Consider the following 246,778-nt stretch of genomic DNA (forward strand, 5'->3'; position numbering starts at 1 on the left):
TACTTTACTTAGTATCAATTCATATTGGTCTTTCCAGGTTTTCCTGAAATTTGCCTTCTCATCACTTCCTATAGACAATAGTTTTCCATGACATCCTTATCCTACAACATGTCTGGCCATTCCCCAATTGTTGAGCATCCCCTCCATTTCCAATTCTTTGCCTCCACTAAAAGAGCTACTATAAATATTTTTTAAATATGGGTCTTTCCTCCCCATTTTTATGATTTCTTTGGGATGCAGATTTAGTAATGTTTTTGCTGGATTAAAAGGTACGTACAATTTGGTTGCCTCTTGGTCATAGTTCCAAATTGCTCTCCAGAATGATTGGATTCAGGTTGGTGAATACAATACATTAGTATAGTCTTCCCATATCTTCTCCAACATTTATCATTTTCCATTTCTGTCATATTATCTAGTATTATAGATTGAGGAGATACCTCGGAGTTTCCATTTCCCTAATCAATAGTGATTTAGAACATTTTTTCTATGATTATAGATAACTTTGATTTCTTTAATTGAAAACTGCCTTTTCCTAACCTTTTTTATCACCTGGAGAATTTATCACCTGGAGAATGACTTGAGTTCTTGTAAATTTGACACCATTCTCTACATGTTTGGGAAAAAAGATTTTTGTCAAGGCATGTCACTTACTCTTAAAAATTTACTCTATCATTTACTAGGACAGCTAGGTTTGAACAAAGGAAGAGAGCACTGGACCTGGAGTCAGGGAGACCGGAGTTGAAATCCAGCCTCAGACATTTACTAGTTGTATGGGCAAGTCACTTAACCCTGTTTACCTCAGTTTTCTCATCTGTAAAATGAGCTTGAGGAAAAAATGGCAAAGTGCTCCAGTATCTTTTCCAAGAACCTCTCAGATAGAATTGGCCAGGACTGAAATGAATGAACAAGAACCATCTGCTGCTCCTCTTCATCTGTCAATAAAGGGCTTACTCTGTCACCATGGGGAAGCCAAGGGGAAGTTGAAGCAGAACATGTCATGACATGTAGACAGTCATGAGGGAGCAAGGGAGTTCTGGGAAGGCTCTCAGCCCTGGCAGCCCACATACCATTCAGACACATGAAGTCTATAAATGGCTTCACCCTTTTGATAGACAGATTTTTTTATTATTTTCTTTATGAGAGATGGGAAGGAAGTGGAATAGAGTAGATTGCAGGGAATGGCAGATGAGAAGGCTGTCTGGGTCCTAATATCAGGTCAGGAATTAGAGACACGGAGGCTGCGTGAGAAGAGGCTCAGTCTGGGCTACAGCCTCCAATTTCCTGCCCCAGCTCTGCCCCAGGCCACTTCCAAAAGTGAGGGGAAAGGGTCTGTAGAGGGGTCTCATCTCTATCCTACCTGTGCCTAAAGTTCACAGGAGAAATTGTGGAGGAGGTTCCTCCACAGGAAGGAGGAAGTTAGATGGAAATACAAGGACTTAATAGATTTCCTAAAGGAGTAAGTCCATTAATAGGGAATGACTTAATGCCCCAAAGAAGAGATCTGGTCACCATGAGAAGCAATGTTCCAAAAATAAAGTCTGCTCTTTTAATGAATGAAGGAAGAAAGTGCTTTGAGCCTCCACAATAGCCTCATCTGTATGTATGAGTTTAAAAATCATAATGATAAAATGATTTAGACTGATGCTACCCTTGGTGGTCATATCTCTCCACTTACTGAGGAGATTCAGTGTTACTTTGGGCAGCTTGGTTAATAAAAAAAAATTTATTAAACACCTACTATGTGCCAGTGAGCAAATGCTGTGTCTTTGTAAAGAAAACCCTGAATGGGGTCATAAAGAGTTGCCTATGACTGAAGCAGTTGGACCACAAATTATTCTCAAAAACTGAGAAAGAAAGCACCTTTCTACCCCGCTGCTGCTTCTGCCCTTTGCTTCAGCCAGTCGGTGATTTGCAAGCCCAGAGCACTGAGGGCTGAAACGGTGTTCCCACCTGTAACCCTGTCTGGTAAGAAACAGTCTCATTTCTGGTGAAATCTTTCTGGCACTCAGCATGTCCAGGACATCTGACTCTCATCTCGAAGGAAGCATCCACAAGACACGAATTTTTGAGACATCTCCAGGGCTCCTTTGTTTCTCTGACCTGAGTTCTATTTCAGAACAATCTGTACTATTTACCCAGCAGGACCTTCCTACTGACATCATTGTCCACCTGGCTACATGTTCATTTGGTTTAGAGCCCTCAGTAGACTTCCCTTCATCTTCCTCCTGGGTGTAGTGCCAGTTATCAGCATGGGGATCATCTTACTTATCTTCATTATGCATTCAGCAAGGAGAGATATTCCCCAGAGGGATCCAGACATTTCTCACTGCTTTGAGATGTGGGCCAAAACCAACAGGACAAGCCCCTTTGTTTGCTTCTCCAAGAAGAACCCATGGGGTGTCCTTTCATTGAGCTTCAAATTCCTCTTGTCTTCTGGCTCTGTCCTTTGTGAGAACATCAGTGCTGTGCTGTGATCCTTCCCATTTTCTTTTTCTTTTTTGGGGGTGGGGTGGGGTGGGGAAAGGAACACAAGGCAACTGAGATTAAGTGATTTGCCCAGAGTCATACAGCTAGTATATAGTAAAGTGCCTGAGGCTAGATTTGAACTCAGGACCACCTGATTCCAGGGCTGCTGTTCTATCCACTGTGCCATCTAGCTGCTCCCTTCCCATAGTCTTTTAAGTTGCTGGTCATTTAATGAAGTATAATGAATTGATCTTCAGTATATTCGGTGTTTCTATGAGGCACATGGTTCATCCTTTGCACCCTTTTGCCATAGAAAAGGCAGCCCACGATGGAGGGCCATCTTAGTCATGGGAAGCCTTGGCTACAGCCCTCTCCATCCTTGTAGCGAAGTGGGATTTCCAAGAGGGAACCCCTCTGATCCAGATGTGGTCCATCACCATAACACACTTGAAATCTTTGTAGGCTCTTCAGAGCTGATGCTACCTGTCTCATATGATCCTTGAGAACCTCGCTTACTGGTAGGACAAGATGAAGTCTTAGAGAAGGTCCCAAGGATCTTTTTGCATCACGAGAGTCCATAGATGCCTGATGGGAGAACAATGACCAAATGGCGCAGATGCAAAGTGGAATTTATTTGTCAGTATCTCCCAAGTGGTCTATTTCTATGAGAAGATGAAAGCCCTTAAGTGTAGCTTATGAGACAGTGTCAATGGACATTGCTAGGAGTCCGTCTGACCTGTTGGCTGGCTACAAGACTTGCTGTAGGTTCATGCTATGGGATAGACTGATGCTGACATCCTGTAAAAGAGGCAGCAGGAGCATACCTGGCCCCTAATGGGCTGGATGGAGATACTGAAATAATATATACCACAGTCCTAGAGCTACACCTGCAAGGGACCTTAAAGGCCATGTAGTCCATCCCCTTCATTTTATAAGTGAGGAAACTGAAACCCAGAAAAATAAAGTGATTTTCCTAAGCTTGGCCAGGTAGTCAAGGACAAAAGTGGATTTAAACTCAGGTCTTCTGTTTCAAGGGTAAGAGCTCTCAAATAAAGCTGGAAATGCTAGCCTAAAAGGGAAACTGAGTCTAGAGTGAAAAGATACCACAAGGTTGAGGTTTCAGGACTTGATTATCTCTGAAGGCTCCAGAGCAAGGAGTCAGCAGGATGTCAGTGGCCTAAGACGCTTACTCAGGTCATGAATCCAAGCAGTTGTCAAGGAAATAGTTAAAGAAAAAAGGAAACTTCTGAGTGGCATGAGTATAGCCTGGGAATCATGAGCCAGGGGTTGAGTCCCTGGGCTGCCACAAACTAGTCGAATGACCTGGGCAGCTCCCCATCCTTCCTGAGGCTTCAGATTCCTGCCTTGTAAAATGAGGCAAGTAGGGCTGGGTGATCTCTGAGGACTCTTTTAGTTCCAAAATTCTGTGATTCTGTGAAAGGAAAAAAAGAGTCTGTTTTTAGTAGAGCTCTTTGGGGTGAATAAGGGTGTGGGATTGTTTGCAGAGAAATGAAGATTTGCAGCTGCCTCACACGAGCCTCGTCCAACATTAAGAATGTGATGTAGGCTTTCCCCCGCTCTTCTATTCTTAGCATGACTTGACATGGGTCTCAAGCTAAACTTGGACACATTTTTTTCCTCCCCAAAGACCATCAAGTAATCTACTTCCTTGTTATATTCTCTCTGCACAGGATATGTTCTTACTCTGGTCACCTTCTTACATTGGCTCAAAATGATCTATTTCTATGCGAAGATGAAAGCCCTTAAGTGTAGCTTATGAGACAGTGTCGGTGGACATTGCTAGGAGTCCGTCTGACCTGTTGGCTGGCTACAAGACTTGCTGCAGGTTCATGCTATGGGATAGACTGATGCCGACATCCTTCAGCATTAAAACTCTCTCAGGAGGACTTCCTGGAGAGTTGTGCTGCAAAGGACCACCTTGGGATCCTGGGATGTAGAATTGAAAGAGACTGAGAGATAACAGATGTCAGGGGGAAGACAAATCAGCCTTGTTTTGCTTAGCCTCAGAGGGGAGCACTAGAAGTCAATGGAGAACAAAAAACTAGAGCTATTCAAAAATGGAATGAGCTTCCTTAGAAGGAAGTAAGATCCCTATTTCCAAAAGTCTCTCAGAAAAGACATCATGGTACAATGGATGGGCCACTCTACACAGAGTTAGGAAAACCAAGGTTTAAATCCTACCTCAGAAACATTTTACTTGTATGACCCTGGAAAATTCATGTAATTCTATTAGTCTCAGTTCCCTCATCTGTAAAATGAGGAAAGTGAACTCAGTGGTCTCTTTTCAGTTCTTTTAGCTTTAATTCTATTATCCCACAAGCTAGATGACCACTTGCTAAGGTCATTGTAACGGTATCAGTTTGATCGATAAACATTAAGTGCCTACTATGTGCCAAGCATGGTACTAAGGATACAAAAAGAGGCAAAGGAAAGTTCCTGTCCCCTGAGAAGTGACAGTCTAATGGAATATACAACAAAGAAATAACTATGTACAAATAGGCTATATACAGGATAAACAGGGAATGAGTAAAAGAAGGAAAGCTCCAGAATCGACAGGTATTGGGAAAGGCTTCCTGTAGAAGATGAGCTTTTAGTTGAAACTTAAAGAAAGCGAGGTATTCAGGAGACTGAGATGAGGAGAAGGAGCATTTGGGGCAGGAGGACAACAAGTGAAAATGTTTGGTACCAAGAGCTGGGGTGTCTTGTTCAAGGCATGGCCAGGAGGCCAGTGTCACTAGATTGAAGAATATGTGGCAGGGGATGAGTCTAGAAGACTAGAAAGGTAGGAGGGGGCTGGGGTATGAAGGGCTTTGAGTAATGGAGAAAGGATTTTGTATTTGATCCTGAAGGTGATAAGAGACACTGGCAGTGGTTGATGACATGATTGGAGCTTTATGCTTTATGTATTATGTATTTAAAGTATTAGAATACTTTATGAAAAGTATTTCAGTATCTGAATGGAAGAGAGAATGGAATGGGGAGAGTTTTAAGGCACGCATTCTCACTTATTGCATAGTCTGGGTGGGAGGTGATGAGGGTCTACTCCAGTTTGGGGGCAGCCTCAACAACAAGAATGAGGTATATTTGAGAGAAGTTGAAGAGATAAAATCAACAGAAGTTGGTAACAGATTATATGTGGGGGTGAGGGATAATGAGGATCCAGAATGACTCTTATGTTGTGGGTCTGAGTGATGGAGAGGTTTGCCATGTGCTTTCTAGAGTTCCCATGCTGGGGGACCAAAATAATACTGTCCAGAGTAGCTCTCTGTAGGATTTCAGGACCAGCCCGAGTCCTTGGTCTTAGTGAAGAGTGATGAGGCAGGGGCCCATGTGGATGGTCAAACATGGAGTCCATTTATTTCAAGTTCTCTCAGCTCTAAATACCTTAGTACAATTACATCACCACGGCACACTGAGCATGTGCTAACTTTAAGCACCCTGCTATTAATATGTAAATGCCTTTTTATTGCAAGAATCTCTGCTTTAATTACAACACGGGTTGTCTTCACTCCCTGATTTTCAGGAAAGCTGAGACACCCCCAAGGAGAGATGAGAGCTGAACCAGACATTGTCAGAAGGTTCCCTTTAGGCTGAAGGGTCTTATATCTTACCCAGAGTTCCCCCTCTGTCTGTGGCTCTATATAGGGGATGATATGGTCTTTGACAGTTGTTGCTGACAGTTGACAGTTGACCTGTTTTTGAAGAAGGCAAATGACATCACAGGATGTTGCTTTGACTCATGGATCCCAGTGACAAGACAAAAATCCGGATGACTGGGTTGCAATGGATGACCTTAATGTCTTTAATGACTGACCAAGCTCTAAGAGGACAAAGTCCTCTAAAGTGGAAGAGCAACCTCCACAGTGCCTGTTTTGTCAGCCATCAAGGCCATTGGAATAAATTGTTCATATCTACCCATTCCACTAGGGGAAATCTTCACATGCTTTGACAGTAATAAGAAAAGGAAAGAGGTGGGAAGAGTTAAGGAGAAAAAATAATGAGTTTAGTTTTGGATATGGGGAGTTAAAGGTATCTATTGGATACCCAATTCAAGATATCTAAAAAGCATTTGGAGATGGAAAACTGGAGGAAAACGGGAGAGGTAGATTTGAGAATCATCAGCATGATCATTAAATCCATGGGAGTTGCTGCAATCAGGTAGGTTAAGATTCTAAGATACCAACCAACTCTGACCTTCTGTGATTCTGAACAGGGATAGAATACTTTTTTAATGATCACATGGCCTCATTCATTTTCTTTGGCTACTTGAAACCTTCTGCTCTATATCCAGCAGTCTCAGATCTCATATTTTTCTGGGACATTTTGTTCAGTCCTGCCTACTAAACTTCAGGCAGCAGTGATTATTCTGGGATGTGTAATCTGACCCAAAATACTGCTTTCCTTTCACCATAGTCTCTTTAGGGGAAAATGGTTTTCAAAGAAAATATTCAATCTCTCGCTTTCTCTCTCTCAAAAACTATATACACATATATATGAAGATTTTTGTACACACACACACACACACACACACACACACATATATATAATCTTACTTTTTTGCCTTCACACATTTGACCCACTGAGCAAGCTTTCCCTTCCCATATTGCCTAATTCAGACCCTAGACATCTAGGGTCTTCTAAAAATCCTCACTTCCTTACTCTGAGCTTCAGTTCCTCAAATGAAAAATGAATGGGGTGGTTGAGAGAACCACCACTGTCCCTTCCAGCTTGAAACCCATATTTCTATAATGTTCTGAATTTTAACAATTAGGAGACACCATTTGAAAGAGGTGCCCTTTAAAATAAGCTTTGAAGAGAGCTGAGTATTTGGTGTTCTAGGAGGTTTCCCTTTCTCTTTTCTTTTGGATAACAACTTATAGATTTTATTTTTAAATTGAATTTTAATTTTATTTTTAGGTCCATATTCTTTCTTTCTCACCTCGTCCTCAGATATTCTAAGAAATGAAGGTGATGAAAAGTATTCCAAGCTAGGATACAGCCTGTGCAAAAGGGACAGGGGAGAGATAATAAGCCAGGTACAGGGAACAGTGAATAGATAATAAATATGAAGTGTAGATTTTATGAGGAGGAGTCACATGTAGTTATCCTAAAAAATTATAGACTGGAGCCTTGTTGTGAAGGACTTTACATGTCAAACAGATGATTTACATTTTACTCTAAAGACAATGGGGAGCCATTAATCATCTTTAACTCATCAAAGCCTCAAACCAAATTCTGGAAGGCAGAACCAAAAAAAGTCAACAATTTTCCAACTTTGGACAACTTCGGAGGTTGACAGGAAAGCTCTGTCTCATTAAGGTGACGATCAACTGGAACTCAGAGCAAATTAGGCAGGGAAAACTGGGCAACAGCCATATAGGGACATCTCAGGCCATGGACTGTGATGAGATCAGATCAAAGGAGATTGCAGAAGATCCTCTGCTGGCATGGAGGTAAGTCAGGAGCCTGTTGCATTGCCCATGCACAGTCCAGGTTGCATTCCCAGAACCAAAAGAAGCAACAGCACCTGTGGCTTCAGGGGAACAGGGACTCTGGTCATAGTTCTAAGGGGGAAAGAAGTTATTGTGGCTGCTCACAGAGGAATTAGGGGCCCTGGAATCAATTCCAAGATCAAGGCAGAACACTAGCAATAGAGAATGTAGAAGAGAGGGGAACCTGGTCACAATCCCAGACTCAGACCCAGGAGGAGTGCTACTGTTAGTGACAATAAAGCAGCAAGAAAACAGGCCAGCAGAGCAGTGATCACACCTCTCCTTAGACTGTACTACCTTGGAAGCGCCAAAAGATTACAGATTCCCAAAGCTAGTTCTTAAAACAGCAGTATGAAAAACCTGAAGCTTGAGACAGCTCCTCCCAACCCCTTCCAGCAGAATCCAAGTTTAACATTAAGTTTAAAGTCAAGAAACAGTTTGAAAAAAAAGAACAAATGACAAAAAAAGAACCTGAGCATAAGAAATGACTATGTGACAGGGAAAATCAAGACACAAACCCAGAGGAAACAGTGATGTCAAAGCAGCTTTAAGCAAATCCTCAAAGAAATGTGAATTGGCTACAAAACCGATAAGAATTCTTGGAAGAATTCTTTTAAAATCAAATAAAAGAAAATTATGAAAAGAGAATCAACAGCTTGGTTAAAAAAGGAGGCACATTAAAAAAAAGGATTAAAGAAAATGATACCTTAAAAAATGGCCCAATGGTAAGAGAGCCACAACAATCTACTGAAGGAAGAAGTGTGCAAAAAGTAGAATAGACCAAATGGAAAGGAGATACCAGAATTCATTAAAGAAAATAACTTCTTAACAAGTAGAATTGGCCAAAAGAAAAAAGAATGTAATGATAAAATTTCATTGAAGAAAATAATTCATTAAAAATTAGAATTAAACAAGTGGAAATCAATGACTCCATGAGGCACCAAGAAAAAAATAAAACAAAATCAAAAGAACAAAGAGATAGAAGAAAAGATTTGATATTTCATTGCAGGGAGGGGGGAAATGACTTGGGAAAATTATCAAGAAGAGATAATTTAAGAGTTGTTGGATTACTTAAAAACAATGATCAAAAAAATCAAAACCAAACAAAAACCACCACATACAGACAAAAATCTTAGACATCATATTTTAAGATTATCAAAGAATTTCCTAAAAACCAGGTGGTAAAATAGAAATTGAAAGAATCAATAGATCATTTCCTGAAAGAAATCTCAAAATGAAAACTACCAGGAATTTTATAGCCAATTTCAGAGTTCCCAAATCAAAAAGAAAGCATTGCAACCAGAAAGAAACAAATCAAATAATATGTAGCTCCAGTCAGGCTCACATAAGATTGAATACTTTTTATATTAAAGGATGAGAGGGTTTGGGAAATGATCATTTGAAAGACAAAGGAGCTAGAATTACAACCAAGAATAACCTGTCCAATAAAATTGAATATAATCGTTTGTGGTGGAAATGGATATTTACTTTAAAAAAAAAAAAAAAAGGGACTTTCAAGCATTCATCATGAAAAGAGCCAAATAGGAAAATTGACTTTCAAATACCAGACTCAAGAGAAACATAAAAAGGTCAACATGAAAGAGAGATCAGAAGGAACTCATTCAATAAAGTTAAACTGTTTAATATTCTCTATGGGAAGATGATAAATGTAATTCAAAGAACTTTATCATTATTAGAGCAGCTAGAAAGAATATACATAGACAAGAGGCATGGTTATGAGTTGACTATGGTAGAATAGTTTTCAAAAATAAAATTAAGGGTTGAAAAAGATGCATTTGGAGAAGAAGAAGCTGAGAAGAAAAATAGGGAAATTATTTCATGTAATAGAAAAAGGAAGAGCTTTTACAATGGAGGAGAAGATGGGGTTCAGCATCAGTTGAACCTTATTCTTTCTTTTTCATTAAAGCTTTTTATGTTCAAAACATACATATGGATAATTTTTCAACATTAATCCTTGCAAAACCTTATGTTTCGATTTATCTTCCTTCCTCCACCACTCCTCTAGATGGCAAGTAATCCAATATGTTAAACATAGTAAAAATATATGTTAAATCCAATAATATGCATAGATATTTATACAATTATCATGTTGCACAAGAAAAAGAAATCATCAACAATGAGATGTTGAAAAGAGCATCATATAATCTTCTTGTTGCTGTGTACCATGATCTCCTGGTTCTGCTCATTTCACTCAGCATCATGTTCATGTCATTCTCTCCAGGTCTCTCTGAAATCATCCCTGTTGATCGTTTCTTACCAAACAGCAGTATTCCATAACATTCATATACCATAACTTATTCAGCCATTCTCCATCCGATGGGCATCCACTCAGTTTCCAGTTTCTTGCCACTACAAAAAGGGTTTTTTCCCCTTTTTTGCACATGTGGGTCCCTTTCCTTCTTTTAAGATCTCTTTGGGATATAAGCCCAGTACAAACACTGTTGGGTCAAAGGATATGCACAGTTTGATAGACCTTTGGGCATAGTTTCAAATTGCTCTCCAGAATAGTTGAATCAGCTGAAGCTTATTCTTAAAGCTTAAAAAGGAAATGACCTATACACTTCAGTTAGGTATGGAAATCTATCTTATCTTTCAGTGAAGTAGGAAGAGAAGAAAAGATGATAAGGGGAGGAAAACTAATAGAAAAGAGGATGGATTAAGGGAGACAGTGGTCAGAAGCAAAACAGACTTTTGAGAAGGGACAGAGTAAGAAGAGAGAGAGAGAAGGATAAACAAGGAAAATAGGATGGAGGGAAATCCAGTTAGTAATCATAACTGTAAATGTGATTGGTATGAAGTCACCCATAAGACACAACCAGGTAGCAGAATGATTTAAAACCAGAATCCATTAATATATTGTTTACAAGAAAGCTATTTGAAATAGAGTGACACCCACAGATTAAAAGCAAAGGGACATACTTACAGGGCCTAGAGCAGAATCTATTAAGCTTCAGCTGAATTTTCAAAAAGAAAAGCAGCGATATCAATCGTGATCTCAGACAAAAGAAAAGAAAAAGGGAAACCACATTTGAATAAAAGGTATCAGAAGCAATGAAGTAATATCAATACTAAACATATAGGCAAAAAAGGCATAGCATCTAAATATTCAAAGAAAAAATTAAATTAGCTATAAGAGAAAATAGAAAGTAAAATGATGTTTTGGGGGACTCAACTTTCCCTTCTCAGAAATAAATAAATAAAAAAGAAGTTAGGGAAATTGATAGAATGGACCTCATGAGAAAATTGAATGGAAATAGATAAAATATTATACATTTTTCTCAGCTGTATATGCACTCTTTTTAAAAAAAATTTATTTTTAAAATTTTAATAGCTTTTTATTTACAAGTTATATGCATGGGTAATTTTACAGCATGGACAATTGTCAAACTTTTTGTTCCAATTTTTCTCTCCTCCCCCCCAACCCCTCCCCTAGATGTCAGGATGACCAATACATGTTAAATATATTAGAGTATAAATTAAAGACAAAATAACTATACATGTCCAAACCATTATTTTGCTGTACAAAAAGAATCGGACTCTGAAATATTTGTACATGCATTTGTACAAAAATTGACTGAGGGGTCAGCTAAGTGGCACAATGGACAGGACACTAGTACTGGGGTCAAATCCAGCCTCAGACATTTGACACTTATTCGTTGTATGACTGGGCAAATCAATTAATCCTGATTGCCTTTTCCACTCCCACCCTCCAAAATTTGGCTGTGTATTAGGGCACAAAACTCACAACTAAATGGAAAGAAAAGGAAAAGTATTAAATGCATCTTTTTTAGACCACAATGCAATAAAAATTATGTTCAATAGAGGGCAATGGAAACAGATTAAAAATTATTGTAAACAAAATAACCTAATTTTAAAGAGTAAGTATGTCAAAGAACAAATCATAGAAACAATAGTTTCATTGAAGAGAAAGTCAACAATGAGATAATATAACTAAAATTTATGGGATATAGCCAAAGCAATTCTTAGGGGAAATTTTATATCACTAAATGCTTTCATTAATAAACTAGAGAAAAAGCAGATTAATAAATTGGGCATGCAAGTAAAAAAGAAAACAACCTAGAAAAAAACAAATATTAAAATTCCCATAAATACCAAATTGGAAATCTTGAAAATCAAAGAAGAGGTGAATAAAATTGAAAGTAAGAAAACCATTGAATTAATAAATAAAAGTAGGAGACAGTTTTCTGGGGGGAAATAATAAAATAGATAAACCATTAGCTAATTTGATTTTTAAAAAGAAAAAAGAAGCCCAAATTACTACTATCAAAAATGGAAAGGATGCATTCACCAGATAGAGTCACAAGTAAATTCTACTAAACACTTAAAAAACAATTAATTCCAACACTATATAAACTATTTGAAAAAAAATAGCAAAGGAGTCTTACTAAATTCCTTTTACAACACAATTATGCAGCTGATACTTAAACCAGAAGGAACAATTATATGAAAAAGAAAATTATAGATCAATTTCCCTAATGAATATTTTTGCAAAAAATTAAATAAAATACTAGCAAGGAGATTACAGCAATATATCACAAAGATCATATACTATAATCAAGTGAGATTTATGCCAGGAATGCAGGGCTGATTTAAAACAATTTACCATATCAATAATAAAACCAACAAAAATCATAGGATTATGTCAATAGATGCAAAACCTTTTGATCAAATGCAACATTCATTCTTATTAAAAACACTGGAAAACATAGGCATCAATGAAGCTTTTCTTAAAATAAATAATATCCATTTAAACCATCAGCAAGCATTATATATAATGTGTATAAGCTAGATGTCTTTCCAATAAAATCAGGATGAATCTAAGATGTCCATTATCACTACTATTATTCAGCATTGTTCTAGAAATACTAGTTATAACAGTCTATAAGAAAAAAATTGAAGAAATTAGAATGAACAATGAGAGGGAAGAAATTATAATTCTTTGTAGATGATATGATGTTATACTTAGAGAATCCACTAAAATAGTTGAAATAATTAATAATTTCAATAATTTCAGGATATAAAATAAATTCTCTTAAATCATCAGCCATTTCTATATATTACCAACAAAGTAAGAGCAGGAAGATAGAAAAATAAATTCCATTTAAAATAGCTACAATCAATATAAAATACTTGGGAGTCTACCGGAAATATATAAACACAATTACAAATCACTTCACACTGGACTGAGCCATCTGCGTCCAGAGAGAGGACTATGGGGACTGGATGTGGATCACAACATAGTATTTTCATCTTTTTGTTGTTGTTATTTGCTTGCTTGTTTTTTTTCCTTTCTCATTTTTTTTATCTGATTTTTCTTGTGCAGCATGATAAATGTAGAAATCTTTTTAGAAGAATTGCACATGTTTAACCCATATTGGATTGCTTGCTATCTAGGGGGGAGGGATTTGGCAGGGTGGAAGAAAAATTTAGAACACAAAATTTTGCAGGGGTGAATGTTGAAAAGTATCTTTGCATGTATTTTGAAAAATAAAACCCCACTTCACACAAATAAACTCATATCTAAACAAGAGAAAGAGCCATCACTCTTGGGTAGACTGAATCAATATAATAAAAGTGACAATTTTGCCTAAATTAATTTACCTATTCAGTGCCATATCAGTAAAAATATCCAAAAATGTATAGACATAGAAAAAATAACAAAATTGGAAGAATAAAAAGTCAAGAATATCAATGGAATCAATGAAAAGAACTGATGAAGAAGGTAATTTACCAGTACCAGATTTGAAATCTGTATGCAAAGTATAATTATCAAAACATTCTGGTACTGGTTAAGAAATAGAGTGATAGACCAGTGAAGATTAGGTATACCATATAAGCAAAATACCTGACAGTTGTAATATAATGTTTTACAAATAGAAAGATCCAAGCTTGTGAGACAAGAACTCACTGAGAAAAATGATGTGAAAACTGGAAAACAGTTTGTCAGAAACTAGGTGTAGACTAATATCTCATCACCATATTCCAAAAAAAAGGTCAAGATGGGCACATGATTTAGATGAAGGATTTAGATAAAGTATTATATCATAAGCAGATTGGTGAAGCATCAAATATTTTACCTGTTATATTTATGCATAAAGGAAGAATTTACAATAAAAAAGAAATAGAAAATATTACAAGTTGTAAAAATGGATAATTTTGATTACATCAAATTAAAAAAGGTTTTGCACAAACAAAACTAATCTAGCCAAGATGAGAAGAAAAGCAGAAAACCGCAGGGAGGGAAGGGGAATTTACATCAAGTTTCTCTAATAAAGATCCCATTTCTCAAATATATAAAAAACTGAATAAAATTTAAAAGTATGCAAATTATTTTCCAATTGATATATGGTCAAAAGATGTAGGCAAAGAGTTTTTAGAAGAAGAAAATCAACGCCCTCTATAGTCATGAAAAAATGCTCCAAATTACTATTGATTAAGAAATGTCAATTAAGACAAGTTTAAGGTACACCTCATACCTATTAGATTGGCTAATATTATAGAAAAATAAAATGACAAAATGTTGGATAGGATGTAGGAAAATTGGAACACTAATGCACTATTGGTGGAATTGTGAACTTATCTGACCATTCTGGAGAATAATTTGGAAATATACCCAAAGGGCATATTTCCTGGCCCAGAAATACCAGTACTAGATCTGTATCCCAAAGAGATAAAAAGGACCTATATGTACAAAAATATTTCTGGTACCCCTTTTTTGTGGTGGCAAAGAGTAAGAAATGGAAGTGAGACATCAATTTGGGAATGGCTGAAGAAGTTGTGGTATATGATTATGATGGAATACTATTATACCATATGAAATGATGAGCAGGATGCTCTCAGAAAAACATGGAAAAACTTACATAAACTAATGCAGTGAAATGAGAACTAGAAGAACATTATACACTAGCAAACAATAGTGAACAATGATTAACTGTGAATACTCTAGATATTCTTAGCATTACAATGATCCAAGGCAATTCTAAAGGGCTTATGATGAAAAATGTTATCCACTTCCAGAGGAAGGACTTGTGAAGTCTGAATGAAGAAGAAAACATACTTAAAAAAAAAAAAAAAAAAAAAAAAAAAACTTTTTCCTTATTCTTGTTTTGTACGGGGGAGGAAGGTTAATTTGCATTTTCTTTTACAATATGGCCAATATGACAATGATTTGCATGACTACACATATATAATCTACATCAAATTGTTTGCCTTCTCAAAGAAAGGGAAAAAGAGTGAGTAAGGGAAAGAATTTGGAACTCAAAATTTAAAATGCTAGATTTTTTTGTTTACATGTAATTGAGACAAAAAATAAAAATTAGCTGTAAAAAAAAAAAATAGTGGCATGGGACTTAAGTAACATCAACACCAAGAGAAGTAAATAGTGATACTGTGTGCAGAGTTGAGAAGTCAGCAATTGGAGTTAATTGAGGCAACTGCTTTTTACTATGGTTATCTCTCATGCTGTGAGATACTGTTGAAATAGTTAACTAAAGGAGGAGCTAAATGACACAGTGGATAGAATAGCAGCCCTAGAGTCAGGAGGACCTGAGTTCAGATTTGACCTCAGACACTTAATACTTTCTAGCTGTGTTACCTTGGAGAAATCATTTAACCCCAATTGCCTTGCAAAAATATATATTTAACTGTGTCTTCGGTTGGTTTGTTACACAATTAATTGTATACTCAGCAAAAATGCTTCTTTATATGTATAAGACTAAGGAATTTGAGAAAGAGAAAGAAAAGTTTATTAGAAACAGTTTCTCCAATTTATTTGATAAACTGTTTTTTATTTATTTCTATTATTTATTCTCTTAGCCTTCCTGTCTCCCATTAAAATATAAATTCCTCGCAACTAGGGTTTTTTTCCTTTATTGTATTTCATGATCAACTCCTAGTTCAGCGTCTGGCACTTAATAGAAATTTGTTGATTGAACTGTGGATCAGGACTCTAAGATCAATTTGTGAGGGGCTGGGCATCTTTATTAATGTATAAGGTATATATCTATATATCTATATAAAAGGTATCAGAACATATCTCTTGATTGTCTTAGAACCCAGGATGAGAATAAGGTAATGAGGGTGTGGGGATGATATGGATAGCGTGTGCACTACTATATCCATTTGTCTATTTATCTATCTTTCTGTTTGTTCATCCACCCATCCACCCATCTACCTACCTACCTACCTATCTACCTATCTATCCACCTACCTACCTATCTATCTATCCACCTACCTATCTATCTATCACAAGAAAAAGAAACAATAGTCATAGTAGTACCTTGGAGACAAGAAGACCTGGGAGCCTCTGGCACTTGTTGAGTGGTGGGAGTAGGGTGGGAAGAGTGACATTGTCAGACATACAATTTCTGAAAATCACTTTGACAGATGACCCTCTGGCTATTCCTCACACTCATAAAAAACACCAATCAACTTTCTAAAGGTGAATTTTAAAAAATGAAAGTTTAATTCTATCCACATAGCAAAACTGCATCAAAAAAAGAAGAGATTAATATAGTTTTCATTGAGTTAAAATCAGAGACAATTCATTGCTCTTGCATATGACTTTTCCCTTGGGATAGATGAATCCTTGCAAAACCCCTAAAACACCAGGGCTCTGGATGGAAAGTTATGTTCATTGGCTGTTGTGACCTTTTGTTAATTATTATATTGTGCATCTTTCAACAAAAGTTATCTAAGAAAAGGAAATTTATCTGGCAGACTACCTATATTGAACAATTAAGGACAAATAAACAATTATTACTTATAACTTCATCCTATTCCCCTATATGTTTCTCCAAAGTAATCATTCAATAATTCCATTATTATTAGTTTTATTTAATGAAAACAACAAGGGTTTTGCATCATAAATAAAATAAAATAGCAAAAAATAATTATTTCATTTTTGTCTAATTCTTTTTTATTTCTATGTTTGGATATTTTCAAAACTATTTTCTTTTCAGATTTATATTCTCTCCAACACATCTCTCTTTACTCTAACACTGTAAAAAGAAGAAAAACAAAACCCATTACAAAAATGAGTTCTTGGACTTTGAGCTTCCTTCCATTCCTCTAGGCTGAGGCTTTCAGAGGGCTAGGGAAATACTGCTGACTTGAACCAGAATGTTGGTTAATCTTGTGTGGCTGAAGGGTATTTTGTCATTGTCCACACATGCCTGTGTTAAAAGAAAAAGGCTTCATTGTGACTCAAAAGTTTGTAAAAAATATGTTCCTGGCATCCTCCATCAGGACCAGTCATTCTCTTCTCCCTAGAGACCTTGTTTCAAATAAGGATGAGGTCAAATTAAAATCTCAGCACAGATAGTTCAAGGCATGATGGGGATTACATCAACTTTAAAAATAAGGTTTATTGATGTCTTTCAATATTACATTACAAGCATTTCTGGAAATAAGCTCTACCCCAACACCAACTGAGTTAATCCCCTGCTCACAACACAAAACAGTTAAGCAAAAATTACCCAGAGAGAGACTGCCCCCAACAATGTATGCAATATTATGTTCTCCTAGACACTTGTTACGAGGAGGGAGGTCATTCTATAGATTTGGGTTTGGGTGGTGTGTGTGTGTGTGTGTGTGTGTGTGTGTGTGTGTGTGTGTGTGTAGTGAGCTACCAGAGGAGATAATGATCTCTCATCACTGGAAGGTCTTCAGTGGAGGCTAGGGGATCAGTCATGAAGGTTATCATAGGGGATTCCAAGAACTCAATGACTGAATAGACAATACATTGAAACCCTTTTTGATCCATCCAGACCTATGGGAAGTATCTTTTCAAACAGAAGACCTGAGCAGAGGAGAGGGAGGAAGAAAAATTTTAAATTTAAAAATAAATGTTGAAGCATATATTTTAACATGTTTAACATATATGTTTTGCAAGAGTCAATGTTGAAAAATTATCCATTCATAGGTTTTGAAAATAAAAAAACTAATAAAAATGTTGAAAACATGTAATTGGAAAAAATAAAAATACCATTAAGTAAAAAATAAAAGGAGAGCTTGGATAAAAAACAAATAAGCAAAGGAAATCATCCACAATACAACCCTAGTCCATCTTTTCAGGCTCATGATTGATTACTCCCCTCTTCTGACTTTGCAATATAAAGTGCTCCTCATATATAAGACTCCATCTTCTACCTCCATGCACATGTGCTAGTCATCCTCCATACCTGGAATGCATTTTCCATTCTCCTCTGCCTTACAATCTTTCACTTTCTTCAACACCCAACTTAAGTGCTACCTTTTACATGAAGTCTTTCCTGATCCCTCCCAAACCACCTGGTATTTGATTCTTCTGTGTTTATTTAATAATCTGTAAATATATACATACATATTCAGAAAAGAGGGAGGAGAAAGAAAGATAGACAATAAAGAAAGAAGGGAAGAAAGAATGAGAGAGAAGAAGGAGGAGAAGGAATAGAAAGGGAGAGACAAAGAGACAAAAAAAAGAGAGGGGAAAAAGAGAGGGGGAGGAAGGGGGAGAGAGAGAGGGAAAAAGTGAAAGAGAGAGAGAGAGAGAGAGAGAGAGAGAGAGAGAGAGTCCCTTAAAACAATGTAAACTCCTTGAAAGCAAGGATTATTTTATTCTTTGTTTTTGTATTGCTAGAGTCTGACACATAGAATGCATTTACTAAATGTTTGTTGATCAATAGATTGATTTCTGTAGACTGAGGATGCAATTTAATTAACTGCCTCTGGATTAGAATTTGAAATTATACAAAACTTGAATTTTTAGGTTTGGAAAGCACTTTTCACACATGATCTTATCTGAGATCCACCGCAACCCAAGGACATAAGTTTCATAGTTAATATCGTACCCATTTGACAGTTGAGGAAACTGAGACTCCAAAAGGTTAAGTAACATACTAGCCCATGGCCACACAGCTGAATGTCAGAGATGAGATTTGAAATGAGGCTTCCCTGACTCCAAATCCAGCATTGCATCAGACTTAGCACTCATCTTGCTGTCTCTTTGATGTTTGAGGTTACTGTACTTTCAATACCCACCCCCATCCCTCTGAGGAAACTTTCCCTGGCTTTGTGCCCTCTTAGATGTTTCACTTGCCCCTGGAGGAATGGAAGAATCTGAAGGAGGAGGGGGAATCTTGCATGTGTTTGAAAAGCGTCCAAATCTCCATGGGCCACTGGAAATCACAGGGCTTTGCGAGAGTCCTCAGCTGAGAGTAGCCTCTGGAATGAAAATCCTTTGACAGCTGAGAAGGACGCTGAAAAGACATGGAAGGAGTTCCTCTCCAAAAGAGGCTGTTTGCTAGGTGGGAATTTAGGAAGGGAGCTGACTAAAAGACCTGAGGACCCCAATGATTACTGGGGCAGAGATCAGAGATTACTAGGGAAAAGATGAGATTAGAATAACCTGCTTTCTAGTTCTCTGGAGAATTGAGATTCTGACTGATTGGTAGTCCCGTCGGTCTCACACGGTTACCTTCTCATCTAGTAAATCCAACTACTATATTTTAAGGATTTATGGAAAATCTGGGGAGAGATTGAGGTTGGTTGGTTGGTTGTTATCCTTTGGGCTTGACAAGGACCAAAATGGCATCATTGTATTGGGATCAAGGTATATTATGTGAGAACATGGCTGCTCAAACCAACACCAGGTTGGAAGGCTCTACCACAAGCAGTCCATGTGGAGTAGAGATGGCTTAAAATCTGCACATTGACTCCAGTTCTGCTTTGCCCATCTAGCCCAGCACCTTTAATGCCTTTGATGCTGAGCAGTCCTTTGTCATTAATTCCCATGTCTCACAATCATTCCAAAGTTCTTCAAAGAGATCTTGACAGTCTTTGTACTTCTGTGAACACTTGCCTCGTGTGAGTTCCATAAAATAATCTATAAGTAATTATACGTTTGGCATTCAAAAACCATGGCCATGCCATTGGAGTTGCACTCTCTGCAGTGCAGTTTGAAGGCTTGACTGTTCAATTCAAGAAAGGACCAGTGTCCAGTGCCTTATCCTGCCAGGGAATTGAGGTATCTCCTGGGCGAGGAAGATGCCTTCTTACAATCGAGTATAAATTCCCAAGGGCACTGGTGAACAGGCTAGGTCCTGCGATCACTTACTTCTGGCTGCCCATGCCAGGGAGATTCACTCCTCCCTTCCTTGCTGTGGATAGGGCTTCTTTTCAAAACTCTTTGTCTGCCAGGGGGAGCAGAACACGGTTTCCCCAACTCGGATCGCACACTTCTGGGACTGTGCTGGCTCCCATTTCCAGGTGTATTTTTCCAGAAGTGTCCCCCTCTCGGATGCGGGAAAACTGGGACACTGATGCATTGTTGGTGGAGTTGTGAACAAATCCAACCATTCTGGAGAGCAATCTGGAATTATGCCCAAAAAGTTATCAAACTGTGCATACCCTTTGACCCAGCAGTATTTCTACTGGGCTTATATCCCAAAGAAATACTAAAGAAGGGAAAGGGACCTGTATGTGCCAAAATGTTTGTGGCAGCCCTGTTTGTAGTGGCTAGAAACTGGAAAATGAATGGATGCCCATCAATTGGAGAATGGTTGAGTAAATTGTGGTATATGAATGTTATGGAATATTATTGTTCTGTAAGGAATGACCAGCAGGATGAATACAGAGAGGCTTGGAGAGACTTACATGAACTGATGCTGAGTGAAATGAGCAGAACCAGGAGATCATTATACACTTCAACAACGATATTGTATGAGGATGTATTCTGATGGAAATGGATTTCTTTGACAAAGAGACCTAACTCAGTTTCAATTGACAAATGATGGACAGAAGCAGCTACATCCAAAGAAAGAACACTGGGAAATCAATGTGAACTATTTGCATTTTTGTTTTTCTTCCCGGGTTATTTTTACCTTCTGAATCCAATTCTCCCTGTGCAACAAGAGAACTGTTCGGTTCTGCACACATATATTGTATCTAGGATATACTGCAACATATCTAACAGAAGTGTCCCCCTCTCTTTCAGGACACCCCTTAAGAGAATCTAACAATTCTTACTTCTGTTAAATATATAGCTCTGAATCCCTATCCAATTTCCACCATCCACAATTAGAGAACCTCAATAATTTAGAGCTCTTATTGTATTGACCTGCAAATGAAAACGAAGGAAGGTCAGAATTACTGAAGAGGATATTTGATGATAGGAACATTTTTTGAAACAATAAGTTCACAACATCTACATCTACAAGATGCCTTTGAATCCAATCCCCTCATTTTACAGTTGAGGAAATGTAGGTTTATCATGGTTAAATGACTTGCCCACGGTGATGCAACTAATAAAAGCTTAAGGTAGGATTCAAACCCAGCACTCCATACCCTTCTCCATCCTGCCTCTCAAACTAATTTGAAAGTAACCAGTAAGAAACAACGTAGTCTCTACATACTGGTCTATTTTCAGGGGCCACAGCTCTCTGTGAGGAAGGGTAGAAGTGAGGATTTGTTGTAGTCAGATCATCCCAACATCATTATTAAATTTTCAGCGGAAGCATTTGCACCTCAGAAATTGGCAAATGCTGCATGTAAGGAATGATTTACTGTGTTGTTGATTGTGTAAGAAAGTGATGGAAAATGTAACTAATGTGGATGAAACTCATGACCGTGTCCTATATACATTCACCAACAGGTTGTTAAATAATTGCCAGCATATTCTATGCAGGAAGGATGTCCTGGGTTTTTCTGGGGAAACAGAGAAGGGAAGAGAGGAACACCTCAGAAATTGGCAAATGCTGCATTTAAGGACTGACTTACTGTGTTGTTGCTTGCTTAAGAAAGTGATCAAAAATGTAACTAATGTGGATTAAACTCATAAGTGTGTCTTGTATACATTCATCAGCTGGTTGTTAATCATCTAACAACATATCCTATATGGGAAGGATATCCTGGGTTTCTCTGGGGGAACAGATAAAGGAAGTGAGAATCCTGCCGCTGCTGACCCAAGGGATCATTCCTTTCCATGCCCAGAGGCTGCAAGTTCCTGGCTCTGAAAGTACTTGGCTGTATTACAGAATCAGCCCTGTCCCTACTTTCTGTGATCTGGTCATACCCTCTCCCTACTATCTCGATTCTATTTGCTTCTGGTCTAGTCTTCTGGAGGACTGGAGCTTTCAATATCACTCCCCACGTTCCTCTCTTCATCTTCCCCCTTGCACTGACCCCCAGCTTTTCTTCCCATCATTCATCTTTCAAAGTCAGAAGAAAAATATTTGGTAAAGCCAGAGACTGGGGCCAAGGACGGACATGTTGCCTTCTCCATTTGACTGTAAGCTCCTTGTGGGCAGGGGAGACATTTTTCACCTTTCTCTTTTTTTTTTTTCCATTTTCCCAGAATTTATTTATTTATTAATTGATTTTTTATTAAAGCCTTTTATTTTCAAAAATATGCATGAATAATTTTTCAACATTGACCTTTGCAAAAACTTGTGTTCCAAATTCCCCCCTCCCATATCTCCTTCCCTAAGTGGCAAGTAATCCAATATATGTTAAATGTGCAATTCTTCCATATGTATTTCTACAATTATCAAGCTGCACAAGAAAAATCAAATCAAAATGGGGAAAATGAGAAAGAAAACAAAATGCAAGCAAACAACAACAAAGAGAGTGAAAATACTGTGTTGTGATCCACACTCAGTTCCCATAATCCTCTCTCTGGGTGTAGATGGCTCTTTTGGAACATTGGAACAAGGACTGAATTATCTCATTGTTGAAGAGAGCCACGTCCATCAGAAGTGACCATCCTGCTGATGATTTCTTACAGAACAATAATATCCCATAACATTCACATACCATAACTTATTCAGTCATTCCCCACCTGATGGGTATCCACTCAGTTTCTAGTTTCTGGCCACTACAAAAAGGGCTGCCACAAACATTTTTGCACATGTGGGTCCCTTTCCCTCCTTTAAGATCTCTTTGGGATATAAGTGCAGTAGTAACAACTGCTGGATCAAAGGATATGCACAGTTTGATAGCCTTTTAGGCACAGTTACAAACTACTGTCCAGAATGGTTGGATTCGTTCACAACTCCACCAACAATGTATCAGTGTCCCAGTTTTCCCACATTCCCTCCAACATTCGTCATTATTTTTTTCTGTCATCTTCATCTTTCACCTTTCTTTGCATCTGCGGGGGTCAGTACAGTGCCTGACTGTAGGCCTTTAATATTTATTGACTGGCTGTACCTTTTTAAAAACTGAGTTAGAATCCCAGATATCTATTTTCATAAGAATTAGAGAAAAAGAGAGCCAACTTCTCTGACTTGTAGATCATCCTTCTCCACAAATGATTTCTCCCTCTTTAACTTTCCCAGAGTAATTTGTCCATCTCCTTCCTTCATCCTGGTTATCTTCTGCCTACTACTAATAATCCTGTGGGTGAGCTAACATATGCACTGAGGCAAGCACAGTGCCTGGCATACAGTAAGCAATTAATAAAGGCATTTTCATTGCTTGCTTAGTGCAAGACAGGAGAGAGAGGCAAAGGCAGTAGTTTATGAGTTGATCAAGAAGCATATATCAAGTGCTTACAAGTGGGGCACTGACAGTACTCAGAAAGCCAAGAGGAGCCCTGAGGAAGTCCTGGGCTAAGCCTTGAGCTGCAGGAACCAGAGGCTCATGGGGATGGGCAGTGCTGGAGTGGACCTTAGACAGGCAATCGAACCAGAGCCTGCTGCACTGCCAGAACCTCTTCTGCTCCTCTCATTTGTTAGGGTTCTCTCCCCAGATGCCTAACCCTCACTTATTTGCCCACGTGTTGCTTTGCCAATACAATGTCTGTTTCTTCAGGGCTTGGTCTGTTTTAGTTCTGCAGTCCTAGCACCTAGCATGAGATTGTAGGGGATCCAGAGCATAGTGTTGAAGTTGGAATCAGCACCTGCCTTGTAGGGTAACTGTGAGAATCAATTGAGGTAATATATATAAAGCACTTCTCACAGTCCCTGGCACATAGTAGATACTAATGTTCTTTCCTCTTACATAATGCTGTGTGAGTAATATGTAAATACTTCTCAATTTGAATTTGGCTTCCTTCCATCCAAAGCTTCCCAGATGCCATCTTCCTAACCAATATGTAGCCTTCCAAATCTGTCAATCAGGCAGGCTGCCTGTCTCTTCTGATTTCCTGGTCATGGAGCGTTGTAAAAAGATCACCATTCATGCCTCCTACATCCTCAGCTTTTGCCCAATACTTCCTCCCCCTTACTGATGCTTTTGGAGTGCCCCTATCAAAGTTACTAGAAGAACTAGGAGCTGGCAGCCAGGTCTTGAGAGAGTCTGGTCACAGGCTGGATTGGAGGCTCTTGAAGAGCACGCCCTGCCCTTTTTGTGTACAAACAAGCGGCTGTCTCTTCCAGCTCACCTGCCCACCCACCCTGTCCTTCTTCCCTCTTGCCATTCCTGCACAAACTCTCACCTGCCCGTGCCCTTGGTCTGGGGCCTTGGGCGGTGATGCTTTCCTGAGTCTCTGCAGCCCATGATTTCGTTGCTATAGGGAGCCACCAGTTGAGGAAACTCCCTCTACCAATGCAGATCGGCACCTTCTCTAAATCTCTTAGTCTTGGAATGCTACCTAAAGACTGAGAGTAAGTCGACCCACAAACATTTATCAAATGTTCACTATATGTCTGGCACGGAGACCATTTTAAAAGGCAAAAATAGCACCTGCTTTCAAGGAGCTCACATTCTAATGGAGGAAATAAGATGCAAATAACTATGCACAAACCAAATCCATAAATCCTTAGTTGCTTCTGCCTTCTGAATATAGAAGACTTAGAATTTTCCAGTTAACTTAATTTCCCCTCAGCTGCTCTGCTTGGTTTCAACTTCATAAGCATCATTCCCTGTGGCAGATATCCCTGGTGAACCACCTCCCTCCCTCCTCACCTTTTTAGCTTCCTTTTGGATGTTTTCTTCCCTCATTAGTTCATTAAAGACGGGGACTTATCTCTCTGTAGCCAACAAGCACATAATTGGATGTTGGGTGGGGGCTTTTCCTTGCCAAAGCAAAGGGATCCCACTGAATCCTGTCTTCTCCAAAATACCTGAAGTGGGGCATCGAGGGAGTTGATACAAGGAAATAGGGGTAAGAAAGAGAATTGTGGGGGTTGTATAAAATATAAAATAAAAATAACCAGGGGTTTGGAACCAATTGGCTGGGGCTATTGAGGAATAAATGTATCCAGGCAGAAGATCAGAGGCTAGAGAGAATTCTGTTGGGGGAGCCAGGTGAGTAGAGTATTCAGAGCTATCCCACAAGACCCACCCTTGCAGCAAATGGTGATATTCTTATGGGACAAGGAGGGAGGTTCAAGTCACAGCAGGAGGAAGCATTGCCTAGGGAACTCTGGGCAAGAGGCATGAACTGGTGATGGGAACTGGGACTGCTCCAGAATGGTTTTTCCTTGGAAAGAGTGGAAAAGGCCCTGGCATAAAGACAGACATCAGCAGGTGGGTGGCCGAGATCTGAGGCTGACAAAGGGCTCCTTGGGAAGGCTCTGGGGTAAAGACAGAGGCCAACATGTGGGTGGCCTGGATCTAAGGCTGACCTAATGCTCAGGGGCAGACCCTTGGGGGAGAGAGGTGGGTGGTCTTGGATCCAAGCCTGACCCAGAGGCCAGGGGGTGGAAGGCCGGATCCAGGCTAGGACATGAGAAGTTAAATATGTCAAAGGTGAGATCTGAATCCAAGTCTCCTTGGCTTTGAGATCAATGCCATATGGACTTTCTTTTCTCCTTATAACTCAGAACACAGAGATGAGTTCTTCCAAGTTTTCAGTGGGCTCCTCTGGGACAGGAATCAACTTGCCCTTTGCCCACATGCAAGTGCACCTTGGTCCTGGCACAAGCACAAATGTAGCACACTCATAAATTACTACAAAGTTCTCTCGACCTCCCTTCCTGCATTTTTCTGTCCGCTTTTGGTTACCTTTCTTGGCTAAACTTGTTCCTGGGACAAAATGACTCTTCATTTCTCTGGTTTGTTCCACAGGACTTCCTGAGGATTAGAGTTAATTTATTTAGGGAGGTCTTTCTGCCTCTCAACAAGAGGAAGCAATCTGCTTCATTACCTTTAATTGGCAAGTGCATTCCTTGCCAACTATAAAGCTGATCCACGAGCAGAAATTGAATTACCTAAGGAGACCTTGTTTCTCCTTTTTGTGTGTTTCTGCATAGTTTTCAATATCATAGAATCACAGATGGGTACCAGAAGAATGTCAAAGGAGAGAAATGTCCCATAAAGTTAGAAATATAGGTTGGGGTCAGGTTGCGAAGAGCTTTAAAAGCTAACCAGAGAACCCAGAGTAAATATAGTAAAAACATATTCAGTATGAGTAAAAAAAAACATACAGAAATTTTTGCTCTTGGTGCACCTCTATCTTTCAAGATCTCCTTCTTTGTGCCTATGGAAAAATTATTGGTAGAAATTTTGAAGACCTATCTCTAAACATTTATTGAACACCTGTTATGTTCCAGGCACTGTACTGAGCACTGAAGATTCAAATACAAAAAAACAAAAACAAACAAAAACCAAAGACAGAGCCTCTTCTCAAGAAACTTATAATGTGATGGGGGAAGGCAACATACAAAAAGAAGCAGAAAAAGGGGGTGGGGAAGGTGCCTGATGCAGGGGCAGAGTGGAAAAGTTAGAGAAGTCCTGGGTAGTGCAGTTGGGTAAGAAATGAGATCTTCTCAGCTAAGCTCCCTCCTACATTGGCGTTCTAAGAGGTCATGGCTCTATTAGAAGAATATTAGAAGAACAGAGGGCATGATGAGGTGGAGTCTCAAGGCTGATGAGACCTCTCAGAATGATGCTGTTTTCCCATTTCCCAATGCCATTGTATATGAACTAATTTAGACTTGCTTGACTGAATAATGGTGCTTGTTTACAAATATAGAGGTATCCTACTGACAATTTGCAAAGTTCTGTGTTATCCATAGTTGTTTTTGTATGTCTATAATGTCTATAGCCTTTTTTTCTCTTTTTTAAAATTTTTATTTAATAATTACTTTATATTGACAGAATCCATGCCAGGGTAATTTTTTTTACAACATTATCCCTTGCACTCGTTTCTGTTCCGATTTTTCCTCTCCCTCCCTCCACCTCTTCCCCTAGATGGCAAGCAGTCCTTTACATGTTGAATAGGTTACAGTATATCCTAGATACAATATACGTTTGCAGAACCGAACAGTTCTCTTGTTGCACAGGGAGAATTGGATTCAGAAGGTATAAATAACCTGGGAAGAAAAACAAAAATGCAAATAGTTCACATTCGTTTCCCAGTGTTCTTTCTTTGGGTGTAGCTGCTTCTGTCCATCATTTATCAATTGAAACTCAGTTAAGTCTCTTTGTCAGAGAAATCCACTTCCATCAGAATACATCCTCATACAATATCGTTGTCGAAGTGTATAATGATCTCCTGGTTCTGCTCATTTCACTTAGCATCAGTTCATGTAAGTCTCGCCAGTCCTCTCTGTATTCATCCTGCTGGTCATTTCTTACAGAACAATAATATTCCATAACATTCATATACCACAATTTACTCAACCATTCTCCAATTGATGGGCATCCATTCATTATAGCCTTTTTTTCTCAATCCTTGGTGTAGCATCCCTTGATATCTATGTGGCCACATCCAGTCCCACTTTCTGGGTAGGTTCATGCATCTCAGCCTGTCATACCTGCAGATATGAGATATTCAGAGAAGATTCATCATCATAAAGTTACTACTTAAACTCTCAGATTGCTAGAAGTCAACTAGAAATCCACCTTTCTGACAGTTATGGACCTTATCTAATCTTCCCATGGTTTCCAAATAGTTAATTGGTTTTATACTTGTGTTACTTATAACCTTTAAGACTTTAAAAAACAGTCATATGCTGGGGCACCATAATAAGGTCTTGCAGTCATCATTGCCTCAGTTATTTCTCTACCTTCAAACAGGTTCTCTTACGACATTCATGAGAGGGATAATTCTCTGTGTGGTCCTTTTAACAGTCTGTCTCTCTTTCATATTTTGCCCAAGAACTGGTTTCTATATGTATGTATTTTATCTTCTGCTCTCTCCCCTTTATTCAAAGGTTCTTTCTCCTGCCCCTTTCTGCAACCACATTAGTCATATATGAAAGAGATACTTTAGTACATGACATAAACTCACATGCCAAAGGTGTAAAAGACAGAAAGCAAACTATAGATAGCACAGGAGTGTGTTGGTAGCAAAGTGGTCTCTTTAAAATGATAACTTTTCTCTGTGGCATTCAAAAGCTGGAAAAAAGAAAATGCCTATTAATTGGAGAATACTACATATTATAGTATTACAAATGTAATAAATACTAGAATCATATGTATAGTGTTGAAAAGATCCCACAGACAAGTCTAACATCCTCATTTTAGAGATGAAGAAACTGAGATCCATGGAAATTAAGCAATTTGCCCAAACTCAAACTGGTTGTAAATGTCATAAGTTGGGATTTGATCCCAGATTCCTCATTTCCCACCTAACTGCTTCTGGACTTCATTATAATTTCCAGAAACTCACCTTCCTGCACAATGTATTATTAAATTATTATTTTATTATTATACCAACTCAGAAACTCATAACTCTCTAGCAGCCCCTGACCTTGGGCTTCTTCTTCCCTCTGACTGGGGGAGATGGAGGATGAATATGGGAGAGAGTCTTCTATACTCTCCATTTAAGAATGTTGCCAGGGCAACCATCTCATTTTCCACCCAATTGTAGGACTTCATCATGCCCCAGCCTGGGCATCTTCCCCCAATCTTTTGGAAATGTATCATCTCTTTCATTAGATTGTAAAGTCATTGAGTTCAGAGATTATCTTTCTTTGTATCCTCAGTACTAAGGACAGTGCCTGGAACATAGTAAGTTCTTAATAAATGTTTATTGACTTGGCTCCAGACCTAAGGTTCTTTCTATTATATTCTGCTGCCATCATTATTGTTAAAATGATGATTCTGAAGAATTCAGAGAGTCATAGGAAGATTTATATGAACCGATTCAGAATAAAGAAAGCAAAATCAGGAAATACATGCATAACTATAATAATGAGCAAAAATAGAAAGAATAAAAATAAAAAAGAACCTGAATCCTGTACTATTATAATGGCCAAGCTTGACTCTGCAAAAAAAAAAAAAAAAGAAGGAAAATATAGCTCCCCCATTTCATTCCAAAGATGGGAGACTATGGGTGTGAAATATTGCATATACTGTTAGACACAGATGATGTGTAAGTTGATTTTGCTGACTTGATTTTGTATTCTTTTTTATTTTTTGTCACAAGAGATGAATAACTTACCAAGTAGGAGATGGAAGAAAGATATAACTGGAAATAGGAGAGATGTAAAAACTGAAAATATCAATAAATATTTTAAGAAGAAAAAAAGGGTCAGCACCAAATACCAGCACTTACATTTTCAGAACAAGTTCACAGTGAGTATGGGGACAGAGGAGGTGAGTGACAGAATCGGGATCCAAACAGATCTTGATAAGCTAGAAAGATGGGGAAAATCTATTAGAGCAAATGAAGCAGAGATCAATGTAAAAATATATTTTTTAAAAATCAGCTTCCAGAGAAAAGAATTGGCGTGTGGTAGCTATTTCTTATGTAAAAATATTCTAATGGTTCCAGTGGACTGCAACCTCTTAATGAAGAAAACAAGCATTTAATAAGTGCTTACTTTGTGCAAGGAACTGTGCATTTGCAAATATCTCATTTCATCCTCACAATAAGGAGGTGGGAGATGGGTGCTGCTATTATTCCCATTTTACAGCTGAGGAAACTGAAAGTAAGTGATTTTCTCAGGGTCACACTAGTAAGTATCTAAGCTGGATTTGAATAAAGTCTTCTTGATTCCAAACCCCATGTTCCATCAATTGCATCAATCAGCAACTTCTAATCAGTTCTAACTATGACAAGGCAGGTAAAATGCTAATGTAGCTGTGGGAGGGAGATCCGAGTTTGAATTGCTTATCAACTATGTGACTCTCCTTCCCTCCCACTTCTAGTGCTTTGGGCTGAGAACTCCCATATATATTTTGTATGCTTTGTACAAACGCAGATATTTTCTCTCCCCAATTAAAATGTCAACTCTCTGAAGTTAAGGACTAAGGTTTTGTCTTCTTTTATACCCAGAATTTAGCACGTCTGGCAGATAGCAAGTTCTTGATAAATGTTTGTTGATTGACTGACTCTCTGAACAAGAACCTTTGCTTCTTTAGGCCTAAGTTTCTCTATCTGTAAATTGAAACTGGGACTGAATGATCTCGAGGTACCTTCCAACTATAAACCTATTCTCCCATGATTCTGTTACCAGAAAGTAGTTTAGCTCCTCCTAGATAAAAACATCCGAATAATGAGGGCTGTCTGTCACTCAGTGGAACAGCCTCTGGAGTTAATGAGTAGCCCTCACACTGGAAGTCCTCAAGCAGAGAATGGTGGAAGGGAAAAGGAATCTCTTTAAACATTCCCATTTAAGACACGTTGGACTAATTAGCCATTTCATTCATTCCCAAATTTCATTTATCATAATCCACGAAGAATTTTTCTAGGAAGGGTGACTCCTATGGTTCCTGTACCCCACATCAGAGAGCAGAAAATAGTCTCTATTCACTACCTTAGACCGGATGGACTTGGGCAATAGCCCTTCCCAGCCACAGTCCCTGTGTGGGGAAGATGGTTGCAGGTGGCGAGATGTGGTCACGCTGGCTTCTTGCGCAGAACAACTCCGGCCTGGCCAGGAGCCTGGCACTGGCACGGCCCCAGCTTGGACCACAAGGGCATCTTTCTGTCTCCAGCTTCCCTGCAGGATCTGGGGATGGGGATGCCGAAGAGGAAGGAGGAGGGCCTGGAGGAGGCTGAGGTGCGGAGGCTCCAGGATCCTTCTGCTCCGCCCCCGCCAGGCAGCCGGACCACAGCGCACCTGGAGGCTGAGCATCCTTTGAGATCGGGGCGGGGCCGGGAGGAAGGGAGAATGGCTGGGTGGAGAGGAGGACCACCCCGCCCCCGCCCCCCCCGCTGCCTGCGCACGCGCACAAGCCCCTTCGTCCGCCCTCCTGCCTGCCGGCATCCAGCTTGCCCAGGGCCCCTTCCCCTCCCCCTCCTGGCTGGCAGGAGGCGCAGGTGGCTGCAGCCCAGCACCCGACGCACGGGCTCCCGGAGGCCACCCACCTAGCAGCAGCATGGAGCACATCCGCACGCCCAAGGTGGGGCTACAACGGCAAGGGGGATGCGGGCTTGGGAAGGAGGGAGGGGGCCCGAGCCATTATCTTTCCTGGCACGGGACTGACGCCACGCCCTCCAGGGACAGGTGCCACCCTCTGTGTCCGGTGCCAGGCGCTTGGGTTCGATCCCTCGGAGCGCCTGCGTCCGGAGGCTGGTCGCTGCCCCCAAGAGCGTCCCCAGAGGGACGGGGAGAGGAGAAGGGATGTTTGGAGGGGGAATGGGTGGATGTCTTGACCGCGCCCATGGCTCCGCTGCCGCGTGCCCTACCTGCCTCCCTCAGTGTCCTCCGGGCCATCTTCTGTCCGCCCTGCCCTTCTTTGATCCTTTACTGCTCCCTGCATCCTTCCCGTGATCCATCCCGTGGTCCATCCCTCCCGTGGTCCATCTCTCTTTGCGTCCCCTTGCTTGCTGCCTCGGCCTGTTTCTGCTCTGTCTCTTTGACCCTGACTGCAAGCGGACAGAGCAGCTCTAGAAGTGCCCTCTCTGGACAAGGGTGGTGGTGATGGTGGTGGTGGAGAAGGAAAGCCTTGAATGCCACCTGCACCACGGGATGGAGAGGGGGTAGGCCCCCGTCCCTCCTTCCCATCCTCCTTCACCAGGCATCTGGGAGTAAAGGCCTTGAAACAACTTCAGCTCCCCTCTCCAGCCATGGTGGCAGCCCTAGATCTAGACTGGAGCCAGACCTCTGCCAGCTCCCGGGGAAGATGGGGATTCTTGGGTTCTAACTCCTAAGCAGGATGTAAATCTCCCCTCTCTGCCAGAGGAAGGGGATCAGGTTCTTGGGTTGTCTGTGCCAGGCCGCCCTAGATTACTCTGAGATATAGATTGATTTTGCCTCAGGGAATTAGTTATTGTTTAACTAGTGGGCAAAGGCCAGGGAACTGCAGCCTTCAGGAATGCCTTGAGGGATCTGGGTCTCTGGGGCCCTAAGAGGGCTCTGAATGAACAGCCCAAGGCTCACATGATCACAGCAGCCCTGCTCCCACCTGGCAGTGCTTGGGACCCTCCCTCCTGCATATCCCTTCATTGTCTTTTCTGTTTCATTTTTAAATTAATCTCTCTTTCTTACTTCAGTCAACCCTAAATTCAGGACTACCTGCTATTCCAGGCCTCAGAGCTGGAAGAAAGGGAGGGCCCTTAACTCCAGCCTGTCCAAGCCCCTTATCTGTCAATCTATTCACTAATTAATAAACAAGCATTTATGGAGTGACAATTCTGGGCCGCCCTGTGCTGAACCCTTGGGGTATCCAAGCCTCAAGGAGCTTGCTTCTACCCGGGGAGTATAGTGCCAAGATATTGTCTAGGTAAGAAGGGGAGAGGAGAGCACTAATGAGTAGACAGATGGGAAAGGACTTCCATAGGAAGCACCTATGGAAAATCACATTATTTCTTCAGACTTCAATTTCCTGCTCTATAAAATGAAGCAGTTGCACTAGATGCCCTTTGAGATCCCTGCCAGCTTTGTTTCTATGATCCTATGATCTCACATTTCTCATCTGTAAAATGGGAGGATATGTTAACTATCTTTGAAGATATTTCCATCTTCTGTGATCTCGATGCCCTCCCCCCACCATCTTCCTCCAACCCTATTCCCACCTCATCTCATCTGAGGAATTATCCTTAAATCAATGCTTTAATTGGAATGAGGATTGTATCACTGATCTCTGAGACTCTGGAAACCAAAGCCTCTCCCTGACTTCACCACTGCCCCATACGTTGCCTTTGCTCTTCTTGGAATGTAAACTTTTTGAGGGGCTTATGGCCACAGTAGTCACTTAATAAAGGCTTGCTGATTGGTGGGTTTGTCCTGTAATGATGAAGTTGGCCTGACTGATTTAGTAAGAAGGCAAGCTTTTTTTTCCAAGGCTGAGTCTTATACTTAAAGGAAGTCAGGAGGAGTTGGGCAGCTTTATCTGCTTGCCTCTTCTGTCCTCATTCACCTAGTCCTGGTTGAATTTCAGCAGCTTCTTTGAAAGGAGTCCTATTGAGCAGGAAGAGTGGGTATGGGGTTTCAGGAACAGAAACAGCTCTATCCCAAGGTGACCCCATTGCAGGACTGTCTCTTGGGAATAAGAGGCTGAGGAAGGGTGTGTTTGTAGATGTGTATAGGTGTCTTGTTTGGTTAGATTGGACAAAGGTTGCCTAATACATCTTAATTTAATTTTTGAAAGGGAATTTTTCCATTCCCCTGGACGTGTTAGTGCTTTGTTCATTAGTGCATGTAAGAAGGACCTTAAAGCTTCATCAGCTCAGAAAGACTGGGAGCAGGGAGTCTGAAATTGATATTGCTTGTGAAGCATCAGGAATCTACTGGAGGTGAGAACATTCTCCAAAGGAGCTGATTTCAGCCCATCTAGTTGGATTCCTGCCTTGGTTCTCCCATGGATAACTTAGTCACTAAGTCAACAAACATTTATTAAATGTTTACTCTATGTCAGTCACTGTGCTAACTGTTGCAGATACAAAAAAGGTAAAAACATAGTTTCTGCCTACAAGGAGCTTACATTCTAATAGCGGAGACAATGGATGAATAACTTTGTGCATACAAGATACAGAGTTGGAATAGAAAGCAATCTTAAAGAGAAGGTACCAACAGTGGAGAGGACTGGAACCTCTTGCAGAAGGTGGAGTGGGAAATAATCTAGGCTGTGCAGATAGAGAGGGAGACTGCCGACTGTGGATAATATTCAGTCCCAAGGAATAGTTGGGAGATAGAGTGTCATGCTCCAAGAACAGCATGGAGACCAGAGTTGTTGATTTAGGAGTGGGAAAAAGTGTGACATACCTGGAAAGTTAGGAGGAGGCCAGGTTATCCAGAGCTTTAAAAGCCAAACAGAAGATTTTATATCTGATCCTAGAGATAAGAGGGAATCCCTCTGAAGTTTATTGAGTGTGTGTGTGTGTGTATGTAGGGTGGCTGTGACTTGGTCAGACTTGTTCTTTTGGAAAATGAATTTGACAACTGATCAGAAGATGAACTGAGGTGGAGAGAATCTTGAGGCCAGAAAATTCACCTGTAGACTATTGAAGTTGAGGTCCTGAACCAGGGCAATGGCAATGTCAGAACAGAGAAGATGATGAATGGGAGAGATGTGAGGATGGAAACAAAATTTGACAACTCTGTGGATATGGGGGTGAGGGAAAGTAATAAGTTGACAATATTGAGAACAGGATTTTGGGTGACTGGAAGGATGGTAGTGTGCTCAACAGAAAAAAGGAAAGTTGGGAAAGGAGGGGAAAAGGGAAGATCTTGAGTTCTCAAACATTTTGGGGTTTTTCCTTGTATCTCAGGGGCTTAGCACTATGCCTGGAAAATAGCGAGCATATAATAAAATGCCTGTTGATTCATTGGTTTTTAATTTGAACTGAAACACACACCTACTCAAAGGAGCATCTCCCCACATAAAGAGGAATTTGTAGGAAACCTTAAATCTTTATTTTCCACTGCTTGATTTAAAAATAAAGAGTCTGGATTAGTTTCTACATGTTATTTTCAAAATTGCCTTGTTGGTCTATGCTCCTTTCTGAATTTTACTCCTCTTAAAAATATCTGAATGGCCTTCTTTTTTGGCATCACTTTTGCCTCTCTCTCTAAAATCTCTCTACTTCTCTACCTCTGTACACACACACATACACACACAAAAATTAACTAAAAGAAAAAAAGAACCCTGCTAACATTAGCTGACTAGCTTTTTGTGCATTTTTGGTGTAGTATACTCCTCTTATTATAGCTTTGGATTGCTACATCATTTAGTCAGGTGTGAACTTCAGGAGTAGAAATGGGCCAGACAGGCATCTTGGTAGGAAGACCCCAGTTCAAGACACGTTGAATTGTGGGACCAATTCAAAATGTCCAGGAGGTGATTGATGATGTGGAACTGGAACTGAGGACATTGCCTGAAACCCATGGAGGTTGATGAAGTGAGAAAGAGACATAAAGATATGAGCAGACTGGAAAAGTTGATGTGTATCATCCCTTCTCATTCTAATTTTATGCTCTAATGATTTTAGGCTCTCCATTGCCTCTGGGCTTAAATGCAAACTGCTCTTGGAGATCTTTAAATACTTTCACAATCTGGCTTCTGCTTTTCTAGACCCTGTGATCAGCCAAACTGAACTGCTTTGCTGTTGTCTGGCCCATCTCCTGCCTCTGCTCTTTGGCACAGACCTTGCCCCGTTCTTGGAATGCATGTTCTCTTGGATCACAACAGACTCGAGATCCTCCATACCAAGTCAGGAGGGACCCCAGGGGCCATTTAATTCAACCTTCCATTTTACAGAGAAACTGACATTCAGGGAAGAGGCTTGATTGTGGTCATGCAGGTAGTCAGTGCCCAGAGCTGGACCTGAACCTTGGTCCTCTCTCAGAGCCGGAGTGCCCTCCTCTGTACTGCGCTACCTGTTCATCTGTACCTCTCCATTGCCCCTTCAGTAGGAAGACTTTTTGATGCAGCTAGTTGGTGAAGTGGTCTGTCCTCAAGTTATCATATCCAGATTTATCGCTACATGTTATATTGTCCTTGTAGACTATCAGCTTCCTGAGGGCAGGGCTGAGTTTTTTAATTTGGCTTTTGTAACCCCAGTGCTTTCTCTCCTCATTCAAAGTGGGTGGGTAATGTACATGTGTGTTCTCTTGTTCCCTCTCCCTCCTCTTTTCTTTTCTCCTTCCCTCTTCTCCTCCCTCTTTTCCTCTTTCCTCCTCTCCTTCCCCTCCACCTCCCTCCCTTTGTCCTTCCTTCTCCCCTCTCCTTCTCTCCCCCTCTCTCCCTCTCTTGCTCCCTTTCTCCTTTCCCTTCCCTCTTTCCCCGCTGTCTCCCTCCCTCATGACATTCCTTTTCCTCTCCTTCTTCCTCTTCTCTCCTTTCCTTCTAGATCTCCCAAGGTGCCAGCCTTTCCCTGATCAGTATCTAGAATGTTTTTTTGTTCTTTTTCTCTTCCAAACTCCCTAATGGCTCCAGCTTCCTCTTCAAAGCTCTTTATTGTTTCTCCATTCTCTGGATAATATGATTGTTGCTGCCAGCCAATGCGGGAGGGGAGCAAAAAAAAAAAAAAAATCATTGTCTTTCCTGGAGTTCCATCTATCATGTCTCCTATATTTGGAAGAATAGAGCTTTATGTTGACTCTTTGGGCCTTTAAAATTTTTGTATTACAAGGCTTTGCAAAGGTGGATGTTGAAAACTGATTTTGCATGTATTTTGAAAAAAAAAGGTATTATTATTTTTTAAATAAAATAAAATTTCTGTATTAGAATACAATGAACAGCCAGGGCCCCATAGGCAAAGAAAGGAAAACCTTTGGGTTTAGTGGACAAGCTACTTAACCATTCAGGTTTTCCTTGGTACAAGGAGGGCATTGATGATTTACAAAGTTCTTTCTTGCTCTGTCTATAACACTAGATCATGTAGCCTTACATCATTGATCCCAAAGAGGCTGCCCTTTCTGGTTGCTTCTCTCCAATTCATTCAGGGAGAAAAGGAATGAGCCTTCTTTCTTCCTCCTTCCTCGGCTCCTCTGCTCAGAGACTTCAATGTCAGTGTTCCCTTCCCCCTCCTCCAGCCCCTGGTGATCTGGGGCTTCAGTGAAAGCAAAATTATTTTTCTTTGCATAAAAACTGAAACCTATGATCAGTCCCTGTACCTGAACTCTAGCAAGAATCTTGCTAATCAGTGATGGCAGAGATGGTTGACGTAGCCAGTGAGTGATAAGGACACTATTATAGGGGTTCCTTGCCTTATACCTTGAGCTGGGTGTTATTTGCACTCTGGATTAGAAATAATACCATTGCCCAATCACCACCAGCACCGAGACTTCTGTTTTCTTTTATAAAAAGGTTTTTGATATCTTTCCTTCTTACACTGGTTTCATTTCCAGATATATCCCTTAGTCCTCTCTTGGGCCAACTGTGGTCATTATAATTACATAGCATTCAATTTCATTTTTTTCTTGGTTTAAGCTATTTATTGAAGCTAGTATGTGTGTGTATGTGGGGGGGGGGGTTTCCTTGGTTCATTTCCTACCAGTTCATGCTTTTCTGAATTGTTTGTAATCATAATTTCTGGAAATGCAGATTAATTTATTTACTTTTATATATCACATTTAGTTTAATTGTCAATTGACTTACTACATTTGAGGTAGCAAATGACTGGAAACAAAGATCCTTTGTTTCCAGTCATTTGCTACCTCAAAAAATATTGCTGTGAATTTTGGCAACTATTGAACCCTTTTTTCTGATTATCCCCAGAATTTCTGGGCTAAAGGATATGGACATTTTAGCCCGCTTCATTTAAGCAGAATTCCAAATTGCTTTTTAGAAGCATTTGGGATTAGATCAATTCCAGTCTGCAGTTCTACAGTGTATTTGTGTGCCTGTCTTTTTTCAGTTCTTTTAACTTTGACTTAAATCTAATAGTTGTTTTGATTTGCATTCTCCTCTAACTGGTAATTTGGAACAGGCTTTCAGATAGTTATTAATAGTTTATGATTCTTTTGAGAACTGTTTTTTTTTTTTCATATCTTTTGACCTCATGTTTAATCGTTTTCAGTCATGTCTGAGTCTTTGTGACTCCTTTTAAGATTTTCTTGGCAAAGATACTGAAGTGATTTGCCATTTTCTTCTCCAACTCATTTTACAGATGAGGAAACAAAGGCAAACATGGTTAAGTGACTTGCCCAAGGTCACACAGTTAGTATCTGAAGTTGGATTTAAACTCGGGTCTTCCTGACTCCATGCTGGGTACTTTAACCACTTTACCATCTAACTGCCTCTGACTACTTATCCAATGGGAAATTACTTTGTCTTGTATTATTTGTGTTAACTTGCTATATCTGGGATATCAGATCCATAAAAGAAACATTGGAAGCAAACATTTTTCCCACTTGAAAATATATTTCATTATCTTAGTTGCATGAATTTTGTTAGTGCAAAAGCTTCAGTTTCATGTAACTGAAATTATTTTATCTTTTATAATTGTCTCAATACTTGATTGATTAGGAATTTCCTGTTAATCATAAATGTTAAAAAAAATCTTATTCTCTTCTAATTTATTTTTTTCATTTAAGTCACTCAACTTTATTGGGTGACAATATATAAAGATGGGACTAGATATTGGATGTTGAGGGAGTATTTGAGCATAGGAAGATTACAAATTAAAATTCATTAGATATTTATTAAGCACTATTTGTGTTCACAGAAAGAGAAATAGAAGACACTGCCCCAACTGTTCTGAAGAGTTAATAGTCTGATTGGAAGTAGCAGTGACAAGTGAGAAATGGGAAGTTGGATGTGTAGTCTAGTGATATTGCTATTGATCTATTTTTTAAAAGCTCTTCTAATGGAGTCATCTTCAGAGTCTAAGGAATATTCTCTTGAGTATCTTTAGAAATTCTCAAGGTTAACGTTTAATGTTTGGACAAAGCGTGAACTGTCAGAAACCAAGCTCTCCTCTCTCTTCTCCTATTCGTTTTCTTCTGACTTCCTCTGTAGCTTTTGTCAGATAGAGTACTTCTCCAAGTAATCTTTATTATCTGGTTTATTGAACAGCTGGCCATTAATTTTAATTGTTTCTGATTCTCTGTTTCTATTCTGCTCCATTGATCTTCTTTTTTACTTTTAATTACGACTAAATAATTTGGTGATTATTGTTTTAGTGTAATAATGAAATTGAGTATTTATATAGTGCTTTAAGATTTGCAAAACCCTTTGTAGATGTTTTCTCATGTATTTTCACAACAACTGGAAGAGTTAGAACTATTTTACACATAATGAATCTCAAGTAGTAACAGATTAAATGACTTGTTCAGGGTCACACAGTCAGTATCTGAGGTAGCTCAGGGCTTCTTGATTACAGTATTATAATTCCTTCCTCATTATAATATAATTTTAAATCTGAAAGTTTTATCTCATTTCATTTCAGAGTTTAAATCTTTATCTCTTCCAACTCAATATTATTATTATTACTATGTAGTATCCACCCCTCCACAATAGGGGAGTATTTACTGTGTAAATTGGTATAGCATTCAGTTAATAAATTAATTTAAGTAGTATCATTATTATTTATATTGGTGCAACCCAATCTTGGCCAATGATTATCCCTTCAAGTAATTACTTCTTTATATATTTATAGAAAAAATTATTATTTCTTTAAATAGTATTTTGTGATTATATTTTATGTCTTGAATATGCCTTGGTAGATTGGTTCCTTTATATTTTGTGGTTTATTTTCCTTTGTATTATTTCCACCTGGATTTTGTTATTGTTATATTAACATATTATGTTATATTAACAATATTATATTGTTATGTTAATAATAAATATTGGTTATTTTTCTGAATTTTACTACTTTACTGAAGCTATTGCCCTATTTACTTTTTTTCCCTGGATTTTTCTAGGGAAACCATCATGTTAAGCATCTGCTCTATGCTAGACACTAGGCACATGCATTGATGAAAATAGAAGTTTTTGTTTTCAATGAGCTTCCATGGGGGAGGTGGAAGAGGATGAAATGTATATAGATGTACCAAAAATATTTGCTAAATAAGAAACTAATGAAGCAGAGACATTGTTAGTTTGAAGGATCAAGGCCTTTATGTAGAAGATTGAGTTAATTCTTTTTTTAGGGAAATTTTATTTTATTTTATTATTGTTTTTTTTTTTTGGTTTTACATGTACATTCATTTTTAGAAATACATTTCTTTATGAATTATGTTGGGAGAGAAAAATCAGAATCAAAGGGAAAAACTACAAGAGGAAAAAAAAACATTAGAAAAAGGGTAAAAAATGAACATAGCATGTATTGATTTACATTGTTTGGTTGCAGATGACATTTTCTCTCCAATGTTTATTGGAATTTCTTTGGACCACTGAACCACTGGGAAGAATCTTTTATAGTTGATCCTCGCTCAATCTTGCTGTTATAATATGTATTTACTATATACTTGTACTGTATTACTGTGTACAGTGTATTCCTAATTCTGCTTGTTTTGCTCAGTATCAGTTCATATAAATATTTCCAAACCTTTCTAAAATTATCTTGTTCATTTTTAAAGAACAATAATATTCCATTACTTTCATACGCCATAACTTATTTAGCAATTCCTCAATTGATGGGCATCTATTCATTTTCCAATTCTTTGCCACCACAAAAAGAGCTGCTACAAGTCCTTTTCTCTCCTTTAAGATTTCCTTGGGATACACCCACTAATGGCACTGCTGGGGCAAAGGGTATGTACAGTTTTATAATCCTTTGGGCAGAGTTCCAAATTCTTTAATTTCACAATTAAACTAATTTTTGAAGGAAGTGAGGGGTTCTGAGGCAGAGGTGAGAAAGGAATGCATTTCAAGAATAGGATGGCCATTTCAAAAGCATGAAGAAAAAAGATAGGAGTGCTGTGTGAGGAACAGATTAATTTGACTGGACCAGAGGAGGGTATTATATAAGACTGCAAAGATTGTTTGGAGCCACATTCTTATTATCTCTTGCAATAGCCTGCTCATTGCTTTTCCTACCTCATAGTTTTCCCACTCAAGTGCACCCTCCATGCAGCTGCCAGCAAATATTCAAACTGTGGCTCCTTAAGACCTCCAGGATCACATAGATAATCTTCTACTTAGTATAAAAAGCCCTTTCCAATTTGGCTGCTCCCATTCTAGAATCCCTAGAAACTCAAAAATTGAAGTATTTCTAATGGGTGCCCTAAATGGGAACTTTTACATAAAAATAGAAAACTTGTATGTCATCTCAGATGCTAACAACTGGTGGTACTGATACATAGCAGAGCTAATATCCCAGTCCAACGCAATTGTTCTTATTTTCTTCCATTATCAGCTGATCTGAGACTAGAGACCTCCATGCCCCCCGAGAGCTGACGAAAATCTACTTTTTCACTCTTGCTCATACTCCTGAGATTTGTTTCCTACTTTCTTGCAGGTTAAATAGGGAGCTACCCGTTTCTGGCCCTTCCTTTTTGCCTTGCTCACTGATCTGAGACTTCCATCTTTGCCAAACTGGCAATTGACTATTCTTTGCCTCAGTTAAGAGAATGACTATTTTTTTGAGATTGACACAGACCCCAAACCTCAGCTAGGTCTATAGTCAAGGCTTTAAAAAAAATCCCCATAGTACATTTCCTTTATTTTGCAGATGGGCATGGTAGTCAAGAGTTATCATCAGTGGTTCACCTCTGTTCTTAATCAGGCTGGTCCATAGGAAGGAAGACACAGATCATTGTAGACACTCCTTGAAGCTTTTCTGGCATAGTAAACTCACCTAGCACTTCCATGTAGCATGGTGGACCCTGCCAGAACTTGCACAGCCTTCAGGAACCTAGGTCACCATCACATCTTGATGACATGTTAGAGGAGGATTTTGAGAACATTTTTTTTTAAAAAATCTCCATTTTATAGATGGATGCCCTTTTATTTTCTGTTCTTTCTTTACCAATGGTTTTCAGTGACTTATTCAAGACTGAGAAATACAACACACTCACACTGTAACACACACACAGAGGATTATAACTAAAAAGAGGTCATTTAGGAAACATGATTTAAAGGGATAGAGAAGCCTTGGACTCCCCATCTTTCTCTTCCGTCTCCTACCAGCTTTCTTAGACTTCTGATGTTTGCTAATTGCATTCTCACTGCTCGAGTCTATGGCTAGCCCTTGGAGATGGTTTGCTATCCTGTGAGTTTGAGGGTGGACCCTTGGCTAATTGTATTGTGATTGTTAAGCCATACAGACATTTTTACTCAAAATCCCCTAAATACCCAGCCCATTGTCTGTGTCTTGAGGGAGGAAGGAACAACCAGGATAAGGAAATGCCAGCCAAGGTGATGATATAAAGGGGGACTTTTCTGTCCAGGTCAACTGGACTTTGGTCACTGAGTGGTTGAATGATTCATTCTGTGCTCATGCTCTGGGGGGTATGATAGAACTGCCCCCAGGGAATCTAAGAGCTGGTGAAGGTGGCAGCAGAGGCTTGTAAAGTTGGCTCTACTTGGAGCCATCATGAAGATCAGATTGATGTCAGTGACAATGAAGTGAGAACATGGACTATCTTTTGCCTCTTTTTCTATCTCCAGAACTTAGTACAATGTACTATGAAGCACATAGGAGGTGCTTATTAAATGCTTATTGATTGGCTGAATAGGGACTCCTGAATTTTCTGCTAAGATAAGAAGGCAAGGAAGAGACCAGGAGGACAGGAGGAAAAAAATCAAGGGCTTAAGAAAGGTCTTCAAAACATAATTTGATATTCCCTAAAAGTAACTATATTAAGGAAAAAATGACTCATAATAGAAATTGCTGCAGAAATATAAATGGCCTGATTTGCATCACAAGTATCACACCAAACCAATCTAAGTAGAGAGAGGTCTCTTTATGTTTAAACATGCCCAGGGATAAAAATACAGTAATGTGAAATATTATTATTCCATCCCAAATCCTTGTTATTTAGTTATAGCCTGTCTAGGAAGAAGTTCCTTTTTCCTGCTACCACTCCCTGCACCCTCATTTCTATTTCTGTTAATTCTGTCCCTCTATTGTTGCTATTCTACTCTGCTCTGCCCTTCCATTGGGTCTCATAGAATACTCATTTTATTGTTAACTGCTTTTCATATTAGGTGTCTTCCTCTCATATTTAATTTTCTTGCAATCATGAAAACTTGACTTTTGCAGAAGGTGCTGTTCTTGGCCATTCCTTCTAGTACTAAATGTACCATCTTTCATGTCCCCCCAATGCAATTGGCTGATAAGAAGAGTATTTCTTTTTCCTCACTGTTCTCTTTCTGATCATACCCTACAATTACTTTTCTGGTGAACTTTTTGTAAAAACTCTTCCATACTGCAATATATGAATCACATGTTCTAAATGTCATTAAAAAAAAGTCTTTAGATTTGGTTATTGAGAAAGGTATCATGGGTAACTTTGAAGATGGCAATTTCAATTCAGTGATGAGGTCAGAAGCCCAATTATAAAGATTTGAGGAGAGAAGATGACAACATGGAGGCAATGTGACTAAAAAAAGCAACAATTTTTTTTCTAGAAATTTGCCTGTGAAAGATGAGTAGGAGGTTAGGACAAAAGGAGGGTTTTATGACTAGCACACTTTTATCTTTTTAAAAAACAAAACCTAATTTTTTTCTTTCTTTCAAGTGTGAACAGAATAATTTGTGATTCGTGTATTAAGTACAGGATCTTGACCAGATGCCCTAGACTTACAGTGTATAAAGTAATTCCCTGGCTTCTGGCATCCAGCCAGGAGAAGTCACCCAGAACAGCTCCCAGTGCCCCAGATTTTCTTGGCCAGGAACAGCCTGGGTCAGTTTTTTTCCTAGTGCCTCCCCCAGGCCCCTCAGTTCTCCAGTAGATGCCTTGGGGAATAAATGCACTTCCCAAGGCACAAAATCCCTCCTCCTCCTCCCTTCCAAGTCATTAAAAGTAGTTTAAAAATAATTCCTCCTGAACATTTGATAGCAGGCAATGACAGCTTAGTTTTAAACAAATCTATGTTTACTTTTCTTTCCTTATTCCTTTAATAAAACTTGGCTTATCACAGATTCCCGGAGAAATGTAAATGTTAGCCAAGTTGGGAAGGAAAGCCATGATGTCACATGGTATTAGGGCATGGAGGAAACCATAAGGGAAGATGTCTCTTCTGCTAGAAATTTCAATCTTTATATGCCAGTCTGAATAAACAATGACTTGATTTCTATGTTGACCAAAGATGGGGAACAGGTGGAAACCCTATTGTGTTCCAGACCTAATTCCTCCTTCGAGGTTTGTGGGGAAACCTGGAGAGGAAAGACTTGAGTTCATCCAATTCCATTTCTACCTTTCTTTGCTGCATGGTCCTGGATCAGTCAATGAATTTAAGTCCCATTTTTCCTGAGCCTTTTCTCGTTAGATTTATGATTTCATATCCTTGGAGTTTCCTTACATTGGCAGAGTGTATATTCCCTGGTGCCTCAGAGTTTGTTAGACACTGATTGAAAAGTCTTTTGGTTCTTGGCTCACCGGTCTTCTGATAATGGAGACGGATCTATCTTTGGATCATACTCAAAGCCTTGCCAGCTTGGTGCAAGGAGCTGCCCAAACTTGGCTTTCATTTTCATGACCTTCTAAAAGTATATCACCAGCATATACAGAATTTTCTAAATAAGAGGGACCTCAGAAGTTACAAAATCCTCCTTTTTCCCCCTCCAATCACATCCTCTTTGTTGTTGTAATGTTATTTCATTTGGGGTTTGCCATTTCCTTCTCCAGCTCATTTTATAGATGAGGAAACTGAGGCAAACACAATTAAGTAATTAGCCCAAGGTCACATAGCTAGGACGTGTCTGAAGCCAGATTTGGACTCATGATCTTTTTTCTGAGCTCCTTTCTCTTCCTACTTCTGTTCACAAAATAGTATTGAAGAAGTGAGTCTGTGGGTGTGATCTATAGCATCCTCTGAAGGCAGCATCCCATATTTCTTTGCCTTTGTTGAACTTTATCTAAATGCTGTAAAACTTGAATCTCCCCTTTCGGTTTTTGGATTTCCTCATAGGAATATATTATTAACTTTGAAGCTAGAAACCTGGGTTCAAATTCTTATTCTAATTCTACCTGTGTGACCTAGATTGGGCAAGTCACCCTGAAGCTCAGTTTCCTTAAATGTAAGGGTATGTAAAAGAGCCCTTGAGATCCCTTCCATCTCTGGCTTTCTGGTGTCTTTTTAATATAAAAGACCATGAGAAGGAAGGAAGGGGGAGTGAGAGGGGCAAAAACAAATGTTTGACAATTGGAAAAGTAATATTTAATTTGAAAAAGAAAACAAAAGCAAAACATCCTCTTTCTCCTCCCTATTATCCTTCACTCCCATAATTATTCTGTTTAATTTGAATAAGACACAACTTTCAAAGCCATATTTCAGTCACAAATCCTACTCTCAGTGCTACCTATGATATCCATTTTTTGTTTTCTCATTAGTCAATCAGTTAGAAAGCATTTATTAAACCTCGAGTATATACAAGGTACGTTCATCTTGCTCATTTTGCAGGCTTTGTACATTTGTGTGTAGACATCTGATGCCATGAGCTTTGTCTTCTTAGAATGAATGTGTGAGTACATGCTTGAATGGGCATTTATTAAGCACTTACTGTCTACAAAACACTTGACAGAAATAGAAAAGCAAGACTAGCTGCAGCATCCATTTGTCCTGGGGCCATGAGGTCAAGTTCCCTCCCTTCCATGGAGTCAAGTTGCCGAGCAAGGAAGCAGGAAGGTATCAGAATTAATTCTTGCTAGTTTTGTGGCAGTGGCCAAAAACAACCATTTGTGCTCAGAAAACCCTTAGTGCATCGTTCTTCCCGAGCCTTGCAAGCCAAGGACGCGGACCATGGCTGTCGGGCCCTTTCTCAGAAATCTGGCCACACTCTCCAAAGGGTCAGACCCCTGTAGAGATGTTGTAAGGGGGAAATCAATCTCAGCTCCTAATATGGCGTGATTACCAAGGCTGGGAACAACCGGCTGCCTGGGACAGCAGGCCGCTTTGGGGCCTGATTCTGGGAGTTAAAGGACTGGCCATCTGCTCTTGTCCTCTCCTCTTGACAGCTTTCCCTCACATCCTCTTCTCTGGGCTGCACTGAAAACCACCATGATACAATAGACTTGGGATGGAAGATTTCACCCACATCCAGAGAAAGAACTGCAGAGATTGAATATGGAGCAAACATAGCATTTTCACTTTTTGTTTGTTTGTTTTTCTTTCTCATGGTTTTTTCTTTGGTCTGATTTTTCTTGCACAACATGACAAATATGGAAATATATTTAAAAGAATTGTATATATTTAACCTATATCAGATTGTCTTATGGAAAGGGGGAGGCAAGGAAGAAAGGGGAAAAAATTGGAACACAAAATCTTATAAAAATGAATATTGAAAGCTATCTTTGCATGTATTTGGAAAATAAAGTATTATTAAAAACTTAAAAAAGGAAAAGAAAAGAAAATCATCATGACTGGGGAGTTATTTATGCCAGGCAAGATGGTGGTGAAAAGCATTGGTTCTGGGACCATTTTGCCCTTCAGTCCATGTGCCCCCATTAGGCTGCCTCGATGCCGTAAATGGTGCAGGGCATCCTGGCAGTTTATTTATGAGCAGAAGCCGCTGGCCCCTGCCTGCTGGAACTCACCCTCCCATTTTCCTTTCTCTGCTTTTTCCGAGAACTCGCCACACTCTCATTTCTCAAGGAGCCAAGGTTCCCTGTCACCATCTATTTTAGCTTCATTCTCCATCTCAGCTTATGGGTTTTAAATAGCTCTTTCAGGCACCAGACTGATAGCATGCATACAGCCTGCAGTAACTGGATAGGCTAGTGGTATTCGGCAGCTGCCCATTTGCAGAAGGCCTGAACATCCTGGGCTATTCAGAATCAGTTGGGCCTCTACTTCTGACTCCAACCAAGCAGAATGAATCAAATCTGCCCATGGGAGAGTGAGTTTGACTTCCTTTCTCTGATTTTCATAGTCATGGGATCACTGATCACGGGTTGGAAAGCATGTTAAAGGCTATTTAACCCAATTTTCTCATTTTACAGATGGAAAATTTAGGCAGACGGAAGTAAAATAATTTGTTCAAGTTCACTCAGAAGGTATCAAGAGTAACTTTCTCAGAACCTGATTTTTTTCTAGTCCAGGGTCTTGAAGAGAAGAGGTTGACCATGGGGAGGAGGGAAGGATCACAGTCCAGGAACCTGAAGGCCCAATTATAGAGCTGGATAGAGGGTCCATTGAGAAGCAGTCTGATGGAAGGAGTATTGGCTTGGGGGTCAGAGGACTTAGATTGGAAATCCCTGCTCTGTCTCTCAGTTACTAGCTGTGGAATCTTGAGGAAGACATTCTACTTTTCTGAGCCTCAGTTTCTCTATCTGTAAAATTAGATGTAGTTAGGTTAAATGAGATTAAATCCTCATCCTCTCAATCTAATGACTGTGAGGCTAGACTCTTTGGGGGAGTACTGAGACCATCTTAGTGTAGGGAAAGAAAGGAGGTGTTTGAAGAAACATCCAATGGAAAGATGAGAGATCTTAATGACAAAAAAAGCCCTGTTCTCATCAATCAGATTAGATTGGAGTGGGGGTGAGGGAGTGGGGTTGTGGGAGGTGGAGAAGCTTCCTATTATCACCATCAACTCAGTATTTATTTGTACTTGGGCAATGTGGGCACCGAGTTCCCCTTATGAAGCTACTAGCTCCCCTTAAAAGCAACAAGCTCAACAAGTTCTAAGTTTAAATACATTTTTCTAGAGTTTAGGAGAAACACCAAAGAACTCCTTAGGGATTACTCAGAGTCAATCTCTTCCCCCTATCATATGTAGTGTTTAATACTGTCCTTCTGCCTTCCCTGTGTCTATCCAAGGCAGGCAGGTTCCACATTCAGCATACCCTTGACTAGGACTTTTTCCTTACTTCCAGTCATCTGTTAGATCCTGACACTCCCTCATCATCTTTCTCATCTTCCCCCATCATGTGTTCCCACTGCCTGTGCCAGCTCTTATCACCGCCCCACTGCCTCCATTGTCTTCCCATCTCTGTTCTCTCCTGTTTCTTACCTTCTTCCCGTCGTTGTCAGATTAACCTTGTTCTCATTTGAAATCATGTTGGTAAAATTCATTTGTGAAACATACTATTTTATTATCATCATGCAGAGACTGAATTGTCAGTTATCCTCTCAGAATCCTTCACAATCTTCTTATTGTCCACTGAATTAATTCTAACCTCCTCATCCTTGCATTCAAGGATAAGTCCTTGGGCACCTTCATGGCCCTCCAGAATTATCTTGTACCATTTCTTCATCCCATATCATATCTTCTCACTGAATCAGGTGACTCTACTCTCTTACCTACATCAGTCCCTCATCTGTCTGACTCCTTCATTTTGTTGAGGCAGGTCAGTGATGGGGAAAAATACTGACCATGGAGTTAAGAAAATCTGAGTTTGCATCCTGTCTCACACACTTAACTACTTGTATATCTCTGGGCATTATTTAATCTCTGGTAACCTCAATTTTCTATGGAGTCATTAACTTCTATCTAGTCGATTATAATTTTCAGAGAGCTTTAAGCTTGGGATAAAGTTTTTCAGCTTTCACATTAAGCTGGCAAGTCTTACAAGACTTTCTTCTAAACATTTCTTTTCCATTTTTTTCCCTCTATGGCTCTCATTTAACTTATATTATCCTTTATTAATTTTTTTTTCATTTCTTCCAGGAATTCTAGTTGACACAGTGGACAGACTTTGAGACTTAGAGGTGTGGATTTATTTTCTTTTTTTAGGATTGTGTCTTGAACGCTCCTACCTCTGTCATAACTTTGTGTAGTCTACATTGTCTGTTTATTCATTCTTCAAACTTTTACTTCCCGAATTTGGACTTTGTGTTAGGGCCAGATTCTGCACACTTCTGAAAGGAATATTGGGTTCTTGTTTGGTGCTCATTGGCATTCTCTGAAGTCCTGGAGCTGTCTCTTCTGGATTTTTAAGCTTATATATTATGTCTTTTGGAATATCCTTTCCAAGTTATGGAAAGTGCTATATTAAAAAAAAGTTATGTATACATAAAATTCTCATTCCTTTAGTTGTTGTTCACTTGCATTTTGTTTTCTTACTCACTTTCTTTTTTTTGATCTGATTTCTCTTGTGCAGCAAATTGTTTAAATGTGTTTATATATATATATGATTTAATGTATATTTTAACACGTTTAACATATATTGAGTTGCTTGCCATTTAGGGGAGGGGAGGGAGGAAGAAGGAGAAACTCTGAAACACAAGGCTATGCAAGGGTCAGTATTGTCAAATCATCTGTGCATATGTTTTGAAAATAAAAAGCTTTATTTAAAAAAGAAGTTATGCAGTCAGGGATCTCAGGGTCAGGTCAGATCAAGATGCTACAAACTTTCAGCATGCTATAATCAGTTCTGATTTATTGTAAAATCTGATCATTGCCTTCTGGAGGACCCTCTGTTTGAATTAGGCTAACACTGATGGAGGCTTGCCTCTGGGTTTGAGTTTTAGTGAACAACTGCTAGAATGCCCCACAAAAGTGAGAATTATAGAACAGCAGTCCTTTTTATGGGAAATTTCAAAATATGTGTATTTATTATTAATACTAATGTACTATGCAGTTTTATTTTTTATTATAGCTTTTTTATTTATAAAAAACATATGCATGGGTAATTTTTTCAACATTGACCCTTGCAAAATCTTCTGTAGAACAGCAGTCTTGCTGCTGTTTGTACTTCTTACTAGCTTGAAACCCTATTGTGTTGGATTTATGATTCTACTATTTGCCTTAGTATGTAGCCAGTGGCCCCAGCCCAATCCCCATGCCTGGGGACTTTCTGACTAGATTCCTTGCCCTCATCTGCAGGCCTCTGGCTATTTGTGTTGATCTGGGTGCAAAAAAAAGTTGCACTGTGGTTTTTCCTTGGATTTCTCAGTCACCACTTTCTGGTTCTTCCGAGATCTTTACTAGAGGTATTGTGGGAGAGAACTGGTCCGTATTGCTTCCCGTTACTCCATCATCTTTAATGGTCTGGTTATGTATTTTTTTTTTAAATATTGGCTCAACCACCACAGGCAATCACTTTCACTTCCAAATGAAGGTGGCCAAAAGTGGGAGAATTACTAATCAACATTTATATCATTATGGGTTAAAACAGGGAAATTCCTGGATATTTGGAGTCTGTATTCACAGAAGGATGTTCCAAATTAAGTCACTCTGGAATTGCCAGTCAGAAAGTTCCGTGTGTGACTCAGGAAGAGCTGGTCAGGGGAAGAAGTGAGGCTGGACTATTGCACTCTTCCTCAGTATCCGACCAAATTACGTGGATGCCTGCCTATAAAGGGCACTGAGTGTTCCCATGCAGTCATGCTATGTGGTGTGTGCTAAAGCAGACAGTGCTAGGTAAACATCCCCCAGCTTTCCCTTTCCAGGTTGGGGGAAAATAAAGAGGCTTCATAACAGAATAACTAACTTTTAAAGTGCTGTCTTCATAACATCCCTGTGAAGTAGGCAGTGTCTTATCTCCATTTGGATAATAATGACTAAAATAATAATAACTAACACTTATAATGCTTCAAAGTTTGGAAAGACCTCGACATTAATTTGATTTTTATTATAATCCTAAGGTTTTGTTGTTATTCAGTTGTATCTGACTTTCTGTGACAACATTTGAGGTTGTCTTCACAAAGATATTGGAGTGGTTGCCATTTTCTTCTCTGGCTCATTTTACAGATGAGGAAACTGAGGTAAATAGTGTTAAGTGACTTGTCCACGAGTCATGCTATAGGAAGAGCCTGAGATTGGATTTGAAATAAGGTTTTCCTGCTCTCAGGTACTGCACTCTATCCATTGCACTATCTACCTTCCCATAATCCCAGAAAATTATTTTCATTTTTACAAATGAAGAAAGAGAGATCCAGAGAGGTTGTGACTTTTGGTCTCACATTTAATAAGTTTATCCCATGTAGGATACCATCTATCCGTTCTCTTTTCTTTCTCTCCCTCCCTCCTTCCTCTCTTTTCTTCTTTCTCTTTTTCCTCCTTCTCCTTCTCTCTCTTCTTCCTCCTCCTCCTCTTTTTCTTCTTTCTCTATCTCTTTCCCTCTTTCTTTTACTGGGATTAATACCCTAATACACTTCCCTCTTCTGTACCCATTTTGACACATTGAGAAACCACATATTCTTTCTGGGTCTGTAGGGATGGAGTTGATGGTGGAGTAGGGAAGGATGCTACTCACTGCTATTGAGTCCTCCGGTGCATTTCCCATTTACTTATATAAAATAAGTCCCAGCAACAGCATTGAATTAAATGTGAAATATTTGTTAAACAATAAGGCAAAAGAAAGAATAATCAAAACATTCAATGAGCAGAACCAAGAGATCATTATATACCTCAACAACGATACTGTATGAGGATGTATTCTGATAGAAGTGGATTTCTTTGACAAAGAGAAGATCTAACTCAGTTTCAATTGATCAGTGATGGACAGAAGCAGCTACACCCAAAGAAAGAATACTGGGAAATGAATGAAAACTGCTTGCATTTTTGTTTTTCTTCCCTTCTGAATCCAATTCTCCTTGTGCAACAAGAGAATTGTTCGGTTCTGCACACATATATTGTATCTAGGATATACTGTAACATATTTAACATGTATAAGACTGCTTGCCATCTGGGGGAGGGGGTGGAGGAAGGGAGAGGAAAAGTTGGAACAGAAGTGAGTGCAAGGGAGAATGTAAAAAATTACCCTGGCATGGATTCTGTTAATAAAAAGTTATAATTATTTTTTAAAAAACCATTTATTCAAGAGAAGGTAAAAGCAGAAATGATTCATGCATGCATGCATGCACACAGATCTATTTCATGTTCTCCACCAATGCATGCAGTTTCTGTGGGGAAGAATGAGTTCACACTTACTATCTAGGAGGTTGTTGTTTGTTCTTCATTCTTGAAGAGGACCTGGCATCGAGTAGGTAATGTCATGACATCCAAGTGAATTGGATTTAAATGAGGGAAGGCTGTGCAGTCACCCACCTCACTTTCCCCTCTACAGCCCTCTGTGTCCAGTGGCCAGATATAGATCGGGTTCACTGGAGATGCCCCTGGATGCAGTAGAAGACTGTGGACTTTTTGAACTAAGGTCTTTAAGAGGTCTCAGGTTAATTGATGCAATGCCCAATCAGTGATTAATGTTAGGTAAGAAATGAGGCAGAAAAGGGCCTCTTTTACCTAGGTCAAAAAAAAATCAGTCTGGAAGGGGAGGACATCCAGGCTTTCTGTCCAAGACAGAAACAACTGCTGTTTATATTTACTCTGAGACAATCTGTACCCAAACAATGACCAAGTGGGGCTTGGCCTAGGACCTATTATGGGTCAATCAGTAAGAGCCAGTGATTTGTGTTTAAGGCATGGTCCTAGCTTGAAATCCCAGGATAACTTGCAAATTCCAGTGATCAAAATTGAACATTCCTTTGGTCAGAGCCCCCAGAGGTAAGGGAATGATGCCCTATGGACTGAGGGAAGAGAAAGGAAAAAAGAAAAGAAGTAATGAAAAGGGAAAAAAAAGAGCTGTGTTGCCCAACTGACCAGTTCCAGTTGGGTCCCCCAGGGCAGCTCCTACTCCCACTCACAGAAGTTGTTGTTTGTCCTTCATTCTTGAAGAGGATCATAACATCAGGGAGGTGATGGCATGCCGTGTGAATGAATTGGATTTAAGTGAGGGAGAGTTGTGCAAAGTCATCAGCCTCACTATCTCCTCCAGAGCCATCTTATTTGAGTGGTAAGATATAGGTCAAGACAGTTTGGAGATGATGGCTTTTATTTAAGAGGCTCAGGAGGAGGAAGACCCATGTTCCTGGACAACTCAGAACTCTTGATTACATGTTTTCATGTCCTTGGTTTCTTTAGAGCTGTTGAAGCACCAACAAACTCTTTTAGTGATGAAGTACTCTTGGCAGAATTTTAAGAAAATATTGTGCTTCTTTAGTGACAGTTTAAGCCATAGGACCAGTCTTGGGACTCTGAGGAACTTCTCCCTCTCAGGCTCTGGATAGCAGAAGGTAAGAGATAAATAGTTTTCTCTACTCTCCAGATTCTCCAGTCTACCAAATTATGTGCAGAACTTGTCTTTCCCTCTCTGTTTCTCTTTCTCAGACCATCAAAAGCATACCAATAATAAGGGAAATCTAAGAAGTTTCTCTTCTCTCCAACTAAGGGGCACTTTTCTCTCTGTTCCTTAGAACAGGCAATCTCTACAGTATTTTGTCCAAAAGGCTATTTCTTCTCAGGCTGATTTTGGCAGAATTCCTTATACAACTATTTTTTCTTCCCTTTTAAGCCATCAAAATATCCACATAAGAAAGGGGAAGTATCTTATGTAAGATCTAAGACCCAAATGTAAATTTTCTGGCCCCAGAGTGTATCACTCTTTCTGCCACATTGCCATCTTCCTTTTTAGTTGTTTTCTATGGCCTCTGGGAAGAGAGGGAGAGCCAATTAGAGGTGAATTTTCCAAGTTTACCACATTTTAGGGCTCCTCTTGCTTTTCTTGTGTACCTGAAGTCTTTGCTGCCTGAGCCCATCATCTTGATCACTGCCCCTCCACTCCTTAGAAAATAGTTCCATTGATGGCTACAGCCATAATACACATTTATTGGTGGCTACCAGCTCTGTAGCAATGAAGTTCCTGAGGTCAGGTCCTCAGATAAGAGGTCATGGCAGGACCCAGTTTGATCAGATCTGCTAGGTTTTCTATCAGTCCACGTGGAGGCATTTAGAAAAGGCTTCCGTGGAGGTTTAACACATGGATATTTCTTTATCAAAGTCACTGAAGCCCCAGAAGTGACACACGTGTCACATAATGTCTTCAATTTGTTAGGTGAGCACATTGAACCATGTAGCTCGGTCACCATGGTTAGCTGTGCCTCGGAGGCACCAGCTACTTTCTTTATGATCTGATTTTTATTATGACATGTTTAGTTTCCTCACATCAACTTAGATCCTATGTGAACAGTTCCCCATTTCTTTGGCAGTTTTCCCTTTCTTTGACAAATGGCCCAAACGTAAGATGATGAATGGACATAGACACAGACACAGACATGGACCTCTGCCTCTACCATACCTACTAGTAAAGAGAACATATGCTAGCATCACCTTCTGGCTTTAGGCTTTTATTACCAGAGGCATAAGGAGTCCAGTAGTCTCCAGGAGGGCTTTGAGATTGGGCTATGTATCCCTATTTCCCCCCAGAAGATAAGGGGGGAGGAGGGAGAAGAGGAAAGCTGTTGGTAGCCTGCCCACATTTTCCCCCACTAGCTTTGTACTAGACCCAGGTATCTTGACAGGATCTCTGTGGCCTGAGTACAGCTTCAGTTTGTTCTTAGCCAGGACTGCCACCCAATCGATGCTAAGGAGACTGGGCTTCCTTTTCTTACTCCTGCTCAGGTTGATGGGTCTCTACAAATACTGAAGGTTCTCATGGTTCCTATTGCAGCTGAAGAGTTTCATTTCTCCTAGAGGACCTGTTTTATGAGGTTATAATAGAACTGAGAGGGGCCTTCTAAGGGTAATGTGGTATAGGGGAAAGGTCCCTGGACTTGGAGTCTGGAAGACAGAGATTCAAATCCCATCCCAGACAATTATCGGCTATGTGATTCTGATCTTCATTTTCTCCTCTATAAATGAGGGAGGTACACTCTAAGGTCCCTGTTCACTCCAAATCTATTATCTCATGATCTTGGTGAACATTTGGTCCAATCCCTTCACTTTACAGAGGGGGAAACTGAGGCACTGAGAGGAAAAGGACTATTTTGAATTTTTGTGTTGTATTTATTCAAGAGACATTAAGCACTTCTGTGTACAGAAACCTGGGGAATGGGGAAAGTGAATATAAGTTTTAGATAAGACAGAGTCCCTGTTCAAAGAAGCTCAGTGGCTGCTAGGGAGCTAGCTAAGCATAGTCCTCAGTGGTCCATGATCATGATCTACCAGGGAAATTAAAGGTCCCTCCAAAGCAGAATGTTGGCCAGAATGGCTGTTAGTCTCATCATTCATTTAGTATCAGGGACTCTGCCCAACTAGTCCCTGAGTTTGGCTATTTTAAGAGAAAAGTGACTGTGATCTGTTTGATTTCTGGATCTTTTTAAGGGAGGGATGCAGGGAGAGGGGGCAGACAGCTTTTTTACAACTTGGAACCAGCTGAAGATTTTGCTCATATTAAGCAAATTTAAGCATAAGTGACTTTTTAAAGAGTGGCTTGAATTGAAGATATTATTAAAGCCAGACGAGACCTTCCTGAGGCAGCGTAATGTAGGAGACAGGGCACGAGGCCTTCCCTTTGCTGCTTGTGTTTGCTATTTTACATAGGAAATGCTCTTGCCTTCCTTTGGAGATTGCTCCAATTGATCCTATTACTATCTTGTTGTCATCATTATTAGACAGTGAGCTCCCGAAGAATAGGGACTGTCTTTTGCCTTTCTTTGTATCACCAAAGCTTAGCTCTTGGCATGTAATGGGCATTCAGTCACTGATTATTGGCTGACTAACTGACTCTCCGCCATGTAGACCACGAGATCCAGGGTTATCTCTCTCAGCAGAAATGCACTAGAGTCTAGCATTAATTATCTCACCTCTGCTCATTACTCCACACAGTCGCTGCTTTGGCTTCTTATTGTCAGGAAGGTTCTCCTTAGGGTGCTCGAGTTCACCTCTCTGCAGTGTCCCTCTCTTGAACCTAGTTCAGCCAAGCTGAAGTCTCAGATAACTGAAGTCTCAGTCTTGTCTTTCCCTCCAGTTTGTTCAAGCCAACCCTTCGGAGATGGCTCACACCCCAAACCACCGGGCTGCTCCTCCTCCTGGGCTGAGCAATCAGAGCTGCTGGTGTTGGTCAGAGCTTCTCAGACCTGGCTTTGCTTCTTGACTTCCCGGCAGGGAGAAGAAAGAGTCCAGTGTTTTGGCGGCCACTTTCCCTCTGTGGCCTAGAAGAACTCATTGCTCCTTTATGTCATCTTATAGTTCTGCCAAGGGAAGGGAAGGGCCACAGAGGACCTACAGGCTGCACGCCCCAAGGGCCTGGCTACGAAGCCTCCTCTTCCCTCTCTGGGGAACCTCACTGTCCAGCTGATCCCCATCTCCTATGCTTGTGGAACCCTATCTGGCCATTCTGGGATATCTGAACGTAATGTGCTCTGGGTCCCATTCTCCCTACCTGGTTGATTCTTGAGAACAAATCATAAAACCCTGATGACTGAGTCTACTATAAATTTACATAACTGAAACTCTAAACTGGTTTTCCAATGTGGCAAGGTGATCTTGTCTCCCCAGCCCCGGGACCCTAAGTGACTTACTCTCCCACTCATTACAGAGGCTTTTCCAAACATTTTTATCCTTTCCCAGACTCCCACAGATCTCCTTCTCGCTCCTCCTCAGCCTCATATTTTACTGAAAAAAAAAATGAGACTGTTAATTGAGAGCTTCCACTTCATTTTACATCATTCTGATACCCTTGGCCATTTATGTCCTCTTTTACTCCCCTTTTACACGAAGAGGTGGGCTTCTTCTTGCCATGGCAATGATCCCATCTCCTCTTCTCTAGAAGGTTGCCCCTCCAACCTCTCCTCCACTCAATCATTTATCTTCTCTTCATACTAATTCACTTGGCAGTCCTCATCAGCTTCCATGGATTCAACTATCATCTTTATGCTGATAATCCTCAGACCAGTCTCTCCACCTGTAACCTCTCTCCTGATCTCCAGTCATGCTTCTTCAACTGCCTGATGGGATCTCAAACTGTATATCCTGAGGATATCTTAAACTCAGTATGAGCAAAACTAAACTCATTATTTTGCTCCATCCCACCCCCATTGATAACTTCTTTTTTATTATTGAGGGAACCATCATCCTCCCCATCCCTCAGGCTCACAAGCTAAACATCATCCCTGACTCGACTGCTCACTAACCCCAAATTTATAATTCAGTTTTGCTTTCGTGATATCTCTTGACTATCTCCCCTTCTCTCCTCTGACCCTGCTATCAACTTAGTGCAATCCTTTATCTCCTGGACTATTATAATAACCTGCTGACACATCTGTCTACTTCACATCTCCCTACTATAGTCCATCCTCCACTCTGTTATCAAAGCGATCTTCTGAAAATGCAGGTTTGACCATATCTCTGTACCCTTCCTCAATAACCTCCAGTGGCTCCCTATCACTTCCAAGATCAAATAGAAAATCTCTGCTTAGCATTCAAAATCCTTCATAACCTGACCCCTTACTACTTTTCTAATCATCTTGTAACACACAAGACACACACACACACACACACACACACACACACACACACCCCCCACACCAACTTTCCCCTTATTCTGTGATTCAGTGACATTGACCTCCTTGCCATTCCTCAAATAAGAAGCTCTTATCTCCTGACTCGAGGCATTTTGTCTGGCTGTTTCTCATGTCTGGAACTTTCTCCTTGTCATCATTTCTGCCTCCTGCCCTCCCTGGCTTCCTTCAGGTTTCAGCGAATATCTCACCTTCTACAGGAAGCCTTTCCTGATCCCCATTAATCTAATACCTTCCCTTTGAGGTGATCTCCATTTTATCCTGGTTGTAGAGTTATTAGCATGTTGTCTCCTCCACTAGATTATGAGTTCCTCAAAGGAAGGGAATTGTCCTTTGTATTTTGGGGTTTTTTTGGTACCTGCAGTGTCTGGCACTTAATTGGTAACAAAACTACGGGTGTCTGCTGTTCTGCCAAGTGACCTCATTCAACAATGAGGGGATTCAAGGCAACTCCAATCTTCACCCTTAAGATCTCAGGTCTCTGAATTATGGGGGGAAAGCAGGTGGGCACAGGCAGGATGGGAATGAGGGAAAGAAAGGAGCCAAACTGAAGAGTGAAGAGAACTGAGCCCCAAGTCAATTTGCTATTTACCAGGAGTTTATAGTAGCAAAAATGGCAGCCCGTGCTTGGTACCTTCCCATAAACCTTACCTCTTTCAAATCTTACCATAGCTGGGGGCAGAATGACTGCAGGTCTCAAAAGGAACCAAACTGAATGAATGAACAGAACTGAGCTCCAAGTCAATTTGATATTTACTAGGAGTTGATAGTAGCAAAAATGGCAGCTGTGCTTGGTACCTTCCCATAAACCTTACCTCTTTCAAATCTTACTATACCTGGGGGCAGAATGACTGCAGTTCTCAAATACTGTTCTCACTTTATCTTGAGCAAATGGAAGCTCATCAAGATTAAAGAACTTTGTGCATCTCAGAATCATTGTGACAAGGAACCCTGGCAGTGCCCATTTAATCCAAGCATCTTCCAAAGGAATACCCACCCCTGTTGAGGGGTCATCCAGCCTCTGCTTAGAAATCACCAAGGATGGAGAATCTGCCCCCTCCCAGGTAGCCCTTCTAAAAAAAATAAAATAAAATAAAGGTATCACTTTATTAGTGATAATGTTCTTGGATTCCTGTAATATGAGACAACTATTTTAAATTGCTTCTATTCTATTCCATGGACCTACTTTTCTATATTTAGATAATAAGGATAGAGACTGGTCTTATGATTTCATTGGTATAAGAAACTTTCATATAAAGTTTATATTTTCATATAAAGTTTTTTATTTCACATAAAGCCTTCATTTCATGCAATTTGCTAAAGGCTCTGTAATTTAGGAATGAAGGAAATTGGTTTGAGCATTGGGAGTTAAGTTTCTTAGGGTCACAGGCAAGATTTCAACCCATGTCTTCATCTTTCAAGGTCAGCTGTCTGTTCATTATGTCATGTTTCCTCTGACATTTAACAAAACTATATGCTTTTGGTTATTACACTTCCTAATGAAGTCTAATAATGCTACACACCCTTACTTTTGCTCAATACTTACTTTTATTTTTTAGGCCTTTTTGTTCTTCTAAATGAATTTTGTTGATTTCTCTCCTTTTCAAATGTATCCCTTTAATTTGGCTCTTTTCAACAATGAGGGGATCCAAGGCAATTCCAATAGACTTTTGATGGAAAGAGCCATCCATATCCAGAGAGAGGACTATGGAGACTGAATGTGGGTCGAAGCATTGTAGTTTTACCTTTTGTTGCTATTGTTGTTTGTTGACTTGTTGTTTTTTTTTTCTTTCTTGTGTTTTATTTTTCCCTTTTGATCTGATTTTTCTGGCACAGCATAACAAATATGGAAATATGTTTGGAAGAATTGCACATGTTTAATTTATATTGGATTTTTTTGCTGTCTAAGGGAAGGGAGAAGGAAAGGAGAAAATTTTGGAATATAAGGTTTTGCAAAGGTGAATGTTGAAAACTCTCTTTGCATGTATTTGGAAAAATAAAAAGCTCTTATTTAAAAAAAACCCACAAAAGTTTCCCTTTAGCAATTTGATGTAGAACAAAATCTCTTTCTTTACTGATGTTCTGTGGTCTCAAAGTATATCATCAAAACATTTGAAAGTGGTGATCATTGTCTCCTTTCCAACATTTATATCTTTTTTCTCTTATTACTACAACTATTTGTCTAACTCTGTCAATTAATAATAACAAAACGGGTTTTTTTTATTTTGATAATTTTATTTTCTTCTCTCTTTCTTCATCAGGTTAATTAATATTTTAGTCAGTTTTGTTAATCTTTTTACAAATTTTCCAAATTTTGTTTTTTCAATTCTTTATTCCTTTCATTTTCAATGTTTCTTATTCCTTTAATTTTAAAATTAAATTAAATTTATTTTTGTTATATATCTCTTTAATTTTAAAATGTCTTAATAGTTTGTTTTCTGGCATTTTAATTTGTTTTTTTTTCCCTAGTTTTATGAGATGCATTTATTTTCTTCCTTCTCTTCACATCATCAGTATCCCCATTTAAGCCTTCATTGATTTTCACCTGAATTATTGCAGCAGCCTCTGTATCCAGTTTTTCTTTTCTCCAGGTCATCTTATGTACACCTGCCAAACTGATATTCTTAAAGGACAGAGCTTACCATGGCAGTTTCCTGTCCCCTAAAAGAAAGTCCTAGGGTCGCAGAATTTTAAGATAAAAAGCATGGTCATTGTTTGGTGTGACCTTCAAATCTGGCTCATACCTATCTTTACAGCACAAAATTCACTTCGTGCTTCATTCCAATCAAACTCCTCTTCGGTTTTTCTCAAGGACATAGTGAATCACATTTTCACTCTTCGGTCTAAGCTGTCTCCCATATCAAAATACACAGGATCCTTTCTTATCTTTACTTTTTTTTTTTAGAAGTAGGAGCCCCAACTCCTTCAGAGCTCAGTTCAGATGTGTTTCCTACATGAGTCATGTCTTGCCCTCTTCCCTCCACCTCCCCCATTGCTTTAATATAATTTATAGATACTTTTTCCTTGTTTATACTTTTTATTTTCATATAAGTCTATTTGTTGTTTTTATGGATAGAATGTAGCTCTTTGAGGAATGTGTGATGTGTTCAGGGAGTACTAGCACCTCTGGTGGAAGGGCTGCTCATCTGTCTCCCAACTCTCACCTGTGACTCCAAGAAGCTTATAGCATGTACAGGGGCCACACACCCCAGTAAAAGTGTCTCAGCAGATAAACTAACCCAATTAAGGGTAATTGATGGGGCTCAAACTCATTGGTGAGTTAGTGGGGCATCTACCCCAAACACATAAAGACTTCCTCTAGCAGAATGGGCAGTTGAAACATTTTGTTCCAACAGGTGGCTGAAGCAGGAGCTGTGGAGTACTTAGAGCTTGGCCAGGATGTCAAGGTCATCCACTGCATCCCTTAATTTTTGTTCTGCTACTGAACTTCTGGGATTCTGAAAGAGAGACTGAGGCTAATGACAGCTCTACCTCCCTTAAATCCAGTTCATTCGCAAGTCACAACATCACTTCACTGTGTCATTGGTCCTCTTCTAAAAATGAAGGATGAACAACAACAAAAACAGCTAGCCTTTACGTAGTGCTTGAAGGTTTGCAAAGCGCTTTACAAATGTCACGTTTGTATTTTTGCACAACTTTTTCATATATAATTTTTAGAATGTTTTTCTGACATCTAACTAGATTTTGTGGCTTCCCTCATGCTCCTGGCTCTGTCCTCTGTTCTCTCCTCCATGTTCCAGCCTTTCAAAGCCTTGATCATAGCTCTCATGTTCCCCACTTTATCTTCCACCCTCTCTCTCCCCGCCCTACTTCCCACACTGGTACTCCTAGAGCATAGACTCCAGGCCTTAATACCATTTCCTTTCTCTGGATATGCTCCAGACAGCTAGGTGGGATATAGTGGATAGAAAGTGAATATCCTGGAGTCAGGAAGAGCTGACTTCAAGTCCAGCCTCAGACACTTACTAACTGTATGACCCTTGGCAGGTCACTTCATCCTATTTGCCTCAGTTTCCCCATCTATAAAATGAGCTGGAGAAGGAAATGGTAAGCCAATCCAGGATCTTTACCAAGAACATCCCAAATGAGGTCAAGAAGAGTTACCTATGACTGAAATAACTCAACAACAGAAATCTCCAACTTATCAGTTAAAATTTTTTTGCAAGGCAATTGGGATGAAGTGACTTGCCCAGGGTCACATAGTTAAATGTTAGGTGTTTGAGGCCACATTTGAATCCAGATCCTCCTGACTCAGGGCCAGTGCTCTATCTACTGCACCACCTAGCTGCCCCCAGTGTCCTTCTTAAATTGGGGGGCCTGGAATGAACCACAGGAACTATTAAGAGACTTGCAGGATTTGAATCCTGGTCTTTTGACCCCAAAACCCCATGTAACTTACTGTTTGCAAGATGTTGGCACTGCAACAATGAAAAGGTAGTCCATACTCATTGATGGTGTAGTATGGGGGAGACTGTGAAGACATATGCGTAAATCACTAGAATTCAAGGTCAGTCAGTCAATAAATATTTAATAAGCACCTACTTTGAGCCAGGTGCTACTTTGAGCTAAATGCTGGGGGTACAAAAAAGACAAAAACCCAGTGCGTGCTGTCAAGGTGCTCACGTTGTAAAGCAAATATGCAGAATATACAAAGTGTAAATGAGAGATAATCTCAGAGGAAGATCTCTAGCAAAGGAGGAGTCAGAAAAAGACCTGTGATTGGTGGATGGGAGAAATCAGAGAGAGCAGTTCTAGGGGGGCTGAGGAAAGAGAGGTCACTCAAAGCTGGAGAATCAGTAAAAGGCTTCCTAGACAAAGGAATCCTTGAAAGAGGAGGAAGAAGAGGGGAAAGAGATATGTTCAGAAGCAAAGATAGAAGGACTCCATTCCAGACATGGAGGATAATACTGGGGAGGAATGGAAGGAGAAGGAAAGCAGGAAATATCTGCTTTTTTTTTTAACCCAGAGCACAAAATCTGTGAAATAAGGTTGGAAACATAGTTTGGAACCAGAGTGTAAAGATCTGTGAAAAGCGAGATCGAGGGGCTTATATATTCACCTGAAGGTAATAGGGAGCCAGTGAAGGTGAAAGAGTAGTGATGCTGTGAGACTTGTATATTAGGAAGATTATTTTAACAACTATGTTCAGGATGTGTGACAGTAGGAAGACCAGTTAGAAGGCTCCAAATAGGACAGGGATGTTTCAGAGTAAGAAATGGCAGGACTAGTAAGAAATGAATGGACTGTATTGGATGCTAAAAGGAGGAAAGAGATAAGAATTTATTAAGACCCTACTATGTGCACTATATATATATATATAAAACCCAGATATGAAGGGCTCATGGTGAGTCTAATGAGTTGTGATATGTCAGTCAATCAACAAACATTTAATAAATGTCTCTATGCACTATGCTAGGAGATGAGGCTACAAAGAAATGTTCAAAATAGCCCCTGCCCTCCAGGAGTTCCCACTCCATATTTGGAGAAAGAAGACACAAAAAGAGAATGGATGATCACTGCTAATAGGAACATTCAGACCTGCTCAGTTCCTATTTTGAGAATATATCTCTCTTAAATTAACTTCTCTTAAATTACCCATTCTACAATGTCTGCAGGAAACCAATTCAAGGTCTTTGATCTACAGGTTGCAGACTGTTCTCTTCCCATTTCTTGAATGTGACAAAGCCCTATAAAAATAGTTTCAGGAGTGTTAAAGCTGGCTATGATCCAAAGCTGATCCATCCCTGTAATCTCCCACCACCATGCTTTTGCACTGGTCACTCCTACATGCTTAGAATGCACTTTCTTCTCAGTTCCATCTTCTAGTATCCATAATTGTTGAGTTCAAGCATCATTTTCTACAAAGACACCCTTCCTGATCTCTCTAGAAGTCGATGCCTTCCCCCACAGATTACCTTGACTCGCTTTTCTGTCTAACAGAAAGAAAGTGAGATGACTGCTTGGCTAAGTCTGCAAGCTGGAGCACTTGCCCTTCCCTGTTTGTACCGAGACATTGTTATTTTGGGGACAGGTTCAGTCCTGGGGAAGCCTGATTCTTAACTGGGTAAGGGAATGTTAATCTCTCCATTCTCCCTCCAATAATGTATTAATTTCCCAGTCCTGGCTTAATGGGGATGATACTAGTTATAGTAATAATTATGGCTTGCTAATCTAAAAGGGTTCCCCAATTGGGAAGAGGGTACTAAGAAAGGTATTCAGTTTATAATATGAATCAGGTCTGGGACAGGTATTTTATTCCTACACAGAAAAAAAGGCTAAAATTAGGAGAGTTCTAGCAAGCATTAATAGAATTAACAGTACTTTAATTTATAATGATGCTTACAATCAACTATAAAGTTAATACTTAAACCTCTTCAGGGCATAAAACAATGTTCATGATTGCTAATTGGGCACTATATAATCCAACACCTAAACTTGAGTCCATCTTCTTTCCAGTGACTGACACAGAAGGGTCAGTCTTCTTTTCTATGACACAGTAGGTCCCAGAGGTGACCTTCAGTCTCTGATGCTCTGGGGACATGACAGCTGCTGTCCTACAGGCCTCCCAGGACCTTCAGACCTTTCACCACCAGTTGTGAATATTTCCACCATGGAATAATCTTTCTCCTCAGATGAGTAAAAAAAGAGAAAGAGACTTACAGGGACTCTTGGGGCAATCCTGTCTAACTGAATCTCCCTGAGAGGCAGCTGAAGGATGCCCATGACACCAGACAAAGACGCGGACATGGTAAATATTGTTCTCCTGACTCTGCTAACTTAGTCCATGTTAGGTTTCCCAGGCCAATTTGAATTCTTCATAATCATAGATGCTTATAAAACAGTAATATTCTGTTGGATTGATTTACATTTCTCTTATTAGTGATTTGGAGCAATCTTTCATAGAGCTCTTAATTTAGCTGTTCCCCTCTTGAGACTCAAAGTTTTAAACTTCTTTCCTGTGACTTCTGTCCACTGGGAAATAGCTCTTAGTCACAGTTAATTCCCTCTCTATCTTAGCTATCAGACCCTAATTTGAAATATTTGCTTCAGAGATTCCCTACCCCTGAATCTCAAGGTTTCTGTGAAGAAAGCACACTATAATTGAAAGCAATTATTATATATTATTTCTAATTTTTATTATTTAATTTTTCAATATTTAGTGTTTGGTCTCTTCATATGTTATTCCTGCCTTAATGTAATTTTCATTTTAAATATTGATTCTGTTATTTGTATCCTAGTCATTTTCTGAGAGTCTTTACCCCTACTGAAATCTCTTTCTTATGATTTGGAAAAAGTCAAGCAAAACTGGAGACATCTGATTACATAGACATTTTACACCTTTACTGTGAAGAGGGAGAAACTAAGCCATCTATGTGTATTATCATCAATCTATGTTTTATTTATATAACTGTGATCTTGTTGTTCCCTCCCTCACACTGCCTCAGAAAACATTGACTTTTCTGGGGAACATTCTTGTGACCAATTTCAGTCAACTGTTGAGTGAGTGGTCAATTAGCAAATATTTTAAAGTACCTGCTATATCTCACTGATAAAATTGTCTATGTTCTCAATTCCCTTTAGTCTTTTAGCAATCGAGTTTGTCCTAGGAAGTACTCCATAAATACTTGTTAGAATAAATGTAGAACTTTGAATATACATATTTGTTACATTGTGGAGAGTAGTCCAGTTACCTGAGTGATAGGGAGCTGATGTCAAAGTCGGAGAGTCCTGGATTCAAGTCAGTCCATGCTGGATGAGTGATATGGAGATGATGAAGTTGGAAAGTGACTTCCTCTCTCAGTACCTCAGTTTATTCTCTATATCCCAACTTCTTAAACTGTGACTCTGAGTTATCTGCATTGGTTAACAGGAACAATGAATATGTTGATGACCAAAAAGTGTTTCAGACATTCACTTGATCTCCCCTGGTTCGTGTAGCTGATAATGCCTTTGGAAGACCATGCTTAGGTTCATGGAACCTACACAAAAATTGACCATATATTAGGACACAAAGACCTCAAAATTAAATGCAGGAAGGCAGAAATAGTAAATGCTTTCTTTTCAGATCACCATGCAATAAAAACTACATTCAACAAAAAGTTAGGTGTAAAAAGACCAAAAAGTAATTGGAAACTAAATAATCTCATCTTAAAGAATGATTGGGTGAAACAGCAAATTATAGACACAATTAATAATTTCACTCAAGATAATGACAACGATGAGACATCATATCAAAATTTATGGGATGCAGCCAAAGCAGTAATAAGGGGAAATTTTATATCCTTAGAGGCTTACTTGAATAAAATAGAAAAATAGAAGATCAATGAATTGGGCCTGGAACTTAAAAAGGTAGAAAAAGACCAAATTAAAAACCCCAATCAATTACTAAACTTGAAATTCTAAAATTAAAAGGAGAAATTACTAATATAGAAAGCAAAAAAACTATTGAAATAATAAATAAAACTAAGAGTTGGTTTTATGAAAAAAACAATAAAATTGATAAACCTTTGGTAAATCTGATTAGAAAAAGGAGAGAGGGAAATCAAATTGGCAGTCTTAAAAATGAAAAAGGGAGACCATGCATAGAATACATGAAGTTCGAATCTGGAAGACCTAAGTTCAAATCTTATCTCAGCACTTATAAAACAGACAGCTGTGTCATCCTGGACAAAGCATCTCAGGCTCAGTTTTCTCCTCTGTAAAATGGGGATAATACCCCTACTTTCCAGGATTGGGGTAAGGAAAAAGTGAGATATTGAAAAGTGCTTTCCAAACCTTAAAGTGTTCTGCAAATGCTATTTTTGTTGTTGTGAGGTCCAACTGAGATAGCTTTACAATCTTATAATTCTCTGTAAATGCTGGTTATTACTGTTATCAAGTAGTTGATGGGTATACTTAGCACAGTCCTAAGCACAAGGAAGGAGGAGGATACAAAAGGAGTCGTGGCAGAGTCTTCACCCTGCTTAGAACTTTTTAAAGACCTAGAGACACTTTCTGTTATTGTTTGCTTGCATTTTTGTTTTCCTTCTCAGGTTTTTTTCTTTCTTTCTAGATTTGATTTTTCTTGTGCAACAAGACAACTGTATAAATATGTATACATATATTGGATTAACATCTACTTTAACATATTTAACATGTGTGGGACTACCTGCCATTTAGGGGAGAGGGTAGGGGGAAGGAGGGGAAAAAAAAGGTTTTGCAAGGGTCAGTGTTGGGAAAATTACCCATGAGTATGTTTTGTAAATAAAAAGCTATAATAATAATTTTAAAAATATAAAAAATAAAGACCTAGAGACAGCTTTATAATTTTCTCTTCCTTCTAGAGGAGCCTAGAAATACAGATCTTGTGTGTTCCGATGGCAGTTTGTGAACCACTAGATAACCATCCCATTTAAGCTACCCCATTCTGGTTCCAGGGCCACAGCCCTGATTTCTTTGCCCGTGGTGATAGGCCCATATGTAAGAGCCCAGCCCCCATTGCTGATCATTGTTCTTAAAATAAATTACTTTTTCATTCCTCATTTCTTGCATGATCACATGTGGCTGGGAAAGTCACATTCTTTATTGAAAGTCAGTGCATTTGTCTTGATGCTGGATGTTCTTGGTGTTTCCCTTTGTGGCTTTTAATCCCTTTCCTCTCCCTTCACCAAGGCCCCTGACAGCTGGGCTCCCAATGGACCAAAGACTTGGAAATCTACTGGCTGCTGCCAAATTCTGGAAAGCAATTTTCCAACAGCAGCCTCCAGGCTTTATGTGAAGGCATGGAAAAATCCAATTATGTTTTCCAGCTGCCCCTTCAGATACCTCGTTCTATTTCTTAGAGCTAAGATATCTCAAATATACCTTTGGCCTTTTCTCTGTTGATCCATTTTATTTAAACAAAACAGCTTCTTTCCAGCAAATCCCCAAACAAACCTTTTTATAACATGTATCCTCTGGAGGAATGATAATCAGTTATTCAGTTTAATCCAGGAACCCATGTGCCATATTAAAACACCTACTCTGTACTTTATGGTGGTTGTTCAATCTTATCAGGCCTATCTGACTCCTCAGGACCACATTTGGGAGTTTTCTTGGCAAAGATACTTATAGTGGTTTACCACTTCCTTCTTTAGGTTCTTTTACAGCTAAGGAAACAGAGGCAAACAGACCAGGGTCACACAGCTAATAAGTGTCTGAAGCCAGATTTGAACTGAGGAAAATGAGTTTTCCTGACTCCAGACCTGCTGAATTATTCACTATACCACCCACTCTTTTATTGTACTCTCACATTGGTTAGTAATTGAACCTGAGTCTCCAACATGAGAAGTGAGAATCCTTTTGGTGGTAGGATCTGCCCACAGATCTTTTCTATTTGACTTACTGGTCTTCTGTGCATTCTGATGTGGAATTCAGTATGCAAGCAGATCAGTGAATGCCAGGTAATTTGAGGAAAATAGAGGTACTAGACCAGGAGTCCTCAGACTTTTTAAATAGGGGCCAGTTCACTGTCCCTCAGACTGTTGGAGGGCCGGACTATAGTAAAAACAAAAACTTTGTCTTGTGAGCCTTTAAATAAAGAAACTTCATAGCCCTGAGTGAGGGGGATAATTGTCCTCAACTGTCCCATCTGGCCCGCGGCCGTAGTTTGAGGACCCCTGTCTGGATTATGGGAGTTCAGAGAGGCTTCAAGGCAGCTGAGGCAGAAAGGAAATGAGGATTCTTAAGGAAGAGAGAAAGATGTGGTGGATGTTTCTTTTCTCTGGCTCTTGTCTTCGATTAAGCTGTTTCGTAGTTCTACCTTCGCTTGAATTGATGTGCCCATCCTGCTCATTATTTTAACTTGACTTATTGTGTTGTTTTCATTTATTTTGATGCGATGATTCCATACAGTTGGTGCTGCCTCCTTCATTCAGCATCATTTCCAATGTTCGTTCCCATGTTCCTCTAAATTCATCATATTGACTGTCCCTCCCCACACAGAAATATTCCCTTACATTCATGTTGCTGTGATCTGTTTAGCCATCCCCTAGTCATTAGGCATTTATTTTCTCTCTAGCTCTCTATGCTCACCTGTTATGGTACCATGACCATCTGATCCATGATGATCTCCCTTCTCTATCTGTCGGTAGTGTCCTCCTTGGAATATGGCACCAGGAGCAGAAACTCTGAGTCAAAGAGTGTGCTTTTAGGAACTTTCCCTATATAATTCCAAATCATTTTTCCTGGTGGTTGAACCAGTTTGTAAGTTTACAATCACCAAATTAGCAGGTTTACTAGCACTCTCTCTACCAATAGGTTCTCACATCTCTTATCATCTCTGATGGATGTGAAATGGTTCCTCAGAATTGATTTAATTTTTCTTTCTTTGATTACGAGTGACTTTAACCATTTTTTCCAAGTGATTATTGATATTTTGTATTTCTTTTGAAAACTGTACATATTTTTGACTATATCTATTAGACAATACCTTTAATTTTACACAATTATATTTATTCTCTATGAATTCTGAGTTTTTCTAATCCATATGTTTTCTAAGGTCCAGCTACATTAATTTTAGTTGTTTAGATTTTAAAATTTTAAATAATCAAGATTGTTTTTATATAATTTGATCTCTCCCATTACTTATCTACTCATCAATTTTCCTCTTATCCATAACTGTGAAAGTTAAGGCCTTTTATTTTTCTATTACTTTTTTCCAAAGTATAAATTTGGAATTTACTCTTAAATTACAAGGTGGCAGCCTAGACTATTTATTTGGTCAAATAGCTGGTCAGCTTTCCCAACCATCTTATCAAACAAGGAATCTTCTGGCCAGTTTGGTGTGTCCTTGGATTCATCAGACACTAGGCTATTATATTTACTTGTTTCTAGTTCTTGCTTCGCTCATCACTTCTGCTGATCTCTCTCTCCCTCTTTTTCATTTGGTACTTGATACTTTTGATTATTACTGCTCTGAACTAATTCTATCTGGTAGTGAAGCTAATCCATTCTGAACATTCCTGATTTTGTGGCCGATTTCCTTGGGTTCATTCTTTTTAGACCGTTCAAAAATTAATTTTATTTGACTCAGCAACAGTGTGCAACAGTAGAGAGAGTCCACAATTTGGACTCAGAGGACCTGGAGTGAAGTTGAGGCTTTGCTGCTTGCTTATTCCCTATGTGTACTTAGAAGGTTACTCCCCTTTCAGGGCCTCAGTTTCCTTATCTGTAAAACGCCAGGATTGGTCCTCTCCAACTCTCAATCCTGGATTCTCATTCCATGGACAAATCAAGTGATCTTCTGAACATCTTCCTTTTATCTGTGGACCTCAGGTAATAGCCTGACCCCTGCCTTCATATACTCCCATTTTTGGGGCTCTAGAGATGGGCAGCTTCAGTGAAGATCAAGAGAACCCCACAAATTGACATTGGAGAAGAGGGAAACTGGACAGTAGCTAGGAGGAAAAAGAAGGCAGTGTGGGAAAGAAGCTTTGGAGGAGTCATAGAAAAGAGGGCTGGCAAGTCTCAAGTCTTGACTTCAAATCCTAGCTCTATGGGGTGAGCTGGGTATCCTTAGGCAAACTGCTTCATTTCTGTCTCTCAGTTTCCTCCAGTCAAATGGGAATAAGAATACATGAGCGGGGTACATCTTGATTATGGGGACTAGATGGAGAAATGAGTGGAAGGCCCATTGTGAATGTCACAGTCATGGAAACTTCAGTAGGAAAAGAATAACAGGAGCCTTTCTCTGCTTATCAAATGCTCCAACCCAGCCTCATGCTGGTGACTTGGCAGGGCCGACCAGGGTGGAAAGGTTAGACTATGGCCTGGTTTGAGGGATGCTTGTGGGCCAAAGGATAATCTAGCTAAAGGAGAAGAAGCTCATTCCCACCCTAAGTGGAGGGAGGAATAGGATAAAGGGTATAACATACTCTACTCCCATTAGAAAATCATGGATCCTTGAAAGAGTAGACAGGTCATTGGGGCAATAGTTAGGACACTGGTCTCAGAGTCAGAAAGACCTAAGTACAAGTCCTGCTTCAGGCCCTTACTAGTTATGTGGAACAGGGTAAATCACTCATGTAAAATGGGCATAATATCTGTAAAATGGGGATTATGATAGCCCTCGCCTTCCAGATTGCTGTCAACATCAAATGGTTAAGTGAGAAAGCATTTTGCAAACCTTTTAAGAATCTATGAATAATTGCTGGCTATTATAATGATGCAAGATTGATGTCTTATTGTGTGATCAAGTCAGCCAATATTTATTAAGTACTTGCTGTGTGCCAGACACTATGTTAATGCTGGGGATAAAGAGAAAGGCGTGGATAGAGCATTAGCCTTGAAGTCAGGAGGACTTGAGTTCAAATCTAGTCTCAGACACTTAATACTTCCTAGCTGTGGGACCCTGGGCAAGTCACTTAAACCCAATTGTCTCAGCAGAAAAAAAAAAAAGAGAGAAAGGCAAAAGACACTGCTCTCAAGGAATTCACTAAGGAGGAAACAACATTCTGTGTTCAAACAAGATGCATACAGGGTAAATTGGGGCTCTGAGGGCAGCTGTGAGCACCGGTGGATGACCTATGAGCCCCATGGTCTCACCATTCCTTGGTAAATGTTTGTCTTTTCAATCATAGCTGAAGATGGACATTGACTCTTTTTTTTTCTTTTTTTTGTTTTTTTCTTTTATTTTTATATTATTATTATAGCTTTTTATTTACAAGATATATACATAGGTAATTTTTCAGTATTGACAGTTGCAAATCCTTTTGTTCCAACTTTTTCTCTCCTTTCCTCCCACCCCTTCCCCCAAATGGCAGGTTGACCAATACATGTTAAATATATTTAAATATAAGTTAAATACAATATATGTATACATGGACATTGACTCTTAATCTAAGCCTACCTCCATGAAGAAAGCTCAGGGCTGCTGTCATCAGAATGGTTCTCAGGCCTTGGGGTACAGCTCATTAGGGAAAAATCAGATTATGAGCATTTGTCTGTGTTTGTTTTAATAACTTCCTTTGTCTCAGACATTCCATGCAAAATTCTGACTCTTAGAAATTGATTTCTCTGTTCAGGTAGAGAATGTCCGATTGATGGATCGAACATCTTCCAAAAAACCAGTCCTGGGGACTTTGTATCTGACGGCCACCCATGTCATCTTTGTGGAGAATGTGCCTGAAACTAGAAAAGAGACCTGGGTGCGTACTATCATTATTACCCATTATTATGTGTTATTTTAGTATATTTTGTTATCATTTTTGCTATTTTCTTTTCGGGGGGGGAGGAAAGGTTTGAATCAGTTATAAAGTTTAGTCTTGTCATCTTCTGGTTGCCCATGTCTTGCTAAACTCCATGGCAGACTTGGCCTTCCTCAGCCAAAAATTTGGATGCTTCATATGGAAACTCATCCTTGAGTAGGACTGAAAACATGGCCCTTTTGGTTAAGTGAGGTTGGAGATCTTCCTGAGAGATTCCCAGAGCACAGCGACAAACAGAAGCCACAAGTGGATCAAGGGAAAGGATTTGTAGGCAGAAAGTTTGATTCAAATCTTCCCAGCCACTTACCATGGTCATATGACTTCCCCATGGTCTTTGGATTGCCCTTCGTTAAATTGGACCAAATGGGTTGTAAGATGTGGAGGAGTCAGACTTTGGGACTTCTGTATCCCTTCATCCTATCATGTCTTTCTATTTAAGACCCTGGCCCTAGCTTAAGCTCTCACAGCATTGGCTCTATGGCCAAGGACTGCAAAGTTGTTTGTTTTTAGAAGTCTAGAAAACGGGCAATTTCAAGCCTGTAATATTTACTCATTTGTAAAAGGGGAAAAAAGCACAATCACAAAGAACAAAATGATGAATGCAGTCACTCAGCCGAGTTTACGGCAAACCTGTGAGTCTTGGTGCCCAGCAGAGGCACTCAGCCAGCCAAATCATGGCGTTCCAGATGGTCTGCAGCTCTACCAAAGTCCTACGGCCTGGCCCCAGTAGACCTCTTCCTAGGAGGCTTGCTTGGAGGAGAACCTAGAATACAGAGACACTTTCTCCTAGGAGATCTGGAAGTAATCTGAGGGAGGGGGGCTGTTCCTTCTCTCCCAGCTTCAGATCTCTCGACCACCAACTGGGAGAGGACAGAAAGTCCAACTGGCTTTTGGCCTGGACTGTCACCGAGGTCCTGAAAACACAGTGGCCCACCTCTCCGGGGAGCCATCATATCCTCTCATTGATTGGGTTGCTTTATTGTGATGTCCCCAATGGCTCAGGATCTCTCCCTCCCCCAGGGACCTCTGGGCCCACACACATTGGATCTGCTCCCTTGGGGCTAGAAAACTGACCAGGGGGTCAATATCCATCTTTGGCTCTCTGTCCCCCAAATGGAGCACAATCAAGAAAACCTCCCAAATGCAGCTTAGGGATGGTTTATGTTTCGGTTTCCCTCAGAGTGGTTAGCAGATCACCAAGTTCTATAAGACACCAGGGGTACATTTTTGGTGTTAGATATGGGGCAGTTTTCACCACAGAATACAGTTAAAATGCTTAGATCTCACAGGAGAACATAATCATCTCCTGGCTTCCCTCTACCTCCTCCACAGGAAAAATTGAAATTACCATCAAGGAAAAGTGGGTCCCCCTTTCCTACTGAGTTCCTGATAGTCTCCCCAAGACTTACAACAACACCTTGTGGGTTAGAGCCTTTTCTCCTCCCCAAAAAGTGATTAAATTTGGAGCTAATGAAGAAGCAGCCCCACTCCACCAGACCTGTCCTATAACTCTAAACTTCATAGGGACTTTGTGCATTGTCCTTTTTCTTCAAGAGATCACTGCCTCAGGAAATTGAGGGTTTTTTGGAGTGCTTATTCCAAGGAGTCCAGTGTCTAAACTCTCAAATTTGGGGTTACCCATGGGGCAACTCCCATGGCATGACTGAGGCCCAAGAATGAGCTGGTCTCTTGACCTGGACTCTCTATTTAACCTTCCTATCTGGAGCAGGTGGTCTGAGTCTAACCTATCCCTGGCCCTTGACTCATAGGAGCTAGAAGCTATGTTAGAAACTGTCTGGTCTAAGCTACCCATTTTAGAGATGTAGAAACTGAGACCAGAAGCACCCAGGATCATATAGCTGTGTCTGAGACTCTGGGTTGGGGATAAGAATAAGGAGTGAAGGGATGGGAGAAGCCAACTAGAAACTGGGATGGTGTTTCCCTGAAGAGACAATAAATACTTAAATAAGCCCTTCCTATTAAGGGTCCTTTGCTTGATCTAACCATGTGATTTTGCATTCCAGATTCTGCACAGTGAGATCTCTTCCATTGAAAAGCAGGCGACCACGGCGGGGGGCTGCCCGCTGCTTATTCGGTGCAAGAATTTCCAGGTGCTGCACCTCGTTGTCCCTCAGGAGAGAGACTGCCAGGATGTATACATCTCCCTCCTCCGTTTGGCCAGACCAGGTAGGTCAGTGGGGCCGAGGGTTTGCAAATGGACTTGGACAGGTTAGAATCACCTAACTGTAGGACCATCCGGCCTGCATTTCTCTCTTTTCCACCAGAATAGTGTGAGCTATTTTGTCATCTACTTGGTTAAAATTTTTCTATACCTAATTGCTCTGTAGATCTCCCAGTCAGATAATCACTAACATGACTTGTTCCTGAAACTCTCTGGGATAACTGTTTTCTTTTCTAGGTGATTTCTAAGCATCCTTTCAATAATTTGTTTTTCTTGTTGTTGTTTCACCATGTCCAGTTATTTGTGACCCTGTGAACCATACATGGGATTTTCCATCACAATGATAACTGGGGTGCTTTGACATTTCCAGTGGATTAAGGTGAATAGAAATTGAGTTATCCATGATCACACAACTAGTAAATGTCTGAGGCAGGATTTGAACTGGGGTATTCCTGACTCCAAGCCCATACTCTAACTGTTATTCTGCCATTCTGTTTTCTTCCTTTTCTCAAAATTCAGGATATTTTCCCTTCTTCAGTCCTATAGTACTAATTCTGCTCTCCAGGATCTTTCCAAATCCTCTGAGAGTAGCCCAACAATGACAATCCTTTAAGGAGTTTGCATAGATAGCAATTCGTTTACTCTGAGAATGCTGAGATGAAAGAGGTGCTCTCTTACCCTGGGCATAAATTCCTTCCTGGAAGGCCCTTTTTGTTCTTCCTATTTCAATGTAAAAGTCTTTCTCCTTGTCAATAAAAACAAAAGTCAAATAAGTTGAGAATCTCTGCTTTCTTCTGGTGTATTACCACATGGGTTTAGAGCTAGAAGAAAATTGAGCTCCAGAGACTTTAACTTGTCCAAGTTCCTCTAAATTATTGCCAAATCTTGACCTTGAACCTCTAGCTTGTGATTTCAAATCCTGTAGTCCTGCTACTACTCTACATTGGCTTTCTCACCCTAATGTAGCCCAGCATCCCAAACCTTCTATCTCCAGGCAGCAGTTCCAGCCCTTCTTTGAGCTTCCCATTTTCATAGTAAAACCCACAAACTTTGTTGCTTTTTATTGTTGTCATTATTTTTCTTCATCAGTCTCAGCCCATTCTAAGCTTTATCATGCCTGCCTCTGAAAACTTTTTTTTGTACCTACCATTGTTTCTATCACTGAGACATGTATTTTTGAAATCTGTGATGACCAGAGAGCTCCCAGTGTATCCACAAACACCTTTTTAGACAATATTCCTTTTTGTTCTCCTTAGAATTATTTCTTTTCTTGTCTTCAGAGGTTCACTCTCCAGGACTTTCCTTTTCATGGGCTTATTTTCCCTTGATAATTTTGGTCATGAGATCCTACATGTCATTCTTCTGAGCCCTTTGAAGTGCTCTTTCAATATAGTGAAGACAAAAGTCCTGAAGCACTGGCCTCCACATAGCAATCCTGGGACCTGGGAAAGCTACTCTTCTGGGGTTCTAGAGGTCATTCTCTGCCATGACATGACCTTTTGCTTGCTCCCCCTACCTCCCAACTCCAGAAGCCTTTATAGAGGAATCTGGGGGGAGGAATCAATGTTCTCTCATAGCTTCTTAGTTTAACTCGTTTATTCTTACTAGGTTATATGGGGTGTTCAGGGAGAACTAGCACCTCTGGAATGAGAGCTGTCAAGCCCTTTTCAGGATTACTTTTCCACCTTTAGTGTCTACAGGTCACCCCACTCTTACTGTGGCCCCAAAAAGTTGTAGTGTAAACATGAGCCACATCCTGGTGGAATTGTTTTAGCAAATGGGCTAAATCAGGTTGAAGGTAACAGGACTCAAGCCCATCAGTGAGTTAGGGAGTTATCTATCCCAAGCATGTGAAGACTTCCCTCCAGTGGAATGGGCAGATGAGAACATGTTCCAATGACCATGAAGGCCGCTAAAGCAGGGGCTGTGGAGAGCTAAGAGCTTAGCCAAGTATTGAAAATGTCAGGGTCATCTACCACTTCCTGGGCCATCACCAGTCATCTGGACTTTTGTCTTCTTGGACTTCAGTGACTCTGAAAGAGAAAGTGAAGCTGTTTGGCCACGAGCAACTCTGCCTCATTTTAATCCAGTTTATCATTGATCCTCTTCAAATATGAAGAATGAACAAATTTTCATTATTAGATGATAAGTTTAATTATTGTTACACTGCTGAGAAATGGAAGTGCTTTCAGCCTCCTCTAAATTTCCAAAGACCCATTTGCTCCACCCTAATTATGACTCTCTTAGAACCTTAACTGGTTCTAGAGATAGTCAAAATTGAGTGCAGAAGCATTATAAGAGATCATTAGCTCCGGAGGAAAAAATGGGTGGTCATTTAGATGATGGGCTAGTAGACTTTGAAGCTATACTGTGGATTTTGTTTCATGATAAAAGTATCACAAAGTACTGATGGTCTAAGCCACATTAAACAGGTATGTTTGTGCCATTGGTCTTTTATTAAATCTCAGAATGAATTTATTTTAGTCACATCGAAAGTTGGGTCTCTACTGTGATCATAATCTAGGGGTTTTCCAGGTTCCTCCTAGAAAGAGCTCTGATTCTGGTCTCACAAAAACTCTTGATTCATCCTGGGGCGGGAAATACACTGACCCTCCCTACATCCAAAGAAGAGACTTAACTTTCTCTTTTTATTTTTCTACCTTAGAGTAAAACTCTGGGGGAAACTCCTGAATTATAGGTTCATGTGGCCCAAAATGAATAACCAAGTCCTTCTAGAACAGGAACTCAAGGCACAGGGTGATGTCAGGTATAAGGAAACAGTTTATTTCCTCCATAAATCATTTATTCAATACATAATTTTAATAAAATAAATAAGTTTAATCAATCAATAAATATTATTGAAGTTCCCACTCTATAGAGCAGCTAGGTGAAGCAGTGGGTAGAATGCTATCCCTGAGATCTGGAGAACTTGAGTTCAAATGTGGCCTCAGACACTAGTTGTGAAATATGGGAAAAGGCATTTAACTTGTTTGCCTTAATCCACTGGTAAAGGAAATAGCAAACTGCACCAGTCTTTGCCTGGAAAACCCCAAATGGAGTCATGAACAACCAACACAACTAATTGACTGAACATCACTGCCAACTACTGTGTTCCAGGCATTGGGCTAAATATTGGGGATGCAAAGAACAACAAAGAATAATCTCTGAATTTTACAATCTACTAATTTTGTAACTTTAGGCAAGTCCTTTACCCTCTAGGGGACCCAGGAAACTCTCTCTTATTTTAAATTGCAAATGAGGTCTTGATTTGCATTGACAGGGAATTTCCTCACCTGGGACTTCTTCCTACCAAGGAAATCTCAGGTCTTCTCACTCACCCTCTCCAGTCTTAAGATTTAAAATCTTAAAGAGTTTCTTAAGAGATCTGCCCCAAATCACAAAACTAGTATGTGTCAGAGTCTGCATTTGAACTTAGATCTGTCTTCCTGATAAATATGGTTGTGGGGAAAGAAAGATCCACAGTTGGCCATGGTCAGGGAAAACTACATTCCTTGCCCCAGCTCCCCACTTCCCACTTCTGTAAGAGCTGTTGGGTGTCCTCATTTCTAGAATGCCCTTCCATTCCCCTCTGCCTTTTGAAATCCTTAGCTTCTTTTAGGTTCAGTGTAGATGCAACATCCTGTAGAAAAACCTCTATGGTTCGATGCTTGTCTGTCAATATAAAGAGAATAAATGCAAGTAAATTTTTTTAAAACCAAGTACAAGATAGTAAGGAGGAAGGGCAGTTGGAGGGAAAGCAGGAAAGCCTTCATGTGTGCTTGACCTGAGATTTGAAGAAAATTAAGGACTCTAAAGAACCAGCAGAGAGGAAGAGGTAATGGATCCTAAGTATAAGGCACTGCCAATTCAAAGATGCAGAGAAACTAGAGATGGTCTGGCATGTAAGGAACGGAGAGTATAGGAAGGGAGAATAGTGGCCAGTAAGTCTGCAAAGGTAGATGGGAGCCAGCTTATGGAAGACTGTAGTTGGAGGAGGGAGTTTGTCTTAAAGGCTGTACAGAGCCCATAGGGTTTTTGGAGGAGAGGACTGATGTGCTTTGAGAAGATTATCTTGGCCTCTAATGCAAGATGGTTGGAGGAGAGTCTGGAAGCAAGAGGCCACTAGGAGATTGAGGTAGTCATCCAGGTGAGGACTGATGAGGGTTTGGACTAGAATGCTGGCTGTGTAAGTAGAGAGAAGGGGATGGAACCAAAAGATGTCTTGGAGTTAGAATTAATTGATAGGATTTGATAACTGCTTTTTATTTCTGGTCCTTCAAATGTATTTTCTTTCTTTTTTCTTTCTTTTTTCTTTCTTTCTTTCTTTTTTCTTTCTCTCTGTTTTTCTTTCTTTCTTTCTGTTTTTTTTTTTCTTTCTGTCTTTTATTTCTTCTTACTTTCTTTCCTGAGGCAATTGGGGCTAAGTGACTTGCCCTGGGTTACACAGCCAGGAAGTGTTAAGTGTCTGAGCTCAAATTTGAACTCAGGTCCTCCTGATTTCAGAGCTGGTGCTCTATCCATTGTGCCACCTAGCTGCCTCCCAAAGTATTCTTCAAAAAAGGTGCCAGCCCTGATACCACCACTTGGGACTTGTACCAGCTATGGTCACTGGCCAGGACCATTTGGGAGATCTGATGGCAAAGGAAGTGCACATAGATGGACTGCTTGCTTTAGAAATAATTAAACTTTTCTAAGAGGAAGACGGGGAAATGAAGTCTTCCATAAAACACCTTTGCCACAGGTGATAGAAGACTGACTTGGAATACCCAAACTATTTTTCCTTTCCCTGGCACAGAGAGGGTGATGCTGATTTGAAAAAAGTTCAGTGGGAATGATGCTCATTCCTCATCATGGGAATATGAAAGGCGAGAACATTAAGTGGAAAAACCACTTGAGGATCTCCATCATTGCGGGCAGACAGGCTGACTCCTGATGCAAGGGGAGCTGGTAAAGACAAAGAAGCACTGACAAAGGCAAACAGCCCCTTGGAGTTCATGTCTGAAAAAGAATCGCTGAGAATTCATATCTAATCAGGTTACGGGTGTAGGAAGGAGCCAACAAGTCCACTGAGCCAATGGCCTTGAGCTATGCCATCCGTCCAGCAGCAGCTGTGATGGTTGGGATCAGAATCGGGGTATCAAGCCAGATCATTGTTAAATACCGCAACTCCATGAGACAGACTAGTCAGCAGCAGCATGGTGGTGGAATAAGGGAGGACAAGTCTGGCTTTCTGAGCCACCTGCTCGAGTGACAGAACCCCAAATTAGATCTCAGCCAGAAAGAGAGCCCTGTGACATGGGATGCTTCTTTCCAAATAAGGACTCCCAGGACTTCCATAGACTCTTTCAGGAAATAACTCATTTTGGAAGTAAAATTACCTATATGTTTTTTTGTTTTTAATATTAAAAGCAAATAATATTTGGCAATAACAATCCTAAGGCTGTGAACCTGGGGGACTGGGAGAATGGAACTGTTCTTAATAAAAATAGATGATGGGGTGGTACAGTAGATAGAGTGCTGGGCCTGGAGTCAGGAAAAAATGAGTTCAAATCTTTCCTCAGGCCCTAATTGATTTTTTTAAATTAACTTTTTATTGATAGAACCCATGCCAGGGTAATTTTTTACAACATTATCCCTTGCATTCACTTCTGTTCCAATTTTTCCCCTCCCTCCCTTCACCCCCTCCCCCAGATGGCAAGAGTCCTTTACATGTTGAATAGGTTACAGTATATCCTGGATACAATATACGTGTGCAGAACCAAACAGTTCTCTTGTTGCAGAGGGAGAATTGCATTCAGAAGGTATAAATTACCCACGAAGAAAAACAGAAATGCAAGCAGTTTATATTCATTTCCAGTGTTCTTTCTCTGGTGTAGCTGCTTCTGTCCATCATTGATCTGAATTAACTCTCTTTATCGAAGAGATCCACTTCCATCAGAATACATCCTCAAACAGTATCGTTGTTGAGGTCTATAATGATCTCCTGGTCCTGCTCATTTCACTCAGCATCAGTTCATGTAAGTCTCTCCAAGCCTCTCTGTATTCATCCTGCTAGTCATTCCTTACAGAACAATAATATTCCATAACGTTCATATACCACAATTTACTCAACCATTCTCCAATTGATGGGCATCCATTCATTTTCCAGCTTCTAGCCACGACAAACAGGGCTGCCATAAACATTTTGGCACATACAGGTCCTCAGGCCCTAATTGAATGAGGGCAAATCTTCTGCCTGCCTCAGCTTCCTCATCTATAAAATAAGAGTAATAGCAGTGCTTACTTCCCAGGATTGTTGGAAGGCTCAAACATTTATAAAGAGCTTTGTTAAACTTAAAGTACTACATCAATGCTAGCTATGATTATTATTATAAAATAGGAAAGTTTAGAAGAAGGGCAGGCTATAAGGGGAGCTAAGATGTCTTTGAAACATCCAGATCACAGCCTGGGTGATCCTCAGAAGCTCTTGCCTGAAGTTTGGACTTTTTCCTGTTTATTAGAAATTGGTCTGTGATTCCCTGGAAATATAATGTCACATCTCTCCACCTAGTTTTCTCAACCCTGGTGGGTCCTATGTGATGCTGACCAGACAATAAGTCACATATTTTCCCACATAGCTCTCTGTTGTAGTTGGTTCAGTAATGGGCTGATGACCAATATACCCCCAGGCTCCTGGGATGGTCATTCCAGGACTGCTGTTTTTCAGTAAATACCTCTAGCCAGGTAATCCACAAGTCTTTCTTGAGCCACTGAGCATCTTGGCATCCCATCCCAAAGGCAGATTGAATGGGCCAGCAGACTATAAGAGCCATGGACAAGCAAGAAAGAATTTTCCTTGAGATATGGGAGGGACCTCAGTGGGCAGAGATAGGGGGATGGTGAACCGAGACACTGACCTAAGAATACAGGAAAGGAACAGGGGAAGAGAGCAGTCTAGTTGTGTTGGAAGGCTTCAGAGAAGATGAGCTTGTATAAACAGGCTGATTCAGATGGAGACTCCTCAGTGGCAGAGAGGAGCTCTTGAAGGTTTGTGAAAAGAGCAGCCCCATGGCCATCAAGATGCCTCTGGGGAGCTGAGTTTACGCCTTTGGGGCCTCTGAGGGGTCCTGCCCTCCGTGCTTGGCTGGCTGGCTGGCTCCCTATCGGCCAGTCCCCATCACATACGTTCCATGCATTCCTTCCTCAACATACATCCTTCCTTCCAGGTAGTCCTGTTGTGACTTCTGCATTTTGTGCTCATTAGACAAAGTGGTGTTGTTCAGTCTTGTCTGATGATTCATGACCCCATTTGCAGTTTTTTCAGGAAAAATACTGGAGTGATTTGCCACTTCCTTCTCCAGCTTATTTTACACATGAAGAAACTGAGGCACACAGAGTTAAATGATTTGTCCAAGCCAGGAAGTATCTGAGACTGGAATTGGAACTCATGAAATGGAGTCTTCCCTCTCCAGGCCCAGTGAGCTCTCCACCACACCACCTAGCTTATTCCAAAAGGCTGGGTTTGTAGTCTCTCAATCCCACCTCTGACACTTACAGTCTTGGAGACCTTGAAAAAATGCTCTACTTAATTTCTCTTAGCCAAAGTTTCCTCCTCTGAGTTGGATTAGATGTTCCTGAAGTTTTATTTCTTTGATAATCTCTATGGCAAGAGGTCCCAGGATCTGCATTTGATCCTGGATTACTGAACACTTTTATCCATGACTTGGATAGGCGCAAACAGGACATGCTCATCAGATTTTCTGAGAAGACAGCGGTGAATACTCTCTGTAATAGGATCAGAAGCCACAAGGATCTCCTTGGGCCACAGAACTGGGCTGACTTGAATTAGAGAGCATTATATACAGGCAGAGGCTAGTACACAAAAGCCTGACTTTGCTTAGATGGGGTGGGGAGGATGGAGTAGTTAGTGGGGTAATGCTGGGTCACTGAGATGGGCTACCTCTAGCCTCCCTCCTTCCCATAGGAGAGAGCTGGTAAATCTATGTCATTGCCTGTTTCCAGCAGAGGACTTTGCCCCGGCTTTATTGAGAATTTTTATTGAGGGCTTTACTGGGCCCAGCTGCCTCCCTCTCCCCACTCTCTGGGGCCCCCCATTCTCTTCTGCTTTCTCCTGATTCTGAGGCCCAGGTGGCCCTTCTCACCAAGGCCTCAATCCCCCATTCAACATTGTCTCCCCTTCCCGAGTGTGCTGGTTCCTTTCCCCCATTTCCCTGGGCCTCCCCTGTCCCCTTTTCCTGGACCCTGCCATCTCTAAGCTTCTCCTTCTGGTTAAAGTCACAAAGATCCATCCATGATCCTCCCCTCTCCCTCACTTCCTAGCCCCTTGACTTCTAGCTTCTGACAACTCTGATGGAAGTTACTCTCTCTGCATGACTTGTTAGTTTTTGGCCTGTGGGGCAGTGAGCTTTGTACATGCCCTGAGTCTTCAGACCCCCACCAGTCCCTATCCCTGGACCCCCCCATTATTTATTTCTCTCCCTCAGCTCCTCCTAATTGGTTCCAAGAATAACTCATTATGGATGCTGACTAAACATTGCATGGGCCCTTAAGGTTTCCCCAAAGTTCCTTGTTTTTCCTTTACAACATTTTCCCAGCTGGATTAGAATCTTTGAGAATTCCCCGTGTTTGATTTTTTGTTTTGTTTTGTTTTTTAAAATCTGCTGTGTCCCTTTTTACTTTTCATAATCTTCCTTGAGGCATTTGGGAGCTATTGTAGATCTTCACATGGCAAATTTCCCTCTTCCTTGATCATGAGTTACAGTTTTCATGGGTTGTACTCTGCATTCCCCATTAATGAAACTTTGCATAAATTCTGGGGGAGAGGAAAGTGAGGGAGGTAACATCTGTTCAAGATTATTAGTCCTTGGATGGAATCCAAAGGAGTGGAGACATTTCCTAGGCCTGTGCCAGCCTCTTATGACTTCTTAAACAAGACTGGAGGAGACTTGGAGTAAAAATACCTTGCCATCTGGGTGACAATTGAATACACATCCATTCAACCTTCCATTTGACCTCAAACATGTCTTTTCACTCCTCAATTTCCTTGTCTGAATGTTTTAATAATATATACAACATAGATCCAAAGCTAGAAGGGACCTCAGAATTCTCCTAGGCTGAGTTCCTCATTTTTCAGATTTGGAAGCTGAGGTCCAGAAGATCACACATCCCATTGCCATAAAGATTTCATGACTTTAAAGCTTAGAGAAGTCGTTTGGAATATATTTGGAATCAAGACTCAGCTTTGAATTGAAGCTTTGTACCTGGCTAATCGGTCTTAGGATCAGAGGGAAGCACTAGAGGTGGGGACAAAGAATGGAACCTTGTGAATGGAACTAAATTCCAAATGGTAACTAAGGTGTCAACACCTTCTGGGGGCCACAGAATTGAAGACTATCTAGAGGAATGCAGCACAAAATATGTTTTTCTATAGGGCCATAATTATTTATGGAAACAATCCAGTACAGAGTCAAAGAATATGGGCTCATAAGAATGATACAACTGAGGCTCAGGCTTCCTTCTGGGGTCCCAGATTTTGCTTGGGAAGTCACAGTTGTGCTCCTTGCTGAACCACGCATGTTGGTGATCCAGACATGATAGGAATAAAATGTGTACAACTGGAGGATGGTCCATTTCTTGGGGAGGTGTCTGGTTAGTAGTTATGAGAAAGAAAAGAAGGGTGCAAGAAAGAGAAAAAGGTGGGGGAAGGAGGGAAAAGAGAGAGAAAAGGAGGGAAGGAAGGAAGAAGGGAGAGAAGAGAGGAAGAGAGGAAGGGAGAGAGGGAGAGAGGGAAGGAGGAATCAAAGGAGGGAGAGGGAGGGAGGGAGGGATATGAGTAGCAAATAATCAGGAGCAAAGTAAAGAGAAGAAGCCTGTTAGTGCATGCATACCAGGAAATCCGGGCTGCATCAGATAATCTCTGAGATAATCAGTCACTTGGTTAGTAGCTAAAGAATTATATCCACCTGGTGGAATGAATATTATGGTTAATTATATATATATATAAAATTAATAATTATATAATAAATTATATAACCAATAATATATAATATGTTATAATTACATATAGTTATATATTTATTTTATAATTACATCTGATATTATATAATTAATAATTATATGTTTTGTAATTACATGATCCTTGGGCTCTCATAAATTAATTCATGCAACTTTCTTTTCCTGGATTCAGAAGTCCACCTTCCCATTCTAGGCAAGTTCATGGATCCAAATGGTGAAATGTATAGGGCACCGATGTCAGTGGGCTGCCTGGGCTGCCAGGGGGTAAAGACTGGCCATGCTAGCTTTCCATGGAACCTGCTGTGACTCCTGATTTAGCTTATGTGAGCGTGGGGATCCTGATCTCTGGTTTTCATGAACTGCAGTGGCCTGTGATTGTGGCTCTCTGACCTTGGCCCAGCTGATCTTGGGACTTCAGATACACAGCCTGACTCCAGGATGTCCTCAAACCTTTCCCACTCGAGTACAGGCTGCCAGGACATGCTTTGTTGGGATTTGTGCTAAAGACAAGAGCTGTTTTTTTTTTTTTAAAGGCAATAGACAGTGCCTGCCCTCAAGGAGCATATAATCTACTAGGGGAGAAAACATGCAAAGATATATAGGACCCATATATGGGAAATATATATATATATAGATGAGACAAAAAATTGGAACCTGACTTTCTGGACATGTCCCTTTTGTGAAATCTTGTTAAAATGCACTCAAAATTGGGGAGTTAAAATAGGTGGTCTCTGAGGTCCTTTACAGCTCTAAGCCTCGACCCCCATGATTCACGTTTTTTCCTTTGAAATCAAGACTCCTGGACAATCAGTGTTACCATTCTGCTAGAGCAGAACCATTCCACCTCCTTTCTTTCTCTTTGTTTCTGTGCAGACAGAAGACTTTTCTGCACCCAGTGAATAGTCTTCTAGTTCAGCTGGACAATGATTTTTAGCCTAAATCAGCAGGTGCTGGTCTAAATAGAGTCTCCTCCTTTAGCTAGGGATGCTTCCTGTGAAAAGGGTGGAAGGAGATTCCATGGTTAGGGAGCATCCCAGAAGAATGTCATAAGTAGGATTTGTGGGTCTCCCTGGGAAGAAAGGAGGCCTGAGGATCAGTCCCTGGGATGATGTGGGGGAAGGCATGACTAGTTGTTGAGGGCCATGTGCTAACACTGAGAGTGAGGGAGGGGAACCCCAAGTTCTCTTCCATTTAAGTTAAGATGGAGCAGGAAGGAAGGGAGGACCATAGTGGAGCAGAAAGGAAGGGAGGAACATGGTGGAGCAGAAAGGGAGTATCATGGTGGAGCAGAAAGGAAGGGAGGACCATGGTGGAGCAGAAAGGAAGGGAGGAACATGGTGGAGCAGAAAGGAAGGGAGGACCATGGTGGAGCAGAAAGGAAGGGAGGACCATGGTGGAGCAGAAAGGAAGGGAGGAACATGGTGGAGCAGAAAGGGAGGACCATGGTGGAGCAGAAAGGAAGGGAGGAACATGGATCTTGGAAAGGGCTGTAGAGGAGACGTGCTCATCTTATTGTGATCAATAGCAGTAAGCTTGGTGGGGAAGGAAAGCTATTTGCAAGATATGGAACAAGACCTGGGATGCCTGGGAAGGGCCCAGCACTCTGGAGGCTGTCTGTATAACATCCTTATTTATGTTTGTGCATCAGTCATGAAAGAAGGGAGTTAGCCCAAAGAGGGCTGCTATAAATATGGTTCTCACAGGGTCTGGGGCAGGAGGGGGAAGGGAAGAAGGAACAGTGGGGGAAGGAAGCCCTTCATAAGCATAAATAGAATAAAAGAGCATCCTGGTGGGTGTGGGGCCTGGAGCATCGTAGGTGCCTGGATCTCAATACATTTTGACCTCTATCTTTCAGTGAAATATGAAGAGCTGTTCTGTTTCTCCTTCAACCCCAAGTTGGACAAGGAAGAACGGGAGCAAGGCTGGAAGCTGGTGGATCTCCGTGAGGAGTACAAACGCATGGGTATCCCCAACAGCTGCTGGCACCTCAGTGATGTCAACAGAGACTACCGGGTGAGTGCAGTGGGCGATGGGCAGATGGGGACAGGACTACTTAGAGACCTGCATGACAGGGCTTTCAAAACCCTCCCCCAGCTCTGTGATCACACCTCCCCCTCTGCTCCTTCTTAAAGGGGAAAGTTGTGGGCCACGAGAGCTGGGTGGAACACTTGTTGGAAAGTTCACTCATTTCCTGGATGGTCAGTATTTTTATGCCCTTAGTAAGTGCTATAAAAAGGCTTATTTCTGCCCCTTCCCTCATGTAGAGAAGGCTCTTCTCCAATCTTTTAAAAAGATTGAAGATGTAGGGGCTCTTAGAGGAAAAAAAAACAAAACATGCCATTAGAAGTCAGGAGAGAGACCCGGACTTTCACCAACTTCGCTTTGAGATCTCGAGCAGAAGCAACAATAAAATCTCACTCCCATGTCCCTGCTCCACTTCATCCCCCTTCTCAAAAAAGGAAGTATTTAGATCTGATGATTTCCAGGGTGCTTTTCACCTTGGAGATTCTGGGATAAAATCTACTTTCTATACCTTCTTATGGTAACAGCCAGGTCAAGATTGCTTTTAACTTCAGTAGGAAGTTGATTAAAAATGCTATATATCTCCAGAGAGAGATTGGATGTTATCTGAGTGCAGATCAAAGCATCATTTTTTTAATCTTTATTTTTCTTGCTTTTTTGTACAGCGTGGCTAATATGGAAAGATGTTTCCCGTGATTTCACATGTGTAATTGATATTACATTGCTTGCCTTTTCAGTGGGTAGGGTAAGGAGGGAGAGAATTTAGAACTCAAAATTTTTAAATGAATGTTTAAAATAAGTAATAGATGTATTCTAAGAAAAATAATTTTAAAAAACGAAATGGGGAATTTCTCTAGAAACCAAAAGACCCAAACAAATTTGGTCCTCACTTTTATGGAACTTTTGCCAGGTGTTCAATATTGAATCTAAATCTAGATGTAAATATTCAAAGCGTGGAAATATGGGAGCTTTCTAGGAACTCATTTCTAGAAATAGGAGCCTAGAGTCCTCCATTGGGAAGGTACTGACACTTCTCACTGCAGTCCTTTTGGTGTTTCTAATTGTGATAAATGCTTTATTAGATAATAATGATTTTTTAAAAAGAAAGCATAGGACATGTTTACAGGATAGAAGGAATTTGAGTGATTGTCAGGAATAGCATGAAAAATAGGCTTTCAATGCCATCCTAAAGACTTTGGATTTCCTTCAGTAAACAGAAGACAATTTCTTGGCTTTTAAGCAGAGGAAAGATGTACCTGGATCCATGAGTTATAATAATCTGGCAGTCACGAGTGAATGAGACCCAGTTAATTCAAAGCTCATTTCCCAGTTGCCTGGTATAGTTCTTTATTAAAGAGTGATGTCTAAAATCAATGCCTTTGAATGGTACCAGATAGAAGGAAAAATTATTGGTGAATAAACCAGGATTTGCTCCTGTCGGCTTATTATTTTCCTTTTATTTCTTTGAATCTTGGCAGTACAGCCAGGCCCAGTAAAACCCTTCCTTGCAACAGAGGAACACAGGGGTCCAAAAGCAGATGGTATAGCTGTCCCTTCTGAGGGGGAATGCCACATTCCTTAGCCATTTTCTCCTGCCTCTATACCAGAAATAGGAATATGTGCCTCAGTGGGCATCCTCTGGAGCTCAGTCATTATGCTTCACTGGAGCTCAGCTGAGTTAGTGCTGGCTTTCCCTTGTCAGTGGGTACATCGCTTTCCTAGTTCTACTTTCATAGAATCATAAAAGTTAATCTCGTTGGAGACTAGCTCATCTGCCCCCAATCCAGAATACCCCCTCCCCATCTTACATCCCTGACAAGCAATCATCCAGTGCTTGAAGATGTTCAAGGACTGGGAGCCCACCATTCTTCCAAGCAACCCCTCTCATTTTTGGACAGCTCTCAGTGTGGGGAGATTTATCTTGCATCCGAAGCTCAAGTGAGCCTTGTGGATACCGCCCCATCACTGCTCCTGGTTCTGGGACCGAGTAGAATAAGTCTCACCCCTTCCCCATCTCACAGAACTCCCATAACAGATAGAAGTCATGTCCCCCGCAAGGCTTCTCTTCTCTTTTCCAGGAAAAACATCCCCAGTCCCTTCCACTAATTCTCATATGACCTGGATTGAAGCCCATGGATTTTCTTTGATCTTTATCCATTCAGAAAAGCCTTCTAGTGTTTCTCTGAATTCCTCATAGTCATCATTCCTGGCAACACAATAACGCTCATTTCCTGCATCCACCATACTCTGTCAACCATTCCCCAAATGATGAGCACAAACTTTCTTACCCTTACAGATGCTGCTATAAATCTCCTGATATGTCTAGGAGCTTTATTTCTTGCTTTTGATTTCTTTGGGATATGTGTCCAGGAGTAGGAGGGAGGTGACTCAGTAGCCAGTGAATCCTGGGAATCTTTGAAATCCTTTCAGAGAGTCTACAAATTCATAATTAGTTTTTATTTTTAATATGATCAATATCTATAACTATAAACCACATAAACAAAAACTCTTTGGACAGATCCTAAATCATTTTTAATAGGATAAAGAGATTGAGAACAAAAGTTTGAGGACCACTGCAGTAGACAGTTAGAACGTAGAATTGCAATCAGGAAGAGCTGAGTTCAAATCTTGCCTCAGGCCTTTTCTAGATATGTGACCATGGGCAAACCTTTTAACCTCTGTCAACCTCAGTTTTCTCATCTATAAAATGGGAATAATAATGGCACCTACCTTGCAGGGTTATTGTAAAAATCAAATGAGATGTAAACACATGTAAAAGTGCTTTGCAAACCTTCAAGTGCTATATTTATTGTTATTGTTCAGTCATTTCAATCATTTCCAACTCTTGCAGAGAAAGTGATTTGACATTTTCTTTTCTAGCTCATTTTACAACTGAGCTACTGAAGCAAACAGAGTTAAGTGACTTGCCCAGAGTCACACATCTAGTAAATATCTAAGGCCAAATTTAAACTCAGGTCTTCTTGACTCCAGTTCAGCACAGTTATCTATATACCAGCTATAATTACAATGAATTAATGAATGAATGATGATGATTCATTTGCATATTGATCTTGTGGTCCACTCTCAGATCTTTTTCAGATAAAGTGACGTATAGTCTTCTTCCTTATTATACTTCTGAAGTTGATTTTTTCAGACCAGAGTTTGACTATCTTTCTTTTTTCTATCTATCTATTTCAGCTTCATCTCATTATCTCAGTGACCTAATCTGCCAAGACCTTGCAAAAATTGCCTCCAATACATCTAATTTAGTAAGCTTGTCTATAGTTAAGACAATGATGAAAATGTTAAAGTAAATAAATAAATAAAAAGGATCGATCTTAGATCACTAAGACCCTCCATAGGAGACTTCTTTTCAAGTTCATCTTACATCATTTATGTATGCTTTGGGAATTTGGCTATTCATTAGTTTCAGATTCAGCTAATTAGACTGTCATCCTGCCTATATTTTTGTATCTACATTTACAAAAAGATTACGTGAAGACTGTATCAGGGACTCTGCTAATATCTAGGTATAGAATAGCAACATAGTTTCCTGATCTAACAGCTTGTAACCTCATCAGAAAAATGAAATAATGTTAATCTGGCACTGCTGTTCTTGCTGAAACCTGACTGCTTCTTTATGATCACTTCCTTTTCTAAATATTCATGGATCATCCTCTAAAAAGAATGCATACTTGAATTTTGCCAGGAACAAAAGTCAAGCTCACTAGATTATATTTTGTAGCCTTTATTCTCCATTTTTTTTTTGAAAATCAAGAGAAAAATTGCCTTTCTCAAGTCCTATGTTATTCTCTTTATTCTTTCCAAATCTCTGTCTAGTTTAACAGTAACATCCTCCTGGGATATAGTACTCCCAGGCTCAATAACTTAAAGTCTTTCCCTAGTTATCTTGGATTTCAACTCCCCTTCAACCAATTCTGTTCTATCCTCTTCAGACCAAAGATCATTTTCCTTGGTAGAGAAAACAGGCAAAAAGACAAAAAGAACTTACCAACTCCACCATCTCTTCTCTGACAGCTTCCCATTCACATCAGGTGGATTCTGTCCGTTCTTTCATCCCCCCCCGCCTTTTTTTTTCCACACTAAAGCTTAAAAATAACCCACAGCCTTTTCAGCTATTCTTAGTTTCCTCCCAAGCAGGGCTGTGCTGGAGTCAGTTCATATCAGCACCTAAGAACTGATTGTTAAAATTCAGGTAAGCTTTTATACCTCTGAAATTGGGAAACCCTATAAATCAGGGCTTGATTGTTTTATTCATTATCTAGACTTATGCTGATGGACAAAATTTAATTATGCAAATTAAATCTAAAATTGTGCCGAGTTTTGATCCTCCTAGAGAGCCAGTTACTAAACATTTAATAGCATACTCCTGCTCCTAAGATCCAGCTTAGTCTTTTATGTCTTTGGCCAGACAGGACCATGCCATGCTTTTACATGCATCTTCTGGTACTACCTTTGTTTCCATCTTTTGTACATATCTTTTTTTTAAAAAAATCTAAGTTGAAATAAGTCAGCATTCAAAATATTACTTGTGGAAGAATTTCTTGTTTTACAAGAGCTGTTGGGAAAACTGGAAATTAATTTTCTATCACAATAAGGTCAAAATGAACTTTGGACTCAAATATTGAAGGTGAGACTATTAAAAAATTAGAAGAACCAGCTCAGCTGCCTTTTATAGCTACAGATAAATGGAGTATTCTTAACTAAACAAGAGATAGAAACAATCACAGAGATTTATTTAACAGTTAAATATAACTACTTGGAATTGTAATCTTTTTGCACAACTAAAAATCAGTGCAATTAGGATAAAAAAAAAGTTGTAAATGTCTCAAATATCTTTGATAAAAGTCTGCTATCCAAGATAGGGACACTAAGCCAAATTCATAAGACCAAGAGCCATTCCAGAATGAATACACAAAGATTGTGAACAAACTGAATGAAAAATGCACAAAATCTTTAATATTAAGAGAAATGCACATCAGAACAATTTGGAGGTTTCACCTCATACCCAGTATCTTGGCAAAGAGACAAAATTGGGTATAATCAAAGTTGGAGGAGTTAACATTTGCAGGTACATTAATACTCTGTTGATGGAACCATGAATTGGGCCAGTCATTCTGGAAAGCATTTAGGAACTGTGTTAAGAAAGGAACTAACCCATCTAGATCCTTTGATCCCAATATCTTCTGGCTAAGTATATACCCCAGAGACGTTAAAGATAATAAAACCCCATATATGCCAAAGTGTGTACACACACACACACACACACACACATCTTTTCTAATTACAAGTAGATGTCCACTGATTGGGGAATGGCTAAGACTTTTTTTTTTGTGTATGCCTGCTATGGGATGTGGCTGTACTCTGAAAAATAATGAATTAAAAATTCAGGGAAGCATTGGAAGTCTTAAAGGAACTTATGGAAAGTAAAGTGAAAAAAATTACATAGAGGACTACAACAATATAAATGGAAAGATCAGCAACTGGAAAAAAGGAATCACAGATGAATGTTATATAATTAGAATAGCCCAGATTGGCTCTGAATGAGAAACATGAACATGCAACTCCCTTCTTTCTTGGCAGAGGTGGAGGAAAAATTCTATGTATAAATTGGTTGATGAGTTGGTTACTTTTGATTAATTGTTTCTTTTTCCTTTCTTTTTTTTTTTTAAATAAGGGATAGCTGTTTGAGAAGAGGTAGGGGAATATATTGGGAGGCATTGTTGATATAAAAACTAAAGTTATTAATAAAAATTTCAAAATCAGATTGGTTGGTGAATTCCCTGTATCCACATTGACCAATTTAGAAAAATCCTCTTTCCCCATTCACTGACCTGTTTTGTAAAATGTATTCAGTTTCCTTCTCAAGAGTTTCCCATAAATGAATGTAAACTGTTTGCATTTTTTTTTTCTTCCCGGGTTATTTCTACCTTCTGAATCCAATTGTCCCTGTGCAACAAGAGAACTGTTCGGTTCTGCACACATATATTGTATCTATATATTGTATACCATGGCCTATTTAACATGTATAGGACTGCTTGCCATCTGGGGGAAGGGGTGGAGGGAGGGAGGGGAAAAATTGGAACAGAAGTGAGTGCAAGGGATAATGTTGTAAAAAATTTCCCTGGCATGGGTTCTGTCAATAAAAAGTTATTTTAAAAATAAAATAAAATACATAGGATTACAAGAAATTTTAAAAAAAAGTTTCCCATTAGCCCCAGGGATTAATGTCTTCTTTAGAATTTTAGACCTCACAGAATCTGTTGTATGCTGCTAAACCTTTTCTGATGACAGACAAGGAGCCACCTCACCATTGTGAGGACACAGCAGAATGCTGTGTGACTTGTAGCAAATCCCTTAAACTTCCTGAGCCTCAGTTTCCCCATCTGTCAAATGAGGGGCTTGGGCTACATGACCTCTGAGGTCCTGCCCAGTCCTAGAATCCAAAAATTCCTTGGTGAAGAAATTGCCTTGGAATAATGTCTTGTGGGATCATCACCTAAACTTTTCTGTACATTCTTCTGAAGCCATGTGATGAAGGTCCATTGGTCAGGGCTGGGCTCTCTCCCTTTCCCTCCTCTCTCTTCCTCCCTGATTCCCTTTTCTCCCTTTCTCCCCTTCTTCTTCTTCTTCTTCCTCCTTCTTCTCTTTCTTTTCCTTCTCCTCCCTATACTTTTCCTCTTCTTCTTCCTTTTCCTTTTCCTCTTCTTCCTCCCACTTTTTCTCCTCTTACTCTTACTCCTCCTCCTTCTCCTCCTTTGTCTCTCTCTCCCTCCCTCTCTGTCTCTGTCTCTGTCTCTTTCTCTGTGTGTCTTTGTCTCTCTAACTGTTTGTCTCTGTCTCTGTCTCTCTATTTCTGCTTCTGTCTCTCTGTCTCTGTCTGCTTCTCTGTCTCTCTATCTCTTTCTGTCTCTGTCTCTCTGACTCGTCTCTCTCTCTGCTTCTCTTCTCTATCTCTTTGATTCTTTGTCTCTCTCTGTCTCTTTGTCTCCATCCTTTCCTCTCTCTCTGTCTTTGTCTCTCTGTCTCTCTCTCTCTCTCCCTGTCTCTCTCTTTCCCCTCTTATGTTCCTCCTTCTCTCCCAGCCCCACTCTCTCCTTGGACTGACAACTTAGAAATCTAGGAAACCCGGTGCTTGGGTCTCAATGCACAGATATTCCGGTGAATTTTCTAAAGCCTCCCTTGTATTCTGTTGGACAGGTCTGTGACTCGTATCCCACTGACGTCTATGTCCCCAGGTCAGCCACCGCGCATATTATCGTGGGTAGCTCCAAGTTCCGAAGCCGTCGGCGATTCCCTGCCTTGTCTTATTACTGTAAAGACACCAATGTGAGTGAATCTTGAGTTCCAGACTTTTTTCTCCTTGGTCTGCTGTGACCTGGGTCTCTATGTCTTCCCTGTTGGGGAGGGTCATTCTCATCAGCAGCGTTGTCCAGCCCTGCTCTGGCACAGGACCCTGGCTCTGCTGCCTTCTGTGTGTCCTGGTGACTTGTAGCCGAGTGCAGTGATGAGACCTTCCACACCATTAGTTCTGGGCTCAGATGTGGCCCTCATTCATAGACCCCTTGGGAGACCATGAACATGTCCCCAAAGTGCTGCTGGAGCCATCCTGCAGAGAAGCAGTGTATTTCTGTGAGAAGGGTCATAATGACCAATTTGGTGTCTGTGGAAAGTTGGTTTAATTGGTAGAAATGAACTGAAAATTCATAAGCCTCAAGGGACCTCTAGGGAGAACCAAGTCTGGAGACCTGGGTTCAAGGGCTGGCTTTTCCACTTGCAAATTACATCTCCCTGGACAAATCCTTTGCCATCTTGTCTTCTGGCTCAAATTTTTTTCCAAAACACTCTTGGCACAATGCCTAGTACATAGTAAGTGCTGAATAAAGGCTTATTGACTTTGTTCAGATAGACCAAATGCTCTCTAGAATCCCTCCCCGCTTGGATGGGCTGTTATTCCCTTGTGGAGAATGTTGAACGAAGCCATAAGCCACCATGAAGTAAGGAGATGGAGGGAGCTCTCTACGATGGCATTCCGGCAGGGAAATCCAGAGTCATTTTCCAGGGTGGCAGTGACCTCAGAATAAATGTATAGCCTCCTGAGGTCACTCAGAAGGAGTACACTCCTCTGGAGACTCCTTTGCTTTTAAATAGCTGTCCTCAGTACTTGGTAGTCTCATCCCACTTAGACCTGTGGAGGGCTAACCCCTTTCCACAGCTGGGTAGACATATTTCCCATCTGCTGAACTGCACTGTGACTGAATCCATGTCAGACCTTGGACTTGAGCTGGTGAGTGCCCCGGCTCAGAGCCCATTAACCTGATGCTTGGGAGTGGTAACTCAGGTACAGAGTATGTGGCTCGTACGGTGCCCAGGGGCCCTTGGGGTCCATGGCCAGCCTCAGCGAGCAGTTTCTGTTGCCTCCCCCAGGCCTCCATCTGCCGGAGCAGCCAGCCTTTGTCCGGCTTCAGTGCCCGCTGTCTTGAGGATGAGCAGATGCTTCAGGCAATTCGAAGAGCCAACCCCGGGAGTGACTTTATGTACGTTGTGGACACACGGCCTAAGGTGAGGTCAAGGCCCCCAAGAAGTGCATCCACTGGGTGATTGTCCCTTGGGGTGAGGGTGGGATCTGGGCAGTCCAGCCTCAGGAGGATGCTTGGGGTTCTGCTCTTCAACTCTTCAGGACCTGTGACTTCCTAATTGGGGCCCCAGCTGCCCACAAGAGCAGCCCTCCACTCTGGAGGGAGCTGGCCGTCACCAGCTGCTATGGCCAGAACAAGACATTGCCCTCTGACACAAAGTCTTTGTGCAGCAGCAAGGCTCAGGATCAAGGTCTAAACCCTGCTCCTCATATTTATTACCATGGGCAGGTCTGTGTCTCTCCTCAGCCTCAGTTACTTCCTTTGTAAAATGTGGGGTTCAACAGGATGCCAGTGAGGTCCTTTCCAGTTTTCCACTGCGGCTCCTAGGACAATCCAATGTCAAACTTGACATCCTATCAGGAGTGCTTGGAAGCAGAATCAGCCACACAGACCCATTGGGTACAGAATGTGTTCAAAAGTGGAGCCATTCTTCAGCTAGTGGGCAGCGTCTGGTGACCAGAGGCTCAACAGTTCCAACTCTGAGCCCTTCTTTGTAATCCCAGTACTGGGTGAAACTGGTACATTGTAGGCACAGAATTCATGTTTGCCTGGTTTGAAAAGCCCAATGGTGGATGAATGGATTGGTAGATGTATGGATGGATAGATGAATAGATAGATGGATGGATGGATGGATGGATAGAGGGGTGGATGGATGGATGAATGGATAGATAGATAAATGGATAGATGGATGGATGGGTGGATGGTTGAGTAAATGGATGGATGAAAAAGGATTTATCAAGTGCCCAGTACCATTTTAAGACTGGAGATACAAATAGAAAAGATGAGTCCACAGTCCATGTCCTCAAGAAACTCAAATTCTAACTGAGGGAAACAAGACATGTCAAAATGGCAGAGTAGATGGGAAGACTCAAAACCTTCAGGAGAATGGCAAGACCCAGGGTCCAGGCCAGGACTGGGGGCTAGCCTGGCATAGCAGCAAGGCAGGTGGCAAAGCCCAGAGGACTTTAAGATGCTCCACAGATGGTGAGATCTGGTGGCCCTCCATCTCACCCCTGGGCTTGTATTTGGTGACATTCAGGTCATCTAAGTGGTCTGAATAGCCACTTTGTTCTTCCTGCCTGAGGATGTCTGGGCCTCCCAGATTGGGGGAGGAACAAGGGGAAAGGAAGGAAAAATCGAGCCCCTACTGGTGAGATTTCCCAGGGTTGCTTTGATGGGATCTTAGGAGCCAGGAACCTTGGGGCAGAAGTGGGGACAGTTGGCAGGGGGAGCTTGCCCTACGAATCAAGGCTATCCATCCATCTCCCCCAAGAAAGGACAGATGAGGACATTACCCATTGGCTCAGTGGCAAGGGGACCTGCTAAGATGGGTGATGTTAAGGGTGAATTAGGGGTGGGGGTGATGTTAAAGACCCTCCTAGGTCGTTCTTCTTGTATGTGCTGAGTTAGGAAGAGAGATTCTGCAGAAGATACGTCACCAGCGTCTGACATGGCGCATCAGCCTCCTATAGGAGACTGGCGTGTGAAAACTAGCGGTCTGTGGACCCTCGGGATCCGTTCTTGGGATCCTGAATCCTGTCTCTCTGCTCTGTCTCTGACCAGCTTTGGTCTCTCCAGGTCTGCCCCCCTCCCAGGCTCTGTGCTGTCCCAGGGGCTGCTGCTCTTTCAGAGACACAAGAGAAAGGAAGTTCTGGCCGCCCCCGGGCACCGGGTAGCTCGGTCCTGGCCCGAGGCAGTTTTTCAGCCTTGGTTTGTGTTGAGCCCAGCTCAGCAGCTAATGAGGGGCAGGACTCAAGGCTGCTCTCCACTGTGGAAACCTTCAAGGAAATGCCATGACAGACAGAGCTGGGCCAATCCCAGATTTAGCTGATCAGGAGGCACAGTTTGGGGGAGTATTTTTAGCTTCTGGATTATTTCTTCTCAGTGATAGATAACAGTTCTGACACTGGGCCATTAAGGAGCCAAAAAACTGTACCCTTGACCTTTTGTTCCCCCCCAGCTTTCCCTCTCCCTCTCTTCCCCCTCCCTCCTCTCTCTACCCCCCATCCTTCCTCCCCTTCTCTCTCCCTCTCTCTTCCCATTTCTCTCCCTCTCTCCTTTCCTCTCCCCCTCCTCCTTTCCTTCTCTCCTCCTTATCCTTTCTCTCTCTATCTGTTCCACTTCCCTCCCTTTTCCTTTCTGTTTCCTCCCTCTTCTATCTACCCCCATTCTCCCCCCTTCTTTCTCCCTCTTTTCTCTTCCCATCTCTCTCTTCCTCTCTTCTCCTCTCCCTCTCTCCTTTTTGTCCTTTCTCTCTCTATCTGCTCCCCTCCCCTCCCTTCTCTTTTTCTACTCTATCCCCATCCTTCTCCCCCTTCTCTCTCCCTCGTCTCTTTTCCTATCTCTCTCTTCCTCGCTTCTCCTCTCCCCTTCCCTCCTTTCCTTCTCTCTTCCTTCTTGTCCTTTCTCCCTTTATCTGCTTTTCTTCCCTTCCCTTCTTTTCCTCTTTCCCCACATTTCTTCCCTCTCTGCTCACACACATTTGCCCCCAGAGGCTGCTGGGACTTTAGTCCATATAAACACCTCACCTTCAGATTCTCCTCCCTAAGGATCTGGGTTGGCCGGGGCGGGGGAGGACGTGCTGCTGGTACCAGTCTCCATTCGTCCTGGAAGGAGAACACCCAAATGCTGACTGCCTGCAGGGTGGGGCTGAGAGTGGGCCAAGCCTGCCAGGACCCCAGCCTGAGTTCTGGTGCCCCTTTCTCATTGCCTCCTCTCCGAGAAGATTAAGGAATGGGAACCAGACTGGTCTGTCATGTGGGGCAGCAGTACATGTATACTTGAGGTCTCCATGGAAAGAAAATTAATCGCATTTCAGATTTAATGTTCAGTTAAAGGATCAGGGTTAAAACGATTGCAACATGGAAAGCTGGAGTGTAAGTGGAGCTGCCTCAGACCTGGGACTGGGAATGGCCGGCTACGTGACCCTGAGCGAGTCCCTTCTCTTGCCTGGGCCGTGGTTTTCTCATCTGTAAAATGAGAGTGTTGGACCTGATCTCCTTCCCGATCTAGACCTGGCAGGCTGGTGAGCAGCAGCGTCCTCGGTTAAAGGAATCCCTGAGGAGAGAGTTCTTCACCAGACTTTGGTCCCCGCTTCTTCCTCAGAGGAACTCTTTTATGAGCAGCTTCCTCTTGCAGGAGCAAGGCTGACCAGCACTCGGAGGATGCCCACAAGTGCCAGAGGACAGAGCCAGCTTGAGGGTCCCTGAGTGAGGACACGGGGCTCTCGGCCACTTCTGAGGACCCTCCCCTCAGGGATCTGGTTCCTCTAGAGCCTTTGGCTATGATTACATTTCCTTTTTAAAGTAGTCTCAGTCTAGAGCCAGAAGTGACCTCCTTTTAGACCATCCAGACCCATGGAAACTGAGGTCTGGGAAGCTCACTGACTTGCCCAGAATCATACAAGTCCCTAAGTATCAGAGAAGGATTCAAACACAGACCCCAAAGTCAGCATGGACTTGGGCCACCTGCTCTGGTCAGAGTGAAGCTCTGGGAGACCAGGGAGCAGCTCATTTTTGTCTTGGTGGCCCCAGCAGCTGGCACCCCGTAGGCGCTTACTAAGTGCTTATTGAGCTGAAGGATGTGCTTCTCTCCCCTCATTAGATCATAACTCCTCAAGGGCCGGCCTTGTGGGTCACTGTGACCTTCCCCGACACCTTATGCAGCAGGTCTTAGTTGAATGATGGATTTAAATGCAAACTCCGTGCTCTTTGGACCTCTTATGGTAACTTGTCCCCAAGACCTCCTGGAGGACATGGTCAGATAGGAAAACAGGCGGACTTGGCCACCTAGAGAGTGTACCAGATGGGGGGCCGGTCCCCCTGAGCTTAGATTTCACCTCTGATACCTCCTGGCTGGGTATCCATGGGGCGTGGGACTACCCTCAGTCTTAGTTTCCTAATCTACCCAATGGGCATCATAACTACTTACTTTACAGACTGGCTGAAGTCCTGACCCTTACATCTCCACCAAGCACAAGTTATGTCACTGCCACTGGTAGACTTCAGATCCTACTTAGCAGGGTGCGCCTTCTTCCCCTTTGGGGCATCAGACCATGAGGCTCCTTTCCCCTTTGCTCCTTGTCCCTCTGGTTCCAAGCAGAATTATTTCCAAGTAATTCCCCTCCAGTCTTGAAGAGAGTCTCACATTCTCCTGACTGTTCTCTGTCTGATTATCCTCTGTCCCCTCACAGAAGAACGTAGTCTCCAAGCCCCTCACCATATTGGTTACCCTCCTAACACGTGGTACCTAAGGCACCCCTGGACCTTTGGAGGTCCAATAAATAGAACTCTATGGCAATTGCTGATAAAAGGTCCCTAATCCCTCACTGGGCAATGGAGAGGGCTATCCAGATTTGACTGGATCCTACCAAGATGGAAAGGAGCATCTAAGAAGCAGCTTCCTTAGGGGCTGAGAGACCACAGCAGCTTTCCAGCTTTGGCCACTTCAGAAGGGGATGCCATGTGCCCAGAAGGGGTTCTGGGCCTCCCTGGGGAGGAGGGTGGATAAATTACAGTAGGCCCTTGGTTTGGAAGCGAGAAAGGGGTGTTTCCACCATATGCGCAGGGCAAGAGCCCTGACCACATTACATCCAGACTGACAGTAACTTGTGAGCCCCTTTTTTTTTCCAGTGTGTATCTTTTCAATTTTTGCCCCATGACTGTCTTATCCCCAAAGATGGGGAAAGAGGGTCTGGCTCTGAAATACAAGGACTTGGTCAGCTTCAAATCTCACCTTTTCTGCTTACTACCTATGTGATCTTGGGGTCAGTTTCCTCATCTGTAAAATCTGGGTGTTGGACGAGGTTGCCAGCTCTGGGTGGATAAGACAGTGCAGGGTTGGCCCCCAAGTCTCCTTGGAGCTTTAAACCTAGGATCCTGGGAGCTGAGCCCCTGAGACATCCCCATCTTACTCAACTGGACCGATGGTAGGTAACATACTGCCACCTTCTGGCGGGCCAGATGGAGGACCTACCAGTGGTTCTCAAAGTCTGGTCCAGAGCATCCTGGGAATCTCTGAAATCTTTCAGAGAGTCTACAAATTCATAATTAGTTTTTATTTTTAATGTGATCAGTATCTATAACCATAAACCACATAAACAAAAACTCTTTGGACAGATCCTCAATCATTTTTAATAGGATAAAGAGATTGAGAACAAAAGTTTGAAGACCACTGAATCTCCCAAGTCTTTCATTTAATGATGAATTTGGCCTGATGCTGTCACGCCCAAAGTTTCTAGGCCCCCGTCTCTTCTCTCAGGGGGTATGAGGGCTACATGGCGTTGCTTTATGCACAATTTGTTGAGCAGGCGGGAAGTGGAGTTTTTCCACTTATTGACCCAAGGGATGATCCTTTGAGAACCAGGGAAAGCAGCAGGCAAGGGAAGCACAGCTTCTGGCTCCCACAACCATGGCCCCCTCTGACCTCTGAAACAAAGGCCGTAAGAGCCCCGAGGCACCCTCTCTCTACTCAAAGTCCTTCCCACACCTTCCACGGCCCCTACCTCCCTCCAAGGCTTCTCCAAGTCGCCAGGTGTTCTTCCAGGTGCTGGATCACCGTTGGATGCGTCCATCGATAGAGATTTTCAGCTCTCTCTTTCCTGTCAGAGAGGAATAGGGCATAGCTTTCAGGAAAAAGCCCCCAGAGATTTCAATGGCTCCCGTGGGAAAGGCTGGGTAAAGCTGGGCCAGCCCCTTTATCCATATGGTTTTCTTACATTGACTGAGAAGACGGAGTTCGCACTCCAATGGGGAAGACAATGGTCAAGTGCTATGTATATATAAGACATAGGCAGTGTTAAGGTTTGGAGTCTCAGCAGGAGGGGACTTGTGCATGGGGGTGGGCTGCCCGTAAATGCAGGGGCTCCCACCCCTGAGAACATAACCAGGTTTGTTCCGCCTTGCAGCTCAATGCCATGGCCAACCGTGCAGCGGGCAAGGGCTATGAGAATGAGGATAATTACGCCAACATCAAGTTCCAGTTCATTGGCATTGAGAACATCCACGTCATGAGGAGCAGCCTGCAGAAAATGCTGGAAGGTGAGTGAGCCCCCCTCCCCTCCTGTCCCCAAGCAGAGGTCCCCTAATCTCCCAGGACCGGGATGCCCAGAGATGCAGGGCCCAGCCTTGCCCTCTCAGGGCCAGGCTAGTCTCAGGTTAGGGGTGTTCCTGTGAATTCTGTGTTCTGGTACTTTTATTGGAATAAGAATTTGGAGGTATCGTGGGGCAATGCAAAGAACTGTGGCCCTGGAGCCGGAGGACTGGGTTCAAATCCCAGCTCTGTTTATTACCAGTTGTATAACTTTGGAAAAGTCTATACATCTCAGTTTCCTCATCTATAAAATCAGGGAGAGGTACTTTCAATCCCTTCCCGTCCTTCATTGTGTCCTTGCACAAATTTGCACCAAATGGTGTTGGATTATGGCATTATGGATGGGGTGAACTGGGAGGTGTAATATGGGCCTGGAGGTGATGCTCCAGCTACCACTGCTGGCTCTCGAAACCTAGTAATGTCATCTGGAATTTGCCCCAAAGTTACCCAAAATATGAAACTCCTCTCATCTTTGTTCCCATTGAGCCCCCGTTTCCTCAAACATGCTCCCTCAATTTGTAGAATTCAACAATAATCCCTAAGAGTTCCATGTTTTTTTTGAATAATAAGTTTTTTAATTTTCAAAATATATGCAAAGATAGTTTTCAGCATTTTTCACCCTTGCAAAACTTTAGTTTCTATCTCCCTCCCCCCTCCACTAAATAGCAGGTAATCCAATATAGGTTAAACATGTGCAGTTGTTCCAAACACTTCCACATTTATCATCTGTACAAGAAAAATCCAATCAAAAAGGGGGAAAATGAGAAAGAAACTAATAAGGAAACAACAAAAACAACAACAAAAAAGGTGAAAATACTGTGTTTTTGATTCACATTCAGTCTCCATAGCCCTCTCTCTGAATGCAGATGGTTCTCTCCATCACAAGATTATTGGAATTGTCTTGAATCACTTCATTGTTGAGAAGAGTCAATTCCATCACAGCTGATCATCCCCTAGTCTTGTTGCTGTGTACAATGTTCTCTTGGTTCTACTTACTTCATTTAGCATCAGTTCATGTAAGTCTCTCCAGACCTTTCAGAAATCAGCTTGTTGATCATTTCTTATGGAACATAAATGTCCCATTACATTCATATAACTCGTATAACTCATATAACTTATAACCATAACTTATTCAGCCATTCCCCACCTGATGGGCATCCACTCAGTTTCCAGTTCCTTGCCATTAGAAAAAAGGGCTGCCACAAACATTTTTGCACGTGTAGGTCCTTTTCCCTCTTTTATGATCTCTCTGGGATACAGACCCAATAGAGACACTGCTGAATCAAAGGGTATGCACAGTTTGAGAGCCCTTTGGGCATAATTCCAAATTACTCTCCAGAATGGTTGGATCAATTCATGTGATTTTTTAAAATTAAATTTTATTGTATTTTCAAATCAGTATTCTCTCCCTTTTGCTTCTCCACCCTCCATTCCCCAAATGAGAAACCAAGAAAAACAAAATCTCCTGTTACATACAGAGATAAAAAATTTCTGTATTGGCCACATGTACCTTCCTACCCTCTTTCCAACACTTTTTTATGTAGAACAAAAGTGAGGGATCCTTTTTCTTCCAAGGACCATTTGGATATTTGTGAGTGTGGAGATTAAAATTATCTCACCTACAATAAGAGAGACTGAGAGTTCTGAGTTGATGGCAGTTTATTAACGAATCCATGAGCCCTTCTAATGATTTGATATACCTCCTCCTTCCAGGGCCCTAAGTTTATATGACTGAATATCCAGTCATTCTAGAACAGCTGTAACAAATTCAGAATAATTCTACTGAATAAGCAAAATAATATGTCAGCAGGGTCACAAGTTGAGTGAAGCAAGAAATGTCTCCACATAAGATGGATAGATTTCTTAATTTGGACAGGAGGAAATGGTGCAAGTCATCATAGTCAGTGACCTAAGTGGTCATAAGATGATCATCTGCTCCTGTTGGACCAAGGATTGGTCTGGAAGTACAAAAAGTATTTTGGGGGAATTTCCATTAAGTTGTTACCTCTCCCAAGCCAGCCTTGGTCATCATCACAGGGCAACACAAGGGTGGAGAGCCTTTAGTTAACCTCCTATAGTTAAGCAAGTGAACTTAGAATCTGCAGCTCATGGCTTATATACAGAACTTTGATATGATTCTGTCAGATTGATTAATACTGATTAGAATAGAGTAAGAGTCCAAAATGAATTATTATTCTCATGAGCCATACAAAATTATCAACTTATAGAACTCAAGCAGTGGGAGTTTGTTGTACGTAGCTTTCAGCTCATTATTGCCTGTAGTTGTCTTAGCAAATGATTTTGCAGGCCTTTAGGTGAGATGTTCCCCACCTCTGATGTAGAATGTAAGACTCTTGAAGGTAGAGACTATCCTACTTAATCTTATCTGTGGCCCTAGAATTTACAAGAATGTAAATGCTTTAAAAAAATGCTTCTCTCTCTGCCTTACCTCATAAAGTCAACTCAGAATATGATGTCAGAAGATCCAAAGTCAAAGCTTGCTTCAATACCAGCTGGGTATTTCATCTGCCTGCCTCAGTTTTCCTCATCTGCAAAATGGGGATAATAATAAGACTTACCTCCCAGGGTTGTGGTGAGACTGAAATGAATTAACATGTGTCGCACTTTGTAAACTTTGAAGTGTTAAATAACTACTAGTTGTTGTTTCTATTATTATTACTATTATTATTGTCCTTGATGAGATTCACCGAATGTTTATGGGTGAGATTGTGCTCATTGCCTCTTGCACCAATCAAAGGTTCTAATCATTTATACATCCAGGAAAAACAAATGGGTGAAGATGATGAACACAGCTGGACTGATCTGGGACAAACTACATAATAGATAATGATTCGGGTCCATAATTAAATGGGGAAGAGAGCATGTGCTAGATTGCCTTCAGGGGATTTTCCATACTCCTTTAATGGAACTAATAATTATTAGGGGAAAAGCCCCATCTTGTTCATTCCAATGTTTAAAGATGATGCTTGATCTATAGCTGGGAAGGGTCTTCAGAAGCCCCTCTGGGATAAGGAGACTGAAGTTCAGACTTGTCCATAGTCACACATATACTAAATATCAGACAGGATTTTAACTTAGTGAAGTTAAAGAGGGTTAAAAGAGTGAACGAGGGCTCTTGCCCTCTTTAAGAATTAAAAATAAATACTATACAGAGAGCGATGGAGAGGGGCATGGTAGGTGTGAGCAGAACATGAACCAGAGAACATGAGAAACTTCAGAGATGAATGGCAGTAAATGTAAGCTAGGAGAAAGAGCCAGCACAGTGTGAGGTTCCCCATGGTAAACTTATGGGGGAGTGTAGACAGTGTCCCTCTAGATGGGCAATAGTGGGTGACTGTGATACGTATCATTTGAGGAAGTCGCCGTGATCATAGATCCACTTCAGTGTTTGAGAACTGAAGTAGACATTGTGGTCAATGGATATTAATCTCCTCCTCATTTCCTTTTTGGACCATTAATGCTAACTGTGATTTCCCCCACTTTTTGACCAACTCTCTTTTGTTCAGATGGTCAGTACTTCCAAAAAGCATTGCTTCCAGGATGAATCTCCTCTGGGTCCTCTTGGTCTTGTAGAATGTTTCTCTGTTTTGGCTTTTTGGGGGGGATTCATTTCTACTTCTTCAGGCATCCCGTTAGGAATCATGACACAATGGGCACATTTGGGACCCCCAATTGTTGCTCCTGTCCCAGAGTCCTGGAACTTCAGCATTGGAAGGGCCTTCTGTGGCCATTGAATCCAGCCTGCCACTGACTAAATCCTTCTACTTCACAGCAGAGGATGGATTTTGTAGCCAGTCCCCATGGGCAGCTCGCCACTTCCTCGGGGATGTGTCTTGGTTTGGGTAGCTCTTGTTAGGAAGTTTCCCCTCACCTCGAGCCTACATTTGTCTCTCTATAACTTTCAGTCCTTGCTCCTCTTACCTTCTGTTGCCAAATGATCACTCTTCCATAACCCTTCCAATATTTGAAGATGTACCCACTCTTCAAGCTGTCATATCACTAATGATGACAAAAGTCTGATGTCATCCTGACAGATCTTTTTCATTTTTCATCAGTCTGTTCTCCCTTTCAATTTCGTCTTTAGATATTTTGGGAATGATTTGACTTAATTGGGTTCCTCCCCAAGCATTTGGTGGACAATTTTTCCTTTTATTATTTTTTGCTGTTTTATTAGGAGATGCTCCTGTTGACCTCCCACCATCTTCCTTAAGCCTTGGCAGGGCTTATGTACATATCAGCATTGCCTCTGGTTGCCATGTCTCTCAGCTTGGCTAAAATGATTTCTAGGATTTTCCCTCATTGTGAATATTACTTTCCATTGCTTAAACTCTTGTAAAAAATGGTGCTAGTCTATGTTGATGTGTTTTTTTTAATGTTCTATAAGGAATAAAGTCAAGGTGAAGTAGCTTTAATTTCATTTCTGTATTCTTGTCATCTTTATTATAATTTTATGTTCATTTTGATTTTGCCCACAGGACATCTGATTCAGGGATAGTTCCTGCAATTAGTTAACCAATCATTTATTGTCTAGTATATAATCTATTTAGCTTCCTGTTTCATTTTTTCTTTTGTTTTAATTCTTCCCCTGTCTAGTACCTTCTGTCTCTCATCTTGAAGAAAGTATTCATAATATTTAAGTATGTATATTATTCATAAAAATGATATCTTTGCTAATGCATTTTTTCCAACATATTTTTCGCCAATGCTATCTTATTTTAGCATCAGCGTCTCCAAGGAGGGAAATATATCTAATATAATTTGGAGGGTCTTATTATTGAGTTCTTTGTAGAATATTTTTACCTCTTCATCTTTTATGAGACACATTGGCTCCTACACTACTGTGATCCTCATAGTAGCTTTTTGTGCTCCTAGTTATCATAAGATGACCAAGTATTCCCAGAAGCAATATTTTTTGTTGACATATATTAAAACCTCCTCTACCATTTCCTTTGCTTTTCACTCCGAAAAAGGAAAAAAAGTAATAAGGGAAGGGTACAAGAAAGGGGAAGGGATTCAAAGGGAGGAAGAAGGGATACTAAAGAGGGAGAGCTGCGTGACGCAAGTGGGACCAGTAAGTTTAATACTAGGGAAGAAGGGAAGGAGGGCAAGAAAAAGAAAAGTATAATCTGGGGATATTAGGATGGCAGGAAATATAGAATTAGTAATTTTAACTGTAAATGTGAATGGGATGAACTCTCCCATAAAGAGGAGGCGGATAGCAGACTGGATCAAAAGTCAGAATCCTACAATATGTTGTTTACAAGAAACATTTAAAGCAGGGTGATACAATATGTTGTTTACAAGAAACATTTAAAGCAGGGTGATACATACAGAGTAAAGGTAAAAGACTGGAGCAGATCTATTATGCTTCAGATGAAATCAAAAAAGCAGGGGTAGCCATCCTTATCTCAGATCAAGCAAAAGCAAAGATTGATCTAATTAAAAGAGATAAGGAAGGAAACTATATCTTGCTTTTCACTCCAAAGAGAACCTATGAGTTAGCTGCCACTTGCTTTGGTCTGACTTTATAATAGAAAAAAATTCTAAGTTAATATTCCATACTGCCTCTGGAAGTTTGATCTCTCACTGGTCATTATATCAAAATCTTATGTTTAATTGAGTAAATCAGTTTAGCTGATTTAAAATTGTGGGATGGTCACATAATCTTTCAACAAAATAAAATTAAATCATACCACAAAAAAAATTGTGGGATGATTGCTGCTCTCAGCCCCATTACCTTTCTTCTATTTGGTTTCCAGAATACAGAAGAGGGGCTGCTCCAGGTTAAGAACCATCTGGCACTTGTCTTGATCTCATGGATTGTCAAAGCCAAGGACTTGACCAGCTAGGGTCTTGCTTGCTTATAGTGAGCTTTTCAGTCCTTAATTGGGCTACTCTCAGCCCTGGGCAACATCTCTTCTGTCTTCTGGAGACCAAGTAGAAGAAAGGTAATAGGGCTGAGGGCAATAATTATCATAGGATTTTTAGATCACCTGCAAATATGGGAACTCAATAATGGGCTCTGCTCTCCAATGTACCAGTGCTTACCCTCTTTGATTTAAAAATTCTGGCTCACCTTCTGGCTATGATGGGACATTGGAGACTAACCTTGACCAAGATCACTTGATTTTTAGTTCCAAGAGTATCTTCACGTGTATCTGGTGGGACCCAACTTTGGTGTCCGGGAGACTGTGCTGGAGATTATTGATATTTCTCTCCCTTCTTCTATCCCCTCTAAAACATCTTTCCAAGGCACTGAAGCCATCATGAGTGGGAGGAAAAGTGACAAAGTCAGGTTGCCATAAGTCATGGTGGGGGAAGAAGAGTCAGCAGTGCACAGGGCTGGCACAATTTTTATGTAACCTCCAGAAAAGGTGATTTTCAGCATGGCCTGTGGGGATAATGCCTCAGGGCTGTGCTCGGTGGTTTCCTGGGAGATTAGAACAATCTCCCAATTAATGTAGACAAAGCTTTTTCTGTAATTTATAGACTTGAAGATAAAGTCCCAGCGCACAACCAAGTGCCTCAAGTTGACATCTCTGCTTTCGGGTCCTTCTTCTGTTGCCTTCCTGATTCTCTCAGAGGGGATAGAGTGGATAGACTCGACCCTCTGTCAGCCTAGAGAAATGTAGACTTCCTAGAATCTCTGACCTGACTCAGAAGGACCCCAGAACCTTAGAGGAACCCTGCTTTGTCCTGAGTCCTGCTCTGTTTGTGGACAACAGAAAGGGCTCCACCGGGGTGGACAGCCACTCCCAGGCTTCCAGCTGTTGTCAACTCAGCTCTTTAAAGCAAATATTAATAGAACTGACTCCTCTGAGGAGCTGGCAGCAGGAGTGCTCCATGAGCGGCAGCTGGAGCTGACTTTTATTCAGTAAAAAGGTGTGTAAATATTGGTTGTGAATTGGTGCTGGGAACAAACAAATGGACCTTTCTGCTTGCTCGTGGGCTGAAGTGTGCAAACAGACCTATCAGTTTTGTCTCCCAGTCTCAGCGGGGCTCCCATCTGTTTTGTGGAGCTTAATCATTTTGACTAACTTAGCTGTTCGTGTTGTCTTTTGAGCTGGACAGAAAGTGGAGTCATTTCAGTTGCTACGTGGAAAACAAGCACATTAGAAAACCTTTGAAGCCCCAGCTAGCTTTCCATTATATTCCCATATAATATTAGCTTCTAAAAAGAAGTAAAGGAGGGTATTACTTTTAGGGGAACCTAAGCTGCCATGACACACTATCAACTAGTCAATCAATCAATAAACATTTATTAAGCGCCAATTATGTGTCAGGCAGTATATTAAGCACCAGGTTGGCTAATGGACTGTAGGTGAGAAGAAGCAGGCTGTGTGGGGCAATGGAGAAGCCGTAGTTGGAGTCAGAGGGGCTACTCATCTCTTCAGCGCCATGCAAGCCATATTAGCTGGTCTGCTAGGGTGTAGTGGCTAGAATCAGCTCTTTAGTCAGAAGCATCTTACCCAGATAATAGAAGCCAGATAGAATGTCCTCAGACTAAGAATAGGCCTTTGATCCTTTTGTAAAGTGGAAATCAAAACCCTCTATTACAGATAACTAATTTGGAGTTAAATACTCCTGAGATACCTTTTAGCTTTACATACAAAATGAAGTTGAGCAATAACAAAAATTAAATTAGGAAAGAAGTCAACTCTTATCTAGCCAGTGTTTCTTATTATGTATATCTGTCTACCCTACTGGTTCTCAAAGGGTGATCTGTGGAACCCGGAGACTCTTCAGAGGATTTTCATAATTATACTAAGATTTTTTAACCTATTCAATACATTTGTATGTGGCTGGGTTTGCTTCAGATACTGCAGCCAAACCAACATTATCAGAACAAACTGAATTTAGAAACAAATAGGAGAATCCAGTTGCATATTAAAAACCAGGTATTCAGGCTTTGCAAAAATATATGTAAAACAATGCCATTCTTCTCACTATTTTTTTTTGTTTCAGAAAAAAACTTTCATTTTTAAAATGTTGCTTATGTTAATGTATTAAGTATTTTTGATGAATTAATAAATATGTTTAAATTTTATCAATTTTATTTTTTAATATATAATATATTACTGTTGTGCAGTTATTCAATCATACCTAATTCTTCAGGACCTATGGATCATAGCATGCCAGGTCATTCTTTTCTTCACTATCTCCAATATCTGTCCAAGTTCATGTCCAGTGTTTCCATCATACTACCTTTGCTGGATTCTTTTGCCTTTTCCTTTTGCCTCAATCTTTCCCAATATCAGTGTCTTTTCCAGTGAGTTCTTCTCATTATATGGTCAAAGGATTTAAACTGCACGTTCACCAATGAACAGCCTAAATTAATTTCTTTAAGCCCTGAGTAATTTGATCTTCTTGCTGTCCAAGGGACTCTCAAAAACCTCTTGCACCCAATTCAAAAGTATCAGTTCTACTGGGAAATGAATGTGAACTATTTGCATTTTTGTTTTTCTTCCCGGGTTATTTTTACCTTCTGAATCCAATTCTCCCTGTGCAACAAGAGAACTGTTCGGTTCTGCACACATATACTGTATCTAGGATATACTGTAACCTATTTAACATGTATAGGACTGCTTGCCATCTAGGGGAGGGGGTGGAGGGAGGGAGGGGAAAAATCGGAACAGAAGCGAGTGCAAGGGATAATGTAAAAAAATTACCCTGGCATGGATTCTGTCAATATAACGTTATTATAAAATAAATAAATAATTTTTTAAAAAAAAAAAAGTATCAGTTCTGAGGCACTCAACTTTCCTTATAGTTTAACTCACAGCCATACATTGCTACTGGAAAAATCATAGGCTTGACTATATGGATCTTGTTGGAAAGGTGATGTTTCTGCTTTTTGATATGCTGTCCAAATTTGCCATAACTTTCCTTCTGAGGAGTGTCTTTTAATTTCATGAGAACAGTCACCATCTGCAGCGATCTTTGAAACCAAGAATACAAAATCTGACACTATTTCCATTTTTTCCTGTATTTGCCAGAGTGTGATGGGATCAGTTGTTAAGATGTTATGGTTTTTAAATGGCAAACTTTCATCCAGCTTTTACATTCTCTTCTTTCACTCTCATCAAGGAGCTTCTTAATTTTCTTTCACTTTCTGCCATTAGAATGGTATCATCTATAGGTCTGAGACTGCTAACATTTCTCTCGGTAACCTTAATTCTGGCTTTTGCTTTTTCCAGCCTGGCATTTTACATGATATACTCTACATATAACTTAAATAAACTTATAAATAAAACTTACAAAAGTAACAATATGCATCTTTGTCATATTCCTTTTCCTATTTTAAACTGACCAATCAATGAAGCAGTAGATTTTTTGGGGGGGGAAAGGGGAGACTTCTTTGCTTTGTCCATAATCCAGTGAAAATTGGCAATTTGGTCTCTACTTCTTCTGTCTCTTCAGAAACCATCCTGCTTTTTTGGTAATTCTCAGTTTTCATATTGCTGAAGCCCACCTTGCAGACTCATAAGCAAAACCTTGCTAGCATGTGAAGTGAGTGCAGTTGTTCAGTAATTTGACATTCCTGGGCATCCGCCTAATCAGGGTTGGTATGTTAATTGATCTTTACTAATTCCCTGTTGACTTTTCCAAATTTGCTGATCTGTTGAGTGCAGCACTTTAACTTCATTATCTCGTTGGATTTTAAATAGCTCAGCTGGAATTCCATCATTTTCACAATATTTCTTCTCATTCTGAATATTGAGAGATATTGGTCCATCTGAACAAAAAGCTCAGTGATTTTAGAAAAGGGGTCCTGAGATCAAAAAGTTAGAATACTGCTGGTCTCCACCAAAGCCTTGCTGTATTTTGGCCAGTGAAATCTCAGTTTCCCTATATTACAGCCTCTCTTTGACAAGGACATATAAAAATATATAGTATAAATATAAAACAAATAAATAATACTTCTATTTTGAATGAAAAGATAAAGCGTAGCAGTAGTAGGATTGCTGCTTCTGAATAAATATGGCTTACCATTACCTTGTCAGAATTTGTTATGTGAATTTTAAAAAATGTTTTCCTTGCTATTTGGAGCATTCTTGAAGCCCTCCCCTTTTTTTTTTTTTTTTTTTTTTTTTTTTTTTTTTTGCCCCTTTAAGCTCAGAGCTACCTTTGGTCCATCAGTTGGGAGTCAGAGTCATTTTGTCCTGAAGGTCTTCCAAAGGGCAGGGTCTCTTCCTTGACACTTTTAGGATGTATGGTAATTAGGGACTGCTTTAGCACAGCATAAGTGGGTTGAGCATGATATTGGCCAGTCCCCATGAATAGAGCAGAGTGAACAATGGAAAGTATTACTGAAATAAACAATGGAATTGCCTTCTGCAAATTCAATTATTTTTACAGCGTATTTCCCTCTTTTTGATGTGCATTCACACACATGTGAATGTGTATTTTAATGTGCAGAGAGATATTATGTCTTCTCTATAGCTGAAAAAATTAGTAAGAAACACAGTTGAAATGAATTGAGAAAAAAATAGCTTGCATTTATAAAGCACTTTAGTTTCTGCAAAGCACTTTTACGATATTATCTTATTGGATCCTCACAACAAGCTTGGGAGGTAGAAGCTAATAAGATTTCCATTTTACAGATGAAGAAACTGAGGCTTGGAGAAGAGTAAATTGCAACCTTGAGGTTGCCCGGTCACTAGCCCAGTTGGGATGTAAACTGTTTCCTCTGGCTCCTAAGACCTAGAATTTCTCTACCATCCAGAAATTCTTTATGATTTTAATGTTCTGTAGATTGCTGCATAAAAGGAGATGTTTGCTGCTGTCAGTTCATTGGGCTTAAACACAAATGGGGTGGCAAGAAGACCCTGGGCTTGGATTCAGAAGACCTCGATCTCAGCTGTACCAGGCAATAGCTTTTCTGTGCCTCAGTTTCCCCACATGTAAAATGGGATTCAAAGCCAGGGCTGCTGGCACCCCAGGATTTGTTACACCCAAAGTTGTTTTTTCCAGTGTGTGAGCTGCGATCCCCTTCAATGAGTGACTTCCTCTGGGGCCTGGAGAATTCTGGCTGGCTGAAGCACATCAAAGCTATCTTGGATGCAGGGGTGTTCATCGCCAAGGTGAGTGATCTTGTCAGTCACGGATGTCCTGCATGGGTTCTCAGAGACTGGGCTAGCCACATGAAGCCCATCTGAGCCAGAGCCTGGTGGGGGCCGACTGGATCCGAACAGAAAAACCTTCCTGCTTTCTCTACCTGCTGGCCAGAAGGAGCCACTTGTTCCTCTCCGACGAGAGGATGGAGTACGTCCTCCAGAATCCGTGGGAACCGTGGCTACGTCCTCTAGTCTAATAGAGAGGGCTCTTCTATCCCTCCTGGAGGGGAAGCAGTAGCCTCTAGACGTCCCAGTGTCCAAGCTGCCTCCCAGCACCAGCCCTCCTCCCCCTTTTGACTGATTCTCTTCTTCTGTTCTGTCTTTATTTTCAGGCTGTGGCTGAAGAAGGGACCAGCGTCCTTGTCCACTGCTCAGACGGCTGGGACCGAACGGCCCAGGTCTGCTCGGTGGCTAGCCTCCTCCTGGATCCCCACTATCGGACCTTGAAAGGCTTCATGGTCAGTCTGGCTATCTTGCAGGCTGCCGAAATTAGAGCTGTGTCCCCCTCTTCTTCCCCTCCCACACTGACCAAGCAGCCATTTAATGTAAATTGAGGCAGCATTAACCCTAATCCTCCTCATTGCCAAGCCTGGAAATTGTGCAAGGTCATTAACTTTGCAAAATCCGGGGCTGTTAGCAACTGGTCTCCGGGGACATTCATGTCAATTTATATCTGAACAGGAATCCCCTTAGCAATAGTAAATCCTCCCTCCCTTTACAACATCCCTGAAAAATTCAGGTTTCTTCTTGGGTACTTCTAGTGATGGGAAGTTCCCTATCAAAGTAGGCTATGTCATTTTAGAATAGCTGCCACTGTTTGCAAAGGCTTCATATTGAAGTAAATTCCATGTTTCTGTAACATCCACCCATTAGTTCTGAGGTTATTGGATTAGGATTATCCATAATCATAGACCCATCTATAGTCCTTATGTAGGTAAAAATGATTAGATCCAAACTTGGCTAGAAAATGTGAATTCAAATCCTGATCCCAATTCAGCAATAAGAGTAGCACTTTCACTGGGATCATTACCTTGCTTTGAAGGGCTACATGTGGCTTCAGCATGGGCTGTTGTGGGGTTCTTCAGAAGGTGGCCAGGTTTTCCCAGAGAGCTTCAAGGTGAAGGCCATCTGCAGTAACACATTTTCTGAATCCCACCCCTTTCTTTGCTTGTAGGTGTTAATTGAAAAAGACTGGATTTCCTTCGGGCACAAGTTTAATCATAGGTAAGGTTTTGCTCTTGCATAGGATCTATCAGGAGTGATCTAATTTTATTTTATTTTAATTTTTTAAGTTTCTTTTTTATTATAGTTTTTTATTTACAAGATATATGCATGGGTAATATTTCAGCATTGACAATTGCAAAACCTTTTGTTTCAATTTTTCCCCTCCTTCCCAGGAGTAATCTAATTTTATTTTATTTTTATTTTTTAGTTTCTTTTTTTTATTATAGCTTTTTATTTACAAGATATATGCATGGGTAATTTTTCAGCATTGACAATTGCAAAACCTTTTGTTCCAATTTTTCCCCTTCCTTCCCAGGAGTGATCTAATTTTAAAAATGGAAATTGTTTAGGAGTAGAGAGGAGCTACCTCCCTGAAAGACAGCTAGCTGGTTATTAGACTATTCTGTGCCATTGAAGAAATATGCTATTTCTTGCTACAAATACTATCATACATGTATCATTAACATGGATGTCACAGAGTGTGACCAATTTCTGGTTAAGACCAATATTCGTTATTTTTTAGTCTTTCCTTGGTTTCAGGAACTCATTGATGACATAGCCCCCATCGGTGTGTCTCATAAGCTCAGCCATGCTTTCTGTATAATCCATAGTCTCACTTTTCTCAGCTAAAGAGCGAGGGGATTCACTTAGAAGACCACTACAGTCCTTTCCTATTACAAATCCTTTGAAAATGAAGGATTCATTGTAGAAATTTTCTCAACCAAATTAAGGATCTTTTTGGTGGCAATGACTGCCATTCGAGGAAAAGATGCACTTTTTTTGGTCGTGCAAGTTTTATTTCCACAGCTTTCCAGCTAAGGTGACTGAGACTCTGGGGCTTGCAGTCAGACTAGTGCAATCATACCTGTGGGACCTTCAGAAACTGTTTAATTTCATTCTGTATTCACAAGGCACTGTGTATGTTGTAAGAAGACCTGAGTTCTTTTGGACTTTAACAGCTTCTGGGCCTCTGCTGCTTGATGAGCTCAGTGACCCTGGTCAGGCCATTTGGCCTCTGGGAACCTCAGTTTCCCCATCTGCAGAATGGGAATAATGATATAATGGCCCTGCTGACCACACAGGACTGTGATGAGAAGACCATTTTACTCTGGAAAGGGGAGGTTTGAGACCTCTTCCCTATGCCTTGATGCTCACTATTTAAGTCTGTCCCTTTGCCAACTCTTCTCTGAAGGGCTGGGGATACTTTTTTTCCTTCCTTTTTGCTCTTTTTTCCAATGAGCACGTCTGCCCCATTAACGTTTCCCAATGTGTCCTGGCAGATACGGCCACCTGGATGGCGACCCCAAGGAGATCTCCCCAGTCATTGACCAGTTTCTTGAGTGTGTCTGGCAGCTCATGGAGCAGTTCCCCTGTGCCTTTGAGTTCAATGAGAGGTTTCTGGTGCACATCCAACATCACATCTATTCTTGCCAATTTGGGACCTTCCTCTGTAACAACCAGAAGGAGAGACAGGAGCTGAGGCAAGTACCTGGGCCCCTTCCTGAAGCTCCGCTGCCCACCCCTCCTTCCCCTGCAAGTCCACCGCCATTAAGTGCTTTGTCTCCTGGATGGCCAATTTAAGGACTTCTCTTTGAGAACCACTATTGAGGTTGGTCTTTAAGTTTAGACTTAAAAGGATACCAGGGAAACCAAAATATTGCACTGGAGAGGGAGAGCTCTCCAGGCAAAAGTTAACAGTCAGTGAAAATGTTTGGAGTTCAGTGCAATAGAGTAATATTCCTCTTTTTCTTAAAAATTTTTTTATTTAATTTCATGGAAAGGCTATCTGGGAGGGAGGATGGGGAAAGGGGAAAATACTGAGGGAGATTTAGTTGATATAAAAACAAACATTATCAATAAAAATTTATTATTATTTTTTAAAGTTGTTCTGGAGCACTTAGAACTTAAGTAACTTGTCTAGAGTTAATCAGCCAGCAAGTACTGGAGGTGGATTTTGAATCCAGACCACAATCAGCTCTTTATTCAGTAGCTCTATTGATACTTGAATTCATTTACCTGTAAAATGTTCTGGCCTCAGACACTAACGTGTGACCGTGGGTAAGTTGTATTACCCTATTTGCCTCAGTTTCCTCATCAATAAAATGAGCTGGGGAAGAAACTGGGAAATCATTCCAGTAATTTTGCCATCAAACAAATTAAAAAACCACAAATGGGGTCACAAAGAGTAGGACACGGCTAAATAACAAGAAGAATTTTCAGGTTGTGGAAAATGATAAAAAGTCAGTATTTGTAATATTTTCACATGAAATTTGGTGAGTTTATGCTTGATTCTTTGGGTAAATTTAGTGAATTTGGAATGTCTGAGAGCAATCACTAATCTTTAAGTAGGAGAGGATCCCCTAAAAAATCTTCCTGACTTCCTCTGCCTAAGGCAACGTGGCACAGGAATATTGGAGGCAGAGGCAAGAGCACCGGGTTCTCCGGCTGGCTCTGCCACTAAGGGACTGTGTGACTGCAGAAGAGCCACTTTTTAAGAGGTTCCATCTATAAAATTGGAGGGTAGGACTTGGTGATCTTGAGAATCTTTCCTCCAGCTCAGACATTCTCTGACTCTTGGGATGCCTTGGTTCTTGGGAAGGATTTCAGGTGGATTTTCTTCATTATCTCTCTCAGGATTCAAGAAAGAACACACTCTTTTTGGGCTCACCTGTGGAAGAATCGGGCTGACTACCTGAATCCCCTGTTCCGAGAGGACCATAGCCAGGCTCGGGGAATCCTTCGGCCCCCAACCAGTCCGTGCAACTTCATGTACAAGTATGGGAATTTCTCTCTTATCTTTTTTTAGGCATAACAAATATTACTGGTGGCTGGGCCCTAGATTCAGCATCAGAACAGAGATTTGAATTGCCTTTATGGATCAACTGGTCCCAGAGGTAGATACAACACAGGCATATATTTCATCTATGAATAAGATGTATGAAATATGAATATATTTCAAAATATTATATCAACATATTCAAAAATATGACTCAGTGAATGAACAAATGAATGAATGAATGACTTTGTCTTTTCATTGACTGTCCCCATCCCTAGAATATTCTTCCTGCTCATTCCTGGCTGCTGGCTCCCCTGGTTTCTTTCAAGACTTAAGTGAATTTCCAGAGGAAGACTTTCTTAAATTCTCTCCCTGTTGATTATTTCATTTATTTCCAAACTCTATAAGGAGGTATTCAGATTATCCTAGTAATGTATATTGACACATCCCATCCAGGAAAAATGGCAGAGTTGATTTGATCATGGCTCCTAACCTAGAGGGGTTTGGGTTGTTGATAAGTCAGTGAAGATTCTGTCTAAACCAGGTAAAATTGTCACCCATCAAGAAACTTGATATCCCTTGACTGGGGAGGTATAAATTAAGTGTAGTTGGGATCTGAGGGAGAGAGGGCTGTGGGAAGTCTTCCTGAAGAATGGGGCATTCATTTGTGTTGAGCTTAAAGGGAGTCACTATTGAGAATGTAATAGCCTGAGAAGAATAGAAACATTGCCTTGTTGTAATGAGCACAGTTAGCCAAGGGTCAGCATTGATTAAGAGGGGATTCTTTGCCTTGATTGCTACCTAGCCTTAATCACTAAATAAATCACTAAATCTGTTGAAGATCTTAATTTAAAAAGGCCACAGTCTCCCATTTCCAGGGCCATCTCTAGTCGTCCTGATCTATACCTGGCCACCGGATCCAGATGGCTTTGGAGTGGAGAGTGAGGCAGGTGACCTTGCACAGCCCTCCCTGGCTATCCCATGGCATCCTCTCCCTGATGTCATGGTCCTCTCCAAGAAAGAAGGACAAACAACAAGCATTTATTAAGTGCCTTCTGTATGCTAGGATATAATGAAAAGTAAAAAGTAGTTCCATGATGGATGGATCAAGGTGTATGGACATTGACTCATATTCTTTTTAGCTGGGTGCAGATTGCAATATTTACTCTGAAAGTCCATTCACAGCTGCCTACACACAGATTGCTGGATCAGGGAGAGCTCGTCTCAGGAGCCTACTGTTCCCTGTCAATCTCATTTTGAATGATCTTACTGAAAGCTTGCCTTGTGCCTCAAAACTCCTGATGTCTTCTAGAAGAAAGTATTAGATAAATGAAAAAAGAAAAAGAATGATATATCTACTATTTTGTTGTTTAAAATAAAGTACATAAAAACACAGAGTTAGGAATTTTGGTGACCTGAAGGACCATTATATTGTCCCTAGGTTTAAAAAACAAATCACTCGGCATATCACTTAACCCCAATTGCCTCAGCAAAAATAAAACAAAAAACAATTGCTGTAACAGGATGTGGCTGATTAAATCCCTAGAAACAGAATGAGTGGATAGGTTGGTGACAAGTATCAAGTATCCACCTGCAGTGCCAACTGCACCTTTCACAGTAGCCTGAACCATGACCAGTACTACAAGAACAGCCTTTTCCTCATTTTATAGATGAGAAAAAGGAAGCTCTGTGGACCCCAGCTTAAAAATGACTTGTCTGTGTTCTTACAGCTCTGGAATATGTGAGATGGGTTTTGAATTCATCTTTTGATCTCCAGTTCACTATAAGTCCCAGAGAAAATTTTCCCATTATACATCAATTTGTGGATAATTGGATCAGCATCTAACAGCATCTCACATTTAAGTACCGACCCTTGTTAATATTTATAATCTAGAAACTGGGTGATCCCTGGTGTCCTCTGGCCATTTCCCCTTCCCCACTTTTTGCCACTCTAGTATTGTCTCGCAGAAGCTGAAGAGCTTAGCCCAGAACCAAAGGCCGAAGGTTGTCATTTTTTTTTTGTTTCACAGGTTGCCATGAGAGAGCAGCTCCCACTAAGGGAAGAACACAGCTTTCAAGCCCCAAAATCACTAGCATTTTCCTTTAGAAAACTTTTTACAAGGCTAGATTTTCAGAACTATGAGTTTGACTAAACTTGCCTTGTTTGACTAAAACCCCCTTAAGCCCATTGAGCTGCACCTTAAGCCAGAGGAACGTTCAAGCTTATTAGCTCCTTGGTTACATGTTCTGGGTCAAGTCCTGGCCATATGTTCTCATGGGATTAATTTCTTAAGATCCTAGAGAGAAGGAGGAAGAAGGATGTTGTACAAGTGATCCCTATGTCACAAACCATCCTTGGCATTTTTCTCTCAGTCTAAATGATGGGAGAATCCTGTATGGCTCTGCCCCAAAACAAAGTAAATTAGCATGGGCTGGGAAACAAAAAAAAAAAAAAAAAAAAAAGAAAGAAAGAAATAATTAATGGCTTCTTGTTTTAATAATTATGCTGTCAGAGCCAGATCTGGCTTTTCAGTATTTTGGTTTTTTTGTTTTTTTTTTTTGGCTTTCTGGTTAATTTCTGGTAAATTCCTTCAATTTACTTTTATTTTTAATTGACAGACATTTATATTCTCTCTCTCCTCTTTCTCCCACCTTCATAAAAAAAAGAAAAAGAAAGAAAACCCTTGTATTAAATATACAGAGTCAAGCAAAACAAATTTCCACATTGACCATATTCAAAAATATGTCGGATTTCTCATCATGAGTCCATCTGTCTGTCGGCAATGGAAAGTATGTTGCCTCAGGAAGTCCTCTGGTATTATAATTACTTGCTGTGAGGATCAGAACTCTTTAAGTCTTTCAAATTTGTCCTCACAAAGTTTTCTTCATTGTATTCTTATTGGTTCTCCTGATTCTAGTCACTTTCCTCTGCATCAGTTCATAAAAAGTTCTCTCAGGTTTTCCCAGAATTGTCCCTTTTATCATTTATTCATCACATTCATAAACCATAACTTGTTCAGTCATTCCCTGGGTAATAGGCACTCTCTCAGTTTACTATCACAAAAAAAATATTTTGTATATGTGGATCCTATTCCAATTGGATCTCTCTGAGGTGTAAGTTTAGCAGAGCGATTGCTGGGGTAAAGTAACTGTGGGGCAAAATTCCAAATCTCTTTCCAGTTCACAGTTCCACCAACAATGTATTAGTATGCCTGTTTTTCCACAACTTCCCCAACATATCATTTACCTTTTTTGAGGCAATCAGTGAGCAAAAGAGATAGAATACTTGTCTTGGAGTCAGGACAGCCTGAATTGGATCTTTCTTTACACATTTTCTAGTTATGTGACTCTGGGCAAGTTGTTTAACTGCTTTTCACCTCACTTTCTTCATCTGTAAAATGGGGATGATAGTAGCACTACCTCTCAGGGTTATTGTGAAGATCAAATGAAATATGTCAAAGGCTTTGCAAACCCCAAAGTGCCAATAAAATCTAAATACTACATTATTTTCAATTTTGCCGATCTGATGAGAGTGAGTTATATCCTCAAGGTTATTTCGATTTGTAGTTATATACTCAAGGTTATTTCGATTTGTGTTTCTGTAGTCATTAATAGTTTGAAGTTTGGCTTTGATAGCTTGAATTTCTTCTTTTGAAAACTGCCTAATGATATCTTTTGATCACTTATCAACGAGAGAATGGGTCTTATTCTCACAAATTGGAATCTGTTCTTTTATCAGAGAGATTTGCTGCAAAGACTTTTCCCAGTGACCTTTCCTTACTAATTGGCATTTATTTTATTTACAGAAAAATTTTAAACTTTTAATGTAACTTTTAGACTTTTTTAAAACTTGATGTAACTAAAATTGTTTGTTTTATCTGCTGAATTCTTTTGTATTTTCTTTTGCATTTATTTATTTATTTATTTTCTTCTTTCTCTTGTTTGGTTGGATGAATTTTTCCCCTATCCAGACAATGGAAAGGTAGCTTACTATTTGTTCCTCTAATTTATATGTGATGTGATCTTTTAAATCTAAGTCAAGTGACTACGCGGGGATTATCTTTAGTAAACAGTGTGAATTATTGGCCTCTATCTATTTTAAGGCTTGTTCTTATCTTGCATATAAGTGCCAGACTTTCCCACATGTGCTCTTGTCCCTGCCTTATTAGCAGAATTTCTTCTCCAAGCCCAGAATCCCTCATTTCTCCCCCAGAGACCTCCTCAGAAAGTGGTTCTTTTTTTTTTTTAAATAGCCTTTTATTTTTCAAAATGTATCCAATACAAAGATAATTTTCAACATCCACTTTTGCAAAAGCTTGTATTTTAAATCTTTCTCCCTCCTTCCCTAGGTCTCCCTCCCTTAGACAGGGAGTAATCAGTATAGGTTAAACATGTGCAATTTTTCTAAACATTTTTCCACATTTATCATGCTGCACAAGAAAGATCAGATCAAAAGGGGAAAAACTGAAAAAAAGAAGCAAACAACAAAGGCGAAAATACTGTGGTGATCCACATTCAGTCTCCATAGGTCTCTATGCAGATGGCTCTTTTGGACTTGCCTTGGATCACCTCAGTTGATCATTATATAATTTTATTGTTGCTGTGTACTATGTTCTCTTGGTTCTACACCACTCAGCATCAGTTTGTGCAAGTTTCTACAGCCTTTCTGAAATCATCCTGCTGATCGTTTCCTACACAACAATAATATTACATAACATCCATATACCGTCACTTATTCAGCCATTCCCCAGCTGATGGGCATCCGCTCAGTTTCCAGTTACTCACCATTACAAAGAGGGCTGCCACAAACGCTTTTGCACATGGGGTCTTTCCCTCTTTTTTATGATCTCCTTGGGATCCAGGCCCAGTGGAGACACTGAAGGATCAAAGACTGTGCACAGTTTTATAGCCTTTTGGGCATAATTCAGAATAGTTGGATTCGTTCACAATTCCACCAACAATGCATCAGTGTCCCAGTTTTCCCGCATCTTCTCTAATATTCATCATTATTTTTTCCTGTCATCTTAGCCAATCTGACAGGTGTGTTGTGGTATCTCAGAGTTGTCTTAATTTGCATTTCTCTGACCAATAGTGATTTAGAGCATTTCAGAAAGTAGTTCTTAATGATTGCCTTCTTTCTTCTCCAGAATGTATGCGGCTGGCGCATGACACTATTTTTAGGTGGCCCTGATGAAACTTTGAACCTGAAAATGTCGTGGCAGGAACCACCAGTAACCTCTGCTGTCTCCCCCAGGTTTTGGAGTGGAATGTATAACCGCTTTGAAAAAGGCATGCAACCTCGGCAGTCCGTCACTGATTACCTGATGGCGGTGAAGGAAGAAACGCAGCAATTGGAAGAGGAGCTGCAGGTCTTGGAAGAGGTACTACAGGCCTGAAGCCAGTAGCTTTCCCCCCATCACATCTCTTGTGTGGGTGGCCAGTAAGCCTCCCCATGGCCTTGTCTGCTTTCTTTCCTCCTCTCCTTTCCATCCTGTATGCTACCACCAGACCAACCATGGAATGCTGCTTTCATAAGGCATGCTCTCCCTTAGAATCTCGGGTTCATTAAGTCCAGATTTCTCTGCCTCTGTATAACCATTTACTCATCCTCTCTGTCCAACCTCCCCTTCTAGCCTTACTTTTTATTCTCTATCTCTATCCTCAACACTACTGACCTTCTGATTGTTGATCAATTATACCAATGTGGCCAGCCCTACTTCAGACACTTCAAGTATTGTTCCTCATGGTTTCCTTTCTCCTAGCATTCCAATTTCTTCCTTCTTTCCTTCCTTCCTTCCTTCCTTCCTTCCTTCCTTCCTTCCTTCCTTCCTTCCTTCCTTCCTTCCTCTCTCTTTCCCCTCCCTTCTTTTCTTTCTTCCTTCCCCTCCTTTCTTTCCTTCCTCCCTCCTTCCCTTTCCTTCCTTCCCCTCCTTCCCTTCTTTCCTTCCTTCCTCCCTCTTTCCCCTCCTTTTCCCACCTTCCCTCCTTTTCTTCCTTCCTCCCATCCTTCCTTCCTCCCTCCTTCCCCTCCTTTCTCCCACCTTCCCTCTTTTCCTTTCTCCCTCCCTCTCTCCCTCCATTCCTTCCTTCTGCCATTTGCCCTTCCTTAATTATATTGGTTTCCCTTCTCTGAACTGAGATTGTTCTAAACAATAAAATCCTTTTTAGAAAATATGGGTTTGAGATATCTGGCATATCTGGGTAAAGATGTCTGACAGAACCCACGCTAAAATGGCAGATGGTAAATGGTGAGCCATTCATCCTTCCACCTCACCTCCCTGGAGCTTTCTTTAATCAATATTCAGTCAACGATGAAATAATTATTAAGTACCCCTTATGTGCCAGGCACTGTGCTAAACTCTGGGGATGCAGACAAAATTGAAACAATCTCTGACCTCATGGATGGATACACACATATACACACACAAGTATGTTTGCACATGTATACATTTATGTAAATGTATATTGTGTATGTGACATGCGTGTGTGTATTGTGTGTGTGATGTTTTCAGGAAGTTTGAGAAATAATCAGAATATCCAGTATTTATGGAGAACAAAACATTTTACATTTGTTATCTTATTTGATCCTCACAACCACTCTGGGAGGTAGCTATCATTCTTCCCATTTTATAGCTGAGGTAAATGGGGATAAGTGAGCTCCCCAGGATCACAAGGCTAGTAAATGTCTGAGGCAGGATTCAAATCCAGGTTTTCCTGACTGAATCTGATGCGCCACCTCGCTGAGAAAGGGAGTGGAACATAAGGCAGTAGCTGATCGGGATGAGAAGATGCAGTGAAAATTCAGAAAGTGTGTGTGTGTGTGTGTGTGTGTGTGTGTGTTTGCAAGCATCAGGAATCCACGTAAAGGGGTTGACCTGGGTGACTGAGTAAATCACTTCACCTGTCCTTTTCAGTTTCTTCATCTATAAAATTAAAAAAAAAATCTGTATAAAACAGCATCTACCTCCCAGGGTTGCTTTGAAGATCAAATGAAATCCTATTTGTAAAACACTGCAAAGCTCAGGGTCCTCTGAAATGCTGGCCGCTGGCTAATGTGATGTACGAAAAAGGCACTGTGGAAACACTTGGAAGGCTGCCGCGTGCAGAGGGACTCGACATGTTCTTTTTGGAGGAAGGAAAAAGGTTTGGGGTTGGGAAAAGCAGCGAGTGCTGGTGGCATGTGGAATGAGAATGCACCTGGTTGTTTGTCAAGGTCAGGAGTTTTTGAATTGTGAGATCTCCAAGGACTTCAGGTCAAGGCTGAACAGTAAGTGTGGAGAGTTTTCTTTTGTTTTCTTTCCTTTTTTGCTGAGGCAATTGGGGTTAAGTGACTTGCCCTGGGTCACACCGCCGAGAGTTTGCTTTTCGAGACAGAGATTAAATGGCTGTGAGTTTAAAACTCAGGTGTTCTTTCTGTTTTATAAATGCCGCATCCCTTCCTAGAGCTAGCAATGTGATGATAGAATCGAGTGAACAAACGGATTGAGAAAATGTCCATCACCCCAAACAAATGGAACCGTTTTTCTTTTTAGAGACTGGAAAAAATCCACAAGATTCCCCTCAGCCAGACGCAGGGGAAGAGCGAGCCCAGCGCGCCGCAGAGCAAACGTCCCGGGCTGTCGGCCTCCACCCCCGGTGGAGGGAACCCCCCTGCGGATTCCGGGGGTCATCTGAAATCATCGCCCTCCCGGAGCCCTTCCCAAGGCAATGACGATTCTGCCCTGATTCTCACCCAGGAGAACTTGAAGAGCTCGGATCCTGACCTCTCCGCCAACAGCGACCAGGAGTCGGGGGTGGAGGACCTGAGCTGTCGCTCCCCGAGCGGGGGCGAGTGCTTGCCCAGCGAGGACAGCGGCAAGGACCCCGATCCCGACGAGGCGGTGTTCCTCACCGCATGAGCCCCCGCCGCCCCGAAGGACTGCCGGGAACGAGACGTGTTTCCCCCCCAAAGGGGAGCCGTGCAATCCAAAATGGAACAACCAAGGAGAGTTGGAAATCGGGTCCCACAAGCCAAGGGCTGTCAATCTTTAAGGATGTTTGAGCATAGAAAATTGCCTTTGGCCTTTTCAAATGGCAGAAACTTTCCTCCCCCTTCTAGGTATCATATGAAAATCAAGGTAGAGAAATGAATTTATAAACATAAAGCCTAGTACTTTTGGAACTGGGATTCAAATTAGAAAAGACCCACAGTGATTTTCTTTTCAAGCTTGACATGTAAATTCTAGGTCACGTAACACTTAAACCTCTTTGTTTTAAAATCCTTGAAAACACATCTGAGAAACAAAAAGGATAATCATTGACTTAAAAAAAAAAAAAAAAAAACCTTTGAAAATTCCCCAAAGAGAGGTCCTGATATAGAACAAGAGACAAATCAAAGTTCTTAGTCTCAAAGGATTTGGGGGGAGGGAGGGGAAGAGTAGAGGAAGAGAAAGAAGAAAAGGAAAGGCCTGGGAACATGAGTCAATTCAGCAAATATTAAGCACCTGCTAGTTACAAAGCACTAGAGCTGCCTTCAAGGAACTAATAGGCTCTACTAGGAGGATTGCATTTGTGAGCAAATACAAGATTATTGGAGCAGAAGGAAAGCCCTCAGAATCAGGGGGATCCAGACAGACTTCCTAGAGGAGGAGGCACCAAAGGTGAGCCTTGAAGGAAGATGAAGAAGCAATGGGGACTGTTTGGAAAGCTGAAAAGGCAGAAAATGGGATATCAGGCATATTAGGCTGATGTGAAACAAGGCTGGAGAGATGGATTGGAACTAGCTCGGGAGAACATTTAAAAGCTAGGTGGAGGAATTAGTATTTATTTTCTTAGAAAATAGGGATTCAGCTATTATTCTCTTCATTTTATAGCTGAGGTAAACGGGGATAAGTGAGCTCCCCAGGATCACACAGCTAGTAAATGTCCTGAGGCAGGATTCAAATTCAGGTTTTCCTGATTGAATCCAATGCACCACCTCGCTGAGAAAGGGAGTGGAAACATAAGGCAGTAGCTGATCGGGATGAGAAGATACAGTGAAAATTCAGTGTGTTTGCAAGCATCAGGGAAAATAGGAAGAGATGAGATTAGTTAGAAAAGGTGGGAGGGAATGAGGTCAAAAATACACATAAAGGGGTTGACCTTTATAAATTTAGAGCAGGAAATACTGGTGTTTGGGGAAAAAATTTGGTAGCTGTGTAGAAAACCGTAAGTGAAACCGAAAGCAGGGAGGCAAATTAAGAGGCAGTCTAGACAAGAGATAATGACCTGTGATTTCGAGGGGAGAGAGCACATGACAGACTGTGAGGCAAGGAAGGAGAAGAGAGTCTAGGACGACTCCCAAGATGGATATGGAGATGACATGAATGACTTCTGTCTGTCCGGAGTTATTAATCATAGCCACTTCCCTCATCTAAGCTACTATCACGTGTTATTGTAGTCTGTGTGAGTGAACACAACAAAGGTGCTTTCAACGTAGTTGGTACCTGAAGGATCCTTGGCTTTGAAGGTATCCTAATCTTACTTTCCGGCTGAGATCATGGGAGGTAGGCGCTGGAAGGGACCTTCTAGTGTGATCCCCTCGAGTTACAGATGAGGGAAATATGGCTTGTCCCTAATCCCAAAGGTAGAAAGTAGTGTTTGCAGTATTGTTTTGGATGCATTTAAAGGATAGCTAGGGATGTCCTTCCCTTCAGTATAAAGTTATCCCTCCTACCTGAACAGTCACATTGAAATTAAAGCCCCCCACCAGCTCCTTTTTGGGGTAGGGCCTTTATCATGGAAAGACTCATGGCTCAGTGGCAGCCCCATAATCTTACTTCCTCCACTTATGATTCTTAACCACCAACTGGAAATGAAGCTTCTTTGAAACGGGAACAAACCCCATCAGTCGTGTGAATATACCTCGGTGGCGAAGCTCTGCTTAAGGTGAGCAAAAGAAAAGAAATCACAGCCTTGCTACTCGCTGATGTTGCTGGAGTATGGATTAAGTGTAGCGCAGGTGCCGGGATCTTTAATGAGCGCCTGGGCTTTTGTTCCAAAATTCTAGGTCTTAACAAACAGGAGGGAAGAAATTTTGGTTCAGGGTGGCCATAAAGCCACACTGTGATCGGTCTTGGACTTTCTTTGGCTAAGTCTGGGTGCCCAAAGGGATGACACGTGGACCCTTGCTGGGTCCCTGGGATGGAGAAGATGCTTAGACACCCATTGGTTTTGTCATCCCTGGCTTTAAGTACCGGAGGCTTCCCCAACCCCTTGGAGGTAGGGACCAGGAGAAGAAAAGGGGGCATGAGCCGGGCCTTCCCCATTTTGCCTCAGGGTTTCTGGATGCATGCACCGTTCAGCACATCTGAGCCTAATTTAGTTTAGTTATTTTCCTTTAATCCTTAAACTTACTTTTGTAACATCTGGGATTACATCCCCATGTTCCTTCTACCTCGTATAATGTAGTTTGGCACTGGAATGCTTTCCTCAGACATTACCATCAGGCTAACCAACATACTGACTCCTTCCGTGTTTCCTTACAGAATGTTTTTATTCATTTTTAATGGCTTTTTTGTTTCCGTTTTAAAATACAGACTAGCTGTGGTGTTTGCCTAAAACTAGTCATTGGTGATTGCCTTTACATGGTTCAGCCTTTCTAAGACTGATTGCCAACTCCAGACACTGGCTTTGGAAGCCTGGATTAACCAGGGGCCACCTGACAGTCATATGAAATATAAATGGCCCATTTTAAAGATACATTTCTTTTTGTTTTATTATATTTTTATCCTATTTTATAGGTCACTTGAAAATTGTTTAAAGAGCAAAATAAAAGTTGAAGGCTTTTGAGTGATTGGTACTAGTTGAGGTTGGGTAGTCATAATTTGGTTTTGTTTGGGTGTATTGTTTTAAATTGCATCTTAAAATTGTATTTCATTATTTTGATTTCTATATAAAATGAATCTGCAAAAAAGGAAGTAAATAAACAGGGCTACCTTCTTAAAGTCAAGACTGAGAGCTGAAAAGGATATGAGAGTACAGGACTACTCCAATAGGGCATTAACTATGATTGTGCCGAGTGCTGGATCAGGAGTCACAAGCCTGTATTTACAGATATATTCTGTTCACATTGAGCCAAGTGAACATAAAACTCTGAGCAATCCCCAAATGTTAAAATGGACGGAATTTTGGTTAACATAAATGTTTGTCTTGTCATGTATGTAATATGCATACTGTGTTGATAAAAAATACTCTCTACAATAAATCCTTAAGATGCAAGTTGTCTTTTAAATTGAACATTTAAAGCTTTGGCCAGCATGAAACTTCCCCGTGTAACCCTGGGGGGTCAGGGACCACCATTTCTGAGGGAAGTGGCTATTCTTCCTTCCTCAGCTAGGCAGCCAGGTCTCTGCATCAGGAATTAGGCCAGCCAGGCCCATTGGAACCCAATAAGACTTTGTTCACTCTCAAAATTAATTCTTTGAGAGTTTCTCAACAAGGTCACAGTGTCTACGTCCATCATTACAGACTTCAGTCCGATTTTCCAGAATAAAAGCCAGGTAGCAGTGAGAAGTACAAATGTCAACAGCTCAGGGTGCTCGAGAAACAGCCTCAGCGCTGCCAGGGAATTTCATAAGACCCTGTTATCAGTGGTTCTCAAAGTATGGTCTAGAGAATCCTGGGGATCTCTGAAACCCTTTTAAAGGGCCTACAAATTCAAAAATAGTTTTTATTTCCAATATGGTAAATGTCTATAAATATAACCCAGATAAACAAAAACGCTTTGGAGCGATCTTCAATAATTTTTAATAGGATAAAGATACTGAAAACAAAAGTTTGAGAACCACTGCATAGGGACAGGACTGGGGAATGCAAACATTCAAATGAAGGTACTGGAAAAGGCATCTAGGCTTCAGGAACCTAAATTCTACGTGCCAGAAAACCCTTGCCTAATTTTTTGCAAAGGATGGAAAAGCACCGGGGAATGGACTGTGGCCTGGAAGCATTCTCCTCAAATGTAACAATTTCCCATAATTCTCAGAACTCCACTGGTGAAATGAAACCTGCACAAAGGCCGGGCTGGCCAGAGACGGATGGCAGCCAGAGCAATGACCACCAGCATTTGGAGCAGATTGTAGCCGAGGCACCCTTTTAGTCACCATCTCATTTGATCTTCCAAGGGCCCCGATGCTATCACACCTAATTCCAGATACATGTTTGGACCTGCCCCATCCTGCCTTAGGGCTGTTCAGAGGATCCACCTGGTTTCTTGTTAGTTGGACCCTCCATGAATTTCCATTTTATCCTTCAGGAATCTATCCTTGAAACCTTCCTTTAGTGTAATGTCCGGGCTAGCTCTCTGGAGGTCCTTCGGACAGGCCTTGGTCTTCAGGTGGAGAAGTGAGGAGGGCAGGAGGGCTACCGCGAGGCTCATCAAAGATGGAATGTCCCAGTTCCAGCCCTTCTCAGCCCTTCCAATTACACCATCACAGCACACTAATTATGTGTGAACCAGAGAACCATTACATCACCATGCTAAGTACTAAGTACATATGTGAACTAGAGAACCATCATCTCATCAATCACACTGAGTTAACACCTTGTTTCAGGTATACTCTCTACACTTTAGGAGTCATCCTGTTCTTCCCGAGTTGCTCAAGACCCCAAGCTTGAAGGGGCGTCCCAGACTCACTAATGTTGGACCAACCTAACATTTCTCTTCTGGCAGAGTAGGGGGTTCCCTCTGGATTGCTCCAAGGGCACCAGACAAAGCTCTTTACCCAGGAGTGCTTCCCTAACCCTTCTAGTTAACAAGATTGCAAATAATGTGTCCTTAATCACATAGTGGAGTCAATACCTCAAAAGATCTGCTCCACCAGGGTGAGCAGGGGTGTGCAGGAGCACACTCACCTGAGCCACCTCATTCAACTGGTACTTTTACAAAGGTGCAGCACAGTGGCCGAGGACCTCCGGGCCCCTCACACAGGATAGCGAGATCCAATTTGGCAGAGAATTTTGGTGCCTAAAACCAATTGCAGAAATTGGGACTCTATCACAGTGTTTAGGAAAGGAATTCACCACTCACAGAAGGCTGGAAAACAAGTGACGCTCAATGAGATTTCCTTGGGTTTCCTGTCGATTTGCCTCTGCTTTCACACAGAGCACAAAGTCCCTGTCCACCAGCACTGGGTAGTAATTAGCTCCCAGGAACTCTGACGAGCTGGACGGCTTAGGGTACATTTGCCCACCAAAACCCAGTCTGGAAAATAACGACCCAACGTAGCAGGCCCATTCATGCTCCCTGGGCACAATTACAATGACCATCCTCCAGGTTCTCTCTGCCTATCCTTTGAAGCTCTGTTAAAAGTCTCAGAATTGAAGTCTCAGAGGCCAAAGGCCCACCCCCTTCCTGTGTAGGACATACTCCATCTTGACCATCATCTAGCCTAGGAGTGAAGTGAGGAAGGGGAGCCCACCATCCCCCCAGCAGCCCCTTCCCCTTCTGGGAGGCTTTAATGGTTGGGAAGATTGCCCTGGGATGCCAAGTCTGCACTGGCTTCTCAGCACCTCTCCCCACTGTTCCTGCTTCTGCCCTCTGGGGATAAGCTCAAAGCTAATCCCTCTTGCTCTTGAGCACCAACCCTAGGTAGCATGACCCTAGTTTTTCAGGCATGACTTGGCTGATGCTGAGTTTCTTCACTGTCCTCAAGGACTAGGATCCAGGAGGGCTCAAGTCTGATCATCTCCTTGCACCTCTCAATGCAGACTCTGGGTGCCATCACTTCTACAATCTACAGAATGCCTGACTTTTTCCATAAAGAAAAATGTTTCAAAATATGCTAGGGTTTGTAATGCCAAAAAGCTAACAAATGCATTTAGTTAACCCTTACAAGAAAAGTGTGAATGATTTTTATTTGTTCATGAAATCACAGAGAGCCTCTTGGAGGCCATCCTCTCGTTTTACATTACGTTGGTATACCTTCCAGAGGCCTATGACGCCTCCTTCACACACTGAGGCCCCTAGAGCTCACAGGTCTACTGCTTGGTCACCCAGTTCCTCTAGCTTCAAATCCAGTAGTGTTTCCACCACTCCACATTGCTTTCACTTGGTCTCCAATGAGTTAACTCATTGATGACAGAAGGTAGGGAAAAAATGCTTGACTTGCCCATGTCCAGATTTCCCCCGGCTGAGCCTTATAATATACCTCTCTTATAATGGCCTACTTTGAAGACCCATTTCCAGATGACCCAAGATGGCCAATTCTACAGGATGGCTTCCTATCGTGGGGCCTGTCCTTCTGGACACAACCTTTATTCGAAACATCAAACCAATACATGTGCGGAGCATATACTGGCTTCAGAATCATTCATCACATCTTTTGTGATTCCAAAGATGCAGCAGCAGGCCCTCTTCCTGACAAAGCACAGATGCACCGCCACAGCCTGGATGACAGATAGCCCTTTGGAGCTCTGAGGCTGGTCCCTGGAGGACTGAGGATCTGCCTGAGGGGGATCCTGTGGGGACCACTGGAGCACATGCCCCATATTCACACTGCAAAGTCCTCCTGACTAATATATTGGCATGATCACTCAGGACAAAAGGATGTGATTTTTTAATGACTACTTCCTCAAATAGCAACTTTCTTTCCTTTTTGTTTTTTTTTTTAAATTACAGGAGAAAAACAAAACCCCCCAAAAAGCCTGGATTTTTTTTTATATAAATAAGCCAGTCCATTTCAGTTAAAAATATGAATTTAAAAGAATATGAATTTATAAAATACTTGAATTTATCCAAAATTACATGCATAGGTATTTAATTTCTAATAATCAGGGATAGCAGCAGAAACTTAAATATGGTAAAAGACTTTATCAACAATAAATACAAAGAATTTTTTTAGTGCAAAGAGTGCAGAAGGATTTCTCAAACAAAGATAATAAAAGGCATCCTAATTTGTACAGAATCAGGCCCAGCTCTACGCAATGGATACAGTTAATCTCTACTACACAATACAACCATTAGGATGAAATGCCTGTTGCAAATCACATCTATTAAAATGTGCTTAATTGGGACTGTTCATTCTTCTCTTGGCAGTTCATGTGTTCAGGAAAATCTGAAAAGAGAAAAAAAGCCCTAAAGTTTACTTGAAACGAAACCTCAGACAATGACACAAAAGGCAATTAGCTCACTCTTGTAAAGACCCTTCTCCATCACCTCACAAGCACTCGCTGAATGCCCACTCGACAATGTTCTAAAGCCTGTAGTCTGTAAGAAGTATCCCAGAGATGGAAAGTGCCAATTGCATCCAAAGAGAGAACTATGGAGATTGAATGTGGATCAAAGCATAGTGCTTTCACCTTTTTTTTTCCCCCTTTTGATCTAATTTTTCTTGCACAACATGACAAATGTTGTGGATATTTGGAATTATGACAAAAATGGAAATATATTCAAAAGGATTGGACATATTCAACTTATATCAGATTGTGTGCTGCCTTGGGGAGGGAGGAGATAAGGGAAGGGAGAAAAATTTAGAATAAAAAGTTTTACAAAAATAAATACTGAAAATGATCTTTACATATAATTTGGGAAAATAAGACACTACTGGAAAAGAAAAAAATTATAGTCCAGACAATGGATAATGAATATCTGACCACAAGGAGCCATGTATCCAGCCATGAGTAAAGCCCTGCCCGCATCAGAAAACGAGGAATGCAAAAAGTAACTCGGAACAGGAAGAAGGGTTTGGCCTGTGTCCCAGCAGTCATGATGAGGAGGAGAAGGTGGGCCTGGGACTGCTGTAGTGGAGGTAGGAGTCAGGGGAAATGTGGGTGGGTGGGGGTGCAGGGAGTGTCTTGAGCCTGGCCAGAGACTTTTTTCCTCATCCAAGTGTGAGAAGAAAGAGGGGGCACTTGCCATTGTCCAAGGCCTCTGAAAAACCTCTCCCCCCCAGCACAGCAGAGTCTGGGACAGCCAGCAGGGGGACGCTGGTTACAGGGAAAAATGCTTACCTAGAGGGGAGCGTGGAATTGGGTGTGTGTTGCTATTGCCTGCTGAAGCTTCTCCTCTTTGGCTCTGCGACAATGGCAAATCTAGAGGGAACATGGAGCGGGCCACCGATGTCTCTGCTGTCCCGAATCCTGACATCTCAAAGCCTCCCAAGACCACAGCCCTCCCTCCCTGAAGCCGGAGAAGCTCCGAATGGGCCCAAGCCCTGTGTGGGACGGTCATCCCTCCTCCTTCAACTAGCACGACACACAAACCCTTCTGAGCTTCGTAGAGTCAGGAGGAGGTGGGGGTGGGGTGCCACGCCAGGATGGCGCCCTGCTCAGGGCCTATTCCTCACCGCAAGTCCCTGTCTCAGGAGGGCCATCCCACCAGGGGCGGGAGGGTGGGGAGGGGGCCGATGAGGGAACGGGCTTCTCTCCTAACCCCCAGTCTCACCACCCTTAAACCCCGGGTATCTGCCCGACAAGGACAGTCGCCCTCAGAGGATGGTCGGCGCTGCCCTAGGACGTACAGTTCTCTTTTCCATGAAGCTGCTGAGGAAATCGTCTATTTCCATCTTGCCCTCCAGGAAGTCCTCGGCGAGGGTGTCCGACTCCTCTTCGGCCTCGTGGGCGGCCACCTTCAGCCTGGCCTGGAGGGCGCTGGCACTGCAGCTCTGAAAGAGAAGAGTGTGGGGCCTCAGCGGCTGCAGCGACCACGGGTAATGCTACTGGGATGTTTCCTCAAAGAGGAATGCAACAGAAGTCGTGTCTCACTTTGTGGGTACCAAGGATACAGTGCAGCATCGATTGCATGAGAACTGCAGACACACAGATATGAGCAGATAATCAGACCTGCCAAAGCGAGCTCTGTGTGCCAAGAAACCCATCCTTGCATTGTACAGGCACAGAAAAAGCTCTGGCCTTTCCTTGCCCAGGTCATGCTGCTCTCCTTTCCTGGCTAATCATCCCATATCATCCTCCACATCACTCTTTCCAACAAACAAAGGGGACTATGTTCCTCCTTACCTTTCTCTTCCTTCCTCCCCCTAGTCTAGTCATTCCTATCTCCACCCCAGTGGTCACCCAGATGTTTCCCAAGTGGATCCCCTAGCTTCTGCAGCCTCTTACTCCCAATCCCGCCTGCTCTAAGAGTGACCTTTCTGCAGTCTGTCTCCCACCAGATCGTTCCTTGCATCCCAGAAACTTTAGCCCCACAAAGCCCAGACTTCCTTTCCCTGGCACTTGTTAGTCCCAGTTTTCCGAATTCACTTCCCGCCACACAGCATCCACTGCATCCAGACCAGACCATAGGCAGTCCTCTCTTGCCTCCATGCCTTTGCTATGCTCAGATTTCCCTCACTGCTCACTCATCATCATTTAGCACCTAATACAGAGGTTTTGGGGCTACTATAGGGGAAACCACTCAATAAGAAGAGTTGTCCATTATCTGCTGGGGAAATGGGCACACAGGAGACTATTAAAATAATCTAGAAGATGGAATAATCTTCTAAAAGCCACCCCCTCAGTAAGAAACCAAGTGTGAAGTGGGGGTCCAAAGGACCCTGGGGAGCTGGGCACGGCCTTCCCCTTGGAGGACTGGAAGAGAAGGAAGGGTGCAGCACAGCCCACAGGCTACGGACCCACTCCTTCCCAACGACCTGCAGAGCCTTTCTGCGGAGACCAGGTCCTCAGAACTTTCTCTTCCTCCTAAGACTGCTAGAGTCAGAGTAAGAGACGAGCCTCCTGCCCTCTCACATGAGACACGAGATGAGACATGAGAGACACATAGAAGCCCCTCAGCCATTTTGTAGATGGCCTCCTAATCACCCTTAGCACTCCCTCTACAACACAGGCCCGCTGTTTTGTCTGTAACTGCCCTCCTGAAGGAGCTTTCAAAAGGCCTACATAGAGAATAAGGCCCAGCTGCAATGCAACCCTCCTTCATTCAGCTGTATAAACTTTTGGCACCAAAAATCCATTTTCATTTTAACAAGGCCCCATTCCAGAACCTGTTCACTGCCTCCAATATTGATGAGAACAGAGGACAGGCCTATCCCTCCTCAGGAGGCTGAAGAGGAGACCACAGGGATCTCATCAAACTCCCTCTGTGCTTCCTCGAGTGGGGGTCCAGAAGCAGAAGAGAGCCCCGAGATGGCCTCTGAAGTTGGCAAGGCCAGGGGGCAAACAGGATGTGAGAAGGGAAGACTCCCCAGGCCAGACTGGAAGGCTTGTATCATATCCTAGAGACTGAGAGGGCCTCTGATGTTGAGCAGCCAGATGTGCACGGCTCAGCAGCTCACTCTCTGTAGTGGTGGGGGAGGCAAGTGCAGGCCATGGGGGAAGGCAGAGCCAAGAACAGAAATGCCAAAGAGCTGTTTGCAGGGAGGGATGACAGACTGTTCTGGATTCCTACAGGATGTCTGGGTGGCACCCATGTGCACATCTACCTATGTGGACCCAGAAGTCTGGCCAGATCACCAAGGAAAGCAGATACCAGAAGAGGGACTGGGACACAGCCTTGGCGAATGCTCACACTATGTGAGTTTGGACGATGGCTAACAAGGTTCCATAAGGCAGGCAAGAGGAGAACAAAAAGCATCCCCAAATCCAAACAGAGCAGAAGTGTTCAAGCAAATCAATAAAAGACTCAAGTGAACCTTACAATGGGATGGAACACGTATATGGTCAAATCCAAGCACATCATGCAGATAAAAAGCTAACCTGGTAGGAAGGCATTATAGGCTAGGGGTGGGATGTGGTGGGAGGAGGAAAGGCCCCATGGAGAAGACAGCTTTTGAGCTAAGGGATTGCTGAGGCTTGTTGGGACAGAATGGGTCTACTTTATCCAGAAGAAGCAGGGCACCTTTGCTCTCTTGGGTCCCTCCCAAATCTAAAGCCAGGACCCCACCGTGGCCTTTTGCTCACTATTGGCAGTTTCAGTACTGAAGACCTTGGTATCAGGCTGTTCCATATCATGGAGCTGTCGCAACAAGCCTTGTAGCCAGCCAACAGGTCAGACAGACCCCCAGCAAAGGCCCACTGAAACTCTGCCTCCTAAGAAACACAGCGGGGCTGTCATAGTCCCAGGCTAAAGAAATCCTTTCTGTTGGTAAGGAAGGCCATAATGGGACCAAAGGTCCTGAAGTTAGCCAATTTTACCAAAAAGTTACATAAAAATATAAAGAGATAGCCATACCTCGCTAAGCTCGTGCTGCCTCTGCATCTTCTTTTCAAAGCCCGATTTCATCTGAGTGAGCAGTTCATACTAAAGAAGAGCAAAAAAAGTGTGTTGGGCTTTTTCTGGTCCTCTGCTTATTTCTTTCTTTATGAAAAAAAATCAATGCACTGACCTTCTCTAGGACTGTCTGCCTTTTGGCTTCCAGGCTGGGCTCTAAAAGAAGATTTTTTCCTGCAAAATTAAGCCAAGGTTTAGCCAATATTAAATGCACTTCTCAGGAAGCTGAGCGCTGGTAAAGGCCAGACTTACGGGCAAGGTCTTCGATGCTCTTTACCAAGTCGTCCTTATCAGTAATGACCTGCTTCAGCTGGGGCAGAGTCGAGAACTGCTCTAGGAATGCTTCTTCATGTTCATTCATATCTGTTAACTGCGACAGGCTGAGAGCACACAGGGAAAACCAACACTGGGTAAGTGAATCAGCCTCCCCTTCCTTCCCTCCTCCTCCTCTTAGCAGCTGCCCAGGGCAGTGGTCCCTGTCTCTCAGATCATTCTGAGGCCAGCTCATCTCCCACTCTCTCCCCTGCTCTCTGAATTTCCATGACATTGCTCTCTTGGAGCGTTCCTCCCCAATCTTATCCACCTCTTCTCTCCCTCCCCAAAAGCTCTCTTCTAGATACGCCTCTCTCTCTCTCTCTCTCTCATTTTGTTCTTTCCAGGTGCCAAATTTAATCATCTTTCCTTAATTCTCCTTCGTTCTCCCCTCTGCAGACTCTGGTGCTGCTGACCATATTTAACCCTTCACATTTTCTTCTGTGGGTCTTCAAGGCATTGCTCCCTGCCACTTCTCCTTCCATTTCTTTTTGCTCACCAACCACAGGGCTTCACCAAGGCTCTGGCTGAAGCTGCTTTCTCTCTTTTACTATGTTCTTATCAGGTACCATGGATTCCATCCGTACCTATGAAGCTAATTTTTAAATGGCCACAGTCAGCTCCAGCCTTTCCTAAACTCTAGTCCCACATCACCAAAAGCCTATTGAAGTCCTATAGCCAGCTCAGACTCAACGTGCCCAAAAGAGGCCCCATTACAGGTTTTCACCTACGACCAGGGGGAAGGGAGCCATGGGAGATTTGTTGCTGTAATTGTTCAATCGTGATTTCATTTGGGGTTTCCTTGGCAAAGGTGCTAGAGTAGTGTGCCATTTTCTTATCCAGCTTATTTTACAGATGAGGAAACTGAGGCAAACAGGACTGCACGATTTGCCCAGGATCCCACAGCCACTAAATGTGTGAAGCTGGATTTGAAACTCATGAAGGAGTTTTCCTGACCCCAGGCCCAGCAGTCTATTGCGCATCACTTATCTACCCCTGGAGGAGGGACAAAAGTTGGACACTGGATCCTGAAACAGTGAGTAGAGAAGAGAGGGCTAATAGTACTGCTCAGCACCAGTGGGGGTTTGGGGGGGTGGGGAGGGAGAAGGGTTGCCGAACACCTGTTGGTAGTGTACCAATCAGAACAGTCACACACTTTCTCCACCTTAACTCAGCCAACACAGGGTAGAAGTGAAGGCGACAAGTGGTGGGAGCATCCAAGGCAGAGAGCTGGCTGGGGACAGGGAAAGGACGGTGGAGTACCACTGGTTCATCAAAGAGTCAAAATGGGGGAGAGATTGGCTAGTGCGAGGGAGAGGCCTGGGGTGAAAAATGTGTAATATTAAACAAAGGCAGAGGAGAGGCAAAAGGCCAAGAGATCAGTCACATAAGAGGATTTCTGAATTCTTGAACATGAAAGCGGTGCCTTTGTAGAGGCAGAAAAACCAAAGGGATGGCTTTCTGTGTGGGGCTGAGGTAGAGTGAAGAAAACTCCGGGAGCCAAGTAAGTCTTTAGTATTTGAGTCAAGTCCTCACTTACTGAAGAAGAAAGGACAGCTCCCAGGATTCTGAGAGCATGAATCTCCAAGAGAGGGTGGGGGAGAGCTTACTGAGATATGGAGACAGGAGGAGAACCTAGAAGTAAGGAAGGGCAACAAGGAATATTTCAACTCCCTGCTTCAACAATAGTAGAAGAGAGGGGGACAAGGTGTCAGGAAGTAATTAGGAGGTGGAGGGAGAGGGGGAGGAGGAGTGAGTCAGATTTCAGTAAAAGTTATAGGATGGAAGGAATAGTAGAGAAAAAAATTTAGGTTCCAGTTAAGTTTGTTGTCTACAGAACAAGTACTCCAAAGGGCCCAGTGAAAGGGCTAAGTTGTGTTTGCCTAAGACCTTGAGGGGGGATGGAAATAAGGAATCAGGTGGTAGGGCAATGAATGCTAACCTACAGAAACTTGGAATCACAGGCATATGGAGGGTAAGACTGGATATGAGAATGTTCATCACTGGATGTGAGAAGGTACCATGTAGGTCATAAATTAATAGAAATATAAGTACTAAATTGCATAGCCTCTAAGAATTTAAAAAGGAAAATTAACAAAAAGACCAAAATCTAACCAAAAAAAAAAAAAGGGAAACAAACAAGAAAGAGTTTAGGACCTGAAAAGAACTTTAGAAAAGGAACCTATGATAGATCTCTGACATTTAATTGAAAACAGAAAAAAATTACTGATTTCTCCACTGTTAATGATACTTTTATAGAAACAGGTTCTCTTTTAAGGTATAAGAGCCTCACAAATACAGAAAAGCAAAATTAAATGCATCCTTTTTACTGACTACAATTCAAGAAAATATATATGGCCAAAGAATATAAACAAGTAGTTTTTCAATGAGTTAATCAAAATGATAGCTGAAAGACTTCTCTAAATCATTACTGATCAGAGAAATGCAAAAAACAACTTTGAGATATCTTTTTTCATCTATTATACTGGCTAAAATGGGGAAAACAAATGTTGAAAGGAGACAGAAAAATTGGGACATTAATACACTATTGGTGGAACTTTAAATTAATCCAACCATTTTGGAAAGCAAGCTGGAACCACGCCCAGAAGTTATAAAACTGACTATACCCTTTCACCCAGCAATTCCCAAGGTGATCAGGAAGAAAGGAAAAAAAAAATACAGGTTCTAAAATATTTATAGCATCTCTTTGTGGTGGTAAAAAACTGGAAATTGAGATTCCCATTGATTAGGGAATGGCTAAACAAGCTGTGATATATGATCAAGATAGAATACTACTGCCCTGTAAGAAATGAGCTGAATGTGGAATTATGTTTAATATGATTGTACATGTATAATAATCCGTATCATACTGGTTGCTGTCTTGGAAGGAAAAAAAAACTGGAATTCAAAAAGTGAATGGTGAAAATTATCTTTACATGAATTGGAAAAAATAAAATACTATTAAGTGAGGGGAGAAAAAAAACAAATGATGAGCTGATTAATTCTATTAACATGGACTTATGTAAAATAATGAAAAATAAAGTGAGCAGAAGGGAATGTTGTATACAGCAACAGCAATATTATTCAAAGAATAATTGCAAATAACTTAAGTTTTTCTGAGCACTATACTCAAATCAAGTATAAAAGACCTATTAAGGAAGATGCTATCCAACTCCAGAGAAAAAAATTATAAACACAAAAGTATGTATATAAATCTGCATCAAAGAGTGGCCTTCTCTAGTGTGTGGTGGATGGGGAAAGAGGGAGGGAGAAAAAGTTATAAAATAGCCAAATTAGAATTTAAAAAAATTTAACCCAATTAGAGGAAAAGAAATTTAAGAAGTCATAAATTAATTATCAGAGAACCCTCCCCCTCCTCCCCAACCAGATGGGTTTACTGGCAAATTATAGGAAACCAAAGGAAAATTAATTCTATCATTAAATAAACTGTTTGCAAAACTCAGAATATAATACTAAAAAATTCCTTTTGTAGCAGTCTTATTTCCTAAATAATATTGAGACCAAAAAGAAAACTACTAGGATGGATTTTATACCAGGAATAATAGCTCAAAATTAGCCAAATTATAAACAATAAAATAACACTTATTTAGAGACACAGAAAAGGCTTCTGATGAAAAACAAACTTATTTCTGTAAACACTATAAACAAACATTAAGACTATACAGTAAGAAAATGACTTTTCCTTAATATGGTAAATAGTATCTGGCTAAAATCCAAGTCAGTATTATGTGTATTATTAACTGGCTGATAAACTTGAGGCTTTTCTAGGGTAATGTCCCAATGTCCTTTTCCCATCATTATTTGATAGAGTGGTAGTTATGCTGGCTACAGCAATATCAGAACACTCGATATGACACTAGATCTGGAGTCACAAAGACCCAAGGTCCAATCTGCCATCAGATAGTTACTAGTTGTGCGACCTTGGACAAATCACATAAGTGCTACAAGCCTCAGTTTTCTCATCTGTAAAATGAGGATATAATAGCATTTACCTTAAGGAGTACTTATGAGAATCAAATGAGATAATTAATTGCACAGTGCCTGGCACATACTAAGTGTTATATCAAACATTAACTATTATTAATGGTAGTAAGAAAAATAAACTGAGAAATTAAGCACAGGAAAGGCCAAACAATTATAACTTATTTTTCCTGTAGAACAATAATTTTCACAAAGTTGAGGTATGTAAAAATCTATAAAAATTATATAAAAATTTTACACTTTACCAATAAAACTAAGCAGGTAGTAAAAAAAAAAAAATTACATGCAAAGTAATGATACATTACATAAAATAGAAAGGAATCTATTGACAAATACAAACAGGATTCTACATACAAGTTTATGTAAATAAAGATAATTGTAAATAGCATAACCTTTTAACTGGTCCAAGGCAATAATAAAAATGACAACGCTAAATTAACTCCCATATTGAGTGCTATATCAAACTACCAAAGGATTAATTTAAAGAGAGGGAAAATAGTAATAAAATTCAGCTGGAGGAACAATTCAGACTCTTACGGTAAATAATTTTAAAAAGTGGAAAGGAAGGAGCCCAGCAGGACTACATTTCAAGCCATACTTCAAAGCTGTAATTATATCTAAGTTCTATAGTATTGCTTAAAAACATGATCACTACAGAACAGATTAGACACTACACAGCAATTAACAAATATAGAAGCACAGTGTTCGATAAACCCAAAGACTCCAACCCTTGGGGAAGGTCAGACCCACAGGAAAGCCAGAAAGCCAACTGCCAGGCCCCTTCCCCTCCAGCACAGGATGCCTAGCTGTGGCAGTTGCTGTCTGCTTAGCTTCCCTGCCTCAAAACTCTCCCGTTCTCCCTCCCCAGATGGCACTCTCCCAGTCTTTCTGTATCACCCTCCAGTCCAAATACCAGCAGCTTCTACTTACCTCTAGGATCAAAAAGAAAACCCGTTTGGTTTTTAAAGGCCTGCCTTCAGTTTTCATGCCCATCCATGAATACTACAATCCAGTGACAATGGACTTGCTGCTCCTCACACAAGAGAATCTGTCCCCGGCTCTGACTGACCCTCTACTGTTTACCTCTACCTCTTCTTCAAATCTCAGAGAAAGCTGCAGCTTCTTTTCTGGGGCCCCTTAATACGAGAGGGCCTTCCCTCTTGTGTAATACTCAATTTATCCCTATTGAGATCTTTCCTATTACATCAGAGCTTCTTAAAGACAGGGACTAACCCAGCCTTTCTTGGGATCCAACACACAGCATTTAGCACACAGACACTTAAAAGCATGCTGACTTAGTCTATACCTGATTTCTGCTAATTCATACTAAACTAACAAATTGTACAGTAAGACCACAAGATCACATTACAAATAAGTTGGAGGGACAAGAAAGCAAATCACTTAACCTTCCTGGGATCCAGTTTCTTCATCTACAAATTTGGGGAATTTGGCTAGATGCCCTGAGGTCTCTATATATGGCTATAATCTTCTGTCTTTGAACAGGATGTCCCCCAGACCAGAATGATCCCCTTAGCATTTCTTTCCTCCTCTTAAACCTCCCAATTCCCTCCAAGGCTATCAGTGAGATCATAACCTTCTACATGAAACCTGGTCTTCATATCTATTAATTCTCCAAAGTAAAAAAAAAAAAAATCACTCTATTCTGTACCCGGTGTATCCATGTTGTGTCCCCCTAAGAAAAATTTCTTGGGAACCTTATACCTCACTATCCTTTCTACACTGTATGGTTCAACAGAACTGGGGGTCTTGTTATTGCTCACAGGCTACTCTATCTCTCTTTTCTGTGTCTTTTGTTGTCAGTTCTGGAAGGCCTACTGCCTTCACCTCTGCCTCCCTTACTTCCTTAGCCTTCCCCAAGCCAGATACCCAAGATCTGAGGATATGAATAGGCAATTTTCAGAGAAAAATCCAGCTATCAATACTCATGAAAAAATGCTCTAAATCACTAATAAAAAAGCCAATTAAAACCACTGTGAGGTACCACCTTATACCTACCAGATTGCCAAAAGAAAAATGACAAAGGCTAGAGGGGATGAGGAAAAATCTGTACATTAAAAAACATTCTGAAGAACAATTTGGAACTATGACATAAAAACTGCATAGCCTTTGACCCAGTCTGTAACCCCAAAGTAAACTATTTTGGTAGTTTACTAAGTCTGTACCCCAAAGTAATCAAAGAAAAAGGAAAAGGATCTATATGTACAAAAATATTTATAGCAGCTCTTTTGTGGTGACAAAGAACTGGAAATTGAGAGGATGCCCAACAATTGGAAAATAGCTGAACAAGTTGTAACATACGAGTGTGATAGAATATTCTTGTGCTATGAGAAATGACCAAAGGAATGGTTTCAGAAAACCCTCTAAAGACTTGAATGAATTGAAGTAAAGTGAATATAACCAAGAAAAACTGAGTGCAGGGACTGTCTTCTTACTAATCATATCCCCAGTGCTTAGTCCACTTATTAATCATATCCCCAGTGTTTAGCCCAGCACCTGGCATGTCACAGGCACTTCACTGGATGTTCACTGGATCATATTCTACCAATCACTGGTTAACGCGCCCCATGCAGAGGATCCTGTACATGTTCTATACAAGTACATGCACATGCTATGCGTCTCCCTTGGCAGACTGTAATACCCCAGAGCATACACAAGATTGGCACACCGCTAAGCAGGGGCACTCCAAAAGGATAGGCACTGACTTACCAATACTGCTTCAGGTATCTTTGAAAGCCTAGCAATCAATGCCTGACGCAAAGATATTCAATGAATTACTGTGGATTAATAGTGAAAATTGGAGGTGTCCTTTTAAAAATTCAACTCAATCTTTTAAATGGATTCCATTTAATGTCCACATTTTATAAAAATAAAAACAAACCAATTCTTTACAACTTTCTACTTGTTGACCTTTAGAAGTTATAAGCCATAAAATCATTCAAAAAGAAAGATAAAAACAGCCTAAGCAAGAGTCTTTTCAAGTCAAATCGTGAGGAATGACTGAGTAACAGATTAATAATCTCTTTCAGATGATAAGCTAACTTCTTCAGTAACAACTTCCTTGTGCCTTAGAGACAAATTGATTTTTTATTCTTATTCACCTCATAAGGATGTTACCATCAAAAGGAAAGCTAGAAATTGAGCTTTATAGATGAAAGAAATTAACTCATAAATACTGTAATTTTTTAAATAATCAACTGCAAACAGATTAAGGGAACTTTTTCTTTTTCCTCCCAAAGTAAACATTTCAGAACACTCATTTTGTGATGATGTGCATTCAAGACCAAAAATATTCCAGGGCCTCCTTGATAAGAGTTGTGATTATGCAAAAAAGATGGGCCTAACAATCCATATGAGGAAAACTTAAATTAAAAAAAAAAAGCCTATTGTCTAGATTAAGCTATTTGTTTGAATAGCCAGTCACGAAGTTGGGAAACATGTTTGGTTCAGGAATTGGGCAAAGAGTAGGAGGACTAGAACTGAACAGAAGGGAAAGATTTGAAAAAACATGGCACAATCCAGCACTATCTCAAAATGAGCCTCAGCAATAAACCTCAACTTTTTGGTTACAAATGTTCTTTTGCCCAATCTCAGTCCTTAGTCTTCACTGCATTCTCTCATCAGATTCCTCCTGGTCATCTCCCCTTCCTCCTTATGGCTCTAATCCAAGATGTTGGACCCTCTTTATTCTCCCTTCTCTATTTTCTCTCAGCTGCAAACTGAATTACCTCTGTCCACATAGCTACTCCCAGATCACCAAATGGCTTTGGATGTTTCAGACAATGTCCCAGGTGGGATCCCCTATTATTTCTGTGCCCTCCCATCACACAGTAAGTTTCCCTCAAAATCTATTTCTGGGAATAGAAATCTAATCTATCATTCCTGGAAAGTACCTGGTAATCAATTTCCCCCGGATCCACTCAATATTGCCCACCATAACACCCTGATCAGCAGTCTAGTTTTTGTGGTCTTCCCCTAATAGGATGCAAACTACTTGAAGGCAAGGATTGCACTACCTTTTAAATATGTTAACTCCTGCACTTAGTACTGTGCCAGTCCCAAAAGTAAATATTTATTCTACTCATATGCTAATTCATAAATATATCCAATTTAACATAACCGAGAAAGAAGTGTCTCCTCCCAACCCTCCTAAACCATTCTACTTTCTTCCAGAATTTCCTATTTCTGACCAGTGAACCATCTTCCCAGTTACCCAGGCTTGCAACCTCAGTATCTTCCTTAACTTCTCATTATTCCTTACTCTATATGTTCATTTGGGTGCTACAGCCCATCACTTTTAGCTTCACACCAAGCATCTCTCTAAACACTTCTCATCACTCTTCACCTGGACAACTGCAATGGTCTCTTCCTTCCCCCCACCCTCAGTACAGCTTCCAAAGTGACAAACCTTCAGCAAGGGCTCCACAGGTCACTTCTGGTCACAATGAACTCCAAACTCTTGAATGTGGCTAGTCTGCCTGAATGTAGCATTTAATGCCCTTCATGTCACCCTGGCCCCATCTCTGTGTTGTGGTGGGACCATACATGACTTCCCTTCACACATTTTTGGTGTGGCCAAACCAGGGGCTCGCTGCTTTTATATCTATGACCCTCCACATGCTTTCTAGTTTCTTCCAAAGCCCAGACCCAGTTCCTATAAGACACCTTTCTTGATTTCCCCAGTGGTTACTGATTCTTCACAATTGCCCGTCTTTAGTTTATATATACTTGTATATACTACGCCCAGGAGCTAGCACTATAAGTATGTAAATGGCTGCATGTTGTAAAGTTGTGTCTATCAGGTCGTAGTCCTGCCTCACTCATGACAGATTTGTTTTGTATTAACATATGGCATAACCATTAATGAGATATCCAAGAGTTTACCTGAGCTCTGAGAGTTCTGGAAATGTGTCAGGGATATCGGGCATCTTGTAACCACATCCGTTTTGGCCTGTCTGAAGAAGATTACAATGCAGTTAAAGACAAGCTGGCGTAGAAAGGCTGAAGCCCCTGTGAATCCTCTCTACTCCATTTCCTTATTCTCCTCCTGACCACCACGTATTCAAAGCTGTAACACCAATTCTGACTGAAGCCCACAGGACAAGTGTGACCAAAAGGGTGCGAGCCTTCTCAGACAGAAGGTTTTTGGTGGAATTGATCTTAGTCTATGTCAGCCCTCAACCCACAGATTCTGAAGCAGCAGAGCCCCACTCTAGGACATGGAACCCCCGAGCCTGACATGCAAGCATGACCCTCTTCCTGAGCCGAGCATTCTGAGTGGCTTTTGCCAACAGGAGAGCAATCGCCAGTCTGAGAACATCTTGAGGCCAAAACATTGTCGAAGGAAAAGTTTGGGAATTCTTTTTGTCCCCAGTGGATGAAAGAGTCAGAAAAAGATACCTACCAGCATCGGGGCATCTATGGTAGGAACAGGCAATGGCAGACTGGAGAGGAAACCATAAGAGGGAGCAGCAGGTTTGGGTGTAGAATAACTTGAGGCTGGAGAAACTGTGTCAGCAACTGGGACAGAAGTCATGGATCTGTTTGCTTCTTGTGGAGAATATGAGGGAAGAAATGGAAAACCCTGAGCAGCATAAGGAGGCATTCCTGCTGGGCCACCATATAGGCTGAAGGGAAAACAAGACACAGGTAGGTTAGAATTTAGGAAGAAATCAATCAGACCATTCCTGAAAATTAGACACCAGCATAATAGGATCAAAGAACCAGGGGAGGTTCTCAAGAGACATTTTAGTCTTTAAAGTCATACTTTAAGTAAACAAAGCCACTTAAAACAATTACAGATTACAACATAATTTTTGTATGAGAAATATGAAATGACTAAATTTCTTGATAACATGATATTCTAAATACAGACAAATTGGAATACACACTTAAAAATGATTCTCAGAAGATAAAAAAGTTCTCACAATTTGGGAAGTTATGAGCTATTGAGATAAGCTGGATTTTCAAAAAGCATAAGTCTACCCAAACCCCAAAATTGTTAGAGACAACAGACTTTATTTGTACTTACTATGCAAATGGTGAACTGGGAGCCAAAACTGGAGGATTCTTCCAAAACTCATCCAAGAGACTCTGAACAATTTTTCCAAGGTCTGAGTGCATGGTAAACTGAAAACCGAGTGTAACAATATTTTAGGGTATTTATAAAATCTTTTTGAAAAGTCAAGCAGGGCTTACCAGAGTTCAGCCAACCAAATACCTGAAGTACCTTAAGATCTAAGAATCCCTATTTCTTTAGGGCAGGGGTTTCTCCTATGACAAAAACCATAACTCTCTAATACTGACTTTTCCAGACTGTGATGGTCAAAAACTTGACAACTCCCCAACCCCCCACTCTGCAGCCTATAATACCAGCCTTGCCAGTCAGATCCCTGTATGACAGACCTCTATGACCATTCATACTTTTAGGCTGGTAAGCCTGTTCCTTCGTGGCCTGGTCTTCAAGAATGCAGGGTCACCTCCATGGCCCAAGGAGGTACCAAAGCAAGTGACAGGCCCCAAATTGCAAATCCATACTTGTACTCTGGTTCCTCTAAATAGACATACAAATTGCGGGGTCCAAAGTGGCCAGTGCTGCGGACCAGAAGTAGGCAGGCCACACAACTCACAGATTGTATTTTAAAATGGGTCTGCCAATTGGTTGGGACTCAGATATGTCATTGAAAATTGAGTGGGAATGCATCACAGAGCTCAAAAAGAACTATTCAACTATATTTCCAGTGACTCTAGGGTGAGGAGTTAACTTTGAAGGTAGCCATACTCAAGGCACAGTACCTTAGTTAGCTGTGCAGGAAGGTACATGAAAAATTATAATTAGGGGACCACCTGATTCCAGTCCCTCCAGTCTCTCAGACTCAGAGGTGCAGAAGAGAACCATCTGCCACTATGGAATTGTTGAAAGAAAGAAAGCCACTGCACATGAGCCCTATCTGAATATTACTGTATCAGAGCAGAGATAATACCCAACAGAAGCCTTCCAAAGCACCAATTTCACAAATGCAACATTTCAAACATATTTCAGGTTAATTACTACTTAGTAGGACTTCCCTATTTATTTGGATTAACCAATACTGTATACCTACATTGTTTACTAATGGACAGGTAACGTACACTCCATGTTTGTCCATTAAATGATGTCGTATTGGAGGGTAAACACTGATCACTGGTTTTTCCTGAGGAAACTGAGGAGGAAGGAAGCTAGGGGGGTGAACAGAAGAAAAAGACATGGTAAGTCCTACATTCAACACACACAGTCCTCCTAAAGGTAGGCAATGAAAATTCAGGATCAGAATTGCCATGCCAGGAGTCAGGTTCAAGGGTGCAACTGGAGCCCAGAGAGCTCAGCCAGTTCCATTGATTTCCCTGATGAGGAAACCGAGGCCCCCAGAGGTCAGCGGCTTGCTCAAGGTCACACATTTCCATGGGAGTGCTAAACTGTCCAGACCTAAGAGGTCCGGGTGTTTTCTGCAGCACTCATTTTCTACTCTTTGCCAAAGCATTTTACTGATATGTTTCAATGTATCCAAAATAAACAAAACAGAAAAAGGTCAAAGTTTGGCCAAACTGATCCTATCATCAAACCTGCTCACTTGATTTTTGAGAAAGAACAGAAGGGAAAGAGAGCCTGGGCCCAAGAATCCCTCGTGAACTTTTCTTTGCAGGTACAGAAGTGGAGGAGAGGGCGGGGCAGACCTCAGATTCTTGTCTGTTTTACTTTTCCCTTGTGAAAAAGCTGTGGGTTTGGAGTAGGGTTTTGCTCTGTGTTTTGTACATTTATTTATTTGATGACTATAAAACTTATCACTAAATTTAAGGAATATGTGGTTTTACTGCCTTCAAATATGTCCAACAGTCAACCCCATCTGATTTAACAGCAAATGCTGACCTGGAGGTCCACTGTAGGATGGGGGGGGTCCTTAAGCCCAGGGTCTAAGACTCCCCCCCACCCCCTTTAAACTTGATGCTTGTATCTCTAATTGCTATTTCCTTGGAAACCATGAGAACTTCTTGTATGCATTTACAAACACAATTCTGACGGGAGGTCCCTATGCTACCTCCCCAGGCAATGGCTAAGGGCCCTGGCTTCAATCAGCTTTCTTGGTCCTCTAGTGCTTGCCTCTCTGTGCTCTAGACACATAATAAAATACTGGTGAGGTACAGGCTCAGCCACCCAATACTATCCAGCAAGGCACAAATATGCAATGGCTCCTAATGCTCTTGGAGGTTGTTGGAAGGATTTTCCAGCAAGTATTAAAAAAAAAAAAAGTCATGCGTGTCTCTCAAGATGACCAGCTTTTACTTTCATTGCTGCTCCCCACATACCATAGGTAACTAGTCTAATAACCCTCCTTCCCCTCCCCTCCTTAGAAACGAGGACACAAAAAAAACCTAGACAGCCATATCAGCTGTAGAATGGGGGCTGAACTTGATGACCTCTGGCTTTCTCAGGACACATATCCATATACTGGGGAGATGGAAATCCCATTGACCACACCTCTCATTTCTCCTATACTTCCAGGGGCTATCCTGAAAAAGACAACACAATTGGCCACCACTCCAGAAGTCTATCTGAGGATGAAAGAAAATATCCATCTCCTAAGGAGAACAAATTAAGAAAAGATTTATTTTTTGACACAGCCAATGAGGGAATTTGTATTGCTCAGCTATACATGTGTGTCTCTAACAGGGGTTTTGCTTTTCTTTGTCTTCTCAACATGGGAGAGGAAATGAATGGGAAGTAGACAAGTCAGATTTTTGTTGTCTGGAAAAAAAAAAATATATGTTTGCTTAGAAAAAGGGTATCTCTAAGAACTGCCAGCCACATCTCCTGCCCCCAGCCCACACCTCCTCTCCCTTCCAATACTTCCAAGAAGATTTCTTGGCAATACAGTCAGTGATTCCCCAGTCCTATTTCCTATGCCATTTTTTCTTTGTAGTTACCTAGATTTATGATGAGTTTTGCTCTACAATCTTCCCTTCTCCCACCTTTTGAGATGACTACATTCCTACCTTATACCCAGATTATTCTCAAACCTTACCCTCACTGATCTGTTGGAATGGTTTGACACTGCTTGACCCACCTTTCCTCTGGACTCCTCCTCCTGCCACTTAGCTTCACGAAAAGGCTTTCTCCTACCTCTCACCTTATCTCTATTCCCCCCCACCCTTTTTTTTTTTTTTTTACTGAGGAACATGCCCCTGCCATGCTAAGTTCCTTCCAGGACTTCCATCTTAGGGATGGATCCAGGCTGATCATACTTTATTCCCTCTTCTTATCTTAGTTTTTGACTATGCCCTGTGCCATCATGTCCCCATTCAGGTATCCTCTTAGTGGTATTGCCTTTACTTATTAGAATGTAAGCTCCTTGAGAACAGGGATTGTCTTTCATTTTGCTTATATATGTACCTTTAGGACTTAGCACTGTGCCAGCTACATAATAAGTACTTAACAAATGATTGCTGCCTGCTCCTTTTAATCTAACTATCCCAATTCTTCTTGGCCCTCCTTCCAGTGTGAGACTGTCCCCCAAGGCTCAAGCCTCTTTCCTCCCCTTTGTGACCAACAGTCAACTCCAGTCCCAAAGTCATCCTGAGCAAAAGGCCCCACAATCCCAACTTTCTGATGGTTATTCCCATCTGAATGACTTGCACATACTTCTGGCTCAGTATATTACAAACAGAATCTTTCTTTTATCCCCAAGTATTTGGCTACTAAAGATATGAATGACCACACTTACAGTCACTTTGTCCCCACATTGGAGTTCAGTCTTTATCCCTCTCAACCCATCTATTCCATTTGACACTGCTGACCACACTTTCCTGCTGCCTGTCTGTCCACTCCTTCTTAGAGAGCCTCTCTTGAAGTCAGAAAAACTTGAATTCAAATCTGTCAGTCAATAAACTTTCATTAAACACTTACTACATGCCAAATACTGTACTAAATGCTGGAGAAACAGAAAGAGGCAACAGAGTCTAATAGGGGAGATAACAAACAAACTATATGCAGAATAAATAGGAAATAATTAATAGAGAGAAGGCACTGTCATTAAGAGGGAGTGGGGAAGTAAGTTGGATTTCAATAGGGACTTAAAGGAAGCCAGGGAGGTCAGTAGTCAAAATAGGAGGAGGGAGAATAGGTGCAGCCAGAGAGAATGCCCAGAGGTGAGAGATAGAAGATCTTGTTCGAACAGCCAGGACGTCAGTGAAAGTAAAAGTTGAGGAGTCTGGATTAGAAGAAGGTGATTAGGTGGTGATGGGCTCTGAATACTAAAGAGGGAATTTTTATTTGATCCTGGAAATGACAGGCAGTTTAATGAGTAAGGGGAAACGTGATCGGACCTATGTTTTATGAAAGTCACTTTAGCGGCTGAATAGAAGATGATAGACCGGAATGGGAAGATTCCTGAGGCAGGCAGAGATGCCCCTCTCCCCTATTCCAACCCAGCCATTGCAACAATCCAGATATGAAGTGATGAGGGCCTGTACCAAGGGTAATAGTGTCAGAGCAGAGAAGGGGATATATCCCAAGAGATGCTGTAAAGGTAAACTAGAAGAGCCTTGGTAACAGTTTGGATCTGGGAGGTGAGAGAAATGAAGAATCCAACATGATTCCTAGGTTGAGTGTCCAAGGGATTGGGAGGATAGTAGAGCCTTGAACAATAATAGGGAAGGTGGTTTAGAAGGGTGGGATGGGGAAGGAGGTTGTTAGAGAGAAAGATAACACATTTTGTTTTAGACATATTGAGTTTTAGATGTCTGAGAATGCCTGAAAGCAGTTGGATATGCTGATAGGTAGATTTGACAATGAGCAGAGATGGTTATTAAATCCATGGGAGCTGATGAGTTCACCAAGTGAAGTAGTCTAGAAGGAGAAGACTCAGAATAGAAACCTAGGGTTAGCCACAATGAATAGGAATGTCCTAAAGAAATATCCAGCTACAGAGAAATAAGAGAACCCAAAAACCTACAAAAGAGGGCATCAAGGAGGAGAGCCTGCTTAGCAGTGTCCAAGGCTGCACAAAGGTCAATGAGAATGAGCACTGGGTCTCACAATGAAATCAGCAGTGACTCCAGAGAGCAGAGGCACAGAATTGATAAAGGCAAAAGACAGATCATAAGGGAGTGAGGAGTGAAGGAGAGGAGATAGTGAGGGAGGACGTGCCTGATAGCCTTCTGGAGGAGCTGAAATCCCACTTACCAGGTATGTGACCATGGACAAGTAACTTCCTCTCCAGAGCCTCCATTTCCTCATCTGCAAAATGGGGATAATACCCATAGTACCTACCTCACAAGGCTGCTATTTTTCAAATAAGCTCACAATATGTAAAACACTTTGTGACCTATAAATGTCAGCAAAAGTCCCATAAAAAAAATTGAATATTAGCAGAAATCAACAATTAAGGGGAAAACAGCATTGCAAGCAAAATAAAATGGAAAATATAATAGATTACTTACATATTAATGTTAATCGTAAGGTTGTTTACTGTGAATGGTAATCTGTACTCCACATCTTTCTGTATTTCAGCTATGCTGTTGAAGTAAATAAAAAGTTACAACAGTATTAGAAAGGAACAAAATCCCAATAGCTTGCCATCAACCAATTCTGAAACTAGCGTAATTTTATTATCATCCAGCTCCCTAGGTTAGTTATAAGATTCAGATGAAAGACCAACCTTTGGCTAACATCTAGGAAAAAAATGACTAAGTCTAGTAGTATCCAAGCTATTCCCCTTCTTTAACCACTTTTTAACCATTGTCTCATCTATGAGAAAAAAAAGGAAATTGGAGCTACAGGGCAGGATCTTCTTGATAAAGCTAAGACACGCTCTCTTAGATATTTACAATCTATTTCACTTTTAACAATATGTTCCAAATTTCCTCAGGAATTAAAATTAAGCTAAGAAGCCTAGCGTTTGCATACTCTATCCTCTCCCTCTTTTTTGGAAAAAAAAAAAAAAGTGTGTGTGTGTGTGTGTGTGTGTGTGTGTGTGTGTGTGTATGTGTGTGTCTCCTTCTCCAACCAGGCAGACCCTTCTCCCATTCCTTCTCTTTTCCCCACAACTAACCATTCCTGAACTGCTTGTTATCTCCCCCAGGTCATTCTGATGTTCTGGTTCTCTTTTTAGCACTGCCATATATTCATTGGCTACCAGTTCTTGCTTCTACCTTCTCTTAAAGATCTCATCTGGTTGGGACGTTTACTTGGCAGCCACAATGGTCTCTTTTTCCTTCCTTAGGGAAGGCATTCTTCTGGTTTTTCAGTCTGTCTTGACCATATCCCATCCCTTTGAGACTGACTTTCTGATAATAATTTTAGTTCAGAAAATCCTGCCTACTCTCCCCTGAACACTTTGAAACTTATTCTCCCAAATCTGGGAGAAGATTGAAGGAGTGTGAACAGATAACTGTCTAGGCATCCAGCTAGAGAAGAGCAGAGGGAAGGCCAGCACATCAGCAGAGGACAGAGGGAAAAGGACCTCTATTTTCTCAAGGGTATGGGTCAAAAACCTCCTTTGAGAAGATAGGAAAGGAAAGGTATGACAAGAAAACCTTGAAGGAAGAGATATGACATAATCACTATGGGGAATGAGATGGGACTGCTCTGATGCAGAGGGCAGAGATTAAAAAACGTCAATCTGTAAATAGGGAACCCAGACGGTTTTTACAGTAACTATTAGTTTCTATTTGGGAGACCTTTGGTCACCCTTATATATTTGGCTACTGGAGGTAAAGTGAGGCAAGTAACACTGCAGTCATCTCTTACTCCCTTACTTAAATTCAATTCACTTACACTTTACCTCCCTGATGTCATGGTCTTCTTAAAGAACAAAGGACAAACCACCACCCAACAATCTCTGTGAATAGAACTGCCCTGCTGAGGACCCAACTGGAACTGGTCAGTTGGGAAACGTCTTCTTTCCATCTTTCCTCTGCCTGTCCACATAAGTATCTTTATCTGCAGTTCCTCTAAAAAAAAAAAAATTTTTTTTTTGATGGTTGAACTCTCCCAAAATATTCTGAGGTTTACTGACTAGACTTCCTTCTTTAAAGACCAAGCCTTAAACCAAAAGCAGTCAGACTCTCATAGATTGGCCAATAATAGATCCCAGCCAACCCCTAATGTTCACTGTTTGAGTCCCGAATGACTCAGAGTGAATGTAAATAGTAAACATTTCTGTTTTGGTCAGAAACTCTGAAGAGTCTTCCCCTCCCAGATTTATTATTTAGATTTTTTTTTTTTTAAACTGAGAAAGAGCCATCCTAAGCTTCAATAGCTACCTAGGCCAAATCACTGAATGGGTATGGAGACCAGTTTAAAGACTTTAGCTTAAAAAGCCAGTCACCCACAGCATCCAAGACCATCTCTGATCAATCTCTGGCACAGGACTCAGGTGGCTCAGGAAGAGAAATTGAGACAGGTGATCTTGCGTAGCCCTCCTTCACTTAAATTCAATTCACCTGCAAGTCACAGCATTACATTCCTGATGACAATTTACCAACAACATTCTATTTATTTTGCTGTTTCTGAGTTCTGGTAAAAGAGCCTTCAAATAGGGATCATTTACTTTCCTCAGTTTCCTAGGTGTTAGTATAGTAGGAGAGGAGTAGTACAGGGAAGATAATTTCTAAACAGATGTAATTCAACCATCTAAAACCACTAATCTCCAACCACTTACATGAAGTAACATAGTATTTAAAACCAACTTCCCCTCCATTCTCTCTCTAAAATCTCATCCCTCCCACAGCTCATTGATGACACAGAGCTGCAAAGTCTCTAGATTCCTTTGTGCTTCAATTCTCCTTGGCCAACCACTTTCTGGACATGGTAGGTGTCTCCCACTCTACATACTTACACCAGAGTGCCTTACTTTGCCTTACTGAGAACTCCACTTCCTGTAAAGGGAATATCAGGGTCCCAGGCACTCAGGGTGACATTCTCTATAATCCATTGTCCATTGCCTAAATCTGCTGCCACATCTTGTTTCCATTTTTTACAGTGTCCTTAGGAGAAGCCCCCCTTCCTCAAGTTACAGTACAACCCCAGTTCAACACTTGTCTTGCTTTGCCTTCCCTGTTGAGTCTTTGAAGTCAGGCTCTATGTTAAGGTCTTAGAGGGTGGACTCTTATGTTTTCTTACATTTGCACTCCCAGCATTTGACATATACACTCAGTGCTTAACAAATGCTAGTTCCCTCCCTCAACCTTCCTTTTCTTTAGTGTCACATCATTCTACTTGCCAATCTCTCAGCAGCCAAAATAATGGTCTGATCCTGTCACCCCATTGCTCAATCATTTCATATGGATACCTATTGCTGATAAGATTAAAAAGAAAACAGGTGGAGAAGGAAAAATTTCAGGCTCCTCACAAGCCAGCCTCTTCCAATGGCAGCTCAGAAAATGCCCGAGGCAGTGATAAGGCAGATGTTACACCAGACTTAATTTTTTTTAAGCAAACATACCAAACATACCAAAAAGCAAAAGACACTCTGAAAGACTGTATTTCAAGGCAGCCAGGTGGTACAGTGGATAGAGCACCAGCCCTGAAGTCAAGAGGACCTCAAATCTGGCCTCAAGACATTTAACACTTAACATTTCCTAGTTGTGTGACCCTGGGCAAGTCACTTAACCCCAATTGCTTCAGGAAAAAAAAAAAAAAAAAAAAACTGAGACTGTATTCAATGATGTAACTACTCCTTAAAACATTTCCAAGATTTTCCTTTTGCCTTCCCAGCCAGCTGATATATTCCCTTTCTCCCCCACCCAAAAAAAATCAAGAAGTGCCAAATATGGTCCACAGACCATCCCTAACCTCAAGGATATTATTAATTAGGGAGGCACATATGCATGTGTACATATACATATATCAAATGATTTCAAGTTTGTTTTGGAAGGAAAGTGGGGAAAAATCAGACAAGGAAGACAAATTTTGAAGAAAATCAGATTCCACAATGCAGAAGGGAGAGCATTACAGATATGGCCCAGAGCCTGAAGATGCGTGGAGGGTTCCGTGCGAGAGACAATGAGGTCAGTAAGGTCAGACACCAACAACTGAGAAGAGTAACTCTTAAGAAGACTGCAAGGGTAGGAAAAAGCCAAGACATGAAAAACTTCCAAAGCCGGAGAGGTCCACTTTGTACTGGAGCAAACTAATTAAGGAGTGACATGGTCAGCCTTGGGCTTCAGGAAGGTCTCTTTATGGTTCTGTAAAGAAGGGAGACAAGGGGATCAAAGTATGGCCGTTGTAGTTGCCCAAGCAAGAAGTGATAAGTGTCTCAAGTGATGTGATGGCTATGTATATCTACAAAGAAGGGACAGAAGCTAGAATGCTGTGAAGACAGAAACGGTGGATTGGCTACAAGGACAAGAATGAGGAATCAAGGACACCACCCTTGGCTACTAATGTGCGAGAATGTGGTGCTCTAAAAAAAAGTTACAGGGAAATTCAGGAGAGGGATAGGTAAGGGAGGAAAGAGAATTTTGGACATGCTGGACTTGGAAAGCCAAGTGTAGGAGCTGTCCAACAGGCTGCTTGGGGACTGAAGCTAAGGAGACAGAAAGAGCCAGCCATCAGCATCACCTGTGGAGGCTGGTGAGATCACTGTGAGTGAAGAGGCAGAAAGGGTCCAGAACTCTGGGGCACACCCATGGGTGTGACATGAATGTTGATACAGTGAGGAAACTGAACAAGAGAAATGGGACAGGCAAGTAAAGAAGGTGGGAAAGCTGTGTCATGCAGATCACCCACATGGATAGTGAGTGATCAATAGGGGCAAGAGACCACACCGAGAAGGCCGGAGCACCAGTCAGGTCGCAAGCCAACTGAAGAAACACAGGGGGATGCAGAGGCACAGGGAGGAGAGACAGAGTTTAAAGGCTCTTCTGAAGCAGGCTGGAGGGAGGAGCTGACAGCTTGTGGGTGTGGTAGGCCCAGGGAAGCCTGATCCAACATCAAGGTACAAGAAATGGGTAGCTGAGGAGAATGGCATGAGTATAGGAGCTGGTCTGAGTAAAAGAAGCCTTCTCTTCCTAGAGAGCAAAGGAAGGAAGCAAGCTTGACTTAAGAGCCACATCTTGTTCTGGAGACATAATCAGGTTTGTTTTTTTTTTTGTTTGTTTGACCAGACTTCTCCCCAAATGACCAGAGAGGTGGTTTCCAAAAGGCACATTCACATCCAAAGCACAAAACTTTAGGGAGGATCCAAGAGATGAAGCCAGAGATCTTACAGATGGGTCATAGAGAGGGTCCAGGGGTGGGGGATCCATAGAGTGCAGCACACCTGGCAACTCCAGCAGCACTGCCCAGTCTTCGTTTCTATGGTCCTTGACAACGATGCACAACCTCAGACATCCCTACAATGAAAGCTGACCACATCCCTCACCCAGAGATGGAGGACCCGAATCCTGCCTGTGTGGCCCGCTTCCCTCTCTATAAATCATGGAAACAACAGCACCTCTTTCCCGTGGATTAAGAGAGATCATCTGTGGGGATCGTTTTGCAAGTCTTGTTCACGACACTATGAAACACCAGCTCTTAGTACTAACCCAAAAAGCAGCTTAAAGTTGAGAGAATTTTATCGAGAAAAAACATGCAAAAGACAAGAGTCTCTCGTTCCCAGGCTACTTTATTCAGAGAAAACCCTGGCGGCTCCACAGACCAAAGCGCCAGTGTGAGAAGTTCGGGAACCCTCTAGTGGCTAATTCGGGGCCGGCCCTGGAGGGAGAGGGAGACCCTAGAGACCCTCTACTTCCAGAGGTCCAAACGCTAAGCCTGGGGCTGACCGAAAGGCGCAGGCTGATCCAGACCTCTGGGAGAGGGAGCTAGTGCCTCCCGTTTCACAGAGGGGGAAACTAAGGCAGATACAGGAAGGTCAGTCCTCGATTCTCAGGCTCTCTCTTCTCCAGGATCTCATCCCGAAGCTACAACCACCCAACCTCACTTGACATATGTGGAAACTGAGGCACAGCTTCCCCCTCATCCCAGGCCCTCGGGGGTCCTCCACATTGGAAGGTCACCCCAGTACACAGGAGGCACCTACGGGGTCCTGGGGAACTCCGCGGGAGCGAGCCCACACATGATCCCGGCAGGGGCAGAAAAGCTTAGGGAGGAGAAAGGGACGGAAGGGTACTCCGAGAGGGCTCAGAGAGCCCACCCTTCCCTCTCTCCCAAGCAGGCCTGCCCCAGCCCCAGGGGCTTCCCCGAACCTCGCTCAGATCTTTATACGGGGGTCCCCGCCCTCGCACGTCTCCGCCTGGGCAGGCCGATTCCCTCCACCCCCACTCTGGGTCTCACCTGGCGTGCGCGGCGCGCAGGGAATCGATGAGCCGCTGCTTTTGCTGCTGGAGACTGGTGAGACCCCCCGCTCCGCCCCCGCCGCCCCCCGCGCCTCCGCCTCCGGCCGCGGGCGACGCGCCGCTCTTGCTCAGTGGGAAGAGCCAGCTCATGCCTGGGCCGAGGCCCCGCGAGCTCGGGCGGGCGGCTGCCGGGGCCGCCGGGGCATGTCAGGTCGCGGGGCTAGCTCGCTCTCTCGAGGCCCGTCGGCCCCTCGATCACTCAGGGAGGGGGCCGCCGCCACACTCAGCCGCCTTTCGCGCCTGCGCCGCGGCACTTCCAACTTTCTGCGCCTGTGCTCCGCAGCTCAGGCGAAGAAGCACCGTTTGCGCCTGCGCCGCCTTCGTGCGTGCAAGCCCGAAAGATGAGCCGCGTTGCGTGCGTACGTGCATGCGTCGTACGTGCTCCGCGCTTCGGGATCGCGCTGCACGCTGCGGGATGACGTCATCGTGCAGCGCCTCGCCGGACTTGTGAGGAGAGGTGGCGCCGCGCGGCTCCCGCGCCCCCTTCTCCCGGGCCGGCGAGAGGCGTCTATGGGGCCGCCGCTGAGGCTTGACTCTATGGCGAGGACGAGGCGAAGGAGCACGACGACCGCATCGGCACCAGCGGAGGTCCTCGCGCCCGGGGTCGCGGCGCGCGAGCACGCGGGGCGGGGCGGGGTGGGGGAGGGGCGCGGCAGAGGGGGGAGGGCGCGGGCACGCAGGGCGGGGGAGGGGCGCGGGGGCGCGCGTCGGGCCCGGGAGCGAGCCGGGAGGGCAGGGGGCGCGCGCCGATGACGTCAGGGCTTTGTACTGCGGGCCTGGGCCCGGCGCGGAGGGCGGCCAGGCCGGGAGGTGAGCCCCTCGTCTCTGGAGGTATGCAAGCGGAGGCTGGATGGCCACTGGTCGGGCCCGCGGTCCAGGGCACCCCCGCTCAGGTACAGCTCAGACCAGAGACTCGTGGGGACCGGCCGGCAGGCCTCCTCCTCCTCCGGGAAGCCTTCCTCAGGGCCCACGTGGACAGGGCGGGCCCGGCTAGCGCCGCCTCCCCTCCCCCAACCGCGCGGAGGCGGGCGTATCAGGCTGCGGTGGGGGAGGGGAGGCCTGGGTGGGAATCAGGGCTCTTCCCTTTCCTCCGGCTCCACCTTAGTTTTCGCGCCGGTAAAAGGGGCGATGGACGGAACCGCTTCCTTCCTCTCTCTTCCGGGGGGTGGGGGGGAAGAAGAGGCGGGAGGAGGGAGCCCGGGAGGAGCGAGCGCAGGCACGGGCACGTGCGGAGGGAGGGAGCGCGCGGCGGGGGCGGGGGCGGCTTTTCCCGGCCTCGTCCTTGGCCTTGTCCTTGTCCTGGGGTTGGGGCTTGGGGCCGGCGCGGGGGGTTATTTATGACTGTTGGCTCTAGGACGGCCGCCGCCGCCGCCTCCTCCCCTTGGGCGCGGGCGGGGGCGGAGGTGGGTGTGCCCGAGCCCTCCCCTCCCCCTCCGCTCCCTTCGCCCTCCTCCCGCCTTCCTTCCCGAACCTTCTCCGAGCTTCTCTTCTCCTGCCTCCCACCCAGCCCTTCCCGAAAGGGGTGGTGCCTCCCGCCCAGATGCGGTCGGGGCGGGGCCAGGTCCGGGCCCAGCCCTGCCCCCACCCTCGACCGTCCCTCCCCCCGGCTGGCCCGAGACACGTCGGCGCTTTGGGGCCGGAGTAGGGGGGCGGGGCTGAGGCTCCAGAGACGCTGATGGGGTGGGGGGGAAAGGGGGCCTACCTAAGTCCAGAGTCTGCTCCCTGCCTTTCAGTGCGCTAGGGAAAGAGGTGCACGAATTGTTTTTACTTTTCCCTCCCAGGACCCAACTGAAAAGAGATAAAAAGGCACTTTTGTTCATCTACAGCAAATAAATGTTTACTCGAGTAACTTTAAACTTTTAATTTCGGATTTGCAAGAACTGGGTGACCTCATTGTGACTTATTAGTAAAAGATGAAGCCTAACAGAGGGCCTATCTGGTTCTACAATAGCTTCTACTCTTCCCCATGTTCTCCCCCCAAAACCTGGAGTATGACTTACTCTTGGTAAGACAGTGGAAGTTACAAAATTAAAAATGGGAAATGACCGGATTCCCCTCATCAGCCCAAGAGAGAGTTTGGCAGTGGACAGGTTGGGTTGTGCCTTTCCATTGGGTGTATGGGATTTGGCCTAACTTCTGTGAATCCTAAGTTCTCTTTGACTGTAGCATGAGGCATCAAAGTAGTATTTATCAGTAAAGGAAAAATACCATTATTTTAATTCAAGTCTCTAAACTTTTAATACCTCTAATAATTGAGGACTCTCCCAGAGGAGAATGGGCTGAATAGGTTAGCTGGCTGGTTACCTTTACAGTTGAGATCTTCATTCTCAAGTTGAATGATCATTTCCCACAGGTATATATTGGATGTATAGTGTTGGACTAGAGTAGGGTTTTAATTTTTTCTGTATCCTGGCCCCCTTGGGCAATCAGCCTGGGAAGCTTACAGATCCCTCCTCAGAATCCTGTTTTTACAAGCATATGATAAAATACAGATACAACTCAAATTCTGTGATTCTCCTAAACCTTCATTAAGATTAAGTCCAATAACTTATGGAATCATTTCAATGCATATTTTCATTGTTTTTTTTCTTCCTCTTTTAAAGGGGTTTTTAGGACAGTATCTCTGTGAACATAGTACTTGCACTAATACAATAGAACCTAATAACTTCTTATTGACTATTGCATAAGAGTGAATGTTTGCTTAGAATAAGATGGCTCAAGCTAAGAGTGTAGTGTTATTCTAGCATGGACCCAATGTAAGCAGTCTTGGTTTCATCTCAGAATAATCCTTCCATTGAAAACAGATAATATCATTTCTTCCATTGCAAGGGGTCACCCATCTTATTTTCCTCTTGATTTGTAAACATTTCCTACCTGGTGATAGGGCATGTAAGCTATCCCTCTGAGGCTACTTTTCTGGAATCACATCTTTTATAAGGGATTTTTTGCCCCTCTGCACACTTTCTCATAGAGAGTGTGCTTCCCCTGTCTCTTGGCTTTCTTTATTACAGGTTTGGGTAATCTGTTCTTCAGAGGAGTGTCACTGTAAGGGTTAAAAAGATGACCTTTGTTTCAAGGAGAAGCCAGGAGTTATTTCCAGTACACACTAGCACTTCCTAAATGTCTTCTAAGAAGGCCTTTCTTTTATACGTTAGATGCTGAATCGAGTTAAGAGACCTGATTTCTAAAAGTGTCACTGTCTCAAGAAAATCAGTGATCTCTGGGCCTTAGTTTCCCATGGTGAAAATAACTGAATGTTTAAACTGGATAATCCCCAAGGTTCTCTTTAGATAAGAGATTCTGAATTTGTTAGTATGTAACTAGAAAAGAGTAAAATTAACTGAGTTGTAACTATTCTTCCTGACCTTATTTTGAGATTTTCTTGGCAAAATTACTGGAGTGGGAAGGCATTTTCTTTTCCAGTTCATTTTAGAGATGAGAAAAGTGAGGCAGATAGGTTAAGTGACTTGTCAAGGTTCATACAGCTAATTTGTAGGTCAAGCCAGATTTGAATTCAGGAAGATGTCATCCTACCCCATCACCTAGCTGCCCCATTAGTTGTAATGTATTACTTTTAATTACTCAGTTTATGTCTGTTAAGTTGAAGGGATTTGTTGCCTATTTCCTTAAAAAAATAAAGAAATGGCACTTTTATAAGCAGGGCAGCAGTTACTAACAATGACTAGTAGTTATGGCCAGGCACTGTGGTAAGTCTATTATAGATGGGAAAACTGAAGCAAACAGGTCAAATGACTGATTCAAGGTCACACAATTAGGCTGGCATTGAATTCAGGGCTCTGTACTATATCAACTTAGTGCCTTATTATTTTTTTTCAATTGAGATATTTCTGCTTATTGACAATGTTTTGGATTCCTTGATATCTTTCTTCCTTTATCTGGGGTCATCTTTTAAACTATACCATTTCAAGTTAACATGTAGTCCAGATATTATGATTTTCCTCAACTTGTTAACTAGTCTAATTATGACTCTCAGAATGTTAACACCAGAAAGGGTCTTCAAAATTCTCAAGTGAAACCACTTTGTTTTGTAGATTTAAAAATGAAAGAAGTAAAAAAGGAGCTTAATAAGGTGTTTTATTTTGTTTTAAATAGAGAAAGAAGGAAGTAAACCCATTATTTTTCTTTCCAAATCCCCCTGCTTCCCTATTAACTGCCTGGGACACTAAGATTCCTCCAATTCCCCATACTCAAAAAACAAAAGCCCATATAAATAAGATATAGAAAATCTGTTAAGTGGAACATAATCTCAGCGCGGGGGAGAAGAGACTGGAAAAGGGTTCAATCTTGTTCTCAAAGCCTAGCTCACACCACCTTCACATAAGTCTTTTCCCAAGCCCTGTCATTTTCTACTTCCAAAACATCTCTCTCATGTGTATCTTCTAACACGGCCACTACTCTGCTATAGGCCTCAGCCATGCTTATAACCTTCTGGTCTACCTCAGATCTGCCACTTCCCCCAAGTTCATTACAGCCTGACCCCTTCCTAGGGCTCCACTTGTTATTATTGCCATTGCCCTGCCTGCTGTTTCCCACAGACATCATTCCCTGCCCTGGCTCTTTGCCTTTTCACTGGTTGTCCTCCATGCTTAGAAGACCTCCTTATTTCCTTTAAGACTGTTCAAATCCCATTTTATGGAGGAAACCCTTTCCTACTCCCCCCTCGTGCACTACCCCTTCTCACCCTCTATTGTTGGTGCCTGCCTTCCAGTTTCTATTTATCCTATCTTTATCTGTATGGGTTTTTGTTTAATTTTTTTATCTCCCCATTAGAATGAACTCCTTGATGATAGGAGCTTTGTTTCTTTGTGTCCCCAAAGCTTAGCTCAACACCTCTTCTTGGAAGTGCTTAATAAAAGCTTGTGGACTGACAGGTATAGTGGAAAGAATCTTGGACAGGCAGATAAGAAACCTTGTCAAGGTCTGGTTAGATGTGGGGGGTTCTGTGGACTTGGGTGGGGGAGAAATGACAACTTTATTTTCACTAACCTCTAACTGAACTTGAGCATTTCCTTCACTGATTTAAAAACATCAGCTGTGAGGATGGTCCATTGACTTCACCAGACTGCCAGAAAGGATCTGTGTATCACACCAAAAATTAAGAACTTCTGTATTTGATGGTTTCTTTGTTGTCTTCCAGATGGAACATTCTGTAATTCTAATGCACTTGTACTCTTTCTGCCCTGTCCCTCTCATTTTTCATTTGAAGTAGTTAAATGCTTTGCTCAAGGTCACATAGCTGGTTAGGGTAATTTTATCAGAATATGAACATTCCGTACAGTTGGGAGATGTATACTTTGCAAGTCAGGGAAAATCTGGGTTACTTCTGATTAGGAGATAGACATTACAAGTAGATTTATTCAGTAAGTTTACTGGGTGAGACTGATTTGGGACCAGGATTTATTCATGCTTAATTGAAATTGTGTTATTAATTTGCTTTTTCTTTTGAATGTTTCAGGTACAAAAATAAAGGATAAGAAAACTTATTTTATAAAACGACTCTTCAATCAAGTGTAATATTTTGATGCTTGTTGGCATCTAAACCTTTTGTGTTCCCACTATGCCAGCAGCGACTGTAGATCATAGCCAAAGAATTTGTGAAGTTTGGGCTTGCAACCTGGATGACGAGATGAAGAAAATTCGTCAAGTTATACGGAAGTATAATTATGTTGCCATGGTATGTTCATAACTTGTATATTTTTTGTTTCTGTTTTCTTTAAAATTTCTGGTTGTTCAGTTGTGGGGCTTTTCTTTGATGTGCGTGATGTGAAAGGTAGAAAAGGGGAAAATATTTAAATGTTAAAATTTTCTATTGCAACATAGATTGGGCTGCATTTTGTTTTCACTAAGTGAGGATTAAATGACTTCTTATAGAAAAAGGTTTTTAATATTTTTCTTAACTTGAATTCTAGATAACTTGAAACTTACTTTCCCTGTTATTACTTAGATGGTTTTTTGATCTCATTGCTATTTCCATAGATAACCATGCTTTCTGACCTTATTTGATGCTTTCTTTGAATTTTCCATTGAGGAACCAGTGTGCTAGAGAACTTTTTCCTTTTTTGGCCTATGCTTAATTAATTTTTAACATAAAGGATAGTACTAATTGAACCTGTATTCTGTTTGTCAGTGAAGCACTTTCATTTTTAAATGAATGTGTAGTGTATCTTCATTTCCTTCTTGAGACATTGAGAATTGTACCAAATAATATTGCTTTTTTGGGGGGGGGGGGGCGTGGATGGTGGAGTAGAGTATGAATAATTTGTGGTGAAGGGAGCATTAAACTAAATTAATTTCTTCCACTTAATAAATGCAAACTTCCAAATAAACATAAATCAGTTATTTTCTAATTCTGTAAGTCTTAACCTACTGTTTGGTGGGTGAAACCATTTTTGCTGCATCACTAGTCAGGAGTGGGAAAGTGGAAGTAGATCTATTTCCTACAGAGTTGAGTGGGTGGGATTGAAATGTTTTTTACACTGTTCTTTTCAGAAAGTGAAAAATGCTGTATTAGCCAAAGAAAATTTAAGAAGAGCCAGCAATGCTAACATAAGATATTGTTTCAGAAGCTTGGAAATGTACAGTGAACTGTTGTTGCTTTGGACTTTTTAGCCCTAATTCTTGGAAGAACTAGGTTCTTAGTGCTGTGGTAAACAATGACCATAGTTTCATATAACCTTTCTGTGGACTTGTGCTGTGATTTTTCCTCAAGTATAAACATGTTTGATTATCTTTGATCTGTTAGATATTGTGTACCAAATGTTTAAAAATGACAATTTTTTGCTTTTAACGAAACAGTTCTCCATTATTTCAAAAATTTTAATAAGTTTTAACATTTGACAAAAATAAAATGTGAAGGTTGGTAGGTGTGAGGGTGAAATGTGAAGTAACACCTAAAAAGAATTCTTTTTTTTACCTAAGTAATTTAGTAACAATTGCATTATATTTGAGGTTCTTTGACAAGTAATGAATTTCTAACCATTTTGCAGGACACCGAGTTTCCAGGTGTGGTTGCAAGACCCATTGGAGAATTCAGAAGTAATGCTGACTATCAGTACCAACTATTGAGATGTAATGTAGACTTGCTAAAGATAATTCAGCTTGGGTTAACATTTATGAATGAGCAAGGAGAATACCCTCCAGGAACTTCAACATGGCAGTTCAATTTCAAGTTTAATTTAACGTAAGTTTAAAAAACAAACATTTCTGAGCTTTGGTTTTTAGTTATTAGAGTTTTGGGGGTAGTTTTTTTTTTTTTTTTATCAAAAGGCTCTAATTGAACAAGTTGATAATCCCAAAATTCTGTAAAAAATGTAACTTTAAAAGTTAAGCTTCATTTTTGATTAAGGTTTAGATAAGTACTAGTCCCTTTTTAAGATGACATGAAGGCTATCTGATTCATTATGACTGTCAGTTGCATTGAATGATCTACCAACCTCACTTTTATATCAACCTTGACCTATCACTTGATTTGTCTCTTATTTCATTTTGTTATCTTGAACTATTTGCAATTCAGTAGTGTGATTTTGATATTTTCATACTCATTAGTAAACTTAAAAATATTCTCATTCATCAGCTAAAATTCCTATTTCCTTACATTAAATAATCATATAAGTGATGAAACTAATTTACATTTATTACATATTTTACATTACTATTATTATATAATTACATACAAATCATTAACAAAATTAATAGTAGACAAATAACTATCTATAATATTTCTGTTATGAGAAAGTTCAAAACCAATTCATTTAGGACACTCGGTAAAACAGTACATGATTCCTCTTATTTCCCAGAAATAAATTTCACTGTTCAGTCTACTTTAAATACAGAATCTCCTTTATATTTCTCAAAATAAGAATTAAATTCAGTCTCTCAGGGAAAAAAAAATTATATCTTTTTCTTTTGCCCTCTCTTTAATCATCATTGGGAACTATCTTTCTAGAATATACTATCTTTAAAAATTCCTCATGAATCAAAGCTAAAATATACTCCATCTCTGACTCCATAGGGAAAAATACTTCATAATAGCAAGACATATTTACCTCATGGTTCCGACCTGCCAACAAAAACTACTTTTCTCAACATTCCTTTAAGTTCTTAAAGATACGGTAACCATATCTATATTCTTTGTGAGAATTGTAAAGTGTTTTTTTTTTTTTTAATTGCTATAACTTTTCAATGACTTCCTCTTCTCTTACCCTTACCCTAAATAGAAACTTCCTTTGTAACAGAGACGAACAGGTAAGTGAAGCATCAAAACATTGGGCTCATCTCATTCTTCACCTTTATCTTTCCTTAAAGGCAAAAAGCATGCTTTGTTGTTACTGTTTGAATTGATCTGAGGGAATCTTTGAGTGATGTTTTTACTTTGCAATATCGTGGTCCTATAAAAAATATTGTCTTGGTTCTGCCTGTTTGGGTCTTTATTAGTTCATCAGTCTTCGTAGATTTCGCTGGATTAACAATATTCCATGACTTTGTAAACCACAATTTTGTTCAGACATTTGTTGGGAGGCATCTCCTTACTTTGCAGTTCTTCTCTAGGACAAAAGGTGCTGTTCTACTTTTAGTTCTTCCTATGCCTCAACTTCCTAACCTCTCACTCTTTTACTCCTTTTTTGCCCAAGCCATGGCCCTTATTCCTTAAACTTCTTCTTAGCCTTTCATCCTCTCCTGTCTAATGCTCTTCTAGACACTTACTCTGAATTCCTCCCATATTCATTATCTCCCTTTTGTTAGTGTGCTTCTGAGCTTTAGTGGAAGATGTGAGGTCGCTATGTTCCTTGGCACAACTTACAGATTTGTGTTAGCCAGTCTCATCTACTTGTCATCATTGACTACTCTGAAGCTTCTGAAGTCCTGCTGCTACTTGCCCAAACTTCTCAAACCACAACCACTTCCCCATTTGCCTTCTATAGAGAATCTGGACCCGTGCTTTATTGAAAACATTGTGACCATCCTTATTGAGTTCCCATCTTACCTCAGTTCTATATTTCAAATCATCTTAACAAAATACTAACAACATGTTTGTGTGCTATATTATCTCATCCATAACAAAGTGTCTAGGAAGGAAGTGTTATTGTTTGTCCCACTTTATAGAATAGAGGTTAAGTGGTTTGCTTACTCAGTGTCATACAGCCAGATTTGAACTCATTTCTTCCTGACTCCCAAGTCTAGTCCTCTGTCCACTGAAGTGTGTCCCCCTTGGAAACCTCTAATCTCATCAATGATCCTCTCTGGATAGGAAGAGTTTTTCCAGTAGGCATTCCCTACTATCATTGACCTTCACCTCATCTTCAGGGACTTCTGGGACCTTTATCAGGGACCTTGAAGGTCCCACAAGGCAAACACTTCTATCTGCCCATCTCCTCCCACTTATTTTCAATCTTTCTGTCTCTAAACGTGCCTATGTCTCCTTCATCCTGAAAAAACCCTTACTTAGACCCTTCATGCCTGGCCCACAGACAATGCCATTTAAGTCTTTGAAAGGAATGTGGAGGGGTTAGGTATTTTTTCTAAGGGCACACCACCTGAAAGTGTCAGAGGTAGCTACTGGTACAGTGTCCATAGAACTTAGGAAGACCTGTGTTCAATCTCACTTCAAAACATTTTCTAGCTGTGCGACTCTAGACCAGTCATTTCATCTCTGTCTGCCTTCGTGTCCTCAATAGTAAAATAGGGATTTTCAGAGCATCCATCTCACAGGGTTGCTGTGAGGATCTATTGAGATGATATTTGCAAACTGCCTAGCCCAGAGCCTGGCACCCAGTAGGTGTTGTACAAAGTTCCCTTCCCTTTCTCTATTTCTTTTGTCCCCGTTTTACAGAGGAGAACAATAGACTCAAGAGTTTGTGTGAGTTGTCTTGTGGTCACACAGCTAAATTCAAGCATGGGTCTTGTGGCTCAAGTATAACACTTTTTAATGCATACCATTCCTTCTGGGAGCAACAAAAACAAATAAAGGGGCTTGAATGATAATCTCCAAGGAGCTCAGATGATGGCTGGGTAGATGGGGAGTTGGTGGTCAATGGGAGAAGAGCTGAAGGCATGTGGATGGCACCAGATTTCTGATCCCTGATGCATTGGAGTAATCTGATAGGTGTGCAGTTCAGGGGCAAGTCTGGGAGGTCAAGGTTGCTGGTGCAGGAACCACCTTCACAGTGAGGTCAGGACAGAGACAGGAGGAAAAAGATCCTGGGGAGCAGGAGGCTGAGCTCTACCGTTTATAGCAAGTCACTTCACAAGTCTTGTGTGAACCTGGTGATCTCCCTGGCAGGGAAGTGCCACTCTAATCTCCCTTGTACAGTTAAGGAAACTGAGGCTGGGAGCATACTTTTCTTGAAAGCAAGAGCTATTTTTCCATTTCTTTCCTCAGTGTCTAGCAGGGTCAGGTTTTTCTGTCTTTACCTCCTAATCCTTTGTTCCCTAATGGAGCCTCACTTCAGTTTCCCATAGGAACACTTCCTTCTTCCTAAGCATTCTGTGAGACCTTTCTCTTTTAAAAGGAACCTCAGTCTACCCAGGCTTTCTGAAAGGAAGAAGCTTAACTGATTAGCTTGAGTTTTTTGTTTTCTTTTTCTGCAGTGGTGAGAGGATTGGAGAGAGTAAAGGAAAAAGTATTGTAATTTCTTTTCTAAAATTACAGAGAAGAGAACAGAAGCACAGATCAAGAGGACATTTTTGAAAGCTATGGGTTGATATTATATCTTTGATAAGCAAGCGAAGAGCTGTTATTTTATGTTCTACTGTGAATGTGGAAATGCTTTTATGTAAATATATATAATTTTAAAAGGGAGGAAGGGGGAGGGGGAGTGATTTGCCTAAGCTCATACAGATAGTAAGAATCAAAGATGAGATTTGAACCTAGATCCTCCTACTTCAGAAACACCGGATGCCATGAATATAGGATTTTTTAACATGGCACTTTCTAACTGTGTTCTAGAAAAATGACTTTCATGTTTGTTTGTTTTTCTTTTTTAATTTTTAAAACATGTTTTGGAATAACTGCCATTAAGCTGACAACTATTGTATCTTTTATGACCTTGTACTTCATACATGCTATAGTATCTTAACATCACATTTGGAGAATTTCTTTTGAATCCTTTCTTCTCTCCTCCAGGGAGGACATGTATGCCCAGGACTCCATAGAGCTCCTAACAACCTCGGGAATCCAGTTTAAAAAACACGAGGAAGAAGGGATTGAAACACAGTATTTTGCAGAACTACTCATGACATCAGGTGTCGTGTTGTGTGAGGGAGTCAAGTGGCTTTCATTTCACAGGTAAAGTTAATGTGGAAAATTTCAGTTCATTCTCTTTTCCCTCCCTCCCTTCCTCTCTTGTCTCTTTCCTCTATTTCTATCATTTTCTTTCTTACACCTTGTTGAGATAATCTTAAGTAGATTTAACAAACATGTTATTCATTATAAAGCATCTCATGGTATTGCTGCAAAAAAATTTCTAGTAAGGAAGATTATTTTCTTTTTAGTTGACTTAATTTTTCTATTATGGGAAGAGCTGCCAACCTAAAACTTGTATGAAGTCCTTGCTATGAGCCAGTCCTTTTGCTAAGTGCTGGGAAAATAAAACCAAAAATTCTGCTATGGTTAACAAAATGTTTGCTCGATATTGGGGGGGAGGGAGGTGGAATAGATGGTGACCAGACTTTAAAATATGTATAGGAAAGGCAGTTGAGAATATGACGACTGCAAAACAGGGCCCACTTGGTTTTCAGTGCATCTTCAGACAGAAGAGATTGGTCTTCAACAAAGGCCACTGCCCTCATCAAACTGGTGGCTCCTAAGTGGTAGATGACCTGTACATAGGGGCATCAGACTTTTTTCCTTAAAGGAATGTTGATCATGTTCATTTGCAGGCTGGCTGTATTTCAACCATGTATTGGTTATTAGAGGCTTCTAATCACTATTTATAACATTGTTACTATAGAAAAAGATACTTTGTTCTCAATGACTGGGTTTTTCTTCAGTTGGAGATACTCTGTGATTTCCTTTACATTCCAGAAAAGAAGGGCTTTCTGGAATAAATTTTACGTGAGTCAGGTCTTTAAAAAAAAAAAAAGAAAAAGAAAAAAGGCTATTCATGGAAATTTGGGTGGATGCCTTTCCTTCTTTTGCTTGATATCAGTTTACCTTGAGCAAGCAGTCATTTGGAATGATTTCATGATCCTCAGAGTTCTCACTGAACATGATCAGTGACAGTTTTGCTGATGATCATCTGAACATTATATATCTTTTGGGAAAGTCAGAAGAAGCACTGAATTAATCTGGTCTTCAGTACATGTTTTTTTTCATTTAAAAAATAAAAAAGGTTCAGTCTTCTAGATTTGCCCAAAATGGCCTCACCACGGTATCCTGACTGAGAATCTTGTTATGGTTAGTAATGAGTTTCAGCAAGGCTTCTCTCCTAAACTTCAGTAATACCATTTGGGGCATTTCAGCTGGGGGTGGAAGGACTTGCTCATGGTACTTTTAACAATCTCCACCCCATCCCGACTCCCTTTTTCATTTTCTCCTCTACAGAGTCTTGGTGCCATATCTTGGTTCAAATATGGGTCATGGCTCTAAAATAGAAAGGAGAATGGATAGAAGTGTACAAACAAATCTCATCTTATATGAGCAGGCCTTTTCACAGACTCCTTTGTAAAGTAATTTTTATGTAACATGAATTTATTCATGGACATGGGAAAGCGAGGCAGGAAGGATGTAATTGGGGAGGAGAGGGGTTGGTATATGGTTCAAGGGCATGTGAGAATTGAAAAAGGAACAGGAAAAAATACACTTGAGGGTTAAAACCAATCATGTAGGGTTCTGGCTGGAACATAGAGACTAGACAAGATGGACAAGAAAAGGGACTGAGGGGGAGAGGGAGAGGAGGAGACAGATCCATTGGGGGCCAAGTATGTGGAGCAGAAAGATTTCTTGGTGCCAGAGATCTAAGGCAGGCCTCCATTTGACTAGTGGTGAAGAGCTGCTGTATAATAAAATACTGCCTGAGATTTCCATGTTTTAGATTATTCTGTATATACTTTGAATGCTTTCCCCCTCTTTCCTTCCTCCCCAACTCTTATCTCCACCAGTCTTTGGCTTGGTCAGGTTTTGATTATCAAAAATCCATCTGCAGTCTATCTGGAAGGCAGGAATCCTGAATTTCAGGTCATTCTTATAATAGTAGTTACTGTGACTCTGGATAAATCACTTAGATATAACTATAAAAGAGAAACTGGAAGGTTCTTTAGAGATAATATTAATTTGTTTTATCTTCACTACCATTCATGGCATTTAAGGAGCCAAGTTTAAAGCCAAGGACAACAAATTCAGGAGATATTTCTCTCTCTCCCCCCTCCCCTCCATCCCCATCAAAACCTAATACAGACAAGACCCTCACACTACATGGATGAGAGAGGGGGAAGTATTATTTTAGCTTGTCAGACAAAAATCAAGCACTAAAAGCCAGCTTCATGTAATTCTAGGTATCTGTTTGGCGGGACACTCCCTCCCCCCCATAACATACTCCAGATTTGGGAGACTAATATAGGAGTACTCTGTTTCGATCTCCTGAATCATTGAGTGAAAGTGTATTGGATGGCTAATTGGGGAAAAGAACACTTCTTCCCTAGTGCTGCCTTCAAGACCCCTATAGTCTAGTTAACCAAGTAGACAAATACATCAGATATATTATCTGTCCTCTTGATCATGCTACCAAAATATCAGCAAAGATGAAACTCAGAGGCTGGCTGTGATGAGAAAGGGGATTTTGATGACTGGGAAGGAGAAAAGATAGTGAATGAGCAAAGGGAAGGGTATTCATGTGTTTAACCAGGATGATGGAGCATAATATCCATCTCTGAATAATTATCTCTGAAATAAAGAGGTCAGCTTGTGAAATAAATGAAATGTTCCTTGAATACCAAACCATTAAAGTTAAAGAGTAATCTGACAGAAGAAAATGTGTTAAGTGGACAGGCTACTCAGGGAGGGGGCTTTATTAGTGATTTGGGGCTTTAAGGTAAGACAATGCCATTGACAGTAATAGGGAAGTCTTAGTGGGAAAAGAAGACTTTAGTTTTTGCCAGGCCAGATGTGTTAGTGATGATGGAAAGTGTGTATTTTTTGTTTTTTCTGTTTTGAACACAGCAGGTCTGTGTTTCCTAGGTAACCTGTGTAGGGGATGATTGTTACTGTCCCAACTTTTTGAAGATAGGAAGATTTCATGGTCTGATCCCTCAAGACATGGCTCCAATTATGGAGAAGCCAGTGAAGGGGACTGGCCTTGGTTAGGCTTTCCCTACATCATTCCCAACCCTTTTTCTTCCCTTCTCTCCTCCCCTTCCTCCCCCCATTAAGGCGGTTTTGAATTTGGGTTTTGTTGTGGCTGAATAGGGGATTCACTGAAAGCATAGTGGCCTTTTCTTTGCGAACAGTGACTCGTCTCAGTGCTCAGATTCAGTCAGAAATGCAACAAAGGGATTTGAGCTAAAAGTGGTATTTGCTATGGAACCCTTGATGGGAAAGCCTTGTCTGCAGACTAGATTGCCAGTAGTCCAGGAAGCTTCATCAGATTTGGGAACCTTCCCACAAGAGGGTTCAATTCTAGAGTTTTCACATGTAACAATATAAAACATTTTCTTTGTAATCTTTTAGGTTGTGCTTCCCCATGGCATGGCATGTGTTAAAAGTCCTGCCAGGGAACTGCAAACTCTAGCCAACCCAGCCAACCCAACCAAATTGACCTTTCCCATATATTGGTCACTGGAGGATGGTTCTTTGCCGTCAACACTTACTAAGAGATGTTCTACAGTCAGAGAGAGAAGAGAGGGTCCCAGAGACCACATCACAGCTTCTAGAGAGTAGAAAGTAGACTTACAAGAGGTTTACTTTTTATTCTTTGGCATTTATTTTGTCTTTTTCTGGTATTTGACCCTTTTGTAGTGGTTATGACTTTGGCTATTTAATCAAAATCCTGACCAACTCTAATTTGCCCGAAGAAGAGCTGGACTTTTTTGAGATCCTCCGATTGTTCTTTCCGGTCATCTATGATGTTAAGTACCTCATGAAGAGCTGCAAAAACCTTAAGGTAAGGTTTTAATGTTGGCACACTGTCCAGAAATTACACTCAGTTACTTTGGCTGCGTCAGGTGGGGATCACAGCACAGCTCTTTGGAGGAAGCCCAACCCAAGATGATTATCCTATCTCAAATGTGGAGTTTGTCATTCCTTCATGTTATAAAGTACTCTTATCCAGGTGTATGTGAAGTCTTTAGGCACATGCTGTTGACATTAGGGGAGCCCAACCTGTAAGTAGAGGATGAGGAGCTAGGGTTTTTGGAGACTGGTGGTCACCTGCTCCCTGGACCACCTCCTGAAACAATATCTATTTTCTCATTGGGGTTTGTGGCAACAACAAAAAAGAGAGAGAGCAGCATTCTCAGTGTTCTTGACAGTTTTTTGGTTTTCCTGACCAAAAATGGGTACTCAACTGTGAGAGGCAGCACCCAAGGCCTGAGTGGCAGCTGTATTTTATAGATAACCTGGTGAAAGAAAGCCAGCATTTAGTGAGGAGCTTGGAGACACCATAGTCCTCAAGGGTAGAGGAGCCCCGTTGCTCCATGGGATGCTCCATCATACAGGTCAGCATCTACCTGGTGATTTGAGAAGGAAGATTTTATTGGGGATGGGGGTGAGGGGCAGCCAGGAAAGTTTTAACACCTGCACTGACCCATGGAGGAAGAACGAAAAGATGGAGGACAAGTTTAGGGAATGGCAAATAAAGTATTTTGGCTGGACACAGGATGCATGAAGAAAGGAATAGAAAGTCAGGCTGGAACAGTCACCTGGGGCCTCTCATGGCAGTGTTAGACCAAACTAATAAGTTTAAATCTTCTTCAAACAGGGCCTAGCTGCTAACAGTTTTTGGTTGAGGCAGTAACATAGTCTGGAGGTCCTGTCTTGAGGAAGAAAAGGTGATATGAGAGTAGAATCCACAAGTCTTGGCAACTGATTGGATTTGGGGAGAGAAGGAAGGACAAGATTAGCTTTTAACATTTGTTGATTTGAAGGAGAGGCCTAGCTAGAAGGTGGTATGGGTCTGGAGTTTGAGAACCATTAGATTGGCAGGTGTATATATGGTAATTCTCTCTGTTGAGTTGGACATTGAATCATGGGAATTTGGGCTGATGGGAAATCACTTGAGAGGGATAACAGGGAAAGTCAGTGAGAATGATGTAGTAAGAAGCTGAGAAAGAGCTATCAGGTTAGAGGAAACCACTTAGGAAAGATCAGTGTCATAGGAGGCAAAAGGAGGAGGTCATCAGTGTCCCAAGCAGACAAGAGAGACTGAGAAGAAAAGGTCCCTGGATTTGGTAATCATGTGCAGCCTTTATGAGGACTGCAGCAGAAACTAAGGATGCAAGGGGAAGGATCAAAGAGGGTGGATGCTGTTTGTGAAAGACAGAGGTAGGAGGTGGCACAGGGAATGGGAAATTGAAGATAAGAGAGAAAACATAGGGATGGATATTAATGAAGCTCTGTGTGGAGCCCTTAGCTTTGGCAAAGAGGAGGAAAGGATTTATTAAACCCTTACTTTGCTCCAGGCACTGTCCTATACTCAGTGTTTACAAAGTTGACTCCATCACAGGGGCAGTTCTGCCCCAGAAACAAGTAAAAGAACAGAGAATGGGGTGAGGGCGGAGCAGTATTTGAAGTATGGGAAAGAAGAGTTGTTGGCAGGAAAATGGAAGAAACAACAGTTATAATGTGCTAACCTCATGAAAAGCCTCATTTTGAGACCCACTCCTCTGAGAGTGAAGGGGTTAAGAAAGGAAGAGAAAGGGTGCTATAGTCATTGTGTGGTTTCTTCATGGGGTGTGCTGTGCGTGTGAGGGCCCAGGAGAACGTAGTTTTTATGGTTACTTTCAACCTCCAGGAAGGCTGGACTGGGCAAGAATTTAGGGTTTGGAAAAGTGTAGTTGGCCCTAGATCCTTCTTTATGATTTCTGGTCCAAAGCAGTTGTCTTGGCTGTCTGAGGAGGTGTTCCAAGGAATTTGTGGAATATAAATTGCAGCCCCCACACTTAATATCACATAGTTAGTCATTTTTTTTCTTCATCAAAACCTATTGTCTCTTGCTCACAATTTCTTAAAACATTTTATGTCATGCTATAATAGCCTTGAATGCACGTTAGCTTTGTCCAGCTCAGGGGAAAAATAAATGGATATAAGCAAATTCATTGGTCTTCTTCTAAAGAACTTCCCTGGTGCTTTTTTGTATCATGGATTCCAGTGGATCTTAATCCAGATCATCTCTTGATTCCACCTAACTTTAGAGGGATAGATGAGTAACTTAGATGTGACCCTAGGAAGATTGTCTAGTACCAGCCCCTCATTGAACAGATGAGGTCCAGAATCAGCTGAGAATGCCACTGTTTGATGTTATTGATTCTACTCTGTGTCTAGTGTTCTTTCCATTAATCCATTCTGCTGTGGGGGTTATTGCCATTGGGCCATATAGTGGGTGGGTTTCAATAACTCATTTCTTTTTAAAGATCTTGTTAAAATCAGATTATGTTTTTATACATGAATTTTCCCCATTGAGGAAGTAAGGGAGGGGAAAAAACTCCATTACAAATCTGTATGGTCCAACAAAGCAAATTCCCATGTTGGCCATGTCCAGAAACACAATGGAAGTCATTTGTCCACTCCCTTATGATGGGAAAACTTCCTCCCAAATACCTTGTAAATATATGCAGGTAAGTCAGTAACCAGCAACCCGCTTTATCTCCATTTGTCACCTCCACCTTCATGGGACTTCAACTGGTGGTGAAGACATTTTCCCTTTGTGACAGTGGCTGTTCTGCTTCTTGTAGGGTGGCTTACAGGAAGTGGCTGAGCAGCTGGAGTTGGAGCGGATAGGACCACAGCACCAGGCAGGATCCGATTCATTACTGACAGGAATGGCCTTTTTCAAAATGAGAGAAGTATGAAGAACTCATTGCTTTTTATTCAGATGTGTTTTGTGGGGCATTTATGTATGGCAGATTGTTCTTGTGGGCAAGGTCACGGGAGGCAGGGATTTTGTCCTGGTTACTCCAGAGTTCTCTCTTTTTGACTTTGATGTTTGTTTTTTCAGATAGCAGAATAATCTAGTCTGGTCCCTTCCTTTGGTAAATAAAAAAAGACAAAGCTCCCCCACTGACCCCTGTATTTTGTCTGCAGTCAATAGTAGAGGATCCCCCATTCTGGGCTCAACTTCTCTCCCATGGTGCTTCCATGACATCTCCAGTTCAGCTGAACTGAAAGCTTGTTAAAAGGCACATTGTCGGGCTTAGAAGTGAATGGGTTTTGTCATCAAGACCTTGGCTTTTAGTGACAGAGCTAGAATTAGAGCCCAACTAGCCATTCTTAGAGCTTTTTTCTCCTAGTTGATGGTTTCCATGCTCTGTGATTGGTGTGATAGTCCCTTGAGCCGGACTTGTGGTTTTAGTAGATGGATCCTTGTTCTTAATGAAAAACAGTTACGGGACATTAAAGCAAGAAGAGACCTTGCGTGTCATCCAATCTGATCTCTCCTCTCTCCCCTGGAGGAAGCCAGCCCAAGGAAATTGGAAGAGGAGCTTCTTTTTAACTTGGACTGGTTGGAAGGGTGAGCTCTAAGGCTGAGGAGTTTCTTGCCTCTCAGGTCTGGGTAGCAGAGGGAGGCTGTGCTTAAAGTTTGCCTTAGCCACTTTATGGGGCTTTCTGTACTGTCTAGGTATAAAGCACAGAACAGATTTCTGCTCTTCTTATAGTTACTATTCAGGAGATTGGATGAAGGGCTGGGCTTGAATTCTACTTCTGACACTGCCTGAAACAGAGGAACCTAATGCTGTGAGGCAACTCCCTAAGATTAACATTTGCAGAACAGGGACCCTGTGTAATCCTTTGTGATTAGCACCCCCTCCAAGAGTTGAGAATTTCCTGCCTTCCAAGAGCTCACATTCTAATGGAGACAAAATGTGTAAAAATATTTATGTGTCCAAGAATGTGTTGGTGTCGTTGGAAGGTGACCCTAAAGGAGGAAGCATTGGCAGCAGGTAGAGGTGAGGAATGAGAGCATTCTAGGTATTGAGGGTAGTCTTCCCAAAGGCATGGAACTGGGAGGTGGTGTGCCACATGGGAGGACCAGCAGATAGTCCATTATGGCTGGGCTACAGAATGAGTAATAATGTAGGAAAAGATTGAAAAGGTAGGAAAGGATCTGCTTGTGAAGAACTTTAACTTCCAAAGAATTTTCTCTGTGACTGTAGAAGTGATTATTCAGCAGTAGGCGATCTCACCATAGTTAAACTTTAGGATTGAGAAATGATTGGTAACTTTGGAGACAGCAGATAAGTATTTGGAAAGTATTTAAAAGATAATCGGAAGATTGAGTATGAAGGATTGGAATGCTGAAGGTTTTTCCAAGAAATTTAGCTGAGAAGAAGAGAGATCAAGGGCAAATAACTATCAGAGATGGCAAAATCTAGCAGGAATTGTTTAAGGTAGTGAATATCATTTTTATCATCAGCAGGAGAACGACAAAATAAGGATTCGTGTACTTACTGAATATTTGGATTCAAATTGGAGGTTGGAGAGAGAGAAAAGAAGGAAGCATTTTACTGCAAGAGACCAAAGGGAATAGTGTGAAGGCTGCCTCTATGTAAAAAGATTGGCCTTGAAGAAGAGAAGGGTTGTCTACTTGGAGACTGGAAATTTGGAGGTTATCAGAAGAATGGGAGAAGGCAGGTGGGGTAAAATATTAGGGGAAGTCCTTAGTGGAAAGAATTGGGACTGGAAGACTTGAGAAAAGAAAATTATTAAGAAGTTGTAGAAGAATTTCCTTGCTACAGGGAGAGGCCAGTGAGGTTGACTGTCACAGATATGGAGGAAATTGTTTCTAATTGTGTTCAGTAGCATTGAGGAAGAGCAGAGAAGGCAGTAGGAGTAAAATGGATGTGGATCAAAAAATTGGTTCAGAGGTACCAAATAGCACAACCAGAACTCAGACTCCTTGGTCATTCTAATTTTGATCTATGTCCTAGCTGTAGCAAATTTTAAAATGAAGAATGTGAATATAAATCCAGGCCTAAATACACAAAAATATGACTTTGTAAAAACATGGTCTTAAACTATTTGGAAAGTCTTCTGCCCTGATCCATGAAGCATCCACATCAAGGAAATGATGAAACCACAGATCCTTCAAGTCTTCCTTGAGCACAGATGATATTCTGTGCATCACAAAGATTAATCAGAGTTCCTCTAAGAAGCTGCCTGCCCAAGTGTATTCTGATTTGACTATTTTAATTTTTCAGGAATACATCTATATTTGAGAAATTTTATCTTATTTTAGAACTAAGTGAAGAATGTTAAATGATGATTCCTTTATTTGTATTGAGTTTGCAGTAGAATAAACACTGGAGTCAGAGTAGTATTCAAATTCTGCCTCTTGTATATATATCCATAAGACAAGTCTCTTAATTCCTTAAGTTGAATTTGTTCATTTGCAAAGCTGGGTTGTGAATATCTGTATCTCACAGGATAGTATATGAAGCACCTTGTAAACCTTTAAAGCATTCCTTAAGGCTGATGTTACATTATACCCTGGAAGATAGATAGTGTACATATTACTTTCCTTGTTTTGCAGAAGATGAAACTTAAGGCCCAAGTCAGGAGACAAATATTCTAATGACATTGGATCTCGTGGTCTCTCCATTTCCCCTTACTGCTTTTGATTTAAAATGCTCCACTAAGTTTGTTTAATCACTATCCTTTTCAACATTGCTTTGTGTTTCATTTTCCTAATTTTTTAATGGTGATTTTTGGGCAATAATTGGAGTGTTTTAAACTTCTTACCTCATTGGAAAATAACTGGGAAACATATAAATGTGTTGGATTTTCTTTCTTCTTTTTTAACTTAATATTTCTCTTCTTCCTCTTCCTCCCAATTACATATAAAGATAGTTTGAGTTCCCAAATTTTTTTCCTTCCCTCCTCTCCAAAACAGCAGGCAATCCAATATAATTTTTAAGCATAATTCGTTTTGTGAAAGAAAAGTGATGGATTTTCTTATCCAGAAGTGATGGGTGGTTATGAGTGAGTGAATCAGTTAGATAGACTGTAGATCCCTTTAAACATCTAAGATCTTTGTAAAAGGGAATTTAACAGCCTTGTAAATTGCTTTGCAGAGTTACCTACAAAGGTGAAATTAAATTTCCCAGCCACTTCCACAGTTATTTCTTAGTGTTGTTTGCAGCATTACCTAACCTTCTATCAGAAATCAACCTTCCTTGTACCCTCTTAGGTCTTGTGCAGCTCAGACTTGCTGCTGTACAGGAGTTGTCCATTTCCAAGGTTCTCTCACTCAATCCCTGATGCCTCCAATCTCTGAGGGCACAAATGTTTGCTTGCATGGACTTTACATGTTTTCCACAGCCTTGGGCTAGGTTGTGCTCCACAGATGGCAGCAGGCCGAGCAGCTGGTCGGGACTGTGAGTAGTAAGCCTGCCACAAGAGGGGCTGTTGGGAGGAGGTCTGGGTTAAGCTGTCATTTTCTTCACGATTCCCCTTCAGATGTTCTTTGAAGATCACATCGATGATGCCAAGTATTGTGGGCACTTGTACGGCCTTGGTTCGGGCTCCTCCTATGTGCAGAACGGTACGGGGAATGCGTATGAAGAGGAAGCCAGCAAGCAGTCATGACATGAAATGGATGGACAACAGGCCTTGGTGTTTGGAGCTACACATGTGCTTGTATATAGGTTTTATCTCCAGTTAAATCCCTTGGACAGTAGACAATAAGGCTTTTTCTTTTTTTTACCCTGCCTTCTCAAACCGTTTTCTCTTTTGTCTTTCAGTACTAATTATGACCATTCCTTCCACAGATCCTGATAAGTAGAAGAGTCTTCAGGTTAAATTTGGCTGTATAATTAATCCATCTGTTAGCAAGCATGTGTGGCCAAGGGGAACATCCGTATCATACTCAATCTTTTGGTAAACATATCTAGTTGGTCTTAGTTTGTACCCCACACCTCTTCCCCCCGTTCCCAGATTAACAAGCACTGACTGTAACTTATTGCCCTGTTTCATGTCTGTCCCTTCCAGTATGCAAGAGTTTTAGCTATTTGAGATTGTGGACCATCAATTTTGCACTTTAGAGTGACTCAGATCCACCATTTTAGTAGAAGTTTGGGTTTTCCTTGCTGTTAGCCTGAAAGTTGATCATTTGCCAGTTTTACACAGCACTCTTGTTTTGGACCCATGGAACAGTGTCTATTTACTGTGCTGCAAATTGTTGACTTGGCAAAGCTCTCCGAAAGGAAAAGAGGGGCTCCTGGAGAGTTGAGCCCCTGCTCACTGTCCCTGGGGCTTTTGGAATCCCACTCACCAGGCCCGGTGGGTTTTAGATTGGTCTCTGAATGGGCTTTGGGACTGAAGAAGTGCTTCGCGGCAGTTTTCCGCCTGTGTGCCAGAGCTGCCGGCACCCCCTTGGCGCGGCTGCGCCTTTGCCTTGGTCCGCTTCCTCGCTCGCTTTTACCCTCCCACCCCTCGGCTGTCCTTCTCCTCTACCCCATGATAGTCATATTTACCGAGCCCTTGTTTTGGCAACTCCACAAGTCAGTAAGTCCAAAGAGAGCAAGTCACCTTAGGTATGTCTTATACCAAATTAAATTAGAAGAGACGAGATTATGCTTTTGTAGTTGCTACAAAGACAAAAATGATTAAGAGATTTGTTGTAAAACAACAAAACGACAAGACAAGTTAGAGTGAATAAAGTCACCTGAGGAGTGTAATGCTTGTTTATTTTGTGTGTATATCTTTGCAATATATTTTCTATATATTGACAGAATAACTGTGAAATACTTTCTTAGCCATGTAGACAGGAGCATGTGAGCAGGCCAGAGCATGTGAAGGAAGACTTTGGTAATGGGTAACTTAAACGCTACTCAGAAATGATGATGGACGGCAAGTCATGGTGTGTGTGTGTTACCTGCACTTAACTCAAGTCGTATTAGCTGTTTGCCAGATTGGCTTGTTCCCTTGTACTTTAACATTCTTTTCTTGTTGAGTTACGATGCTGTAACTGGGTGGTCCTTCAGAAAAGTTACTTGCAAAACAGAAGGTATTATTTGTTTTTAAAGCTTTTGTAAATAAAGGCTTCAAAAATGTTTTCTTACATCTATCACTTGACTGGTGGTCTTTTTTACAAATGCCTTCATGTGGGGCTGGCTTAAAAGGCACAAAGGGAACTGTTAAAAAAATCTATGGGATTTTCATGCCTAGTGTCCAGTGCTCTTTAGACTGCATTAGAAGCAGATGGTTCTAAATGGTACTTGTCAGTACCATTACTAGAAACCTTTTTATACATCTTTTAGCCTTCCATTACTATTTTTTATGGGTTTTCTTTACCTCTGTTTTTAAGAAAGGCAGAGATTGGTTCTCCAACTAGATGTAGATTTTAATTGATTACCAACCCATTTTGATAAGTGAATTTATATTTATAATCTTATTTCTGAGAAATAATTTCAGTCTAACATGACAGGAGCATAATCATTTTTGCTACTGTGATATAACGGGGAGCTCTCTTATAAATGTAACTAAGGCCCAGATAAGCTAAGCTTCATCTAGCTAATAAATTTCAGAGTGACTTTAACCCCAAAGTTAGAATTCATTCGTTCTATCTTGAAAAATGTATTGCTCTTTATTGGTAAACGCCAATAAAGCCAGAAACACCCGAAGAGCACATCCATCTCAATGTTTGATCATTCTAACAAATCTTAAGGTTAAAATGATTGTTAAACTTCAGAAGAGCCAGGAGGCATTTCTGTATTTGGCGGGGTAAACTGACCTTTGTATAACCATGTATCATGTCCCTGAAACAGATTTTTATTATGTGCCCCTCTGGGAGAAGCTTCAGTTTTGAAAATACAGCTATTTCAAATGAGCATCTCAGAAAAATTGGGAAGTAGAGTCATGTGGAAGGATTGATGAATAAATTCAGAATTTAAGCTTTGAGTGAGAGGAGTTGAGCTGATACATTTCATTTACAGTTATTTCTTTAAATTCCTTATAGGTAGAGTGATCAGATGTGACTTTAGATCTCAGGAAAATTGCTTATGTAGGCTCCCTTTTAAAAAAAAGGCGGACGGGGGGTAGCAATGTGAAACCCAGCAGTGAAGGAAAATTTCAGAATATTCTTTTAATAAATGCTTCATTTCCTTCCCAGGGCTAATATAAGTTTTTATCATATTCCTTTGCCCAAGCTTATGTTGCATAGTGGAAAGCAATGAGAAATGTTACATCATAAAGCAATGAAATGAAATGGGCGAACTACATCATCTCAGAGATTGAGACTAAATAGCAAAGATAAGGAATGACCCTCAAATGGAATGATCAACCAATTCTTGCGTAACATCTTCAAGAGTGACCATTTAACCATATTTTAGGCCCCAAGTGGCTAAATGAAGTAGAAAGAACAGGATGAGCAATTAAAGTATGTGTATAAGTATACACAGAAGAAATCTCTGCTATAGCAGTTTTAAAAGCTAGAGGGTCATTTGTCAAGATATGATGAAGAAAGTACCAAAGTGATAATCATCAACTACTGAATTGTGTTCTTACTTTCCCATCTATAAATCTCAATTATATTCCCATAATCCATTCAATTCAGTCATCTCCAACTCAAATGACTCCATTTGGGGTTTTGTTGGCTGTGTTACCAGAGTGTTCTGCCATTTCCTTTTCCAACTCTTCAGATTAGGAAATTAGGCAACCAGGGAATAAGTAATTTGCTCAGGGTCACAGCTAAATTTCTGAGGTCGGATTTGAATTTGGGTCTTCCTGATTCCCAGCTGGGAAGGGAACAATGAGACTTTCTCAAATGGTTTTTTACAGCAAATTACATTTTCATAGTTTAACAATTGACAGATATAGAGAATATGAGTTCTCTTTTTTTTTTTTTTTTTTTTGCTGAGGCAATTGGTGTTAAGTGACTTGCCCAGAATCACACAGCCAGGAAGTGTTAAGTGTCTGAGGTCAGATTTGAACTCAGGTCCTCTTGACTTCAGGGTTGATGCTGTATCCACTGTACCACCTAACTGCAATCCCCTTCCCGCCCCCTTTTTTTAAAGGTGCATTCAGTAATGCCAAATGCTGGCTTGACAGCCTCCTTTAATAAGAAATCTGCAAAGGTTCCTCCATAATGCAATAAGAGCTGGTGTCAGCTAAGCAATGTTCTGATTTTCAACTTTTGGCAAAGACATCACCAAAAGGGCATATCCCTGTCATTGAACATATCCAATATACAGACCAAATGACATTCCTTATAAATGATGAAACCCTCTTGTATACAGCTGATGTTGTACTAACTGCCTCATAAATACTAAATACCACAGAACTAGTAAGATCCACAACCACACAGAAATATAGTACCCACAGAAGATACCAGGATCTGGAAAATGCTTGTTGGCCCAACAATATGATGTGTAGCCTAATGGGTAAACTATTGATCCTGTCGTCTATAACTTCCAATCATTGCAAATAACCCAAAAGGAACAAGACAAAAGGAATGGGCTAGATTTTATTTGGGAAACCACAGTGCTGCTGATCACAGGCTGCTAACTCATGCAAAGGGCTATTTTTTTAATACCAGAATTCTCTCATGATATATATGATGCAGGTCATCACACACCATGGCCTTTGAAGAATCAAAGTTGCAGGCATTCTAGTGAATAATTGTGATGACCGCGTATTTAAAATTAGCCAGAGTCAGGAATTCAGGTTAAGGGAAAAATCTTCAATCTTTATTCTCAGTAGAGGTGAAGAAGGATTGCGATAGCAATATGGGCAGCTGCGACAGGAAGCCAGCTAGCAGAGGGAGATCTGAGCTGAAGGGCCGTCGCAATGGCAATGCGAGCAGCTGTGTCAAGACGCCAGCCAGCAGTCTCTCCGTCCGCTTCCCTTTCCACTCCTCTGCCCCCACTCACCAAAAACATCATTTCCTATACAACACATCAGGACTTGCACAAAGAGTGGGTGGGGGCCATTCTTTCTCCAAGCTTATATATTAATAGAGTATGGTCCAATTACTATTTAGCTTCACGTGCTTGGGACCTCAGTGCATCAACTCAAGCCTCAACCCATTACAAATAATGGAGACATGGTAGATGGAGATTATAGCCTATCACTTCTAGCACACAAAAGATAGTGTCAAAGATACCTTCTAGGGGCTAGTTGTTGCAGTGGATAGAGCACCAATCGCCTCAGCCAAAAAAAAAAAAATACCTTGTAGATGATAGGTGATTGGAAAGGACCTGGGCCAGTCATGTAAAAGCTAGAGCTAATTGGCAATGCACATGTGAACTGGCCTACCTCATCCATCCCCTCTTGAATGAAATGGAAAAGGCTATCTTCTCATCAGATAAGTGTTCATTGCTGTCTATAGGACATTGTGCTGAACCCTGGGTTTGAAATAAGTTCTATTTAGATCTAGAACAAGAGACTGGAATACATCAAGTCCACCTCCCTCATTTCCAGAGCAGAAAGATGTAGAAATGATTAAATAATAAACATTAAGTAAATGTCAAATTGTGTCAGACACTGCCAAAGGCTGAAGGTAACAGGAGCTCCCAGTCAAACAGCTCGGTACAAGCGAGTTATGGACAGGATAATTGGGAAGTAGTGTCAGAGAGACAGCACTGGCATTAACTAGGAGGGTCAGGGGTTGGGAGGGAGGCCCAACAGTGTGCCCTGCAGCCAGACATGTCGGGAACTAAGATGCAGGGCTCTACAGGGCAAGGAGGCTACTTGGATTACAGAGCATATAAACTGAATAAAGGTTGGGAGCAGAGCAGGTGGTAAAGGGCTTTAAATGCGGAGGATTTTCTATTTGATCCTACAAATGATAGGGAGCCATAGCAGCTACATAGTAATAGGGAGTGACAGCAAAGAGATCACCAGTGATTTGGGGGAGGACAGTTTCGGTGAAATGATGCTGAAAACCAGACTGTAAGAGGTTAAGAAGAGTGTGAGGGAGGAAGTGGAGGCACCAGTAGTAGACGGTCTTTTCAAGGAGCTTACCCACAAGAGAGAGAAGGGAAACGTGGGATAATTTCTGGGATGGAAGGATCAAGTGAAGAGGATGTTACAGGTATGTTTGTAGGCAATAGGGAAACAGCTCATTGAAAGGGAGAGACTGAGCAGAAAGAAGAGCCACTCTGTTGGAGAAATTGAGATAGAACAGGGTCATTTGTACATGGAGAAGGGTTTGCATTGGTAAAAAGAAAGGCTCCTTTCCTGGAGACAAGTGAAAGAAAAGAATGACATTCAAGGCAATCTCAATAACTTTGGATAGAAAATCCCATCTGCATCCAGAAAAAGGATTGGATTGAATATAAATCAATACATGCGGTGTTGATTTTTTTCTGTTTTTACCCCCATAGTTTTTCCCTGTTCTGATTTTTTTCTCTCTTCATGCTTCAGAAGCAATGTGTATTAGAAATTTTTTTTTAAAAGGAAAATTAGAGAATGACAAGGAATATCTGAGTGATGGAAGATGAGGGAGAGGGGAGAAAAGAACTCATGGCTAATGACCTTAATTTTTTCTCTGTCATAGATGAGCAAAGGCCTCAGCTGACAGAGTAGGAGGAAGGGGAGCCATGGGAGGCTTGAGGAGAGGTGAGATGGTCTGGAGGAGCCTTGGTAGAGAGGGGGTCAGAGAACTGATAAGGGAGGTAAAGCAGGATTGCCTCACAGCAGTGAGGGCCCGGGGAAGATTCTGCAACGTACATCTGTAGAGCACCCAGTCATTCCTTGCATGGTTCTCTCCACCTTCATTCAGCAGCCTGTTGACAGGAGTAAAGACAGATGGTGAGAGTGTGCAAAGTGGGCCAAGGTATAACTGATGATACGATAAAGGGGCTCAGTGCGAGTGACAGAATCAGAATTCAAATTCAGGTCAATGCTCTTCCAGTATTTCCCATTTAAAAGACTTCCTATAGAAAACTGATGCCAGATATGCTTCCATTTTTGCACAGCAAACCAATGACATTGTGCGAGACGAGTTTGTCCTAGAAAAGGTCTTGGCTTTGCAGCTAGATGACCATTTGTTGAGGGTCATTCTGATCCATCTGGGTTGGATAAAATGGCCCAAGGTCCCCTTCTACATCTCCTGTTTCATAGATTCAGCACTGGAAGGGATTTTCAATTTCATCTAGCCCAACTCTAAAGAATTAAATGAAGCAATTTGCTTGTAGTCCCTCCAAGTAATAAGGAGCAAACACAAGATTTGAAACCATTACCTCTGGCTCCAGAGCATATCTCCAGAGCCAGAATTCTTCCTTTGAGGATATCATACCTGATGGAAAAGCTATCTTAAAGGGCTTTGCACAACTTATAATTTTGGAATGTTGTAACAATACTAAATCATGTTAGCTTATTTCTCATTCCCACGTGTCCTCCAAGATGCATCTAAGACATGGAGAATTGCTTTCCATTTACTGCTCAGAAAAGAAAAAAAAAAAGCTATAGCTTAAAAAGGCACTACAGACGATGGATCTATGAGATGAGCAGGTTATTCCTCTCAAACCAGAGGTTAACTGGTTGCTCTAAATTTCCCCCCTGCTCTCTGGTGGGATCCTGGCTTGAAGAGGCCTAGGAGACAATGTAGTCCCACTCCCTAATTCAACAACAGCAGCTCCTTTGTGGTAGTGTCATTCTAAGCCCTGTGATCCCGAGACCTGGAAAGAGCTTTAGAAGTTAGCGAGTCATCTTTGCTTTGCAGAGAAACTGAAGCCCAGAGAAATGAAATTATTTGCTCTGAATCACACAGGAAGTGGACATCCAGATCTGAGATTTTAACTTCAATCCATTATTCTCTGCAGTATATTTACTGTGCTGCCTCCAATGATTAAATAAGTACGTAACCCGACTTGGGATTTTCTTGGCAAAAATACTGGAATGATTGGCTATTTCTCTCTGCAGTTCATTTGACACTTGGGAAAAACTGAGTTAAGTGACCTGTCTAGGATCACACAGTAAGTACCTGAGGCTGGATTTGAATTTGGGGTCTTCCTAAATTCAGACCTATAATTCTGTTCTCTTTAGAAAAGAAACTTAAAGCAGGAGAAGACACAGCAGAAGTAAGATTTTATCCCAGATCTCACACCTTCGATTCTTTGGTCCCTTCTCCTACATTAAGAAGATGTCTGGCTTAACACTTTAAGTTTTTCTAGTGGCAGGCCAATGAAGATAAATGGCTTTATAAAGCTATCCCCTCCCACTTCACCTCAGGCCTTGCACATTAACAGTGCCAAAATGCCAAGTGCTGTTTCTAAGACCCAGACATGATCCAAACCACAAGCCTGGGTGCTTGCCTGGGAATGCTGACTGAAAGCTCTGCAAATCACCATTCCTTCCTCCTGCCAGTGAGCAAATCCCAAGACGGTTTCTATCAGACATAATTGCTGGCAGACAATCATGAGGCTGCCTGCTCTCGCCCCTGAGAGAGTGTGAGGGGCTCTGCATTCAGTGTCCAGGGCACCACAGTCCGGCACTCTTCCTGGGCATCTTACCAGGCTCTTGGGCCTTCACTCACATTTGAGGGGAATTTGATTTAAAAAGCAGCTCCAGTCCTTTCCTTGGTCTTCAGATATCTGTGAGCCCAGTTGTGGAAAGACTTCAGTTCCAGTGCTGTCTCCCAGGAGACTCCTTGGAAACCAGCCCCCACGACTGAATTTTCCTTACTTCAGTCCATCCGCTATGCCCAGGCTGCTTATAAATCAGCACACTGCCTTTTAAGGGGGAGGAGAAACATAGGGAAAGTTGCTTATCAACCACCAAGGGAGGATTCACATATGCCGTCTACTTCACCAGCGAATTTTAGTCTCCTGTATCCTGTCGCCAGGTACCTAGCTAGGGCAGGGATGGTTCTGGTTTTCTACAAATATAGAACCATTCCACAGACAAGCTACATAATCAAACTACTGAGGCTAAAACTCAATGCAAACCAGTGTGCAACCTTGGTCAGGGTTTGCAAGACCCAAATTCTAGTCTTTGCATAACAGGTGGAGTCTGTAAGATCTGAACTAATGGCTACCACTCATTCCAGGGTTTTCTCTCCCAAATTAAGGGGAGGTGGGGCAGCTTTAAAATTTTGTATAAAGAGCAGAGCCAAGGCTGCTTCAGTTTATGAAGAGGTCTGGTACTTTGTCATGTAGGTTATACAAGATGGAACCATCTCAACAATGATTTTGCCTATTACTAACAAATAATGCTTTTATAGTTTGCTTTAAGTCTGACAGGGTATGGTAGATAGAGCACTGTGCTTAAGAGTTAAGACCGGAGTCCAAATGTGGCATCAGACATTTACTAGCTCTGTGATCCTGAGCAAATTACTTTATTGTTTGCCTCAGTTTCCTCATCTGTCAAATGATCTGGAGGAAGAAATAGCAAATCATTCTAGTATCTTTAAAGAACAAGAAAATCTCCAAGGGATCAGAGGAATACTGAACATGATTGAAAAATAATTGAACTGATAAGCACAATATGACAAGCACATTTGAGGCAAAGTTAAGTTTGATGTCAGCCCGAAATTCATAAAGAAATATATACTTTTAAAAAATCAATGTACAACCAGAAAAAAAAAAAGTAAAAATTTTAAAAATTTTTAAAAGAAGCTATATTACAAATGAGATACAATTGTGCAAATTGGAGATAATCTTATCAAAAATCTTATCAAAAAGGTGTGTGAATATACTTTCTTTTTAAAATTAATTTATTTTCAATAAACATTGTTTTATGAGTAATGTTGAGAGAGAAAAAAACAGAACAAAAGGAAAAAAACATGGGAGAGGAAAAAAAAATAAAACAGAAAAAGAAGAGAACATAGCATGTGTTGATTTACATTCAGTCTCCATAGTTCTTTTTCTGGATGCAGATGGTATTTTCTGTCCAAAGTCTATTGGGATTGCTTTGGATCACTGAACTACTGAGAAGAACCAAAGCCTTTCATAGCTGATTATCACACATTATTGCTGTTATTGTGTATAATATATTCCTGGTTTTGCTTGTTATAGATACCCACCTTTTACATGAAGCTTTAAATGGAATGAATATTTCATACTGTCTTAACTTGATAAAAGTCTCCTTTTATTAATGTATCTGTTGGTAATAAACTGCATTGAGTAGTTATGCAAAATATTTGAAAAACCCAATAGGAAAGCAAAAGAGTCAGGTGGGGAGAAAGCAATCATCCCCTTTGACAAGGACCATATTCTTCCAAAAATTGCCACTGAGTGACCACCCGACTGAATCTTGTCAGAACAAACAGGTGCATTTGTGGGCATTGCAATACAGCATTCCCAACCCATCACACCCACCCGTGTGGGACCCTTACAGAACTCAGCTCGGTAACAGACAGCAAGTGCTAAGTGGGTGAGATCTCAATTATAACTGGAATTCATTGTAAGAAAAAAAAAATCCTCTCAACTACTAGTATCTTCTTTAACTCTCTTGTGTTTAACCACCTTTATTTATCATTATTCTCTATGTTATATATATATGCTTATATATATATATGCTTATTTTCTACATATGTATATTTTCTACTAAAATATAAACTTCTTCAGAATAAAGATTTTGAAAAAGTATGATGTCAGAATAAATGTCCTAATAAGGAACTATTCAAAAGTGAAGTGGGCTGCTTCTGAAAGTAATGAGTCTATCTGCCCTTCCCTATCATGAGGAAATGTTGAATGAACAACATTTCTGGGTATGGATTTGGCTTGATGGCTGCTGGCTCTGGGCAGTATTACCCCTTATTCCTGAGAAGGAAGCTGACAATTACAACCAGCTAGCTAATGATATAACTGAAACTTGACCCAAGGCTCTTGCTTCCTCACCCAAGTGCCATTTTGACAGGTGGGTCACTGGAGCAAAGATTGAGTTGGAAGGAGCTCCTTGAGATCCAGCCCCTCGTTGTCCAGGAGAAAAAGGTCACATAGGTACTCAAGGGAGAAGATGGATTCAAACCACGTTCCTCTTACTCTGAGACTACCAGGTCCCTCCTCCTGTGAGTGTCACTGTGAAAAGACCATACAATTCTGTGGCTCTAGTGGGGTGAGGGAGGAAGATGGAGCCTTAGCAGGACAGCCTTCCAACGGGTCTACCCTGCAACTTCAGGTTCCTGTAGTCTTATTCCCAACACCTAAACTATTTCTATTTTTTCTCTAGAATTATTCAATTGATTTTATGATTTTTATTTCCTCTTCCAAATGACCTGATTGTCATAACTTGCTACTGCTGTTTCTCCCACTATCCCTTCGTCTGCTGTCAGCCTTGCCATTATTGCTTAAGAATTATTTTTCTTAAATATCAGGAAAATTATATTCTTAGAGCCATTTTAAAGTACACTACAATGGTCATTTCAGTCAGACAATGAGCAGACCTGCCTGATTAGACTTTATTGATGGTACAACAAGGCAACATTCCCTGTGGACACTCCTGGCTACTTCTGTCATTAGTCAAGATCGCAGCATTTCTGAAGGAGCAGATACTCTGCTGGGGGAGGCAGAAAACATACACACAAAGCAAAAAGCTGGCATAATACTTTTGAAGAGAAAAACCACCATGGCTCCTGTCATTGTTAAGAGCCTATAGTAAGAGACTGTTAAAATCCAGAACAAAAGAACAATAGAGGGTGAGGGACAGCAGGTATTTCCAGACCCAAAGCATCTGCTGCTGCTTCAAGTCAGTGTGTTTCATACCAAGTGGCAGGGGTGAGGTAAGGAAAAAGGTCTACAGGTGACCTTGACAGGTGCCAGGTCAAGGATTGGCACAAGATCACAGAAATGACTTGACCAGACCCCTCGCTAAAACACTTCCTTTTAAAAGGAAAAGAAAAAAAAGACAAAAGAGCACCAAAGTTTACATCCTTTGGAATGAATATTTCACACTGTCTCAACTTGATAAAGTCTCCTTTTATTAATGTATCTGTTGATAATAAACTGCATTGAGTAATTATGTAAAATACTTGAGAAACCCAATAGGACAGCAAAAGGGTCAGGTGGGGAGAAAGCAATCATCCCCTTTGACAAGGACCATATTCTTCCAAAAACTGCCACTGAGTGACCACCCGACTGAATCTTGTCAGAACAAACAGGTGCATTTGTGGGCATTGCAATACAGCATTCCCAACCCATCACACCCACCCGTGTGGGACCCTTACAGAACTCAGCTCGGTAACAGACAGCAAGTGCTAAGTGGGTGAGATCTCAGTTATAACTGGAATTCATTGTAGGAAAAAAAAAAAAAAACAACAACAACAACAACCAAAAACTCTTTACACCAAAATAAAAATGAAGATGTAACATCTGCTGAGAAAAGATTTCACAGAGATGATCTGGGTACATCAGATCAAAATCATCATTATTTCTCAAAAGGAACATGGAAGAGAAAATATTCTTCTCTCTCTCTCCCCAGAATTCTCCCTCTAGACCTTGAGGCAAGGCTGCAAAATGGGCTTTGGTAAAAGAGAGAGATTCTGATGTCTTCTCTCAACTCACCCTGCTTGAATAAAGAATCAGGCTCTCTCGTTCAGCAGGAATAAAGCCAAAAGGGCCCTTTGTGGAGCTCACTTTCCCCAAGCCTCGCCTGGTTTTCTATGGAGGGCTTTGTGTCTTGGTCTAAGCAAATGGGGTGAGAACTCCAGGATGTCATCATTTCCTTGCTAATTGGACTTCAGGTCTTTTAACAGGCTGCCTACACTAAACTTCTGGGGTCAGTGCAATAAAAACTATCATTGTAAAATCCTAACACTTGTATAAAATTTGTGGGCTTATCTCTCAAAATAGATCACGCTAATTAATATTCTGGCTATAGTTAGTGCATACAAAGGCACAAGGGTTTCTCGGTGGGGCAGAACATTTCCACATTACTTCATACAAATACCATTTCAGTTTATTTTGAACCCAGTCTTGGACCAGAAATAGGGTTTTCTGCATAACTCCATTATGCAACATCATGCTTGAGGATAGACATTGATTGCCTCACCACCACCATTTTGCTACAACAGAAGAGGGTGTCAATACCCTTTTTCTTAGCCCAAGAGAAAGTCTGGTGGAAGTGCAACCATTTTTCTGGTTTCAGTACTACCTGGAGAGACAGGTTAGAGAGAATTCAGAAACAGGTTCAATTGGTGACTTCCATCTGGCCTCTTGAAGTTTATGACATCATGGGGCTGTTTTCTATCAATTTTAGGAAGACTGAAAATGGGAGAAATTAATTCTCATGCTGATGTGACAAAGACCACATCATGATGGCTCCAGACATTAGTTGTCTTTGTCCACAGTATAAGCTCCGGTCTCCCCATTCAGACATGCCCTTTGGAAGATGGAATAGAAATAACTAATGAGGGAGAGTCTGCTTTATCAGGCTTTCTCAGAAATTGGAAGTATTGTTCTCACCATCTGAGGATACTCCTCTATGGGTCTGGTCTGTTCCCTCTACCCAGCACAACTATGAGTCTGAAAGAACTTCAGACTCCAGCTAGAACAGATGAGGACTCAGTTTGCAGATAAGGAACCAGAGGCCCATAAGCGGGTCACACTTGGTAACAAAAGGCTGAGCTGGAATAGGAGAAGCCCAGATCCTCAGGCTTCATGGTGACATCCTACTTCCCTAAGGCAGATACCAAAAGACAGATTTGAGAGATTCTGACTTCAAGTGATGGCCTGGCATGAAAGTGTTTTGAATTTGAAAATCAATTGACCAAATTAGCTTGGTAGATAATAACTTGTGCTCTCTGAACCCCTGGTGTTAAAATTCTCTCCATTGTGAATTCTGTCCTCCAAGATTCACAAGGAGGGAAGGAAAGCTTTCTTCCCCCTCGGATCATAACCTACCACTGACTTCTTAGCATTCAGCAGGGATCTGTGTTAGTTGAAACATTCTTTACATTTTACAAAAATTTCTGCAGTTCTGTTATGTTTCAAGCAATGGTGCAGAGAAGGAATCATCTCTGCTCTTCTGTCTGAGTAGGTCTACCCAAGGAGTAAATGGAATAAACAGGTCACTCGTGGGATGTCCTTCCTTGTTGAAGAGTTTCCTCTGATGATCACAGCACCGTGACCTCAAACTGAAACAGAAAACAGAAAGCCATCTTGTTGAAGCACTGGAATAAGTTTAGCAGTAGGATAATTGAGGCTTTAATGGGTGCCAGCAAGGGCATAGAATTCTAGGATCTGGAATTAGAATTGGTGCAGTTAGGTGGTGCTGTGGATGGAGTGCTGGGCTTGGAGCCAAAGAAATTCATCTTCCTGAGCTTAAATCTGGCCTTAGATACTTACTAGCTGTATGACCCTGAGCAAGCTATTTAACCCTATTAATCTCAATTTTCTCATCTGTAAAACGAGGTGGAGGAGAAAAGAGCAAATTATTCCAGTATCTTTGCTAAGAAAACCCGAAAGAATAAGAAAAACTGAAAAATAACTGAATAATAAAATCCAATTCTCTGATGTTACAATTAAGGAAACAGGTTTTATGGTGTGGCCATTGTACACGGGTTTACAGAACAAATGGCCCAGAGGGAATCGGTCCTGTTGGGACATAGGATTGTGGCTACTGGGCAAAGAAATCACTTGCTTCCATAATCAAAGATAAAAGAGCAGAACCTAAAACTGTATGCAATTAACATATATAGACATGGATGCCTGTCTTCCCTCTACCTCCTTTTAATTTTACCTTAAAAGAGTACCAGCTAGGAGACAAAAAGGTCTGAACATTCTCTCCTAGGCAACACATCTATTGATCACATTTAATCTGGACACTAATACTACCCTGAAAATCTGTAACCACAGGGTAGAAGGTCCCCCCAAAACATGCTCCAAAACTGAAGGGGCAGTTTTGGAGCATGTTTTGGGGGGACTTTCTACCTGTTGTATTTGGCCACTGAAGGGGCAGTTTTGGAGCGTGTTTTGGGGGGACTTTCTACCCTGTGGTTACAGATTATATATATATATATTTAGGTGTATAACAAGCTCACTTAAGAAATATCCTTTTTTTTAAAACAGTTCCAATAAAATCCTGTAAAAAGGGAATAAAGAAAAAGGCATGTTGATGCTTCTTAGATCATGCTCCCTAATTTTATTTAGTTTTTAGACCTAAGGATTTTAGGGAATGGGAAGAGAATAGAAATTTATATAGCATTTATTCTACTGGACATTCTACTAAGTTCTTTTACAAATATTATGTCACTAGATCTTAATTTCAGAGAGATGGTATATTTTTCATTTGGATGTTTAAAAAGTATATAAGACTTTAAAAAACTATACTTTGTTACAAAAAAAATAGATTTTTGAAACAATGCTGCCAATTTATTTTGATGAAAGCCAACGTTCTAGGGACACACTCTGACCAAGATTAGGGAGTTGAAGGCTGTGTACTAATAAGAGAAGTAAATGAAAGAAACAAAATTGGGATTATGTTGTGGTTTGATACAGTAGGGAACAGAAAATATAGGCCAGCAATAATACAACATAGTAGATAACATTGTAGCAATCAGGCAAATATTGATTGCCTTATTAGAGAAGACTGACTCCCTGTCAAATGTCAGGAACTAAAAGTTGAAAAAGTGTTTCAGAACATGATGCAGTGTCAGACATATACCTTTTCTTATTAAGTTTCTGGAGAGTTTTGTTTTTTTTATAAAAACTTACCTTTGTTTGAAGAGTCTCTAGGTCTCATTTTCTATGGTCAGCCCAGGATTGCTCATACCTTGAAGGAAAAGGATACAATAGTATTTGGAAAACTTATTTTCCTTGAGAGTGTCGTCCCATCCACCTCTTGTTTCCCACATCCCTCTCCTAATGTCAGACTTCCTTGCTGGATATTGTGGTCCTGGGCCCTTGGAGGCTATGCCAGTGGTTCTCAAGCTGGTGGACCCTTCCCTGTACCTGTTAGGGATCAACTTAGTCATGTCTGAGGAGCTGGCTCATCACTATAGCAGATTCTGGACTACATCTATAAAATCATAGAATTCTTGAAGCATTTAGTATTTCCCCCAAACAGCTTGCAGTGTTTCAAATGCACATGTTCAGTGGGTAAGAATATATATTTAGGATTACACACTACATATTTAGGATTATAATATAGACAACACATAAAAATCCCATTAAAAATCTTCCTTCCCTTTGGCTTCTCCCTCTGATTGGATGACTTCCCAGAACCTTCATTTAAGGAGGGCGTTCCTCTCCAGACTGCACTCTTGGACTTCTTCTACCATCCTCCTTCCCCCTAATTTTGTATCTCTCCCAAACATCCTTTTATGTGTTATCTTCCCCCCATTAAAAAGCTCCATATGAATAGGGACTATTTTTCTTTGTACTTATATTTGTATTCCTAATGCCTTGCTGATGGATTGATTGGATTTCATTTCCTATTCTCTTGTAGAAAAAATAATGAAATCTAACTTGCTTCCTCCCTTTCCCCATATCCAGAACAAACTCACACCCATTATACAGGTGTATATTTTCTCCTGAAAAAGGAAAGACCGAGGAAAAACTGCCTGCTCCTAGTAGCGTGACTTCTTTCTCATTCATTCCAGACCTTGTTCAATTCCAACTAATCTCATGACCTTCATCTTCACAACCCTCCTTCTAACTGTTTTGTTGCTACTTAGTTATCTCTTATATTTGGTTGGTTTTTAATTAAATGGAAACTTTTTCAAGGAACAAAAATCTCATTTCTTTCCCTCCCATTTGAATGAAAGAAAAATAAAAACAAAACTCAAGTAATGAAGTAGCAGAATTGGGCAAAACAAATTCTGACATCAGCCATGTCCAAATACACACAGACATATGCATATGCGCAAATATGTATCTTACATGTGTGTGTACATGCCTAAGGCTACATATTTTGTCTATCACCTCTCCATCATCAGTTCTCTGGAGACATGACTGGTCATAACTGTACTGCTGGAGAAACTGAGCAAGACAGAGATTAGAGACTAATTTAATAGTTTATTAAATGGAGAGATATACTGAGACCAAATGGATCCATGGTTAGTCCCAGGGCTGAACGAGCTATGTCTCAAAGAATCCAGCAGTGAATATCAGATAACAAGAACAATGACATAATGGGGGAGGTACCTGGGTAGAGAATGACCTAATTGGGGGCGGGGGACGGGGGGGAGAGGGGGGGAACACCTAGGATGACATAATGGGAGGTACTGGAGAAGCTCCTGATATTCTAATGAAGTCCAAAATGGATAAAGACCTTTATCCCATTAAACATTAAGAGGGATTAAATATAGCCTAAAGGCTAAGATATAAGACCTTTATCCTATCAAACATTAAGAGAGAATGGTTATAACCTGAGGCAGAGTAACTAAATCAAACATTAAGAGGGAAAGGTTATAACCTGAGACATATAGGAAACTAGGTCAGGACATTAAAGGGGAACTGTGGCACAACAATAACTTTGATCAAAGTTCTTCAGTCTTTCAAAGCTCTTGGTCTTTCTTTACAATGCTATTATATTCCTTCATGTTTGACACAGCTGCCTAGCTGCAACCATCAAGTTTAGAGAATAAGGCATTTTATTTAATGGGAAGATTGGCCAAAAAGGGCCCAATCCTTAGAGCCTTAGCCAATATGCTCTTTCTGGTGGGTTTTTACAGGTATGTGCTTTTGTTCCCTGCCCACTTGTATTCCAACACATGGAAGTTTGGAGAGCCTACTTTCTGACTTTAAGGCAATAAAGACCTGGAGTCTTCTGGCTGGCTTAGGAGCCAAAAGGACTCAGGAGGTACCAAGTCACAACTGAGTTCCCATATAGCAAGGATTGATAAGTTCCTCTCTTGGCCTTCTTGGTCATTTTTCCTCCTCACAAAAAACAAGGCAAGAAGGGCTATGGAGATGGGGGAAGGTCATCTGCTGCCCTATTTTCTTTCAGCCCTAACCCCTTTCTCTTCTATGTCTCATCTTTTTAAATATTAGGTAAAGGAATACACCAAAAAGATAGTGTCCAGGTGACCCATAGGACTAGAATATATTTTAACATATAGCCATCAAGGGTCCCACTGGTAACTATAGAAAGAGATGTCTCAAGGATGGTAGCAACCTTGGTCATTGCCATCCCTTGTGATGGAAAGCAGTACGATTTGACTCTGTAAAGGCACTGATTCCCAGAGCTCAGGTTCATCTGGGAGTAATCCATTGAGGACTTTGTGAAGGAAGAAAAGGACTTCTGGGAGCAGGAGTCAGGAGATATCTCTTGGCTATACATATTCTCTCCATGTGTATCTCACTCCTATTTTACTTTAAGTTTTAGTCTAGTCTCCCTAAGGACCTGGCATATATGATGGGGAATGATTGGGAGGAAGGTAGTATTAGCAATGACCTATTTTTTGCTGTATCTTCTCAGTAAGCCTTTATAGTTATCCTTAGACCCTGAGGGGAGAAGTGACATTTTCCCCTTTGGGAACCTAACCTATTAGTCCAGAATAAGTTGGCCTTCTTGAAGAGAACAAAGCTGTTGATTTTTCATTAGAAAAGTTTTCCATTAGCCCTGTACTGCATTGCCACTGTTCTTCCATATGTTCAAAGGGGTAATGAGTTCCTGTAATCCTTCACTAATTACTCATTATGATGGAGAAAAGTAGGACTTTTGATCAAAATCTTGTTCTTCTTGCTCTGGGGCTGGTGATCTGTCCTCCACACCATGCTACCTCTCCATACTTACTGAGCACTGAACACTTAGTAATAAGACCTACATTACTATCAATATCTCTATAATCCACAGATTCTTTGCACACAGGAGATTGTGTTTACAGGCAAAAAACAAATGTGTGAAGAAAACTCACCTCAGAATTAGAAAGAAGGAACAGATAGAATAAATACATTTATAACTTTTGAAATTATCTGTGAAAAGCAAGGTTTTTCAAGCTGGAGTGGGTAAGTCTCTAAATCTATGTTCACAAGGGCTTAAAAGTTAGGTTTCAAACATAATTCTTTTGAATAACAATGTCCTAATTTTTTCTTCATATTTTCATACTATCTCAACAAGCTAACCCTATGATCTAACTTACATGTACATGAGGGGTGTTCTATATCAGCCATGTTTCTCTCCTTATGCTTAAGTGTCAAGTGTTTTCAAATGAGAATTAAGAAATAATAGAAACCCCTAAATATTTTACAGGGGTTGGTGAGGGAGATGGAGTAGGATAGTGGAATGGAGAGTCTGTCAGCTAACTAGAGTCAGCAAACCAATATTATAACAGTCAGAGAAAACCTTGAGAACAGCACCGAAGGAAAGGTTAGAGAATTAAAAGGTTTTGCTTAGTGATTTGAAAAAGAAAGTGTGCAAGTTAGATTCAGGTTAGAAAGAAATGCTAGCTTATTTCCCCAAGGATGGAGTTTTATATTGTGACTTTTTGGACTTGGAAGTAATTCTAAATTATGTTTAACAAAAATTAAGTATGGCTCCATTTTTAAAAACAGAAATGCTGGAAGGTACTGGCCATCCCTGGTGCCCCAGAAACTGTTTTATGCTGCTCCATTGACACATATGTCCAAGAGACCAATTCTTTTCAAGTTCTCTCTCACACAAGTAGCAGTTTTCAATAAATGTTGGCAGCTACATAGGGAGAAATCCAATTACCCCAAAATGAGCCTAATATCATTCCTAAAGTGAATCATATTTGACATGCACCATCAAGTTCAAATTTCCACCTTTCAAAACAAATGAACAAAGGGTTACTTTCTTACCTACTTTTCCCTTGTCAGAATTTGTGCTGCTATCTGCCCAAGAATGAGGGTCAGTAAGAAGGTGACTCTGGGACTCCCTTAATGGTTTTGAAGGAAACTGGTGTCCTTCGAGGCTGTATGATAGTAAGAAAAAGGAGAGAAGGGCGATTAATGGCTTGGGGCATCATGGTCTAGACTGAGGTTGGAGCTCAGCCAAATGATTTGGATGCTTCACAGGTGTGCAAAATTTGCAGCCTCAAATATGGGTAAGATGAGAGTAGATGTATCTTATCCCCAGCTCAAAAGAACAGAGGGTGAACTGACCCAGTGGGAAGTAAAAACAAGATTTCAGAGAAGGTCTTCCTCTACATCTTCCCTTGAAGGCTGCTTAGATCTAGGGAAACTGTTGAAAGCATATTTACAGCTTCCCTGGGGCACACAGACCTTAAGAAATACAATGACACATTGTCTTTGATGGACAAGAAAAATTGTTTGGCTTATAGTTGCATCTCACTTTCAACAGGTCCCCCAGTAGTTGTTCAAGTGGATCTCATTAAATAGAAAGACACAGAACTCATAGACTCTCAAAGAGAGGAACCTTGAACTCCATCACATTAAGGTAAAACCATAGTATTTCAAAAATCAGATTTCCCTTTACCTTTTAATGAAAGGTCCTTGAAGCCAATATCAGACTGCATTTTTCTTACCTCCCCCTTAGCAGTCATGTTATATAAATTGAAAACTGAAGTTAAAAAACAAAACACAAAAAGCCCCCCAAAAGTATGGCTGATTCCTTTTACCAGTGCCTCTTCAGAAGAAAAATAACACTTTGATCCTAGCTTAAAGTTGTACTAGTAACATTCTTTTTGGGGCAGAGAATCTCTGCTGAGGACCTTGGATGAGGCAATCTTACTCTGTTTCTGATGGACTCAGTCTTTAGATCCAACTCCCTGAGGCCTAAATATGTCAAAATGCTTTCCTAATCCCTCTTTTTTTTAAAAAATAGTATTTTATTTTCCCCATTACATGTAAAGATAGTTTTCAACACTCACTTTTGTAAGACTTTGTGTTCCAGATTTTTCTCTCTGATCCCTTACCTTCCCCTTCCCCAATACAGCAAGCAATCTCATATAGGTTAAATATGTGCAATCCTTTAAAACATATCTCCATATTTGTTGTTTTGTGCAAGAAAAATCAAATCAAAAGAGGGGAAAAAACCACGAAAAGGAAAACAACAAATAAAAAGTGAAAATACTATGCTTCAATTCACATTCAATCTCTATAGTTCTCTCTCTGGATGTGATTGGCATTTCCATCCCAAGTCTACCCAAACCCTCTTAATGCTAGTGCCTTCCCAAATAAGTAATAAATAAATCAATAAATCTCAATAGTAATAATAATGATAAGGGATGTACTCCCAGGCATGATTCCTTATTGAGTAATAGAAGGTAAAGGTACCTGCTGATTTGCCATTTACTGGATTGTAGACTACATGCGTCTAGAACCCAGGAGTTCCCATTCACAGCCTCTAGCCCCAGGTTTTTTGCTTTGTAGAGGGAAAGGATCTGCTTTCAACATTAAGATAGTAAGGAGGCAGCTCCCAACCTTTTCTACCCACAGTCAAGGCAGCAACTTCAAGATGGCCTACCTGATTGCTGCAAGCACAGGGAGGGTGGAAACCCCCATTCTAGGAATTGGGCTCCACATGTTTCTTTGGCTCCCACTGATAACAGAATGACATATAGTTTGACTTGGTTGATTTTGCCCAATACCCTCTCCCCTGACACTTCTGGGGCTCTGCCAAAATATTTGCTGTGGCCAATACAGTACTGGTACTTCAGGCCCCACAGAATCCAAGAGAGTTCTCAATGAAAGGAATATACTGCTCCCTTCCCCCCAATAGGCTGTTTGAACACAGTAATACTTAACAAATGCAGCATCCGTACAGATTTACCTAATTTATTTACAGAGCCCATGTGGGAAAATAAAACACACACACACACACACACACACACACACACACACACACATGGAGGGAAGGAGACACAGAGAGAATGAAAATGAGAATGTTCTGATCTGGCAGGAAACTCATTGAAAGTAATGTCAGAATTTTTTTGGTCAGGATTTTTAAAATGCGATACTTTTTTTTTTTTTAAGTCCATACCTCTTCCATAAAATGAAGCCAAAATTATCAAGGAAATAAATTAAATTATAAATTAATATTATTGGATCCTCGATCCAGAACGGAGGGATATCAGAAACTATCTTGTCCATCCATGTCATTTAATAACTAATAATAATAACAATGGCTAGCATTTAATATAGTACCTACTATGTGCTAGGCACTGTTAAGTACTTTTTATTTTAAACAAATATTATCTCATTTAATTCTCAGAATCATACTCAGATATTATTCCGATTTTGTAGTTTAGGAAACTGATAAATAAAATATGGTGACTTACCTAGGGTCATTATAGCTAATAAGTACCTAAAGATGGACTTGAGGCCCAGTGTAACATCTAGCTACTAGGGTTACCTAGCTACTAAGTGTTAGATTATAATTTAAATCCAAGTCTTCCTAACCCCAAGGCTCATACTTTATCTTCTTTATGATATTGAATAGTTTCTTATTATTATTATTATTTTTTATTTTTATTTTTATTTAATAATTACTTCATATTGACAGAATCCATGCCAGGGTAATTTTTTTTTTTTACAACATTATCCTTTGCACTTGTTTCTGTTCCAATTTTTTTCCCCTCCTCCCTCCACCCCCTCCCCTAGATGGCAAGCAGTCCTTTATATGTTGGATATGTTGCAGTATATCCTAGATACAATATATGTTTGCAGAACCGAACAGTTCTCTTGTTGCACAGGGAGAATTGGATTCAGAAGGTATAAATAACCCGGGAAGAAAAACAAAAATGCAGATAGTTCACATTCGTTTCCCAATGTTCTTTCTTTGGGTGTAGCTGCTTTTGTCCGTCATTTATCAATTGAAACTCAGTTAGGTCTCTTTGTCAAAGAAATCCACTTCCATCAAAATATGTAGAGGGATTTGCCCAGAGTCATTTAGGTATTAAGTAATGTTGTTGTTGTTCCACTGGACATGACCCCATTTGGGGTTTTCTTGGCAAAGATACTGGAATGGTTTAAGCATTTCCTTCTCCAGCTCATTTGACAGTTGAGGAAACTGAGGTACAAACAGGGTAAAGTCCCTCCTCCATTTTTATTATTGACTGTTACAGAGGAGGAAATGAATAATTTGCCCAAACTCTAGAGCTCTCAGCTCTAGAGCTACCAGAGACCCCCAAACCATTATTCCATTCCTCTCACTTTACAGAAGAGCAAACATTTTTTTGAAGTTAAGTAAATTGCCTTAAATCATGCAGACTGTTAATGACAAGGTAGGATTAGACCCAGAGCTTCTGACTCCAGAATCAATGCTTTTTTCTTCCACTGGGACACTATACTCAGCATGAAAACAATTTAGAAAAGCATCTATATAGGTGAAACACACTCTAACTGTATGGAAACTTAGTTATGGAGCCAGAGATAATGTAGCCTTCTACCAGGTGGCTTGGCCCTTTTAGCATAGCTTCTAGCTCTGTGACAACCCAAGTTCGTTGTTCTCTTTCTTAAACAGGTTTGGCTTTAGTGGCCCCTCTCAGTGATTGTTCTTTGTCGTTGGGGCAACCATGTTTTAAAATCCTAGAATTAAATAGACAAAACCACCATGCCAACGTTGATCAAGGGAGGTTCTCTTTGGGCAGGGCCTCCCTAGCACTGCTTTGCAGGAATGGTTCATGCCCCTCTTGAACCATCATTGCCAGGAGCACTCAAATATTTTCCATCTCTTGCCCACAGGAGACTCCTGCCCTGCTCATAGTCCTGGAGGGAGGTGGAGTCCTCAATCACAGTGCTAAGCTGCCATAGAAGAAATCAGGTCCTTCATCAATATATCTTGATGATTATCAACAGAAAAAAATTGGAGAAGTCATAACCATAAAAGTAAGGGAGAAACTCCAAGCCACATGGTAGAGGGGATAGAGGATGGGGCCTGGAAAATCCCAATCTCTTATATTTACTGACAATGAGTTGGTGCCACAGTGGATGGAACACAGAGCCCTTGGGTCACGTAGACTCATCTTCCTGAGTTCTAATCCAGTATCAGACTCTCACTAATGGAGTGGGCAAGGGACTTCATCCTGATTGCTTCAGTTTTCTCATCTATCAAATGAGTTGGAGAAGGAAATGGCAAACCAGTGTCTTTGCCAAGAAAACCCCAAATGTGATCGTGCCCAACGGAACAAGTACAATACTTCCTAGCTTGATGACTTTGGGCAAGGCCCTCTCTCCAAGCCTCAGTTTACTCATCTATCAAGTATACAGGTTGGACTTGATGGCCACTGGATCCTTCTGAGCTCTAGGATCCTTTGGTGACCTTGAATAAATGGTTTCCCCTCACAGTGCCTTAGGTTCCTCATCTGTAAAATGAAGGGCATCGAGCCTGACGGCCTATTTTAGTTCTAGTACAAGAATCTTATGCCATAAAACTATGAATATGACCAGATGACCATCCTTTGGACCATACAAAGGGCTTTGTGTCTTCCAAACTAAAGGAAATGCTCAGTATTCATGAATACTGCTATTAAAAAAAATGCCATTTTCAAACCCCCATGACCGCTTTGAGACCATTCAAGAGTGGCCTTCTGATGCCAATATGATGGGGCATTTAGTTACTTTTTGACAGCTGGGGTCAGTCCGACTGGAGTGGATTGCTGCTCCAGATCTTGGTTCACGAGGCAAGTGGGGAAGGAGCACCCATCTCCAAGGCTGCAAGCAAGCAGAGAGTTGGCATCAGTGCACTGAAGAAAGGAAGCAGAACCCTCCATGCCCAAGACACTTTGTGATAACCATGCATGTCACCATGGGGCTGGCTGGAGGCAAAATACATGCCAATATGATATCTGATACCTGATGACCTAGCCCCAGCTGTCACCTGAGGGGAAAAGGACTCCCCTGGGGTCACAAGTATAATAATTCTCATTTTATAAGTGAAGGAACAGAGACTCAAACAAAATAAGGTCTTATAGAAGATCAGAGATCTAGAGCTGGAAAGTATCTCAATCCTTTCCCATAATGTTATTTTACAGATAGAAAATAACGCCAGGGAGATCAAGTTTCTTTTTCACAGTCACCTAGATATTAATCAGCAGGGGCAAGATTTGAATACTAAATATTCTCTGACTGCAGTCAGCTCTTCCCACATTGTCTCCCACGCACATGGGAAACAATCCCATGCCAGGCCCTCCCCACCTTGCAAATATCAATTCAGAAGAGCTGCACACCTGGAGAACACAGGCAATGGCCAATACTTTTTCTCATCCCCAAACACCTGGCGCAGGTTTTTGCTGAACCCCAGGCTGAAGCCATTCTTGTCTGTTCCGTGGCGAAAAACAGGACTTCTGAAAGCCTCTAGGCAAGAAGAGAAAGCCAGAACATCAACAGGGAAAGCACCTGGGCCTTGTACCTATTCAGGGAACTATCTTTGAATACCTTGACTGGGCCACAAGGTAAGCCCTGTACCTAAGGTTAGGCTGAGTGTACTGGCTGCACTGATGGTAAGTAGGGATGAGAATTCACAAAAGGGGAGGTTGATTAATATAGAAAGACAAAATCTCCCATAATGTAATTTTCAATCGAGCAGAGAGCAGCCCTCCATCCAATTTGCTCTTTGGGCCTCCTTATGAGAGATGTTGGCCCCAGGTTCTCTGAGGCTATACCTTTTCAGCAGACCCAGCCCAGAGGCAGGAGGCCCAGAGTCAGGTCACCAGGTGACTGATTTCTATAATTTGGTCACAGGACTCATGACACTATCTAATGAGGTAGAGAAGGGCTTACAGTCTGCATTGGTGAAGGTGCTGGGTGCGATCACTTCAATGAGCCTTGGGGATACATAAGGACAGGACAGAAGTTCACTCACAGGACAAAGAGCTGACATGATCTACGAGAAATGGTGTTACTTACCTAATGTAGACTTGTTTTTGCTAACCAGCCAACAGTGGTATCCAAAAAGAGAAGACAAGCTGACAGAGAACATGGCGGCCGCAAAGAATAAGAACATAATGTGAAACTTGGCTTGGGTATCAGGAAGGCCATTCTAAAGAGAAAGAAAGAAAAAGAAAGAAAGAATAATGCATGAATGAATGAACAATAAAGAATAAAGAATAAGAAATAAAAAAGAAGCAAGGAAAGAAAGAAAAAGAAAAAAGGAAAAACAGAATAAAGAAGGAAGAAAGGGAAAGAAAAAAGAAAGAAGGAAGTAGGAAAAAAAAGAAGGAAGAAAAAAGGAAAAGACATTGTAGAAAGGACATATACAACTTGGTTACACTGAAAAACTTGACCCAACATGTATCTAGTTGATACTTGACTTTTCAAACTTGGAAATAATTTATATTTTCCACATTAACTTGGCACATTAATTGGAATTGATATCTATACTCAAGAAAAGGCTATGATAATGATTCAAGGAAAATAGTCTAATTTGTAAACCCAAGAAAATAGTCTTGGGCAGAATACTCAAAATTCCAGAAAGAAGGGAATGGGAGAGGTATCTATGTACATGGCAGGAAACCAATAAAGCAGGTTGATCCAACTCTGGGTCTATTGGGCCAATTGTTGTGGAGTCAGAAATGTTACAGTAATCTTATTATCTTGGCTGAATCTTGCCAGTCTGTGATTTCTCCCTGTACTTTCCCACCCCAGTTACAGGAAAGACTTACTGTCCAGAACTTGATAAAATACTGTAAATCAGTTGCAGCGATAAACAGGCAGTAGAGAAGGGAATAAGCCAAGAAAAGGAGGAAAAATTTGTAATTTGAGAATCCGACACAATTGTTCACCCTGGCAACAAAACAGCAAAAGAACATCGTGAAAATTTCATCTTCAAGCCTCAGATATCTTGTTTTCTCACCATAAGCATTACACTGTGGTTTGCACAGCCCATGGCATCTTTCTCAGATTTCTCTGTTACTAAGTCATCAGGAGACATTTGCTAAGAAGACATCTAAGTTCAAGTCAACATACTTTAAGTATAGGGTTAGGGACTGGATGGGCAGGTGATTTTTTTTGATATAAGGAACTCCCAGATGAGGACTCTTTACCAATGTGGATCAGCCCCTGCTTTATAATATAGACTCAGAGGATTGCCTAGAGAGAACACTAAGAGATGAAGAGACTGGTCCAGTCACCAGGGAGGATGTGAACCAGGTCTTCTTGGCTTTAAGGACGGCTCTTTGGCAACATGTCATCCTATCACCTAAAGCCTTATGCTTGCACTGTGACCCATGGGAAGTTGGAAGAGCTCTTGGCAACTACAAAGGCGTTTTTCTCTTCATCTCTGTATTAGTAAGCCTCCCTATCACCTCACACACACATAAAGCTCTGTAAACATTTGTTCAGTCATTTTTCTTTTTTTAATATTTTCTTTTATTTTTTTTTTACTAAAGCTTTTTATTTACAAGTTATATGTATGGGTAATTTTTCAGCATTGACAGTTGCAAAATCTTTTGTTCCAATTTTTCCCCTCCTTCCCCCCACCTCTTTCCCCAGATGGCAGGTTGACCAATACATGTTAAATATGTTAAAGTATAAATTAAATACAATATATGTATATGTATACATGTCACCTCATTTTATAGAAAGCTTTTCTATTTCATTTTAATTCTCTTGGGATCCAGACCTCTTCATACCCCCTGAGATCCAATCTTAGATTTGTCTCTGAACAAATCACTTTTCATCTCCTTGAGTCTCAGTTTTTTCTCCTGTAAAAGGAGGAGGTCAGACCCGAGGAGCCTTCTGTGCTCACAGGATGTTGGATGCTTTGCTAATCAAGTTCTTCTTTGGGACGTGCAGAAATGACTTCTACTCCCTTCCCTTTCCTAAAACAAGGAGTGTGAGAGTACTCCCCCAGGCCTTTTGTTTTAAGACCATAGCTCTACCCTGCAGGGGATAGGGGGACTCTCCAATCCTCGGACTCCCACACAGAAGGCTGCTTGCCAAACTAAGCACAAAAAAACAGGGCAGCAAAAAGGGAGGGGCAGAACTAGCAGACCTTCTCTGATGTACTAACGCTGGGTCCTTGGCCAGGTCCTTTCCCTTTTCTCAGTCTCAGTTTTCTCATCTGTGAAATGGAGCCAGTCTAGAAATTTTAGCAGGTTCCTCCTAGTCATAAATCCTGTGATCTTGTCAATCTCAGGCTCTGTAATTTGTCATTTGCATACGTGTGTGAATATTCACTGTAGCACTTTGCGGAGTGGGGAGGGAAGGAAAGCAGGTCCCACCAAATTGGAAAAAAGCCCATGAGGATCTCCCCACAAGCTGCCATTTTAGTCTGACTACCAGACCAGAGCTCATGGAGTGATGAGGTTTTAGGTTGACTTATAAGGTCCAGAGACTGCGATCTGCTTCTGTGGAGGAATAGCTCACACAAAAGAAGATCCTAGCTTGTTTTTTTCTTAATCCTTGACATCACTGGCAGAAACAGCCTTTTCAAAATCCTTACAACTAAGGGAGACAACGGGAAAGCCCTTGTCTTATCATGTCCTGGGCTTGTGAGGGGAGCCCAGAGGGGCCACACTTGGGGTGCCACAGGACAGAAGAAGGGTCTGGAGGCTGACTGGGCCTTTGGAGGGTCTCAGAAGGTAGTGATTCTGCCCTCATCTCCTATCCAATCTTCCAATCAAAGGTGGAAACCAAATATCAAGTGAGATTCCCTCCACTCTGTGCCCATTCTCCCCCTTGCTTTGCCCTTGAGCCAGAAGGCCGGTGAATGCCCTGCCTGCAAAGCCTTCCTGGTTCCTCTCCCATCTCCCCTCCGCCAGCCCCCCACCACATGCCTCTCCTCAGCCTTGCCAATGCTGCCACTGTGGAACTAGAGCCCAAAGGGAAGGTGATGGGTGGCCGGGCTCCTTTTCCCCAATCTGAGATCAGTCCTGACTCTGCCCTGGGAGGAGTCCTGGGCGCCCGCTCTGCTGGGGGCTCCTGACTGCCAAGGTTGGGAGGTTTGGGAATGTTCCATGAGAACAAACCCACTTCATGCTCCGAGAGATCTGGAGGATAAGAACCCATTATTCTTATTCTCATGTGACATTTGGTGAACCAAGAATGCAGCAAGTACCTTTGAAAAAATCTATGAGCTTGCTTTGAGCACAGATTTATGTTCCTTTTGAAAACTTACAGTTACATTCTGTTTCAGTCCTAACAAAATAAACCTCCCTAGAGTTCTACTTCAAGGCCTCCTCTTGGCTCAGAAGTGACCTTGACACTACAAGGCTTTGTCAGCAGAAAGAATGAATTCTGGAAGGACCCGCCACACTGGGAGAGCCTCAAGGACTCTCCCAGCCTTGGACTAGGTTTGCTTTCTGATGATCTCCTCAATTAAAAAAAAAAAAAGCACCTCAGTGGGGCCCTTTGGCAATGAATCAGTGCGGCAACAACCCATGAAACAAAGAAAAGTACAAAATGGCTCCAGTTCTGTGTAACCCCTTCTTCCTCTCTATTCAGCAGTGTCTGGGCAGACCAGTGGGGGAACCCAACCTGTCATACTTGGGAAGCCAAAAGTCAGAAGAAAAAAGGAGGCAAATGGAACAGATGGATAGATGGATGATAAATTTACCAGTGAGGAGCTAATAAAGGAGATAGAAAGTTGATTTTATCATTAATCAATCAACCAACATTTATTAAGCTGTACTAAATGCTAAGATACAAAAAAAGGCAAAAGAGAGTCTTTCCCTGAAGGAAATCACTGGCTAATAGGGAATACAACAAGTAAACAAATATATACAAAAAGGATAAATAGAAAATAAGAGAGGGAATGAGGAAGTTGGAAAAGGCTTCCTGCAGAAGATGGGACTTGAGCTGGGACTTAAAGGAAGACAGAGAAGTCAATAGTCCGAGCAGAGAGGGCATATCCCAGGCAGGGGGACAGCCAGAGAGAAGGCTTGGAGCTGAGAGGTGCAGTCTAAGGGCCACAAAAAGTAGGATGACGTGGGGTATTGGGTCATATTGTGGTGCTTATGCTAATCATTTTTTAAAAGATAGCCATGAAAATAAAGTAGCTTATATACTGCACATACAAACACATATGTACACATGCAGAGACAGGGAGAAACATGCACAGAGAGATAGAGAAACAGAGAGGAAGAGAGATCAACACAGAGACACACAGAGATAGGCAAAGAGAGACAAAAATAGGATAAGAGAGAAAGAAGAAGAAAGTGGGAAAGGATAAGCAAAAGAAAGAGAGACAGAGATAGACAAACAGAAAGACAGAGATGGAGAGAGGGGGTAGGGGAAAGAGAGAGAGAGAGACTAGAGGGAGACTGAGAAGGAGAGGGAGGGAGGGACAGAGGGAGAGGGAGAGAGGAAGGGAGAGGGAGAGAGAGAGGTAGGAAGGCAGGAAGGGAGAGAGGGAAAAAGGGAGGGAGAGAGAAGGAAAAAAGAGACAGGGACTTTTTTTTTGAAAGATAGACAGAAAAACAGACAGAAACAGAATAGCCAAGAGACAGAAAGACAGAGATAGAGAGACAGAGAGCACGATAAAGAGACAGAGACAGGGAGATAGAGAAGTAGACAGAGACAGAGACAGAGACAGATGGGGATGGAATCTCCATTCATGTTTTGATAAGACCCTGCCAGTGAAATCTCCATTTACTTGGATTACCTCAGATTTTACGTGTAACAGGGAGAGGATTGCATTGGAGCCAGGAGGACCTGACATCATGGGATGCTGGAAAAAGCACTAACACTGGGATGGGAGGACCTGCCTTCAGATCTCTCTCTGCTGGGACTCCGTAGGCCTCTATTTCCCCAAATGTAAAATGAGGAAGCTGGACTAGATGTAGATGGCCACTCAGGTCCTTCCACCTCCAGATCTATATATGAGTTTCTTATAATATTTGTTATTGACAGATTGATAAGAGTTGGGAAAGTGCTTCAATGTGATTTTTAAAAAACATTTTTTCTCAGACAATTGGGGTTAAGTGACTTGCCCAGGGTCACACAGCCAGGAAGTGTTCAGTGTCTTCTGACTAAATTTGAACTCAGGTCCTCCTGACTCCGAACTGGTGCTCTAACCACTGAGCTACTTAGCTGTGATTTTTTTCAAATGGTTTTGGGCTAGCCGGCTGCCTATGTCTGAAGGCATTGCTAAGTCTCTTAAACAAAACCTAGAATCCCCTTCAAGTTGGCCTGCTGATTGATCCACAAATAGGAAGAATATCTATCTGTTGTCTCTATTTTGAGATAGAATGAATGAGCATTTCATAAATGGGACTTTTAGAGCCTTTTGAGGAGCAAGACTGCAAAGAACCCATTAGGTGGGCCAAAAACAGGGCAGGAAGAGGGGGGTGGAGCAGTTCGCCTTGAGAAATGACTCAGGGCTTGGAATGATCCCAAACATCGCTCTGAATCACCACCAGAAATGAAGAATTTAAGTCAAAGATCTCCTAAGGGGCAAAGAAAAGGCATGTGGTAGATGGGAGCAGAAAAGGGCAGGGAATGGCCAGCACACAGCCCGGGTGCTCTGCCGGCCTCCACATGATGGTGCCGGGCAGGGAGGGCCATCACAGTGTGGTGGGGGGCTCCTGTGGAGGGCTTCAGGGGAGATATAGGCAGGGCTGCACGTGGTGACAGTGCATGTGCCACTGAGACAAGTGACCATGACAAAGAGGTCATAGACTCATGGTAGGAACCATATACCTCATATATATGTATACAACAAATGTTTCTCACAGAAAATCCCTGACCAGCAGTGTTATTATCAATTGTCAAGGCAGGGCTGTATCCTCTACTATTAAGAAGGTTCATAGTTAACCTGAGTGTTCTGGGTTTTCTCCTCTCTCTCTCTTTTTCCCCCTTTTTTCTTTCTCTCTTCCCTCTCTCTCTTCCTTCTTTCCCTCTCCATGTCCCTCTCTCTCTCTCTCTTCTCTCTCTCTCTCTCTCTCTCTTCCCCTTTTCTCCCCGCCTCTTTCCCTCTCCCTCTCTCTCTTCCCTCTTTTCTTCTCTCTCTCTCTCTCTCTTCTCTCTCTCTCTCTCTCTTCTCTCTCTCTCTGTCTCTCTCTCTCTCTTCTCTCTCTCTCTCTCTCTCTCTCCATTATGTTCGATTTCTTCCACTGTGCATCCCATCAGTGGACTCTTCCTATGATTCTCTGAATTCTGCAGATTTGTCATTTGCCGTAAGTGTCATGAGCCACTCAGAGTAAGTCACCCAGCGTCACCTCCTCTTTGTGCTTCTCTGGTTCATGTGTGTGCACCTGACTTTGCTGCTTCTCAGAGCCAGCCACCAACATCCTGACTTGGGCTGAAGTAGGAAGTGCTGTGAGGCAGAGAAAATGGGGAGACAGGAACTGTGCCCCCCTTGCTGCTGCCCCTCTGATACCAGCTCCATTCAGGGCTGCAGAACGAGACTTCTCTTTCTTGAAATATATGAGAACACTGTGCTGTGACTGAGCCCAGGTAGTGGCTCAAGACTAAAGCAAGACAATTCTTCTATACACGAAACATCTACTGATATTTACTTAAGAGATTTAAATTTATACATGGAAAGAAAAAATAGTCACAGACATGAGTTGTACTCACCAAGGACAGTGGTGGTCCATTTTCAAAATACATCTGATGAAGCAAAAGAAACCCAAATCCCCCCCAACAGATGCACGGTGAAATCACAAGATCATTAAAAGGCAGTACATGCACACGTACACACATGCATGCACACGCACACTTAAACACGGAGCACTAGTACCTTGCGTTGCCTAAGCATTGGATTTCGATGGTCTGAAAAGCTGCTTAACGATAAAAGTCCTATCAAGCAAACACATTACTAATAGAAGCATGGCCTTAAATATGGAATTGGTACATAAACCAATGTTCCATTTCCTGAGAAGACTGACATTTAAAAAAACAAAAAACAAACAAACAAAAGGAACGCCAATACACGCATATATGTGACCCCACCACATCCAACAGAAATAACGTGACATCCACAAAGTGGCTTTCAGTCTGGGCCCAGTTTTTCTCATGACTGCCAATGTTAAACAAAGCCAAGGCCAGGGCATCTTGGCCAATGTCTTAGTGTAGTTTTAACCCTGAAAAACTATTCAAACTTAAAACTTCAATAAGATTTTGGGGACATTTTTATCTTTCATCACGCTAATGACAAAATGTTTATTAGCTCTTGCAATTTGTCATTCTTGGCCAGGGATGGGCCTTTTTACAAGGATGGCAAGAGTTTGATAAATTGATACTTGCTCAATTAAATTATCTTTACAAAGACTATTTAAATAAATCATTTCTTTTGTGTTTCAATGAAAGGTTGCACTGGCTTGGGGCTTTACCAGTAAAACAGGGATATGGGGGAATCAGGGATTGCTTCATTTTGCCTTTGAATGCCCAGATTCTAATGCATCGCTTGATGGCACAGGAAGTGCTTAATCATGGGCTAGAGGGCATAAATTCTCAAGCTAGAAAGGTTTTTCAAGATCTGATCCAACTCCCACTTCAGACTCAGGGAAGCTGAGAACAGAAAGGAATTGATTTATGTCACTGTGACACAAGTGATCCCACCCATTGGGGAAAAACCAACAAAACCTAATGCAGCTACAGAATAATTGGCATATTGATGCTGACCAGGTGTTTTCTAGTCCAGAGTCATGAATAAAATGGGGGGGGGGGGGAGATAAGAAGCAGAAAAAGAAAAAAAAAATCAAAGACATTAGGCCAAAAGTGACATTTAAATGGGCTGATTTTGCCTATTTCCTTTAAAACACATGGCCATTCTGTGGGTTTTGAAAAGGGAAATATAAAAGTTGTCTTACTTATCACAAACGGAACAGTGATGACATCGGTCGGGCTTTATGAGCTGGCATCTGTCACAATATCGGATTGCTAAGAACAGAAACATCTATTTAACCTTGGATCTGTCATTCAGTTGACTACACAATTAGTTAGCAAACCATTTTCTGAAAATTTGTTTTGAAAAAGCAGCCTGAATTAGCATTCTTCCAAAATCACAATTGGTTTATTTTTTATTTTGAGGGAAGGGAGAAAGAAAAGAAAAAAGAGGAAAGGAAAGGCAGGGAAGGAGGAAAGGAGAGTAAAAAGGGAGAGAGTGGAGAGGAAGGAGAAAGGAGGGAAAAAAGAGAGAAGGGAGAAGAAAGGAGAGGAGGGAAGAAAGTGGGAGGGAAGGGGGAAGGAAAGAAGAGAGGGAAAAGGAGAAGAGAAAGAGACAGAGAGATAAAGAAAAGGAGAGAAAGAACCAAACAGAAAGGGAGAGAGACAGGAAGAGAGAGACAGAGACAGAGACAGAGTCAGAAAGACAGATGGGGGAGGGAGGGAGAGAGAGACAGAAAGACAGAGATGGGGGGAGGGAGGGAGAAAGAGAGAGAGACAGAGACAGAAAGACAGAGATGGGGGAGGGAGGGAAAGAGAGAGAGACAGAGAAAGGAGAGAGAGCCAGAGACAGAGAGAAGGACACACAGATACAGAAAGAAAGATAAAGATACAGAAATAGAGAGACAGAGAGACAAGGAGAGAGAGATAGAAAGAGGGAAAAAGACAGAGATACACAAAGAGACAGAGACAGAGAGAAACACACAAAAAGACAGAGGGAGAAGGTCAGAGAGAGTTACTCATTGATTCTACACCAGGGAATCTGAAATTAGAAATGGAAAAGATCTTAGAGACCATCTAGTCCAATGCCCTTGCTTTACAAATGAGGAAACTGAGACCTAACCAAGTGAAGCAGCTAGCTTACACGGGGGTGTCAGAGTTAGGTTTGAATCCAGGACCCCTGACTACAGACTCTCCTCTGGCTACAGTCTCCAGTTCAGAAAGCTGTCCCAAGGACAGGAACACTGCTTTGGGCCAGCTTTACATGGGTCTTTCTAGTAACTAGAAGCCTCTAATTGATGGTCAGTGGGATTATCCAAGTCCACAAAAGGAATGCCAGCAAATTGCCTTGAAGCCAAATATAGAATACAGCATTTCCTTCCAGGTCCCTGAGTCATGTTTTCTTGGCTGCGGAGGATGTGGTCATTATGTGACAATAAGACAATAATCGTTACTGGCCACCTTGAACTCAAGAGCGGCTGTAAATGACTGGGGCCCTGGAGACCACATGGAACCTCATCCTCTTCCCCCTGAACTGGAAAATACGCCAGGCTTCTGCAGGAGGATTGCCTGCCTCCGAGAGAGCGTGTGGACTGTTCCCAGAGAATTAAGCCATGTGGGAAGGTCACTACCATTCTGCACTAGCAGGCTGAAAGCCAGAAGCAGGGTGCAATGGGAAAATCCTGCCTCTTCCACTCGCTTATTCCCCCAAACCTTCCTCCTTCCTGGGACTCCATTTTCCCACCTGTAAAGTGAAAGGGTTGGACCTTGAGGTTCCCTTCCAGTTCCATAGACTCTATGATCCTATGACCAAACAGGTGAGCCAGAAAGAATCCTAGCTCATCCAAGGGCTGCTGATTCCTATGAGTCATTAATTGCATTTCCACTAGAGGGAAATAATAATGGCCAAATAATAGCTCTAGCTTTGCATCCATCCCTTCTTCTTCTCACTTGTTAAAATCCTATGGTTCCTCAAGGGTTGGACCTGGGCCCAATTCCTTCCCTGAGACAGAAAGGTTAAGCAACTGAGGTTGAATTTGCAGGGAAGTTTTTTGGATTCCAGGCTTGGCTCCCTGTGCTCTATGGACCCTCCTAGCTGCCCTTATCTATGATAAGAAAGATGGCGGCTTCATGGGCGGGCATCCACCAGCAAGGCCTTCTGCCATGGCTTGGCTTTTGGATAAGTAGGTCTGAAGAGAGCAGGGATAGGGCCTGGGCAGCGCTGCCCACCATGTCCGCTCTTGTGGCCTTGTAGACTCTGACCACTGGGAGGAAGACTGAGTGGAGCAGAGCTATGGCTGCTCTTGGCTGGGATAACAAAGAAACTTTTTTTCTTTCACAAACTGAGCAGAAACATCCTTTTGTTCGCTCTGCCCACAGTAGTGGTGTTGTGTTCAAGCCAAGTTTCGCTGATGTTACTGATTGCTTTTAGGGAAAAATGGAGTCAAGAGTGTGTGTGTGTGTGTGTGTGTGTGTGTGTGTGTGTGTGTGTGTGTATGTGTGTGTGTGTGTGTGTGTGTGTGTGTGTGTGTGTGTGTGTGTGAACTGCTTAGCATCATTTGCTACAATCACTTCCTAGATCTGGTGGCTGGCTATGTAGAAGACCTACAATTTTGCCAGTGTGGAAACTCCCTCCACTCAAATAGGTTGCAGTAGGTCTAAGATAGGGGAACTGCTTGAGATTCTGAATAGTTAAGGTTACTGGTAAGGGCAAGTCATAGGATCTGCCTGGGGCCAATGGGGAGAGGCTGGGCTTCTGTAGACAGGACTTCTTCTCCTTGACTGGGGGTCACCTTAAGTTGATGCTGGGGGCTCACCAGGGTTTTAGGAGGGATATGAAGAAAGAGGAGTAAAATCAGACAGTCAGTCCACTCATAAGCATTTCAGCATGGTGGTAAGCACTGGAGACAAAGAGAAAGGATGACCCTCACTTCTTCCCCTAACTGGAGAGACAAAGGGCAAACGTTACTGTACAAGCCAGGTAAGGCAGATATTGACCTGAGCCCCAAAGGAAGCCAGCAGTGGGAAGTGGGGGACAGATCAGAGAGAATGCCCAGAACCAGCTGGTGAAATGTGGTACCCGAGGAAGGGCTATGAGACCAAGCCTCCTGAAGCAGAAAGTCCTGTGAGGAAAGGAGTGGAAGAGGCTGGGGAAGGTAGGTGGGCAGGTGATGAAGGCCCTGAAGGCCTAGCAGAGCGTTCTGTATTTGATTCTGGAGATGACAGAGCTACTGGAGTTTACTGAGTGGGGGGCGACACATTTGGATCTACACCGTTGGAAGATCCCTTTAGTGGCTGAAGGAGGAGGGTTGGGGCAGGAAGCCCCACCTACCAATGTAGCCATTGCAATAGACTCTGGAGGGCAGAGTGGGGATGAGGACTTTGTGCAGCTCAGTCTCACAGAAATCCATCTCACCGGCAAGTCAAGTCATCACCCTCATGATCCTTTTAGAGAAGGAAGGATGAACTAGTCCAAGTGAGAGGAGGGTCTGCCCCTGAGAGGTGGCAGGTCAGGGCACAGAAGGGGGAATGTCGGAGACATTCAAAGGCAAAGTCACTGCTTGGATATGGGGAGGGGGAGAGATAGGGAGGAATATGGGTGGACTCTTGGGTTTCAAGCCTGAGGGAAGGAGGAGGTGAGGGAACGGGAGGAGGGTGATTTCCCTCTACACAAGGACCTAGTTCCTTTTTGAGTTTAAGATGTTTAATGGACATCCTGTTTGAGATGCTTGAAAAGCAATTAGTGATGCAAGGTTGCGGGGAGGGTAAGGAGAGAGCTTAGAGCAGGATAAATGTGAGACTCACAGAGATAATGGAGCCCAAGGGAACTGATGAGATCACTGGGTGATGAGAGAAGAGGGCCCAGGACAGAGCCTGGAGGACATCCATGATCAGGACACAAATGGACATTCACGATCAGTCATTAAGATAACTTAATGAAGATCCAGCATGGGAGACAGAGTATTATCTGACAATGAAGAGCTCATGAGTAACTTTGGAAAGACTGGTTTTGGGGAAATGGTGAAAGGCAGAAAGGCAAGAGACTGAGAGGAAAGTGTGGGCACCCCTGGTAGGCAATTTTCTCAAGGAGGAGGAGAGTAGATGCTAACTAGCAGGATAATTAGAGCCAGGGAGGACTTTTGGAAGGCAGATGAGAGAGACATGAGTGTGTGTATAAGTAGCCAAGAAGGAATCAGTAATAATAGTTAAGGTAGCCTTTGTAGTAGCACTTATCATGCATAGAGCTCAGCACTTTACAAATAGCTTCTCATTTGATCCTCACAAGAGTAGATGCTCTTATTGTTCCTTTTTACAGTTGTGGAAATTGAGGGAAACAGATATAACTTGCAAGTGACTGAAGCCAGAACTGAATTTAGATTGCCGTCTCTCTTGTACCAGCTGGTTGCCAGAAAACTGGGAGAGATTCAGGTTAATATGAGGGCTGGGATGGGGAATGACAGACAGTCTGTTAAAGAAAATGGCCTGAAACGGGACTGTTTGTGCATCTAGAGGGGTTTGCCTTGGCAAGAAGAATGGCCTCCTCTTCATGAGAGAAAGGGATGAAGGAGACAGTAGGGGAAGCATCTGAGTGATGTGAATCGGGGAAGAGGAGAAGAAGAGTGTGTCCTCAGCAAATGGCCTCCATTTCTTCAGTGAGATATGAAGCAGCATTCTTAGGGGAGAAGGTTGTGACTGGGGAGGGATGGGAAGAGAGACTATGGAGAATGGGAGGCCGGATGATAGGGAATTCTGGTCACATTTCCAGCATTCTCTTCTTCCATCTGGTTTCCAAAATCTTGAGATCGAGCCAGTGTGACTGACCAGGCAGATGGGCAAGTCAAAGTGTCGGTCCACCCTCATCCAATTTTTAGCCTCTGTCTCCCTTGGGGTCCCCCTGCCTGATAATTAGGGAACCCCAGCTTCCTACTCTCCAGTCCTAACAATCAAGCATGTACTTATCCAATGAGCCTGGATTTTCTTATGTGCGCTATGTTAAAAACGGTACTTTTAGAAACAGCTACATAGTGCAGTGGATAGACTACCAGCCTTGAAGTCAGGAGGATCAGAGTTCAAATGTGACCTCAGACACTTAACACTTCCTAGCTGGGTGACTCTGGGCAAGTCACTTAACCCCAATTGCCTCAGCAAAAAAAAAAAAAAAAAAAGAAAAGAAAAAGGTACTTTTAATACTTTCTTTGGAAGGATGTTTGTTTAGGATCAAATGAGGTAGTTCAGAACAGATAAAGGGCTTTCTTTGCAAACCTTTAGAAATACTTTTGATAGGTTAGTGTTTGTTATTATCATCTTCCCCTTCTCCTGATTGCCCCCCACAGGGGTCTCTAGAAGCCTTTCTGTATCAGTAATAGCTTGCCTCTCACATATCTTGGCAAGTCAGTGAAGCCCGGCTCTGCCTGGAAATCCCCAGTTTGGTCAGGGGTGGGATGAGGGTGCTTCCTATTCCTCGGATCTCCAGGTCTTTTTTAAGTAGGTGCTTTAAAGATCTTTTCTAGACTTTGTTCATCAACATGTGGGCTCTAACATTCCCTCAGCAGCCTCTGAGGGAGACCTAGAAAGATGGGGAATCTAGCCCATTTCTTTTGACAGGAACAGCCCCCCAACCAAAAAAAGTTGGCCACGGACACCCTGATGGCTGGGGGCTGCCAGTGAAAGGTGGAGACTAAACATCAATGGCCACTCTGAGCCATCTGAGAGATTTATGAAATGATCTGGCACAGGCAAAAAATAAATTTACATGAATTAAAAAGCTGGATAAATGACTGCTTTCCACCCTCACCCCATATGCGTATGGACACAAAATTCCTTGTACATGGCTGTTTCCTTAATAAAGAAAGATTACATAACTTTCCCACGCCAAATTAAATTTACCCTCTTGTATGGCCAAATGTAGGCTGGCTAGCCCCCCTTCGAAAGAGCAGTCACGTCCCCCACAAACAGTGGGGGAGGATTTATGGCAGTCTCAATGAATCAAACCGGAGCAGGCAGAATGAAAGGGAAATCAGAGGGCGTCTTGGCAATGGCACGTATGACATTGCTTCACACATCACGGTGGTATTCTAGCTCTAAAGACTTAAGGAAATTCCCACGTATTTGCACAATATTTAATGCTGGCTGTTCCATTAGTTTAGGTTGTTGTGATTTAATAAATTTGAAATGATGTTCAATGTCTACAGTTCCCTTTCTTGCAGAACTCAGGATGAGCCATGCAAATGCTCCCTCACCCCAGACCCAACAGAGTGAGGTTTACCTCCAGACATGGTTCTCGTGTAGATAGGAAGATCTTTGGCTGCTCGCTTAAGGATTTCCTGATGGGTCTCGCCTCGAGGCTCTCGTTCTAGCAGCTCTTTCTCTGCGTAGGACAGATGGAACTGGCAAATAATTATAAAGGGTATTGAATATCGTCAAAGGAATGGCAACTCATTGGTCTCCTCTGTTAAGCTAACAGGGAAAAGACATCCTTAACTATATTAACAATGAAATAATAGTATGTGTGCCATGGGAGGATCTACTCTAGCCTTCATCTGCTTATGGTTCATTTTTATTCTTGATGTGGAAATGAAGATGATAAGAAAAAACAAGACACAGCAAATTTTCTTTAATCTCATCTGGACACATGTGCCTAAGATTTTTCCATTACCCTTCTGGGGAGGCTAAATTGCCTCATATTCATCACTTCAGAGATGCCTTTGCTACCAAATGAGTTGAAAAGAGACAGGAAAAATGATCAAGCCTTCATTTGAAAACTTCTGGAATTCAAACTTCTCTAATTGCTGTAAGAAGCAATTCTAATTAAACTGGGCCCAGGAGCTGGGTAAGTCATGTTCCTCCAGTGAGACTCCTTAACTCACTGCTCCAGAAGCTCCAGAGGCTCAGTTTTCTCATCTGCAAAATAAGCTGGAGAAGGAAAAGGCAAATGGCTCTAGTATCTTTTCTAAGGAAATCCTCAAAGGGGTCACAAAGGGTTGGACACAGCTGAAAATGGCTGAACAACCTGTTCCAAAGGAAGGACAAAGTCTAGGATGGATACTTCAAAGTCAGACTGTTCTACTCAATGTAAGAGTAGAAATAAAGATTCCCAGGCTCATAACAAAGGTGACTGATCACTCCTCCAGATTCTACTTTTACCATTGTAAAGCAGGGTAAAACGGGTATAAACACAAACTGCATTTTGCCTCCTATTGCTTTAAGGTTATGGATAAAGCAGAATGATGTGGTTTTCCAATGTCTGATGTATTTACCTTGCCTTCTAAGTGATTTTGTTTTAATTAGTAATTACAATTCTACTTAATTCATTATATGGGTATAATCCTTTTGAAAAATGGGTTGGGGACTTAACTCAGGGATAGAGGATCAGAAATCTGGAATGTATTTCCAGAACTGCTGAATCCAATTCTCCCTTGTGTGACAGAGAGGGGAAACTGAGGCCCTGGAAAATGTTTCCAAGGTAGTAACACTAAGTTTTTAGAGAAGGATTTAAACCAGATGTCCCCTGTGTCCAGAACTAGGGCTGTCTGATGCCTCAAGGCTACTGAACAACAAAACTCTCTCAATAAAAGGAATTGAAGGGGGAGGGTCTTTAGCTGTTTTGCCTTTTTTTTTTTTTCCTTGACAATGCAGAGAATAGAGCTCCCTATACCTTTGACTCTTTAATTCTATCATGATGAGTTGACTCTAGGGACAAAGAATCCTTCTTCCTACCCTCCCAGGATCTTTCAACAACTCATTTCCCACCACCCCTCAGATCCCATCTACCCTCCAGTCCAAGAATCATCTGGGAAGTGAAAGCAATGGGCTAGAGGACTTTACAAATCCCCTTTCAGACCAAAGGCCTCAAAGACAAGAAGGCTTTCCCTCTATACTTGTCAAATCCCTTTCTTCCTATCTCAAAGGTTTTGCTGAAAACTTCTATTCATTCTGATCTGTCATCAACTTGCTAGCCCTGTCTCCAACCCAGCCTGCAGATCACTCACATGTGGGGAACATCTCTGACTCTCTTGTTCCTCCTTAGGGGAGCCAGCTCAGAAACTTGACAATCTGTTCTTTAGAAATGGATCCCAATAATCATTGAAACATTGAAGAAATCATTGATAGAACCCAACAGTTGGAAGGCCCTCAGAATTTCCAATCCAAATCCTATCTAAGAATCCCCTCTATAAGCAAGAGAAATTTGTAAGAGTTATAAGAGAAGTGTTGAAAAAAATCAAAAGACATTAATAAAATCACAAAAAAACTCAACAAAATCCATTAAAAAATTTCTAGTGAATTCCAGTGAATGAAGAACATACTATTTATTACCCAAAACATCACATTCCGGTCACTCAGACACAAACCAAATTTTATTCTGACCTCCTCTTTATCTTCAATCCCCCATATCCAAGCTGTTGCCAAGGACTATTGATCTCATCTCTGCAATGTCTTTCAGATATGACCCCTTCTCTCTTCCAACATTGCTACTGCCTAGAGCACTGTCCATCATTTTCCCCCCAGACTACTGCAATAAGTGCCTGCCTCAGCTACTAAAGTGATTTTCCTAAAACACAAGTCCCAGCCCCAGTAACTCTTTCATTTTCTCTCAAAGACTTCACTGGGACAAAAGAGGCTTTTACCTTTTTCCATGCATACCTTTAATCCAATTACAAGGACTTTTCTCATGTGTACTTTAACTGAGATTGTCTAAATATATACAAAATCTCCTGAGATCATCCAATTTTCCTGGTCTGCCCAATTCTCCAGATTTTGTTTGTTTGTTTGTTTTTCTTCTTACTTTCCTTTCTCTGTATAAATTACTTTCTTCCTTAAGGACTAGGCCCCCAGGTGCATCACTCCTTATTTCAAGTAAATGACCAAATAAATGCCCTTGTTTGATTTGGAGATGTTTAAGCCCGAATTCTTTCAGAGACCCATAGCAACCAATGCCCTAGTACCCCAACAACTTTGGCATACCCCCACATGATACTCCCTTAATCAATAAACACCAGTGGTTCCCTTTTGCCTTCAGGAGCAAATACAAAATCCTGTTTTACCTTCAAAGTCCTTCATATTTGAGTTTTCTTGTGCAGAAAGATAATTGTATAAATATGTATGCATACATTGTATTTAACATATTTCTACTTTGTATCTTTAACCATATATTGAACTACTTTCCATCTAGGGGAGGGGGTGGGGAAAGTGGGAGAAAATTGGGACACGAGGTCTTGCAAGGGTTAATGTTAAGAATTACCCTTGCATATAATTCCCCCACAAAGGCATCATCTATTAATTGATAATATATATAATTATAATAAGGAAGGAAGGGATAAAAGGAGGAAGGCAAAACTCATATTTGTTAAGTATCTACTAGGTATCAGATACTATGCTAAATACTTTACAAATATCTCATTTGGCCCACAAAACCACCTTGGGAAGGGAACCTGAGGACAAACAGGTTAAGGGGCTTGCTCAGGGTCACTCAGCTAGTAAGTGCCTGGGGCAGAATTTGAACTCAGATTTTTACTAACTCCAGACCCAGGGCTCTGTCTACTGTGCCCCCTAGCTGCACACTTAAGGTAAAACTTTTCAGATACTGTTTGTCAAATTTTAACTTACTTCTTTTGAAGGATTCATCGGCATTGTGAAGATGGTTTTCCAGTAAGACCAGACAAACATCGCAAACAGCAAGTGATATACTATGAGACATACAACTGGAAGAAGAGAATCACAATTTTTGTTGTAAGACATAAATCAAAGGATGTATGTATCACAGCAATTCTCTAGTGTACTTGTTTCAAAATCTGTAAATAACTCCTTATCAATCTTTGTAAATGTGAAACTGTAAGAATAAATGGCTGGGAAGGAAAAAAAAAAAGAATAAATGGCTGCATTTCAAGCCCAAAGGCAAAATCTGTCCTGGTTATTTCAATTAAGCCCAGAGCCCGCCCTTATTTTGAAATGCTCCCATTTGCACATATGTATGTCTCCCCAAACAAATGGTCTGCTGGGCACTCTAAGGAAAGAGCAATTTAGAGCCACACAAAGCTAATCCCAATGGTGATAGGATTTTTTTTTTTTCATTGTGGAAATAATTCCTGTCTTAGTGGGGATTTGGTTTTTGAAAAGATCACGGAGTGAAGCTTTGTGACTTGAATTAGTTTGCCAACTACCTAGCTATTTTATTATAAACCTATCACATGTTAGGCAGTGGGCTAAACTGGGTATCCAAACACAGATAAGGAAAGTACTCAAAGTAAGATAAACACTCAGAAGAAACATGTGGCTATTGACACCCATAATTCATTAGGCTAATAAGCAAAGCTATACAATTGGTCCCCAGGTGAGTAGTTACCTTCTTTCTCTAGTGGCTCTCAATATTTCTCTAAGTTTATCAATTCAAAGAGCTTCTCCAATGAATAGGAATTTATATGTGTGTAATGGCACACATTTTTATAATGTCAGTATTGGGCCAATCAGCAAGAAAATATTACATTTCTTCAATGATCTGGGACATCATTGAATTCATAGTCATTCCAATATGGTGTATATCTTAATCAACTCAAAAAATTATACAACATGATTTTATTTAAATCTAGGCTACCGAAAACATATATCCTTGTTTAATTGTAGCCTTCTTTGGAGAGGGGTGAGGAAGTAAAAACAGCAGAGCAGAGAACAAAAGAAAACCTATAAGAAAGCAAAGATGGATAGCTCTGATGCGTAGTATTTATTATTTATATAGGCTTTCTTGAAGTGGAAATTTATTGCTTTATGTTTTGAATCCTCTCATGTTCTGCTGTACACATGGCAATTTTTTCTTTTTCTATTTTCTATTTAAGTTTTAAATAAATTAATAAAAAAATGGAGGCTACAGAGTGGTTTTCAAGTTCAGCTTAAAGGGGAATTAATGTTTAAATGTGGCGAGGAACAATATTAATCTAGTGAACCACAGCAGGGCAAGAGAAGCTCCAGCCAATAGTAGTCACAGCAAGCTCTTATTCAAGCCAATTCAGAACTATCCAAACAGGGTTAATCCTGTTACTTCTTGGTTGTAGGGAAACTCCCAGAAGAGGATATTCCTTCTCCAGATGTAGATAGGGTACTTTTTTTGCAACTCTCTTCAAGGGATTTACCCATGGTCAGACAGTGAGTGTCAGAGGCACCCAGGTCTTTCTGACCTTCTTGAGGCTCTTGGTCCTTTATCCAGACCAGCCTGGCCCTCTTCAATAGCTGCTGTACATTCTTGGGAAATAATATCTCCAAGGAGAGGTTAGTGTGACATCTTGAGGCTTCGGGGCCCTTGACCCAGCCAGTATTACTGCCACAATTGTAGAACAATACATTATTCTGGAATTTAGGAAAGGAATAGGACACCTCTCCTGCTACCCGGGGATGGCTGTCCTCACTTCATGTCTGGTGAGTTTTGTTTTTGGTTTAACACTGATGAGGAGATTATTCTGAAATATGACCTACATTTAAAGTCACTGAAGAAAACATTTACCTTGTTCGCCAATATTTTCCATTGACACTGTGGGAAAGAAAAACAGAATAATGTTGGTTGTGAGTAATGTGCAGCATTTATGGACTATGCTACTATTTAATTTTTAAGAACCAGAAAGGATTTCAGGCAGAGGACCACCGAGACGGGTGGACAGGACTGTTACAAACCATCCCAGCCAGAAGAAACTATCTGGTTTACAACACAAGCCGAAGAGGTCATCCAGCCCACATTAAGCAATCCCCAAGGGAGAAATAGCCACTAAAAAAATAGATCAATGTCATTCTGAAGGAGAAGGAAGCTTGAGTGGGAGGTCTCAGAGATCCGGCCTTGGCTTTGTACCATTCAACACTGTTATCAATTCATTCAGTGAAGGGCTTTGAGAAACAATCTAATTCAATCCACAGCCAGCCCAGAATTCCTTCTACAATAGCCCCCACAAGTGGGCGGCCAGTCTTTGCTTAAACATCTCTAGGGATGGAAAATTCTCTACCACCTGAAGTAGCTCACTCAACATTTGTACAGTCCTAATTTTAAGAGCTTTTTCTTACATTGAACCCAAATCTGTCCAGGAACTTCCCTTTCTTTTCTTGTCTGGTCCTGCCAACAAGAATAAGTCTAATTCTTCTTAATAATAATAACTAGTATTTATATAATGTCTACTATATATCAGACACTGTGTTGATGCTTTGCAAATAGAATCTCATCTTCTACCTGAAGGTCACTTTGCTTCTTAAATCCCCTATTCCCTTTATATACAGTTGGTGATCTTCATAAGATTCTACAAATGAAATTTGGGGTGCCTTTCACATTTAAGACTATCAGAAGAATTACAATTAACCAAACAAAATTATCATGAAACATAAAACAGAAAATTTCAGATATAAAATTGAAAAACTTTTGCACATACTAAACAAAAATATTACTAAAAGAAGAGAATCGTTTGATTTGGAAAAATAAAATTTTTATATCTAATTTCTCAGACAGTGGTCTGAGATCTAATACATAATACATAACTACTATATATAATATATATGTATATAATATAATGGGTCATTTTTCCCAGTGGATTAGCAATCAAAGGAAATGAACAGAATTCTCAGAAGAAGAATTGCAAACTGTTAATCCTATCAATGACTGTTCCCAATGACTAGTAATAACTAAAATGCAAATCAAAATTATTCTGAATTATGGCTTTCTGTCTAGCTAAGAGGACAAGAGATGGACATAGCCCATGGTAGAGGGGCCATCGAAAAGTATGTACATTCATACTCTTTTGCTAGAGCTGTAAGTTAATTGAACCTTTCAAGAAAGCAATTTAGATATATGAAGTCATTAAAAAATTCAGTTGGTCTTTTGACCTTGAGATATGCTAAAAGCATATGGCCAAGGAAAATGTAGGAAGGGAATAAGCATTCTTTAACAAATGTTATCTCATTTGATCCATACAACTGACAGGTAGATGATCTTATTATCTCCATTTTACAGATGAGGAAACTAAGGAATTAAAGGCAAAGTGACATGCCTAGAGTAGTCTGGAAGTTGCAGATAGCAAGAAAGATTCTTATGCACAAAAATATTCATAGCAGCACCTTTTTGTGGTGGCCAAAGTGGATGCCCATCTATGATTAAACAGTTGTGGCCCACTAACTGTTTTTGTAGAAGAAAAACAATGAGAATTAGGAGGCAGCCAACAAAACTTGCAAGATAATATATAGGGAAGAAAGCAGAAACAGGAGAATAATACAAAAATAGACAGCAGGTGTTTATAAAGTATCTACTTCATAGGTATATACTGTGTTACATGAAAGGGCTATAAATACAAAGAAACAAACAGTTTCTACTTGGCCTTAAAAGATGAGAAAGAACATTGCCCAGGAACTGGATACTGAGTGGATGCCCATCAGTTGGAGAATGGCTGAATGAATTATGGGATTATGAATGTTATGGAATATTATTGTTCTGTAAGAAACGACCAGCAGGATGATTTAAGAGAGGCCTGGAGAGACTTATAAGAATTGATTTTAGTGAAGTGAGTAGAACCAAGGGAACACTGTATACAGCAATAAGGTTATGGGATGATCAATTCTAATGGTTGTGGCTCTTTTCAATAATGAGGTGATTCAGGTCAGTTCCAATGGACTTGTGATGGAGAGGACCATCTGTATCCAGAGAGAGGACTGAGGGGACTGAATGTGGATCATAACAATATTTTCACTTTTTTTTGTTTGCTTTTTTTTTTCTTTTCTTTTTTCCCTTTTTGCTCTGATTTTTCTTGTGTAGCATAATTGTACATGTTTAACTTGAATTGCACATGTTTAACATATATTGGGAAGGGTTGGGGAGGGAGTGAGTTAAAATTTGGAACACAAGGTTTTGCAAGGATGAATGTTGAAAATTATACATATATTTTGAAAATAAAAAGCTAAAAAATTTTCTTGTAAAAAAATACTCAGATTTTCATTAAATGACTTTACATGTGGTTCTAGAAAAGTTTAAAAACCCCAAACAATAAAATATTGCCCTTTTCTCCTGGCAGAGGTGGTGGACTATGGAATACCATGTATCTTTCAGCTGTTTGTGATGGATGACTATTGCTTCTTTGTTTCAAAGAATGGCTCACTGGATAGTGGATGGCAAAGAGATGCAAAAATAGTCATTTAAAAAGAAAAAAAATGAACTCCCCAAAATAAAATCAGAATCAGTTAGTTGGCACAGGAGATAGAGCTCTGCTTCTGGAATCAGATTCAAATCTGCTTCAGGCATTTACTAGCTATGTGAACCTGGGCAAGCCACACAAATTCTCTCTGCCTCAGTTTCCCATTTAGAAAAATGGGAACAACAATAGCATCTACCTCACAGGGTTGTTGTAACTATAAAATGAGGTATTTGTAAAGTGCTTTGCTAACCTTGAAGTAACTATACAAACCCTAGCACCATTATTAGTTAAAATAAAATTATCCATTTCTAAAAACTTTGCAAGTGGGTTCATTTCTAAGCTGAGCTTGCCTTTGGCTGCCTCATCTCTCAGCATCAGAAGGATGGTTAATAAGAGAGCTGGAGAAAACTTCCCAGTGGTCCTTGCACATTTGTGACTCTCTCCTGCTTCGTGGGTACAGAAAGGGACAAGTGCTCAGGGCCCTCATGAATATGATCTCCTATAATCTACAAATTAGTCTGGCTGTTCAGTGAGGAGCGTGCTCCTAGAGGAAGTGACTTCTCCCCACACTGACATTCTCCCTATATGTGAAAACAGATGAGGAAAGGAAGTGGCAGCGCAGTGGGAGGGAGCAAAGGAGGGAAGCAGGAAGGCTCCCAGCTGTTCTTTGGAAAGAACTGGCAGAACCACAGAACAGCAGAGTGGGTTTCTGTGTGTGCTCAGAGGCTACAAGGAACCATTTTACAGGACACTGTTTTTCCCTGTTCAGCAGAGCTTGAGAAGGATCTAACCTTGGAGACCATCAGGAAGATGGTACCTGCAGACAGTGAAGACCCTTGGCAAAGCCCCTTTCCCTCCCCCCAATAAGGTGGTCACTTAGGTCTCTACAAGGACCCTGCTTTTCAGCATGGGGGCTGGTCACACTCCAGGGAGGGGAGGTGGCCCTTTTCTCCTGACCAGAAGCTTTTTCTGGATACATCAAAAATCTGGGCTTCTTCTGCCAGTCTTGATTGCACTTACTCATTTGTTTCTGATCATTAGGTTAAATGAGTCAGTCACAGTCTAACCAGATCTTCTCCCATTCTAAGTCAAGTTGCCACAATTGTAATCTGCAATCTCAGTGTTGAAGGATGAGGATGTGAGCAGGAGGAACAAAAAGGTGCTGAACCCTATGGGAGCAGCTGAAGGGCTCCTAGGGAATCATCAGCCAAAATCTTTGAACCCAGACCCAAGCCCCAGGGGCACAACCCACCCCCAGCACCTGGACCATCAGGAGCATGTTTGGCACAAGGGCTGGGTCCCCTATGCGACCTGCTTGTGGAGAGAACTTGGAACTAGTGACAACCCCCCACCCCAACTATGCCCCAGCTTCTAAAAATGAACTCTCTAGTGCCTGAAGGCAGGGGGCTAGATCAAATGACCTCATGTGCTTTTCAGTCAGAAACTATGGAATCAAATCTTGCCCCTGATGCTGGTCAGAACCAATTCATTCAATCTCTTGGCTCTCAAATGAGGGAGTTGGACTAAGTGATCTCTGGAGTCTCATGCAGCTCTAGATTGAAGGTCCTCTGATTTCTGACTTGTCACAGCTGGGAATATCCTGGCAACTGAGTAGTCATAAGTCTCCCATCCCGCCACACTGCCATGGACTCCTACTCACATTCAACCTGAATCAAGGCACAATCCTGAGGCAAAACCTATTAGAGCCCCTGGGAATCTTTGTTTCCCCAAAACCTGCAATCCACAGGCCCAACCAACACACACAGGCAAAAACCTCAACACTGGAGGTCCTGAGCCTGGAGCAATGTGTCCAGAGATCTCCCCGACACATCAGTCTACTAAAAAGAGCTCCCATCTCCATGGAAAGACCTGCCAGTACCCACTTCTCTCTGTATGTCCTGGGGGAATCACTCAACCCCTTTGAAAACAATCCTTCTCAGGAGATAATAATTTGTCTACAGCTCACCTCCTAGGGTTCGCACTAGGTAAACAGCTGAAATAATGCTTTCCAGGTCCTTCCTTCCCAACAGCTCATTTGCCACTTCATTGCTGTTCTTCCTAAACTCTAATCCTTTGCGGTGTTAGGTCCGACGAGACCCTGGGGTGACCAGGAAAGAGGTCTCCTTCTGGAAGCCAGAGGTCTCACAGTGACTGCTAAGACACCATGACCAAGACATCAGACCAAGTGCTGATTCCTACAAGCCTGCAAGCTCTGATGCATGTCTTCTTCCTCTAGAATGAGGAAGCATTAAATATGATGATTTGCCAGCCCTTTGTGCATCTGCACGGTAAAAACGCCTTGGTAAGCCAAGAAGAAGCCAGTTTAAACAGATTAGGCACCTGGTGATCAGAATGAGGAAGGCAGATTCCCCCCTTACTCCCACCCTTACCCTGGCTGAGGGGTTCAAGCCCCAGTCCAGTTTTCTCCCTGATTCCTGTAACAAGATTGTAAGATGTTGGCATATAGACAAACTCACAGTTAAAAACGCCAGCAAACCCTATATAAAACCTAAACTGAGATTGTGAACAGACAAAAAAAAAATACATACATACATATATATATATATATCCATTACAACTCTCCACAATGTCTCCTAAATATTAATAGCCCAAAGGCAGAATAATAGAATAGGGGCCAGAAGGAGGAGGAAAAACATGCAGGTTAAGGTCATTTCTGCTTGCTTTTTATCCCTTTCCAGGCATGGAGATACAATAGCCTCTTGGAAGGAAAGAATCAGGGCATTCCCTGGCCACTGAAGGAAAAAAGCATTTATATAGCACCTATGTATACCAGGCACAAAAAATGATCTCATTTGATCCTCACAATAATTAGGTGAATGCTATTATCTCCCTTTAAGAGACATATAGAAGCTAAGGAACTTGCCCATGGCCTCCTGAGGCCACATTTTATTATTTTTGATCAATTAAAGCTTTTTATTTTCAAAATAAAAAATAAATGGATAATTTTTCAACCCTGCCCCTTGCAAAAACTTTTGTTCCAAATTTCCCCCTCCTTCTTCCCATTTTCTCCCCTAGATGGCAAGTAATCCAATATATGTTAAACATATTTTTTAAATATATGGTACATCCAATATATGTATATAGATTTATACAATTATTGTGCTGCACAAGAAAAATCAAATCAAAAAGGAATAAAAATGAGAAAGAAAACAAAATGCAAGCAAACAACAACATGAAAATTCTATGCTGTGATCCACACTCAGTTCCCACAGTCCTCTCTCTGGGTGCAGATGGCACTTTTCTGAGGTCACATTTTAATTCAAGTCTTCTTAACTAACACTCTTTCTACTGGACCAACAAGTGCCTGAGGAAATACATTATTGCCCCCTCAGCCCCCTTTGTATGTTACAAATTTGAAAGCTGAATTCTGGGGAGAAATTACTTTTTTCCTCTTTTTCTTCACTGCCATTAGAGATCTGGAATTAGACAAGATCTTAGAAGTCATTCAAAGGACAACTAGATAGTAAAATAGAACACCAGTCCTGGAGTCAGAAGGACCTGAATTCAAATTTGATTTCAGACACCTACTAGTAGTCATTTGAATATAACTCCTGAATTTTTTATATGAGAAAATTTGCTCAGGATTAAAGAGATAGCTGGTATTTGAAGCAGAATTTGAATCCAAGTCTCCATGATTCCCCAAAGTAGCATGTCTTTTTAATCACAAGCACCTCTTCTGAACCACAGCAAAATGAATTAGTATAGTAACAAAAGAGAACTTAGAAAGGTAATAAGAAAACTGTAAGAAAGAATTTGTACTAAATTTCAATACAATTTAGCCAAGAAATGCGTGAATCCATTTTTGGATTCTGCTATGATGCCTTAACATTTTGCATTCTAAACCACACTAACATTTATAGAGAGATGGCATCTTCTATATCCAGGAGAGCACCACTGCGGCAGCTCTTTCCTTCTGTCTGTAGTGACCATGAAGATGGGGTTTTCTATAGAAAATAGTGAAACCTGCCTGTTTATTTCCCATATTTTCATCAAGTTCATGGAGGAGGGCTTTACAGAGGCAAGAAAGCCAGCACCTGGGCCAACTGTGGTCAATGTCACCTCAGTCTCCTTTTGAGGGAACAGCACAGTATATTATTTTTTTTCAGTCATCTTTTATCTCTCTTGCTTTCAGATATATTGAAAATCCACTCTTTGAGTAAATGCTTTTAAAATTGTGCCACTCGAATATGGAAATACATTTAGAAGAACTGCACATGTTTAACCTATATTGGATTGCTTGCTGTCTTGGGGAGGGAGGGAGAGAGGGAGAAAAATGTGGAACACAAGGTTTTGCAAAGATGAATGTTGAAAACTATCCTGACATTTGGAAAAACATAATACAATTAAAAAATAAAATCGTGTCACTTCTAGCATGAATTTCTGCTCTCTGAGTTCTCTAGACATATTTCCATTTCTTCATATGGCACACTAGAAAACAGAGAAATTGGAATCCAATGGGGGTGATTTTGTTATCACTATGAAAAGTTTGTTAAAGAAATGCTGGCAGATCTAGTCATACTGCTGTTTGTTGTCCCTCCAGGTCTGTCTATAAATGCCCTTGGGGTGATTTGACTCAGATGGCTCTCCTACCAGTCTCCCTGGAAGCTGGTTCTCCCTTCTGCTGATCTTCACTGCTTTCTGAGGCACAGCAGGTTATATAGGATCATCCCTCTGTCTCCTCTGGAGGCTAGATTAGTGCTGCCCTCAGCTGCAAGGTCTCTGCACAGCAAGAATGTGAGAGGGTTTCTGTATTCTTTCAACCTCCTGGTTATGGTGACTGTTCTATATATAAGTTCAATATTTATAGGATATGATGGTCTATGTCAATGTCCTTTTTGTTATTCATTTCCCATTTGGGGAACGATCAAAAGGTTTTTTGAATAGGTCAAGTTAGAATGGTTTTAGCTGCATATAATGTCTTGTTAACATTTACTCTTTCTTCTAACTTGTTTTGACCTTGCCCTAGAGAGTTGATGGTCTGACTGTATAGGTATTTGATTAGAAAATGGTGTCCACATTCAAAGCAATTAAAGCATATTTTTACTATATGTGATATACTTTAATATATCCTGTATTGCTGTGTTGAGCAATTTCCAACTTTTAAAGAGAGTATAACAGGAGAAAATCTTTTGATATCTAATTTCCCAATCCAAAATGATACCTTTCAACATATATTTAAAGAATTTATTTTCCCATTGCACATGTTTAACATATTTTAGATTATTTGCCATCTACTAGAGGGGATGGGGAGAAGGGAGGGAGGAAAAAAATGTGAAATTCAAGATTTTGCAAGGGTGAATGTCGAAAACTATCTATGCATATGTTTTGAAAATAAAAAACTTTTAAAAATTAAAATAAAAAACAAGAAAAAATTTATCTTCCCCAGAGCCACTTTTGACCTAATGTCACTAAGTATTAGGGTAGATAGGTGCCATAGTGGATAGAGCACCAGGCCTGAAGACAGAGAGACCTGAGTTTAAATCTGGCCTTAGATTCTTACTAGCTGGATGATCCTGGACAAGTCACTTTATTCTGTTTGTCTCAGTTTCCTCATGTTTAAAATGAGCTGGAGAAAGAAATGGCAAACTACTCCACTATCTTTGCCAAGAAAACCCCAATTGGGTCACAACAAGTCTGAGATGATTGATAATTTATATAGTGAGCTATTTTGGAGAGTCTTATCAAAGTCTCTAGAATTTTTTGCCTCTTCATTTTCTGTATCAGATGATGGCCTAAAGCTGCAGTGATTTTCTTGGTCATCTTGGAGCACTGAAAGACCAGTTGGCCAAGAGTCCCATTTCATGATGTCAAATCAACAAGCTTTTATGCTTATTATGCGCTGGGCAATTTGGTAAGGACTGAGAATATAAATTTAAGTAGAAAGAAGGATGATTCCTACTCCCAAGGAGCTTACATTCTAACAGAGGAAGAGAACCTATAAAAGGAGATTGAAAAGCAGGGGAATGGGGGATAGTGAAGAAAGGAATCCAGAGAGACAGGCACAAACTGAAGGAGATATTTCTGGTTGGCTAGGATCACCCAGTAAAGACAATTCTGCTATTGTAGATTTGCTTGCCTAAGGAGTGCTGCTGGGTTTTTCTTCCATTGAGTTGATCCTTCACTAAGTCTTCACCTGAAGTGATAATGTCAAAGGGTTCAATGTCTCCGATGTATGTCACTTTGTTTTATCATTTGTCCAAGATGTCCCATGTAGAGTACCAAAAGAGTACCAGTCTATGAATGATTGATGGTCCCTTTCCTACCACTTAGCCACCAACACCCTAGGAGGGGATTATAAGATCATAGATTTACACTTGGAAGGGACTTTACAGGCCATTGAGTCCAATCTTCCTCTGTTGACAAATGAGGAAACTGAGGCACAGGGCATTAAAGTGACTTTCCCAGAATCCTATAGGTTATGGCAGAACTGGCAGTGCCTTTAGGAGCCCAGAATCCCTCCCAGACCACAAGGATGCTAAGATGGGGCTTCTGTGCACTGTTAGAAACCATCAGTTTCAAGTCAGTGACCAGCACACTGCTGCAAAATTATCTATTGTGTCCTTGGTCTTCTTCATTTAGCTTATATTCTGTCTCTACTGAAAATTTAAATCCTCTGAGGCATTCATTAGGTCGTCCACTTATTGTTGACAAACTAATAATCATTGCTGAAGGACATATAAATTATTACTGTGAAGAACATGGCACTCCACAATTAACACCCCACGTGACTTATCCTCACTTTGAAGGAGCCCCAAATCACCCCAAGGCCTTTCAGAATCAGAAGCTGCCGTGCCCAGCCTCCACACTCTTGCTGCAGATGATGGTCCCTAGTCTCCTTCAATAACTGTAGCTGCAATTCTTCCTAATGAGCTATCAGGGGTCTCAAGGGGATGAGAAAGCAGGAAGGCATTGCTGGAGGAAGGCATGGCAATAGCATCGGAGGCTGCAACAGACAGCTCATTCATTGTCTGCCCCCAGAACCCTCCCCAACTTCCCAGCACGCCACGGTTTGATTTCTTCCACTGTGATGTGATTTAGATGGCAGTCCCCCTAAATCAGCTCCCTGGTCCCTTTGAGCTCTGTGATCTGCTCTGTTATTTCAGAGAAGGAAATGGCTGAAAGAACTAGAAAAAAGTCCAAGGACAATGGCTTAAGGAATTGGCAAACGGTTAAATCATTGTCATCTCCTCTGGGTAAGAAAAGGGCAGCTAGGGGGTAGAGCACTGGTCCTGGAGTCAGGAGGATCTCAGTTCAAATTCAGTCTTGAATTTTGCTAGCCAGGCAAGTCACTTAATTTTGCTCAGTTTCCTCATCTGTCAAATGAGCTGGAGTGACAACCAAACCAATATCTTTGCCAAGACGACCCCGAATAGGGTCACAAAGAGTCAGAAAAATAACTGAGCAAGACTTTCATGTCAAGAAAGATTGAAAGCAAAAGAAAAAGAGACGACATGAGACGGATGGTGTTATGGGAACAATGAATATGAATCTGGCTAGACTTCAGGAGGTAAAGGAGAATAGAAAGTATGATATGGTCCATGAGGACACCAAGAGGAAGACATAGCTGAATGACTTATAGGAGGGACTCAAAAATAAGTGGAAACAGTTCCTACCTCCCCAAAATTTGCATTCATTCAGAGGAAACATCTATGAAGATTACAAAATAAGCACAAGGCAGATAGTGGGGGAGGGAAGACCCAGCATGGAGAGATCAGACTTCATGTGGCCTCTTGGACTTAGATTTGGAGAGGCAGTGGTAAGGAGGGAAGGGATCCCAAGCGAGGCACAGCTGGGAAAAGGTAGGAACGTGGGAGATAGAACAGCCTCTGTGAGGAACAGAAAGATTGTTCATCAGACAAATGGGATAATGTGAGAGCAGTGTAGAAGAAAGTCTGGAAGGAAGAGCTTTTGTGAAGGGTTTTAAGTGACAAACAGAGAACACTAGTAACTGGGAGCCACTGGGAGTTTACTGAAAGGGAAGTGACATAGTCAGATCTGCTTTTGGGGGGGATCCCCTTGGTAGCCGAGTCAAGGATGGATTCTAGAGAGAGACACTTGAGGTAGAGAGGCTAAGGGAAGCTCCTGTGGGAGTCTGGATAGAAGGTGACAGGATCCTGGAGCAGGGGAAGACAATGTGAATGGACAAAGGAGGAACAAAGCAGAGAGGGGGAGGTAGAAACAACAAAATTCAGCAACTCGTTGGATGGGAATTGGGAGTGAAGGAGGAATGATGAGTTCAAGATAAGTCCCAACTACTGTCCACAAGTGATGACTCTATAGGTGCTAGCCACGATGATCATCATAGACCCCTTGACAGAAATGGTCCCTCAGCAGAGGCTGTTTTATTTTGGCTATTGAACAGAGCACATACTTAATAGAGGGTGTCCCAAAAGATTGGGGAGAATTTCAAGCTACCAGAAATAACTTGAGCTTAATCTTTTGGGACATCCTACAGATAAATGGCTGCTGGTGGAATCTACACACCTCCTACACAATTCAAGCCTCTATTCCTCCATTTTTCCCCTAAATACCCACATATTCCAAAGTGAGCCACATCATCACAGTTAGACAACTACCCCCCACAAGGGCCCAGTAAAGCAACACTGCCTGCCTGGAGAAAAGCCCGTGAAAGCAGACCATTCACGTTGTTAAAGATAGAAACTCACAGAAAGGAGAAATGCCGTGGCAGTTTCCAAGGATACCAGTGAACCCCTGCTGTGGAGCTCAAGCACAGTCCTCAGGGGCACAGAGCACCCCCTGCACGAGGCACTGCAGGTGGCGAGCAACAAGTCGGGTGGGGCTGGGCATCTTTGGGTGGGATGCCTTTTGAATTGCCCCCATGGGCAGCGGCACAAGGCTCACCATCTTCAGGATGGCACAGCCAGCCTCCTTTCCATCTCCACAGAGTCCCCACAGATCCAGAGCCCATGCTGGTACCCACACAAGACATCCCTGCTCTGAATTTCTTCTCTGGCTATCCTCCAAGCTTGGATGCCTCCCTCTGCCTCTCAGCTTCCCTGGCTTCCTTCCAAACTCAGCTAATGTCCCGTTCTCGGCAGGCAGCCCTTCCTTCCCTCCCGTTTACCCTGCACAGATCATGTACGTATGTGCTAGTTTTCCTGCTATCTCCCCTATTGATCTGTGACCTCTTTAAGGGAAGGAGCTCTTTCGCCTTTCTTCTACTTAGCAACAGTGCCCGGCACATAGTAGGCACTTAATCCATGCTTGATTGGGACAGACATCTGAGTCCAACCAGTTCAATCCCTTCATTTTGTGAAGGCAAAAACTGAGACCCAGAGAAGTAAAGGGGCTGCCCAGGTCCCACAGGTAACATCAGACTCAAGATGCTTTCGTCTTCTGGCCCAACTCTCCCCTGAGATCAATGTCTGCAGTTAGTCAATCAACAAGCATTGATCAGGCATTGTATTAAGTGCCAGAGATACCAAAGAAAAACCAAAATCAGTCCTTGTGCACAAGGAGCTCACAATGTAATGAGGGAGTCGATACGCACACAGACAGTAAGTGCATACAAGATACACTCAAGGGTAGATACAAGGGGACAGCTGGCTCCAGCTGAGTGTTCTACAAGCTTCGCAGAGTCACCATTGTCCTTACCACCACCAACCACCATCATATCTCCATCCGCTTGCAAAGCATTTGACATGTTATCTCATTGGGTAGACATGTCCAAAATCAAAAGCGTCCTATTTTCTCCCACCCGTCTCTCCTCCCAACTTCCCTATTTCTATTTTTAAACATCCTTTGCACAGCTGCCAGGATGATCTTCCTATTGCTGAGATCTGAGCAAGAGAATGGCCTGCCTGATTATTATGGCTCTCCCTTAGTTGTAACTTGATCATAGACACAATAGGGAGCCAGTGAAGTTTGCAGAGCAGGGGAGTAACACCATCAAACTTGTGCTATAGGAATAACCCTTTGTGGATATGAACAGGCAGTTTTCAGATGAAGAAATTTAAGCCATCTATAGCCATATGAACAATTGCTCTAAATAACTATGGATTAGAGAAATGCAAATTAAAACTCTTCTGAGGTACTACCTCAAACCTATTAGATGGACTACTATAATAGAAAAGGAGAATGATATATGTTGGAGAAAATGTGAGAAAATTGGATGAAGGGTGCGCATTGTTGGTGGAGTTGTGAACTATTCTACTCATTCTGGAGAGCAATTTGGAACTATACCCGAAGAAATGGAAATCAAGTGAATGCTTATCAATTGGGGAATGGCTTAACAAGTTGTGATATATAAATGCGTAATGGAATATTATGGTTCTGAAAGAAATAAACAGGTAGATTTCATGAAAATCTGGAAAGATGTGCACTAATGCTGAGTGAAGCAGGAAAACATTGTACATAGTAACAGCAAAATTTGGTAATGATCAATTATGATAGGCTTAGTTCATTCTCAACAATTCAGTGATTCAAGGCAATTCTAATATAACGATCTAAGACAATTCCAAAAGACCCATGATGGAAAATGCTATTCATGTTAAGAGAAAGAACTATGGAGTCTGAATACAGATTGAAGCATACTATTTTCAATTTTTGTTTTTTTTTTCTTGTGATGTTTCCCTTTTGTCTGATTCTTCTCTCATAATAAGACTAATGTGGAAATATGTATAATATGATTGTACATGTATAACCTATATCAGATTGCTTGATCTCTTGGAGAGGAAGGAGGGAAGGGAGGGAGGAGAAAAAAAAGAAAATCAAAATATTATGAAAGTAAAAGTTAAAAACCTAATAAACAATTTTTTTCTTAAAGGAAGAGAATTGTGAAGAGAATGACTTCCAGTGATAGGGAACCCATTTCTTGAAGCTGTTTATTCCACTTTGGCATAGCTCTAACTACTAGGAAGAATTTCTTATATTCCAGAAAGCTCTTCCCTTATGCTATCCCTACCCACTGGGATCAGTTTTGTTCTCTAGACAAGAAATTGAGGAAATTAAAGAAATATTCTATGGCCAAGTAGAGCAAGTCTTTTCTTTTTCATTCCAGGACCTCTCCAATTTTGGAGCAAGTAGTCATTTAAAGATCTTTCAAGCCCTCAACCCTTTTGGTGTAAGGAGTCTCTTTGGCAGCAGTCTGGTGAATACTGTTGATTCTTTCTCAAAAGCATACATTCATATTGTTGCTGACATGTTGAAGGAAATGCTAAATTTCAGTTAGAAGTTAATGAAAATAAAGACCTTTAAAAAAACCAAGTTTACAGATCCCTTGAAATCTATAACCTCAGGGTAAGCACTAATAATCTATAATATCTTCACCTATTAGACTGTTACCTCCTTGAAAGCTGGGATTACATCTTTCTATCTTCATAGCCCCAAGGAATCTCTCTGGCTCCCATGTTCACTGAAGTTCCTGATACTGTCTCTGACCTACTGTCATTCAAAGTAAGACTTACAATATAGCATTCATATTTTTTTAAAAAAGGCAACTGACACTATTTCCCTATTATCCTAATTTGGGTACAAATGGAAGCAAACCAAAAGGTCATTTAAGAGTAACCCTGCCTGAAAGTCAATGGGAACTATATCTAGACCAGAAAATTAACTGTGCATACCTTCTGACTCAGTTATAACCCTGTAAGATCAATATATTAAAGAGACCAAAGAAAAAGGAAGAGAATCTATAGATTAAAAAAAATGTTTAGAGCAGCTTATTCTATGATAGCCAAGATTTGGAAAGTACCAGTGAATAGTTAAACCAGGGGTGAGAAACCTTTGTCCTGCCAAGAGTCATTTGGATATTTATAATATCATTTGCAGGCCATACAAAATTATCAACTTACAGAACTCAAGTAGTGGGAAGTTGTTATATCTAGTTTTCAGTTCATCATCACCTGGGTTGCCTTAGGAAATGATTTTATGGCCTTTTACAGATATTCTCCACCCCGGGTGAAACAAATGGTGATTTATGAATGCCATGGAATATTCTTGTGCCATTATAAACAATGAGATGGATAATTTAAAAGAAAACTGGGAAGACTTCTCTGAACTGATGCAAACAGAACTAGAAGAAACATTGTATACAACCACAGCAATATTGTAGAGAAAAACTACTTTGAAAGACTTGAGAACCCTGATCAATGCCAAAGAATGAAGGAAAAAATATGTCACTCTCCTCTCCTTTTTTCTCAAAATGCAAATGACAAGAGACATTTTCAGACATGAAAGATTTGTTTTACTGAACTATATAAATGTATATTAAAGGATTCAAAAATTAATTTGTTTAATTTTGGGGGAAGGGGACATATGTGATAGGGACAGATTAATAAAATATATTTGTTACTTTTAAAAAAGGAATTTAATTTTTTTTAGAGTAACCCTGAAAGACCTGAGCACAGCTCTGCTTTTATGCCTTGTATCATCAAGCCCGTAGCTACATTCCTCTCCCATCATTTATCTCAGTACCACACTGAATTCTACAGCCTATGGATTTTAGGATGGGGAATGAACTCAAAATTATCATGCAACAATTGGTTGAATAATTTGTTATGGTAAGGAAGGCTCAGAAGAGAGATTAGAAATCAGGTCACACTGAATATACTTTTTCGAAGAGGTCCCAAAGGGGAGAACTATAGCCAGTGGAAGGAAGGTACAAAAAAGTAATTCTTAGCTCAAGGACTGCTTGCCTAGTGATGTGGCCATCTAAGAAAGCAATGGGCAAGGGAAACTGCTGTTCCTTCTTGGAGAAATCCAATGAGGGGGAACCACATCTGGAGAACCTCAATTAAAGTGGAAGGGGAACTTAAAACTTGCATTTCCTGGTTAATTCTTTCCTAATTCAAATCTCAGGGTCTTTCAATCAAATCCAAGAACACATGCTATTTTCACTTCTTTTTTTCTGGTTTTTTTTTTTTTTCCTCTCCCTTGGTTTTTCCCCTTTGCTCTGATTTTTCTCTTCCAACATGATTCACAAAGCAATGTGTATTAAAAATAAAATTTAAAAATAATAAAAAAATGACAATTTCAATCAGATCCAGGAAGAGTCAGAGGAGAACTAGGATAATTTAGGTGCTAGGGACATTTTAGCTCAAAGGCAGTTCAGCATATTTTTGGGTGAAGAAAACTACCCAGTCCTGGAGATGAGGAGTTTGGGTTCTGAATGAGAAAGGGGATTTATTGTGAAGAATAGTCTAGGTAAAGTCTAAGATCTCTCCCAAGTTGAAAATTCTAGGATTGTCCATCTGGAGCCCATGAAGGGATAGTACACATCAGCACATGTTTTCTAGGGCTTTCAGATGACTGTGTATTCATTTACACACAAGATTATAGGATATTAGTGTTGGAAACCTTAGAAATCCACCTTCATCAGGAGGTTTTTCACTGTTATTGTGGCCTGAGCCTCTTGGTGAATCCCTTAAAGAATCAACTTTTAAAAATACATAAGACATATATAGAGCATTACAAAAGAAACCAATTATAATGAAATGCAGATGTCATTTTCCCTCTCTCTGAAATTTAGCCATTGACCCTTGAGGAACATGAACTTGCATAAAGAGGTTTTCACCATAATTGTAACCTGAGCCTCTTGGTCAGGCTGGTGAACCTCTCAAAGAATCACCTTTTTAAATACATTAAATAAAAACAAAGCATTACAAAGAAAAGCAAAGTTATTTAAAAATAAAAAAAATAAAAAAAGGAAAACTATCTTTGTATGAAAATAAAAACCTATTATTTAAAAACAATTATAATAAAATCATTTTTTCCTCATCTCTGCATATGATCTCAGGTTAAAAACTATTGATTTAGACTAGAACCCTCATTTTTCTGGTGAGGAAACAGGTCCAGAGTGGCAATATGATTTACTCTAAGTCGCACAGTCACAGCCAGAAGTTGGGATAGCCAGGCTTGAATCCTTGGTTCTTTTGACTCCTAAGTCCACTAATTTTTTTTTTTCCTTTCCATTTTACTAAATTGGCTTCCATTTTAAAGGAGATTGGGAAATGTCACAGCAGCATTAGTCTCCTAACTGGCCCCCCAACCTTCAGCTTCTCTTCCCTCCTTTCAAGCCCTCTGCTTTCTACTTGGCTCCCAAAGAGATTTTTCTGAAGCCCAGATCCAACCTTGTCAATCCTTATCCCACTCCCACTTTCTTTTCAGGGGCAGGGGAATGCCTTTAGAAAAATTGAGCTCTTTGCTTTGCCTCATTAACGGGCCCTGTCCCTTCCAATATACTTTTCCTCCACATGGCCGCCCAGAACATTGGAAAAAAGGGGGACAAAAGGTGACCTCCCTCCCCGGGCCTTTATACCGCAACTTCCAAAGTATAGACATCTAAGGAAAGCCGACTGAGACCCAAGTACAATCTCTACATTCCTTTCCTCCTACTGTGCAGCCAGACAGAGGACCAGCAACCCCGGGGCTAGGAAAACCCTCCCTTCCTTCCTTCTCCACTGCCTGCACGAACTGGCCAGGCTTTCTAAATGTCCGGTTGCCGCCTGCGGACCCATGCTAAGCCGCTTAGCCTAATACCATAACGCACGAGAACAGGCAACAGAAGGTTTTTTAAATCACAGCTTCCCTCCTGGCTACGGGAAAACCTAGGCTACGGAGAGGCCAGAGGGTCAGCCCTGGCCAATCCCGAGAGCTACCCTGGCCACAACAGTCACTAAGCGCTCGGAAGCTTTAGGACCCAAGATTGGTATTCTAACGGAAAACTCTCGCTTAAGGCGGTGGCGGGAGTCGGAAGGTGAGCCAGACATTTAGGTTGGTCTGGTCCCAGCCTCCGGAACAGCCCGGTAGCTCCTTCAGCACAGAACCCGAGACTACCCCAGGGGCAGCCGCCAACACGTACGTTCCACTCCTATATTCTGCAGGATCTGGACAGCTTTCCTCAGTGCTGTCAGGATTAAAAGATCTATGATTCCGGGACCCCTTCTCCCACCGACTCTCTCTTGTTGGGGGGGACTGTTAAACTCCGAACCTACCTACCCTCTGCAGGCCGTTCTCACCTAGGAACCTCAGAACTCCAGCCTAGCCCTTAGAATAGATGTTCTTATCCTATGGAGAGCCCCCATTCCCCTCCCCCTAGCTTGCATAAAACCAGTTTTTCACGTTGGGTCACAGTCTTGCCCCACGTAACCAATGCTGCTTTTGCAGCTCAGTGCTCCAAAAGATAGGTCTGATATGTCTGTGCGCCCCCTTCCCCCCCCCGCCGTACCCCTGTGCCCTGGCACTGAGAGCACAACTCCGACGTCCACAAAGAACGAATCCCCCGGACCCCGTTCCTTCTCAGTACTCCCCCCCCCACCCCTAGTTTCTGGCTGGTGTTTCTGTGGCTCACATCCACTCCTGCTCCCAAGCTTGACTATCTCTGCACCCCCAATCAGTCCCAGTCATAGAAGAGGAGGGTGCGGCCGGGGGAGGAGCAGCGACCCGGGACAAGGGAGGGGGAAAAGATGCACGGGGGGCTTCCTAGACTGTGACGCAGGAAGGTCCACACCCGGCCAGTTTGTCATTGACCCATAAGAGGGGAGGGGTCAGGGAGGGCGGGGACAGAAGGGGCGGGGGTGAGGGCCACTGGGGGTACTAGTATAAGATAGGCGAATTGACTGAGCGGTCAGGGGCTAGTTGAGGGGAGGGGTCTGGGGGAGATTGGGAGCCGGGATAGGGGGGCTGAAGCCACACCCCCTGGGACACGCGGGCGCGCGGCGATTTGGTGCTGGCTGGGGGTCCAAGTGCCACTGGACTCACGCGGGGCAAAAGGGCTGGAGTTGGGGGATCGGGTGAAGAAAGGGATGGGGGCCCTTGGACTTTCGCGCGGGCTGACCCACAGTCACGCAAAGTTAAGAAGGGTTAGGGCGGGGGAAGGGAGTGAGGTTCAAGCAAAGGGTGGAGGCCCCCTGGAGCCGCGCGCGGACTGACCCACGCGGCTCACAGATTGGGTTGGTCAAGAGTAAGGGGGTGGGATGAAACCCGGGCCAGGATAAGGGCCCGCATGGGTCTGACCCTCGCGGGGCTGGGACTGGGGCAGGAGCGACCGCCCGGGCCAGAGGTGGGGGGCCCCCCCGGGCGCGGACTGACCCACGCAGAGCTGTCCAGCGTAGGCGTAGTAGGACCAGCCGAGCAGGAGGCCGATGAAGAGCACGGGGATCCAGTAGAGTATCCGCCGCCAGCGCCGGGCTCGGGCCCTGGGCCGCCCTCTGGCACGACCGGACCCCCGTTCGGACCCCGACCCCCGTTCGGAGCCCTGGCCCTGGCCCGCGGACGCCATCGTTGCACCCTCCCCCCCGGCCCGGCCCGGCAGCCGCCGCCGCCTCCTCCTCCCTCTTTCCCAGCGCGCACGCCCACGGCCACTGCCACGGCCACAGCCGCCCCGCCTCCGCCCGAGAGGGAGGGGGGACGGGGGAGAAGGAAGAGGGGGAGGGGCTTGAGGAACCTGGGATGCTCCGGGATAAAAACCCTGGAGCTTCCCTCCGCCCTCGCGGGCTCCGGGGGCCACCTGGTAGACTAGGCAACTGAGGCTAGACCTCTGGCTAAACCAGAAGTCACCGCCCCTCGGAGTCTTTCCTTAGCACCCTGGCCCGCCCATGCCTGCCTTTCCAGGCTGATGAACTCCACTCTCTCCTCCTTGCTCTCCTTTTCTGGGTCTCAGCCAAGCTGGTCTGCGGCGAGCCGGCTTCGCTACAGACCAATTCATGGGCTGCTGTCAGGCCTTTGTAACACACGGGTCCAGGGATGAGCTCCGACTTCCTCTCTCGCTCTGGGAGCCCTGAGCTCTGCCCCTTTGGATTCTCCCTGGTCCTCCCCCGGTGTTAAAACTCGTTCCATGCCCTCCCCCAACCACACGCCTGTCCGGTTTCTTTGTATAGACTGGTGGGGGAGTACGAGTGCTGGGTGCCGCCCCCTCCCACTGCTCGGTGCCACCTGAGTGACTTGGGGCAGGTCTCAAGTCCTGAGGGCTGAACAATGAGAATTGGAGAGCTGTTTTCGGTCCTGGGGTAAGGAGAATCTTTCTGTGATTCCCGTAATATCACATTTCTCCGATGTACCCCTTTCTCTCTACTCATATAGCCACCGCTCCAATTCAGGCCTCCATCACCTATCTCTCCTCTGCACTATCACAATAGCCTTCTACCTGGTGAAGCTGCCGCAAGTCTCTCTCCACTTCTGTGCAGCTGCCAGAGAGCGAGGCTGTCCGTCATCACCCTACACAATAAACCCCAATGGCTTCCTATTACCTCCGTGGCCAATTATAAACGCCTCCGTTTTTTTTAAAGCCCTTTATGACCTGGCCCTGGTTTACCTGTCCAGTGTCCTTATATTTTCCTCCACTGCTTTTCCTTCTGCTCTGTTTCCCACACGTCATTCCATACATCTCTCAACTACCCAAAGTCATTGTGTTTCTACTGGCTGTCCCCGGGTCCAAATGATTTCTCCTCCCTTCTTCCTTTTAGTTTCCTGGACTAAGATCATCCAAATCTTGTTCAAATCACACTCTCTAGAGGAGGCTCTTACCCACTCCCCTTAGTGCTTTCCCCACTGAGATTACTTCCCAGTCACATACAATCTAAGAAGAATTCATATACTCTCCCCCTTTAAACTGCGAGCGCCTTGAGGGCAGGAACTATCCTGTTGCCTTTCTTTGTATGTCACTTAAATTAGCATCGTTCTTGGCACGTTGCAAGTGCTTAACAATTGTTAATTTTTACTGATTTAAATCTGATTCTTGATTTTTCTGGATAGATTCTTTTTTTCTCTTTAATCTCCTGTGGCTCAGGACGTGGTCCTGGAGTCAGACAGGTCTGAGTGCAAATTCAGCTTCAGGTTTACTAGCTATGAGTCCTTGGGAAAATTATTTAATCTGTTTGCCGTAATCCACCAGAGAAGGAAATGACATCCCATCCCAGTAGCCTTTGTTAAGAAACCTCCCCGACAGCCCATGGGTTTATGAAGAATTAGATTGGACTGAACAATAACAATCTTCTAACATGTCCCTCCTCTCCAATAAAGAAAGCCAGTCTAACAAAGATTAAAAATGAAAATGACTAAAAAAAACCAAAACCCAGTACAGCAAAACCAACCAGTGCATCCACTAAGGCAGGTAGTAATGCAACACTCCACAACCCTCCTTTTTGGCAAAGAAAAGAAGGTATATTTTGTCATCTCTTCATCAGTCAAGCTGGATCATTATAATTATAGTGTTTGGGTTTCATTTTTAATATCATTTTATTTTCAAAATACATGGCAAAGATAGTTTTCAACATTCACTTTTGCAAAACCTTGTGTTCCAAATTTTTCTCCCTCTCTTCCTTTCTCTCCTCTCCCCTAGACATCAAGTAGTCCAATATAGGTTAAACATATGCAAGTCTCCTAAATGTATTTCCACATTTATCATGGTGTACAAGAAAAATCAGACCAAAAAGAAAAAAAAAAATGAGAAATAAAAAAAAATCAAGCAAACAACAAAAAGATAAAAGTGTACTATGTTGTGTTCCACATTCAATTGTTTCATTTTTTAAGAACTATTCTTTCCCTTTCCACTGGTATAGTGGGTAGGTACATTGTTTTGTTTACAGCAGAATTTTTATCTGTTCATAAGAGTCCTCCCAAATTTTTCTGTATTCCCCATCTTCAACTTTTTCCAATCCCCATCTAGCACAGTTTGTTTGGCTATTCCTTAATTGATATTTATCTTGGGTTTCATTTTCTGAATTGAAATCAGCCTCCTCAAATGCTTATTATTGTTTTTGAGACAGACTTGTGATTTCAGCAATGGGGTGGGGGAAAGGGGAGAGGGGGAGAAAGTCACAGTATGGAAACTTCCTCTACAAATGCAGATCAAGCATAGTCCTGGTAACTCACAATCTTAGACTTGTACAAGGACACTCAAGGTCACAGTATGTGTCAGGAGCCACACTTGAACTCAGGTCTTGATTCTGAGACTGGCTTGCTATCTGCCATATCATACTGCTTCTCAGACTGCTGTGAAGTCCCAATTTGCTTATTGCCACGTGGTGGAATTCAATTCCCCAGACAAAATGTGTCCACTATTGGAGGCTCAAAGATGATGTCTCCAGCTTCCTTTCCAAGGTCACAGCAGGACATCAGCATCTGTGAATGAGGCTCCCTACAGAGGAACTGCCTCTTCAGAAACAATTTCTCTCATAGACAATTTCTTCAGGGAAAAGTTTTCCCAGATCGCTTTCCAGAGGCCTTCCAGTATGCCCTATTTTCTTCACTGTCCTTTGGATTCTTATAGTCTAGATAATCTCTCCCTGAATTCAGCCTGGAACCTCATCACTCTTGAAAATAAAGAATACATTATTTTGTTTTGGTACCTATAGTCCCTAATACAGTATCTGGCATAGAATAGCATCTTAATAAAGGTTACTTAATAAAGTAGCTCCTTAAAAAAGGAAGGTACAAAGGATGTCCCTTGGGAATAAGCTTACACTCTAGTCCATCTCACCCCAACTCCCATTTTTAACAGTCCTCATTGGAAGTAAAACATATTGCTCCTTGATGAGATGAATTAGTCTCAGTCTGTTTAGTCCCTGAACCCAACAATCTCTAAAAACTCTCTTAGACATGTATCTCTCTCTCTGGTTGCTTCTTTGCCATTTGTCTATATATGTCAAGGGCCCTTTGCTCTGATATGTAGCATGCAAAGATGGTCCTTGTATTGGCTATGTGTACAAGCTGCTCCCTAGTTATTTTTCTTGCTGCTGAACTATATGAAATTAGAGCCACGGGGCTGGGCTCAGAACCATGGAAAGTCTGGTATAGTTCTGCATATGCTCAGCAGCTTACTTACATTTTTTATTTTGACCTTACATACATTGGGGCTCTCTTCCATTTTGTAGCATGTCTCCTAGGATTTATGATATAGAAATCGCTTATAAAGGTGTAGGGGTGTGATACATGGGATAGTGGATGTGAGCAATGTTTCTCAGAAGCTCTTGGGGATGAACACACCAAATGCCACGACCCTTAGTCTCCTACTGGCTTGCTCCTTTGTTCAATCTTTATCTCTCTGAGTTTAAAAGGTAGTTTCTCTCTCCCCCTCTCCTCTCCCCTCTTCCTCTCTCTGCCTCCCCCCTTATTTTTCTTTGGAATCTCATTTCCTCATGCCCTTTTGCCTCCCTACTTGGCTTGTCCCCAAACCTGGGAAGTCGGTAAGTCATCAGTCCCTGAAAGCCATAACTGCCGGATCTCAATGCAGCCTTTCTCAGAATACTCTTGTCATCATTGGAACCTTGCCAGCCTATGCCTCCTAGGTTCTTCCCCCAGTGGCAATTAACTGTCAGCTCTCCTCAGGAAGGATGTTCTGTCGATATTCTCCTAGCTGCCTACAAACTGATTCCTTCTTCCAGACGGTAATGGTCAGTCCCAAGAGCCCCTCTTTTGTTTTGTTTACTCTAAAGATACAGCAACAGAATTCAAAGTCTCAGCAATTCTGAATCTTGAAAACTCATGGGTTATATACTTAAGAGTTTTAAATTGAGCTTCTGAGTTCCACTTTATTGATTCGGACCCCCATTTAACCCAGAGTCATAGACTTTTGGATTAGGGAGGTCCTCCTTGACCATGCAGTGTGACAATCCCAGGAGGCATCACTTTTGCAACTTACCTAATGAGCTATCATGCAGCCTCTGCTTGGGGAGCTCCTAACAGTGCAAACTCAGCTCATCCACTTGGAGACAACTTTCCTTTTTAGAAATGTGACATGTGTGTGCACACCTTCCCACAGAAATCTGGATCTTTGTAAATTTTCTTGCTTGGCTCATGCTTCTGTCCTCTGGGTCCAAACAAAATGTCCAGTTCTTCTTCCACATTATTTTGCCCTTTATATATTTAACACAGCGGTCATGTCTGTTCACCTCATATGACATGGACTCAGCCATTTTGCCATCTGGAGGTTCTCCAGTTTACCAGGGTCCTGAATAAATCTGGATGCCCAGAATTGTATTCAACACTTTAAATAAGAGCTTCCTATACAGAACAAAGAACTTTCACCTTTTTATTTTTGGAAGTTGGAACCCTTAATACTGCTCAAGATGGCATTCTTTTTTTTTTTTTTTGACTGCTCGAACATGCTGTGGACTCATAGTGAGCTTACAGTCCACTGAAACCTCCAGATCTTCTCCAATATATTGTCTAAATATGTCTCTTCCAAGCTATAATTATGAAGGAAGTGTAAGTGAAGGAAACATATCAATGATCTCTACTGAGTTTTTGATATTTTTTATTTCAATGATTTTGATTATCAAAAAAGAAAACAAAACATCTTTGAAGATGTATCTCTGAAACATGGACATATGCTTATATATGTATACATATACACACATATATATCACTATACGTGTATATTCATTTTTAAACATATTTCCATATGAGTCATGTTGGGAGAGAAAAGTTAGAATGAAAGGGAAAAATGATGAGAAAGAAAGAAAAGCAGAAAATAAGTGAAAATAGTATGTTTTGAGCTTCATTCAGTCTCTATAGTTCTCTCTCTGAATGAGAATAGCATTTTCCCTTCAAAGTTTATTGGAATTACTTTGGATCAGTGAATTGCTGAGAAGAGCTAAGTGTGTATTGCTGGGTATGATGTTTTTCCTGGTTCTGCTCACTTTGTTTAGCATCAGTTCATGAGTCTTTCCAGGTTTTTCTGAAATCAGTCTGTTCATCACTTCTTAGAAAATTCCATTATTTTCATATACCATAACTAATTCAGTGATTTTCCAAATGATGGGTATTCACTCATTTTTCAATTCTTTGATATCACAAAAAGAACTACTACAAACATTTTTG

General features: G+C 41.5%; 5 protein-coding genes across 11 annotated transcripts; 2 read left to right on the top strand and 3 right to left on the bottom strand.

The window, feature by feature from the left end:
• Window positions 1-26,595: 26,595 nt before the first annotated feature.
• Window positions 26,596-31,993, bottom strand: LOC127540672 (uncharacterized). 4 transcript variants are annotated; one of them, XR_007948263.1, is made up of 4 exons: window positions 31,525-31,993; window positions 29,446-29,525; window positions 28,177-28,283; window positions 26,596-27,700 (listed from the first exon to the last, which is right to left on the bottom strand). XR_007948263.1 is itself a non-coding variant. In XM_051965467.1 (3 exons), the coding sequence occupies exons 1-3, from the start codon at window positions 31,100-31,102 to the stop codon at window positions 27,559-27,561; spliced, it is 702 nt and encodes a 233-aa protein (XP_051821427.1). In that variant the 3' UTR covers window positions 26,596-27,558. The 4 variants fall into 4 exon arrangements, 2 of the variants coding, with proteins under 2 accessions (XP_051821427.1, XP_051821428.1); XR_007948262.1 differs by lacking the exon at window positions 31,525-31,993 and adding an exon at window positions 30,650-30,960; XM_051965467.1 differs by lacking the exons at window positions 29,446-29,525; window positions 31,525-31,993 and adding an exon at window positions 30,650-31,102.
• On the top strand, window positions 31,095-126,724 carry MTMR7 (myotubularin related protein 7). The gene is made up of 14 exons (XM_051965461.1): window positions 31,095-31,238; window positions 71,198-71,320; window positions 73,405-73,567; window positions 85,432-85,589; window positions 92,820-92,948; window positions 94,047-94,181; window positions 100,164-100,296; window positions 111,344-111,453; window positions 111,819-111,944; window positions 112,661-112,710; window positions 113,991-114,191; window positions 115,345-115,485; window positions 120,741-120,867; window positions 123,019-126,724. The coding sequence occupies exons 1-14, from the start codon at window positions 31,215-31,217 to the stop codon at window positions 123,382-123,384; spliced, it is 1,986 nt and encodes a 661-aa protein (XP_051821421.1). The 5' UTR covers window positions 31,095-31,214; the 3' UTR covers window positions 123,385-126,724.
• A 3,471-nt stretch (window positions 126,725-130,195) lies between these two features.
• On the bottom strand, window positions 130,196-156,477 carry VPS37A (VPS37A subunit of ESCRT-I). 3 transcript variants are annotated; one of them, XM_051965462.1, is made up of 12 exons: window positions 156,310-156,477; window positions 150,474-150,548; window positions 146,102-146,216; window positions 145,030-145,127; window positions 144,403-144,625; window positions 143,883-143,953; window positions 134,919-135,046; window positions 134,782-134,840; window positions 134,628-134,696; window positions 131,962-132,105; window positions 131,453-131,533; window positions 130,196-130,557 (listed from the first exon to the last, which is right to left on the bottom strand). In XM_051965462.1, exons 1-11 carry the CDS (start codon window positions 156,459-156,461, stop codon window positions 131,453-131,455), a joined length of 1,215 nt encoding a protein of 404 aa, XP_051821422.1. In that variant the 5' UTR covers window positions 156,462-156,477; the 3' UTR covers window positions 130,196-130,557. The 3 variants fall into 3 exon arrangements, with proteins under 3 accessions (XP_051821422.1, XP_051821424.1, XP_051821423.1); XM_051965464.1 differs by lacking the exons at window positions 150,474-150,548; window positions 156,310-156,477 and adding an exon at window positions 150,217-150,235; XM_051965463.1 differs by lacking the exons at window positions 134,628-134,696; window positions 134,782-134,840; window positions 134,919-135,046 and having other exon boundaries at window positions 143,883-143,949.
• A 383-nt stretch (window positions 156,478-156,860) lies between these two features.
• CNOT7 (CCR4-NOT transcription complex subunit 7) lies at window positions 156,861-179,605 on the top strand. Of its 2 annotated transcripts, none has more exons than XM_051965465.1 (7): window positions 156,861-156,959; window positions 161,848-162,066; window positions 163,379-163,572; window positions 167,515-167,676; window positions 171,343-171,487; window positions 174,276-174,386; window positions 177,997-179,605. In XM_051965465.1, exons 2-7 carry the CDS (start codon window positions 161,950-161,952, stop codon window positions 178,123-178,125), a joined length of 858 nt encoding a protein of 285 aa, XP_051821425.1. In that variant the 5' UTR covers window positions 156,861-156,959; window positions 161,848-161,949; the 3' UTR covers window positions 178,126-179,605. The 2 variants fall into 2 exon arrangements, with proteins under 2 accessions (XP_051821425.1, XP_051821426.1); XM_051965466.1 differs by lacking the exon at window positions 156,861-156,959 and adding an exon at window positions 157,150-157,264.
• A 9,773-nt stretch (window positions 179,606-189,378) lies between these two features.
• On the bottom strand, window positions 189,379-241,336 carry ZDHHC2 (zinc finger DHHC-type palmitoyltransferase 2). Its single transcript, XM_051963840.1, has 13 exons — window positions 241,049-241,336; window positions 222,322-222,348; window positions 220,437-220,531; window positions 217,099-217,219; window positions 211,040-211,109; window positions 209,805-209,837; window positions 203,948-204,068; window positions 203,193-203,325; window positions 202,514-202,640; window positions 201,906-201,998; window positions 197,184-197,296; window positions 193,134-193,191; window positions 189,379-191,554 (listed from the first exon to the last, which is right to left on the bottom strand). The coding sequence occupies exons 1-12, from the start codon at window positions 241,236-241,238 to the stop codon at window positions 193,151-193,153; spliced, it is 1,164 nt and encodes a 387-aa protein (XP_051819800.1). The 5' UTR covers window positions 241,239-241,336; the 3' UTR covers window positions 189,379-191,554; window positions 193,134-193,150.
• Between the last annotated feature and the right edge of the window lie 5,442 nt (window positions 241,337-246,778).

The sequence above is a fragment of the Antechinus flavipes genome, chromosome 6 (genome assembly GCF_016432865.1).
Source record: "Antechinus flavipes isolate AdamAnt ecotype Samford, QLD, Australia chromosome 6, AdamAnt_v2, whole genome shotgun sequence".
NCBI classification, from domain to species: Eukaryota; Metazoa; Chordata; class Mammalia; order Dasyuromorphia; family Dasyuridae; genus Antechinus; species Antechinus flavipes.

Coding starts and splice junctions, on each gene's coding strand:
- CNOT7 (XM_051965465.1), top strand. CDS start 161,950: ATGCCAGCAGCGACTGTAGATCATAGCCAAAGAATTTGTGAAGTTTGG. Junction 162,067..163,378: donor AGTATAATTATGTTGCCATG/GTATGTTCATAA, acceptor ACCATTTTGCAG/GACACCGAGTTTCCAGGTGT. Junction 171,488..174,275: donor AGAGCTGCAAAAACCTTAAG/GTAAGGTTTTAA, acceptor TGCTTCTTGTAG/GGTGGCTTACAGGAAGTGGC.
- LOC127540672 (XM_051965467.1), bottom strand. CDS start 31,102: ATGCCGGCAGGCAGGAGGGCGGACGAAGGGGCTTGTGCGCGTGCGCAG. Junction 28,284..30,649: donor CCAAGTCCATCCGGTCTAAG/GTAGTGAATAGA, acceptor TCTTTTTTCCAG/CTTTTGAATGCCACAGAGAA. Junction 27,701..28,176: donor GTCTTTTACACCTTTGGCAT/GTGAGTTTATGT, acceptor TCATATCTGCAG/GTATGACAGGCTGAGATGCA.
- MTMR7 (XM_051965461.1), top strand. CDS start 31,215: ATGGAGCACATCCGCACGCCCAAG. Junction 73,568..85,431: donor CCTCCGTTTGGCCAGACCAG/GTAGGTCAGTGG, acceptor TCTATCTTTCAG/TGAAATATGAAGAGCTGTTC. Junction 92,949..94,046: donor ATTACTGTAAAGACACCAAT/GTGAGTGAATCT, acceptor TGCCTCCCCCAG/GCCTCCATCTGCCGGAGCAG.
- ZDHHC2 (XM_051963840.1), bottom strand. CDS start 241,238: ATGGCGTCCGCGGGCCAGGGCCAGGGCTCCGAACGGGGGTCGGGGTCC. Junction 197,297..201,905: donor CTGACCCCAGCTGTCAAAAA/GTAACTAAATGC, acceptor ACTATCATACAG/CCTCGAAGGACACCAGTTTC. Junction 193,192..197,183: donor TTCTGACAAGGGAAAAGTAG/GTAAGAAAGTAA, acceptor TTTTCCTTCAAG/GTATGAGCAATCCTGGGCTG.
- VPS37A (XM_051965462.1), bottom strand. CDS start 156,461: ATGAGCTGGCTCTTCCCACTGAGCAAGAGCGGCGCGTCGCCCGCGGCC. Junction 146,217..150,473: donor CTTACGATTAACATTAATAT/GTAAGTAATCTA, acceptor TCACCCCCCTAG/CTTCCTTCCTCCTCAGTTTC. Junction 135,047..143,882: donor CCAGAACTCTCAGAGCTCAG/GTAAACTCTTGG, acceptor GTGTGCTCTCAG/CCTGTCGCAGTTAACAGATA.